The sequence below is a fragment of the Mobula hypostoma genome, chromosome 11, assembly GCF_963921235.1.
Source record: "Mobula hypostoma chromosome 11, sMobHyp1.1, whole genome shotgun sequence".
Lineage (NCBI taxonomy): Eukaryota > Metazoa > Chordata > Chondrichthyes > Myliobatiformes > Myliobatidae > Mobula > Mobula hypostoma.
The window spans coordinates 8,914,749-9,169,713 of NC_086107.1; the positions used below are offsets into that span (position 1 = coordinate 8,914,749).

At 44.1% G+C, this 254,965-nt stretch overlaps 2 protein-coding genes across 4 annotated transcripts; one reads left to right on the forward strand and one right to left on the reverse strand.

The window, feature by feature from the left end:
- The first annotated feature begins 50,107 nt into the window (after nucleotides 1-50,107).
- On the forward strand, nucleotides 50,108-91,958 carry rcn1 (reticulocalbin 1, EF-hand calcium binding domain). Of its 2 annotated transcripts, none has more exons than XM_063061637.1 (7): nucleotides 50,108-50,262; nucleotides 50,337-50,599; nucleotides 72,664-72,857; nucleotides 78,156-78,334; nucleotides 83,183-83,243; nucleotides 85,110-85,309; nucleotides 87,172-91,958. In XM_063061637.1, the coding sequence occupies exons 2-7, from the start codon at nucleotides 50,346-50,348 to the stop codon at nucleotides 87,277-87,279; spliced, it is 996 nt and encodes a 331-aa protein (XP_062917707.1). In that variant the 5' UTR covers nucleotides 50,108-50,262; nucleotides 50,337-50,345; the 3' UTR covers nucleotides 87,280-91,958. The 2 variants fall into 2 exon arrangements, with proteins under 2 accessions (XP_062917707.1, XP_062917708.1); XM_063061638.1 differs by having other exon boundaries at nucleotides 50,352-50,599.
- A 1,859-nt stretch (nucleotides 91,959-93,817) lies between these two features.
- Nucleotides 93,818-236,934, reverse strand: LOC134354226 (uncharacterized). 2 transcript variants are annotated; one of them, XM_063063128.1, is made up of 3 exons: nucleotides 236,843-236,934; nucleotides 159,433-159,687; nucleotides 93,818-96,918 (listed from the first exon to the last, which is right to left on the reverse strand). In XM_063063128.1, exons 2-3 carry the CDS (start codon nucleotides 159,657-159,659, stop codon nucleotides 96,528-96,530), a joined length of 618 nt encoding a protein of 205 aa, XP_062919198.1. In that variant the 5' UTR covers nucleotides 159,660-159,687; nucleotides 236,843-236,934; the 3' UTR covers nucleotides 93,818-96,527. The 2 variants fall into 2 exon arrangements, with proteins under 2 accessions (XP_062919198.1, XP_062919196.1); XM_063063126.1 differs by lacking the exon at nucleotides 236,843-236,934 and adding an exon at nucleotides 159,929-160,090.
- Nucleotides 236,935-254,965: the final 18,031 nt, after the last annotated feature.

Sequence of the window (254,965 nt, forward strand, 5' to 3'; positions counted from 1 at the left end):
GGTAGTGTAGAGGAGCAGGGGGATCTGGGGGTACATGTCCACAGATCCCTGAAAGGTATCTCACGGGTGGATAGGGTAGTTAAGAGAGCTTATGGGGTGTTAGCTTTCATAAGTCGAGGGATAGAGTTTAAGAGTTGCGAGGTAATGATGCAGCCCTATAAAACTCTGGTTAGGCCACACTTGGAGTACTGTGTCCAGTTCTGGTCACCTCACTATATGAAGGATGTGGAAGCATTGGAAAGGGTACAGAGGAGATTTACCAGGATGCTGCCTGGTTTAGACAGTATGGATTATGATCAGAGATTAAGGGAGCTAGGGCTTTACTCTTTGGAGAGAAGGAGGATGAGAGGAGACATGATAGAGGTATACAAGATATTAAGAGGAATAGATAGAGTGGATAGCCAGCGACTCTTCCCCAGGGCACCACTGCTCAATACAAGAGGACATGGCTTTAAGGTAAGGGGTGGGAAGTTCAAGGGGGATATTAGAGGAAGGTTTTTTACTCAAAGAGTGGTTGGTGCGTGGAATGCACTGCCTGAGTCAGTGGTGGAGGCGGATACACTAGTGAAGTTTAAGAAACTACAAGACAAGTATATGAAGGAATTTAAGGTGGGGGGTTGTATGGGAGGCAGGGTTTAAGGGTCAGCACAACATTGTGGGCCAAAGGGCCTGTACTGTGCTGTACTATTCTATGTTCTATGTTCTATACTGTAATTGATTTACTTATCTATTTATTGTTATTATTTTTTCTCTTCTATATTATGTATTGCATTGAACTACTGCTGCTGCTAAGTTAACAAATTTCATGACACATGCTGGTAATAATAAACTTGATTCTGATTCTGTCCTGATTAATGGAGTTTACAGATGAGTTTTGTGGGCTTGGCACAATAATGTGGGTGGAGGGCCTATTCCTGTTCTGTACTGTTCCATGTTCTATGTTCTCACAATCTTTCAGCCTTACACTGATGCTCACAAGGAACCAATGTATTCTGAGTAAATATGATTGAGACAACAAGTATTTAATTACAGCTGAAAATAAAAATAACTAGTAGTTCCTAGTTCTTAAAATCAGACAATGGACATAAACGGCTGGGTGTGGACATGAGGGTGGGGGAGGAGGGGGGAGAGGGAAACAAGACTGATTTCAGACTCTGAATTATTGTTTACGGAGAGAGGAAACACCCCAGGAGATTCCATTGTGGCAAAGAATCCAAACACTCCAGACAGCTCCAGCCAAAATTATATCACCATCTCTCACTTCATTGTGATCAACCATTGGGTTTTTGAAGGTCTGTTTTCTCATCCGTGGGTATCTCTACAGGGTACAAAAGGTTCTGATTATCAATTTATATTGCAGCTTCAAAGTGTATTATTCCATCTGCAGAGGGTAATGAGCTTCATTTTCTTTGCGTTCTTTGGAACAAAAGAAAATAAGAAAATGGAGGATTCCTGGCTGCATTCAATTGCTGTATTTGTCAAAGGCACATGTGCATCTGCTTAGCAATTTTTACAATCTTGAGGTACGGAATACTTTAACCCTGAAGAGGAATCCCCACTAAACATGCGGGGAGCACCCTTTGGCGGAATTGATTTATTCATGACCAAGTTCTGCCTTTCTGTTTTTCAATTCTTCTCACCTGCCTGTCACTTCCCCTTGGTTCCCCTCCTGCTTCCCTTTCTCTCGTGATCCACTCTCCTCTTCTCTCAGATTCATTCTTCTCCAGCCCTTTACTGATTGAGGTACACCGCACAATAGGGCCTTCCAGCCCTTCAAGCCACACCATCCAGCAAGCCCCCGACTTGATCCTAGTTTAACTGCAGGACAATTTACAACGACCAATTAACCTCCCAACCAGTACTTCTGCAGCAAGAAAGCGGTTCACCTGGAGGAAACCCACGTGTTCACAGGGAGAACGTACAACTCCTTACAGGCAGCAGAGGAAAATCTTTCCAAAACCCCCTCCCCCCACCTGGCTTCACCCATCAACTTCAAGCTATCCTCCTTCCCCTCCCCACTACCTTTTTATTCTAAACACAAAATAATCTGCAGATGCTGAGATCAAAGCAACACTTACAGTACGCTGGAGGAACTCAGCAGGTCGGGCAGCATCAGTGGAAACGATGAGTTGACGTTTCGGGCCGGAACCCTTCATCAGGACTGAAGAATGAAGGAAAGAATGAAAGAATTCTTCAAATCCTTCCCCCTCCTTCATTCTTCAGTCCCGACGAAGGGATCCGGCCCAAAACGTCGACTCATCGTTTCCACCTTTTTATTCTGACATCTTTCTCCTTCCTTTTCAGTCCTGAAGAATTGTCTCAGCCCAAAACATCGAATGTTTATTCTTTTTCATAGATGCTGCCTGACCTGCTGAGTTCCTCCAGCATCTTGTGTGTGTTGCTTTGGATTTCCAGCATCTGCAGACTGCCTTGCGTTAGTGATTTACCATTCGTTCATGGCTGATTTATTTTCCCTCTCAACCTTATTCTCCCGCCTTCTCCCTGTAACTTTTGATGCCCTCTCTAATCAAGAATATTTCAACTTCCGCTTTAAGTACACTCAATGATTTGGCTTCCGCAGCCATCTGTGACAACAAATGCCACAGATTCGTTAACCTCTGGCTGAAGAAATACCTCCTTATCTCTGTTCTAAAAAGATGTCCTTGTACTCTGAGGATGTACCCTCTGGTCCTAGACTCTCCTACTACAGGAAACATCCTCTCCATCTATCTGGGCCTTTCAATCCCTTCATTTCTTTCATCCCAGGAAACAACTCAGTGGACCTTTTCATTTTTCCATGATAAATCCAGATGATAAATGCACTACTTACCCATATAAATGGAAAAGGCAGAATTTCTACAACAGTGAGCAAAAGCAAACATTTATATAATATTCTTAACATACTGTATGCCTTCAGAGACTGAACTACATTCAGAGATAATAAGACATCAGGCCCATTAGGAAATTAAATTAATTACAGTCTTTTAAAAATAATTTTTACACTCACAACTTTGATCTACGTCCTGTGACAAGAGACCTAGGCTATGATGGTTTGGACCCAAGTGTGGAGTATCTGAGACTAGAACTGAGACATAATACAAGACTGAAATGTGGACAGGGTTCTAAGCTCGATGATGGATGAAATCCAAAGTAGAGTTGACAATTGTTCACCAAATCTCAGTTCAGGTGCTCTTTAAATATTAAAATCCTGGCGCCAAAACATGTCCACCAATTAGCGGGGTGGTCCAGAATTTTTAAAGGGGCCATGCCAGCCATCCATATTTCGGTGAGTTAGAGCATCTAAACCCTGGAGACTGGCGGGGTCAGGTGCGTGACATAACATATCCTATCACAATCATTCCCTCTGTCCTCTTCACACCTCCCTGCTACTTTAGACATATCCATTTCTCACTTTTCCAATTCTTTGACCCAAACATTAATTGTGTTTTCCTCCCTACTGATGCTGCCTAACCTCCTGAGTGTTTTTATTAATATTATTATTATTATCTGTTTATGAGTACAACTGAACTCAAATGCATGTCAGCTAACCAATCTGTATCCAACTTTCATTAACATGAGGTTTCCTTTTATGAATTACTTGAACTTTGGAACATTCTAAATGGTTATAATTCCAAAAACACATTACCAAGGGTGTGAAGAGTCAAATTAATATCGATATAAATATACCAGAGAACGAGGATCCTCAGGGACTGGCTTTGAGGGTCCTGAGAAGGCTGATGAGGTCAGTTTGGACCTACAGACCTACACACCAAGCTATACATGTGTCTTCATTACAGGGAAAGAACTAGTGAGTGGACCTTCTGAAGCAACACTTGCAAAATACTGGAGGAACCCAGCAGGTCTCTGGACTCTGGGAGGAAAACGGAGCACCTGGAAGAAGTCCACAGAGCCATGGGGAGGACATACAAACTTCTTACAGATGGCATTGGAATTGGACTCTGAACTCTGACGCCCCAAGTTGTAATAACGTTGTGATAACTGCTACACTACTGTGGCACCCTCTGAAGTGCGGAGAAAGCCTTAACATTTGTTTCAGCCCTCTTCCAACTGATTCAGCTCCTGTGCCTGCCCTAGTGCTGAGTTGACTCAGTTAATCTGAGTCAGGCTGGGAATGGGAATGGAGATAGGGCATCACAATGGACCAGGACCTAGAGTGTGGGAGTATTGGCATGAGCTCAAATACCACCCACCACCCCCAGAGCAGCTGAGGAACTTAAAATTCAAGTGCTTAAATAAATATGGAATTCTATAATTACGATCATGGGATCATCAGCATGGGTAGTCTCTGTAGTGTATTTAATATTTCAGTAATATTTGAGGAATATTGTTTGATCAGGCATTCTTTGTTTGTTTACATAATTTATTATGGGTTATATGTAAGAAGCTCATGAATGTATATGTCATTACATCACCATGTCATATGTGAGCACCTCATGATAAAATGAATGTAAGTAGGCCAGTATTCCAGGCTACTGTATTTTTCTTTTGATTAATTTCTGGAGTTACAAAACATAACAGACCAAATTAACAAGCAGTGAGTACAGCCATGGGTTCATAAACAGTGAGTACCAGGTGATAAGCAGAAATGGCTAGCTACATTGGAAAGATAGATGCATTCGATTGCACAACAGATAACTGGATGATGTATTCCAAATGAATTGAGCAGTATCTTGAAGCATATGAAACAGCCAATGAAAAACAAGTTCCAATGTTGCTGAGTGCAATAGGTGGAAAAGCATACAGTTTGCTCAGAAGTTTAACTACTCCAACCAAGGCTGCAAAAAGGAGCTTTGCTGATATTATAATCATAATGCAGGAACATTTAGAACCAAAACCGTTGCTGATTGCAGAACACTTTGGGTTTCATAAGTGGAATCAAAGGAAAGGAAGTCAATTTCAGATTACGTGGCTGAATTGAAGAAATTGTCCAAGCATTGTCTGTTCAGTGGTGGGTTTAAAGATGCATCGAGACATTGTTTGGTTTGTGGAATCTTACGAGAAAACATTCAAAAATAGCTCCTAACTGGAGCACAACTCACATTTAAAAGAGCAGTTGAAATCCTTGTATCAATGGAAACAGCAGCCTGAGATGCAATTGAGTTGCAGTCAGGAATGAAAGTGAGCAGGAACAAAATTGCAACATCCAAACAGAAGTCTGCTTGACCAAATAAATTGTGTTACCATTGTGGCAGGGGCTCACATACACCAGACCAATGAAACTTACAGAAATGCAACAAAGAAGGACACATACAAAGAGCATGTTGGCCAGACAAAAGTAAATGGACTGTGCAAGGAAGAGAAAAATTTAAAAAGTCACGTTGCAGTTTGAAATAGAGTACTAATCTGTATGTTGTTGATGAAAAATCTAATACAGTAATGATGAAAGTAGCCTTGAGATTTAGAAAGTGAAAGCTAATAGGAGACAAGCGATATGGCTTACACCAGAAGTGGATGGCAAATTAATTAAAATGGAATTAGACATTGGCTGGGCTGTTATGGTCATTCTACAAAATGAGCTTGATGGTACTTTACAGATACAGAACTGAAGCCTGCAGATATCCAACTAAGAACGTGTACTGGAGAAAAGATAACTCCTGTGGGAATGACATTCATGACAGTGAAATACAACAACCAACAAGCCACATTGGGCTTGTATGTGGACCATCAATGTGGGACTGCAATTAGCTGAGACAACTACAGTGTGATTGGAATATCCATCCACTATTTGCACGTCACATTCCCAGCAATAGAGCTAACTGAAAGCAAATTAAGAAAGGTACTGGATAATCTCACAACAGTGGTCAAAGATGGCATTGGAAAACTCAAAAATATCAAGGATAAAATAGTGTTTAATGAAAATACCACACTCAAGTTTTACAAGGCCCATCTGGTTTCTGATACCATACGTGATAAAGTAGCCAGTGAGATAGATCATATGGAGGCTGAAGGAAGCCTTTCTAAGATTGAATGGAACCCATGGGCAATGGCAGTGATCCCAGTAGCAAAGAAGAATGGATCTGTCAGGATCTGCGGTGACTTTCAGGTCACTATAAACTCACAAATAAAAGTAAGCCAATACCCTCTGCTCAGGATAGAGGGTAACTTTACTGGAGGGAAACACTTCAGCAAAGTGTATTTTGGAAGGTGGACCAAAGTGGACTGTCAGCTAACAATATTAAAAGGCCAGTTCATTGACAAAGCAAAGAGATGAAAAAATTACTGCTGACTTCATCCACCCTAGCAATCACCTCTTTATTCACCAAATAGCCATCAGGGAGACACTACTAGTCCATCACCACCAGGACTACATATCATCTCAGAATATTCTTTCCTGTAGCTATCCAGCTTCTCAACAAAACTCATTCAGGTGTAATACTTTAACTGTCCCTGCACAATATCCATCTTATGTTGATAATTATTTAGTCTGTTCATATGTTCACATTCTTTAATTATTGATGTTTGTGTTGACTGTTCATGGCTGTCTCCACTATTGTCTTGTAAATTGTTGGTCACTATTGTATTGCCTGTTATGTATTGTCCTGTGTTCTATGATTGGCACCGAACCGCAATTGATTCTGTTATGTTTCACATACTGGCAATAACATGATTCGGATTCTGATTCTGAGGCCTACCTTCAGATGGAGTTGGAAGAAGAATCCAGAGTGTTTCTCACCATAAGCACTCACAAAGGACTTATCGCTATAATAGGCTTCTTTTTGGAGTAGCACCTGCACCTGCACTCTGGCAGAAAGCAATGGACTAGGTCCTGCAAGGCTGCCCAGGCACTCAGTGTTACCTGGATGACATCATTGTTGCTGGTGAAGATGACAAGGAACATCTCCCAAATCTCAAGACTATGTTAAAAAGATTAGAAGATTATGGGTTCAGAGCTGAATGCAATGAGTGTGAATTATTTAAACCAAGCATCACTTACTGTGGTCACACCATTGACACGCAAGTTTTACGCAAGTGTGCACAGAAAATTCAAGCAGTGGTGGATGCCCCAAGGCCAAAGGACATGTAACAGTTGTGGTCCTTTTTTAGGATTGGCCAATTACTATAACAGGTTCCTGCCAAACCTGGTTACAGTGCTCCACCATTTGAATTTATAACTACAAATTGGGAAGAAATGGCAATGGACAACGCAGTGTGAGGTTGATTTACAAAAGGCAAAGGAAATGGTCACATCTGACACCATATGCACACATTACGATCCACATCATCCAGTGAAGCTTGCCTGTGATACCTTGCCTGATGATATTGGTGCAGTCATGACATGACACTCAAATAATCATGGGTTGCAATAGAGGTAGGTGTGCAGAACAGTGTTTCTTAAGACTCTAAACATTGAAAGTTTGAAGTGGATGAGCTACAGCAGCACGAGACCATGAACATAAAACCATAAAGATACAGGAGCAGAATCAGGCCATTTGGCCCATTATATCTGCTCTGCCATTTCATCATGGCTGATCCAATTTTCCTCTCACCTCCAATCTCCTGCCTTCTCCCTGTACCCCTTCATGCCCTGACCAATCAAGAATCTGTTAACCTTTACCTTAAATATATATATTCCTGAGGCAATAAAATCCACAAATTCATCTCCCCCTGGCTAAAGAAATTCCTCCTAAAAGGACACCCCTCTATTTTGAGGCTGTGTCCTCTGGTCTTAGACAAACCCATCACAGGAAACATCCTTTCCACATTCACTCTATCAAGGCTTTTCCCCATTCGATAGGTTTCAATTAGGTCACCCCTCATTCTTCTAAATTCCAGTCAATAGAGGTACAGAACCATCAAATGCCATTTATATGACAAGCTGTTTAATCCTGGAATAATTTTCGTGAACCACCTTTGAACCCTTTCCAGTTTCAGCACAACCTTTCTCAGATAAGGGGCCCAAAACTGCCCACAATACTCCAAGTAAGGCCTCACCAGGGCTTTATAAAGTCTCAACATTACATCCTTGTTTTTATAACCATATAACATATAACCATATAACAATTACAGCATAGAAACAGGCCATCTCGGCCCTTCTAGTCCATGCCGAACTCCTACTCTCACCTAGTCCCAATGACCTGCACTCAGCCCCTAACCCTCCATCCCATAACCCTCCATTCCCTTCCTGTCCATATATCTATCCAATTTAACTTTAAACGACAACATCGAACCTACCTCAACCATTCTGCTGGAAGCTCGTTCCACACAGCCACCACTCTCTGAGTAAAGAAGTTACCCCTCATGTTACCCCTAAACTTTTGCCCTTTAACTCTCAACTCATGTCCTCTTGTTTGAATCTCCCCCACTCTCAATGGAACAAGCCTATCCACGTCAACTCTATCAATCCCCCTCATAATTTTAAACACCTCTATCAAGCCCCCTCTCAACCTTCTATGCTCCAAAGAATAAAGACCTAACTTGTTCAACCTTTCTCTGTAACTTAGGAGATGAAACCCAGGCAACATTTTAGTAAATTCCTCTGTACTCTCTCGATTTTATTGACATCTTTCCTATAATTCGGTGACCAGAACTGTACACAATACTCCAAATTTGGCCTTACCAATGCCTTATATAATTTCAACATTACATCCCAACTCCTATACTCAATGCTCTGATTTATAAAGGCCAGCATACCAAAAGCGTCTTCACCACCCTATCCACATCAGATTCCACCTTCAGGGATCTATGCATCATTATTCCTAGATCCCTCTGTTCTACTGCATTCTTCAATGCCCTACTATTTACCATGTATGTCCTATTTTGATTAGTCCTACCAAAATGTAGCACCTCACATTTTTCACCATTAAACTCCATCTACCATCTTTCAGCCCACTCTTCTAACTGGCCTAAATCTCTCTGCAAGCTTTGAAAACCTACTTCATTATCCACAACTCCACCTATCTTAGTATCATCTGCAATTTACAACCCCATCATCCAGATTATTAATAAAAATGACAAACGACATTGGACCCAGTACAGATCCCTGAGGCACACCGCTACACGCCGTCCTCCAATCTGACACACACTTATTCACCACTAATTTCTGGTGTCTCCCATTCAGCCACTGCTGAACCCATTTTACTACTTTGATATTAATTCCTAACGATTGAACCTTCCTAACTAACCTTCCGCGTGGAACTTTGTCAAAAGCCTTACTGAAGTCCATATAGACAACATCCACCGCTTTACACTCATCAACTTTCCTAGTAACCTCGTCAAAAAATTCAATAAGATTTGTCAAACATGACCTTCCACGCACAAATCCATGTTGACTGTTCCTACTCAGACCCTGTCTATCCAGATAATTATATATACAATCTCTAAGAATACTTTCCATCAATTTACCCACCACTGATGCCAAACTCACAGGCCGGTAATTGCTAGGTTTACTCTTAGAACCCTTTTTAAACAATGGAACCACATGAGCAATACGCCAATCCTCCGGTACCATCCCTGTTTCTAATGACATTTGAAATATTTCTGTCAGAGGCCCTGCTATTTCCACACTAACTTCCCTCAAGGTCCTAGGGAATATCTTGTCCAGACCCGGAGACTTACCCACTTCTATGTTCCTTAAAAGCGCCAGTACTTCCTCTTCTTTAATCATCATACTTTCCATAACCACCCTTCTTGTTTCCTTTACCTTACACAATTCAATATCCTTCTCCTTAGTGAATACTAATATTCTAGTCCTCTTGAAATGAATGCTAACATCACATTTGCCTTTCTCACCAGAGACTCAAACTACAAATTAACCTTTAGGGAATCCTGCACAAGGACTCCCAAATCACTTTGCACCTCAGATTTTTGCATTTTTTCTCCTCTTAGAAAATAGTCAACCCTTTCATGTTTGCATGGTCATACACTTTCTGACACTGTATTCCATCTGCCACTTCTTTGCCCATTCTTCGAATTTGTCTAAGTCCTTCTGTAGACTCTCTATTTCCTCAAAACTACTTGCTCCTCCACCTATCTTCTATTGCATCCGGTGCTCCCGGTGCTCTCTCCTCTACATCAGTGAAACCCGACGCAGATTGGGGGACCGCTTCATTGAGCACCTCCGCTCCGTCCGCCACAACAGACAGGATCTCCCGGTTGCCACCCACTTCAACTCTGCTTCCCACTCCCATTCAGATATGTCCATACATGGTCTCCTCTACTGCCATGATGAGGCTAAGCTCAGGTTGGAGGAGCAACACCTCATATACCGTCTAGGTAGTCTCCAGCCCCTTGGTATGAACATAGAATTCTCCAACTTCCGGTAATTCCCTCCCCCTCCTTTCCCCTATTCCTATGTCACTCTGCCCCCTCCCCCAGCTGCCTATCACCTCCCTCATGGTTCCACCTCCTTCTACTACCCATTGTGCTTTCCCCTATTCTTTCTTCACCTTCCCTGCCTATCACCTCCCTGCTTCCCCTCCCCCACCCCTTTGTCTTTCCCCTTACTGGTTTTTCACCTGGAACCTACCAGCCTTCTCCTTCCCACCCTCCCCCACCTTCTTTATTGGCCCTCTGCCCCTTCCCTCTTCAGTCCTGACGAAGGATTCCGGCCCGAAACGTTGACCGATCTTTTCCACGGATGCTGCCCGACCTGCTGAGTTCCTCCAGCGTGTTGTGAGTGTTGCTTTGACCCCAGCAACTGCAGATTATTTTGTGGAAGACCCGGAGTCCTGAGTACACGGACCAGACGGTGAACCGGAATGCAGACTTCACGGACCGGACCATAACACATGGAGCTGAGAAAAATAGAGGGCTATGCAGTAGGGAAATTCTAGGCAGTTTCTAGAGTAGGTTACATGGTTGACACAACGTTGTGAGCCGAAGGGCCTGTAATGTGCCGTAGATTTCTATGTTTCTATCATACTTGCCAATCTGTAACTGTGTTACAAGTTCATCGACCTTATTCCGTATATTACATACATTCAAATATAACACCTTTAGACCTGTAGTCACCTTTTATGTTGCAACTCATCCTGTTGACTGCAATTTTTCCCCCTCATCAGCCTCTCCTTGCTAGGAGTCTCACTACACATTGCTTCTGTTTGTAAACTAACTACCTCATCTTTAGCACTGTCATTCCGGTTCTCATTCCCCTGCCAAATTAGTTTAAATCCACCTGAACAACTTTAGCCAACCTGTCCGCAAGGATACTGGAACCCCTCAGGTTCAGATGTTACACATCCCTTTCGGAACTTCCCTGAAAGAGATCCCAATGATCCATAAATCTGAACCCCTGCCCCCGCACCAGTTCCTAAGCCATGCATTCACCTGCCAAATCACCCTATTCTTACCTTCACTGGCACGTGGCACAGGCAGCAATCCAGAAATTATTGTCCTGAATCTCCTGTTTCTCAGCTTTCTACCTAGCTCCCTAAAATCTCTATGCAGGGCCTCCTCACCTTGTCTACCTATGTTGCCGGTGCCAATATGTATCAAGACTTCAGGCTGTTCACCCTCACCCTTGAGAATGCCATGGACATGATCTGAGACATCCCTGATCCTGGCACCAGGGAGGCAACATACCATCTGGCTGTCTCTATCACGCCCACAGAACCTCGTCTCTGTTCCTCTAAAGGAATCTCCTATCAGCACTGCAGTTCTCTTCACCCCTCTACTCTTCTGAGCCACAGTACCAGACTCAGTGCTGGAGACCCTGTCACCATTGGTCCCCCAGTAGGTTGTCCCTTCAATAGTATCTAAAGTTATATATTTATTATTGAGGGGAACGATCACGGGGTACTCTGCACTGGCTGTGCATTTCCCCTCCTTCTCCTGACAGTCACCCAATTACCTGTCTCCTGCATGCTAGGGGTGACTACTTCCCTGTAGCTCCTGAGTATCACCTCCTTGTTCTCCCTTATCAGTTGAAGGTCATCAGCTGCAGCTCCAGTTCCTTAAGACGTTCTCTCAGGAGCTGTAGCTCAGTGCACCCGATGCAGATGTGTTTATCTGGGAGACAGGAGGACCCCCAGAATTCCCAAATCCCACACACAGTAAAAAGCACTGCCCTAGAGCCATTATCACTATACTATGCCCCAGCAGATGAGGAATGAATAAATAAGGACAGAGAGGGAGAGTAATTTACAAGATAATCTACCTCCGCCAAGCCTGGTCTCGCATAAGCCTGATGAGCCAAAGCCACTCTAAAGGCTGGCACCCTCCAAAAGAATGCCCGCTCCATTTGCACTTGAATTATTCTCATTGGCCCTTTCTAATGAATCCCTCTTGCTGATTGGTTGCGCCACAACTCACAAAAACAGCCGCGAAACTCTGCCTTCAAAATCTCGATTGTCGCCTGATTAAAAAGTAGCTCTTTCTACGCACCCCTGGTGTGAATTGTCCAACATGCACTCACTGGCCATTTTATTAAGCACAGTGGAGTGGGAGGAGCTAAAGATGGCACCTTAGGTTTTAGTGGAACTGGGTGAATTTTTCCAGTTCATCCGCAAAATAGTTTATTCTTCTACTCTCGTATCTCTTTTTTCTTTTCAGGGTGGCGGGGTTCACGTTGGATTCCGTGATCTACAGCTGCAGCCAAAACTATGGTTCTTCACGGGCAGTGGGCTCTCACTCTTGCACTCTCTGAGCAAGCCTGGCATTTTGATATCTCCAGGTGCGGCCTGGAAGATGTACACCTTCAGTGTGTGGCCTTGTGGACAACCGGATTCCTCGCTGATGTCACCAACTGAAGCACTGTGGGAGATCAAAACATCGAGACAGCAGGCGGTGTACCCTACTGTTGAAAGAAGGCTCCTGCACTCCAGCAATCTCTCTTTCTTATTGGTGAGTGAGAGTCTGCTGGTCTCAAGTTGGGGAACTTAAACAGGCGACACAGTGGGTTGTAACATCGAAACAGCCAGCTGCTCATCTCCTCTCTCGTTGCAGGATTAATATCTCTCTCTCCCTCACTAGTGACAGAACCTGTCTGCAATGTCAGTGTTGGGATGGACAGTAGTTTCTGATGGACTCTAATTTATATTCTCTGGAGGGAGGGGGATGGAGAGAGTCGATGACTTTGCTTCTGCCTTTGTGTAGGGGGGAGGTGGGCTTTGGGGTTCTAACGTTTTCTGTCAGTTATTCTTTGAGGTTCTTTTTCCTGTTTCATGGATGTCTGTGAAGATTTAAGGATTTCAGGTTGTATACTGTATACATCCTCTGATATTAAATTGAACCATTAAACATTCTGTATTTAAGATTAATCCCACACTCCAGCTTTCTACCAATGATAGTCTCCTATCTAGATCAATAATCAATAATCAATAGCTTCTGATCTGGATGCATTACAGCTTGGTATGGCGACTGGTCTGCCCCCATCTACGAGAAATTGCACAGAGTTGTGGACATGGCTCAGCACATCACAGGAACCAGCCACCCCTCCATGGACTCCGTCTATATTTCTCACTGTCACTGTAAGGCAGTCAAAATAATCAAAGACCCTATCCACTCTGCACATTCTCTCTTCTCCCATCTCCACTGGGTAGAAGATACAAAAGTCTAAAGACACAGACCACCAGACTCAAGGACAGGTTCTAACCCCTGTCATAAAACAATTGAATGGATCCCTAAAAAGATATGAGACTCTTGATCTCACAATCTACCTTATTATGATCTTGCATCTTATTCTCCGTCTGAACTGCACTTTCCTTTTAGCTGCTCCACTTTATTCTGTATTCTGTTTTTGCTTAACCTCGTACTTCCTCAGCGCACTGTGTAATGATTTGACTTAGTTAAAGTTTAATTATCATTCAACCACACATGAATTCCCATGAATACAGCCAAACAAGGTAGTGTTACTCCAGGGCCAAGGTGCAGAACAAATACCAACAGCACACAGCACAAGGCACATACAGCACATGTAAGATAGCAAGCAAACATACAGTCACACAAAAAGTATCTACATCCCTAATCCCTGGGTGACATGTCCTGTAAATTGTTGGTACATGTGTGTAATTCGCAAGAACAAGCAGTTCTTAGCAGTCCGTAGATGATTCTATGCACGCACACATACATTCTAGCTGCTCATTCCACCAGCTGAACACTGATGGGAAGGGCCAGCCCCCAACCCAGCATGGATGTCGTGCTGCTCCTCCTCTGGCATTCCCACTCCTGGACTGCTACAACAGGCAAACCCGCGGCTTGAGGCTTAATCCACGCTACAACCAAGGGCAAGCAGATCCCCTGCTGTCTGTCTCGTCAATAAAGAAGGGAACAGGGCTTGCAGCATTTTATATTACCAATATCCAATAGGATCTTGCGATCACAAGAGAAACGTCCAAGACAATCACTCATTGTTAGACTGCCCATCGCTTTCATGCATCAACTGCAACATCTTTCTGCAGCAGGCAGTAACACAGGGCGCACCACTTCCAGCTCTTCCACCCATGAGCATCGCACTGATGAGGTAGGCCTGCTGTACTTGAAGTTCTTACAATCATCTTGCAATTGTAAAAAAGACATCCAAAAAATTAAAAAACGCATTTGGTTGGCCCCGGGGAGAAGCCACTGTATCCAAACGCATTGCCATCTTACCAGATATGTATGGACAGTAGGCAAGATGAGCTTTTAACTGTACCTCAGTAGCTTTGACAATAATAAACCAATTCCAACAACCCGGCAAATTAATCCATGAATGAAGTATTACAGGTGATTGTTTTTTCTCAGTTTCACTCTACTGCACTAACCTCACATCCCTGATTCCCTGATGTTGTAAACCCTATTCAGTTTTGTCCTGAACATACTTATCGATGGATCTTCCACAATTTCCTTCAGTACAGAATTCAAAAGGTCCCCTATTGGGCGAAGAAGATTCTTCTCATCTCAGTCGCTAATGGGTAATCCTTATTTTGAGACTGTAACTCTTGCTTCAAGAACAAGAGGAACTACAGACAGGGTGTACATCATCACCACCTTTACTGAACCACCTATGAAGTTTATACATTTCAAATGGGACATTGATAGGATGCAGAGCTGGGCTGAGAAGTGGCAAATGGATTTCAATCTGGTAATGAGTGACGTTCTTCACTTTGAAAGGTCAAACTTGAAGGCACGATAGAGGGCTAACGGTAGGATTCTTAGCAGTGTGAGATCTCAGGGTCCACGTCCACAGAGCCCTCAAAGTTGCCGGAGAAGTTGATAGGGTGGTTAAGAAAGTGTATAGTGTGTTGGCCTTCATTGGTCAGGGGACTGCGATTAAGAGCCAAGTGCATGAGGGTAGGTTGAGCGAACTAGGGCTTTTCTCTTTGGAGCAAAAGAGGATGAGAGTTGACTTGATAGAGGTGTGCAAGATGATAAGAGGCATCGATTAAGTGGATACCCAGGGACATTTCCAAGGGGTGGAAATGGCTAATTCAAGGGGGCATAATTTTAAGGTGATTGGAGAGGGGTGACAGAGGTAGGTACTTTACACAGAGACTGGTAGGTGTGTGGAATCCACTGCTAGAGGAGGTGGTAGATGCAGATACATTAGGGACTTCTAGATAGGTACAAGAGCGACAGAAAAATGGAGGGCTATATGGGAGGGAATGGTTAGATTGATCTTAAGAGAAGGTTAAAAGGTCGGCAAAACTTTGTGGTCTGAAGGGCCACTGTAATGTTCTGTTTTCTATGTTCTAACTCTCACTCTCTGAAAACAACAGGCAGGTACACTGGCTTACTGTTTGTAATGGTGTGGGTATCTATGGCAACCAGCGGTGGCCTTAACATACTGACAGGTCCATTTCTTTTAAGGGGTGCTCTGATTTGTAGTTGACATATGCACTTGCTTAGGCATCTGAGAAGATTTGTTTCGTTCACAAGAATTTACTCAAGCTTCTACAGGTGCACCATGAAAAGTATCGGGACAGGTTGCAGCTCAGCTTGGTATGGTCACTGCTCTGTTCTGGACTGATGGAACCTACAGAGAGTGGTAAACACTGCTCAGTCCATCACTGACTCGCCTCTTCTTTTCATCCAGTCCATATTCACAGTGTATTGCTTCAATGCCTGATGAAGGGTCAAATGACGGAACAGACTCGATGGGCCAAATAGCCTAATCTCTAATGACTTATGGTCTCGGCCTGAATCAGTGACTGTTTATGCCCTTCCACTGATGTTGTCTGACTTGCTGAATTCAATTCAATTCAAGTTTAATTGTCACTCAACCATACATGAATACCGATGAATACAGCCAAATGATACAGTGTTACTCCAGGGCCAAGGTGCAAAACACAGTACCAACAGCACACAGCACAAAGCACACACAGCACATACAGATTTCACACAATAAAACAGTCCAGACTCGAGCTACAATACAGCTTGCTTTCTGCTGAGCGAACACCGAGGGGCAGGAGGGAGTGTGGGCGGCATCAACTCCAGCCTGGATGCCATGACACACCGATCCAGGTGGAGCACACTGGCTTCGACACTTCTCTCCTAGCAGCTGTTAGCAGGTGACACTGCAGCTTGAGGCCTAGACCTCACACATACCAGACAGCGAGCACAAATAGGATATCAATAAAATACAACCATCCAAAATATATGTATAGATTTAGTCCAGACCCTTATTCCATGAATACCAAAGAGCACAATAGAGCTTGTCTTCTACTGAGTGAACACTTGGGGGCAGCACCAACTCCAGCCTGGACCCGACGCCACACCAACCCCAACACCTCTCTCCCTCCTGGTGGCCTTAATCAGGCGACACCACTGCTTGAGGCCTAGTCCTTGCTATGACTGAGGCCACACAGCTTCCCCGCCATCCACTCTTACTCTCAGCCGATGAATCAGTGAATCGAACTTGCGGCAATCCAAGTTCACGGTGTCCAAAAGGATCTTGTGATCACAAGAAAAGTGACCAGGAAAGACACTCGTTATAACACTGTACGCCTCCTTCGACTCAGGCAAGGGCTCCTTCATTTTCTCTGCCAACGAGCAACTCGCTGATGAGGTAAATCTGCAGAACTTTAAGTTCTTAATGTTTAGCGGGATCCGTCGATCATAAAAACTACATTTAAATAGAACAGTAGCACTTTTTGTTGACCCCGTAGAAGCTGCTACGACAAAACACACCGCCATCTTACTGGAAGAAGCATATATTGTTCATGCAGCATTTTGTGTATGTTGCTCAAGATTTCTCCGTGTCAGTCTATGATAGTGACTCAGCTTATTTCTCCTTTCTCCTTTAACCTTCCACCTGTATCCCTCACTAACAATTGAGCCATATTCTCCCTGCAGTGGAGCAAGTTCCTGAACGTCTGTGTCTGGAAGAAGACAAACTGTAGGCATTTCAAAGAAATGTTGCTGTTAACGTAACATTAACAGATTTGAGATCATCAGAAAGAGAATCAGGGTGCAGATGAGGAGATATTTTCACTTATGCAGTGAACTATTGCTGTCTGAAAACCACAGTTTAAAACCAGATTATTGTTCAGAAGGCAATTGGATAGATAGTATCCAATGGGCAGCTCTTTAAAAGAGATAGAATGGGTCAAATAGAGTTCTTACAGCAGAGTTCAATTTCCAACGTAAAACAGTGTTCCTGTGATTTCGTAGAAAGGTTTCAAGCCAACTCATTTCATTGGGATGTCGTTCCTACTCCTCTAAGAGAACCAGAACTTTATCGTAGGGTTTGGAGGTTTGCGTGTCTCAATAACCTGGAGAGCTATGTTGGCTGGAGTCAGGGCTCTATGCTTTGATTATTGGAAGGGTTACCCATGCCAAACAGGTCAAAGGGTAGAGGCCAGACTAAGAGTGGTCCACCAGTCCTCCAGGTTCGGAGATTTAGCACAGGGCTGACAACTCTGACTGCTAAAACAGGACTGTTACAGAGACAGCGAGGTAGAGTACTTCTACATCTGAGTGTAACTTTATTCAGAGTTTCCACCCGGGACATGCATGACTAACAGTAATGAAAACCAAGAGGAGACTACTGACATGATGAGGGAAGCCCTGAACACCGCCAGAGATGGAGGATCTTCATGATTGTCCAAAATGCCAGCATCGTAACAGGCTGTAAGTCACTCCTACTAAACACACTCTACAGTAGTGTTGCTATGTTGGACTCTGTCTGAAATTAGATTATGAAGACATGCAGTCCTCTTTTATTGTCATTTAGTAATGCATGCATTAAGAAATGATACATTACTTCCTCTGGTGTGATATCACAAAACGCAGGACAGACCAAGACTGAAAAAACTGACAAAACCACATAATTATAACATATGGTTACAACAGTGCAACAATACCATAACTTGATGAAGAACAGTCCATGGCACAGTAAAAAGTTCAAAGTCTCTCGAATGTCCCACATCTCACGCAGACGGGAGAAGGAAGAAAAACTCTCCCTGCCATGCCGACCACAATCCGACTCTGAGTCATCCGAAAACTTCGAGCCTCCGATCAGCCCTCCGACACTGAGTACTGAGCACCATCTCTATCCGAATGATTCGACCTCAGCCTCGGTCGCCAGCAGAAGGCAAAGCCGGGGGATTTTGGGGCCTTCCCTCTGGAAGATTTCTCCATCACACAGTAACAATGGCAGCGAACTGGCATTTCAGAAATTTCTCCAGATGTTCCTCTGTGCTTTCACGTCTTTTTCGATCAAATCAGAATTGTCCACGGCCCCTATTTAATGGATACGGTATCATTTTTCACCGGAGGGCAATATTGAGGCAATATACACTGAGTACATTGCACTGACACTATTTGTATAGAGCCGCAGTAAACCTCAATGCAGTTGGATCTAGCCCAGACCAGAATGGACCAATGTAGAGAGGCAAACAAAGGGAGAATCCTTTTTTTTTGCATAATTAGGATAAGATTTTATATATATACTCAGTGACCACTGTACTAGGTACACCTGAGCGTCAATGCAAATATCTGATCAGCCTATTACACGGCAGCAACTCAATGCACAAAAGCATGCAGACATGGGCAAGAGGTTCAGTTTCTATTCAGATCAAACATCAGAATGTGGAAGCAATGTCGTCCAAGTGACTTTGGCCCTGATGGTTGGTGCCAGCAAATGGTGCAAAAAGCAAATAAAAATCCAGTGAGGGGCGGTTCAGTGAGAGAAATCAGAGAGGAATGGCCAGACTGGTTTGGGTTGACGGAAAGGCAACAGTAACTCAAATATCACACATTACAACAACGGATGTGCGGAAGAGCATCTCCGAACACACAACACATTGAAACTTGAAGTGGATAGGCTATAGCAGCGGAAGACCATGAATAATAGAAATATACACAGTGGCCACATTATACGGTACCTCCTGTACCTAACAAAGTGGCCACTGAGTGTAAATCCGAGTGATGAGAAATTCTGAACAATCAGGCCATCGCCTGCAAGCAGAATTAGTAACAAACCAATTCCATTTAAACCTTGCATGTCATTTCCATCGAGAAGAGCAATTTAGTGGCCAGCTACAACTCTGAAATAACTGTAAAAATTGTAATTGGTATTGATATTTAGATTTAAATTATCAATGCAACTTTAGTAATAAACATTTTGGAACATGGCAACATTACAGCAATTATGCCAAGATGGAAGTCTGGCCGCGCAAAATGTATGCTTCTGTCTTCTGGGGCTGTCTATCCATTAATGATATTTCAACCAGCAAGCTTCTCTCATTTAAACTCATGCATAAATTTAATTTATCTGCCAGAGTTTTAATCTGTTTACCCCACCCCCTGCGGTTAATTACTTTAATTAATCTTTTTTTTTGCTCTACACAGTCATAAAATTATACATGGAAAGTCATAAGTTCAGCAATAAATAATCCTTATTAGCTTACCCTTTTCCCAATCCGTTTGATAGATTTGCCTCTGGTATATATCAGACCCATTTGTATTACGTTTTTGTTTTCCTTCTGACCGTATAAACTCCTGAAACCCAGTGGATCGGCATTTTCTGTCACCGTCAATAAACTTCCTGTCTGTGCAACATAGATCATCCAGGACAAAATTAGAGTTGAAAGACGTCAGTCTGTACTATGCTACATTGAAAGCAGTAATAAATGTAATGGAGATAGAAATATGGATTCAAGATACTCATGCCTACCACATCACAGAATAGTGATTCTTTATTATCCTTAGATAACAACTCTTATTTATATAGGACCTTTAACATATATTATAACAAAGCAAATTTGACCACGCTTTAAATTTACTTCATTGGGATATCCAAAGGATAGAACAGCAATAAATAAATACAAGCTCTCCTTTCCTTTTAGTAAAATGTCCCATTAACAAGTAAAATCTGATTCTGAATTGAGCTGAAAAGAATTACTGCTGACCCCACCCACCCTAGCAGTCACCTATTCACCAAATTGATATCAGGGAACCACTACAAGCCCACCACCACCAGGACTACATGCCTACCCTGAAGCATCTTTCCTGTAGCTAGCCAACTTCTCAACAAAACTCACTCAGGTGCAATACCCTAATGGTCCCTACACGACATCTGTTAAATGGTCTTTCCTGATCTCCTTGTTCTGTTGATAATTATCTAAATAACACACACACACACACACACACACGCACACACACACAAAATGCTGGAGGAACTCAGCAGGTCAGGCAGCATCTATGGAAATGAATAATCAGTCAATTTAACAGGCCAAGACTCTTCTTCAGGACTGGAAAGGAAGGAAGGGGGTGTGTGTGATGACAGAATTAATTACCATGGATATACCAGTCCATGGCCTCCTCTACTGCCACGGTGAAGCCAGACTCAGGTTGGATCAGCAACACCTGCTAATCTGTCTGGGTAGCCTCCAACCTGATGGCATGAACATCAATTTCTCGAACTTCTGGTGATCCCCCCACCCTTTCACAATTTCCCATTCTCATTTCCCTCTCTCACATTACGTCCTTACCTGCCCATCACCTCTGTCTAATGATCTTCCCTTTTTCTTTCCTCCATGGCCTTCTGTCCTCTCCTATCAGATTCCCCCTTCTCCAGCTCGTTATCTCTTTCACCAAACGACTTCCCAGCTCTTTACTTCACCCACACCCCTCTCATGGCTTCACCTATCACCTACAGCCTTGTATTTCTTCCTCCCTTCCCCCCACCTTCTTACTCTGACTTCCTATCTTTTTTCTGCAATCCTGCTGAGGGGTCTTGGCCTGAAACATCGACTGTTTACTCTTTTCCACAGATGCTGCCTGGCCTGCTGAGTTCCCCCAGCATTTTGTGTGTGTTGGTTGAATTAATTACCTTATCTGTTCACATGCTCACACTTATAATTTGTTTATTGACATTTGTGCATGTGAACATTCTGCTAATTGTTAATTGCTCATGGCTGTTTGTACTTTTGTCTTGTAAATTGTTGGTTGCTATTGTATTGTCTGTCATGGCACTGTCCTGTGTTTCATGCTTGGCACTAAACCACAATCAATTCTGGTACTTTTCACATACCGGCAGTAAAGTGATTCTGATTCTGAAAATATAAACACAGAAGATTAAAATATAATACTGAGCCACATAAAAGATATCAAGAGGAGCAAGTACACTTAAGTTTAAAAGACAACAAACATCAGAACAAGAGAGATGGAATGTTTTTAAAAGGAAGTTTCACAGCACAGATGTTTAACAGTAAAAGGCGCAAACACCAATTCAAGATGGCACTGGCAATATACAGTGACGTTTGGTGGGCAGTTCACAAAACTACTAGATAGTCATCTTTTGAACTGTATTACCACTGCAAACTGCAGTCTGTGATTTCCCTTTGAGAAACACACTTTTGAACTATCAAAATCAATGGTTCACAAAGTGGGTGATATCAGTGGTTCTCTGGAGGTTGGTGGGTGTTTCTAAGGAGGCGATAAAGATACAGGGGGAGGTGGGGGAAGGCGCTCAGCTTAAACACTTGCTGGTACACACAGAAGTCAGATGGCTCTCAAAAGGAAACTACCTGAGATGCTTTTATGCACTTTTTGAAACTGTGATAAAATTCTATGAAGATTCAAATGTTTCATTCAGTAATCAACTCAAGAATATTAGACTTGATATTGTTATTTGTCACAATTATTCACAAAGCCGTGCAGGTTGACTCTGTGGTTAAGTAGGCATACGGTGCATTGACCTTCATCAATCGTGGAATTGAATTTAGGAGCCGAAAGGTAATGTTGCAGCTATATAGGACCCCGGTCAGACTCCACTTGGAGTACTGTGCTCAGTTCTGGTCACCTCACTACAGGAAGGATGTGGAAACCATAGAAAGGGTGCAGAGGAGATTTACAAGGATGTTGCCTGGATTGGGGAGCATGCCTTATGAGAATAGGTTGAGTGAACTTGGCCTTTTTTCCTTGGAGCGACGGAGGATGAGAGGTGACCTGATAGAGGTGTACAAGATGATGAGAGGCATTGATCGTGTGGATAGTCAGATGCTTATTCCCAGGGCTGAAATGGTTAGAACGAGAGGGCATATTTTTAAAGTGCTTGGAAGTAGATACAGAGGAGATGTCAGGGGTGTTTTTTTACACAGAGAGTGGTGAGTGCGTGGAATGGGCTGCTGGTGACGGTGGTGGAGGCGAATACAATAGGGTCTTTTAAGAGACTTTTGGACAGGTACATGGATCTCAGAAAAATAGAGGGCTATGGGTAACCCTAGGTAATTTTTAAGGTAAGGATATGTTCGGCACAGCATTGTGGGCCGAATGGCTTGTATTGTGCCATAGGTTTTCTATATTTCTATAAGTTTTATGAAATAAATATTTAATTACAAGGAAATGATGTGAATCTTATCAAAGTCAAATCAATCATCTCCACATTTCTGTCCAAGTTAACCCTGTCTAAGTGTAACATTAGCTGTTGCAACCTTTTTTCAATTTCTGAGCCTCTCTGAGTTGGAAGAGAATAAAAGAATAGCAGATGATAATCTTCAAATATACTGCACCCACGTGGGTGAACTGTATAAGGACATGTCAGAGAGATTTCAGGATCTTTTCTCAATCCAAATTTTGGATTGCATAATAAATCCATTCCTGAACACCTGCAATGAGAAATTAACAGGAAAGATGGAGGCAGAACTGATCTCACTCCAAAATATCTTTGAGCTGACGCAATGGTTCAAAAAAATCATTTCAAGACTTTTGGTTGCAGAGAAAAATATCAGAATGCTATCCTATGCTGTAGAAAAGGTCAAGATGTTCTTTATTATCTTTCCAATATCACATTTAGTGGAGTAGGCTTTCAGTGCAGTCACCCAACATCTTACAAACCAGTGAAGCAGTCCTCAAATTTCTGAATGTGGGGATCCAAGTCTCCTTCTAAGTGACATTCAGCCTAATGTTGAGGAACTGATATCACTGCACCAAGCCCATCCATCTCATCGAAAGGTGAAAAAGCAATGAAGTAGCGAATAGTTGGACTACTAATGTAGTGTCTAGGAATGTTGATGAAAATTGTTTTTACTGTAAATAAATAATTAATTTTATTTGTAGTTTTAAATAGATTTGAATAATTTTTGCAATTATTTGTCACCACTTTGAATTTTCAGTTAATTATTTTATTTCACTGTGCATTGTAAACCAAAATTCTTTCTAGCTTTTATGTGGTAACCAGAAAGGGGGGGGAGGGTGCTGGGGATTTGTCTGGGAATCAAGGTGGAGGTAACACAAAAGTGTTTGGGAGCCACCAGTCTAAATGCACTAGTGATTTTACAATCTTCTGAAGGACTTGTCGAAATGGACCCTCAGGAATGCAGGTACGGCACCTGCAACTAGACAATGTCCAACTTAGAAAATGTAGGCAGAAGGGGCGGACTTCAAGTCAGTTTGAAGCGATGGGGAATGTAACTCTTGTGACCTAGCATCTTACTACCAATGCATGGTCACTGGACAGCAAGATACAGGACCTAAGGCAAGTTTGCTGTATCAGAGAGAAATGAGATATTGCTGCATTCTCTGTTTCACTGAGATATGGCTCCCCATCCCACACTTGGCTGGAATGTTTATGGACAACTGTACCCTCTCGTTTTGGTAGTCTGAGGTACACACCTGCTTCAAGCAGGCTTCAATCATACCGTTGCCCAAGAAGATCGTGATAACATGCTCAATGATTATCATCCAATATCACTTACATCTCCTGTGATGAAGGGCTTTGAGAGGTTAGTCATGAAGCATATAAATTCCTGCATGAGGACAAATAAGATGCATCCATCAGGATGTTCTTCATTGACTGTAGCTCAGGATTCAACATGGTCTTTCCTTCAAAACTAATCACTAAGCTCCAAGACCTAGCCCTTGATACCTCTTGGTGAAATTGGATTCTCACTTCCCTTACTTGTTGACCCCAATCAGTACAGATTGGCAATAACATTTCCTCCACTATCACCATCAGCACATGCGAACCACAGGGCTGTGTGCTTAGCCTGTGCTCGACCCACTGTATACCTTTGATTGTGTGGCTAAGTACAATTTTAGTTTGGGGACAACTGTTTTTGACCACTTCAAAGTTGGCGACAAATGAACATCGAAGGGGGAGATTGAAAATCTATTTGCTTGGTGCCTCAACAACAACCTGTCACTGAACATCTAAAAAAAACCAAACAGCTATTATCAACTGCAGGATGAAGAAAGCAGAGGTACTTGAGCCAGTCCACATTAGCAGATCAAAAGTGGAGAGGGTCAGTAACTTTAAATTCCTTGGTGTTATCATATCAGAGATTCTGTCTTGGGACTACCATTTAAGTGACATCACAAGAAGGCACAATAACACCTTTACTTTCTTAGAAGTTTGCGAAGATTTGGCATATCATCTAAAACTTCAAAGTTCAAAGCTCAAAATTCAAAGTAAATTTATTATCAAAGTACGTATATGTCACCATATACAACCCTGAGATTCATTTTCTTGTGGACGTGCACAGTTAATCTAAGAAACATGATAGAATCAATGAAAGACTGTATCCAACAGGATGGACAAGCAACCAATGGGCAAAACACTACAATGTGCAAATACAAAAGAGAAAATAATAATAATAAAAAATAAATAAGCAGCAATATTGAGAACATGAGATGAAGTGTCCTTGAAAGTGAGTCCATAGGTTGTGGAAACAATTCAGTGATGGGGGGAGTGAAGTTGAGTTGTTATCCACACTGGTCCAAGAGCCTGATGGTGAGGGGTGATAACTGTTCCTGAACCTGGTGGCGTGAGCCCCGAGACCCCTGTACCTTCTTCCTGATGGCAGCAGCGAGAAGTGAGCTCAAACTTTGACAAACTTCTGTAGATGCACGGTGAAGATTATCCTGATTGGTCGCATCATGGCCTGGTCTGGAATCACCATCACCCAGGAAATGGAAAAACCTACAGAAAATGGTGGATACAGCCCTGTCCAACACAGACAAAGACCTTCCATCACTGAGCCCATTTACAAGGAGCGTTGCCACAAGAAAGCATCATTCAGACCATGCACTCTTCTCACTTCTACTGTCAGGAAGGAGGTACAGGAGCCTGGGTCCCATGCTTCTAGGTTCAGGAAGTTATTACCTTACAATTATCAGGCTCCTGAACCAGCGTGAATAACTTCACTCACCTCAGCTCTGAACTGATTGAACAACCTTCAGACTCAGTTTCAAGGACTCTATCACTCATATTCTTGCCAGTATTTATGTTTTTTTAATTTTCACAATTTGTCTTCTTTTACACTTTGGTTGGTTGTCAGTTTTTGTTTATGCATAGTTTCATCAATTATATCGTACTTTTTTATTTTCCTCTCACTTCCTGCAAGAAAATGAAACTCTAGTAAATAGTGACAAATACGTATTTTGACAATAAATGTACTTTAACTTTGTCTTTGATGTTGGTGAAACATCCTGGTTTTCTTTGGCTGCGTAAGTCTAGGGAAGACGCTGTCAAGTCCCACCCCAGACCCCAGTTTGTGTGGATGCTGTGTAATTTGCTACCCTGTTACAACTCAGTGCCAAGAAATACCAGACTGCATATGATTAAAGGAATTATATTTATGAATCTTAACTAAAGAGTTAATAAAGAATAACAAAACGAAAAGAGCTTATTCTGATTAAACAGTCAACTGTGCACAAGTTGGAGCTCATCTTGAACTTCTCTGTCACTCACGCACTGGTCCCTTGGTCACTGTGAATGCCCACACCACGTTGCTCGCAATCCATCTCGAACAAACGGGTCTCCCACCGGAACATACGCTACGACCGGTTCTCCCCAGCGTCTTCTCTCTTCATCGCCCTCCGAACAAAAAAACCCAAGACCATACCTCATTGTCCCTCACCAGAGAAACCTCCCCTTAATTCAACCATCCTAATTGGATGGCACACATTTCTCCTCATCTCTTATCTTCAACAATAACCCAAACAAGCAGCTCTCACAGAACAGACTGCTCTTACAGAACCGCTAAATGAAATATATACCGCACACTGTCGGAGCAGTGCTGCCAGGATAATCAAGGACACGACCCACCCAGCCAACACACTTTTCATCCCTCTTCCCTCCGGGAGAAGGCTCAGGAGCTTGAAGACTCGTACGGCCGGATTTGGGAACAGCTTCTTTCCAACTGTGATAAGACTGCTGAACGGATCCTGACCCGGATCTGGGCCGTACCCTCCAAATATCCGGACCTGCCTCTTGGTTTTTTTGCGCTACCTTACTTTCCATTTTTCTATTTTCTATTTATGATTTATAATTTAAATTTTTAATATTTACTATAGATTTGTAATCCAGGGAGTGGGAAGCGCAGAATCAAATATCACTGTGATGATTGTACGTTCTAATATCAATTGTTTGGCGCCAATAAGGAATAAAGTATAACAGTAAAAATATGAACCAGGGCATTACATCAGTAATGAAATTGACACTAAGATTTTTGTTTTATCGAGAGATACAACACGGGTCAGGCCCTTCAGGCCCTCTGAGCCGCACCACCCAGCATCCCACTGATATTAACCCTAGCCTAACCACGGGACAATTTAAAATGGCCAACTAACCTTCTAACTGGTACACCTCTGGAACTGTAGGTGGAACCAGAAAACCAGAAGGAAACCCATGCACTTGATTACAAACTTGATTACAGAGGACCCTGGAACTGCACTCCGATCTCCGAGTCTACCAGGTGTAATAAAGTTGTGTTAACCACTACTCTACCGTGGCACTCCAGAGGGCTATGGGGCAGCAGAGATAACACAGGGACTAAAGTCATTTCAGTTTTAGAATTGAGATGCAGATTAACCAGGAAGTTGTATAGGACCACAAAACAGGTGGAAGAGTGGTGTGAATAGGACTGGGTGTGAGTTATGATGCAGACACCAGAATTTTGGAGGGCAGGAATGAGCGGGGAGGTACATCAGGAGTGCCCTTAAATAATCAAACTTGGATGATTGATTGGAACTTCAGCAGTAGATGAATTGCGGCAAGGGAGAGGTTACTGAGATCTGAGTAATGGGATTGATATATGTTCAGAACATTAGCATTAGATGCAGGGTGACATAGAGATAACAATCAGACTGATTCACAGAGAGCTGCTGGTGGAGGAGGTGAGTTAGTCACAGAGAGTTATAGGGTCATCCACTGCGTAAACAAGCCCTTCAAATCAATTGGTCCATGCCGACCATTGTTCCCATCTAAACTACACCTATTTACCCATGTTTGACCCATTTCCCTCTAAATTTTCCTATCCATGTACCTCTCTTAAAACCCTTTAAATGTTGTTAATGTACCTCCCTCAACCAATTACCCTGGCAGTTTGTCCCATCTGTGGAACAGCCTCTGAGTAAAAATGTTGCCCCTTAGGTTCCTAGTACATCTCTCCTCTCTCACCCTAAAGCTGTCGATGCACTGCCATACAAAACGTTCTGACTGGATGCATCAAGGCTTGTGTATGGTAGCTGCTCTGCACAAGCCCGCAAGAAATGGCAGAGAGTTGTGGGCACAGCTCAGCCCATCATGGAAAACAGCCTCCCCTCCATGGACTGTGCCTACACTTCTCTCTGCCTCAATAAAGCAGCCAGCAGAATCAATGACCCCACACACCCCAGACATTCTCTCCCATCAGGCAGGAGATGCAGAAGTCTGAAAGTGTGAACCACCAGGCCCAAGGATAGATTCTATCTCACAACGTAGACTCTTGAATGGACCTCTTAGATGATAAGATGGGCTCTTGACCTCACGATCTACCCTGTTGATGATGTTGCACTTTTTCATTTACCTGCACTACACTGCACCTTTTTGGTATCTCTTACTCTTTATTCTGCTTATTATTGTACTTTATACTTTATACTTTACTGTCGCCAAACAACTGATACTAGAACGTACAATCATCACAGCAAAATTTGATTCTGCGCTTCCCGCTCCCTGGATTACAAATCAATAGTAAATATTAAAAATTTAAATTATAAACCATAAATAGAAAATAGAAAAATGGGAAGTAATGTAGTGCAAAAAAACTGAGAGGCAGGTCCAGATATTTGGAGGGTACGGCCCAGATCCGGGTCAGGATCCGTTCAGCAGTCTTATCACAGTCGGAAAGAAGCTGTTCCCAAATCTGGCCGTATGAGTCTTCAAGCTCCTGAGCCTTCTCCCGGAGGGAAGAGGGACGAAAAGTGTGTTGGTTGGGTGGGTCGTGTCCTTGATTATCTTGGCAGCACTGCTCCGACAGCATGCGGTGTTAAGAGAGTCCAAGGATGGAAGATTGGTTTGTGTGATGTGTTGCACCGTGTTCACGAACTTCTGCAGGTTGTTTCGGTCTTGGACAGGACAACTTCCATACCAGGTTGTGATGCACCCTAGAAGAATGCTTTCTATGGTGCATCAATAAAAATTTGTTTTACCTTGTTCTACCTCAATGCACTGTGTAATGATCTGATCTGTATGAACAGAATGCAAGACAATCATTTAATTGTATCTTGGTACATCTGACAATAATACACCACCACCATTACCAGTACCAATACAATACCTATGACCTCTAATTCTTGATTCCACAACCCTGGGAAAAAGACTGAGTGCATTCACCTGATCTGGTATCTCCATTATTTTATACACCTCTGAATCTAGAAATGCTGCTGTCCAAGCAGTGGAGATATTGCCACAGGGTCATCAGGAAATATCAGCCAATACAGGTGAAACTGAGTAGCCAGCAAGGTCAAGGAAGGTTTAACTTTCATGGATGAAATGAACCCAGCATGCACGAGAGGGAAATTAGTAGAGTTAGAAAATGATGCAAGTTTTGGAAGACACACTTTACTAGGTCTGGGACAAGAAAATGACAGGGGGAGAAAGGGGAAGATCTTAATTTTCCTTAGTCCCTTACATTTGTTGATGTGGAAGAGACTTCTTCATGGTCAAAACTCAATCCTCTATTTCTCAGTCGCGCATTCTCCCAAGCCGAACTCAACTGGAAACTGCATGAGCCAGATCATTCACAACAAATGCTGTTCACATGAAGCAACTGATCTCCTGAGATCTCACCAGTTGTTGCTGAATTCAAAGTTCTCAGCCAAAAATTGAAATTCATCCATGGATCTATCCATCCCACAGTACCTCCATATTCCTCCATTATGACCTCTGCTGCCTTCCCTGATTTCCATTACTGGAGTTATCCTCAGCACACTATAACTGGAGATGACAGAATTGACACAGCTCCCAGCCAGGTAGGTCATCAATAGACTCAAGATCTTATGATTTGGTTCAATTCAAATTGATTAACTATATATATATAGAAACATACAGTAAAATATGTCATTTGCATTAACAACCAACTCACCAACAGGTTCAGTCATTTGGTATTCAATATGAAGTACCTGCTAAGGCTCTGAAAACCTGTGCCAACCGACTAGCGGGAGTATTCAAGGACATTTTCAACCTCTCATTGCTATGGGCAGAAGTTCCCACTTACTTCAAATAGGCAGCAATTATGCCAATGCCTAAGAAGAATAATGTGGGCTGCCTTAATGGCCACCAGTCGGTAGCACTCAAATCGACAGTGATGAAACGCTTTGAGAGGTTGGTTATGACTAGACTGAACTCCTGCCTCAGCAAGGACCTGGACCTGGACCTGTACTAGGCATATCTCAAATACCATCTATAAATTTGCTGACCATTGTTGGTAGAATCTCAGGTGGTGACGAGAAGAGCGTACAGGAGTGAGATATGCCAACTAGTGGAGTGGTGCTGCAGCAACAACCTGGCACTCAACATCAGTAAGATGAAAGAGCTGATTGTGGGCTTCAGGAAGGGCAAGTTGAAGGAACACATACCAATCCTCACAGAGGGATCAGAAGTGGAGAGAGTGAGCAGCTTCAAGTTTCTGGGTATCAAGATTTCTGAGGATCTAACCTGGTTCCAACTTATCGATGTAGTTATAAAGAAGGCAAGACAGTGGCTATACTTTATTAGAGATTTGGCATGTCAAGAAATACACTCAAAAACTTCTATAGTTGTACTGTGGAGAGCATTCTGACAGGCTGCATCACTGTCTGGTCTGGAGGGGCTACTGCACAGGACCAAAAGAAGCTGCAGAGGGTTGTAAATGTATTCAGCTCCATCTTGGGCACTAGCCTACAAAGTACCCAGGACACCTTTAGGGAATGGTGTCTCAAAAAGGCAGTGTCCATTATTAAGGACCTCCAGCACCCAGGGCATGCCCTTTTCTCACTAGTATCTCATCAGGTAGGAGGTACAGAAGCCTGAAGGCACACACTCAGCGATTCAGGAACAGCTTCTTCCCCTCTGCCATCCGATTCCTCAATGGACATTGAAGCTTTAGACACTACCTCACTTTTTTTATATACAATATTTCTGTTTTTGCACTTTTTAAAATCTATTCAACATACATAATTGATTTACTTGTTTCTTTATTATTATGTTTTATTTTATTCATTATTATTATCCAGCCCATGATTGGATCAGCTCATGATTGAATGGCGGAGCAGACTCGATGGGCCAAATTGCCTACTTCTGCTCCTATATCTTATTATTATTATTTTTTTCTCTCTCTGCTAGATTATGTATTGCATTGAACTGCTGCTGCTAAGTTAACAACTTTCAAGTTACATGACTAGTGGTGTGCCTCAGGGATTGGTGCTGGGTCCATTGTTTGTCATCCATATCAATGATCTGGATGATAATGTGGCAAACTGAATCAGTGAATTAGTGGATGACACTAAGATCGGGGATGTAGTGGACAATGAGGAAGGCTATCAAAGCTTGCTGTGGGATCTGGACTAGTTGGAAAAATGGGATGAAAAATGGCAGATGGAATTTAATGCAGATAAGTTTGAGTGTTGCATTTTGGAGGACCAACTAGGAGAGGTCTTACACGGTGAGTGGTCGGGCACTGAGGAGAGCAGTAGAACAGAGGGATCTGGGAATATAGATCCATAATTCCTTGAAAGTGATGTTACAGGTAGATAGGGTTGAAAAAGAAAGCTTTTGGCACATTGACTTTCATAAATCAATGTAAGGAATACAGGAGTTGAAATGTTACGTTGATATTGTATAAGACATTGGTGAGGCCTAATCTGGAGTATTGTGCACAGTTTGGTGAAAGATGTAAATAAGATTGAAAGAGTGCAGTGAAAATTCACAAGGATGTTGCCAGGACTTGAAGACCTGAGTTATAGAGAAAGGTTGAATAGGTTGGGACTGTATTCCCTGAAACATGGAAGACTGAGGAGACTAAACATGAGGAATTCTGCAGATGCTGGAAATTCAAGCAACACACATCAAAGTTGCAGGTGAATGCAGCAGGCCAGGCAGCATCTCTAGGAAGAGGTACAGTCGACGTTTCGGGCCGAGACCCTTCGTCAGGACTAACTGAAGGAAGAGCTAGTGAGAGATTTGAAAGTGAGAGGGGGAGGCGGAGATCCGAAATGATAGGAGAAGACAGGAGGGGGAGGGATGGAGCCAAGAGCTGGACAGGTGATTAGCAAAAGGGATATGAGAGGATCATGGGGCAGGAGGCCCAGGGAGAAGGAAAAGGGGGAGGGGGGGAAAAACCCAGAGGATGGGCAAGGGGTATAGTCAGAGGGACAGAGGGAGAAAAAGGAGAGAGAGAGAGAGAAAGAATGTGTGTATATAAATAAATAATGGATGGGGTACAAGGGGGAAGTGGGGCATTAGCGGAAGGAGAGCCGATGGATGCAGGGTTGATTTCAACATTTAAGAGAAATTTGAATAGGTAAATGGATGGGAGGGGTATGGAGGACTATGGTGTGGGTACAGGTTGATGGGATTAGGCAGATTGATGGTTCAGTATGGATAGAGATGGGCCGAAGGGCCTGACTCTGTGCTGTACTGTTCTGTGACTCTATGACATAGTGACATGCTGGGGGGGGGGCAGCCTGCAAGTGTCACCACACATTCCCATGCCAACATAGCGGACCCACAAATCTCGACAGAACAACATAGAACACAAGAAGCTATATGTAAAGGTAAATGTGAGCGTCGCGGAGTGTTGTGTGAAGTCACTGCAGGGCAGAGGAGTAGCCAGCCTGAACCGGTGAGAAAAGGGCAGCAAGAGCTGCTGGAAATGACAATGTTGCAGCCACGCACACAGCGAGAATCAGGGCAGCAAATGCCAGTGCTAGGGGCCATCTCTGCAGGGAATAGGCAAGTCCGGGATCAAATTGAGACCAAGCTCCAAGAATCCCAGCAAGGAGCTTTTCACACGATTAATCCAGGAACAAGTGTCCCGGCTCATCACTGTTCATCCGTGTGAGTGAACCAAATGTCACACGGAGCCCTGACGAGGGACAACAGCAACATGGAGAGACACTGAGGGTCACAGTGTCCTCAGTGTTTTCATCTTCACTGGGCACAGATATGTGTAAACCAGAGTATGACACCGCAGAAAGCAGACAAGCTGTTATAGAATGGGAAATTATGCTGATGCTAGCTGCCAGCAAAGTGTTGCCTCTCTCTGATGTTTGAAGAACTCAGCAGGTCCTGATGAAGGGTCTCAGCCTGAAAGGTCGACTGTTTATTCCTCTCCATGGTTACTGCTTGACCTGCTGAGTTCCTCAGGCACTCTGTGTGTGTTGTTCTGAATTTCCAGCATCTGCAGAATCTCTTGTGCTTATGATTTCATGATTAGGGTCAGCAACTTTAAATTTCTCCGTGTTACTATTTCAGTAGGCCTGTCCTGGGCCCAGCACGTAAGTGCAATTATGAAGAAAGCACGGCAGTGCCTCTACTTCCCTAGGGGTTTGCGAAGATTTGTCATGACATCCAAAACATTGACAAGTTTCTATAGTGGAGAGTATACAGACTGGCTGCATCGCAGCCTGGTATGAAAACACTAATGCCATTGAACAGAAAATTCTGCAAGAGGTAGTGGATACGGCCCAGTCTACCACGGGGAAAGCCCTCCCCACCATTGAGCTCATCCACGCGAGGCATCGTTGCAGGAACGCTGCATCCATTATCAGGGTCCTCCACCATCCAGAACATGCTCTCTTCTCGCCGCTGCCATCAGGAAAAAGGTACAGGAGCCTCGGGACTCACATCACCAGGTTCAGGAGCAGTTATTATCCCTCAACCATTAGGATCTTGAACCAGAGGGAATAACTTCACTCAACTTCACTTGCCCAGTCACTGAACTGTTCCCGCCACCTATGGACTCACTTTCAAGAACACGTCTCGTGTTCTCGATATTTATCGCTCATTTATTTGTTATTATTATTCCTTTCTTTTTGTGCTTGCAGAGTTTGTTGTCTTTTGCACAGTAGATGAATGTCCAAGTTGTTGCAGTCACCCAATACAGTGGACTTTTTTTTTCTAATTGTGTTATTTCTTACAAAATTTGTGCAAAATTAATGCTTATTTTATAATTTTTGATCTCGTAAATCTTATGCATTTGATGCTGCTTGCCTATGGTGCTGCTGCTGGTAAGATTTTCATTGCACATGTTCTTCTGCATAAGACACTAACCTCGATGTTGTATGTAGGTCATTGAATACAGTATGGAAGCGTGTCCTTCAGCCCAGCTCCCCTTGCCAAACTAGATACTCATCATAACTCGTCCCATCTGTCCCCATCTGGTCCATATGGAATATAAAAGCAAAGATCTTATGCTGAGGCTTTATAAAGTATTGGCCACACCACATTTAGAGTGTTGTGAGAAATATCGAGCCCCATATCTAAGAAATGATATGCTGGCATTGGAAGGATCCAAAGGATGTTTATGACAATGATCCCAGGAATGGAAAGGAGGAGTTTTTGATGGCTTTGGTCCCATACTCACTAGAGTTTAGAAGAATGGGGGGGGCGGTGGATCTTATTGAAACCTACTGAATATTGAAAGGCCTGGATGGAGTCGATGTTTCCAAAATTCAAAGTTCAGAGTAAGTTCATTATCAAAGTACAAACTGTATGCCACTATATACAACCCTGAGATTCATTGTCTTGCGGGCATGCTCAATAAATCCATAACAGAATAATAACCATAATGGAATCAATGAAAGACTGCACCAACTTGGGCGTTCAATCGATGTATAAAAGACAACAATGTACAAATACAAAAAGAAAGAAATAATAATAATGATAATAAATAAATAAGCAATAAATATCAAGAACATGAGATGAAGAGTCCTTGATAGTGAGTCTCCAGGTTGTACGAACATTTCAATGATGGGGCAAGTGAAATTAGATTAGATTAGACTATGAGGACACTCAGTCCTCATTTATTGTCATTTAGAAATGCATGCATTAAAAAATGATACAACGTTCCTCCAGAATGACATCACAAGAAAACACAGGACAAACCAAGACTACAACTGACAAAACCACATAATTATAACATATAGTTACAACAGTGCAAAGTAATACCATAATTTGATAAAGAGCTGACCATAGGCACGGTAAAAAAAAGTCTCAAAGTCCCGATAGACTCATCATCTCACGCTGACGGTAGAAGGGAGGAACTCTCCCTGCCATGAACCTCCAAACGCCGCCAACTCGCTGATGCAGCACCATTGGAAGCACCCGACTGCAGCGGACTCTGAGTTCATCCGAAAACTTCAAGCCTCCAACCAGCCCCTCCGACACAGCCTCTCCGAGCACCATCTTCTGCCGAGCGCTTCGACCCCACCCTGACCGCCGAGCAAGCAAAGCTGAGGACTCAGGGCCTTCCCCTCCGGAGATTCTGAACCACACAGTAGCAGCAGCAGTGAAGCAGGCATTTCAGAAGTTTCACCAGATGTTCCTCCGTGCTCTCACATCTGTCTCCATCAAATCAGGATTGTACACGACACCCTACTTGACAAGTAACAGACATCACCTCCAGAGTGGCTGCTGTGAGCTGCGTCGTGCCGCCATCTTCTCCTCCCTTTTGGTTCAAGAGCCTGATGGTTGAGGGGGAACAAGCTGTTCTCAAATTTGGTTGTGTAAGCCCTGAGGCAGAAGAGAGCATGACCTGGGCTCGGGAGGAGTCCCTGATAATGGATGCTGCTTTCCTGCGACAATGCTTCATGCACTGTACATGCGCACAGTGTGGAAAGTTCTTAGTGAACACTCCAACAGTTGAACAGCATAAGATTTAGTACTTGGCCAGGTGCCCCTTACGGGCCAGATGCTTTTTGTGGGTTTACCCTGCTGAAAGGTGCTCTCATGTCAGCCTTAGAGACTGAAATCACAGGATCATCAGGGGCTGTGATGGTTCCTTCATGTTTTGATAATCACACTGAGCACAGAAGGCATTGAGCTCATGTGAAAGTGAAGCCCTGTTGTCACCTCAGCTGCTTGATTTAACTTTATAAGAGGTGATAGCATTCAAGTCCTCCCACAACTGTCGAGCATCCCTCCTTGATTCAAATTTGGTCTGACATTTCCACTTTGCCCGTGAGATGGCTTTCTGGAGATCATACCTCAACCTCTTGTGACTTTCTTGGTCACCAAACTTGAATACCTCTGATCTGGCCCTCAGCAGATTGCGAATCTCACGGTTGGTGAAGATGCTGAATGATTTCGTAGGAACACACTTGACTACAGCTGTTTATAAAAAGTCTGTTACAACTGTGGTTATTCACTGAGATCCCCCGATGAGTTCTTGAACATGGCCCGGTCCACCTTCTCAAACCAATTCCATAGCCACTCCTCCGCCTCCCATGACCACTGATTTGTAGTCTTAATTTCTTTAGCCTTTGCCTGTGTGCAGGGAGAAGAAGAACAGATTTACTGAAAAATGGTCTGGGCATGGAATGGTAGGCTTCCTTATCTTAGTATAACAGTGGCTTAGTGTGTTGGGACCTCTGGTACTGCAGGTTATATTGTGACGAGAATACACATAAATTAAGATGTTAGCTGGCCTGGGCTGGCACCAGTGGGATCAGCAGTTGGTCTGCCACCTGTCTTCAGGAGAAAGAAAGATAAGGAAAACAATGGAGCAGCATTTGGAGATGTTAATGAAGGGACGGGAGAGAGTAACGGAAGGAGAGCTGTCAAGATCGGCTCCCCCTTTGAACCCTGAACTGTTTGAAGTGATGGTCAGGCGATAGCCCAGCAAGGGGATAAAAAGGGACAGGTTCGCTAAGGCAAGACACACACGACACCCCGAGGTAACGAGACCCTGGAAGCCGGTGGGAGGTTTTGGACGGCTGGTCGCAGGATCAAGCCATAGACGCACAGGGTGGAAAGGTACGATCGGCGGGAACCTGGTGTGTGTCCGCCCTTGCCTGGGTGCCAGGTTCACCGCAGAGAAACGATCGTATCTGGAAACGGAGGCGTCACGGTCGGTGACCTCAGATGACATCACAAAGGGCTCGCACAAAAGCTGACTGCGAAGAATATCGAAGGTCTGTGTGGAAGCCGTTTGAATATTCATTCGTTTTGCTCTCTCTCTCCTTCCCCCCACTGTCCATCTCCCACGGCAGCGATTACTGCGAACTGAACTGAACTAAGTTGAACTGAACTTTGCATCACTTTGAAACTGGTCATTTACCCCTAGACAACGATAGAGTTTGATTGATCCTGTTATCTTAATTCTGTGTACGTGTGTGTTTATCATTGCTGAACTGTTGCATTTATTATCCTTTTGATTAGAGTACTGTGTTGCTTGTTTCTTTAATAAAACTTTCTTAGTTCTAGTAATCCAGACTCCAAATGAGTGATCTATTTCTGCTGGTTTGGCAACCCAGTTACGGGGTACGTAACAATATGCTGATGGGTTTTCTTCAAGAAGCCAAGTTGAAGTCTCCAATTATGATTTGAAATGCATCAGGGTGGATTGTTTCTTGCTTGGAGATGACTTCATGCAGTATCTGAAGTGCTGATTATAATCGGCCACTGGTGATATGTAAACTACAGTCAGGTTTATGAAGCAGAACTCCCTAAGTAAGTAGAACAGATGGCATTTGAACATTAGGTGTTCAAGATTGGGGGAGCACAAGTTTGACAAAACCAGCACATCGGAGCACCACCAAGAGTTTATCACGAAACACACACCTCCTCCTTTTGCCTTTTCCAAATCAGTAGGTCGGTCCATCCTGCAGGTCGAAAAGCCTTCGGGTCGAATCATCGTATCTAGCGTGCTGGGAGTAAGCCACGTCTTGGCTTGTTCTCCAGCAACTGCACAGTTGCCAACAAGATGCCGGGTAGAGGGGTCTCACTCCTCTGTGTTTCAGCCTGGTTTGCAGTCCCTCCCCCTCCCCCACCTTTTTTGTAGCCATGGCGATGAACTTTCATTCGCTTAAAGGTGCTGTGTCTGCCTGCTTGAGAGTTGAGTCCACCAAGTCCTTCATAAGGTCATGGAAGAGTCAGATCCAGAGGACACAGCTTCAGAATAGGGGATATCACTTTACCACAGTGTTGAGGAGGAATTTCTTTAGCCAAAGGGTGATGAATCTATGGAATTGATTACCACAGACTGCACAAATCATTGGGTATAGATAAAGTGAAAGTTGATAAGTCCTGACGAAGGGTCTCGGCCCAAAACATCAACTGTACCTCTTCCTAGAGATGCTGCCTGGCCTGCTGCGTTCACCAGCAACTTTAATGTGTGTTGGTTGATAAGTACTTAATTAGTAAGAATGTCAAAGGTCATGGGGAGAAGGCAGGAGAATGGGGTTGAGAGGGAAAATAAATCAGGCATGATCGAATAGTGCAGCAAAATCGATGGCTCAAATAGACTGAATGTTCTGCTTTCTATGTCTCATGATCTTATGTACTAAGATATAGAGAAAAGCTTTGTTCTGCATGCCATCCATGCAGATCATTCCATCCCATCAGTGCCGTGAGGTAGTACAAGGAAAAAGTAATCACAGAACACAGAACAGAGTGCTACAACCACAGGGAAAGTGCAGTCTGGTAAACAATAAATGCATGGTCATATCAAGGTAGATTGTGAGGCCAAGAGTCTGCCTTATTGTACTAGGGAACTTTTAATAGTCTTATAACAGCAGGATAGAAGCCGTGCTTCAGCCTGGTGGGGCGTCCTTTCAGACTCTTGTATCTTCTGTCCGATGGGAGAGGGCAGAAGAGAGAATGTCCAGAGTGGGTGGGGTCTTTGATTATGTTGACTGCTTAACCAAGGCAGCACCAAGCGTAGTCAGAGTCCATGGAGGGCGCGACTTTTCACATGTTTTGATGAAGTTCATATTTAGATTTGATTGGGTGTAAATACACAGCAGTGGCGGCGTGGCCCAGCGACTAGAGCAGCTCCCTCCCTCACAGCTCTCGCAATCTACTTCAGTCCTGACCCCGGCTGCTGTCTATGTGGAGTCTGCACATTCTCAGTCTTTCTTCAGGATGCTCCAGTTTCAGAATCAGGTTTAATATCACTGACATATGTTGTGAAATTTGTTGTTTTGAGGCAGCAGTGCATTGCAATACATAAAAAATCTATAATTTCAATAAGAAGAATATATTTAAAGATTTAAATTAGTGCAAATAGAGAATAAAAATGGTGAGTTAGTGTTCATGGGTTCATTGTCCATTCAGAGATCTGATGGAGGTGGGGAAGAAGCTGTTCCTAAAATGTCGACTGTGTGTCTTCAGGCTCTTGTACCTCTTCCCTGATGAGAAGGGAGCATATCCTGGGTGATTGGGATCCTTAATGATGGATGCTGCCTTTTTGAGGTATCACCTTTTGAAGATCTCCTTCATGCTGGGGAAGCTAGTGCCCATGATGGAGCTCTCACATCTCAAAGCTTTGCTCATTGATGGGTCAATTGGCCTCCATAAACTTCCGGAAGTCCGTAGATGGAGTGGCCGAATATGCGGGGGGGGGGTAGATGGGAATATGGGGAGAGTAAAATGGGTTAGGGTGGGATTATTGTAAAAATGTAAGCCTGATTGTGAGTGTGAACGTGATGGGCCAAAGGTCCTGTCACATTGTTGCAACTCTCTATGACCCAAACGCACCATCAAAATTAAGTGAATAGTTTGTCATAAACTGCAACATTCCTGAACATCCAATTGTAACTTTAAGGCTTTTAAATCCACTGTTTTGGGCTTCTTTATCAGAGAAAATTTTTCCTTCATCTTTGGTGTGACACGGTGGTGTATTGCTTTATGGTGCCAGTGTCTGAAGGTTAGTTCCCGCTGCTGTCAGTAAGGAGTTTGTACATTCCGCCCGTGACCATGTGGGTTTCCTCCAGGTGCCCCAGTTTCTTCCCACAATCCAAACATGTATGGTTATGACTATTAAGTTGTGGGCATGCTATGTTAGTTCAAAGTTCAAAGTAAAATTTATTATCAGAGTACATACATGTCACCACATACAACCCTGAGATTCTATTTCCTGCGGGCATACTTAGAAATCTATAGAATAGTAATTGTAAACAGGATCAATGAATAACAAAATGTACAAAAGCAAACATAAATAAATAGCAATAAGTATGAAATTACAGAAAATGAACGGGCATGAAATGACATGATAAAGAGTCCTTAAAGTGAGACCATCATTTGTGGAAACACCAGAAATAGAGAGTGTAGTTATTCCCTTTTGTTCAAGAGCCTGATGGTAGAGGGGTAGTAAATGTCCTTGTACCTGGTGGTGCAAGTCCTGAGGCTTCTGTACCTCCTACCTGCTGTGAGAAAAGGACATGGCCTGAATGGTGAGAATCTTTGATGATGGATGCTGCTTTTCTACGGCAACATTTCATGTAGACGTGCTCAATGGTTGGGAGGGTTTTACCCATGAAGTACTGGGCCGAATCCATTACCTTTTGTAGGATTTTCCACTTAAGGGCATTGGTGTTCCCATACCAGGCCATAATGCAGGCAGTCAGTACACTTACCACCACACGTCTATAAAAGTCTGTCAAGGGTTTTGATGACAATGCCAAACCTCCGCAGACTCCTTAGGAAGCAGAGGCACTGTAGTGCTCCCTTTGCAATTATATTGTGTACTGAAGGCGGGAGGAAGAGATAGCAGCGCGCCACGCTTGCGCATCCCTCACGTGAAAATGATATCGTATCCGTTAAATAGGGGCCGTGGACAATTCTGATTTGATGGAGACAGACGTGAAAGCACAGAGGAACATCTGGAGAAATTTCTGAAACGCAGGTTCGCTGCTGTTGTTACTGCACGATCGAGAATCTTCCGGAGGGGAGGTCTCAAAATCCCGGCTTTGCCTGCTGCTGGCGACCGAGGCTGAGGTCGAATCGCTCAGATAGAGATGGTGCTCGGTACTCGGTGTCGGAGAGCTAATCGGAGGCTTGAAGTTTACGGACCACTCAGAGTCGGACTGTGGTCAGGCATGGCAGGGAGAGTTTTCTTCCTTCTCCTGTCTGCGTGAGATGTGGGACATTTGAGAGACTTTGAACTTTTTACTGTGCTCACGGACTGTTCTTCTTCAAGTTATGGTATCGTTGCACTGTTGTAACTATATGTTATAATTTTGTGGTTTTGTTAGCTTTTTCAGTCTTGGTCTGTCCTGCGTTTTGTGATATCACACCGGAGGAAATATTGTATCATTTCTTAATGCATGCATTACTAAATGACAATAAAAAGAGGACTGCGTGTCTTCATAATCTAATCGTATATTCATATGTTGGGCCCAGGACAGGTCCTCTGAGAAAGTGACACCCAGGAATTTAAAATAGCTGACCCTCTCTACCTGTGATTCTCCGATGATCACTGGCTCATGGACCTCTGGTTTCCCTCTTCTGACGCCTACTATCAGTTCCTTGGTCTTACTGATATCAAGTGAGAGGTTGTTGTTATTACACCACTCAGCCAAATTTTCAATCACCCTCCTGTATGATGATTCATCACCCCCTTTGATGCAGCCCACAACAATGCTGCCATCAGCAAACTTGTATATGGTTTTGTAGCTGTCCTTAGTCACACAGTCATAGTTGTAGAGCAGGGGGCTAAGCACACCTCCCTGTGGTTCTCCTGTGCTGATGGAGATTGTGGAGGTGATGTTGTTGCCAATCCAAAATGACTGGGTTCTGCAGGCGAGGAAATCCAGAATCCAATTGCAGAAGGGAGTATTGAAGCCCAGATCTTGGAGTTTACTGATTAGTTTTGAGGGGATGATGGTATTAAATGCCGAGCTATAATCGATAAGGAGCATCCTGATGTATGCATCTTTATTGTCCAGATGTTCCAGGGTTATGTGAAGAGCGAATGAGACCTGTTATTTCTGTAGACAGATTGGAGTGGATCCCAGTTGCTACTCAGACAGGAGCTGATATGCTTCAACACCAGCCATGCTGAAAGCATGGTAATACCTGCAGGCTTCCCCCAACACTTCCTGTTTTTGTTGTTGACACAAATGAAGCATGTTTCAGTGTTTCGATGTACATGGTGTAAATAAAGACAATATTTATCTCGAGTGAAGCTAATGTATAAGAGCAAGATAGACCAGCTGGTTGAGTGGTGTCACAACAACAACCTTGCACTCAATATCAGTAAAACCAAGGAATTGATTGTGGATTTCAGGAAGAGAATTCAAAGGAACACACACCAGTCCTCACTGAGGGATCAGCAGTGGAAAGGGTGAGAAGTTTCAAGTTCTTGGGTGTCAACATCTCTGAAGATCTATGCTGGGTCCAACGTATTGATGCAATACAAAGAAGGCATGACAGCAGCTATGGCGACTTGGTATGTCACCAAAGACTTTCGCAAATTTCTACTGATGTACTGTGGAGAGCATCCTAACTGGTTACCTCGTTGTCTGGTATGGAGGGACAACGGCACAGCATCAGAAAGAGCTGCAGAAAGTTGTAAACTCAGTCCACTAGCCTCCCCTGAACTGAGGGCACCTTCAAAAGGGAATGCCTCAAAATGGCAGCATCCTTCATTAAGGACCCCCATCACCCAGGACATGCCCTCTTCTCAATGCTACTATCAAGGAGGAGGTACAGGAGCCTGAAGGCATACACTCTATGTTTCAGGAACAGCTTCTTCCCCTCCACCATCAGATTTCTGAATGGACAATGGACCCATGAACAATATCTCACTTTTTTTTGCTCTCTTTTTGCACTACTTAATTAATTAATTTAGAGATGCAGCGTGGAAGAGGCCCTTATAGCCCTTTGAGCCACACACACCGCCCTGCGCTCCCCCGATTTAACTTCAGCCTAGTCACAGAGCATCTTACAATGACTAATAACCCTACTAACCGGTATGTCTTTGGACTATGGGATGAAAGTGGAGGATCCAGTGATAACCCATGCACTCAACAGGGAGGACGTACAGATTCCTTACAGATGACGTCGGAACTGAACTCCAAACTCCAACACCCTGAGCGGTAATAGCATCGTACTAACTGCTGTGCTACTGCAAAAACATTAGTTACTTACTTAATTTAATTTTTTGATATATTTCTTCTTGTAATTTATAGTTTTAAAAATTATTATGTATTGCAATGTACTGCTGCCACAAAACAAAAAATTCAATGACATATTCCAGTGATATTAAATCTGATTCTGATTTAATCTTTATTTCCTTTAAACCCTTTGATGTGATTACCTGTTCCTTAAGATCGCTTTGACCTTTCAGGGGACTTGGACATAACCCAAAAGTCAACATTTTTTCAACAGTCTGCTGGTGAAGCTGAGCAAGTTGAGCAGCATCTGTGGGGGAAGAAGAATTGTTCTTGGGTTGAAACCCTGCATCAGAACTAAGAGTCGAAAGGGGAGCTGGCCAGTACAAAGAGGAGAGGGGGAAACAGAGGCCAGAGATGATTGGTAGACTGAGGGCATGAGGAGCATAGAAGAATGAGGGACAAACTGAGCCAGGAAGAGGAGGGATGGGGGTGAGTCAGATTCAGAATCTGGATTATTATCACTGACGCATGTCATTAAATTTGTTGTTTTGTGTTAGCAGGACAGTGCAAGCCATACAGATATATTGTATATAAATATAAGTTAAGTTCAAAGTTCAAAGTGTGTTCATTATCGAAGTACACATACAGTGGCATACAAAAGTTTGAGCACTCTGGTCAAAATTTCTGTTGCTGTGAATAGCTAAGCGAGTAAAAGATGAACTGATTTTCAAAAAGGCATAAAGTTAAGGATGACACATTTCTTTAATATTTTAAGCAAGAAAACTTTTCTATTTCCATCTTTTACAGTTTCAAAATAACAAAAAAAGAAAAGGGCCCAAAGCAAAAGTTTGGGCACCTTGCATGGCAGTACTTAGTAACACCCCCTTTGGCAAGTATCACATCTTGTAAATGCTTTTTGTAGCCAGCTAAGAGTCTTTCAATTCTTGTTTGGGGGATTTTCACCCATTCTTCCTTGCAAAAGGCTTCTAGTTCTGTGAGATCCTTGGGCTGTCTTGCATGCACTGCTCTTTTGAGGTTTATCCACAGATTCTCAATGATGGTTAGGTCAGGGGACTGTGAGGGCCATGGCAAAACCTTCAGCTTGCACCTCTTGAGGTAGTCCATTGTGGATTTTGAGGTGTGTTTAGGTTCATTATCCTGTTGTAGAAGCAACCCTCTTTTCATCTTCAGCTTTTTTACAGACGGTGTGATGTTTGCTTCCAGAATTTGCTGGTATTTGATTGAATTCATTCTTCCCTCTATCAGTGAAATGTTCCCCGTGCCACTGGCTGCAACACAAGCCCAAAGCATGATCGATCCACCCCCGTGCTTAACAGTTGGAGAGGGGTTCTTTTCATGAAATTCTGCACCCTTTTTTCTCCAAACATACCTTTGCTCATTGTGGCTAAGAAGTTCTATTCAATGGGTTCAAAGGAACATCTAAACAAGCCTGATGCATTTTGGAAACAAGTCCTGTGGACTGCTGAAGTTAAAATAGAACTTTTTGGCTCCTGCCACTCAGCCACTGCTTTTTCCATACCAGTATCTTTCTTGTAATACCATGGGCTTTTAACTTGTTAAGCAGCCTCATGTGTGGTACCTTGTCGAAGACCTCCTAAAAATCCTAGAACACACCATCAACTGATTCTCCTTTGTCTATGCTGCTTGTTATTTCTTCAAAGAATTCCAACAGATTGGTCAGGCAAGGTTTTCCCTTGAGGAAACTATATTGACTATAGTCTATTTTATCATGAACCTCCATGGGCTCTGAAACCACATCATTAACAATCAACTCCAACATCTTCCCAGCCACTGAGGTCAGACTAACTCGCCTATAATTTCCTTTCTTCTGCTTCTCTCCCTTCTTGAAGAGTAGAGTGAAATTTGCAATTTTCCAGCCTTCCAAACCCTGACACTCTCAAGCTTCCACCATACAGCTGGTGTCTTCCCCAGTGAAATCTGATGTAAAATACTTATTCAGTTCATCCACCATTTCCTTGCCCCCTATTACTACCTTGCCAGCATTGTTTCCAGCAATTCTCAATAAATATCGAGAGAATGAGATGAAGCATCCTTGAAAGTGGTTCCCATAGGTTGTGGGAACAGTTCAGTGATGGGGAGGTGAAGTTGAGTGAAGTTATCCCCTCCGGTTCAGGAGCCTGATGGTTGAGGGATAGCAACTGTTCCTGATCCTGATGTGAGTCCTAAGGCTGCTGTACCTTCTTCCTGATGGCAGCAGCGTGAAGACACATGGTGGTGGGGGTCCCTGATGATGGATGCTGCTTTCCTGTGACTGTGTAGATGTGCTCAATGGTGGGGAGGTTTTTTTTAATCAGAGATGGACTGCAAGGTAGTGCAAAAAGAGAGCAAAAATAGTGAGGCATTGTTCATGGGTTCATTTCCTGTTCAGAAATCTGATGGCAAAATGGAAGGAGCTGTTCCTAAAACATGTCTTCAGGCTTCTGTACCTTCTCCCTGGTGGTGGCAATGAGAAGAGGGCATGTCCTGGATGACGAAGGTAATTAATAATGAGTGTGGAAATTTGGAAGCATGACACAGGCAGGCACAAAAAGAGTGGAGATGGGGCCAGAATGAGAAAGAGGGGGGTGAAGGTAGAGACAACTTCCGGAGAGTGATAAGCATTCTGTCCTCTCCTTGTTACATCATCAGATTATTGTTGGACCTTGGTCCTTATTTACCTGCAGATGTTTTTTTTTGCCCTTGAGAATAGCGGACAAAACTCGGCCCATCATGAGCACAGCCCTCCCCACCACTGACGGCATCTACACAGGATTATTTCTAGGATCTCCTGTTGTTCTGACCAGATCAGCCTTGACACATTCTGGTTGAGAAACCAAGAGTCTCTTCAACGACACTAAATATGGTGGCCTCCAGCCGTTGTGAGGTCTGCAGTTTCTAATGAATGAGTCATCAGACCAGTCGAGAGGCAATGACTGAATTGAGCTTGCTCTGCTGATTCCATGAATCCTTCATTGTCACTCCATCTTTCCATTACCACCATCGTCTAATGGCCAGATTGATGGAGGAGGCAAAACAGAAGAGGTGGTGGTCAGTCTGTATTTCATTAGGAGTTTGGGGAGACTTGGTACGTCACCAAAGACACTCACAAATTTCTACAGATGAACGGTGGAGAGTTTTCTAACTGGTCGCATCACCACCTGGTATGGAGGGACTACTGCACACACTCAGACAGAGCTGCAGAAATTGGAAACTCAACCAGGTCCACCGTGGGCGCTAGTCTCCCCAGCATCGTGGACATCTCCAAAAGGCGTTGTTTCAAGCAGGTGGCACCCATCATTTAGGACTCCCATTGCCCAGGGCATGCCCTCTTCTCATTGCTACCCTCAAGGTAGAGGTACAGGAGCCTGAAGACATGCACTCAATGTTTCAGGAACAGCTTCTTCCCCTCCATCATCAGATTCCTGAATGGACAATGAACCCCTGAGTATGACCTCACTATATTTTGCTCTCTTCTTACCCTACTTATTTAATTTATTCATTTAGATATATGGTACACTATAGCCTCCGCCAGCCTTTGAGCTGCACCACCACCACATGGGCGATGTGAACAACCAGCCACCTTCTCACCTGGACTTTGACAGAACCTAGCAGATGCCATGTCTGTATAGAGGTGCATGGAAGAGGTGGTGGTTTCATTCTGACACAGGCAATGTGAACAACCAGCCACCTTCTCACCTGGAATTTGACAGAACTCAGCAGGTGCCATGTCTGGATTGAGGCGGAACAGAAAAGGTGATCTTAAACACAGGGTCTTTATGGATTGAGCTAAGAAATCGCAGGGGTAAAAGGACCCTGATGGCAGTTATTTATAGGCCTCCAAACAGCTGCAGTGATGTGGACTACAAATTACAACTGGAAATAGAAAAGGCTTGTCAGAAGGGCAGTGTTATGATAATTGTGGGGGATTTTAACATGCGAGTGGATTGGGAAAATCAGGTCGGCACTGGATCTCAAGAGAGAGAATTTGTAGAATGTCTATGAGATGACTTTTTAGAACAGCTTGTATTGAGCCCACTAGGGGATCGGCTGTACTAGATTGGGTATTGTGTAATGAACCAGAGGTGATTAGAGAGATTGAGGTGAAGGAACCCTTAGGAGACAGTGATCATAACATGATTGAGTTCACTGTGAAATTTGAAAAAGAGAAGCCGAAATCTTATGTGTCGGTATATCAGTGGAGTAAAGGAAATTACAGTGGCATGAGAGAGGAACTGGCCAAAGTTGACTGGAAAGGGACACTGGCGGGAAAGACGGCAGAGCAGCAGTGGCTGGAGTTTATGCGAGAAGTGAGGAAGGTGCAAGACAGGTATATTCCAAAAAAGAAGAAATTTTCGAATGGAAAAAGAATGCAACCGTGGTTGACAAGAGAAGTCAAAGCCAAAGTTAAAGCAAAGGAGAGGGCATACAAGGAAGCAAAAATTAGTGGGAAGACAGAGGATTGGGAAGTTTTTAAAAGCTTACAAAAGGAAACTAAGAAGGTCATTAAGAGGGAAAAGATGAACTATGAAAGGAAGCTAGCAAATAATATCAAAGGGGATACTAAAAGCTTTTTCAAGTATATAAAGAGTAAAAGACAGGTGAGAGTAGTTATAGGACCCATAGAAAATGACGCTGGAGAAATTGTAATGGGAGATAAGGAGATGGCGGAGGAACTGAATGAGTATTTTGCATCAGTCTTCACTGAGAAAGACATCAGCAGTATACCGGACACTCAAGGGTGGCAGGGAAGAGAAGTGTGCGCAGTCACAATTACGACAGAGAAAGTACTCAGGAAGCTGAATAGTCTAAAGGTAGATAAATCTCCCGGACCAGATGGAATGCACCCTTGTGTTCTGAAGGAAGTAGCTGTGGAGATGGCGGAGGCATTAGCGATGATCTTTCAAAAGTCGATAGATTCTGGCATGGTTCCGGAGGACTGGAAGATTGCAAATGTCACTCCGCTATTTAAAAAGGGGGCAAGGAAGCAAAAAGGAAATTATAGACCTGTTAGCTTGACATCAGTGGTTTGGAAGTTGTTGGAGTCAATTGTCAAGGATGAGGTTACAGAGTACCTGGAGGCATGTGACAAGATAGGCAGAACTAGGGCTTTACTCTTTGGAGAGAAGGAGGATGTGAGGAGACAAGATAGAGATGTACAAGATAATAAGAGGAATAGATAGAGTGGATAGCCAGCGCCTCTTCCCAAGGGCACCACTGCTCAATACAAGAGGACATGGCTTTAAGGTAAGTGGTGGGAAGTTCAAGGGGGATATTAGAGGAAGGTTTTTTACTCAGAGAGTGGTTGGTGCGTGGAATGCACTGCCTGAGTCAGTGGTGGAGGCAGATACACTAGTAAAGTTTAAGAGACTACTAGACAGGTATATGGAGGAATTTAAGGTGGGGGCTTATATGGGAGGCAGGGTTTGAGGGTCGGCACAACATTGTGGGCCGAAGGGCCTGTACTGTGCTGTACTATTCTATGTCTATGTCTAACTCAGCATGGATTCCTTAAAGGAAAATCCTGCCTGACAAACCTATTACAATTTTTTGAGGAAATTACAAGTAGGCTAGACAAGGGACATGCAGTGGATGTTGTATATTTGGATTTTCAGAAGGCCTTTGACAAGGTGCCACACATGAGGCTACTTAACAAGATAAGAGCCCATGGAATTACGGGAATGTTACATATGTGGATAGAGCGTTGGCTGATTGGCAGGAAACAGAGAGTGGGAATAAAGGGATCCTATTCTGGTTGGCTGCCGGTTACCAGTGGTGTTCCACAGGGGTCCGTGTGGGGCCGCTTCTTTTTACATTGTACATCAATGATTTGGATTATGGAATAGATGGCTTTGTGGCTAAGTTTGCTGACGATACGAAGATAGGTGGAGGGGCCGGTAGTGTTGAGGAATCGGAGAGTCTGCAGAGAGACTTGGATAGATTGGAAGAATGGGCGAAGAAGTGGCAAATGAAATATAATGTTGGAAGGTGTATGGTTATGCACTTTGGCAGAAGAAATAAACGGGCAGACTATTATTTAAATGGGGAAAGATTTCAAAGTTCTGAGATGCAACGGGACTTGGGAGTCCTCGTACAGGATACTTAAGGTTAACCTCCAGGTTGAGTCGGTGGTGAAGAAGGTGAATGCAATGTTGGCATTCATTTCTAGAGGAATAGAGTATAGGAGCAGGGATGTGATATTGAGGCTCTGTAAGGCGCTGGTGAGACCTCACTTGGAGTACTATGGGCAGTTTTGGTCTCCTTATTTAAGAGGGGATGTGCTGACGTTGGAGAGGGTACAGAGAAGATTCACTAGAATGATTCTGGGAATGAGAGGGTTAACATATGAGGAACGTTCGTCCGCTCTTGGACTGTATTCCTTGGAGTTTAGAAGAATGAGGGGAGACCTCATAGAAACATTTCGAATGTTGAAAGGCATGGACAGAGTGGATGTGGCAAAGTTGTTTCCCATGATGGGGGAGTCTAGTACCAGAGGGCATGACTTGAGGATTGAAGGGCACCCACTCAGAACAGAAATGCGAAGATTTTTTTTAGTCAGAGGGTGCTGAATCTATGGAATTTGTTGCCACAGGCAGCCGTGGAGGCCAAGTCATTCAGTGTATTTAAGGCAGAGATTGATAGGTATCTGAGTAGCCAGGGCATCAAAGGTTATGGTGAGAAGGCAAGGGAGTGGGACTAAAAGGGAGAATGGATCAGCTCATGATAAAATGGCGGAGCAGACTCCATGGGCCGAAGGGCCAATTTCTGCTCCTTTGTCTTATGCTCTTATGGTCTTGTGGGTAAGGATGAAGAGAGAATAACTGAGATGGGGATGTGTCTTTGATTATTTTCACTGCTCCCCCAAGGCAGTGAGAAGCATAGACTGAGTCAACGGAGGGGCCTCTGGTTGGCAGTGATGGAGGCTGCAGAATATTGGAAAGGCAAGGCAGCTGAGGGAATTTGGAAAAATAGGAGCCATTTCTCTTCTGGGAGCCAGAGTGGGCCATGAAATGGTAGGGTGGATAGGATGAGGGTTAATAAGTCCTCAAAGTTGTCGATGGTGGCGAAGAGCAACAGGCGCGCATGAGTTGGAATCATGAAGACTTGGTTAAAAGTTTCTGAAATAGATAAACTCAAATGGAAATAGAATTAGGGGCGGAGACTGTAATTAGTGACGGCTGAGTGTATCTAATATCTCGGACACTGTTCATGTTTCTGATGGGCTATACACATACAATTTGGATTCCAGAGAGGGGCCAGATGAAAAGCCGAGAAAAGTTGCCGAGCACTACATTGACACCTCCAGCGCTTGCAACGTGGCGAAACCAGCCCAGGCGGATTGGCGGACGCGGCCTCTGGCCAATCGGAGGCGCTTTAACAAAACCGCACGCCGCAGCCGTAGCCGCAGCCAGAGAGCCGATGGTTGAGTGGCTGAGGCCGGGATCGGGGGGAAGCCAGCGGAGGGACGCAGCAGCCGCTGGGTTTGAACGAGCGGCTACCTGCATGGCACCGATTTCACAGAGCGCGCATTAAGAGGCGTCGAGGGCTGTTTAAATTTAATAACAGGTACAGTATTCACCCGGAAGGAGGTGGGATGTTAAATGGGGCAGAAGCTTTTGATTTCCTGAATCGTATCACAGTGTTTGCTTATGCAGGGCTCAGAGCTTACAATGTATCCCGACGCGAGCCGGTCAAGGGGACTGTATCTGCTGCTGCTCTATGTCACGGGGGGCTGCCCCAAGCCCACCCTGAGGAATGAGCGGGTCCACCAGGATCCGGCACTCAGCGAGAAGCCGCACCAGGACTCGGCCAACTTCGAATACGATCACGAGGCCTTTCTGGGCAAAGAAGAAGCCAAGACTTTCGACCAGCTGAGCCCCGAGGAGAGCATCGAGAGGCTGGGGTAAGCCGCGCGGGAGGGGTGGGTGTTTCAGCAGTCGCTGCCGCTGCTTCTAGTTTCACCAGCTGAAGACAGGGTTGGATTTCAGCCCCGGCGACGCTCCGCATTGTTGTGACCTTTATCACTAGTTAAATCTGTGCACCGGGTTAACGTGACGGGGCGCCGGTGTAGGAGAAACCTTGTCGAGCGCTTGCCGTTAGAAACCCCGACGTGAAACAAACGGGAGCGAGTTTGACTCACAAAGTTTCCGATTGCTACTGTTATAAAAATCCCCCGAGAGCAGCGTGTGGAGAAGTGTCACGTTAACACGAAAACGTGGCAATGGGCTGTTTTCCAGGGATCAGCTGTCTCTGACTCCCAAAAAGGAAAAGGGGAGTGTGGACCTTACTGTATGTTTAAATAGGAATCCAGGATATGGATTTCCGTAGACCCTTCACCACCATCGAAATGGCCCAATAAATTCCTGTGAGGCACAGACAACGTTAAGGAATACAAGCAACATACATCAAAGTTGCTGGTGAACGCAGCAGGCCAGGCAGCATCTATAGGAAGAGGCGCAGTCGACGTTTCAGGCCGAGACCGACTTCCTATAGATGCTGCCTGGCCTGCTGCGTTCACCAGCAACTTTGATGTATGTTGCTTGAATTTCCAGCATCTGCAGAATTCCTGTTGTTTACGTTAAGGAATACGGCAGTTAATTTTGCTCCAACAAACAGCAACGTTGGTACGGAAGCTATTACAGCGCCAGCGACGCGGTTTCACTTCCCACCTCTGTCTGTAAGGAGTTTGTACGTTCGCCCCGTGACCACTGAGGTTTCCTACGGATGCTCCTGTTTCCTCCCACAGTCCAAAGACGTACGGGTTAGTCGGCTAACTGGGCGGGGATTAATTCAGACTCAGGTTTAATAGCAGGGGCGTATGTTGTGAAATGTTCTTAACTTTACAGCAGGAGTACAATACGATACATGATAAAATACAGGGGAAAAAATGAACTCCAGTAAGTATATATGTATTTATATTAAACAGTTAAATTAAATAAGTAGTGCAAAAACAGAAATTAAAAAAAAACTAGTGAGGTAGCGTTCATGGGTTCGAAATCCATCCAAAAGTTGGATGGCAGAGGGGAAAGAAGCTGTTCATGAAACGTTGCCACACACACAAAAAATGCTGCAGGAACTCAGCAGGCCAGGCAGCATCTATGGAAAAGAGTACAGTCAACGTTTTGGGGTGAGACCCTTCAGCAGGAACACTTGTTGAGTGTGTGCTTCAGGATTCTGCACCTCCTCCCTGGTGGTAACAGTGAGAAAAGGGCATGCCCTGGGTGGAGGGTCCTTAATGATGGACAGTTTCTTTTTGAGCCACTGCTCCTTCGAGAAGTGTTGGATACCACGGAGGCTAGTTGGTCACATGGGTGTAATTGGGCAGTACTGGCTTGTTGGGCCGAAGGGCCTGTATCTGTGCTGTATCTGTAACCACTGATTTACTTCACAGTGATCCAGACCTTCGGATTTTAAGAACATAAGAAACTGAAGCAGGCGTAGGCCATTCAGTCCCTTGTATGTGCTTTGCTGCTGGATCACAGCTGATCTTCCCTGCGCTAATCCTTTATCACCAAACAGTGAGTTGAATACATTCAGTGCCTGAGCTAGAGAAACGATCCTGTCTGGGTGCTCCACAGCTCAGTGAGGCAACCGTTCATGTTCAAATGCAGCTTATTGTCATTCAGCACATACACGTATACCACTGAAACAAAACAATGCTCCTATGGACCAAGGTGCACAACACAGTACATATAGCTCACGCACAACACATAGCTGTAGAACGTTGTAAACTCAGTCATCTCCATCATGGGCACTAGCATCCAGGACACCTTCGAAAGGTAATGTCTCAAAGAGACAGCATCCATCATTAGGGTGGCACAGTGGCGTAGTTGGCACAACACTTTGCAGTACCAGAGACCTGGGCTCAATTCCCACCATGCTTTAAGGAGTTTGTGCATTCTCCCCATGACCGCATGGGTGTCCGCTGGGTGCTCCTGTTTCCTCCCATAGTCCAAAGACCTACTGGTTGGCAGGTTAATTGGTCATTGTAAATTGTCCTGTGATTAGGCTCGGGGTAAATCAGGGGTGGTTGCTGGGTAGCTCGGCTCGAAGAGTCAGAAGGGCCTGTTTCACACTGTACCTCAATAAACAAATAGATCATGAACCCCCGTCACCCAGGACATGCCCTCTTCTCATTGCTACCGTCAGCCTGAGGACACAGACTCAACGTTTCAGCTTCTACTCTCCACTGTCAGATTTCTGAATGGACGATCAAACCAAGAACACTACCTCAGTACCTTTCCCTCTCTTTTTGCACTAGTTATTTAATTTTCTTTTTTTAGCTATACTTATCGGAATTTACAGTTTATATTATTATGTATTGCAATGCACTACTGCAAGAAAACATATTTCACACCATATGTGAATGCTGTCTAAGTTGCATGCCATCTTGGACAATGTCTCCCATCCACTACATAATGGACTGGTTGGGCACAGGAGTACATTCAGCCAGAGACTCATTCCACCGAGATGCAACACAGAGCGTCATAGGAAGTCATTCCTGCCTGTGGCCATCAAACTTTACAACTCCTCCCTTGGAGGGACAGACACCCTGAGCCAATAGGCTGGTCCTGGACTTATTTCATAATTTACTGGCATAATTTACATATTACTATTTAACTATTTATGGTTTTATTACTATTTATTATTTATGGAGCAACTGTAATGAAAACCAATTTCCCCCATGATCAATAAAGTATGACTATGACTATATCCCAGTGATAGTAACCTGATTCTGACTGAACCACAGAGTAATATTGCTCCTCCCAGGACCTTCAACAAAATGTCCGTTACACAGACCAGCCTCTATTCAGATGACTGTCGGTATTTTCCATTGCCTTTGGGAAAACAGCCAAGACAATTAAGTGCCCCTCCCATCCCAGTCATTCTCTCTTCTCCACCAGAAAGTCCCAACAGCTCAAGAACATGTACCAACAGGCTCAAAGACAGCTGGTCTTCTGCTGTTATAAGATTATTACACAATAAAGATGAGCTCTTGACCTCGAAGTGAATTTATTATCAATGTACATGTATGCCACATATACTACCCTGAGATTCATTTTCTTGCAGGCATTCACAGTATAACAAATAAATACAGTAGAATCAATGAAAAGCCACACACTAGCAGTGACTGACAAACAATTAAGGTACAAAAGACAACTTTGCAAATACAAAATAAAATAATAAATGACTTAGATATAGGCATCCATTAGTCTCATGAGACCATGGATTTGCGCCTTGGAAGATTTCCAGGGCGCAGGCCTGGGCAAGGTTGTATGGAAGACCGGCAGTTGCCCATGCTGCAAGTCTCCCCTCTCCACGCCACCGATGTTGTCCAAGGGAAGGGCATTTGGACCCATACAGCTTGGCACCGGTGTCGTCGCAGAGCAATGTGTGGTTAAGTGCCTTGCTCAAGGACACACAGGCTGCCTCAGCCAAGGCTCGAACTAGCGACCTTCAAATCACTAGACGAACGCCTTAACCACTTGGCCACGCGCCAACACAATAATAAATGACTATGTAAATAAATAATATTGAGAACATGATTTGTAGAGCCCTTAGGTTGTAGAATCACTTCAGAGTTGAGGTGAGTGAAGTTATCCATGCTGGTTCAGGAGCCTGATGGTTTGAGGGGTGATAACCGTTCCTGAACCTGGTGGTGTGGGACCTGAGGCACCTGTACCTCCTGCCCAATAGCAGCAGTGAGAAGATGACATGTCCTGGATGTTGGGGGGTGTTCCTGATGATGGATGCTGCTTTCCAGTGACAGTGCTCTTTGTAGATGTGATCAGTGGTGAAGAGGGCTTTTCCTTTGTTGGACTGGCCTGTATCCACCACTTTTTGGAGGCTTTTCTAGGGTACTGGTGTTCCCTCACCAGGCTATGATACTTCAGTCTACCTCGCTATGGCCCTTGCAATTTATTCAACTACCTGCACTGTTCTTTTTCTGTTACTTCAACACTTTATTCTGTATTCCGCTATTATTTTTCTCCAGTACTGCCTCCTGCACTTGTGTACGGAGTGACTAGATGGCATGCAGAAAGAGAGTTTTCACTGTATCTTAGTACGCGTGGCAATAACTTACCAGCTTCCACTGCCATCTTTGATTGAGGAATTTTAGAGATACACTTTGGCTGAAGGGATCTCTTCACAGGCCTGAATACTGATCATAAACACAGGAGATTCTGCAGATGCTGGAAATAAGAGTAACATGCTCAAAATGCTGCAGGAACTCAGCAGCATCAATGGAAAAGAATAAACAGTCGATGTTTCAGGCCGAGTCCCTTCATTAGGACTATACTGCTGTCTTACTTCGTCACTAGGACCCCCTGGTTCCAGACTGAGGGGAACATTTTCAAAACATCTACCCAGAAGAATTTAATGTGCTTCAGCAAGATGGGTTCACTGCTCTCTAACCTACAGAAAGTATAGGTAGACCGTGCTTACACCTGTTGTCTCAGGTCAGTCTGTTGGACTGTAGCCACACTCCTTTCTACAGGCTGTTCCTGGCTCATGAGTCACAGTTCAAAGTAGCTTTATTATCAATGCAACTCTGAGATTTGCATTCTTACAGGCTGCCACAGAACAAAGAAACCCAATTGAGTTCATTCAAAAAGAAGGCAGTCAAGCAGTCAATGTGCAAAAAAAAAGAGAAACAAATTGTGTAAGCAAATAACATTCAGAACTAGTTCAGGAAGGTGAGTTCACAGCCACAAAGCCAGTCACAGCCGATCCAGGAGCCCGTTAGCTGCAGGCCACAACCTCAGTTCAGCGCAGAGATGAACAAACCTCGCTGAGCATCGAGTTGAACTGGCCAGTCTCTCACCTCCAGCCACGACAGCTGACCTTTTAAACCTGGCTTGGCGCTTAAATCAGCCGAACAGAAGGTCATACCTCACTCTCGGGCCTGGGCTCTGCCACTCTGTTACGCTCTCGGGCCCGGGACCCACTGCTTCGGTTTGGTCCATACCTGACCTTTCCCGTCTGGCCCGCCACTTAAATTGGTCAAACATCGGCTTGCCTCTCACTCTCAGGAATCAATTCCATTTTTAAAGATTATAATTCAAGTTTGCCCATAAATCAGTACACAATAATAAGTTGATATGTTAGCCATATCTCTACAGTTTTGTTACTAATGGCATCAAGAGCACATAAGACTGATAAGAAAGAACAATTATTAAATGCGGAGGGGGAGAGAGAGAAGAAACTCATTTCCTGTCTCTGTCTCGGCATGGTTAAGAAGGCTTATGGTGTATTGGCCTTCATTAGTCGGGGGTCTGAGTTAAAGAATTATGAGATAATGTTGCAGCTCCATAAAACTTTGGTTAAACCACACTTTTATTTCATTCAGTTCCGGTCACCTCATTATTGGAAAGATGTGGAAGCTTTAGAGAGGACGCAGAAGTGATATACCAAGATACTGTCTGGATTAGAGAGCATGTCCTATGAAGATGTACTGAGCTAGCTAGGGCTTTGCTCTTTGGAGCGAAGGAGGACGAGAAGTGACTTGATAAAGGTGTACAAGACGATAAGAGGCATAGATTGAGTGGGCAGCAGAGACTTTACTCCCAGGGTGGAAATAGCTAATACCAGGGGTCATAACTGTATGGTGATTGGAGGAAAGTATATTGGGGAGGTCGGAGGTAAGTTTTTTTTAACATAGAGAGTGGTGGGTGCTTGGAACGTCCTGACAGGAGCGGTGGTAGAGGTAGATATGTTAGGGACATTTGAGAAACTCTTAGATAGGCACATGGACGACAGGAAAAGGAAGGTCTAAGAGAAGGGTTGGATTGACCCTAGTGTACATGAAAAGGTTGGCACAATATCATGGGCTGAAGGGCCTAAACTGTAGAATTTTATATTCTATGTTCTAATTTGCACAGCGAGAGGGGAGACATAACAAAACAACTCGCTGGTGTTAAATGTCTGTCGATTTGTGCCAGTCATTCTCTAATTCAATTTAAAATTGCACATCGTTACTATTTGACAAAAGAGAGATCGTCTAGAATATTTCCTAATGTAAATAGTCAGTGTGATAGATGTAAAACTGAGATAGCTACATTGGCACATGTGTTTTGGTCGTGTTCTGTATTGAAACAGTTTTGGAAATCTATTTTTTCTACAATTTCTAAAGCCTTAAAAATCAATTTACAACCTAATAAATCGACAGTTTTGTTTGGTATAATCCCTCAATATATTCACGGTATTTCTATATCAGACCACCACGTAATTGCATTTGTCACATTATTGGCTAGAAGGGCTATTTTATTAAAATGGAAAGATGCCTCTGCTCCCACTTTGATACAATGGTTCTCTCCGGTGATGTTATGTCTCAGTTTGGAAAAAATTAGAAGTCGAACTTTTGATCCTACATTTGACTTCGAGAAATGTCTTATGCTTTTCTGTCCCAAGAAGAAAATAAAAAGGAATGCAGTCCGCGCACGAACGACTGCCCCACACTTTCGCTCCCCATCTGGAAAGCAGAGGCCGGCCGAGCCCGAGCCTGAGAGCGCCTGCGCGCTGATGTCACTGCGGGCGAGCAGCCATTTTCTTGGCCGGGGAGCTGAAGCCGGAGAGGGATCGGGCTGCGAAGGGTAGCGCTGCCGCTTCCGCTCCACGTATAGACCCTCTCCGACTGAGCGTCTGCTTTTAAATAAACATAACATTCATTTTTAAATAGAAGTAGGGGGAACAGGGACACTCTGCTTTGTGGGTTTTTCTCTGTGTGAGCGTGAATCGGTCGTCCCACTGCAAGCCAGCAGCGAGCACGTCATTGAGCGATGGACGAGAAGGCGTTCACCAAGGAGCTGGACCAGTAGATCGAACAGCTGAAAAAGTGGGGTTCTTTTGCCCGTTATTATTATTTGATTTGAGTTAATTAAGATGGTCCTTTTCTGATGCTTGGGTATATGGATTTGGTTGGTGGATTGATGTCTTTTTTTTATGGAAGCTTGTATGGCGTATAGCTCCGGGTTTGTGCCCCAAATGGGTTTTTTTTCCCCTGTTTTTTTTTTATTAGGGTTTTTTTTTGTTTTAGTTAGTAGGGGTTCTTTTTTCTTTCTTTCTTTTTTCCAATAAAAAAATAGCTTTAACATTTTAAACGCAAACAACAGGAATTCTGCAGATGCTGGAAATTCAAGCAACACACATCAAAGTTGCTGGTGAACGCAGCAGGCCAAGCAGCATCTATAGGAAGAGGCGCAGTCGACGTTTCAGGCCGAGACCCTTCGTCAGGACTAACTGAAGGAAGAGTGAGTAAGGGATTTGAAAGCTGGAGGGGGAGGGGGAGATGCAAAATGATAGGAGAAGACAGGAGGGGGAGGGATAGAGCCGAGAGCTGGACAGGTGATAGGCAAAAGGGGATACGAGAGGATCATGGGACAGGAGGTCCGGGAAGAAAGATGGGGGGGGGGTGACCCAGAGGATGGGCAAGAGGTATATTCAGAGGGACAGAGGGAGAAAAAGGAGAGTGAGAGAAAGAATGTGTGCATAAAAATGAGTAACAGATGGGGTACGAGGGGGAGGTGGGGCCTAGCGGAAGTTAGAGAAGTCAATGTTCATGCCCTCTCCACTGACACCCCCAGCCTCCCCCCTCCCCCCTCTGATCCCAGCTCTCATCCGTGCCGGGTCTTTACCATCCCCTCCGACCTTCAACTGTCGGAGGCAGAACGCTCTGTTCTCAGTAAGGGCCTCACATTTGACCCCTTCGCCCACACCTCAGCGAGTTCCGTGTTCGCCACGATGCGGAACTTTTCTTCTGCCGTCTCCGTCTCCGAGCCTACTTCTTCGGCAAGGACTCTTCCACCCCCACCGATGACCCCTTCTCTCGTCTTCAACCCTCCTCTTCTTCATGGACACCCCGCTCTGGTCTTCTGCCTGCTCTGGATCTCTTTATTGCCAACTGCCGACGGGACATCAACCGTCTCAACTTCACCGCACCTTGTCCCCATTCCAACCTCACTCCTTCGGAACGCTCTGCTCTCCACTCCCTCCGCACTAATCCTAACATTATTATTAAACCCGCTGATAAAGGGGGTGCTGTTGTAGTCTGGCGTACTGACCTCTACCTTGCCGAGGCACAGCGACAACTCGCGGATACCTCCTCTTATTTACCCCTTGATCGTGACCCCACTAAGGAGCACCAGGCCACTGTCTCCCACACTATCAACGACTTTATCCGCTCAGGGGATCTCCCATCCACTGCTACCAACCTTATAGTTCCCACACCCCGCACTTCCCGTTTCTATCTCCTACCCAAGATCCACAAACCTGCCTGTCCTGGCCGACCTATTGTCTCAGCTTGCTCCTGCCCCACTGAACTCGTTTCTGCATACCTCGACACTGTTTTATCACCCCTTGTTCAATCCCTTCCGACCTATGTTCGTGACACTTCTCACGCTCTTAAACTTTTCGATGATTTTAAGTTCCCTGGCCCCCACCGCTTTATTTTCACCATGGATGTCCAGTCCTTATATACTTCCATCCCCCATCAGGAAGGTCTCAAAGCTCTACGCTTCTTTTTGGATTCCAGACCTAATCAGTTCCCCTCTACCACCACTCTGCTCCGTCTAGCAGAATTAGTCCTTACTCTTAATAATTTCTCCTTTTGCTCCTCCCATTTCCTCCAAACTAAAGGTGTAGCTATGGGCACCCGTATGGGTCCTAGCTATGCCTGCCTTTTTGTTGGGTTTGTGGAACAATCTATGTTCCGTGCCTATTCTGGTATCTGTCCCCCACTTTTCCTTCGCTACATCGACGACTGCATTGGCGCTGCTTCCTGCACGCATGCAGAACTCGTTGACTTTATTAACTTTGCCTCCAACTTTCACCCTGCCCTCAAGTTTACCTGGTCCATTTCCGACACCTCCCTCCCCTTTCTAGATCTTTCTGTCTCTGTCTCTGGAGACAGCTTATCCACTGATGTCTACTATAAGCCTACTGACTCTCACAGCTATCTGGACTATTCCTCTTCTCACCCTGTCTCTTGCAAAAACGCCATCCCCTTCTCGCAATTCCTCCGTCTCCGCCGCATCTGCTCTCAGGATGAGGCTTTTCATTCTAGGACGAGGGAGATGTCTTCATTTTTTAAAGAAAGGGGCTTCCCTTCCTCCACTATCAACTCTGCTCTTAAACGCATCTCCCCCATTTCACGTACATCTGCTCTCACTCCATCCTCCCACCACCCCACTAGGAATAGGGTTCCCCTGGTCCTCACCTACCACCCCACCAGCTTCCGAGTCCAACATATTATTCTCCGTAACTTCCGCCACCTCCAACGGGATCCCACCACTAAGCACATCTTTCCCTCCCCCCCCCCTGCATTCCGCAGGGATCGCTCCCTACACAACTCCCTTGTCCATTCGTCCCCCCCATCCCTCCCCACTGATCTCCCTCCTGGCACTTATCCGTGTAAGTGGAACAAGTGCTACACATGCCCTTACACTTCCTCCCTTGCCACCATTCAGGGCCCCAAACAGTCCTTCCAGGTGAGGCATCACTTCAGCTGTGAGTCGACTGGGGTGATATACTGCGTCCGGTGCTCCCGATGTGGCCTTTTATATATTGGTGAGACCCGACGCAGACTGGGAGACCGCTTTGCTGAACATCTACGCTCTGTCCGCCAGAGAAAGCAGGATCTCCCAGTGGCCACACATTTTAATTCCACATCCCATTCCCATTCTGACATGTCTATCCACGGCCTCCTCTACTGTAAAGATGAAGCCACACTCAGGTTGGAGGAACAACACCTTATATTCCGTCTGGGTAGCCTCCAACCTGATGGCATGAACATTGACTTCTCTAACTTCCGCTAGGCCCCACCTCCCCCTCGTACCCCATCTGTTACTCATTTTTATGCACACATTCTTTCTCTCACTCTCCTTTTTCTCCCTCTGTCCCTCTGAATATACCTCTTGCCCATCCTCTGGGTCACCCCCCCCGGTCTTTCTTCCCGGACCTCCTGTCCCATGATCCTCTCGTATCCCCTTTTGCCTATCACCTGTCCAGCTCTCGGCTCTATCCCTCCCCCTCCTGTCTTCTCCTATCATTTTGCATCTCCCCCTCCCCCTCCAACTTTCAAATCCCTTACTCACTCTTCCTTCAGTTAGTCCTGACGAAGGGTCTCGGCCTGAAACGTCGACTGCGCCTCTTCCTATAGATGCTGCTTGGCCTGCTGCGTTCACCAGCAACTTTGATGTGTGTAGCTTTAACATTTTGTTTTTTTATTATTATTGATATACTGTTCAGTTTGGTTGATAGTTTAACTCTTATTCAACAGATGGATATGTTGTCTTGATTATCTTGATGTATTTTTCTTTGTTGTTGATTTTCAATAATAATCAATAAAAAAGATTTAAAATGAAAAAAAAATGTCTGTCGCGTCATTCCGCCCCCCCCCCCCCCCAGTTCTCTGCCCAGAGAATCGGCAACAATCTTTCCCCACCAGCGAGAGAGAGAGAGGGAGAACATGATTCGTTGAGTATGGAGCCTCTGACAGCTGATCCGATGTTCCGTTTTCTCCCGTGACGCTTCAGTACTGGCTTAGAATCAGCCCGTCCGCAGGGCCGCAAAACCTCAGAGCCCCGAAACCGTGCTCACCTTCTAGGCCAAGTCCTTGGGATATCGAGAAGCAGCCAGTCAGGAGCCCCCGAGAACCCCAGTCAGAGTGTAACTCCAAGTCGGGGCCTTCAACAGAACCCAATCCACCCTGAAAGGGAAAAGGGGGGACATCAAAGGTAGAAATTAAGCTGTTTTCGTGGATGAACACAAAGGAGTTGCTATCGAGCACCATTGTAACTCTGCCTCCAACTCCAATATAGTGTTCTAGTTACAGAGAAAGTGCAGTGGAGATGGGCAATAAGGTGTAAGGGCCCTGGCAAGGTAGATTGAGAGAGTAACATACACAAAATTCTGGAGGAGAACAGCAGATCAGGTAGCATGTACGAGAGGAATAACGAGTCATCGTTTTGAGCGGAGACCCCTCATGAGGCATCAGGCATCTTCCCCCTTCCTCCTCAGTCCTGAAGAAGGGTCTCAGCCTGAAATGTCGACTTTCTATTTCTCTTTGTAGATGCTGCCTGACCCGCTGGGTTCCTCCAGCATTTTGCATATGTTGCTCTGGATTTCCAGCATCTGCAGAATCTCTTGTGTGGAAATTATGAGATCAAAAGCTTACTTTTGTTCTTCAAGAGACTTGTTCACGAGTCTTGCAGCAATGGGATAGAAGCTGTCCTTGAACCTGATGCTGTGTGTTGTCAAGCTTTTGTACCTTCTGCCCAATGGGAAGGAGGAGATGTCCAGAATGGGCGCATCTTTGATTATGTTGGCTGTTTTCTGGAAGCATTTGGAAGTGTAGATAGAGTCAGTGGGAGGGAGGCTTGTTTTTGTGACAGTTTGGCCTGTGCTCACAACTCTTTGCAATTCCTTGCAGCCTTAAGGAAGGAGCTTGTAACTGAGGTGGTTAGTTGCAACATGCGGTAGCATTTTGCAGAGAAATTTATTTTTTATTAGCTACATCCCTACAGGCGGTATGACACAACACTTCCACTTGATGCTCTGCACATGTGATTCGTGGCCAGGTAGATTATAAACTAAAGCCTTCCTGTGATTAATGGAAGTCTTTAATGCCACGTCAACAATTGCCCAAATCTTTAAAAACATGTAACAGTTAATGGTAGGAGAGTAGACGTGGAATGCTGTACATAACATTCTCTCCCCTGGACGACAGCAGGCTAAGCTTTAATTCCCGGCTGCACTTTGTTGCAAGTGCCTGCTGTATTATTCTCACAAAAGCAAAACACTGCAGATACTGGAAATCTGAACTAAAACAGAAGATGCTGTGCATACTTGGCAGATAAAAGTTCAAAGTAAATTTATTATCGAAGTATGTATATGTCGCCATATACTACCTTGAGATTTATTTTCTTTTCTCACAGGCATTTACAGGAAAATAAAGAAATATATTCGAGTTCATGAAAAGCTATCTATATGCTAAAACACTCATGCTCTGTCTGTTTGTGACCTTCAGTTAACGCAAAGGGTACATTACAGCGGCACTTTTTTTTGCTAAATCGAACTAAAATGCGCTAACTTACAGAATGCAGGCAAAGTTCAGGGTTATATATTTGTATGAAATTGCTCATTCGCCAAAATCAACAGGTTCGCCTTCACCCGAGAGCTGATCCGCCATCATGGAAATCGGGACGCGACAGCCCAACACATGCACACGGCCAGCCTCAGCAGCAACACCTACCGGAGCAAAAGGGCAGGGCAGCTCTATCTCGAGGGGTCACATTCTGCTAATCACCATCAGCGTGTGCAGGATTGGGACAGATGTAACTGCCACCCATCAATAAGAGATAATTAAATCTTATTGTAATGACGTACTTTGAGACAACCATAAAACCCTTTTCTGCAAAGGACAGTGGTGACTATATCAGGTCCATTTAGGAGAGTGCCAACCACATCATCAAGAATAATCAGCATCCTTTGGTGTTACTGCTTCATATCTTCTATCCAGCATTAGGGTAAAAAAGAAATGGTCAGCCTAATTATGCCACTTGGAAAGGGAAGGGGGACAATATGGTCAAGAGATGACGCCAAACGTCGGGAAGTGGCAAGGAGAGGGAGAGAACTAAAATCGGATGAGGCCAGGGCCGCATGACTCCAGGATCAAAGAGTCAGGACATAAAAAGGTGAGAGAAGAAGAGACAGAGGAGGAGAGACATGCACGTCTCCAGGATCAGAGACAAACAACAAACAGCAGAAGGGATGAAGAGACGGGGGATGAAAGGACTACATGTCTCCAGAATGACAACGAGAGGCACAAGGATGGCAGCTAAACCAGAAATGATACCATCAGAAGTGTCCTTCGCTAAACGAGGAGGAGCTATATTTGCTTTGCTATGTGTCGTTCTTCTTTAATAAACTGAGATTTTCTACTTCAGTTTTCAAAGCAAAGCCATACCAAAAGCATTCAGGAAAATTTAATGTTCATTCTGGTCACATCAGACTGCACTACCCTTCTCTCAAAGGGTGCCCCAACGGGTCACCCCGTTGTCTAGTATATAACAAAGACTGACAGACATCCAAAGGGCAAAAGAGGACAAATCATGTGAATAATTAATAAATAAATAAATAACACTGAGAATACAGATTGTAGAGTCCTTAAAAGTAAGTCGTGGAGTCATTTCAGTGTTGAGGGATGTTCATGGAGTATTTGTAGAGCTTGTGTACCTGGTTGATGGTTTTTCTTCAGTACTCTTCAAAGGGATAGTTAGAGCCAGTGCCTTTTTTTCCAGGGTGGCTGTGGTTAATAACAGAAGACATCCTTTTAAGGTGAGTGGAGGAAGGTTTAGGGGAGATATCAGAGGTAGATTTTTTTAAACTAAGAGTTTAAAGTTCAAAGCAAATCTATTATCGAAGTTCTTGTATGTCACTATATACTTTATATTTCACTTTATTGTTGCCAGACAATTGATACTAGAATGTACAATCATCACAGCGATATTTGATTCTGCGCTTCCCGCTCCCTGGATTACAAATATTAGATATTTAAAATAGTAAAAATTAGTAAATATTAAAAATTTAAATTATAAATCATAAATAGAAAATAGAAAAATGGAAAGTAAGGTAGTGCAGAAAAACTGAGAGGCAGGTCCGGATATTTGGAGGGTGTGGCCCAGATCCGGGTCAGGATCCGTTCAGCAGTCTTAACACAGTTGGAAGGAAGCTGTTCCCAAATCTGGCCGTACGAGTCTTCAAGCTCCTGAGCCTTCTCCCGGAGGGAAGAGGGATGAAAAGTGTGTTGGCTGGGTGGGTCGTGTCCTTGATTATCCTGGAAGCACTGCTCCGACAGTGTGCGGTGTAAAGTGAGTCCAAGGACAGAAGATTGGTTTGTGTGATGTGCTGCACCATATATACAACCCTGAGGTTCATTTTCTTGTGGGCATTCACAGTAAATTCATAGAAAGCAAAAGAAATCCAAAATATTGTGAACATGAGACGAAGAAGCCTTGAAAGTAAATCTATAGGTTGTGAAATCAGTTATTTGCTGGTGTGAGTGAAGTTATCCACTCTGGTTCAGGAGCCTGATGGTTGAGGGGTAAGAACTGTGAGTCCTGAAGTTTCTGTACCACCTTCCAGATGACAGTATCAAGAAGAGAGCATGGGCAGGAAGGTGGGGGTCCTTGAAGATGATACAAGATCAGATTTTTTTCACTGTACCTTTGTATCTGTGACAATAATAAACCAGCTTAGCAAGGCCTTTGACATGGTCTCGCATGGGAGTCTGGTAAAGAAGGTTCAGTCACTCAGCGTTCAGGATGAGGTAGTAAAGTAGACAATGGCTTTGTGGGAGAAGCCAGAGAGTGGCTCCCTCTCTGACAGGAGGCCTGCCTGTGATGTGCCACAGGGATTGGTGCTGGGCCTGTTGTTCTTTGTCATCTAGATCAATGGTCTGGATGATAATGTGGTAAACTGGATTGACAAATTTGTGGATGACGCTAATATTGGGGACATAGTGAACAGCGAGGAAGGGTTTCACAGCATGCTGTGGGATGTGGACCAACTGGAAACATGGTGGAAAGGTGTGATGTTGCACTTTGAGAGGACAAACCAGCGTAGGACTTGCACAGTAAACAGTACGGCACTGAGAAGCGCGGTGGAACAGGAGGTTCTGGGAATACAGACCCATGGGAATACTTGTGAATACGGCTACGTGGATAAGAGAGGTACATGGAGGGCTTTGAATTTAGTTGGTCAAAGATGTTCAATGGTGGCCCTCACTCAGAAGGTCTAAGTTCTGCAATATCCCAATATTGTTCTTGTACCTCATCCTTAATGGTAGTAATGAGGACATAGAATCATTGAGCAGTACAGCATAGTAACGGCCCTTCAGCCCATCTAGTTTGCCCTGGCTCCGATCCTCTGCCTAGACATATCTACGTGCACCCAGGCCATAGGCCTCCATACCTCTCTCATTTATGTACCTGTCCAAATTTCTCTTCAGTGTTACATTGCACCCACCTCCACTACTTCCACTGGCATTTTATTCCACACTTGCACCACCCTCAGAGTGAAGAAGTTCCCCCTCATGTTCTCCTTAAGCATTTCACCTTTCACCCTTAACCCATGGCCTCCATTTCTCGTCTCATACAACTTGTCTTGGGTAGTGAGGCCCCTTAATGACGGGTGCAGCCTTTTTGAGGCATCGCCTTTTGAAGATGCCCTTGGCGGTGGGGAACCCGTGCCCATGATGGAGCTGGCTGAGTTTACACCCCTCTGCAGCTTTTTCTGACCTTGAGCAGTGGTGCCTACATTAGCAGACTTTGACTCAACCAGTTAGAATGCTCACTGCTGTGTTAGATAAAGTGGAGTCGCTATCACAGCGGAGGGTAAACAACCAACCTGTGCAAAGCAGGATTCCACTTTCAACAATCATCAGACAATTTGCTCATTGGGCAATAAAGACTTCATAGAACATTATTCAGAGTTCCTATGAGTGCTCTATAGAATACTTCCATGAGATCTTTAACGTCCACCTGAAAGAACAGTCAGAGTCCTATTCTAACAGAGCCTTCTTCCCAGGCAACAAATTTCTTTCTTTCTTTTTCAGTCTTTTTATTAGTCTCACAATAATAAACATAGCATAGTAATGATACAACGTTATTGGGATTACATTGCTATAATTGACATAGTTAAATATAAACCCAGTAGACACTTAAATGTTAAAACTCCCAATCATACAGGATACAGATGAACAATATATAAAAAAAGGAAAAATATCAAAAAAAACAAATCATGAAAAAGGGAAAAAAAATAAAACTATAACCCCCCCAAAAAAAACTAAACAGTATTAATTAAACTTAAAAAAAAAGGGCTGTTATGTAACATCATGAAAAAAAGAAAGTATTATTGTTGACGACTCTGTTCGAGGGGCATAATTTTAAGATGGTGATTGGAGGAAAATATTGGGGGTGAAGCCTGAGGTAGATTTTTTTTTGTTAAAAACAGAGTGCTCGGTGCATGGACACGCTGCCAAGGGTGGTGGTAGAGGCAGATACATTAGGGACATTTAAGAAACTGTTAAAAAGGCACGTGGATGATAGAAAAATGGAGAGATATCTAGGACTGAAGGTTTTAGATTGATTTTAGGGTAGGTTAACAGCTCAGCACAACATCGTGATCTGAAGGGCATAAACGGTGCTGTAATGTACTATGTTCGAAAACATCTTATTCAAAAGGCAGAGGTCCAGTAGTGCACTACTTGTGTCTTATTCTGTGATTCACAACCTGCTAGATTATTTGACAGAGAAGTAAAATAATATATCAGCTGAAAATGAGATAATGAATTGTCTGCAATGATCTGAATTATCTCTATATCAGTTGTGCTTAAACTTGCAATGATCACATTGCATGATGTTGCATACAGACCTGTAATGCAGTAGATATGAAGCAACACACACAAAATGTGCGAAGAGCTCAGCAGGTCAGGCAGTCGACGTTTGGGGCCAATGTCGCTGAGAGCAGTAAATATTGGTAATTGGTCAAACTTTGCTCAGGAGCGCCTGAACTAAACTGGCGGCGAACCTGAACCAGCGCGCTCGATGCTTCCTCCCTCCACCATCAGATTTCTGACCTGCCCAGCAACATTTTGCTATCCTTTTGCACTAGTTTTATTTTATACTTCTTATTGTACTGTACTGCTGTTGCAAAACAATGAATTTCATGAAATACGTCAGTGATAATAAGCCTGATTCTGATATGGTCTCCAGTTATATGAAACCTTCAAAACTTTGTAATTACCCTGGTGATGAACTACGCACATCTAGACTGGGAATGACTGAAATACGAACCTCAAGTCTGTGTACCAGTATAGTAAAGTATTTGAGTGACGCATATGCGATGGACTGTGATTATTCAGCACTGAGTGGCTTGCAGTGGTATACATGATAGTTTTCAGTTATCAACTTGTAGCCCGCAGTCAAAAATTCTTCAGTGTCCAACTTTAGGTCCTGCCTGTACCAGCTTGAATGTATGTCTTTTTTCATTCTGCAGAGGCGTTTATGTATCTATATTTTAAACTGTGTTGTACAATTTTGTTAATTTTATAAAATGCCAAATTTCATTTTGTCTTTTTTCACCCTCTCTAAATAACTTCTTTAATGTTTTAACTTGTGCACTTGCTTTTGAGAAGCCATTGTTTAATCTCCCTGTTTTCTTACCAACGCTGGGGGTGACATTGTTTCTTGTTCAACATCTTGGATACAAAGCTCAAAGTAAATTTATCGAAGTATGTATATGACACCATGTGCTACCCAATTTTCTTGCAGGCATTCACGGTAGAACAAAGAAATGTTTATGCGTTATTCATTTAGCGATTCAGTGCGAAATAGGCCCTTCCAGCGTTTCAAACTGTGCCATCCCAGCAACCACCGACAAACCCGATTTAACGCTGACCTAATCACGGGACAATTTACAATGACCAATTACTCTACCTGTGGATTGTGGGAGGAAAACAGAGCACCCGAGGAAACCCCACACATTTCTCGGATCCCACAGGGAAGATGTACAGACTCGTACACATGCCCCCCAGAATTGAACCCCGAACCCCAAACTCCAAAGCCCTGAGCGGTAATAGTGTTGTGCTAACCACTACGCTACTGTGACACTCAGTACAATAGACTCAATGGAAAACCACCCACAAAGACTGACAAACAATAATGTGCAAAAGAAGGCTAACTTTGTAAATGTGAGAAAACCTTAAAGATAAATAAATAAACAGTGCTGAGGACATGAGTTTAGAGTCCTTGAAAGTGAGTCCATAGGTTGTGAATCAGTTCAGTGCTGAGGTGAGTGAAGTTATCCATGCTGGTTCAGGAGCCTGATGGTTGAAGGGTAATAACTGCTCCTGTACCTGGTTATTACTCTTCAACCATCATACAAGCAACTTGGAGAAGAGTATAAAATCCCAAAACATTTTATAAAGCTATTAAGGGTAAGAAAGGAACCAGGGATAGAGTAGAGTCCATTAAACACCATTTGGACATTCACTGAATAGAATTGGAAGGGGGTGAGGTCTTAAATGAATACTTAACATCTATATTCATAATACTGTACCCTAATCATAATTGGACAGTTTCTTTTTTTTATAATTTATTTTTTATTAATTGGACAATTTCTAAAATAAATTACCATTGAAAGGAAGGTGTTGTAACATGTCTTGGAGGGTTTTGATCTCATGATCGATCCCCAGGGTTAATGGCAGGAATCCTTGCAGAAGGATTTTGATGTCCCTGACCAGAGATCCCTCAAAGTTGCTCCAGAAGTGGATAGGGTGGTTAAGAAGCTGTATGGTGTGTTGGCCTTCATTAGTCAGCAGACTGAGTTCAAGAGTCGTGAGGTAATGTCACTGCTCTGTAAAACCCTGATTGGACCACACTTGGAGTATTGTGTTCAGTTTTGGTTGCCTCATTATAAAGCTTTAGAGGGGGTGCAGAGGAGATTCACGAGGGTGCTGCCTGGATTGGAGAGCATATTTTATGAGGATCAGTCCCAGCTCGCTCAACCTATCTCTTTGGAACAGAGGAGGATGAGAGGTGACTTGATAGAGATGTACAAGATGATGACAAGCAAAGATAGAGTGAGAGCTCCAACCTGATGGCATGAACACTGACTTCTCTAACTTCCGTTAATGCCCCACCTCCCCCTCGTACCCCATCTGTTATTGTCCATCCTCTGGGCTTCCCCCCCTCCCCCTTTCTTTCACCCTAGGCCTCCTGTCCCATGATCCTCTCATATCCCTTTGCCAATCAACTGTCCAGCTCTTGGCTCCATCCCTCCCCCTCCTGTCTTCTATCATTTTGGATCTCCCCCTCCCCCTCCCACTTTCAACTTTCTTACTAACTCTTCTTTCAGTTAGTCCTGACAAAGGGTCTCGGCCCGAAACGTCGACTGTACCTCTTCCTAGAGATGCTGCCTGGCCTGCTGCGTTCACCAGCAACTTTTATGTGTGTTGATAGAGTGAGAGCCAGAGACTTTGGAGCTTGATAGAAACGAGGAGAAATTGATCAGACAACACACATCAAAGTTGCTGGTGAACGCAGCAGGCCAGGCAGCATCTCTGGGAAGAGGTACAGTCGACGTTTCAGGCCGAGACCCTTCGTCAGGACTAACTGAAGGAAGAGTGAGTAAGGAGTAGTTTTAAGCTTAACCCAGTAGCAAGGAGACTGATGGAACTGGGTATTCAGCTGGAGGTGCATTCGCTGGGATTTTCTATCGAGTGAAGTTTGTCATTCAGCTATCCACCTAATCTGTTGGCATTCATGCAGCGGGGTTGGATTAAGATCTGGCTTCAAAAGAGTGGCAAGGTTTGCTGCTCGTGTAGATTTTCCAATTCAGTTTAATTGTTTTATTTTCCAGCTGTTACTCCCTGCACAACATAATGGAAAAGGATCGTGTTACCTACACGTGGAGGAGCTATTAATAAACTCAGCCTCCCACAGAGCCAAATAGCAAATTCATAAGTACAGTCTATTAAAGGGCCATGCATTATTTAATGGAAAATAAGTAAACTGGCAGATGCTGGAATCTGAAACAGAAATAGAACTGCCAGAAGTACTCGGAGCAAAGCAGCTTCTGTGCTTTACAGGCTGAGTTCTTCCAGCACTTCTATTTCTGGTCAGTCAACATTTGGCTCAGTGACATTTTCTCTGTACCATTCTTATTTAGCCAACCAGTGGTGTAGTGGCATCAGCGCTGGACTTTGAGGCAAATGGTCTCGGGTTCGAATCCGGCTGGCTGCTTACACGCTTTCCAATCCTACTGAGTTGAGCATCAAGCTAGCAAACTCAGCCTTGTAAAATGCTAAGAATGCAATATGCCACAAGGCACAAAAAAAAAAGGAAACACTCACACACTCCACCTCTGAATCTCCAGTCCTTGGATCCAGACTACTTGGACTTGCAGGCATTCGGCCTCCAATCTCTATTCCCTGGCCTGGGAAGGATCTGGATAATAGAATGGATGGATAGATTAGTTCAAACTGATAATTTCACTACATGTTATATCACTGATATACCAGTACCCTTGGTTGGGTTGAGTTGTTCTCCGATCTTGGCAATCCATTTGCAAACATTTCATCTCTTTATGAGGAGACATCATCAGTGCGCTGTTCATTTGTGGTGTGAGCTCCGGACGCTTGGCCTTTTATACACTTGTCAAACAGCTGATTGGTTGTTATTATGGAAGCTCAATTGTGACATGGGAAGGGAGGTCTCAAAGTTAATTGGTTGCGTGGCAAACTGTGCGTCGTGGTCTGGAATGTTGCCCGCATTGGCTTATAAATAGGACTGAGGTCTACACGTCTTCACAGACAAGAGAAAAATCTGCAGATGCTCGAAAGCCGAGCGACACACACATAATGCTGAAGGAACTCGGCAGGCCAGGCAGCATCTATGGAAAAGAGTACAGTCGACATTTTGGACCGAAATGTCGACTGTACTTTTTTTTTAATATAGATACTGCCTGGCCTGCTGAGTTCCTCCAGCATTTTGTGTGTGTGTGTATGTATGTCGGTTAGCAGAATTGTTTGCAGAAAGCCAAGCTTCTAGGATTGCATGGTGCACGTTTGCTTGTGCCAGGTCTTTCACTGATGTCCGTGGTGCCAGCAAACATGCGGCATGCAAGAGAAGATACTCTGGGGGCAGTTGTTGCCATGCATGCCCACAGCTCACTAACGCTAGCCCATAGGTATTTGGACTGTGGGAGGAAATCAGAGCACCCCGGGGAAACAGTCATGGGGAGAATGTGTAAACCCCATACAGGCAGCAGTGGGAATTGAACCCCTGTTGCTGGTGCTGTAAAGCGTTATGCTAATTCCTACGCTAATATGCACCCATTCACACTGTTGAATGAGGAGATACAAGTCTCACTGATAAGACCCATTTCTAATATTCTGTATGGTAGTATAGTAATGAGCTTATGGTGGAAACATTACAGTCATTCTGGTAAAGAGACACCTGCAGTACTGTTCAGGAGATTTTAGATTCAGACCCACTGACGGTAACGAACATTGATCAAGCTAAGTTTCAAGTTTAATTGTCAAAGGTTCATTATCAAAGTATACAACTCTGAAATTCTTCAGTTCTCCGGGTAGCCATGTAGCCAAGAAAGAAAAGAAAGGCAGTACGATCATCGACCCCCAAATCCCTCCTCCTGCATAAAAAACAAGCAATACGAATCAAGTACATCGACTCCCAAATTCATTCAACCATGCACATGTATTAAAGGCATCCGTTAGTCTTGCGAGACCATGGATCTGCGCCTGGAAAGTCTTCACTCTCCAGGGCACAGGCCTGGGCAAGGTTGTATGGAAGACCAGCAGTTGCCCATGCTACAAGTCTCCCCTCTCCACGACACCAATGTTGTCCAAGGGAAGGGCACTAGGACCCATACAGCTTGGCACCAGTGTCGTCACAGAGCAATGTGTGATTAAGTGCCTTGCTCAAGGACACAACACGTTGCCTGGGCTGGGACTCGAACTCACGACCTTCAGGTCACTAGTCCAATGCCTTAACCACTTGGCCACGTGCCCACAAAGCACATGTATAGAGCTAAACAAAATATTGTTCCTCCAAAGCCAAGTTGCAAAACGCAGTACATACAGTCATGCGCAGCACATATAGTTACCATAGCAGATACAGTCAGTATATAATATTAGCACAAGTCCCTGAGTGGTGGGCCTGAAGATTGATTGTGCATGGGATGTTGTTCTGGAGCTACATTTCTGCAAGAACAAGCATGCAACAAGCTGGGTTGTCCTCATCTGCAGCTGACCCAGCACAAGATGATGGGTCAGGTGCAGATGAGGACAATCCAGCTTGACTTCCTGGGAGCGATGTATTTCTGTTTAGAATTGAACCCTTGAAATGTTCAACAAACAAGCATAATGTTTCTTGTGTTTTCCAGGAAAATTGTAGAGCGGATCGATGATGACAAGGATAATTATGTGACCTTGGAGGAGCTGAAGGCATGGATTATACGGGTGCAGAAACGATATATTTATGAAAATGTAGCCAAAGTGTGGCGGGACTATGACCTTAACAAAGACAACAAAATTTCCTGGGAAGAGTACAAACAAGCAACATATGGCTATTACCTTGGTATGTCCAACCTTCTTCAACCTATGCATCTGTTAATCTAATGTCTGTGTAAATGGGGTAAGTATTCAGGCTCATAATACTCAGTGCATTGAGAGGAGATACTGGAGCCTGGAGAGAGAAACCCAGTGACTGGGAATTAAAATCTCGCCAAACCCTAGTGGGAACGTCGGATTCGACCACGGGCATCACATTTTTTTTTTAGAGATACAGCACGGTGACTGGCCCTTTTCGCACTGTGAGCCTGCACTGCACGATTGCACGGTGTGACTAATTAACCTACAAAAATGCATGTCTTTGGAATGTGGGAGGAAACTGGAGCGCCCGGAGGAAACCCACGGGAAAAATGTGCAAACTCCTTAAAGACAACGGCAGGAACTGAAACTGGGTTATTGGCGCTGTAATAGTGCTACACTAACCACTACACCACCACAACACCATGCTGCCTCTTATTTGGGGAAATAAGAATCAATGTGATAATTAGAGTTGGGGGTGATGAATAATAGGCAGCTCGATCTGATATTACAAGTATTGCAGAGAGGGACATTTATGAAGCTCTTAGATGGGCACCTGGATGATAGGAAAATGGAGGGCTATGTGGGGAAAGGGTTAGTTTGACCTTTGAGCAGGTTAAAGGTCAGCACAACATTGTGGGCCGAAGGGCCTGTACGATGCTATGATGTTCTATGAATAGATTGAAAGGTTTTCACACAGTGGCTGGAATACACTACCTAAGGAAGTGGTAAGGGGAGATAGACTCTCACAACACAGTAGTGTAGTGGTTAGCACTACGCTTTACAGTATTGAACCTGGGTTCAATTCCAGCCGCTGTCTGTAACCGAGTGGGTTTCCTCCGGGTGCTCTGATTTCCTCCCACAGTCCAAAGGCGTACTGGTTGGTAAGTTAATTGGTCATTGTTAGTATTCTGTGATTAGGCTCGGATTAAATTGAGGGATTCCTCAGCAGTGTGGCTGGAAGGCTGACTACGTGTTGTATCTCAACAAACAAACAATAAACACTTAAGCTTCTAAACAAGCACTACAACTTGTCAAAAAATATACTGGGGATTTAAATCTGGGTCACTGACATTTGTTTAAATGGTGGAGTAGTTGGCATGGACACAGAGATCTAAAAGGCCTGTTCCTGCACTGAGTAACTGTGACTTGCATTATCCTGCAGTTATCCCCATACAGCAGGTGAGGTCGTCAGAAGAAACAAGATTAAAATCCTAATCATTTGGATCTCAGACTTTGGGAATTAATTGGGTGATCCTTTATTGCATTTGAGACCATAGGCTACGTGAGCAGAATTAGGCCACTTGGCCCGTCGAGTCTGCTCTTCCATTTCATCATGGCTGATCCAATTTTCCTCTCCGCTTGAGTCTCCTGCCTTCTTCCTGTATCCCTTCACGCCCCGACTGATCAAGAATCTATCAACCTCTACCTTAAATATACATAAATACTTGGCCTCCACAGCTGCTTGTGGCAAAGAATTCCGCAGATTCAGCACCCTCTGGCTAAAGAAATTCCTCTTTATCGTCTTCATTTCCTCTGATACAGTTCTATTCTTGGCTATGGAGACGAGGTCTTTAGACAATATTCAAGATGCCATTTCACCAGAAGCCTGTTTAATTATAATAATATCTCATTTATTGAGCACTTTTCATACAGATGATGTAGTTCAAAGTGTTTTACAAAGGGATAAAGTGCAAACATGAAAATAAAAGACAAAATGATAGTGAAAAGCAAAGTTAAATAAACAGGTTTTGAACTGGTGTTTAAAAGTGCCAACTGAGTCTGCATCCCTTATAGTTTTAGATTTTGAGTTCCACAGTTTAGGAGCGTAGTTCAAAAAAAGCTGACCTGCCAAAAATCTTTCAAGGGAGTTGTTTAAATTTAAGACACCAGTGGAAGAAGACTTGGGAGCTCAAGCAGGATTATATGTGATGTACTCTGGTCCCAGACCATTGAGAGCTTTAAAAACAAGTAAGAGGACTTTAAGATTAATTTTATGATGCAGGAAGCCAATGCAGAGTGGCTAGTATGGGAGTGATATGTCCCCTCTTCCCGGTTTTCATTAAAAACACTAGCAGTGGCGTTCTGAATGAGCTGAAGTTTGTCAAAAGATTGCTTTCTTAGGCCAGTAAAAAGTACATTTCAGTAGTCTGATCTATTTGATATTAGATTAGACTATGAGGACACGCAGTCCTCTTTTATTGTCATTTAGTAATGCATGCATTAAGAAATGATACAATATAAAAGCGTGAATTAGTTTTTCAGCATCAATACGTGCCATTAAGACTCAAATTGCTTAGCAAGGATAAAGAAGACCAGCACCTTTCAATCTTCGCAAACAACAGGAATTCTGCAGATGCTGGAAATTCAAGCAACACACAACAAAGTTGCTGGTGAACGCAGCAGGCCAGGCAGCATCCCTAGGAAGAGGTACAGTCGACGTTTCAGACCGAGACCCTTCTGAGTCCTGACGAAGGGTCTCGGCCTGAAACGTCGACTGTCCCTCTTCCTAGAGATGCTGCCTGGCCTGCTGCGTTCACCAGCAACTTTGATGTGTGTTGCTACCTTTCAATCTTCCATCATTTAGGAGAAAAATATACTCTGCCTTTCTACTTTGTTTTAACCAAAGTGAATGATATTGCAAAGAGGAAAGTGTCCAATTGGGTAATAGTGTGTAGATTTTAATCAGCCCGTTTTTAAAGCTGAATTTAGTTATTGTTGGGCTGGCTGTTTGTGAGGACAGTTCTGTTCGTTCACAGAATTTCATTGGATGTGGTTTAATGAATGCAAAGGAACATCCGTTTCTGTCACGTAACAATGCCGAGAAACTAATTCACACCCTTATATGGAACGGACCAGATTATTGCAATTAACTTTTTACTGGCGTTCCAAAGCAATCTATTGACAAACTTCAACTCATCCAGAATGCCAGTGCTAGACTTTTACCTAAAACCAGGACGAGGGAACACATCTCTCTCGTACTGTCTGTTTTTGTTGTGCAGATTTTTTTATTGATTCTATTGTGTTTCTGTGAATTCCCGTAAGAAAATGAATCTCTGGGAAGGACATGGTGACATATATGTACTTTGGTAACAAACTTGCTTTGAACTTTGATCTCCTACACGAGTGTGCGAGAGCCCTTGGCCATATTTCAGAAGAGGAAAGAAAAGATAAACTAAAATCTTCTGTGTTTACAGCTTGCTCTGGTCCTGGATAATTTTATACTCGTTCCAAAGGTTAGCTGACTATTGTTTATTGGAGGATTCTGTGCATAAAAAGGTTGTAAAGAAAGATTTTGGCACATTGGCCTTCATAAATCAGGGCATTGAGTACAGGAGTTGGGGTGTTATGCTGTGAAAATGTTTTGTACAACGAGGCTGAATCTGGAGAACTGTGTACAGTTCTGGTCACCTACCTACAGGACAGATACCAATAAGATTGAAAGAGTACAGAGAAAATTGGTATGCCTGTTGCAGGGGGTTGAGGACTTCAGTTGTAGGGAAAGGTTAAAAAGGTTCGGACTTTATTCCCTGGAACGTAGGGGGATGAGGGGAGATTTGATAGAGGTGTAGTGTACAGAATTATGAGGGTATAGAGAGAGTGAATGCATGCAGGCTTTTCCCCTCAGTGCGAGTGAGACTAAAGCTAGAGGTCATAGCTTTACAGTTAAAGATGATATATTTAGTGGGTATCTGAAGGGGATCATCTTCACTCAGAGGATGATATGAGTGTGGAACAAGCTGCCAAAGGAGGGGTTCATTTATAACATGTAGGAGATGTTTGTATGGATACATGCATGAGATTTATGGAGGGATATGGCCCAGGTGCAGGGAGACGGGCCAAAGTGCTGTGGTGCTCTATGACTCTGTGACTACATCACTGACAAATGGGTGCCACAATTCCTACATTACAATAAGTAAACTTTAAAGAAACTTAATTGGTTCATCTTTCTGCCTCCAAGTTCAAGTTTATTCTCATTCAGCCATGCACATGAGAACAACCCAAAGGAAAGAACGTTTCTCTGGGGCCAAGGTGCAAAACACCGTACCAACAGTCACACACAGCAAATAGCACATACAATTATAATCATATAACCATATAACAATTACAGCACGGAAACAGGCCATCTCAGCCCTTCTAGTCTATGCCGAACTCTTACTCTCACCTAGTCCCACCGACCTGCACTCAGCCCATAACCCACCATTCCTTTCCTGTCCATATAGCTGTCCAATTTAACTTTAAACGACAACATCGAACCTGCCTCAACCACTTCTGCTGGAAGCTCATTCCACACAGCTACCACTCTCTGAGTAAAGAAGTTCCCCCTCATGTTACCCCTAAACTTTTGCCCTTTAACTCTCAACTCATATCCTCTTGTTTGAATCTCCCCCACTCTCAATGGTAAAAGCCTATCCACGTCAACTCTATCTATCCCTCTCATAATTTTAAATACCTCTATCAAGCCCCCCTCAACCGTCTACATTCCAAAGAATAAAGACCCAACTTGTTCAACCTTTCTCTGTAACTTAGGTGATGAAACCCAGGTAACATTCTAGTAAATCTTCTCTGTACTCTCTCTATTTTGTTGACATCTTTCCTATAATTCGGTGATCAAAACCGTACACAATACTCCAAATTTGGCCTTACAAATGCCTTGTACAATTCAACATTACATCCCAACTCCTATACTCAATGCTCTGATTTATAAAGGCCAGCATACCAAAAGCTTTTTTCACCACCCTATCCACATGAGATTCCACCTTCAGGGAACTATGCACCATTATTCCTAGATCCCTCTGTTCTACAGCATTCTTCAATGCCCTACCATTTACCCTGTACGTCCTATTTTGATTAGTCCTACCAAAATGTAGCACCTCACGTTTATCAGCATTAAACTCCATCTGCCATCTTTCAGCCCACTCTTCTAACTGGCCTAAATCTCTCTGCAAGCTTTGAAAACCTACTTCATTATCCACAATGTCAACAGAAAAACACACTATTACAAAAATATAGCCGAAATCCCTGAGTGTCCTGGCCTGTAGATTGATGGTGCGTGGACGTTGTCCTGGAGCCATGTTTCTGCAAGAACAGCCCACAGCAGCTCCTCATCTCACCCAAGTGCAGCCGCAGACGAATGCAATCCAGCTTGTCTTCCCAGGAGCGAACTCTGGGGGGCAGTACTGAGAGGAGGGGGGGAGACCCTCCAATGTGTAGTAGAATGACATTGGGTGTGGTGTGGCTGCCGGGTAACACTCTGTAACAGGACCTGTCCTTTTGTAAACCACAGCGAACCCTGATGAGTTTCCGGATACTGCTGATCAGTTCAGCTTCAAGAAGATGTTACCCCGGGATGAGCGGCGATTCAAGGCGGCGGACCTGGATGGAGACTTGGTGGCCACCAGGGAGGAGTTCACAGCTTTTCTGCACCCGGAAGAGTTTGATCACATGAAAGAAATTGTTGTTTTTGTAAGTACTGGCCTCTCCTTACAGCTCCTCGATCTGTATAGAACTACGATCTCTCCGCACAAGAGAAGGCCACTTGGCCCCTCATGACCCTGGCAACTCTTTGAAAGCAAAATAAGTTAAGAATTTCTTTTCAATGTTAGATGCATTGTCTGCAAAGAATGTGTGTCTCTTTGCACTCTCCCCACCCTTGCCACCCTCCTCCTCCTTTCCCTGCCCCCGCCAGGAGTGGTGGTGGTTTGACAGGGTAGTGGTATTTAGACAGGCTGCGAATAGAGAGGTGTGGATCATGGTCAGCACTAACATTGTGGGCTGAAGGGCCAGTTCCTGTGCTGTTTCTATGAGGCACGGTGACTACTGGTCTAAAGGCAGTCTGATGTTGTTTATAATGGAGCACAGTTACTATTGCTGCAGATCTCAGTGTCTGAGGCTGTTAAACGGTAGGAGAAGAAGGCACCTGGCCAAAGGATCGCAGTGTAAGAGCACGTGGCTGCTGAGAAAGCAGAGAGTTTTATACTCGAGGATGGGTAATGCTCTTAACATGGAAACCTGGGGGCCAGTTAGTATACAACAAACAGAGGGAATGTGGGGAGTGGGGTGCGGGGGGGGAGGGGGTCATAGAGCGCTAAAGCACAGATACAAACCCTTCAGCCCATCTAGTCCATACCAAACCATTAATCTTCCTAGTCCCATCAACCTGCATCCAGACCATAGCCCTCCATACCCCTCCCCGCCATGGACCTATCCAAATTCCTCTTTAATGTTGAATCAAACCCACATCCACCACTTCTGCTGAGTGAATAAGCTATTTATTTATCTATTTTATTTATTGAGAGACAGCGTGGAGTCAGCCCTTTCAGCTGCGCTGACCGGCAACCCCCGATTTACCCCGAGCTTAATCACAGGACAATCTACAATGACCAATTAACCTACCAACCGGTACGTCTTTGGACTGTGGGAGGAAACCAGAGCACCCGGAGGAAACCCACGTGGTCACGGGGAGAACATACACACTCCTTCCCAGGTGGCAGTGGGAATTGAACCTGGGTAGTTGGTAATATAAAGCGTTGTGCTAACCACTAGGCTACCCTGCTAACCCGCGTTCCCCTTAAAGATTTCACCTTCTCATATTCCCCTTGAAGATTTCACCTTGTATCCGTAATCCATGACCTCTAGTTCTTCTGTCGGCAGCTTCAGTGGAAGAAGCCTGCTTGCATTAACCCTTTCTATATCCCTGTCAAATCTCCCCTCAATCTCCTACACCCTAGGAGAAGACTCGGCGGTTGAGACTAAAGGAAAAACTTGAAATGAGTATGTTGTTGTGCGTGGCAGTGTGAGTTGTAAGGTGATAATGTTGATTTTCTGGAAGGACTGACTCCCTTCTTTGATCTGGAAACTGAATGTCGAGGATCAAATCTCTGAAATTTTATCCAAGTAATCCAGCTGTGGTTCACTCTCTGACCCATTGTGTGGTGAACCCATGTGTTCACGATTCACTTCTGAGGGTTTGTTGTGCCCCACCGCTCACGTTTCCCCCTTTCAAGACAGTCGCAGTTCTCACTTCCCCACTCCCCATTTAGAATTAGCCGACTGTTAACTCTGTTTCAGCTGCAGGATGATTCAAAGTTCAAAGTAATTTTATTATCAAAAGTACATATACATATGTCACCATATACCACCCTGAGATTTATTTTCTTGTGGGCATACTCAATCAATTTATAGAATAATAACCTTAACAGGATCACTGAACGACCACACCAACTTGGGCATTCAAGCAGTGTGCAAAATACGACAAACTTTGCAAATACAAAAAGAAAGAGTAATAATAACTAACAAAGCAATAAATATCAAAAACATGAGAGAAAGAGTACTTGAAAGTGAGTCCATATATTGTGGGAATATTTCAGTGACGGGGCAAATGAAGTTGAGTGAAGTTATCCATCTTGGTTCAAGACCCTGATAGTTGAGTGGTAGTAACTGTTCCTGAACCTGGTGGGGTGAGTCCTGGCCTTCTGTACCACCATCTCATGTCAACAGTGAGAAGACGGGATGTCTTGGGTGTGGGGGTCCCTGATAATGGATGCTGCTTTCCTGTGACAGTGCTCCTTGTGAATGTGCTCAGTGGTGGGAAGGACTTTTACCTGTGATGGACTGGGCTGTATCCACTACTTTTTGTAGGATCTTCCGTTCAATGATATTGCTGTTTCCATAACAGGCTGTGATGCAGCCAGTCAATATACTTAGTCTATCGAAGTTTGTCAAAGTTTTAGATGTCATGTTGAATCTTTGCAAACCCCGAAGAAAGTAAAGGCGCTGCTGTACTTTCTTCATAATTGGCTGGAGTACAGATCTAACAGCTACGTTTATTTAGGATTTTGATGCAGTAGATGTTTCTGGTCAGCACAGGTAACCATCAGTAAAATTGACCATGTAAACACGAGGAATTCTGCAGATGCTGAAAATTCAAGCGACACACATCAAAGTTGCTGGTGAACGCTGCCACACTCAGGTTGGAGGAACAACATCTTATATTCCGTCTGGGTAGCCTCCAACCTGATGGCATGAACATTGACTTCTCTAACTTCCGTTAATGCCCCACCTCCCCCTCGTATCCCATCCGTTATTTATTTATATGCACACATTCTTTCTCTCTCTCTCTCGTTTTTCTCCCTCTGTCCCTCTGACTATACCCCTTGCCCATCCTCTGGGTTTTTCCCCCCCTCCCCCATTTCCTTCTCCCTGGGCCTCCTGTCCCATGATCCTCTCGTATCCCCTTTTGCCAATCACCTGTCCAGCTCTTGGCTCCATCCCTCCCCCTCCTGTCTTCTCCTATCAGTTTGGATCTCCCCCTCCCACTTTCAAATCTCTTACTATCTCTTCCTTCAGTTAGTCCTGACGAAGGGTCTCGGCCCGAAACGTCGACTGTACCTCTTCCTAGAGATGCTGCCTGGCCTGCTGCGTTCACCAGCAACTTTGATGTGTGTTGCGTAAAATTGACCATGATTGGTTTGGATGACAGAGCCAGCTGAGGGTCTGCTCTTGATCTTGCTCCTGTCTGCCAGGCCTTGATGATCGTATTGTGCATCAGTAGTGGTGTTGGCACCAGTATCTACTTGTTCCCTGTTGCTGCCAGGGTCCTTGTTCGCTGTGATGCCCAGCAAAGGGCAAGGGGTGAAAGACATTAGCCTTTGCTCTGTGCAGTGAGACAGAGTGTGTGTACAAGCACAGGACTTTGTGCACCATCCTGACTATCATTTGACCCTTAGTACAACTGAAATACCAAATCCGATTGTGACCATGTTGCGGTTTTGGAGTTTGTAACTGTAAGTGTATGCACAGTGATGTTGGACTAGAGTGTTGAGACCTAATGAAGGGTCTCAGCCCAAAGCATCGACTGTTCATTCCTCTCCATAGATGCTGCCCGACCTGCTGAGTCACTCGACCTGCTGAGTGAGTTGCTCTGGATTGCAAGCAAGTACAGAATCTCTGGTGTTTCGGGTATAGGATCGTTATTTTTCTTGTAGTTTAACTTTCTATGCTTGCTTATAATTGATATAGTCACCTATATAATGTAATTGTTCAGTAAATTTTCTAGAAATTGTAGTATAGCTGATTTTGTATTTTTCTAGACACGTTTCAGTTTTTTCTACAGCTGATATCACACCACCTGAACTTGGCTATTGTAGGTGACTAAATTCTTCTCAGACTTACTGCCGGGTACAGGTATCGATTTTAACCAAAGTTTCAATGACAAACTCTACCGTCTTCATCAGGGATGATGCCAAGGCATGTCTAGTGCAGTGGTATATATACCCCTGTTGTCTGTCCCTCCTGATTGGTTAGTCCTCATCCAATCAGGTTAATGCTGACCCACCTGTTTACAATCAAACTCTAGTTCATACTTAGAGCGAGACCTTTGTCTTTGTTAAAACGCTTTTTCTCCTGTTTTATTTCAATGGCTTCTTTCACCAGGCGATCCCAAAAGCCATTGGCACGGCACAGTAGTTTTGTGCCATCGAAGTCAATCCTATGGCCATTGCGAGTGCAGTGTTCTGCTACTGCCAATTTCTCCGGATAACCCAAACAGATACATCTCCTGTCTTCCTTGATGCGGGTTTCCACCATGCGTCGAGTCTGGCCGATATACACTGTTCTGCATTCACGAAGAATCCTGTAAACGCCAGCTGCCTTGAGTCCCAGGTCATCCATGACCTGCACAAGCTGTGATTTGATCTTCCTTACGGGTTTGTGGATGGTATTAATCTGATGTTTCTTCAGGATTCTGGCGATCCTTCCAGAAACTGGAAATATTGGGAAGACAGGCGGTCGCAATGCCTAGGATTCCCTGTTAATGCGGAGCAGTGTATATTGGCCAGATGGGGCCAAGTGACCTAATTCTGCTCCTATATCTTATGGTCTTTTGCTTAGGAGACTGAGGGGTGATCTTATGGAGGTGTGTTACATCCTGAGAGACATAGGGTGAACGCACAGTGTGCTTTTCCTGGGGTTGGGGAAATAAGAACTAGAGGGCAGGCTTAAGGTGAGAGGGGAGAGATTGAAAGGGGACCTGAGGGGGAGATTTTTTTTACACAGAGGGTGGCGATTATATGGAATGACCAGCTAGAGGAAGTAATTAAGGTACAATGACAACTCTTTTTATATAAAAAAAAGTTGGATGAGTATGTGCATAGAAAAGATCTGGCATGATATGGGCCAAATGCAGGCACTCGAAACTAGCTTGGAAGGGTCAACATGGATGAATTAGGCCGAAGGGCCTGTTTATATGCTATATGACTATGAATCCATGCCAACTTACAGAGCAATCAAAGTTAAGATTGTTTTTGTTTCTAGGAAACGCTTGAAGATATTGATAAGAATGAAGATGGATTTGTGGATGAAGATGAGTACATTGGTAAGGATTAATGGTTCTATGACTCATTATCAGTATCAAAATTATTTAAAAAAAAAACTTTCTGGGATCATTTCCCAATGAAACTATAACCACAAAGTGCCTCCATGTGAGTGGGTATTGTAACCTCTGCCACTGGCAGCAGTGCCCCTTCTGTAAGGGCAAGATAGCAAAGTCGAGGATTGAGAACTTAAAAAGTTGATTTTTGCATCTGTGTAACCTGAAGCCTGAGGTTGAGGAGGGGAGATGAGCAGTGGGGAGAAGAGGAGGGCTTGAAGGAGTGTTTTGCCACTTTTTGACTGAGGGAGTGGAAGCGAGGTTCAAAAGGGGGAATTTGCTGATTTATGGAGAAGAGCAGAGGAGAGGCATTAAGAGTTTAGTTTTATTGGTCACATGTACGTTGAACCATACTGTGAAATGCATCATTTGCATCAAATCAAATCAGCAAGGATTGTGCTGGGCAGCTTGTAAGTGTGGCCACACTTCCAGCTGTAACATAGTTTGTTCACAACTTGCTAGCCCTAACTGTTTGTCTTTGGAATGCGGGAGAAAACTGGAGCATCTGGAGAAAACCCCATAGGGTCATGGGGAGAACGTAGAAATTCCTTACAATGGGGGGGATTTGAACCCCGATCACATTATGGGTGCTGTAAAGTGTTGCAATCAGGCCTTTAAAATGGCTCTCGGTAAAACTAGGAAACCTAACAATGAGGAGGAACCCAGCACCATCTCCTGTCTTCCCTATATTTCCACGGTTTCTGGAAGGAGTACCATGATCCTGAAGAAATACCAGATTAATACCATCCACAAACTCATAAGGAAGCTCAAATCACAGCTCATGCAGGTCAAAGATGACCTGGCACTCGAGACAGCTGGCGTTTACAGGATTCTCTGTGAATGCAGAGCAGTGTACGTCGGCCAGACGGGCTGCATGGTGGAAACACGCGTCAAGAAGCACAGGTGTATCTGTTTGGGATACCCAGAGAAATTGGCGGCAACAGAACATTGCATTCGCAATGGCCACGGGATTGACTTGGGCACAAAACTTCTGTGCTGCGCCAATGGCTTTTGGGACCGCATGGAGAAGGAAGCCATTGAAATAAAACTAGACAAAAAGAATTTTAACAAAGACGAAGGTCTCACTCTAAGTAAGGACAGGAATTTGATTGCAAACAAGGTGGGACAGAGGAAACCTGATTAGATGAGAACTAATCAATCAGGAGAGATGGGTGACGGGGCTTATAAATGCTACTAGCTTCTCTGTGGACTGTCAGCTTGTCACGGTGGAGAAGCTTGTGTGGTCCTGTGATCCCGAGAGCGATGCCGTCTGGAGCTATGCTCCTGGTAGGGTCACCCAGGTCGAGGGTGAGGTCCCTGACAAAGAACAATCCAACCAAGACCTCAGCGGTGGAACAGACGGACGAAGTTACTTCGAACTCAACGGCTGTGAAGGCGGATGAAGGCTGCAACAAATCCATCAGCTCCAATCGTCGTGGTTTCCATGCCATTGGAATCAGTTGGTTGATTTGTGAAGTATCGTGTGCTTCTTGGAGTGCAACATCAAGTACACGTTAAACAAATACACGCACAGGCGTCTTCACTCTGTGGGCCACTTCTTCAGAATGAAGACCATCATCCTCGAACTCGAGGGATAGCCACGACGACGACGAAATACCACTGGACTGGATGTTTTTAGGCGTTATCCCTGATGAAGATGGCAGAGTTTGTCATTGATACGTTGGTTAAAATCATTACCTGTACCCGGCTGGAAGCCCGGGAAGAGTTTGTTAGTTAGCAGGTTAACTGGTTCAGTACAACATTGTGGGCAAAATATGTTCTGTTCCTGTACTATTCTATGTTCTCTTTCAGCTGATATGTATACAAAAGATGAAGGTGCAACTGAGCCCGAGTGGGTGAAGACCGAGCGGGAGCAGTTTTCCGATTTCCGTGACTTAAACAAGGATGGGAAGATGGACAAGGCTGAAATCCGACACTGGATCCTTCCAGAAGATTATGACCACGCCCAGGCCGAAGCCAGGCATCTCGTCTACGAGTCCGACAAAAATAAGGTGAGTGTGGATACATCCCTTAAACACCAGATAGATCACACTCAAACTTGAAGAAGGCCATCTGTCCCATCATGCTTGTTTGGGCTGGCTCCTTGATGAAGCTCTCCTATTCCGTGCTCTCTTTATAAAGCACCAGTGAGGCCTCACTTGGAGTATTGCAAGCAGGGGGAAAAAAAAAATTTCAGAACGTATATTGTATACATTTCTCTGACATTAAGTGTACCTATTGAACCTAATGAGTTTTGGCCTGTTTATCTTCGAAATGATCTGTTGACATTCGAGAGGGGGTCAAAGGAGGTTCACAAAATATTCCAGGATTGAATGGCTTGTCATATGAAGAGCGTTTGATGGCTTTGAGCCTGTATTCAATAGAATTCAGAAGAATGAGGGGTGACTTCATTGAAAGCTATCGAATGGTGAAAGGCCTTGATAGAGTGGATGTGGAGAGGATGTTTCCTGTGGTGTGAGAGTCTAAGATCAGGGGACACAGCCTCAGAATAGAGGTTTTTCTTTTTTAGAACAGAGATGAGGAGGAATTTCTTTAGCTAGAGAGTGGTGAATCTGTGGAATTCTTCACATCGGATAGCTGTGGAGGCCAAGTATTTATGTGTATTTAAGACAGAGGTTGATAGATCAGGGCATGAGGAAGGCAGGAGATTGGGGTTGGGAGATCAGCTATGATGAAATGGAGCAGGCTCGATGGGCACAATGGCCTAATTCAGCTCCTATATTTTATTGCCTTATCATGTGTGTATATTCTACAGCCCAATCCAACACTACCTTACCAGGGTGACCTGTCAGAGGATGTGAGATCCCACTGATTTCAGTGGGGATTGTCAGTCGAAGAATCAAAAGACAAAGAGACAGAAGATAATTTATTTGTAATAAACAAGGGATTCTGCAGATGCTGGGAATTCGGAGCAACGTGCACAATATGCTGGAGGAACTCAGCAGGTCAGGCCACATCAATGGAGCAGATACATCAGCTGTTTATTCATTTCTATAGATGCTGCCTGACCTGAGTTCTTCCAGCATATTGTGTTGCTCTAAATTAAGAAGTTCAAAGTAAATTTATTATCAAAGTACATGTATGTCACCATATACAACCCTGAGATTCATTTTCCTGCGGGCATACTCAATAAATCTAATAACCATAATAATATCAATGAAAGACCACATCATTTGGGCAGAAAATCAGTGTGCAGAAGACAACAAACTGCAAAACATAAAGAAAGAAATAGTAATAAAAATAAATAAGTAAGCAATAAATAGCAAGATAATGAGATAAAGCCTCCTTGAACATGAGCCCATAGGTTGTGGAGACTTTTCAATGATAAGACAAGTGAAGCTGAGTAAAGTTGTCCCCTTTGGTTCAAGAGCCTGAATGTTGAGGGGTAATAACTGGTCCTGAGCCTGGTGGTGTGAGTCCTGAGGCTCCTGTACCTTCTTCCTGATGGCAGCAGCGAGAAGAGAGCATGTCCTGGGTGGTGGGTGTCCCTGTTGATGGATGCTGCTTTCCCAAGACAGTGATTTTGTGTAGCTATGCTCAGTGATGGGGAGGGCTTTACCTATGACAGACAAAGCTATTTTGCTTTAGTTTGATATGCTTAATTATTTATCTGTATTTTGTAGTTTTATTTTTCAAGAGTGAGAATGTTTAAAATACTTTGCTTCAATTTTAATGATTTTCTAAATGACCTGGACTGCTACGATGATGATTACACTTCAACAATTTTTTACTGATACCATGAATGTCCTAAGATTGAAAGTCCTTGTAGCAAGTCATACACTTTTTTTAAAAACAATCAATCTTCTTAAACAAAAGTCTGACTTTTTTTTTTGTTTATCCTGAAACAAAATAGGACAAAAGATTATCGAAGCAGGAAATCCTGGACAACTGGAATATGTTTGTCGGCAGCCAGGCCACCAACTACGGAGAAGACCTGACCCGAAATCACATTGAGTTGTGAGGCTAGCCAGCAGAAATAATGCTGGGTGATTCTCCTCCACTTGGAAGTTCAAAGACGTCTTGGTTGAAGATGAAGAAGCAGATTAACGGGCTGCAACTCCTTGCCGGTGTGTTAAATGACTGAAGTTGTCCGTCAGTTCTGCTCTACTAATATAGGCCACTCTTTACCTCATTCACTCACGGGCTACCTTTGCCCAAATACCTGACTGAACTGATGCCAATCAATGTACAAAGACTTTTAGTACAGTTGTACAGTTGAGGACGTTGGGATCCATTGGACACATCCAGTTTTATTCCCCGAGCAGGAGTTCAGCTGCTTTCTCATTTTTGCTCTGTTACCTGTTGCCATAATGAACAAAACCCTAATAATCACCTGTGGAACAGTTAGGAATTAGCTGTCATGCTTCCAAACTAGATTCTCGTCAGTCCTAATTTGGGAACATAAGGTACAGGAGAACATTTCTGATTTTCATTTTGTCCTGCCCTTGAGATGCCCACCACCTGGAGGGGCAGGGTTATGTTTCTGTCCAAATTACAAACCACCCTGAGGTCTTTGGCTCTAAGTGTCTGTCTGATGTCACCTGTGAGACTTCCTTCACTGGGTGCATTGCAAGTGTGGTTTCTTGGTTAGTAGGGGGGGGTCGAAGGTTAAGGGGAGAAGGAGGACAAGAGGCAAAATAAATCACCATGATTTGATGGTGGAACAAACTCGATGAGCCTAATTCTGCTCCTATATCCTATGGTCTTACTGAAGTAGAAGAGGTCCCACCTCCTTTTCAAAGGAAGACATCAGCCCTGTTTGCAATGCCCATGTGCTGAGAATGCATAGGATGTAAGACTTCCAATTCATCTTTCCAAATGACACTTGCCGTCATTCATCTTACTAGTGAACACACTTGCAATAATTGGACTGCTTCTCATTTACACAGAGTTCTTTTGTGACCACTTGCTGTCCATCTGGGCCTTGCCAAATTGGCTTTATTTTGAAGGACGCAATGGTTCATTTGCAGATGGCTAGCATGACAAGTGGGGTGGGGGAGAGAGAAGATGACGATGGAAGGAAGGTAATGAGTACAAGCTGGCAGGTGATAGGTGAGACCAGGTGATGGGAGGTGGTGAAAGAAGCTGGGAGGTGATAGGTGAGACCAGGTGATGGAAGATGGTGAAAGAAGCTGGGAGGTGGTAGGTGAGACCAGGTGATGGAAGATGGTATAAGAAGTTGGCAGGTGATAGATCAGATCAGGTGATGGGGGATGATGTAGAAACTGGGAGGTGATAGGTGAGACCAGGTGATAGGGGAATGGTGTAAGAAGCTGGCAGGTGATAGGTGAGACCAGGTGATAGGGGAATGGTGTAAGAAGCTGGCAGGTGATAGGTGAGACCAGGTGATAGGGGAATGGTGTAAGAAGCTGGCAAGTGATAGGTGAGACCAGGTGATAGGGGAATGGTGTAAGAAGCTGGCAGGTGATAGGGGAATGGTGTAAGAAGCTGGCAGGTGATAGGTGAGACCAGGTGATGGAAGACGGTGTAAGAAGCTGGCAGGTGATAAATGGAAGAGGTAAGGGGATGAAGAAAAAGGAATCCGATAGAAGAGGACAGTGGGCTATGAAGTAGAACTGGATGATCCTGATTTAATGGAGGATACAATATGAGAGACCAGTTACATTAGTTTGAATGGGAATAGTTTGACTCAGCAACTGAGAGCAGCATCTGGGTAGAGGTAGGCCTGATGCAGGTGATAATACTATGAACGTTGATGCTGGTGGTCTTGGTGATAGGTTCAGATTCATTTATTTATCACATGTACATAAAAACATGCAGAGAGGTGTGTTGTTTGTGTTCATAACCAGCACAGCCGAAGGATGTGCTTGGTCAGCCCACAAGTGTCGCTACAGATTCTGGTGCCAACATAGCAACAAAGTCCAGCAGAACAACACAGACAGAATGTAACAAGCAATGAAACAACAACAGTAAAACAAGCCCTGTTCCTAATGCACAGATTCCCTCCCAAGGGCAGGCCTCCAACTCCCAGTGGACTCGTGTGGTTGGAAGTATTTTGGGAGTTGGGTGGAATAGCAAGGTTTCTGGCCAGTAGGGCTGCTGATGAACCATAGGTAAGACCCCTTAAGAGGTAGCCGCATGGTTATCAGATGAGCAGTGTGACAGGTTATGGAGAACAATGGGTGGCAGTGGTACTTGTGAGGCAGAACTGGGCACCTTTAGCAGATGTGGGACCTGACATATTTGGACGGTTTGGTTCTTGGCTTGCCCCGATGTCACCTAGGAGGGCATGGACAGGGAAGCTTTGGAATCCCAATCTCTGCTGCAACAAACTGGAGAGATACTAGTGGATCAGGTGAGATGGTACGAGGAGAACTGAGGGGAAACATTTATGTGTGTGTTATAGGATACATTCAGAGGGTCGGTTCATGTATATGAGAATTCAAATAGAGAACAGTATAGAGAACATAATGTGCTGACCTAATTCAACCTTCTCCAGGATCAATCTAACCTACACAGCCCATAATCCTCTATTTCCATTTCGTCCACGTGCCTTTCTGAGTGTCTCTTAAATGTCGCTAGTGCAGCTGCTTCCAACAGTGTGTTCCAGGCACCTGCCATTCTATTGCAGATAACTTGCCTCTGATATCTCCCCTAAATGTTCCTCCATTCACTTTAAAAAAGATTTTCTCTGGAATTGGACATTGCTGCCCTGGCTAAGAGGTTTTTTTTAAATCTCCTTTATCAATGCTTCTCATAATCTTATACACCTTTATCAAGTTGCCTCGCATGCTGTGTCACTCCAAAGAGAAAAACCCAAGCTCGCTAAACCTTTCCTAATAAGACACATTCTCTGATCTCCTCTGCACCCTCACTAAAGCTTTCACATCCTACCTATAATGAGGTGACTGGAACTGAACACAATTCTCCAAGTGTGGTCTAACCAGGTAGGATCAATCCATGTATTGTGTGGATTCATGTTTGTCATCCATAAAATGTAATACATACTCTGTATGATCTAATAACACTGATGATAGAAATGACAACCTATTAGACCTTCCCTTCAGTACCCCACCCAACCCTTTCAGGCTGTCCCATAGCCCTTATTGCGGGACAGTTGGTTGGGTCTTGTAGTTAGGATATGGATAGCAAGGCTCTGGCTGACAACTCATTGTGAGCTGATCAAGTGGAAGAAGACAGTGAAAATGTTTTTTGAAGGTGCCAGCTGGAGTTGAAACAGTGAATTCTTCGAAAGCCCTTCCATTCACATTTCACTCGGCCAGTTAGAATCCTCAATCCCTCAACACATAATATTCAATGAGGCAGACTCAACAACATCACTTGAAAGGAAATTGGATCAGTATTTGAACAGATGGAATACGAAAGGATTCGAGAGAATGGGCAGGGGTATGGGACCAAAGTAGAGAGCTTCCATTAAAATGGGGAGGTGGACAAAATGGCTACCTGCCATGTGACTTCTCTGGACTCCCCAGAGATTGCAGATGCTGGAATCTGGAGCGAGAAACAAACTGCTGGAGTAATTAGAATATAGAACAGTACAGGCCCTTTGGCCTATGTAGTTGTGCTGACCTTTTAACTTGCTCTGAGATCAATTTAACCCTTCCCTCCCACATAGCCCTCCATTTTTCTTTCATCCATGTGCCTATCTAAGATTCTTAAATGACCCTGTTTCTGCCTCTAGCACCGCGCCTGGCAGCGAGTCCACATTCTTTTTTTTAAAAAAATCTTCCCTCTGATATTCTCTCTATACTTTCCTTCAATCACCTTAAAATTCTTCTACCTCTCATCATCATGTACATCTCTATCAAGTCACTTCTCATTCTCCTTCACTCCAAAGTGAAAAGTCCTAGCTTGCTCAATCTATCCTCAACCGATATTCTCTCCAATCCAGGCAGCATCCCGGTAGATCCTCTCTACAACCTCTAAATCTTCCAGATCCTTCCTATAATGGAGCGACCCGAACTGAATTCTCCAAGTGTGGTCTTACTAGGGATTCATAGATCTGCAACATTACCTCGTGGCTCTTGAACTCAACCCCTGACTAACAAGGGCCAGTACTCCATACGCTTACTTAACTTGCACAGCAGCTTTGAGAGACCTACGGACATGGACCCCAAGATCCCTCTGCTCCTTCACTCTATGAATCCTGCCATTAACCCTGCATTCTGCTGTCAAATTTGTCGAATCACTTGCCTGTGTTGAATTCCATCGGCCATTTCTGAGCCCAGCTCTGCATCCTATCGATGCCACATTGTAACCCTCGACAACCTTCTACACTACATACAACACCACCAAACCTGGTGTCATCTACAAATTCAGTGGTTCAAGTAGCATCTTTGGGAGGCAATGGTTGACCTTTCAGATCAGGACCCTGCATTGGTCTAGCCACATTGACTATTTCTTTGCTTCCACAGATGCTGATTAGCTTTGCTGAGACCCAATAGCAGTTTTTTTTTGCTCCATGTAACTTCTCTGGCTTTATGTGGAATCGCACAAACACCAGGGTTAATTCATCTTGAGTTATGAATTACTGTCCTAACATTTCAACGATAATTCATTCACTTGCCGAATAGAACAAAGCTGAGTTCTTCAACCACAATAGTAGTTTAAAAGAATGTAACTTTCACATTGTATGTAATTAAAATACTTTGATGTAAACTCTGTGAAACCTTATTTTGTCAAAACACATCCAAACCCCCATTTTGACCACATTAATGAATTTGATACTTACTTAGGCCCTGTTATGTCACTGGCATTTAGGGCAGCAATGAAGGTCCTCCATCTCTGGTGGCTTTCAGGTCTTCCTTCATCATGTTAGTAGCTTCATCTTGGTTTTCGCCACTGTCAGTCATGCAAGTCTCGGATGGAGAGTCAGGAATACCATTGAACTCAGATGTAGAGGGAGTTTTCATTGCTGTTTCTGTAACAATTTTGTTTTGTTTTAACCAGCCATGGTTGTTAGCCCTGAGCTGAACCTCTGAACCTGAAGGACCAGTAGACCCTTTGACCTGTTTGGCATGGGTGACTCTACCAAGAGCCAAGTATAAAGCCCTGACTCCAGCCAACATAGTTCCCTGGGTCAATTGAGGCATGCAAGCCTTCAAACCATGACAAGGTTGTGGTCCTCTTGAGGGGTGAATTTGATAGTTGTGTATTTAATGTATTGCAAGTTGATGTGCTGCTTTTGACTAGTTGAGTATCTACCTGATATTTAACCACTTACCTAGTTTGATAGAGGTTCATAGGATCATGAGAGATATAGATAGAGTAGACATGCAGTATCTTTTTCCAGGGTAGAAATGTCCAATACCAGAGGGCATGCATTGGAGGTGAGGGGGGGTAGTTCAAAGGGGATGTGAGGGGTATGTTTTTTTACTCAGAGTAGTGAATACCTGGAATGCACTGCCTAGTGGAGGCAAATACATTGGAGGCCTTTAAGAGATGTTTAGATAGGCCCATGAATGTGATGAAAATGGAGGGTTATGGATGTTGTGTAGGTAGGAGGGGATTGTTTATGGGCGGTTTTGATTTACTTTTTAGCTGTTTCTGCACAACATTGTGGGCCAAAGGGCTTGTTCCTGCACTGAACTGTTCTATGTAGTCAAGATGCAGTGCAAGGAACAGAAGTTGGCAATGATAAAACCTGCCATTAAAGCCACTTGATGTTTTCTTAAGTAGAAGGGCACAATATAATGCAAGATGTATTTGAGATTGAGTTCAGTGGAAGTTAAAGAGAATAATCCTGGGAATGAAGGGGTTAACATGTGAGGAGGAGCAGTTGATGGCTCTGGGTCTGCACTGGCTGGAATTTAGAAGATGGGGGCGGGGAGGGTGTCGAAAGGTCTAGGTAGAGTGGGCACAGAGGAGTCTAGGATTAGCAAAGTGCCAGAATCCCTTTAGAACAGAGATGAAGAGGAATTTCCTTGGCCAGAGAGTGGTGAATCTGTGGAGGCCAAGTCGTTGGGTAAAAGTGGAGGTTGATAAGTTCTTGATTAGTAAGTGTCAAAGGTTACGGGGAGAAGGCAGGAGAATGGGGTTGAGGGGGTTAATGAATTAGCCATGATGGAATGGTGAAGCAGACTCAATGGGCCCAATGGCCTCATTCTGCTCCTATGTCTTGTGATCTTATGGCTGTCGTATATCAATGTTGTAGTTCTGAAATACAGGGATCCCAATCTCACTCCAGTAAAAAGCATGCTATGGTTTCTCATGGATACGAAAGCAGTAGCTATAGTGGGAATGTTTGAAATATCCCAGAAATGCTATATTTCCTATGGAAGTAACAATATAAAAGAGGAATGGGGGGGGGGGGAATGAATTTGTTTACCGGAAGGAAATCGATATTCATGCCATCAGGTTGGAGGCTACCCAGATAACGGTTGTGCTCCTCCACCTTGAAGGCGGCCTCATCTTGGCAAAGAGGCTGACATGTCAGGAAGGGAATGGGAATTGGAATTAGAACGTTTGGCCACCAGGAAGTTCCGTTTGAGGCAGATGGAGCAGATGTACTCAATGAAGCATTACCCCAGTTTACAACGAATCTTACCAACGTAGAGGAGGCCGCATCACGAGCACCAGACGCAATAGGTGACCCCAAAAGATTTACAGATTTTTAAAATAATTTATTACACTTGTTCTGTTGCATGGGGAAGTCAGAAAACCTTCATGATACTCTAACCCAAGGGTACCCAACCTGGGGTCCACAAACACCTCAGTTAATGATAGGGGTCCATGGCATGGAACCCCTGCTGACCCATGCTCACAATGCAAGGAGAAACATACTGGTAACTGAAACCTCATTGTTAGAAACTTTCCAGTTTATTGGTGTATCTAAGAGAAATACAAAATAACAACATGTTAACACTTGACAACATTGTTTAGTTTTGGTGATAAGTATCTGTGGTAGCAGATGAAATGAAGCATTGTTCAGTTTGAAAGTCAAAATGAAACATGCTCCAAATATCATCACTGAAAATGTGAGAGAAGTATCTCATTATTTAGGAAATGAAGGTTAATGCAATTTCATTTCTATTCTACAAGCCTAGATTCTGCTTAAACAAGAAGACACACTCTTGACATAAGGAGGTTTGCTCCTGTTTTCATATACACAAAGAACAATGATAAGATGGCCCAGGACCAGAAAGTTTTGATGAATCTTTAATTAGTAAGACTCCAACCATTGGGACTTTGGTACTCCTGGACTGGCAGGTACTGTATCTATTGGATGTTATTGATGTCCCAGGAGATGTTACTCTGTAAAATGGGACATTTTCCAGTGAAATGGTAAGTTGAATGGGTATATGTGAAACTGGACTTCAGTGAGTTTCAGGAGAGTGTGGGAAGAGGGGTCCTGGTGAGTTTTAAGATGGGAACAATGAGTTTCAGGTACAGGAACTGGCCCTCTCTGAGATTCTGGGACAGGAACGGCAGACCTGGTGAGTTTCAAGGTGACAGAGTTCCAGTGAGTTGCAGGGTCAGGGCAAGAACCCCCAGTGAGTTTCAGGAATGGGACAATGACACCCCCCCCACCAGTGAATTTCAGGAAAGAACAGAGGCACCCCCCCCAACCACTGGTGAATTTCAAGAAAGGGACAGGGAACCCCAATCAGTTTCAGGAATGGGACAGGGACCCCCAGTGATTTTCAGGGAAGAGACAGGGAACCCCAAAGAGTTTCAGGGACGGACGGGGACCCTCAGTGATTTTCAGGTCCCCCCTGTGAGTTTCAGGGAAGGGATGGGGCCCTCAGTGAGTTTCAAGGAAGGGACAGGGAATCCCTGTGAGTTTCAGGGATGGGAACCAGGAGCTGTGACGAGTTCCCAGGACACTGGAGAGTTTCAGGGGAGTAAAGGAAACATTATTGGGTGTTGAATCTGTGGAATACATTGCAGTGCCAATTTAGCAAACCCTCAATGCACACAGAAAACAAGGTAGAACAAAATAAGCAACAAAACAATAATAGGGCAAGCCCCTTTCCTCTCTCCCACCCACCCACATGAACAGTCCTCCAGCTCCAGGATGGAAATATTAGGGGAAGAGGCCCATATGGAGCAGAAGTCTTTCATGGGCCTGAAGAGCTGATACTGTACTGTGGAATTCTGTGCAGTGCTCTGTGATCTCTGGAACCCAGCAAAAGTAAGACAAGGCGATCAGCACACTGGCCTTCATCAGTCAGCTCACTGAGCATAGAGGTTGGGATGTTATGTTGCAGTTGAGTAAGACATTGACGAGGCCGCACTTGGTGTGTTATGCCCAGTTTTGGACACCTGGCAGAGGAAAGGTGTCATGAAACTGGAAAGAGTGCAGAGGGAACACACACAAAATGCTGGAGGATCTCAGGTCAGGCAGCATCTATGGAAAAAAAAGTACAGTCGATTTTTTGGGCCAAGACCCTTTTCTGCTGAACAGTCCTCTAGGTTCAGGACTTCTGTAGAACACTTGAGGGAAGGAAATGGATCGTCTTCATTCCAGGATTGTCATGCCAATCAGTGCTCTGTTAAGCCAAAGATAGGACGGTTAATTTCTACACTTGTTCTCATTCTAGAAGCTACTCATTCACTGAGATGCCATCGCCTGCTTCACTCTTCTGGGTAAATTCTGCAACTCTTCGATCAGGGATTCTTACTCTGAACAGCACATGTTGGAAAATTCTGAACGTTGCGGGATGGAAATCAGAGGGAAGAAAATTGGGAATGATTTTTCCCTACAAAATGTCGGTTCCTCGCAGAAATTTATCTTTGATGACAGACGCTGGAGATCCAGAGCAGCACACACAATGGTGGAGGAACTCAGCAGATCAGGTAGCATCTACAAAGAGAAATAAAGTAGATGGCTCAGGCCGAGATCCTTCCCTCAGGAATGGAAAGGAAAGGGGAAGAAGCCAGAATAGGAAGGTGGGGGAGGGGAAGGAGTACAAGTTGGCAGGTGATAGGTGAGATTAAGTGATGGGGAAGGTGAGTGGGTGAGGGAGGGGTTGAAGTAAGAAGTTGAGAGGTGATAGGTGGAAGAGGTCAAGGAGTGAAGAAGAAGGAATCTGATAGGAGAATTGACCATAGGAGGAAGGGCTGGAGGAGAGGGTGGTGATAAGCAGGCGAGGAGAAAAAATAGAATAAGAGGGGAGCCAGAATGGGGAACAGAAAAAGCACGTTGAGTTCCTCCAGCATATTATGTACGGATTTACCATTGAAGAGAAGGCAATCCCACTCATATTTTTTTTGATTCTCGGACAATTAGCTGGAAGCCCCTGGCTTTACCACAATCTTCTCAAGGTGTTTCCTGAGCCACTCGGGCAGCTCCTTGGGCTTCTCATTGGCCGGGTCCACGAAGACAAGGGTAGAGACTCCCGTGGTGCAGGCAGAGGTCTCAAACGCCCCCAGCAGGGGACTGCTGGAATGGCAGCCATCGGAAAACAGGTCGTACTCCAAGGGAAGAGGCGCTCGCCCCTGCCGGGGCTTGAAGAGGGCCAGCCGGCAACAGACGCTGGAACGGCCAATCCTCTCCACCCCTAAGGCTGCCAGTGGGTTCTGAGGAAACATCACAGCTGCATGGTACGTGCATTGGCAGCTGACGATAAAGCCCACCATCGATGAGGTCTGGCGGTTGGCATTTAATCCACAATACCTAAAGCACAAAGGTGGAAATTACATTAATGCAAATGCAAAATTTACCCGTGAAGACATAAGGGATTCTGTAGATGCTGGAACCCTTGAGCAACACACAAAAAATAGTGGACGAACTTAACAGGCTTGCAGAATATATGGAGGGGAATAAACAGTCGATGGTTTGGGCCAAGACACTTCATTAGCACTGGAAAGAAAGGTGGCAGAAGCCAGAATGGGAAGGAGGAGGGGGTGGAATACAAGCAGGCAGGTAATAGGTGAGACCAGGTGTCACATGGAACTCAGTGAGTAGTCGAGTCATAACATGCAAACAGGCCCTCCGGCCCAACAGGTCAATGCTGACAACAGCACCTTTCCTCACTGTTCGTCGTACTTGCCTGTGTTCAGCCCATAAACCTCCATGCTCCTCCCTTTAATGTGCCAATCCATTTGTCTCTTAAGTGTTGCAATTGTACCTGCCTTGACCATTTTCTCTGGCAGCTTATTCCAGGTACTCACTACCCTCTGTGTAAAGAAGTTACATCTCTGGTATCTTTTAAATCTACCTCCTCTTATCTTGCATCTGTGCCCTCTCATTTTGGACTCATCAAATGCTGTTCATATGACAAGCCATTCAATCATGGAATAATTTTCGTGAAACCTCCTTTGAACCGTCATCTTCACAGAAAAGCAGCATCCATCAACAGGGACCCCCCGCCCCTGCCCCACTACCCAGGACAGGCTTTCTTCTCGCTACTACCATCAGGAAGATGGTTTCAGCACATCCTTTCAAAGATAAGGGGCCCAAACCTGCTCACAATACTCCAAGTGAGGCTTCACTTGTGCTTTATAAAGTCTCAACATTACCATAAGACCATAAGACAAAGGAGCAAAAGTCAGCCATTTGGCCCATCGAGTCTGCTCTGCCATTTTATCATGAGCTGATCCATTCTCCCATTTAGTTCCTACATCCTTGCTTTTATATTGTAATCTTCTGGAAATGAAAGCTAACCATTAGCAGTTGTTCCTTCACCTGTTTGGGCCCCTGAGATTCCATCTTAAATCCTCCTAATGAGAAATGTTATTGGAACATACAAGATTCCCGTAACTTTGACTGTTTATTCATTTCTATAGATGCTGCCTGACCTGCTGAGTTCCTCCAGCATTTTGTGTGTGTTGCTCTGGATTTCCAGCATCTGCAGATTGTCTCATCTTTATATGAGATTCTTAGTGGGCCCAAGAGGGTAGATGTCAAGCGGCAGTACAGTCGCACAGTGCAGCGGTCCCCAACTACCGGGCCGCGAGGAAACGATACGAGTCAGCTGCACCTTTCCACATTCCCTGTCACGCACTGTTGAACTTGAACATAGGGCTGCCAACTGTCCCGTATTTGCCGGGACATCCCGTATATTGGGCTAAATTGGTTTGTCCCATACGGGACCACCCTTGTCCCGTATTTCCCCCACTAAGGTAGAGCGTTCCTATGAAACCTTTCCTGCCGAAACAGGTGAAGCGAAGAAGCAATTACCATTAATTTATATGGGAAAAATTTTTCAGCGTTCCCAGACCCAAAAAATAACCTAGCAAATCATACCAAATAACACATAAAACCTAAAATAAATAACACTAACATATAGTAAAAGCAGGAATGATATGATAAATACACAGCCTATATAAAGTAGAAATAATGTATGTACAGTGCAGTCGGGAAGATGAATGCAAAACGGATTTGTGGGGAAAAAAATCGGCACATACATGCATGCACACATCACATACGCACACAGGTGCCCACGCAAGGCTTCATGGTCATGATAGTCTTTCCTGGGGTAAAGTGTCCCAGGATTTGACTGCTACTTTTGTCCCTTATTTGGGAGTGAGAAAGTTGACAACCCTAACTGTAAAAGACATGTTGAGGTGAGTTTAACCCTACGTGAACCTCCCCCCCACCCCACCCCCGGTCGGCCAGTCCGCAAGAATATTGTCAATATTAAACCAGTCTGCAGTGCAAAAAAGGTTGGGGACCCCTGGCAATAGTGGTTAGTGCAATCGCTTTACAGTTCCAGCAATCACGAACTGGGCTTCAATTCCCACTGCTGTCTGTAAGGAGCTTGTACCTGCTTCCTGTGACCATACGGGTTTCCTCTGGGTGCTCCCATTCCAAAGTTCAAAGCAAATTTAATATCAAAGTACATATATGTCACCATGTACAACCCTGAAATTCATACTCAATAAATCCATAATAGAATAATAACCATAACAGGATCAATGAAAGACTGCACAACTTGGGCATTCAACCAGAGTGTAAAAGACAGCAAACTGTGAAAATACAAAAGTAAATAATAATAATAAATAAACAAAGGAGGAGAAGATGGTGGTGTGACGGCAGCGTGTGCAGCCTCTCCGGTGATGAATATCTGTTATCTGGCAAGTAGGGGACCGTGCGCAATCCTGATTTGATGGAGACTGATGTGAGAGTACAGAGGAACATCTAGAAAATTTCTGAAATGCCCGCTTCGCTGCTGCTGCTACTGTGTGGTAACCGGAATCTCCAGAGCTGAAGGCCCCGAAATCCTCAACTTTGCGTGTTTCAGCGGCCGGGGAGAGGTCGAAGGCGCTCGGCAGAGGATGGCGCTCGAGAGGCTGTATCGGAGGAATTGGTCGGAGGCTCGAAGTTTTCTGATGGACGGACTCAGTGTCGGCTGTGGTCGGCTGCTTCCAAGGCATCGGCAAGTTGATGGTGCCTGGAGGTTTATGGCAGGGAGTTTCTCCCTTTTGCCGCCTGCTATCGGGGACTTGGGAGTCGATCGACTCGGGGACTTTGAGACTTTTTTTTACCGTGCCCATGGTTTGTTCTTCATCAAATTATGGTATTGCTTTGCATTGCTGTAACTATATGTTATAATTATGTGGTTCTGTCAGTGTTAGTCTTTGGTTTGTCCTGTTTTCAGAGATATCACTCTGGAGAGACATTGTATCATTTCTTAATGCATGTATGCATTTCTAAATGATAATAAAAGAGGACTGAGTGTTCTCATAATCTAATAAATATCGAGAACATGTGATGAAGAATCCTTGAAAGTGAATCCATAGGTTGTGGGAACGTTTCAGGAATGGGCCAAGTGAAGGTGAGTGAAGCTGTCCTCACTGGTTCAAGAGATTGATGGTTGAAGGGTAGTAACTGTTCCTCAACCTGGTGATGTGAGTCCTGAGGCTCTTGTACCTTCTTCCTGATGGTAGTAGCGAGAAGAGAGCATGTCCTGGGTAGTGGGGGTCCCTGATGATGGATGCTGCTTTTCTGTGAAGATGTCTCGTGTAGATGTGCTCAATGGTGGATGGGGGCGGGGGGTAGCTTTACTCGTGATGGTCTGGGCCGTATCCACTACTTTCCTCCCACGTTCCAAGGATGTACAGGGTAGGGTTGGGATAGGTAAACTGTGGGCATGCGACATTGGAGATGGAAATATGGCATCAATGACCAACACAGATCCTCAGACTGCATGGTCATTGACGCAAACAATGCATTTTACTGCATGTTTTAATGGATGTGTGATAAATAATACAAATCCTTAATCTTTTATCTTTATATTTTAACCAGTGGAAGAATTTCAAACAAGGACAAGAATAGGGAATAGAAGATTCTTCGGGGGTAGATGTCAAGAAGTTTCTGCTAATGGAAGGACCACAAGTCACATGATTGGGGTGGTTATTGAAAATTGGTGTGCAAAGGAACTTCTTGCAGAGGGTGCTGAATCACTAGAAGTCCTTCGATAAGGTGGCAGCACATTCGGATGCTGCGGCTTCTACGGGACCAAGCTAAGGGTTTATTGTGTATTTTAGATGTATTTGTTATGATCGCAAGGCCCTGCTGGACATTGTAGCATGGAATGCTGCAAGTCCAATTCAGTGTTGTATCGGCAAATGGTGGGGGTAGGGGGTGGGGTAGATGGTGTGGGTGGACAGCGGGGGAGCTGCATAGCCATGGTCATAGCACAGACTAGGCGTCAAACCACGGTGTCGCCAGCTTGCAGCCGCTCAGGAGAGAGGCATCAGAGTTGGTGCGCTCCACTAGAGGCAAGCGGCAGGGCATCCACGTTGGAGTTAGTGCTGCCCTCCATTGCTGTTCGTCAGAAGACGGGATGCATTATATTTAACCGCAGACTGCTGCAACATTCGTGGACTCAGGGAGTCATGGAATCACACAGCATGGAAACAGACTGCTCAGCCACTCCCATCAATGCTAGCTAGCAGGCCTGTTTGAGCTGGTTGAGGTTTGATAATCCTTAGCCCCCTGCACTTCAGGGAGAACAGTCCCATCCTGTTCAGGCTCTCCTCACTCAAGCCATTCAGTCACAGTGACATCGATGAGATATAGAGCACTACAGCACAGTGAGGGAGAGGGGATGGCAGCAGATGACTGCAGGTTTACAGAGAGCGGATGTGATGTGTAAACAGGGTTGGCCTCTCGCTCCGTTATTTTGAGTAAAACCCTTTTTATTCCTGGGGCTTGGAATAAATGGAAGCGATTTCCTGCCCAGATTCAGACTCCCTGACAGTAAGTGACGGCTAGGGCCAGGATTCATAAAGTCTTGGCCTTTCGCAGCGATGTGCACTCAGATTATGGAGAGCAATTCCAGCTGCTGGGAGAAGAGGCAGTTTTACTGCATAGATTTATTATGGAATGAAATCACCAGCAAACCAGTTCCTTCCTGGTTTTGACATCACCCATGTCTTTGTCCTTATCAGATGTCAAACCCCCTATTTCACTCAAAGTTCAAAGTAAATTTATTATCAAAGTATATATGTGTCACCATATACAACCTTGTGATTCATTTTCAGGGTCGTATGTGGTGACGTATACGTATTTGATAATAAAGTACTCACCTCAATTCTGAACTAATTCCACAATCTATGGACTAATTTTCAAGGAATCTACAACTCATGTTCTCAGGATTATTTATTTATCTATTTATTTTATATGCAAAGTTGGTCTTTTTTTTTGCACATTAGTTGTTTGTCAGTCCTTGTGTGTAGTTTTTCTCTGATTTTATTGTATTTCACTATCTTCCTGTGAATGCCTGCAAATAAATGAATTTCAAGATTATATATGGTGACATATACGGACTTTGATAATAAATTTACTTTGAATTCTGAATGATGTATGTTCAGAGGCAGTAGCTTACTTCGTACAATGGTCACTATCCTCTATCCACCAGGGGTAACACAATATGGCATACAATCAGTGGCCACTAAGTGCACATTCGTGGTCTTTAGCTGCTGTAGCCCATTCACTTCAAAGTTGGATGTTTTGTGAGTTCAGAGATGCTCTTCTGCACACCACTGCTGTAACATGTGGTTATTTGAGTTACTGTCACCTTCCTGTCAGCTTGAACCAGTCTGGCCATTCTCCTCTGACCTCTCTCATTCACAAGGCATTTACACTCACAGAACTGCCGCTTACTGAATTTTTTGTTTGTTTGTTTTTCACACCATTCTCTGTAAACTCTAGAGACTGTCGTGTGTGAAAATCCCAGGAGATCGGTAGTTTCAGAGATACTCAAACCACCCTGTCTGGCACTAATAGTCATTCCACAGTCAAAGTCACTTAGGTCACATTTCTTCCCCATTCTGATGTTTGGTCTGAACAGCTGGCTGATTAGATACTTGCATGAAATACTTACCTAATGAAAAGGAAAAAAAGAGAACACCAGCTAACTGAAAAAAGAAACCCCACTAAATACAAGAGAAAGAAAAAAAAAGAAAAAAAAGGAAAAAATACCCCATTAGGGACCAACTCCCAGAGCAATACGTCTTACAATCATCTATATCTAATCTGAGGAAAGACATCTTTGCCATAGAGGGAGTACAAAGAAGGTTCACCAGATTGATTCCTGGGATGGCAGGACTTTCATATGAAGAAAGACTGGATGAACTGGGCTTGTACTCGTTGGAATTTAGAAGATTGAGGGGGGATCTGATTGAAATGTATAAGATCCTAAAGGGATTGGACAGGCTAGATGCAGGAAGATTGTTCCCGATGTTGGGGAAGTCCAGAACGAGGGGTCACAGTTTGAGGATAGAGGGGAAGCCTTTTAGGACCGAGATTAGGAAAAACTTCTTCACACAGAGAGTGGTGAATCTGTGGAATTCTCTGCCACAGGAAACAGTTGAGGCCAGTTCATTGGCTATATTTAAGAGGGAGTTAGATATGGCCCTTGTGGCTACGGGGGTCAGGGGGTATGGAGGGAAGGCTGGGGCGGGGTTCTGAGTTGGATGATCAGCCATGATCATAATAAATGGCGGTGCAGGCTCGAAGGGCCGAATGGCCTACTCCTGCACCTATTTTCTATGTTTCTATGTTTCTATATGTACAAAGAAGAAAAATCATCAACCGCCACTTCACATTTATATAAAATAAGATTGGAAGGAAACCTTAATTCGAATTAAATGATAATATTTGGCAAAAGAGCCCCATCTTCTTTCAAAATCGAATCAAGGATCAAAAGTTCTACTAATTTTTTCCAAATTAAGACATAACATTACTTGAGAAAACCATTGAATTAATGTAGGGACAGAGGTATCTTTCCATTTCAATAGAATAGCCCTTCTTGCCAACAATGTAACAAATGCAATTACTTGTTGGCCTGAAGATGAAATACCCTGAATATGATGTGTAACTATTCCAAATAGAACAGTCAATGTATTAGGTTGTAAATTAATTTTCAGAGCTTTAGAAATTATAGAAAATAAAGATTTCCAAAAAGATTTTAATGAAGAACATGACCAGGACGTATGTGACAAAGTGGCTACTTCAGTTTTACACCTATTACAATAATTGTTTATATTAGGAAATATTTTGGATAGCCTCTCCTTTGTTAAATAATAACGGTGAACAATTTTGAATTGAATTGAACAGTGATTGGCACATATCGAAGAGGAATTGACCATTTTTGGAACTCGCAACCAATCTTCATTAACAAAGGTCATATTAAGTTCTCTCCCCCAAAGCAAATGTTACGTCGGCCAAATCGGGAAAAAAAAATTCACAAGGATCCATGAACATCAACTGGCTGTTAAGCAGCTTGACCAACTCTCCCCAGCCTCTACCCATGAAGATAGAGAGGGACACAGATTCGACTGGGCACCAGTGAAAGACATGGTGCAAGCAAACACCCGGCATGCAAAAGAAATTCCTAGAAGCAGGGTTTTCTGAGAACAATTCTGTAAGCAGACATGTAGACCTCAATCCCACTTATAAGCCAATGTGGGCAAAATTCCAGACAATGCAGAGGTTGCCATGCAACCAATCTGCAAAGAGACCCCCTCCCTACATCACAATTGCATTTCCGTAATGACAACACGATTAACTGATAAGTATACAAAAGCCAAGCACTCTGAGGACACACCACAAGTGAACAGAGCACTGATGATGCCCCTTCGTATGAGGACAAAACATTTGCAAATGGATTGCCAAGAAAGGAGAACAACTCAACCCAACTATCAACCACCCAGGCTACATATTTTCCAAGCTATTTCCATAGCTAATATTGCTCTATTGTTTAAGAAAAGCTCTAAGAATAAGACTGGCATCAGTAGTGGAAAAGTTATTGAAAGGTATTCTAAGGGACCGGATATAGAGGTATTTAGATAAGGACTGATTAGGGATTGTCAATATGACTTATGTTACGAGAATACACATAAAATTAAGATGTTTGCTGGCCTGGGCTAGCATCAGTGGCATCAGCAGTTGGTCTGCCACCTGCCCTCAGGGGAAGGAGAGATAAGGAACAATGGAGCAGCGTCTGGAGATGTGTAATGAAGGGACGGGGGAGAGAGAGCTGTCTGGAGCGGCTCCCCTCTTTGAACCTTGAACTGTTTGAAGTGATGGACAGGCGATACCCCAGCAGGGGGATAAAAAGGGACCGGTTCGCTAAGGCAGGACACACACGCCACCCGAGGTAACGAGACCCTGGAAGCGGTGCGCCTCTCACGAGTGGGTGAGAAGTATTAGACAACGACCAGGGTGGAAAGGTACGATCAGCGGGAACCCGGTGTGTGTCCGCCCTTGCCTGGGTGCCGGGTTCACTGCAGAGGATCGACCGCATCTGGAGGAGGGGTCACAGTCGGTGACCTCAGGTGACATCACCAAGGACCCGCCCAAAAGCTGCTTGTGAGCAATCTCGCCGGTCTGTGAGTGAAGCTGTGCTGAATGATCAGTTGTTCCTGTTCTCTCTGTCTCTCTCCCCCCACGTTGTCGATCCATGGCAACGATTACTGCGAACTGAACTACTAAACTGGACTGAACTTTGAGTCACTTTTAAATTTGATCATTTACCCCTAGACAATGATAGAGCTTGATTGATGCTGTTATCTTAATTCTGTGCACATGTGTGTTTATCATCGCTGAACTGTTGCATTTATTATCCTTTCGATTACTGTGTTGCTTGTTTCTTTAATAAAACTTTCTTAGTTCTAGTACTCCAGACTCCAACCGAGTGATCCATTTCTGCTGGTTTGGCAACCCAGTTATGGGGTACGTAACACTTAGTACATGGTAGATCATTTTTAACCAAACTTTTAGAGTTCTTTGAGAAAGTTCCCAGGAAAGTTGATGAAGGCAAGGCTGTGGATGTTGTCTACATGGACTTTAGCAAAGCCTTTGACAAGTTCCCACATGAGAGGTTGGTCAAAATGGTTTAGTCGCTTGTTGGTTGTCATCTATGACAATTAAGTAATGCAGCACTCAGGAGGCGGTAGTAAATTGGATAAGACATTGGTTTCACAGGAGAAGCCAGAGAGTGGTAATAGGTGGTTGCTTCTCGGACTGGAGGCCTATGACTGCAGGGATCGGTCCTAGGTCTGTTGTTGTTTGTCATCTGTCTCAACCATTTGGATGGTAGTGTGACAAACTGGATCAAGATTGGGGTGTAGTGGACAGCAAGGAAGACTTTCAAAACTTGCAACAGGATCTGGACCAGCTGGAAAAATAGGCAGAAAAACGGCAGATGGAATTTAATACAGGCAACTGTGAGGAGTTCCACTTTGGGAGGACCAATCAGAGTAAGTTTTATAAAGTGATTGTTAGGGCATTGAGGAGTGTGGTAGAACCGAGGGATCTGGGAATACAGACCCATAATTCATTGAATGTGGCATCGCAGGTAAATAGAGTCATAAAGAAAGCTTCTGGTACACTGGCATTCATAAATCAATATAGTGAGTACAGGAGTTGGGATGTTATATTGAAATTGTATGAGATTTTGGTGAGGTCTAACAGTATTGTGAGCAGTTTTGGTCACCTACCTACAGGAAAAATGTAAATAAGATTGATAGAGCATAGAGAAAATTTACAAGGACGTTGCCGAGACTTGAGGACCTGAATTATAGGGAAAAGTTGAAAAGGTTAGGACCTTATGCCTTGGAATGTAGAAAAATGAGGAGAGATTTGATAGGGGTATAAACAATTATGAGGGATATTGATAGGGTAAATGCAAGCAGGCTTTTTCCAAAGAGTTTGGGCGAGGCTACAACTAGAGGCCGAGGGTTAAGGGTGAAAGGTGAAATACTTAAGGGGAACATCTTTACTCAGAGAGTGGTGAGAGTGTGGAACCAGCTGCCAGCAGGAGCGGAGGATGAAGATTTAATTTCAACATTTTAAGAGAAATTTGACACTCACAATACGCTGGAGGAACTCAGCAGGTCAGGCAGCATCAGTGGGAATGATGAGTCGACGTTTCGGGCCGGAACCCTTCATCAGGACCGAAGAAAGAAGATGGGGGAGGGTTGGAAGAAGGCTCGTAGGTTCTGTTGAAAAACCAGTAATTTGAAAGACAAAGGGGTGGGGAAGCAGGGACGTCATAGGCAGGAAAACAATGGGTAGTAGAAGAAGGAGGCAGAATCATGAGGGAGGTGATAGGCAGCTGGGGGAGGGGGCAGAGTGAAATAGGGATAGAGGAAGGTGCTCCCAGGATGAGGCTTTCCATTCCACGACATCTCAAATGTCCTCTTTCTTTAAGGATCGTGGTTTCCCTTCTACCGTCATCAATGATGCCCTCACCAGCATTTCCTCCATTTCCTGCACTTCGGCCCTCACCCCATCCTTCCGCCACCACAACAGGGACAGAGTTCCCCTTGTCCTCACCTACCATCCCACCAGCCTCCGGATCCAGCACATTATCCTCTGCAACTTCCGTCACCTTCAACAGGACCCCACCACTAAGCACATCTTTCCCTTTCCACCCCTCTTCGCTTTCCGCAGGGATTGGTCCCTCCCCACAGATCTCCCATCCGGCACTTATCCCTGTTAGCGTAAGTGCTACACCTGTCCCTACACCTCCTCTCTTGCCACCATTCAGGGCCCCAAACAGTCCTTCCATGTGAGGCAACACTTCACTTGTGAGTCTGTTGGGGTCATCTATTGCATCCGGTGCTCCCGGCGTGGCCTCCTCTACATCGGTGAAACCCGACGCAGATTGGGGGACCACTTCGTCGAGCACCTCCGCTCCGTCCACCAAAACAGACAAGATCTTCTAGTAGCCACCCACTTCAACTCTGCCTCCCGCTCCCATTCAGATATGTCCATACATGGCCTCCTCTACTGCCATGATGAGGCTAAACTCAGGTTGGAGGAGCAACACCTCATATACCATCTAGGTAATCTCCAGCCCCTTGGTATGAACATAGAATTCTCCAACTTCCGGTAATTCCCTCCCCCTCCCTTCCTCTATCCCTATTTCACTCTACCCCCTCCCCCAGCTGCCTATCACCTCCCTCATAGTTCCGCCTCCTTCTTGTACTACCCATTGTTTTCCTGCCTATGATGTCCCTGCTTCTCCTCCCCCACCCTTGTCTCTCAAATTACTGGTTTTTCAACTGAAACTACGAGCCTTCTTCCAACCCTCCCCCACCTTCTTTCTTCAGTCCTGATGAAGAGTTCCAGCCCGAAACGTCGCCTCATCATTTCCACTGATGCTGCCCGACCTGCTGAGTTCCTCCAGCGTATTGTGAGTGTTGCTTTGATCCCAGCATCTGCAGATTATTTTGTGATTAAGAGAAATTTGAATAGGTTCATGGATGGAAGGGTTATGGAGAGCTATGGTTCAGGTGCAGGTCGATGGGACTGGGCAGATTAAAGTTTGGCATGGACTAGATGAGCCAAAGGGTATGTTTCCTGTGTTCTATGATTCTATGACTTTGCTTTAAATATATGCAATGACTTTGCCTCCACATCCATCTGGAGCAATGAATTTCACAAATTCACCACGCTTTGGCTAAAGAAATTCCTCATCTCTGTTGTAAAGATTTGTTCATCTATTCTGAGTCTAGGAGAGTAGTGGTCCTAGACACTCCCACCACTGGAAACATTTTCTCCATGTCCTCTCTATCCAGGCCTTTCAAAATTCAATAGATTTCAATGAGATCCTCCCTCATTCTTCTAAACTCCAGTGAGGACAGTCCACAATCATATCTGCGTACAGCCCCATCCCTGACAGTACATTCCAGGCATCTATCACACTGTATGAAAAATCAACCCTGCAAATAGGTAGCACATTGGTTAGCCTAATGCCAATACAGTGCCAATGACACGCATAAAAGTTGCTGATGAACGAAGCAGGCCAGGCAGCATCTCTAGGAAGAGGTACAGTCGATGTTTCAGGCCGAGACCCTTCGTCAGGACTAACTGAAAGAAGAGCTAGTAAGAGATTTGAAAGTGGGAGGGGGAGGGGGAGATCCAAAATGATAGGAGAAGACAGGAGGGGGAGGGATGGAGCCAAGAGCTGGACAGTTGATTGGCAAAAGGGATATGAGAGGATCATGGGATAGGAGGCCTAGGGAGAAAGAAGAGGGGGAGGGGGGAAGCCCAGAGGATGGGCAAGGAGTATAGTGAGAGGGACAGAGGGAGAAAAAGGAGAGAGTGAAAAAGAATGTGTGTATATAAATAAATAAATAAATAACGGATGGGGTACGAGGGAGAGGTAGGGCATTAACGGAAGTTTGAGAAGTCAATGTTCATGCCACCAGGTTGGAGGCTACCCGGACAGAATATAAGGTGTAGTTCCTCCAACCTGAGTGTGGCTTCATCTTTACAGTTGAGGAGGCCGTGGATAGACATATCAGAATGGGAATGGGACGTGGAATTAAAATGTTACTCTTCATAATTTCTCCTTTGGCTCCTCCCACTTCCTCCAAACTAAAGGTGTAGCCATGGGCACCCGTATGGGTCCCAGCTATGCCTGCTTTTTTGCTGGCTTTGTGGAACAATCCATGTTCCAAACCTATTCTGGTATCTGTCCCCCACTTTTCCTGCGCTACATCGACAACTGCATTGGCGCTGCTTCCTGCACGCATGCAGAACTCGTTGACCTCATTAACTTTGCCTCCAACTTTCACCCTGCCCTCAAGTTTACCTGGTCCATTTCTGACAGCTCCCTCCCCTTTCTAGATCTTTCTGTCTCTATCTCTGGAAACAGCTTATCTACTGATGTCTATTATAAGCCTACTGACTCTCACAGCTATCTGGACTATTCCTCTTCTCACTCTGTCTCTATCAAAAACGCCATCCCCTTCTCGCAATTCCTCCGTCTCCGCCGCATCTGCTCTCAGGATGAGGCTTTTCATTCCAGGACAAGGGAGATGTCTTCCTTTTTTAAAGAAAGGGGATTCCCTTCCTCCACCTTCAACTCTGGTCTCAAACGCATCTCCCCCATTTCACGCACATCTGCTCTCACCCCTCCTCCTGCCACCTCACTAGGGGGAGGGGGGAGAAGGAGGGGGGAGAGGGAGTGTGTGTGACTTCAAAAAGTATCTTGTTGGACTATGAAAAAGGAGAGGAGCTACATCAATGCGATCTCCCTCTGCGGAGAAAGCCTCAGCCACATCAAGGGCTTGGAAAGGGTTAAGTGTTAGCAGCCGGCTCAGAGTCTCATTTACGGATAAGTCTGGAAGCCTCATCAGAAGAGCAGCTTAATGACATAAACCAACCTATAATACATTAACCTATTATTTGAGCCTGCTTCCTCTAGCCCATTAAAAGTGACCAGGTTATTGTAAGGACAAGCTACAAATGAGTTCTTGCAACTGAAATACTATTCTGTGCTCAGTGTAATTACTCTAATGCTATTTTTTAGTATCATATCAGCAAATTGCATTGAGTCCCCAAAGTGACACCCGTGTCTCCGGGAGAAAGAATTATCCTACTGCGTTTTTGTCTCCTGGGAAAAATCAAGTCCCACAATTGGCTGGGGCGCTCCAGCAATTAGTTCCCTCGCCGCAAAACAGCATCACCCACATGATGCTCAGACAAGATGGGGGATTGAGACACCACTGTACCTTGGGCTTCCAATACAGCCTTGTTTACAAGGCACTTCAAATGTATGCTGTCTCCTTTCTGTGATTCTAATGAGCCTCCCAAAATGCTCACTGTGCCAATGATGTGGTCACAATTAAGGTCCCATTGGCCCTTTGTATGCTCCCCTGTCACGCTAATGCAGAACGTCAAAGTCAACAGCACGAAAGGAGGCCCATCTTGCCTCCTCGACATTGAAGAGTCCTGACGCAGATTGATTGCTTTAATTTCTCCGCCTCCTTTTTCTCTCTTTTCCCATTCCCCATTTTGGCTCCCTTCCTACCCCTTCTCTCTCCACCTGCCCAAAACCTCCCTCCAGTGCCCCTCCTCCCATGGTCCACTCTCCTCTCCTATCAGATTTCTTCTTCAGTCCTTTACCTTTTCCACCTATCACCTCCCAGCGTCTCACTTCATCTCCCACTTCCCCACCCACCCACCGTCCTCCCCACCTGGCTTCACTATCACCTTTGAGCTTATTATCCTCCCCCTGCCCCCATTTTCTTATTCTGGCATTTTCCCCCTTCCTTTCCAATCCTGATGGAGGGTCTCGGTTCCATAGATGCTGCCTGTCTTGCTGAGTTCTCCCAGCAATTTGTGTGTTTTCCCCATCTTGCCAGTCCTGCCCTGTGCCTGACCATCCGAGGTTTGCTACAGTTTGGGATGGCTCCCGATCACAAATTGGCAGCAAGGGAATTAACACTGACTTCAAATCAGAGAAGCATCTCTGATGAGGTGTCATCTTCCTGCTGGGAATGGAGAGTCCTCCTATTGTAGACCATAAACACACGAGATTCTGCAGATACTGGAAATCCAAAGCAACACACACAAAACGCTGGAGGAATTCAGCAGGTCAGGCAACATCTATAAAAATGGATAAACAGTTGACATTTCAGGCCAAGACCCTTCTTCAGATCTAGGCAGGAATGGGGAAGACACCAGAATAAAAAGGTGGGAGGAGAGGAAGGAAGATAGCTAGAAGGTGATAGGTGCAAAGTCTTGTATCATTTTATCGCTGTAGAAGATTATGTATCAACAAAAAGATTTTAAAAATGAGAAGGTGATAGAAGGTAAAAGGCTGGAGAGGAAGGAATCTGACAGGAAGGAAAGAAGAGTGGACTATTGGAGAAGGGGAAAGAAGAGGGGACCCAGAGGAAAGAGATAGGCAGGTGAGAGGAGGAAAGAAGCCAGAAATAGAAAAAGAGGGAGAGGGAGGAATTTTTTTTTTAAACCGGAAAGAGAAATCGATATTCATGCCATCAGGTTGGAGGCTACCCAGACGGAATATTAGGTATAATATTGGATGAAAAGTTGCTGAAATTGACAATCTCAGCATAGACCAACACCAATACGGTTGTCAGTGTAGTGGAGGAAGAATTGGGCAGTATTACCGGGTAAGGCTCGGAACAGGGGTTGTTCTATGTAGTCAACAAAAAGGCAAGCATAACTGGGGTCTCTGTGGGTGCCCACGGCGACCCCTCACATCTGGAGAAAGTGGGAGGAGCTCAAGGAAAAATTGTTGAGGGAGAGGACCAGTCCTGCCAGATGGAGGAGGGTGGTGGAGGGCATCTGATTGGTTCTTTTACTGAGAAAGAAGTGGAGAGTCTTCACAATGGGGGGGGGGAATAGAAGTGTATAGTGTATCTATGCTGAAAATGAAGTGGTCAGGGCTAGGGCATTGAAAGTTAGTGAGGAGAATGAGAACACGAGAAGTATCACAGATGTAGATGCAAAGGGACGGAAGCGAGGGGATAGAATGGAGTCGAGGTATGAGGATATGAGTTCAGTGGGGCAGGAGCAGGCAGAGACAATGGGCCTACCTGGACAGTCAGGTTTGTGGATCTTGAGTAGGAGTTAGAAGTGAGCAGTGTGGGGTAAGGGGACTATGAGTTTGGTGGCAGTGAGTGAGAGTTCTCCAGAGTTGATGAATCAGTGATATTGTTGGAAACAGTTCTCTGATGGTCTGGAGTGGGGCCCTCCTCAAGGGATAGGTATGAGGTGGTGTCTGAGAGTTGCCACCCGGCCTTTGTCTGAGGGTCTGGTGGTAAGGTTGGTACCACACTACAACAGCACCCCGTTGACACAATTAGAGTAACAGAGTCCAGAGGCATGGAAAACAGGACCCTCATCCCATTTCATCCATGATGACAAAGATGCCCCATCTAGGCTTGTCCTGGTTACTGGTGCGTGGCCCATATCTTTCTAAACCTTTCCTATCCCGGTACCTGTCTATCTGTTGTTAACATACCTGCCTCAGCCACTTCCTCTAGCAGCTCATTTGATATACACACCCTTAAGACCATAAAGCTTAGGAGCAGAACGACTTGGCCTCCACAGCCATCTGTAGCAATGAATTTCACAGATTCACCACCGTCTATCTCAAGAAATTCCTCCGCATCTCTGTCCTAAAGGGATGTTTGTGTATTCTAAGACTGTATCCTACGGTCTTAGACTTCACCACTACAGGAATCATCCCCTCCACTTTCACTCTATCTTGGCCATTCACCCTCTGTATCAAAAAGTTGTCCCTCAAGCTCTCTTCTCACCTTAAACCTATGCCCTCTAGTTTTTGATTCCTTAATCCTGGGGAAGAGACTGAGTGCCTTCATCCTGCCCCTCAGGATTTGATACACCTCTGTAGGTTTACCGCTCAATCTTGAACCGTCCAAGGAGAGAAGCCCTGGCCTGTCCAACTTCTCCCTGTACCTCAGTCCCTCGAGTCTTGGAAACATCCTTGGACATCTTGCCTGACCTCTTCCGGGGCTGCAGCCTTTCTTCACTGTGTACTTCCCCATTAGAACTGCTGTTCTCTGGGTAAGAGTGGGCACTGACGCAAAAGCCCCAGGGCACAACCCCCCGGCTCAAGAAGGAAAAGATTAACAATATTAACTTTACTTGCCACATATACATCAAAAGTGACCAGGTTATTGTAAGGACATGCTGCAAATGAGTTCTTCCAAGTAAAACACTACTTATAAAAACTGAGGCTTACGAGGCAATGGTTAGACTGCACTTGGAGGATTGTGAGTAACCTTGGGCCTTTTATCTAAGAAAAGATGTGCTGGCATTAGAGAGGATCCAGACCAAGTTCATGAAAATGATCCCAGGAACGAAAGGGTTAATGTATGAGGAGTGTTTCTGGGCCTGTACGTGCTGGAGTTTAGAAGAGTGAGGGGAATCTAACAATGAATAAGGCATCCGTTAGTCTTGCAAGACCATGGATCTGCGCCTTGAAAGTCTTCACTCTCCAGGGCGCAGGCCTGGGCAAGGTTGTATGGAAGACCAGCAGTTGCCTATGCTGCAAGTCTCCCCTCTCCATGACACCAATGTTGTCCAAGGGAAGGGCAAGGGCCAATACAGCTTGGCATCAGTGTCGTCGCAGAGCAATGTGTGTTTAGGTGCCTTGCTCAAGGACACAACACACTGCCTCGGTTGGGGCTCGAACTCACGACCTTCAGGTCGCTAGTCGAATGCCTTAACACCTTGGCCATGTGCCCACCTAATAATGAAACCTATCGAATATTGAAAGGCCTTGACAGAGTGGACACAATGTTTCCTATGGGACCAGCAGGCACAGCCTCAGAATAGAGGGATGTCTGTTTAGAACAAAGATGAGGAGGAATTTCTTTAGCCAGAGGGCAGTGACTCCGTGAAGATGGCTGTGGAGGCCATGTCACTGGGTGTAGTTAAAGTGAAGGTTGATAGATCCTGATTAGTCAGGGTGTGAAAGGTTATAGAGAGAAGGTAGGAGATTGGGGTTGAGAGGGATAAAAAAAAATCAGCCACAATGGAATGGCAGAGCAGATTCAATGGGCTGAATGGCCTAATTCTGCTCCTATGTCTCTTGGAAACATTGAAGCACAGTGAAATGCATCTTTTGCATCAAATCAAATCAGTGAGGATTGGGCTGGGCAGCCCACAAGTGTCACCACACTTCTGACACCACCACAGCATGCTCACAACTCACTAACCTTAACCTGTATGTCTTTGGTATGTGGGGAGGGGGGTGGAAACCAGAGCACCCAGCGGAAACAAAGATGGTGACGGGGAGTTTAACATGGCCTAGTGTGAAATGCTGCACCTTGGTAGATCAAATGTAAAGAGACAGTACATTTGACAGAGGGATCTTGGGGTCCAAGTTTATAGCTCCCCAAAAGTGGCTGCACAACTTGATAGGCTGGTTAAGAAGGCGGTCACCCTCCTGTGAGCTTGAACCAGTCTGGCCATTCTCCTCTGACCTCGCTCATAAACAATGTGATTTTGCCGACAGAACTGCTGCTCACTGAATGTTTTTGTTTTCACACCATTCTCCGTAAACTCTAGAGACTGTTATGCATGAAAATCCCAGGAGATCAGCAGTTTCTGAGATACTCAAGCTACCCCATCTGGCACCAACAATCATTCCACTTAGATCACATTCTGATATTTGGCCTGAACAACAACTGATCTTCTTGACCATGCCTGTATACTTTTAAGTGTTGAATTGCTGCCAGATGATTGGCTGATTAGATATTTGCATTAACAAGCAGATATACTGTACAGGTATACCTAATAAATGGCCTCAGTGTATTTTTTTTAAAAATGGTGCTCAATTCTATTTAGCATTCATCAGCTTGGTTTGACACGTATTTAATAAATGCAATTACAGCTGTAACCATGCTGAATGGGTTGTGTTAACACTTTCCTCATTTGATACGCCTTACAAGGTATTGACAAAGTGGAAACAGGCCTTAAATCCTTTGCTTAAATGACTGCCAACACAGAAGGTGCATGGCTCCTATTTCTAATTTCAATTGATCGTAAAATAGAATTCTCTGGTCATTAGGGCTATCTTTGCTCTCATTTGTGCTTTTCTAATATAGGACTGCAGCCGAAATAGATTGGAAGTAAATTGCCTTTAGTGCGGCACAGTCTGTTAATGAAATGCTTTATTTTCTTAGACGTTTAATAAGAGATCCAGCTCTTTAGTTCCCAACCTCTGGAATTTTGTCCTTAAGTTTCTCCTCACCAGGTCTCAGCCTGAAACATTGACTGATAATTCCCTCCAAAGGTGTTGCCTGACTTGCTGAGTTCCTCCAGCATTTTTGTTTGTAGAGCAAAAATCAAGTGATCTGACTTAACGATATTGAGTGAATAATTAATATTCACCAGGATTCGTCGAAAACTCTGTAATGTTGCCATTGGATATTTTGCACCTATCTAAGGTTTCACTTCCCAATCTCTGATGGGTTCTGCTCCCTCGATTCTGCATTGGAGCAATTGCCAGAAATGTCAGATGTGAACCTACAAACATCTGACTCACGAACAACAGGGCACTCTGACAAATGTAATTTTCGCATTCATTCTGAGAGGACTAGAATATAAGAGCAAGAATGAAATGCTGAGGCTTTATAAAGTGTTGGTCAGACCGCACTTGGAGTATTATGAAAAGTTTTAGGCCCCATATCTATGAAAGGATGTGTTGGCATTGGAGAGGGTCTGGGGACGTTCTCAAGAATGATCCCATGAATGGAAGGGTTAGTATATGAGTTATGTTTGTGGTTCTGGGCTTGTGTTTAGAAGAATGAAATCCCGTTGAAACCTGCTAAATCTTGATAGGCCTAGATAAGTGGATATGGTGAGGATGTTTTTAATAGTGGGAAAGTCTAGGACCAGAGGGCATAGACTCAGCGTACAGGGACATCCCTTTAGAACAGAGAAGAGGAATTTCTTTAGCCAGGGCGTTGTAAATCTGTGCAATTCATGACCACAGATGGTTGTGGAAGCCAAGTTATTGGGAATATTTAAAGCAGAGGTTGATAGTTTCTTGATTAGTAAGTGTGTCAAAAGTTACAGGGAGAAGGCAGGAGACTGGGGTTCAAAGGGGAAAAAAAAATCAACCATGATGACTGGCAGAGCCAACTCAATGGGCCAAATGGCCTAACAATGGCCAATGTCATCTGCTTTTATAGCTGTGCACTGAGCCATGCAAAGTATAATTAAAAAAAAGTTGCTTACTGTGAGCGCTCCTACAACTATCAGATAGTATCACAAACACGAGAAAGTCTACAGGTGCTGGAAATCCAGAGCAACACACACAAAATGCTGGAGGAACTCAGCAGGCAGCGTCTATGGAAATGAGTAAACAGTCAACGATTCGAGCCAACACCCTTTGCCAGGGCTGCAAAGCAAGAGGAGGAGTCAGAGTAAGAAGGTGGGGGGAGGAGAGGAAGAAGTACCACGTGGTAGGTGAAACCGAAAGACGGGGAGGGGACTGCCAGATAGTCGCGGGTTTAAGATGATTTTGGATATTTAAGGGACGATATAGAGGGTGTTGCTTTATTGGTAGAGGTGCCAACTTTCAGATGAGACAAACTGGAACATTTATCCATCTGACTGATGGATAAGAATCAAACTAAGTACCTCTATGATGAGGTCGGTGAATACTGGCCAACACTTCAGAATCAGAATCAAGTTTAATATCTCTGACAAATGTCGTGAAGTTTGTTGTTTTGTGACTTCAGTACACTGCAATACATAACAATGAAAACTATAAATTACAATTCGAAGTGTATATAAGTAGTGCAAGAACAGAGATACTGAGCTGGTGTTCATGGTTTTATTGACCATTCAGGTATCTACTGGCAGAGGGGAAGAAGCTGTTCCTGAAACTTTTGAGTGTTTGTCTTCAGGTTCCTATACCTCCTCCCTGATGGTAGCAATGAGAAGAGGGCATGGCCTGGGTGATGTGGGTTCTTAATGATGGATGCCGCCTTTTTGAGGCATCACCTTTAGAAAGTGTCCTCGACACTGGGGAGGCCAGTGCCCATGATGGAGCTGGCAGAGTTGACAACTTTCTGCAGCTCTTTCTGACCCTGCACAGTGGCTCCTCCATACCAGATGCTGATGCAGCCAGTTAGGATGCGCTCCATGGTACAGCCATAGAAAATTATAAGTGTCTCTGCTGCCATACCAGTTCTCCTCAAACTATTAATCAAATATAGCCACTATCATGCCTTCATTGTAATTGTATCAATATGCTGGGCCCAGAATGGATCCCTAGAGACGTTGACACCCAGGAACTTGAAACTGCACAATCTTTGATGAAAACTGGTGAGTGTTCCCTTGAGCTCCCCTTCTTGAAGTCCACAATCAATTCCTTGGTCTTACTGACATTGAGTGCAAGGTTGCTGTGACACCACTCAACCAGCTGATCTGTCTCACTCCTGTACACCTCATTGTCACCATCTGAAACTCTGCCAGCTTCAAGTCAAGTTCATTGTCATGAGCACAAGTGCAGTGAGGCACATGCACAATGAAGAACTTGCTAACAGCAGCAACACAGGCATAAAGATCTTTGATTGTTCAGGCATGAAGGGATACGGGGAGAAGGCAGGAGATTGGGGCTGAGAGGAAAAATGGATCTGCCATGATAAAATGGTAGAGCAGACTCGATGGGCCAAATGGCCTAATTCTGCTCCTATATTTTATGGTCTAAGATTCAGGCAACACAAAGTTAGATTAAAATTCAGATTAATTAATTTATCACATGTAAATCAAAACCTACAGTGAAATGCATCATTTGCATTAACAATCAACATAACCTAAGGATGCGTTGGGGGCAGCCCAGAAGTTTCACCTGTTACGAGCTTGCGGTCGTACTGCGAGTGTTCCTTTAAGAGCGTCTAAGTGAGGTGGAACTACGACATCAGTCACAGGCTGTGGCAGCCTGCTGTGGACTTAAACACGAGAGACAGAGGGACAGAGGGACAGAGGGACAGAGGGACAGAGGGACAGAGGGACAGAGGGACGAGCTACTCTCGTAGTCTTCGCAAGACTTAGAACTACGAACTACCGGGGCAAGTTTGCTGCAGAATGGGTGAAATCTAAAACTTTCCCATTACCCAAAAGATTGGTTTAATTGACGATACTGGACACAATGAAGGTGTGACTGTCACTTTGTATAATCCATAGGAGTGGATTTTTGGGACATCTTGTGGGACCACTTGTGTAGCCCTTGCCTGGGTATGTTGTGTGGTGACCTCTGGAAGACGATATTCCTGTGACAGATCACTTTTGGTGATAATTCGTATGTGGATTTGGAACGTCACGATGGACAAGATCTATGGCAACTGTTATCTCGTTTTACCTGACGTGGAACCTGTGGAATACTTTGTATTTATCTTTTCTCTACATTTCACCCTGGGTTACGAATCTCTCTCTCTCTCTCCCATCATTTATTTCATAGATTAGTGAACTTTCCTACTTTTCCATCTTAAGACTTCAAGCCTTATTCCCCCAAGCTCAATGGTTTTGGAGCTATATTTACACATGTATACACACCTAACACTGTTAACTTCTGTTTATTTTGTTTAAGTTACTATATGATAAGTAGATACTAATAAAGATAGTGGTTTTAACATTAAAACCTGAGTCAGTGTGAGATCTCTTGCTGCTGGTTTGTTTCTAAAACATTACATTTCGTAACATAACACACGTTCTGGCAGCAGCATAGCATACCCACAATGTTCAGCAGAACAAGAACTAGACAATAACAGCAAAGAAGTCCCTTCCCTCACTCCCGTCCACCCACCCTCCGACTCACACGCACAAACAGTCCTCCAACTTCAGGACAAACTGCCTCCAGGCCTTTGGCCTCCAATGGACTTGTGGACTTGCAGACCCCAGGCCTCCAACTTCCCCAGTGAAATTGCAAACTCGCAGACCGAGAGCTTCAGCCATTAGGACTAGGACTTCTGGACCTCTGGACCTCTGGTCAATCTTTGAGCTTCGATCTTTGGTAGCGACTGCTGGACTCACAAATGACAAAACCTAAACTTGCAGGACTCAAACTCTGGACTCCTGGGCTCCCATACTTTGAGGGTCAGTACCCTCATGCTTCTTGCCCACGTGGGCCTCCGATCCCACTGATCCTGCAGGGGATTCTCTGACCTGGAGGTGGGTGAGCACCAGCCACTGTCCCTCACTGGTCTGCATCCACAGTGCTTGACAGTCCAACATCCTTCCACAGATGCCCTTTGTCCATGTCATCCATGCCTTTGAACTCAGAGCACACCAAGAGAAGAACTAGCCTCCAGCCTGACCTCTAACTCCCTGTTCCTAAACCCTAACTTGATCCCTAACTCCCCAGTAGGAAAGCAGCTGTTCCTGAAATCTGTTGGTGAGGGACTTCAGGTTTCTGTGTGGTAGTAACAGGGAGAAGAAGGCGTGACTCAGTTGGCAGGGACCCTTGATGGTGGATACCATATTCTTGCAGCAGTGGCTCATGTAGATGCTCTCGATAGTGTTGTGGGTTATGAGATACACTGGAAAATGGAACCTTCACTCAGTCTGCCACAACAGGTGAAATTGCCCAGTGGCCACCCATTTTAATTCTACTCCCCATTCCAACTTGTCAGTCCATGGCCTCCTTTACCTCCCTGAAGAGGCCACTCTCAGTTGAAGAAGGAACACTTCATACTCTATCTGGGTAGCCTCCAATCTGATGGCATGAACATCAATTTCTCAAACTTCCAGTAATGTCTCCCCCCTCCCCCCTTCTCTCTTTTTCCATCTTACCCCTTCCCTTTTCTTCACATGCCATCTGGTGCCCCTCTTCCTTCCCTTTCTCCTCTGGTCCTCTAGCCTCTTCTATCAGCTTCCTTCTTTAGCCTTTTACCTCTTCCCCTTATCACCTTCCAGCTTCTCACCTCAACCCTCTTCCCCCACCCACCTTCCCTCTCACCTGGACTCACCTATCACCCCACCCCAACCTCTTATTCTGGCTTCTTCCCCCTTTCCAGCCCCATTGAATCAGCTTGGCCTGAAATGTTGAACGTTTATTCCCCTCCAAAGATTCTGCCCAGCCTGCTGAGTTCCTCCAGTGTTTTGTGCGTTGCACTAGAAGATGGCAGTTGGGAGATGACTGTGAAGACAGCAACTGCTGCATTTACCTGCAGATCACCACCAGCACATTTCAAATGCATCCCATTGACTGAATTGTGCTTCAGGATATTGAGGCTGTGATAGTTGCTATAAGAATGCAAAACCCTTTGATTTTCTTGAAGAGGTAATTTATAGAGGACACTGCCATCTAGTGGCAGTTTAAGGAATATGCTGTAGAGGGACTGACAGGCTCCAACAGCAAATCCCACTTAATACATCATGAATTTTGATAAGCACATTAGACAGTCATGTAGCCAGGAGGAGTAAGCTTTAATTTGATGACTACACAATGAGGGTAATATATTTTAATTTAAGCACTATAAACCTATTGAGTGCTTAATTAACTTTACCCGTCTTTAGGGGAATAAAGGCAATTCTGATGAGGTCGAAAGGACCTGTTTCAATATCAAACAGTTTTACAGAGCAAATCCTTTTATCCAGCTTGGAGCTGCTGATTAACACACAAAATTAACATGTTAGTAAAATTCATTTCCATGTCACTGGGGAAATTAAAATGCACGTGTACCAAAACATGATTACCTCTCGTATTGTCTGATTACACTAAAATAATTTAATGGCTTCCTTTTTAATAACTATAAAATTTAAAGTTTGCGAGGCGAGTGAATTTAATTGTAGCAGGGTGCAGAGTAACAAGGCAGGTTTTCACATGCCGTGTGCTGAAAGGCAATTTATAATTGTACAGAATGCACAAAAGAAGCCAGCAGCACATTTTAATCGCCGCTCTCACAATTGTATCAAGACGTCTGAAAGCATTTTGAAGTCAGTGAAGTACTTCTGGAGTCTAGTCACTGTTGTTGTAACATTAAAACGTAACAGCCAATTTACACACAGCAAGCTCCCACAGGCAAAATTTTGGTACACTGGTAAATTGGTTTATAAGACCATAGATATAGAATCAGAATTAGGCCAAATTGGCTCATCGATTTGGCTCCACCATTTCATCTTGGCTGATCCATTTTTCCTCTCAGCCCCAATCTCCTGTCTTCTCCCCGTATCCCTTCATGCCCTGACTAATCAAGGATCTATCAATCTCTGCACTAAATATACATAAAGACTTCGTCCTCAAAGCTGCCTGTGGAAAAGAATTCCACAGATTCAACACTCTCTGGCTAAAGAAATTTCTCCTCATCTCCATTCTAAAAGGGCGCCCCTCTATTCTGAGGCTGTGCCCTCTGGTCTTAGACTCTCCCAACACAGGGAACATCCTCTCCACATCCACTCTATCAAGGCCTTTCAACATTCGATAGGTTTCAATGAGGTTACCTCTCATTCTTCTGAATTCTAGTAAGTAGACGCCCAGAGGCATCAAATACCCTTCAAACGACAAGCCTTTCAATCCCAGAATCATTGTCGTGAACCTCCTTTGACCCATCTCCAATGTCAGCTCATCCCTCCTAAGGGGCCCAACACTGCTTGCCATACTCTGAGGCCTGACTAGTGCCTTACAAAGCCTCAACTGTATTATTGTCACAATGAATATTGAAAGGTGAGCAAGCAGGGGCTATTCGCTTTCGAGTGAAGTAGAATGAGATGTCACTCGACAGAGGGATACAAAATGATAAGCGGCATAGATATCCAGGATTATAACAAATATCCAGTATTAGAGCAAATATACACCTCCCTTTGTAGATGGGAATTAAAGACCACTTGGCTCTATTTCAAAGAAAAGCAAGGAAGGAAGATGCTTCCTGGATTAGAGAGCATGTATTATGAGGATAGGTTGAGCAATATGGTTTTTATCTTTAGAGCAAAGAAGGATGAGAGGTGACCTGACGAAGGTGTGCAAAATGATCAGAGTCATACATATTTTCTTTGAATGGGTTGGTTCTATGGTGTTTCTTTGTTTGGTGGCTGTCTATGGGGAAGGCGAATCTCAGAGCTGTATACTGCACTCATACTTTGACAGAATATGTACTTTGAATCCTTTGAATTAGATCAAGTATTCACCTCCGTTTGTAGATGGATATGGAAGGTGTACAAGATGACAGGAGGCATAGATCGAGTGGACAGCCAAAAGATTTTTCCCCAGGGTGGAAATGACTAATATGAGGGGGCATAATTTTAAGGTGATTGGGAGGAAAGTATTGAGGGGGGAAATGTCAGAGGTAGTTTGTTTTTATTTTAAACACGGAAAGTGGTGGATGTGTGGAATGCCCTGCCAGGGGTGGTTACAGAGGCTATTTAAAAGCCTCTTAGATAGACACATAGATGATAGGAAAATGGAGAGCTATGTGGGAGGGAAGGGTTAGATTGATCTTAGAGTAGGTTAGAGGGTCAGCACAACACTGTGGGCCGAAGAGCCTGTACTGTGCTGTGACGTTCTATGTTCTGTGTACTGAGGTACAGTGAAAAACTTGTCTTGCATACTGTCAGTACAGATCAACTCACTAAAACTCACTACCTCATTGAGGTAAAACGGTAACAGAAGGCAGAATAAAGTGCTACAGGACAGAGGAAGTGCAGTGCGGGCAGATAACAAGGTCACAACAAAGTAGATTGTGAGGTCAAGAGTCCATCTTATCACACTAGGGAACTATTCAATAGTCGTATAACCAAGCTGGAAGCTGTCCTTGAGCCTGGAGGTACGTAATTTCAGGCCTTTGTAGCTCTTACCCAGAGGGAGATGGGAGAAGAGAGAACGTCTGGGTGGCTGGGGTCTTTGATTATGTAGCTACTTTACCAGGACAGCGAGAGTGGTAGGGGCATAGACCAGAGAAACAGGTCTTGCAGACTGTCCATGCAGATCAATTCATTACAAGGGTGCGCTGAAGTAGTATGGGGTAAAACAATATCACAAGGCAGAATGAAGGGTCACAGTACAGAGAAAGTGTGGTGCAGGCAGACAGCAAGGTCAAAGTGAAGAAACAGGCCCTTCGGCCCATCTTGTCTGTGCTGAACTATTATTCTGCTTAATCCTATCGATCTGCATCTGGACCATAGCCTTTTACAGTCCTTGTTGAAGTTCTGGGTTGAAACTCTGCAATAAGACCATTTGTAATTGTCCCAATGCAGGGTTTTCATCCAAAATCATTGACAATTACTCTTCCCCTGCAGATGCTTTTGGACCTACCGAGTTCCTCTGGCAGATTGTGGTTCAGCATATGATAATTGGTTGCAGATTCATCGCAGTCACTAAGTATACAGGACAACAGTAGCTCCACCTTGCTTTGGTGATTGCACGGTGGCGTAGCGGTTAGCGCAGTGCTTTACAGCACCATCTGTCTCTGTTCAGGGTTCAACTCCCTCCACTGTCTGCAAGGAGCTGATGTGCTCTCCCCATGAACATGTAGGTTTCCGCCGGACGCCTCAGTTTCCTCCCACATTCCAAAGACATATGGGTTAGGGTTAGTGAGTTGTGGGCATGCTGTGCTGATCTCCTCCATAGATGCTGCCTGGTTCATTCTCACCTTTTGATCTGAATCATGGAGTCATGAAGTCGTTGAGTCGTTGAGTTACACAGTATGGATATGGACCCTTCGCCCAACATCATTGGATTGCATTTTATAACCATATAACAATTACAGCACGGAAACAGGCCATCGCGGCCCTTCTAGTCCGTGCCGAACTCTTACTCTCACCTAGTCCCACCGATCTGCACTCAGCCCACAACCCTCCATTCCTTTCCTGTCCATATAGCAATCCAATTTTACTTTAAATGACAACATCGATCCTGCCTCTACCACTTCTGCTGGAAGCTTGTTCCACACAGCTACCACTCTCTGAGTAAAGAAGTTCCCCCTCATGTTACCCCTAAACCTTTGCCCCCTAACTCTCAACTCATGTCCTCTTGTTTGAATCTCCCCTGCTGTCAATGGAAAAAGCCTATCCACATCAACTCTATCTAACCCCCTCATAATTTTAAATACCTCTATCAAGTCCCCCCTCAACCTTCTATGCTTCAAAGAAAAAAGACCCAGCTTGTTCAACCTTTCTCTGTAACTTAGGTGCTGAAATCCAGGTAACATTCTAGTAAATCTTCTCTGTACTCTCTCTATTTTGTTGACATCTTTCCTATAATTTGGTGACCGGAACTGTACACACTACTCCAAATTTGGCCTTACTCCAAATTTTGCTGTGGAGGTGTGAAGATACCTGGTCGTCCTTGTGCAGAATTCCTTTAAGGCTGACTTTCAGGTTGAGTCGGTATTAAGGAAGCAAAATGTAATGTCAGCATTCTTTGACAGGACTAGAATTTAAAAGCAAGGATGTAATGCTGAGCCTTTATAGGGTGTTGGTCAGGCCACATCTGGAGTATTGTGAGCAGATTTGGACCCCGTACTAAGAAAGTAAGTACTGGCTTTGGAGAGGGTCTAGAGGAGGCTTGCGAGAACAATCCTGGGAATGAAAGGGTTAACATACGAGAAAGGTTTGATGGCTCTGGGCCTGCGCTCACTGGAGTTTAGAAAAATGAGGGGGGAATCTCATTGACACCCACTGAATATTGAAAGGCCTAGTTAGAGTGGACATAGAGGGGTTATTTCCTATAGCGGAAGCCTCAGAATAGAGGGTCGTCCCTTTAGAACAGAGATGAGGAGGAATTTCTTTAGCCAGGGGGTGGTGAATCTGTGGAATTCATTGCCACAGACAGTTGTGGAGACCAAGTCATTGAGTATATTTGAAGTGGAGTATAGTTGATAGGTTCTAGATTAGTAAAGGTGGCAAAGGTTACAGGGAGAAGGCAGGAGAATGGGGTTGAGAGGGAATGAAATCACCCATGATCGAATGGAGGAGCACTTGAACCCAAAATGGGCTCAATGGCCTGATTCAGCTTCCATGTCTTATGGTCTTATAGTTTTGTGAATTATATTTACACTCGGCTTACAGCTTGTACCTACTGCTTAGACAAAGCCAAGTCTAGAAAGAGGCTATATTAGTCAACAACTTTCAATAATTTAATGGTGAACTAAATAATATTTATTTTATTTAATGTTATTTATTTAGAGATACAACACAGAACAGGACATTCATTGAGCTGTGCTGCTCAGTAACCCACCTCTTTAACCCTAGCTTCATCACAGGATAATTTACAATGACCAATTAACCTACTAATGGTACATTTTTGGACCATAGGAGGAAACCAGAGCACCCAGAGGAAACCCCGGCAGTCACAGTGAGAATGTAGAACCCCTATAGACAGCATCGGAATTGAACTCCCAACACCAATGCCCCGAGTGTAATAGCTTCGCATTAACCACACACCCATTGACTCTGCCCTTCCCTTGCTTGTTGAAAGAATGATAAAATCATCACGAGGAAGTTAATTAGAGATGTTCTCAAGCAGACCTGCGGATTCCCCATTGATCACTTCAATGCCCACAGGCTGAAAACTTGGCTCAGTCTGTGCAGAAGACCAGTCATTGTGTGTGTGTTTCTGTTTGGATGCCTTTCACTTGAAAGCAAGTGGGAAGTTTGTAGACATCTGCTGCAGTTCTATGCTCCTTCCCCTCTGAAGTCAGAAGGTTGAGAATTCAAAACCTCGTCCAAGATTCTGAACCAACATTTTGGCCGGCTGCCGGACATGCTGGTGTTTTGATTAAAATGGGACAACGTGCAATTGTGCTGAAGCAATGGCCTTAACTGATGATGCTAAGTTTGTAGACACAGGCAAGTGGTGGATCCAGCCCAGTCCATCACAGGCAAAGCTTCGCCAACATTGAACGCATTTACAAGGAGCAATACCACCAGAAAACAGCATCCATCATCAAGGACCCCCACCCTCAGGGCCATGCTCTCCTCTCGCTGCTACCATCGGGAAGGAGGTACAGAAGCCCGAGGATCCACACCACCAGGTTCAGGAACAGTTATCACCCTACAAACATCAGGATCCTGAACCAACATGGATAACTTCACTCACCACCACACTGAAATAATTGACTCACTTTCAAGGACTCTCAGTATTGTTTTGTTATTATTTACAGTTTGTCTTCTTTTGCACATTGGTTGTTTGTTACAAGAGATCCAGGTACGATCTCCGGAAAGCCGTCTCACAGGCAAAGTGGCAATTCCAGATTAAACTTGAACCAATGAAGGACGCTGAACAGCTGTGGAGGGGCTTGAATGCTATCACCGCTTATAAAATAAGAGCAAGTGAGATCAGCAACAACAGGGCTTCACTTCCAGATGAGCTCAATGCCTTCGATGCTCACTTTGAACACCAGAACATGGAGGGGCCATTACAAACTCATGCAGTCCTATGATTTCAGTCTCTGACGCTGACTCGCGAGCATCCTTCAGCAGGGTAAACCCATGAGGACCATCCAACCCAAACGGGGTACCTGGTCGAGTACTAAAGATCTGTTCTGATCAACTGGCTGGAGCGTTCACTGAGATCTTTAAACTCTCGCTTCGGAAGTCTGACATGTTTACCTGCTTCAAGCAAGCTTCAATGATACTGGTGCTTAAGAAGGTGGTGTAACCTGCCTCAGTGACTATTGTCCAGTAACATTTACATCCACAGTGAGGAACTGTTTTGATAGGTTGATGATGAAATATATCAACTCCTGCCTGAGAAGCAACCTGGATCTGCTCCAGTTTGCCTACCAGAGCAACATGTCCACAGCAGATGCCATCTCAATGGCTCTCCACTCAACCCTGGAAAACCTGGACAGCAAAGGTCAGTCTCTTGAACCAAAGGGGATAACTTCACTCAACCCATTACTGAAATGTTCCCACAACCTGTGGACTCTTCATCTCATGTTCTCGATATGTATTGCTTATTTATTTGTTTGTTTATTTATTATTTCTTTCTTTTGGTTTTTGCAGACTGGTTATGCACCCAGTTGGTGCAATCTTTCATATCATTCTATTATAGTTATTGGATTATTCCCACAGGAAAATGAATCTCAGGTTTGTATATGGTGATATATATACTTTGATAATAAATTTTCTTTGAACCTTGTTAGTCATTGTTTATAAGGTCACGAGATTATAGAACACTACAGCTCATAAGCAGGCCCTTTGGCTCATCTATCCATGCTAATCTGCCTACTCCCATCTACAGCACTCGGACCATAGTCCTCCATACCCTCCCATTCATGTGCCTATCCATCATTCTCTGAAATATTGAAATCGAACCTACATCCACTGCTTCTGCCTGCAGCTCGTTCCACACTTTCACTCCATCTGAGTGAAGTTGTTCCCCCTCATGTTCCCCTTAAATATTTCACCTTTCACCCTTAACCTGTGACCTCAAATTCTAGTATCACCCAACCTCGGTGGAAAAATAACCATTTCCTCAATGTCAACTAAACAAAGGCGATGGTTACTGACTTCAGGCAAACTCTCCCCACTCGTTACATCAGTGGTACAACAGTGGAAACTGCATGCAATGAGTGTACAACTTGAAAAACCTCTCATGGTCCCAGCACACGTTATGCACAATCAGGAAAGCTCTCCAACACCTCTACTCTCTGAGGAAGCTGAAGAGAACTGGACTATGCTCTCTACATCTACACTCACGTCATTCTCCAGATGTGCATCATAACAAGCTGCATCTCTGAGGTACAGGAAGGCTCTGCGAACTGCCCACTGCCTCACCAGCACCAGCCTAGCTGCTGTGAAGGATATATATACAGAAAGGTCCCAGAAAAAGGCCAGTAACATCATGAAGGATCCTACCCTCCTGCTCATGAGCTGTCTGTCCCACTCCCATCAGGGAGGAAGCTACACAGCTTCCACACATGGCCCACCAGACTCAAAACAGTTACTTTCCCCAATCACTAAGGCTGATCAGCACCTCCACCCACTAACCCACCCCTCCACACCCCCAACCACCACTACTTTATCATTTCCCGTCAGTCACCTGATGTACAAACACTCCTGTACCTAGCGTCACTTTATGGACGTACAATCAATGTATATAAGCTAATCTTATTTTTTTTATTATTTATTATGTTTTTTATTATTGTTGTGTACTTAATCTTACTCTTGTTTTTTGTGTGTGCTGCATCGCATCTGGAGTAACAATTTTTTCAGTCTCCTTTACACTTGCGTGCAGGAAATGACATGAAGCAATCTCGAAAAGCCTGTTAGCATTTACTCTATTTATACAGCTCATAATTTTGTATACATCGATCAAATTTCCTCTCATTCTTCTATGCTCTGAGGAATATAGGCTTAACCTATTCAACCTTTCATTATAGCTCAGGTCTTCAAGTCCTGGCAACATCCTTGTAAATTTTCTCTGCACTCTTCCAAACTTATTGACATCTTTCCTGTAGGTAGGTGAGCAAAACTGCACACAATATTCCAAATTAGTTCTTACTAATGTCTCGTACAACTTCAATATAACATGCCACTCCTATACGCGATACTTTGATTTATGAAGGCCAATGTGCCACAAGCTTTCTTTATGACCCTATCTACTTGTGACATCACTTTCACTTGTGACTTAACCTAAAACAATAATTCTTGTGCAAATGACCTTCGAAAGTGGGATTGAGTGGTAGAGCACTGCAGCCCAAAAATAAGACCTTTTGGCCCATCTAGTCCATGCTGACCTGATCTTCTGCCTAATCCCATCAATCTGCACCCATACCGTATCTGTTCAAACCCCTCTCATCCACATACTTATGCAAGCTTCTCTTCAATGTTGCATTTGAAGTTGCATCCATCAATTCCGCTACCAGTGTATTCTGCACCACCATCTGAGATACAGGACTGAAGGTTTTTGAATGTTTGAATGCACGCGGTATACCAAACAAGATAGATGACCATGTGGTGCAGTTAGAGATTGGCAGGTATGATTTTGTGACATCTAGCTGAAAAAAGATCAAAGTTGGGAGCTTAATAAAGGCATCTGTTAGTCTTGCGAGACCATGGATCTGCGCCTGGAAAGTCTTCACTCTCCAGGGTGCAGGCTGGGCAAGGTTGTATGGAAGACCAGCAGTTGCCCATGCTGCAAGTCTCCCCTCTCCACGAGACCAATGTTGTCCAAGGGAAGGGCATTAGGACCTATACAGCTTGGCACCAGTGTCGTCGCACAGCAATGTGTGATTAAGTGCCTTGCTCAAGGACACAGCACGTTTCCTCGGCTGGGGCTTGAACTCACGACCTTCAGGTAGCTAGTCCAATGCCTTAACCACTTGGCCACATGCTCACACATAGTTGGGAGCTTAACATCCAAGGATATACATTGTATGGAAATGACAGGTAGGTGGAGGGGGTGGGTGATAAAAAATCAAATCAAATCCTTAGAAAAAAGTGACATTGGATTGGAAGATGTAGAATCCTTATGGGTACAGTTAAGAAACTGCAAAGGTAAAAAGACCCTGATGGGAGTTATATACAGGCCTCTGAACAGTAGCCAGGATGTGGGATACAAATTACAATGGGAGATAGGAAAATGCATGGCAAAAGGGCAGTGTTACAATAGTTATGGGGGATTTCAATATGCAGGTAGATTAGGAAAATTAGATTGGTACTGGATCACAAGAGGGGGAATATGTAGAATGCCTAAGAGATAGCTTTTTAGAGCAGCTTAAGGTTGAACCCACTAGAGGAATGGCAATTATGGATTGGCTGTTATATAAAGACCCAGATTTAATTAGGAAGCTTAAGGTAAAGGAACCCTTAGGATGCAGTGATCATAATATGATAGAATTTATCCCGCATTTTGAGAAAGATACAATAAAATGTATCAGTTTACAGTGGAGTATGTACTGCCTGAGTCAGTGGTGGAGGCAGATACACTTGTGAAGTTTAAGAGTCTACTAAGACAGGTATATGGAGGAATTTAAGGTGGGGGGTTATATGGGAGGCAGGGTTTGAGGGTCAGCACAACATTGTGGGCCAAAGGGCCTGTAATGTGCTGTACTATTCTATGTTCCATGTAAAGGGAATTACAGAGGTTGAGGGGACACTAGCAGGGATGACTGCAGAACAGCAATGGCTGGTATTTCTGGGAGCAATTTGGAAGGCACAGGATAGATACATCCCAAAGATGAAGAAGCATTCTAAAAGGTGGATGAGACAACCATGGCTGACAATGGAAGTCAAGGGAAGCATAAAAGCAAAAGAAACCATATATAATACAGCAAAAATTTAATGTGAACATAGAGGACTAAGAAAATTTTAAAAACCAACAGAAGGCAACTAAAAAGCCATAGAGAGAAAAGATGAAATATGAAGGTTCAAAATTCAAAATAAAATTTATTATCAGAGTACATATATGTCTTCATTTACAACCCTGAGATTCCTTCCTGATATAAAAGCAGACACAAAACATTTTTTCAGATAATAAAGAGTAAAGGAGAAATGAGAGTGGATATCCAACCACTGGGAAATGACTCGAGAGATTGTAATGGGTGGGCAAAGAAATGGCAGAGGAACTTAATAAGTATGTTGTGTCAGTCTTCACTGTGGAAGATATTAACAGAATGCCAGCGATACGGGAGTGTCAGGGGGCAGAAATGAGTATTTTTGCTATTACCAAGGAGAAGGTGCTTGGGAAGTTGAAAAGTCTGAAAGTAGATAAGTCACCTGAACCACACCAGGGTTCTGAAAGAGGTAGCTGGAGAGCTTGTGGAGGCATTAATAATGATCTTTCAAGAATCACTAGACTCTGGAATGGTTCCTGAGGACTGGAAAATTACAAATGTCACTCCATTCTTTAAGGAGGAAGAAAATGATAGGCCATTTAGCTTTACCTCAGTGGTTGGAAAGATGTTGGAGTCTATTGGTTTTCTAAAGGAGAAATCTTACTTGATAAATCCATTGGAATTCTTTGAGGAAATAACATGTGGGATAGACAAAGCAAGAATTTTACTTGTGTAGCACTTTTCAAACACAAGGCAGTTCAAAGTGCTTAACATAGAACAAGACATAAAACTCAAACAAATTTCAGGCAATACACAAGAGAATAAAATCACTCAAAATAGATATGATAAATGGAAGTTACAGTGCAGGAGATTCTAATTAAAAGCTACAGCGAAAAGAAAAGTTTTAAGCCTCAATTTAGAAGAGCTTAAAGTTGGGGCAGACTTCAGATCCTCTGGAAGGTTATTCCAGATATGTGGAGCATAGTAACTAAAAGCTGCCTCGCCATGCTTAGTTTTGACCCTGGGGACGGTAAGCAGAGCCGTCTCAGATGACCTGAGAGCTCGGGAAGATTCTTAATGCAGCAAGAGATCGGAGATGTAGTTTGATCCTAGACCATTCAGTGCTTTATAAACCAGCAGTAATATTTTAAAGTCAATCCTCTGATGGAGAGGAAACCAGTGCAGCAATCTGAGAACTGGAGTGGTATGTTCTACTTTCTGGGTCTTAGCGAGGACTCCAGCAGCAGTGTTCTGAATGAGTTGCAGCTGTCTGAGAGATTTTTTTTTAAACAGAGACCTGTGAAAAATCCATTACAGTTGTCAAGCTTACTAAAAATAAATATATGTACGAGTTTTTCTAGATCTTGCTGAGACATAAGCCCTTTAACTCTTACTATATTTTTAAGATGGTTGTAGGCTGATTTTTATAATTGTCTGAATGTGGCAGTTAAAATTTAAGTCAGAGTCTACCACAACGCCAAGGTTTCTGGCTTGGTTTGTGTCTGTAATGACAAGGATGCTAAGTGAGCACTGACTTTTAATCATTCTTTTTTGGCACCAAAAACAATTATTTCAGTTTTCTGAAAAAGGAGATTCAGCAGATATTGTTTATTTGGATTTTCAGAAGACTTTTCACAAAGTGCTGAACGAGGAAAGGAACAGGAAAGATACTAGCATGGACAGTAGATTGGCTGACTGGCAGGAGGCAAAGAGTGGGAATAACAGGGGCCTTTTCTAGTTGGCTGCTGGTGACTAGTGGTGTGCCGCAGGGATTAGTGTTGGGATCACTTCTTTTCACATTGTATATCAATGACTGGATGAAGAGATTGTTGGATTTGTAGCCATGTTTGTGGAGAATACAAAGATATGCAGAGGGGCAGGTAGTGTTGAGGAAACAGGGTGTCTGCAGAAGAACTTTGACTGATTAGAAGAATGGGCAAAGAATTGGCGGGTTGAATACATTGTATGGAAGTGCATAGTCATGCACTCTGGCAGAAGGAATTAAGGTGTGGACTATTCTCTAAGTGGAGAGAAAATTTAAAAACCAGAGGGTGCAGAGGACTTTGGAATCTTCCTGCAGGATTCCCTAAAGGTCAACTTACAGGTTGAGTCGGTAGTAACGAAAACAAGTGCAACGTTAGCACTCATTTCGAGAGGACTAGAGTACAAAAGCAAGGATGTACAAGTCCTTGGCCAGTCAGCACTTGGACTATTGTGAGCAGTTTTGGGCCCCTTATCTAAGAAAAGATAAGCTGGCACTGGAGAGGGTTGAGAGGATGTTCACGAGGATGATATGAGGAATGTTTGATGGCTCTGGACTTGTACCTGCTGGAGTTTAGAAGTATGGCGGGGTGGGGGGGATCTCATTGAAACCCATTGAATATTGAAAGATCTGGATAGACTGGAAGTGGAGAGGATGCTTCCTATAATGGGTAAGTCTAGGAGCAGAGGACACAGCCTCAGAATAGAGGGATGTCCATTTAGAGAGGTGAGTAAACACTTCTTTAGCCAGAGAAGTCTTTGATATTTCATTACAAAGTATGGAGTTTGTGGGCTGCACAACCCGTTTCTGTACTGTGTGACTCTCAGTATCACAAAGATTAAAGACAGAGTTATGCAGCTCAGGAAACCAACCCCATGGCTGAACCTACACATGCCGACCAAGGTGGCTTCCTGAGTTAGTCCCATTTGCCTGCATTTAGTTCATTTCCCTCTAAACCAGGGGTCCACAGATCCCTCAGTTAATGGTAAGGCTCATTGGTATAAAAAAAGGGTTGGGAACCCCGTTTCTAAGTATTTCTGATTCGTGTGCATGTCTGAATGCAAACGGGGGGATGGGTCCAGAGGATGAGTCTGGAATTTCCCTGCACGGATGCTGCTCGACCCACAAGAAAGTCTGCAGATGCTGGAAATCCAAAGCCATACACACAAACACACACACAAAACACTGGAGGAACTCAGCAGGTGAGGTAGTATCTATGGAAATGAATAGACTGGTCCTGATGGAGGGTCTCGGCCTGAAACGTCGTCTGTTTATTTATTTCCATAGATGCTGCCTGACCTGTTGAGTTCCTCCAGCATTGTGTGTGTGAGTTCCCTCAGCGGTTTGTTTGCTGCTCCAGATTCCAGTATCTTCAGCCCATCGTGTCTATGTGAACTTGTCTAAATGTCTTTTACCTGTTCTACTTGCCTCAAACTCTTCCACTACCAGCATGTCCCAAACAGGTACCATCCTCCACGTGGAAAATCTACTCTTTAGATTGTCCTGAAGTCTTTCCCCTCTCACCGTAAACCTATGCCCTCTAATTTTAGAATTCCCTACCCCGGGACAAAGGCTGTTACTGTTCACAAAGAGCTTGGTTAATATTGAGTTCAAAATAAGATTAAGATTGGCTTTATTTGTCACATGCACATCAAAACATATTGTCAGGCCTGACTCTCGCCCCCCAAAACACCTCCTTTCGGCCAACTCAAGGACACAAAGCGCACTGCTGGGGTGCACTGCAGAGGAGATTTACAAGGATGTTGCCTGGATTGGGGAGCATGCCTTATGAGAATAGGGTGAGTGAACTAGGCCTTTTCTCCTTGGAGCGACGGAGGATGAGAGGTGACCCGATAGAGGTGTACAAGGTGATGAGAGGCATTGATCGTGTGGATAGTTAGAGGCTTTTTCCTGGGGCTGAAATGGCTAGCACGAGAGGGCACAGTTTTAAGGTGCTTGGAAGTAGGTAGAGAGGAGAAGTCGGGGGTAAGTTTTTTTACGTAGTGAGTGGTGAGGGTGTGGAATGGGCTGCCTATGACAGCGGTGGAGGTGGAAATGACAGGGTCTTTGAAGAGACTCCTGGATGGCTACATGGAGCTTAGAAAAATAGAGGGCTATGGGTAACCCTAGGTAATTTCTCAGGTAAGGACATGTTCAGCACAGCTTTGTGGGCCGAAGGGCCTGTATTGTGCTGTAGGTTTTCTATGTTTCTCTGATTTGCGCTGGCAATATCGGCACACAAGTGTGGAGGTAAGACAGACTGTGATGCAGAGATATGACCAGGATTTATTTATAATAATTCCAAAGGAACATGGATGTCTCAGTTGACACTGTGAGAAGTAACATTCTCAAAACTAGGACCCTGCGATTAGCGCTAATCGGGAGTCTGCATAAATAATACGAGTAACATGGAGCCCCGAGCCTATCAAAATAAACTTAACAAACTTAACCAAAAAGCACCAGGAGACTGCATTACAAAGAACGAGTCACTCGAGAAAAACACAAAGAACCCTAAACGATTAATGACTCATATTAAACAACAATTAACCAATTCAGGGGCTCTGAAAAGCTTGGAGCCCAATGCTCTCTAGCGCCCCACACAGGCCTGAAGAGCTTAGTACTCATACAGTGAAACCCGTCATTCGCGTCAATTCAAATCAGCAAAGATTGGGCTGGGCTGCCAGCAAGTGGAACCATAGTTCCAGTGCCAATATAGCATGCCCACAATTCACTAACCCTAACCGTATGTCTTTTTGGGATGTGGGAGGAAGCTGGAGCACCCGGAGGAAACCCACGAGGTCACATGGAGAATGGACAAACTTCTAACTGACTGGGATGGGAATCGAATCCTGACCTTACAGTTGACGCGGTAAAGAGTTGCGTTAAACTCTACGCTACCGCGCTGCCCGTGTTTAGACAGGGAGTTACAAAAATAATGCAAGAATTGCAACTTTAGCTGATGGGCTCTCGTGGAGGTCTTCAGTAGGACTAAATTTCCCAAAAAGCATGAACCAAAATAGACTTGCATTTCCCGCAGGTACGAGTGCTGGCATCAGTGGGTGACAGCGAAGGTCTGTACAATAAACTGACAAGAGCAGAACTAACTACTCTCCTCCTGGACCACAGGATTGTTACTGGGGGTGGTGCAGGAGTGGAGAAGAGGGATAGGGGACCCTACCCAGAGGAAAATCCGACTGCCTTTGCTCCAAGCAATTTTGTTTTCTTTTTTGTTAAAATACCAAAGGAAATCTGTTCGGCACATCCCTGCATTAAAAGATCCGATGTAAGTGGAGATGAAAGCAGCCCAAGTGACTGAGGTAATTAAAAATGTATTTTGCATCTCCATGTAATTGAATTGTGTACAATCGACAAGTTAATGAGGTCAGTCTCCCTCTCTCCCGCCCCAACAGGAAGCCCGGGAATAATTATCTCTCAATTTTTCCTGATGTAGCAATTAATTTGTACCATTCCACTCTGCCCTGTCTTTCCCTGGGCCTTTTCCCCACTCACTGGCCCAACCCTGTCAGTCACCGTCAAGGCTAAACCACAGTGACAACCCAACTGATAAGACAAGACTTCCCCAGCTGCTGCTGGTGTGACGTTTCCAGGTGAAGATCACCCAAGAGGTTGTGTAGATTCCAGAGACGGTGCGGCCGATGGAGAGCTGGCTCTGAAGTGGGAGACGTTTCAAAGTTCAAAGTAAATTTATTACCAAAGTACAATATATACAGTGCCTATAAAAAGCATTCTCCCTCCTTGGAAATTTTCAAGTTTTATTGTTTTACAAAATTGAATGACAGTGGATTTAATTTGGCTTTTTTTGGCACTGATCAAGAGAAAAAGATTATTTTGTGTCAAAGTGAAAGTGGTTCTCCACAAAGTGATCTAAATTAATTCCAAATGTAAAACACAAAATAATTGATTGCATAAGTATTCACCCCCTTTAATATGACACATCAAATCATTACTGGTGCAGCCAATTGTTTTTAGAAGTCACATAATTAGTTAAATGGAGATCACTGTATGCTAAGTGTTTCAATTGGTTGTAGTTAAAATATATCTGCATCTGGAAGGTCCAACTACTGGTGAGTCAGTATCCTGGCAAAAACTACACCATGAAGATGAAAGAACACTTCAAGCAACTCCACGAAAAGGTTATTGAAAAGTACAAGTCAGGAGATGAGGCAAGAAGATTTCCAAGTCACTGAAAGTCCCTTGGAGTAAAGTCAATCATCAAGAAACAAAGAGAATACGGCACAGTTATAAATCTGCCTAGAGCCGGCCATCCTCAAAAACTGAGCGACCGTGCAAGAAGGGGACTAGTGAGGGAGGCCACCAAGAGACCTATGACATCTCCGGAGGAGTTACAAGTTTCAGTGTTTGAGATGGGAGAGACTGTACATACATTCAAATGAAAAATATACATTAAATGTAAATTATCCCAAAACCGTCCAGGAAAGAGCACAATTAGAACGAAAAGTAGTTGGAGATTCAGTGACAGCAATGCAGACATGTTTTTAAAGATTAGCTTTATTTGTCACTTGTACATTGAAACACTCAGTGAAATGTGTTGTTTGGGTCAATGATCAACACAGTCCAAATACGTGCTGGGAGCAGCCCGTAAGAGTCGCCATGTTATCACAGCATGCCCGGCACCTCACTGAACCTAACCTGTACGTCTTTGTAATGTGGGAGGAAACTGGAGCACCCAGAGGAAACCCACTCGATCATAAGGAGAACATGCAACATTCTTTACAGGCAGCAATGGGGATTGAACGCCAGTTTTACAGCAGGCACAGTATAGCGTTAAGCTGAGCAATTCAGAGATGCGTTAGTGTCCACAGGATTCCTAGCCTCTGGCCTACTCTTACAGCTATATGGTAATGTTACAGCTATACCAGACCTTGGTCAGACCCCACTTGGAGTACTGTGTTCAGTTCTGGTCGCCTCACTATAGGAAGGATGTGGATACTATAGAGAGAGTGCAGAGGAGATTTACAAGGATGTTGCCTGGATTGGAAAGCATGCCTTATGAGAATAGGTTGAATAAACTTGGCCATTTCTCCTTGGAGCGACGGAGGATGAGAGGTGACCTGATAGAGGTGCATAAGATGATGAGGGGCAGTGATGGTGTGGATAGTCAGAGGTTTTTTCCCAGGGCTGAAATGGCTAACACGAAGGAGCATAGTTTTAAGGTGCTTGGAAATAGGTACCGAGGGGATGTCAGGGGTAAGTTTTTCCACACAGAGAGGGGTGGGTGTGTGGAATGCATTGCCGGCGGTGGTGGTGGAAGCAGATACAATGGGGTCTTTTAAGAGACTCCTAGGTACATGGTGTTTAGAAAAATAGAGGGCTATGCACTAGGGAAATTCTAGGCAGTTTCTAGAGTAGATTACATGGTCAGCACAACATTGTGGGCCAAAGGGCCTGTAATGTGCTGTAGATTTCTATGTTCTATGTACTCTTGCATCCACGTTGTATATATCGCTACTCCGGGCCAGACTCTGTTAGGACATCCCAAAGCACTTCACAGCTTCTTCAATGTGTAGTTCCTGTTGCAATGTAGAAAGCAAGAGTCTACAAGCAACAGCACGTTACTGGCCATGTTGCTGTTATCTGTAATGTTGAGTGAGAGTCTATGACAGCACAGTAGCATCATGGTTAGCACAACGCTTTACAGTACAGGCGACCGGGGTTCAATTCTTCTGGGTGCTCCAGATTCCCCTCACAGTCCAAAGGCACGCCGGTTGGTAGGTTAATTAGTCTTTGTAAACACTGACCTGTGATTAGGCTAGGATTAAATCGGGGGTTGCTGGCTGGTGAGGCTCAAAGGGCCTGAAGGGCCTGTTCCACGCTGTCGGTCAGTAAATAATTAAACATTGCTCAGATTGTCACAGATAGAACTTAAAACACATAGCAGTGCAGCTCAGCAATGTTGTGCTGACCATTTAACGTACTGTAAGATCAATCCGGTTCGGTTGCCGGCCGCTTGACCATGGTTTGCGGTTGGATGCCGGACACTCAGAGATTCGGCCGGGGGCGGGTGCCCGGCGCTCGGCCGGGGGCCGTGGTTGAGTGGTCGGCGGTTTGGGCCGGCTCCCCCACCAGACTTAGTCTGGTGAGGAGGGTGTGAGGACACCCAGCAGGACTAGAAAAAACAAGACCTGACAAGGGCGGATGAGCTCCTTGTGAGCCAACGGCCATCTTCCGTGGAAGAGATTAAAGCCTCACCACGTATCTATGAATTTTATGCTAAGCACCTAGTTAGAAGAGACATGATGAACTTGGGCGCTGCACCGTGTGCCTGGACCTGCCCAAGGCCTCCGCCTGAGGAAAGGCCGAGCTCGAAGAAGCGGCCGCGGCTGGAGGCCGATACGGCCTTGGGCTCAAGTTCGGCGGGGGCGGCAGCAGGCGGTGCCAAGGCGGCCAGCAAGAACAAACTGGAGGAGAGGCTGTACTCAGTGCTGTCGCAAGATCGAGGAAGATGCCGCCAACCCCGGATTTGGGACGGCACCCACTGACTGACCGACAAGATCAATCTAATGCTTCCCTCCCGCATCGTCCTCCATTTTTATTTAATTCATGTGCCTTTCTAAGAGTTTCTTAGATGCCTCTAACGTATCTGGCTCTACTATCACCCCTAGCAGCACATTCCATGCACTCACTGCTCTGTGTAAAAAAAAAAGCCTACCTCTGTCATCCCCGCTATACTTTCCTCTGATTATCTTAGGACTATGCTTACTCTTATTAGCCATTTCCACCCTGAGCAAAACTCTCTGGTTGTACACTTGTATTATATTATACAACTCTATCAAGTCACTTCTCATGCTCCTTAGAGAAAAGCCATATCCATCCACATCCTTCTCCTCCATGTACCTATCCAAACTTCACTTAAGTGTTACAAATGAACCCACATCTACTACCTCTGCTAGCAGCTCATTCCACACTCTCACTGATTCCATTATCCTTTGACCTAAAGCTTCTGACTTGGTCCTTGCCACTGGGTCTCACTCACATCACTGGAGTCTGATGGGTGCCTCGTCATACTTGAACAAGACAATGGATCTGTACTGATCCACAGGCATTTGTAACACAACAAAAGTAAGGAGGTTGGATTATAGGAACAGACCAACTCCAAAGAAGGTTCAGGAAAGGAAATAAAAGTTCTAACAAGGAATCGTTGCAAACCCGGTGGGGACTGGAAGTAGGAAGTTGTCAGTCCTAGGGAGATACATTGGAGGACTTCTTGCTAAAGTAACTAGACTGATTGGACATAGATCACTTAACTGCTTGCTCATTAGCATGCTCTCCCTGAAGTAATTTAATTTTGGTAGGACAGTGAGTATATTCCCTTGGGTTAATGGAGATCTGAATTAAATTGCAGTCCTACAGTAGTATTCGAGCTTTAAGTACTCAGGACCTATGGCTTGGATTTTCACAACCTGTATGAATTAATGAACATGAATTTCGCTGCATTTAGATGTTATTAAATTACAAGAACAGTTTCACCTCCATCCAGGATTTAGGATCCTTCCTAAGGCATTTTTCTCTCTGTCTATTTTCTAAACCACATGTCTCTCTTTGCCATTCTAATTTAAATTAAATAAACTCAAATTACTGGGAGCTCCCCTGTTATTTTGTTCTTAAGAAACATTTATTGCTTGAACAATATGGAAAGAAATTTTCCCGCAGTAATTAACAGTGATGTTCATTCAACCCTGAATTTTCAGGGAAATAATGACATTAAAATCCTATTGACTCTCACTACAGTCTGCAACAATTTATTTGAGAAAGGTACAAGACACAATAAATTGTCCAGATGAGACATAAATGTCTCATTAGTAAAAAGGCTTCAATGCATCATCATAAGCATTTAGACCAGTTTGAAACCACAGACTAGATGATTTTTTTGTGACTGTATTTTACTGTTATCTTATATGCTATATGTGGCTCGTTCTGTGCATGACTGTTGCTACTGTATTTTGTACCTTGACCCCAGAGTAATGCTATTTCGTTTGGTTGTATTCATGGATATTCATGTATGGTTGAATGACAATTAAATTTGAACTTGAACTTGATTAACATTGACTGTATTCAGATAATAGTGGTAAGCCACAGAATATTGCGAGGAACCCATTCATTCCTATTCAAAACTTTATTGCTCACCATCCTCTTCCCCTGTGTTTAGCCAAAGGCTTTTCAGCACTTTGAGTTAAAAAAAAATTCAAGCATCCATTAGCTGTTATTTATATGCCAACACAACTGGAATGATGCAAAGCTGATTATATGATACAATCAACATTTCCATAAGACTATAGGAGCAGAATTAGACCAATCGGCCTATCAAGTCTGCTCCACTATTACATCATGGTTGATTTCTTATCCCTCTCAACCCGATTCTCCAGCCTTTTCCTCATATCCTTTACTATTCAAGGAGCTATCAACCTCTGTTTTAAATATACCCACTAACTTGGTCTGCACAGCCATCTATGGCAACAAATTCCACAGATTCACCACCGTCTGGCTAAATAAATTCCTCCTCCTCTCTGTTCTAAAGGGAAGTCCATCTATTCTGAGGCTGTGGCCTCTGGTCCTAGCCTCCCCCACTATAGGAAATATCCTCCCCACATCCACTCTATCTAGACCTTTCAGTATTCAATAGGTTTCAATGAGATCCCACCTCATTCTTCACTCCAGCAAGTACCTGCACAGAGAGATCAAACACTCCTGATACATGCACCTTTTCATTTCTGGAATCATTCTCATGAACCTTCTCTGGACCCTCTCCAATGCCAGCACATCCTTTCTTAGATAAGGGGCTCACAATATTCAAAGTGAGCCTCACCAGTCCCTTATAGAGCCTTTCTCTTTTGTTCCAGTCCTCTCAAAATAAACACTAACGTTGCCTTTGCCTTCCTCACCACCGACTCAATCTGCAAGTTAACCTTCAGGGAATCCTGCATTAGGATGCCCAAGTCCTTTTGATTTTGGAATTTAATCCCCATTTAGAAACTAGTCCATGCCTTTATTCCTTCTACCAAAGTGCATGACGTTACACTGTATTCCCTCTGAACTGAATGCATTGTATTCTACTGTATTCCAACTGAGCCCTACACTTGAGTGGGAGCTGAATTGTACCCTTCCCTGGGTATAATGTGCTGATACACAAAGACTACTGGAGGTTCCCCAGTGTCCTAGGTCCATGTGTCCATGAAATCACACTCAATGAACTGCACTAAAGCTTGGAGAATTGAGCCAGACATGCATAAAAGTCCTGCCCATTGTCGTGCAGGATACTTGTTCCCCAGGAAGGCCCTAAGACCACGGACATAGGAGCAGAATTAAGCCATTGACCCATCGAGTATGCTTCAATCATGATTTATTATCCCTCTCAACCCTATTCTCCTGCCTTTCCCCATAACCTATGATGCCCTTACGAGTCAAAAACCCATCAACATCTGCCTTAAATATACCCAATGACTTGGCCTTCACAGTCATCTATGGCAATGAATTCCACAGAGTCACCATCCTCTGGCAAAAGAAATTCTTCCTCATCTCTGTTCAAAAGGGACATCCTTCCATGATGCACTGATGAACCAGTGCATCCACCTCATACAAAACCAAGTGAAGATGCATTTCCACCTGCACATCTCAAGCCTTCATCAGAATCAGGTTTAATATCACCAGCATATGCCATGAAATTCGTTAACTTAGCGGTACAGTACAATGCAATATACGATAATATAGAAAAATAAATATGCAAAACAATTATTGTGAAGCATATATCTGTATATTAAATAGTTAAATTAGAAATAGTGGTAATACAGAAATAATAAAAGTGAGGTCGTGTTCATGGGTTCAATGACCATTTAGGAATCCGATGGCAGAGGGGAAGAAGGTGTTCCTGAATTACTGAGTATCTGCCTTCAGGCTTCTTTACCTCCTTGCTGATGGTAACAATGAGAAGGGGGCATGTCCTAGGTGATGGGGGTCTTTAATAATGGATGCTGCCTTTCTGAGACACCGCTTCATGAAGGTGTCTTGGATACTATGGAAGCTAGTGCCCATGATGGAGCTGACTAACTTTACAACTTTCTGTAGCTTCTTTCGATCCCATGCGGTAGCCCCTCCTCCATGACAGACAGTGACGCAGCCTGTCAGAATGCTCTCCGCAGAAACTGTAGAAGTTTTCAAGTGTCTTAGGTGACAAACCTAATCTCCTTAAGCTCCTAATGAAATGTAGCCACTGTCTTGCCTTCTTTATAGCTGCATCGATATGTTGGGACCAGGTTAGGTCCTCCGAGATCTTTATTGCTTGCCTCTTGATCCTGTGCATACCAGACACACCCGCAGGCCAGAGTGTGATACAGGCTGACACTATTGTGCATGCAAGATCTCACCCACCCGGCTCACAGACTGGCTGTCCCACTGCCATCAAGGAGGGAGCTATGTAGCATCCACACCAGGACCATCAGACTCAAAAACAGTTACTTACCCCAATCTGTCAGCCACTAACCCATGCCATCACCACTATTTTATCATTTCCGATCGGGGTCACCTTCTGTACAGACACTCCTGTACACTTGCGCACTAACAAATGACAATGAATCTTGAGGGAGAGTAGCACTGTTTGAGGTGGTGTTGTTTCAGAAGGGATGACAATCCAAGGTCCTACCTAGAAGGCATTGCCTGTGATGGATATTCACTACCCAGGGCTGGGGAGGTGGTGGTGGGGGGGCCATAAGTGGTTCTTTTTGCAAAACTCAGCTAGCTTACACAACAGCTGACTCTTCCATGGGTAAAGAGTAGTTTTTTTTTGAGTAAGTTAAATTCCCAACCAATATTCCTTGCTCTGCCTCTTGTCATAGAGAAGAGCTGGTCTTCAGTTCTGAATGTAAATTGCAAGCAATAATCAGTCTATAGTTAACAAACAAACAGCACTGTCTATTGAGCACAGGCTGATGGTCCACAGCACAGGGGTAGCTGCTCAAGAGATACAGTGTAAGATGATGTTATTTTAATTGTGCCTGTATCAAACCAGACAACGCTGGCTAAGTTATTTAGATCAAGGAAGCTTGCAGACCTGACTGGTACTATCACTTAGCACATCAAACAGTGGATCTATCAATAGTTGGGTGAATTGTGTACTCAGAGTTAGAGGTAACAGCATTAATTTTGGGTGCCTTGTATCTTTGACCCCAGTAGCTTTTAAACCATCTGTGTGAATTTCCCGGCAAAGGGATCTGAACTAATATCACATGCGTGTGAAGTCACCAAGTCGCAATAAAAACAGTATAAATGTAAGAGAGCAGTCAAGTTTGTTAGGAATAGTCAAAGAACAACAAGAAGAATGACAGAAAGACGGGGTGACTAGAATCTATTCCTCTGCCTTTGATTTCTGCGACTGATGACATATTTGTCTGCAACTTGTTGGTATGTCTTTTTAGCTTACAGAAATTGTGCCTGTGCTTTGGAAGTCCTTTGTGTTTTAGAAGTTGTTTGTAATTTGGAAACCTTTTATAAGACAGAAATCCTCTGTGAGTTTTAAATGTGTTTCAAGAATTCTATTCAAATTTAAAAATGTATTACTAAAAATTAATGAACTGTGTTTAAGCTTCTTCATTAGCTGGAAATATCTCCTCTTTGGTAAGGAGGGGGGACCAACCGCTCAAATAGTGAGTATTGGCAGCAAAATCTATCATGAAGGATAACCTTTGATAATTAGTGGCCACAACATAACTTTCCTTTAGTGAGGGTACCATAGCTATCTATAATCGGAAAGGACTTAAGGTCTTTATTTGCTTTCAGAACTTCACGGACAGCAAATCCAATGCCATTACACAGTCCTATTTCTCTTCCATCTCTATCAATGAAAGATCATACTCTTCAGTAAATAACCTTCAGTCCCAGCTAATCGCACAAATGTGCTTGATTCTTCAGTAATCTACACAGCCAGAACAGCAGCTAACTCACCTGGTGATCCATTCTCAAGTAATGTAGACACTGCTACATCATCTACCAGCAAACCTAATATGCTCACTGGCATAGTTGTAATTGGACATTGGTTGACTATTGTCACATGTACCAAGATACATTGAAAAGCTTGTCTTGTATACTGTTCATAGAGATCAATTCATCACACAGTGCATTGAAGTAGAACACAATAAAACAATAACAGAGTGCAGAATAAAGTGCAACAGCTATAGAGAAAGTGCATTGCAGGTAAACTAAGGTTCTAGATCATTACAAGGCGGATTGTGAGGTCAAGAGTCCAACCTATTGTACTAGGGAACTACCAAGAAGCATTAAAAGGCAGGAAAGAATCCAAACCATCTTCTGCAAACATCAACACAGATACACCAATGACTAATTGAACTTTCGACCCTGTTTCTAGCTCCTTTATTGCAGAGATCTTCCAAAAATGTAAAAATTCTCAGGCCTTTCCTACCTGTTATATGAAACTTCAAAGAGATTTGATTGTAATATTCATAGGTCAGGAAATGTTCTACAAATATTCATATTTCTTCCTTCTCAACACATCCTTTCCCCTTGTGTTTTGAAGATCTTTCAGCAGAATTCATTCATCAAGGACTCTCAACATCTAGGCCATGCTGCCTTCTTGCTACCACCTTTGGGCAGGAGGTACCCAAGCCATAGGTCCCACACCACCAAGTTCAGGTACAGTTTTATCCTTCAACCACCAGACTCCTGAACCAGCATGGATAACTTCACTCACCGCAATTCTGAGCTGATTCCACAACCTATAGACTCATTTCCAAGGACTCTACAACTCATGTTCTCAGTATTAATTAATTGATTAATTATCTATCCAGCTATTTATATATTATTACTTATTTGTATTTTTTTCTTTGTCTTTTTTCCATACTGGTTGTTTGTCAGTCTTCATGTATGCATAGTATTTCATGAGTTCTACTGTACTTTATTTTTCTGTAAATGCCTGCAAGAAAATGACATTATATACACACACACACACATATACAGTATAGGTGTATTTTGATAATAAATTTACTTTGAGACTTCAAAACTTTGAGAATGGGAACCCCATTCCCCATTTGACAAGTCACACTGATGGGAATTTATCCAGTGGAATGATTAATGAACTCATGCAAACTAAGCTGCTTAGCAACCAGAAATAAACTCAATCCCTGGTAATGAGAACGATTTAGTGGTGGTAAGTCAAAAAGAGTGTAGGATTAACCATCCGGACCTAACACAGGCAGCCACATTGAGAGAAAGAAAGATCAATGCAAGTTAATGAAGGGGACGCCAATGACATTAACATGGCCGTGCAGTAGGGAGAGAAAGAAATTGGCACCAAAATTCGCTTGCATCTAATTCAATAGTATTTGCATCTAAATAATCTGTTCCATTATCCTACAGTGGTAAATTACCAAATCTCCCTACCTCATTTTCAAATTTATTTATTTATTGAGATTCAGCACGGAATAGGCCCTTCTGGGTCTTCGAGCTGTGCCGCCTAGCAACTCCTGACTTAACCCCAGCCTCTCACGGGACAATACCATGACTAATTTACCTACCAACTGATATGGCTTCAGACTGTGGGAGGAAACCAGAGCACCCGGAGGAAACCCACATGATCACAGGGAGAACCTTACAGACAGCGGCAGGAAATGTCAGGGGTAAGTTTTTTTTATGCAGAGTGGTGAGTGCGTGGAATGGGCTGCCGGCGACGGTGGTGGTGGAGGATATGATAGGATCTTTTAAGAGACTCCTGGACAGGTACATGGAGCTTAGAAAACTAGAGGGCTATGGGTAACCCTAGGTAATTTCTAAGGTAGGGACATGTTCGGCACAGCTTTGTGGGCCGAAGGGCCCGTATTGTGCTGTAGGTTTTCTATGTTTCTATGAAATTAATCCCAGTCACTGGTACTATAAAGCATTGTGCTAACCGCTATTAAATTAAATTATATTATTTATATTAACTAGTCATGCAACCTATGAACATAATGTTGACTTCAGGTATAGCTTATATTTCCTGATCTACTGTTTGGGAAGCCAAAGTTCAAAGTACAAAGCGAATTTATTTATTACCTAAGTACATATACGTCACCATATATTGCCCTAAAATTTGTTTTCTTCTTACACAGAAGCACACAATCACACAAACTATACCTTTGGACTTCAAAAATCTTTAAATATCTGTGTGTACTGAAGAGCGCACGCACGCACACACACACACACACACTATCATCATTTTGTGCCGTGTCGTATGATGTAGGTGATCATGGTGACTGCGATTATTCTTGGCAAATTTTTCCACAGAAGTGGTTTGCCATTGCCTTGTTCTGGGCAGTGTCTTTCCAAGACGGGTGACCCCAGCCATTATCAACACTCTTCAGAGATTGTCTTCCTGGTGTCAGTGGTCACATAACCAGGACTTGTGATGTGCACCAGCTGCTCATACAACCATCCACCACCTGCTCCCATGGTTTCATGTGACCCTGATCAGGAGGGGTAAGCAAATACTACAGCTTCCCCAAGGGTGACCTGTAGGCTAGCGGATGGAAGGAGACTGACATCTCCTTTGGTAGAGACATATCTCCACCCCACCACCCTAGTCCACACACTGGCATACTCATAGCAACAATGTACACAGACTAACGCACAAACAGCAACACTCCCAGTGATACTGTATCCTATCTACAGACTGACATATGCCTAGCAACACTATATGAATACTGACACAGTCAGAAAAACCATATGACTGACACCCGTGCAACACTGAAACACAGCCCATCACGTTGCATGCATACTGACATACACCCAGTAACACTGTATATACACACCGACACAAGCCCAATAACACCGACACACTAACAGCAAACACTGCACGTATACTGACACACAATTAGTAACACAGTATATACACTGACACGAACCCAGTAACACTGTATATACACTAACACAAACCCAGTAACAGCAACACTGCATGCACATGAACACAATCCAGTAACTCACAGACATTGTACGCACACTGACATATGTGCAACAATCTTAGAAAACCTAACACATTTATTTATCAACATAGTCCCCTCCTACATGTACACACTTAGTCCAGCAGTTGTGGAGCATACGGATCCCTTCTTTGTAGGAGTGGTCCACAGCAGGGGTGATTGGTAGGTTTGTAGCCTAAGGTAGAAGGAGATGAGTGATACAGCTCTCGTTACGTGCACGAGCAGTTCAATTTTTTGAGTGAAAATGCAGAAAGTTTGAAGTTTCTCCTCATCTCCTTCTACCTTAGGCCACGAACTTATCAATCACCCCTGCTGTGGACCACTTCTGGAGGTCCAAGACATCAACTTCTACAAAAAAGGGATCCGTATGCTCCACGACTCCTGGACTAAGTGTGCAAATGGAGGAAAAATAAGTGTGCTAGGTTTTCTAAAATTGACTCCTTCTACCTTAGGCCGTGAACTTATTAATCACCCCTCGTACATATTGACACAAACCCAGCAACACTTTGCTTACTGAATGGTCCCAGCAGTAACCAAGGGCTCACTCCCTCTGATTACTGATGCATAATTACACAAAAGCCTACAAAACAGAAGCAGAAGAATACCTGTTGGCCCTGGAACCTGCTCCACCATTCAATAAGATCACGGCGAATTCACTTTTGGCTACAACAGCTCTTTCTCACCCACTCTCCATTATCCATGACATTCACACAAGGGATTCTGCAGATGCTGGAGATCCAGAGTAACACCCACAAGATGCTTATGCTTATGACTGTGAGGATAATCACAGCTCCAATGCCATGTTCAAGTCTGCTGAGGACACCACTGTCACTGGCTGAATCAAAGGTGGAGATGAGTAAGCTTATAGGAGGGAGACTGAAAACCTGTCTGAGTGATACCACAACAACAACCTCTCACTCAGTGTCAGCAAGACCAGGGAGGTGATTATTGGCTTCAGGAGGAGGAAACAAGAGGTCCATGAGCCAGTCCTCATTGGGGGATCAGAGGTGGAGAGGGTCAGCAACTTTAAACTCCTTAATGCTTTCATTTCAAAGGATCTTTCCTGTATCCAATATGTAAGTGCAATTACGAAGAAAGCACAGCAGTTCCTCTACTTCCTTAGGAGTTTGTGAAGACTCAGCATGTCATCTAAAACAATGACGAACTTCTATAGATGTGTGGTGGAGTATACATTAACTGGTTGCAACACGGCCTGGTGTGGAAACACCAATTCCCGTGTACAGGAAATCCTACAAAAAGTAGTGGAACGGCCACGCCATCTCAGGTAAAGCCCACCCCACCACTGAGCACATTTACAACGTGCGTTATTGCAGGAAAGCAGCATCCATCACCAAGGAGCTCCACAACCCAGGCCGTGCTCTCTTCTCACTGCTGCCATCAGGAAGGAGGTGCAGGAACCTCAGGACCCACACCACCAGGTTAAGGAACAATTATTACCCCTCAACCATCAGGGTCTTGAACCAGTGGGGATAACTTCACTCAATTGCACTCGTCCATCAATAATCTGTTCCCAATGAACTGGACTCACTTTCAAGGACTCTTCATCTCATGTTCTCCATATTATTTATTTATTATTATTTCTTTTTCTTTCTTTCCCCCCTCTCTTTCAGTTTTTTGATTTTATTTTTGCACATTGATTGTTGTCTACCCTATCGGGCATGGTCTTTCATTGATTCTATTGTGTTTCTTGTATTTACTGTGATTGACTGCAAGAAAATGAATCTCAGGCTAGTATATGGTGATATATATGTACTTTGATAATAAATTTACTTTGAACTTTGAAAATTCTGGAGGAACTGAACAGGTCAGACAGCATCTATGGAAAAGAATAAAAAGTCAATGTTTTGGGCTGATACCTTTCATCGGGACTGGACAGGGAGGGGGAAGAAGCCAGAATAAGGTAGTGGGAAGCAGGAAGACGAGTACAAGCTGGAAGGAGATAGGTGAAGCCCGGTGAGGAGGAAGGAAGGTGAATGGGAGAGGAGGATGAAATATCCATGACTCCTTTGTTGAATTCAATGATTCCATATCCACAGAGACATGGTGTAAATAATTTCAAATCTTTGTGACCTCCTGAGATAAGAAACTCTTTCTTATCTTCATCTGAAATGGACAAACCCTAACTGTCAAATTCTAGACAAACTAGGGTGAATGCCCGGTCAGTATCCAGGACTTCGGATTCTTCAATGCCGCCATTTATTCTTCTATAAGCTGGTGAATGTAAGCCCCAGTTGTTCATCTCTTCAGATTCAGACACTTCAAAACATACAGTGAAATGTGCCATTCACATTAATAGCGAATACACCCAAGGATGTGTTGGGGCAGCCGACAAGTGTCACCATTTATTCTGGAGCTCGTGGGCTGCCCTCCATTTATAAGTCAGACTTGTTATCCCAGAAAACAACCCCACAGCCTTTCCCCGCAGTCATCATTGCCGTTATGTGCCATGTCGTACGATGTGGGTGATCATGATCTTGACCATGATTGTTCTTCGCAAATTTTTCCTACAGAAGTGGTTTGCCATTGCCTTCATCTGGGCAGTGTCTTTACAAGATGGGTGAGCCCAGTCATTATCAATACTCTTCAGAGATTGTCTGCCTGGCGTCAGTGGTCGCATAACCAGGACATGTGATATGCACCAGCCACTCATATGACCGTCCACCACCTGCTCCCATGGCTTCACGTGCCCCTGATGGGGGCTAAACAGGTGCTACACCTTGCTCAAGGGTGACCTGCAGGCTAGAGGAGCGCATGAGTACCTTACACCTCCTTCAATAGAGATGTATCTCCACCTTGCCACCCTATTTCCTGCAGTGGCTTCCTTACGAACACATCCTTCCCTAAATGTGCAGACTAAATTTGAACACCTTAATAGAAACATAGAAATCCTACAGCACAATACAGGACCTTCAGCCCACAAAGCTGTGCCGAACATGTCCCTACCTTAGAACTACCTAGGCTTTACCCATAGCCCTCTATTTATCTAGGCTCCAGGTAGCCATCCAGGAGACTCTGAAAAGACCCCATCATTTCCGCCTCCACCACTGCCGCTGGCAGCCCATTCCACACACTCACCTCTTCCTGCGTAAAAAAATTTACCCCTGACATCTCCTCTGTACCTACTTCCAAGCACCTTAAAACTGTACCCTCTCATGCTAGCCATTTCACCCCTGGGGAAAAGCCTCTGACTATCCACACAATCAATGCCTCTCATTATCTTATACACCTCTATCAGGTCACCTCTCATCCTACGTTGCTCAAGTTGCCTTCTCACCAGGACTCTGTGAAGCTGAATTAAAACTTCCTTTCTTTCATCCTGCATATTCCTCGCATTAAAGGGTGAACATTCCAATAGCTTTCCTAAAGACCCACCATACCTGATTGTCAAATCCATATGTTTCAATATTTGAAGTGATTTGGCAAATACAAATACACTCAAAAACTTCTATAGTTGTATAGATGCACTGTGGAGAGCATTCTGACAGGCTGCATCACTGTCTGGTGTGGAGGGGCTACTGCACAGGATCCAAAGAAGCTGCAGAGGGTTGTAAATCTAGTCAGCTCCATCTTGGGCATTAGCCTACTAAGTACCCAGGACATCTTTAGGGAGTGGTGTCTCAGAAAGGCAGTGTCCCTTATTAAGGACCTCCAGCACCCAGGGCATGCCCTTTTCTCACTGCTACCATCAGGTAGGAGATACAGAAGCCTGAAGGCACACTTTCAGTGATTCAGGAACAGCTTCTTCCCCTCTGCCATCTGATTCCTAAATGGACATTGAAGTTTTGGACACTACCTCACTTTTTTTAAAAATATACAGTATTTCCGTTTGCACATTTTTAAATAATCTATTCCAATATACGTGATTGATTTACTTGTTTACTTGTTATGTTTTATTTTATTTATTATTATTTTTCTCTCTCTCTGCTAGATTATGTATTGTATTGAACTGCTGCTGCTAAGTTAACAAATTTCACGTCACATGCCGGTGATAATAAACCTGATTCTGATTCAAATACGGTAAGAATCAGAATCAGTTTTGTTATAGCTGACATGTGTCAGAAATTTGTTGTTTTGTGGAGCATAATAGTGTGATTACTTGAGTATGATGTTCTCCTTACGGGTTACGTCCTTAATGGAGAACGTCCATGCATGACTTTGCTGTACAGGGAGCCACCACCCACCCTTGTCAGATTGGGGATAAGGACCAGTGGTGTGACATGCAAGGCAACTGTGAACCTTTCACTGCTGTGGCCTTCCTCCACCCTCACTGACCTTGTGATGTGTCACCACCATTGAGGACTTGGTTCGATCGCTCTTTGTCTGGAACCTCCCTTTGACTTTACCACGATGGGTGACCCTACAAGGACCTAAGCTCCAGATGGCTAAACTCCAGACAGGATCACCCTCAGGATCTTAGAAACCCACAAGCTTCTCCACCAGGACAAGGTGACGATCCTTGGAGAAGGCAGCTGCAGCAGTATAGTGCAATACAGAAAATACCATAAATTACAATAGAATATATGTGGAAAAAAAAATAAAGCAAAAGGAGAGCAAAATACTGAGGTGGTGTTCATGAGTTAATTTTCCATACAGACATCTGAACACCCCCCCCCCCCGCAATACTTCCCTCCTATTAAAATTATGCCCCTCGTTTTAGCTGTTTGCACCCAGGGAAAGTCTCTGGCTTTCCACTCAAGCAATGCCTCTTTACAGATCTATCAAGTCACCACTCCTCCTCCTTCGCAGAAAGTGAAATGCCCTAGCTTGTTCAACCTATCCTCATAAGACATGCACTCTAATCTAGGCAGTATCTTGGTAAATCTCCTTTACACTTTCTGTAAAGCTTCCACCTCCTTCCTCTAATGAACCGACCAGAACTGAACACAATATCCCATAAGAACGTAAGAAACACAGCAGGAGCAGAATTAGGCCATTTGGCCTATCGGGTCTGCATTGCTATCCATCATGACAGATTTATTAACCCTCAAAACCTCACTCCCTGCCTTCTCCTCAATTTTCTAAGGAAGTGGAGATCCTTCAATGTGTGCAGCAGGACGCTGGAGATCTTTTATCAGTCTGTTATAGCGAGTGCAGTCTTCTTCGCAACTTTATGTTGGGGGAGCATCATCAGTGCTGGTGATGCAAAATGTCTAAATAAACTCATCAGAAAGGCTGAATTCATCCTTGGCTGCAACCCAGACTCTTTTGAGTTAGTGGTGGAGAGGAGGTCACTAAACAAACTGTTATCCATTATGGACAATCTGGCACATCCTCTCCATGACCTACTGAATAAACAATGGAGCACCCTTTCGAACAAATTCACTCAGCTCTGCTGTCACAAGGATCGTTACAGAAAATCTTTCCTACCAAATGCAATAAGCGTATACAACAGTTCATCTCCATGACAGGAAAGAGGATTTGAGTACAGGAGCAGGGAGGTACTACTGCAGTTGTACAAGGCCTTGGTGAGACCACACCTGGAGTATTGTGTGCAGTTTTGGTCCCCTAATCTGAGGAAAGACATCCTTGCCATAGAGGGAGTACAAAGAAGGTTCACCAGATTGATTCCTGGGATGGCAGGACTTTCATATGATGAAAGACTGGATCGACTAGGCTCGTACTCTGGAATTTAGAATATTGAGGAGGGATCTTATTGAAACGTATAAAATTCTAAAGGGATTGAACAGGCTAGATGCAGGAAGATTGTTCCCAAGGTTGGGGAAGTCCAGAACGAGGGGTCACAGTTTGAGGATAAAGGGGAAGCCTTTTAGGACTGAGATTAGGAAAAACTTCTTCACACAGAGAGTGGTGAATCTGTGGAATTCTCTGCCACAGGAAACAGTTGAGGCCAGTTCATTGGCTATATTTAAGAGGGAGTTAGATATGGCCCTTGTGGCTAAAGGGATCAGGGGGTATGGAAGGAAGGCTGGTACAGGGTTCTGAGTTGGATGATCAGCCGTGATCATACTGAATGGCAGTGCAGGCTCGAAGGGCCGAATGGCCTACTCCTGCACCTATTTTCTATGTTTCTAAAACACACACAGTACAATAGTCTCTCCTTTATTATTTTGCACATTATTGTAAGTTATTGCACATTGGTAAATTATTGTGTACATTATTATTAGTTAAGTCTGCACACTGCTAAGTGTGTTTTAAATTGTTGATGCTGTAACAAAAGAATTTCCCACTCAAGATCAATAAAGTAATTATTCTTTTTATTGTTATTATTAATAACAATTGACGCCCTGACTAATTAAGACCTTCTATTTTAAATATACTCAAATAACTTGACCTCCACAGCTGGTTGTGACAATGAATTCTACAGATTCACCACCCTCTGGCTACAGAAATTCCTCTTCATTTCTGTTCCAAAGAGGCACCCTTGTACTCTGAGGCTGTGCCCTTTGGTCCTAGACTCCCCCACTACAGGAAACATCCTCACCACATCCATTTTATCTGGCTCTTTTTATATTCAGTAGATTTCAATAAGATTCCCCCACATTCTTCTCTACTCCAGCAAGCACAGGCCCAGAGCCATCAAACACTCATGTGTTAACCCTTTCATTCCTGAGATGTTTCTCCTGAGGCTTCTCTGGACATTGAAATGGCAGCACAGTCTTTCTGAGATAACGAGCCCACAACTCAGAATCGGAATCAGGTTTAATATCACTGGCATGTGTCATGGAAGTTGTTGTTTTGTGGCAGCGGTACACTGCGATACATAGCAATAAAAAATATAAATTACAAAATGAAGTATATTTTTAAAAATGAATCAGGTGAGTAGTGCAAAAAAGTGAGGGAAAATACTGAGGAACTGTTCGTGGGTTCATTGTCCGTTCAGAATATTCCAAGTGCAGTCCAACCAATGTCTTATAAAACCTCAGTATTTTGTCCTTGCTTTTATATTATTTTGCAAGTGTGGTCTAACCAGTTGTAACATTACCTCGCGGCTCTTGGATTCAATCTGCTGACTAACGAAGGTAAACGCACCATGCACCTATCAGCTTGCCCAGCAACTTTGAAGAATCTATGGATGTAGACCCTAATACCCCTCTGTTCATCCACACTGCTAGCAATCCTGCCATTAACCCTTTTCTCTGCCTTCAAATTCGACCTTTCAAAGTGAATCACTTCAACTTTTCTGGATTATCTAAGAAAGGATGTGTTGGCGTTTGAGAGAATCCAGAGGAGGCTCATGAGAATGATCCCAGGAATGAAAGGGTTAATGAATGAGGAGCGATTGATGGCTCTGGGTGTGTACTTTCTGGAGTTTAGGAAAATGAGGGGGGCTGTCATTGAAATTATCAAACATTGAACAGGCTCCAGAGTGGACATGCAGAGGATGTTTCCTATAATGGGGGAGTTTAAGGCCAGGGAGCATAGACACAGAATAGGAGGTCTCTTTAGAACAGAGACGAGGATGAATTTCTTTACCCAGCAGTTGGTGAATCTGTAGAATTCATTTCCACAGACGGCTGTGGAGGCCAAGTCACTGGGTATATCTAAAGCAGAGGTTTATAAGGGTGCTAAAGGTTATGGGAGGAAGGCAGGAGAATGGAGTTGGGAGGGATAAATCAGCCGTGAATGAGTGGCAGAGAAGACTCGATGGTGAAGAGTGACGGAAACATACAGTGACGCTTGTGAAAACGGAGGCATTCACACGATTCCTGTGAATATTGACGCACCGCAAATTTGTCAATGAACACTGCCTGGAGCCCTTGTGAGTATTGAGATGTCCTCAGGCAACCCTGTAAATACTGTCACAAACAAGAGAAAGTCTGCAGATGCTGCAAATCCGAGCAACACACACACCAAATGCTGCAGGAACTCAGCAGGCCAGGCGGCATCTGTGGAAAAGAGTACAGTCGACATTTCGGGCTGAGACCCTTCAGCAGGACTGGAGAGAGAAAAAAAAAATGAGGAGTCAGAGTTGACTGTACTCTTTTCCATAGATGCTGCCTGGCCTGCTGAGTTCCTCCAGCATTTTGTGTGTGTTGCCTGTAAATACCGTGACACTCTCAGGGACACTTGTAAATATCCATCTAGTTAATACTGACTCCTGTCAACAACAACATATTCCTATGAAATCCATAAAGACAACCGCATTCCTAAAGTCACCCTGTATATCACGCCACAATCCCTCGGACCGTAGTAAATATTACCTTTCTTCCCAAGGTGTCTACAATTTCCAAGCCACCTCAAGCAGCCCTTGTAAACACTGACACCCTCCCAGATTCCAGACCCATTCCCAGGACTACTATACATCTTACTGAAACTCACAAGGTTCTTAAGAGCCATGACCACCTAGATGTCGACAGGGGGATTCTCGAAAGAGAAACGGAGAATTAAGAAGCATTCATTTAAAAATAAGGTGTTTAGGTATGTCAGAACTTCTCTCAGAATCAGATTTATTCATTACTGACTTATGTCCTGAAAGTTGTTGCTTTGGGGCAGAAGTACAGTGCAAGACCTATAAAATTACTATAAATGACAAGTCACTGTACAGTGCAGAAGACAACAGTGAAGTAGTGTTCATGGGTTCATTGTCCGTTCAGAAATCTGATTGTAGAAATGAAGAAGCTGTTTCTGAATCATTGAGTTTGGGTCTTCAGACTCCTATACCAGCTCCCTGATGGCAGTAATGAGAAGAGGTCATAAAGATAAAGATAAGCTTTATTTGTTGAAATGTACAGTGAAATGCATCATTTGCATCAACTCAAGAAGGCGGGAGGAGAAGATGGCGGCGTGCCTGCACGTGCGCAGCCCTTCGGTGAAAAAATGATACCATATCTGTTAAATAGGGGCCGTGGACAATTCTGATGTGATGGAGAATGGACGTGAAAGCACAGAGGAACATCTGGAGAAATTTCTGAAACACCCGTTCGCTGCTGTCGTTACTGCGTGGTCGGGAATCTTTCGGAGGGTAGGCTTCAAAATCCCCGGCCTTGCCTGCTTTTGGCCACCGAGAAGGAGGTTGAATCGTTCGGACAGAGATGGCGCTCAGTACTCGGTGTCGGAGAGCTGATCAGAGCTTGAAGTTTTCGGATGACTCAGAGTCGGACTGTGGTTGGGCATGGCAGGGAGAGTTTTTCTTCCTTCTCCCATCTGCGTGAGATGTGGGACATTTGAGAGACTGAACTTTTTACTGTGCTCATGGACTTCTTCATCAAGTTATGGTATTGTTGCACTGTTGTAACTATATGTTATAATTATGTGGTTTTGTCAGTTTTTTCAGTCTTGGTCTGTCCTGTGTTTTGTGATATCACACCAGAGGAAATATTGTATCATTTCTTAATGCATGCATTACTGAATGACAATAAAAGAGGACTACATGTCTTCATAATCCAAAAAAATCAGCAAGGAATGTGCTGGGCAGCCCGCAAGTTTCACCATGCTTCTGGCGCCGACATAGCATGTCCACGACTCACTAACCCTAACCCATACATCTTTGGAATGTGGCATGAAACTGGAGGAAACCCACAGTCACAGGGAGATGTACAAACTCCTTACAGACAGCAGTGGGGAAATCTGACACTGTTTAATGCTGGTGCGCTAAAAAAATAATGCACGGGCTGATATGCTACTGTGCTGTCATGTCCCAGATGATGAGAGTCCTTAATGATGGTAAATGCTGTAAAATGGCACTTTATAGAAGGTAGAGGATCCTTCGAGTTCTTGTTCCTGGAAGGTTGCGGGGGCTGCTTTGCCAAGGTTATTGAAAGAAAGAGTAAGCAGATAAATTTTTGAACAATTTGGGAATTGATGGTTTTGCAGAACTAATACAGAAGAGACCGAAAGACATAGGAGCAGAATTAGGCCCATCGCATCTGCTGCGCCATTCCATCATGGCTGATTTATTGCCCCTCTCAACCCCATTCTTCTACCTTTGCCCTGTAACCTTTGACACCCTCACTAATCAAGAACCTATCAACCTCCGCTTTAAATATACCCAATGACTTGGCATCTCCAGCCATCTCTGGCAATGAATTCCACAGATTCACCACCATCTAGCTAATGAAATTCCTCCTCTTCTGTATTCTGAAGGAACACCTTTCTATTCTGAGGCTGTGCCCTCTAGTCCTGGACTCTACTACTATCGGAAGTATTCTCTGTACATCCACTCCATCTAGACCTTTCAATATTCAGTAGGTTTCAATGAGATTCCCCCTTCAAAGAGAGGAGACTTAGGGCAGAAACATCATGGTCATACAGACTAATAGGACAGGCTTGAGGGCCAGATGGCCTACTCATGCTCCTATTCTCTTAATGCCAGTCATATGACAAAACAACTGTCTCAGGAGAACATCTGGAGAGTCTTTGTCACTCTTCTTATATCAAAGATTTTTAAAAAATGAGCTTTATGTGTCACATGTACATCGAAACATAGTGAAATGTGCCATTTTGTGTCAACGACCAACACATCCTGGGAGCAGCCCGCAAGTATCACCGTGCTTAGCATGCTCACAATTTATTGACCCTAACCCGTACAACTTCGGAACGTGGAGGGTAAGCAAAGCACCCTAGGAAAGCCCATGCGGACATGGGGAGAACATAGAAACTCTTTACAGACAGCAGAGAGAATTGAACCCCAATCACTGGTGCTGTAAAGCCTTGCGCTAACTGCAACACTAGCTTGCGCCCACATGTATAAGATATCCTAAGTATCTACCCTTGGGTAGGTTGACCAGACTAGTACACAATACTCCGGGTGTAATCTCACTGTGGCCCTTTGTAATCGCTACATCAGATCACTAGTACTCAAATCCTCTTACAATGTACCATTTGCTTTTCTGATTGGTTGCTGTATGTTAACCTCCAGTGGCAGGATTAATCCTCTGCAACAGAATCACAGCCCTGAGCTGCAAAAGTGTGCATTCCAGTTTAAAGTAGTGAAGGTGTTTTTATTTCACTGACATTTCCTTTCAAACATGAATTCCCACAAAAACAGTGATGCTGCCTGCAGCAAGGACATCACTCTTGCAAACTTCCCCTCCCTGATGCCATTACCCAGCTGTCTGATGCCCACTCTTGCCTCTCTTTTACTCTTTCTATATCTGGATAAACCTTTAATATCCTCTACACATGGTAGCGAGTTTGTAGAGTTTGTTGCCACAGAGGGCCATGGAGTCTAAGTCAGTGAGTGTATTTAGGACAGAGAGTGACAAATTCTTAGCAATACACAACATGCTAGATGAAGTCCCTGGAAGGGAGTCCTCAGCCACAGAGCCAGTTCAGCACGAGGTGAGTGAATCTGGTCTAGGAGCCCGATATCTGCAGGCTAAAGCCAGAGAACTAGTTCACTGCTGAGGCTGGCGAAGCTAGTCAAGGAGCCCAATGTCTGCAGGGAATCAGTTCAGTGCTGATATAAATACAATGGTTACAGGCCACACAAAATAAAGACAGAGTTGTGCAGTACTGAAAGAGGCCTTCAGCCTAACTGATCCATACTGAACAAGTTGCATTCCTGAACCACCATGTGAGAAAGGATTTCCAGCATTTGCAGAATCTGTTTATTTGCAGACAATCAAATGCTTGTTTCACTTTGTGTGAATTAAAGTATAAATAAAGATAAAAAACATAAATACTTGTGTTATTTTTAACTTAGAATTTTCCAGCTAGAATCAGTTTCTATTGTTGACCTTCAGTTGATAAATTTGTTTTTTTCTAAATGCTTTGTCATTAAATAGAAAAGGAAGCATTTCATTTCTGAGCTGATTTATGAAGGTAACTGAGCCTTAATACTTACTCTGGTTGGAATGTCTTCCTTCAATCTGGTCCCAGCACACAGTTACAGGGGGTGTTAGCAACATGAGCCCAATGGTAAACTTGATTCATGCCAGGGACAGTTTCCATAACAAAAAGCCAAAGTCTGCCCTCACTTTTAGGTCTGCACATTCATCCATACAGGAATGTGAAAACATTCACCTCTTCACAAGACAAGACTCGCCAGCCCAAAGCTAAGGCCTCTGGTGGGAGGTGAGCCAGGCCTGAACTAGGCCTCAACACAGCCTCCTTGTGATCAAGATACCCAGGCAGGCCCCAGATTTCTGACAGCTGTTTTAAACTCTTCATCATCATTTGAAACAATCAGCATGCAGTAGAGGGTAGTATTCCCTTTACAAAGGTGATAATTAGATAACAAGCTGAGATTAAAGTAATTACAGTTAGGCAGCTGGCAAGGCTATATCACCATGTTGTAATATTGTTGATCCTTCAGCATCTGTTTCTAATAACAGTACAGACAAGAAGATTTTTACATTAATTACACTAAATAATTTATTATAAGCACATTTAATTACAACTGATAAACTGTTCAAAAGAATTAACCCTTCTATGTCACTGATAACAATAAACCTTTTATTGCCACGGTAAATCCTTTACTTCGGCATCACTAGATGGATGGAAGTGCGAACAGACTAAATAGTGTGCGATTCCGTACCTGATAAGATAATAGTTGATTAGCGTGTCGAAGTACTCGTGATATACTATGTTGTTAACGTGGCCGTATTGATCGTTGTCTTGCCAGCGGGTTTGGATGGGCAGGAAGTAAGGGTAGGTCCCCTGCAGCCGGTAGACATTCTCAGAGTCAGTGGCCTGGGGCATGGCGGTCGGTCTTACAGTGGTGCCGAAGGGATGGAGTCTGCTGAGGTAGCCCAATAGCCTCATGATCCGTCTCCGAAGGCGGCGCAGAGCTCTGAGGAAGGAAGGAGACCATTAGTTAGGCAAAATGATCTTCAGCCATTTACTTCCCTTGACTTTTAAATCTTAAAGGTTTAGATATTAGCTTTATTTAATCACGTGTATCGAAATGTACGGTGAAATGCATCTTTTTGTGTCAGTGACCAACACTGTCCGAGGATGTGCTGGGGGCAGCCCGGAAGTGTTGCCGCGCTTCTGATGACAACACAGAATGTCAACAGTTTACTGATCCTGACCTGTACATCCCTGGAATGTGGGTGGGAACCGGAGTGCCGAGAGGAAACCTGGGTGGTCACAGGGGAAAAGTGCAAACTCCTTACAGACAGTGGCAGGAATTGAACCCGGATCAGGATCGCTGGCACTGTAGAGCGTTATACTAAGCACTACTCTAATTGACAGCTAATGAAAACCTACACTTCAAATGAAATGTTAAACCAAGCACTACTTGCCAACACTAGTTAGTTAACACTATCCCCAACTCTATTCTGGAAGGACAAAAAAAAGTTCTAAGTTCAAAGTAAATTTAGTATCAAAACACTTACATCATACCACATCTTATCTTGAGATTCATTTGCTTGCACGTGGTTACAGTAAAAATAAAGAAACAAGTCCCAGCCTTTATTTAACAAGTTGATAAAACAGATAACCTGCAAATCTCTTACTATCTCTTCTTTCAGTTAGTCCTGACGAAGGGTCTCAGCCCGAAACGTCAACTGTACCTCTTCCTATAGAAGCTGCCTGGCCTGCTGCGTTCCACCAGCATTTCGTGTGTGTTGCCTGAATTCCCAGCAGATTTCCTCGTGTTTGCATTATTAAACCTGCTCACTTATTGTTTTTGTTCTGTGGAACCTTGTTAAGCTCTTTTAGCAGTTGCATTTCTTAATCATGATTATGAATATGCTTTGAAAAAGCAGATAGATGACTGAAAAAATATGGTGTTCAGCTCAAATTAAATGTAATTTCTTTCTTCCTTAGAATGTCTCTTTGTTTTGCTATTATTCAGTAGTCAGCTAAAAGGTCCATTAAAAACTTTGACAAACTTCTATGGATGTGTGGTGGAGAGTATATTGACTGGCTGCATCACAGCCTGGTATGGAAACACCAATGCCGTTGAAAGGAAAATCTTACAAAAAGTAGTGGATACAACCCAGTAAAGCGCTCCCCACATTGAGCACATCTAGGCAAATCATTACTGCAGGAAAGCAGCATCCATTATCCATTATCAGCTCTCTTCTCACCACTGCATCAGGAAGATGTTACAAGAGCCCCAGGACTCACACCACGAGGTTCAGGAATAGTTTTTACCCTTCGACCATCTGGCTCTCGAATCAAAGGGGATAGCTTCACTCGGCCTTTTCTCCTTGGAGCGACGGAGGATGAGAGGTGACCTGACAGAGGTGTATAAGATGATGAGAGGCATTGATTGTGTGGATAGTCAGAGGCTTTTTCCAGGGTTGAAATGGCTAGCACAAGAGGGCGTAGCCATTGGAAGTACGTACAAAGGAGATATCAGGGGTAAGTTTTTTACACGGAGAGTGGTGAGTGCGTGGAATGGGCTGCCGGCGACGGTGGTGGAGGGGGATACGACAGGGTCTTTTAAGAGACTCCTGGACTGGTGTATGGAGCCCAGAAAAGTAGAAGACTATAGGTAACCCTAGGTAATTTCTCAGGTAAGGACATGTTCGGCACAGCTTTGTGGGCCGAAGGGCCTGTATTGTGCTGTAGGGTTTCTATGTTTCTCTGTTTCAACATCACTTGCCCCATCATTGAAAAGTTCCCAAAACCAGTGGACTCACTTTCAAGGACTCTTCATCTCATGATCTCGATATTTTTTGCTTGTTTATTTGTTATTATTTCTTTCTTTTTGTATTTGCACAGTTTGTCGTCTTTTGCACACAGGTTGAACACCCAAGTTGATCTGTCTTTCATTGATTCTTTCATGGTTGTTGTTCTATAGATTTATCAAGTATGCCCACAAGAAAATAAATCTCAGTGTTGTATATGGTGACAAACAGTATATGTATTACGATAACAAATTGACTTTGAACTTTGAACTACAAAGACTCAAATTCCTTACCTACAGTATAACCTAGAGCCTAATTGTGGCCCAGATGATGTCATCCCCACCCCTTCAACAGAAGGTTGAGAGTTCAAGTTCTGCTCCAGAACAGCACTCCGGTAAATGATCAACACACGGGGTTCTGCAGATGCTGGAAATCCAGAGTAACAAACACAGAATAGATGGAGGAACTCAGCAGGTCCGACATCTATGGGGAGGCATAAAGAGTTGACATTTCATGCCAACGTCCTTCAGCGGGATTGGAAAGGAAGGGGGAAGAAGCCAGAATAAGAAGGTGTGGGAGGGGAAGGAGCTGGAAGGTGATAGGTGAAGTCAGGTGAGGAAAAAATGAAGCAAGAAGCTGGGAGCTGATGGGCGGGAAAGGTAAAAGGCTGAAGAACAAGGAGGAGAGTGGATCACAGGAGAAAGGGAATGAGAAGGGGAGCCAGAAGGTGAATTGAACCTAGGTCGCTGAAGTCGAGAAATGGCCACTCCATTAACTCGCCTCAGGCACTCCAGCGAGATTCTCCCAGTGTCCTGACCGACAATGTTCTTGCGGAGTTTGTCATGCAACCTTCATCAGGTGTCAGCCCGAAATGTGGACTTTTTATTTCCCTCCATTCCCACCACTTTGTTTGTGGTTCATCTCCAGTGAACACTGTCAATTGACAAAAACAGCATCGGAGCAATGACACCGAAGAAAAATAATGAGAAAAATATGTCCTTGCACCTTATAGTTCATCTGCACAGCAGTTTTTCAATATCTTTTACAATTTATTCTGCATTGTTATTGTTTTACCTTGTGCTACCTCAATGCACTGTGTAACCTGATCTGTATGATCAGCTTTTCACTGTATGTGGGACAGGAATAAACTGATACTAACACATTCACAGCCTAGCATATAGTTCATTATACAACAATACAGGCCCTTCAGCCCACAATATCATGCCAACCTTTCAACTATTCTAATATCAATATAACCCTTCCCTTCCCCAACTCTCTCTCTCTTTTGCCCATTATATCACTGGTGTTTAAGGCAGCGATGAAGGTCTTCCACTTCTTGCAGTGCTTACGGCTTCCTTCATCATGTCAGTAGTTTCCTCTGGGTTTTCACTACTGTCAGTCGCACAAATCCCGGTGGAGTCTCAGGAATACCATCGCACTCAGATGCAGAAGGATTCTTCATTGCTATTTCCATTACAGTTTTGTCTTACCAGTCAGGATCGGTATCACTGAGCTCAACCCCTGAACCTGGAGTATGGGTGGACCACTTTAGTCTGGCCTCTACCCTTTGACCTGTGTGGCATAGGTGATCCAACCAAGAGCCAAAGCATAAAGCCCTGACTCCAGCCAGTACTGCTCTCCGGGTCACTGAGGCACACAGCCTCCAAACTATGACTAGATTGTGGTCCTCTGGCAGGCTCCCTCCCGGATTACCTCCATTTTTTAAATCGTCCATGTGCCTATCTAAGAGTTCCTCTAATGCCCCTAAGATGCCCAGGAAAATGTCCACTAAAATCAATCAAACCCTTCCCTCCTCCATAGCCCTCTATCACTCATGTGTCTATCTAAGAATTTCTTGCGTTCGTAATGTATCTGCCTCGAGTGTTCCACGCATCCAACACTCTGTGTAAAAAAAATCATCTTTAACATCTCCCCTGTACTTTTCCCCAATCACCTTAAAATTATACCCTCTGGTATTAGCCACTTCCACTGGGAAAAAGTATCTGGCTGTCCAGTCAATCTATTCTTCTTACCATTTTGTACACCTGTATGATCTTATTAGGTCTTGAATGGAAGACCTTTCCCTGAGCACGTAAATCTGCATTTCTTTTAGCTGAGTTTTATGATTTCAGTGCACTTGTTGTGGCTCGAGAATGTACTGACTCTGCAGAAATAGAAATAGCTGCTTGTAATTAAGTTGCCACATAAAAACGCATTTCTAGCACATTGCGTTGGCCACTGCAACATTCGACTGAGTGTGAATGATGCCTGGAACAGCAGGAGGAATTCTGTGTGCTGACACTGTTCATACACAATTGATTAGTCGTGCCACAAGTCGAGAGACAGAACAGTGCCTCATTACTAGACTTGCTTTTAGCAAAAGTAAATATTGGGACAGATCCAAAAATGTTAATCAGTAATTACTTCACATTAAGCCCGAATAACAAATGTTACTTCAAAGAGGAAAGCGATGGGAACAGAACTGGATTGAATCCGGGATGAAATATTAGACCATAGGACCATAAGACATAGGACAGAGTCTGGCCATTCGGTCCATCGATTCTGCTTTGCCATTCCATTGTGGCTGATTTATTATCCCTCTCAACCCCATTCTCCTGGCTTCTCCCCATAACCTTTGACACACTAACTAACAAAGAACCAATCAACCTCTGCTTTCAATATACCCAATGACTTGACCTCCACAGCTGTCTGTGGCAATGAATTCCACAGATTCATTACCCACTAGCTAAAGAAATTCCTCCTCATCTCTGTTCTAAACAGACACCCCTCTAGTCTGAGGCTGTGCCCTCTGACCCCAGATTGCCCCACTATAGGAAACATCCTCTCCACATCCACTCTATCTAGGCCTTTCAATATTTGATAGGTTTCTATGAGATCCCTCCTCATTCTCCTAAACTCCAGTCTTTGTATTCCGTCTTTATGGATCTTAAAGGTCACTATTCTGACCTTCGCCTGGCTAGATTAATGGCCTGTTACCTCTGTAACCATGAACCCATCTGAGAGTCTGACGATCTGACGATAGTGCCCATGCTCACACCAATCAGTCAGCACCAAGCTCGTAGATCAACATTGACTCAGGATCTGAAATCTTTATTTTCAAATCCCTCCAAGACCTTTCACTTCTCAATCTCTGTTACCTCCTCCGATTCTGCAAGTCTCCATCTTAGCTGCCCTCAGACATATCCCCTATTTCATACATTCTGACGTGTTTTATCTGCCAGCATCCATAACCAAAGTGCCATGCCTAAGCCTTGCCATCTCCCTTTCCCTTCATCACATTCCCGTCTCCATGCTCAACGTAATACGATGACACATAGAATCAGAATTCTGCCATTGGGCCCATCAAGTCTGCTCCACCATTCTATCATTTCTGATATCCCTCTCAACCCCATTCTCCTGCCTTCTCTCCATAACCTTTGATGGTCTGACTAATCAAGAACCTCTCAGCCATCTGTGCCAATGAATGACCCAGATTCACCACCCTATGGTTAAAGAAATTCCCCTTCATCTCAATTGTAAAGGGACATCCTTCTATTCCGAGTCTGTGCCCTTTGGTCCTTTGGATGGTCCCACTATTGGAAACATCCTCTCCACAACCACTCTATATAGGTCTTTCAATATTTCATAGATTTCAGTGAGACTCTCCCGCAAGTTGACAGGTTTTTGATTAGAAATGGCGTGGAAGGTTACAGGGAGAAGGCAGGAAAATGAGGTTGAGTTTAATAATAAATCAGCCATGATGGAATGACATAGCAAACTCAAAGTCCAAAGTAATTTTATTATCAAAGTGCATATATGCCCCCATATACAACCCTGCGATTCCTTTCCTTGCAGGCATACTCAATAAATCCAATAACCAAAAACCACATCAGTTAAATCAATGAAAGACTGGGCATACAATCAGTGTGCAAAAGACAGCAAACCATGCAATAAAAAATAATAGTAATAATATTTATTATTTATGTTGGATGATCAGCCATGAACATACCGAATGGCGGTGCAGGCTCAAAGGGCCGAATGGCCTACTCCTGCACCTATTTTCTATGTATCTATGTTGCATCTATACACAAAATATTATGATTGTTAATATTATATCTTAATATTATTATTATTATTATTATTATAAATAAATAAGCAATGAATATTGAGACGTGAGATGAAGACTCCTTGAAAGAGTCCACAGGTTGTGTGAACAGTTCAGTGATGGGCTGAGCGAAGTTATCCCCTCTGGTTCAATAGTCTGATGGTTGAGGGGTAATAACTGTTCCTGAACCTGGTGGTGTGGATCCTGAGGCTCCTGTACCTTCTTCCTGAAGGCAGCAAGAAGAGAGCATGACCTGGATGGTGGGGGTCCCCAATGCATGATGAACTCAGCCATATCCATCTCTTTTCGTAGGATTTTTGGATCAAGGACATTGGTATTTATTTTTAGTTATTTTTTGAGATACAGCCCAGAAGAGGCCCTTCCAGCTCCTTGTGCTACGCCACCCAAACAATCCCCCAATTTAATGCTAGCCTAATCACAGGTCAATTTACAATTACCAATTAACCTATCAGTCGGTACACCTTTGGACTGTGGGAGAAAACCAGATCACCTGGAGGAAACCCTGGGTTACTGGCACTGTGAAGCACTGCACTACTGTGACTCTCCTGGTATTTCCATACCAGGCTGTAATGCAGCCAGTCAATATACTCTCCACCACGCTTCTACAGGAGTTTGTCCGAGTTTTGGATGTCATGCCAAATCTTCGCAAACTCCTAAGGAAGTAGAGGCATTGCTGTAATTTCTTCATAATTGCACTTACGTGCTGGGCTCAGGACAGGTCCTCTGAAATGATAACACCGAGGAGTTAAAGTTGCTGACCCTTGATGGGCTGAATGGCCTAATTCTGCTCCTATGTCTTATGGTCTTATGGAGGGTCAGTTTTGGTGTTTGTGATTTCTATGATTCAATTAGCAATTGAAATAAATAAGAAGTCAGGCTAAGTCCTTCATTGTTAGATTCAAGTGAAAAGATTATGTTGCAGCAACATGTATATACACAAAATATTAAATTAATGAGATAAAATTCTGTGAATTATCTCCTGATGTCTTGTACAACAAACAGGCAAAACTGGGAGTAGTCGGGACATATCGCTCTGACAACATCAATCAGACTTAAAAACCTCATTCTGATAAACAAAACAGGAATCTAGATGTCGTCTCGCAGTCGCACAAAAAAAAAGCTGGAGGGAAAATAGACGTTGGACAGCCTCCAAATCTCCTCACTGGAGACTCAGGGCCCATCTGCTGAGCTTTGCATCTGAACTTTAACCACCATTCAAAATCCATTTCCACAGAGATCAATTCACAAAGCTAACAGATGGACCCCTGCTTCCCCAGGCCGCACTGTTATTTGCTTAATAAATTTAATTAATATCCAACTACAGTGGATTGATCCCAAAATGGCGAGTGTCTCCATGACTGATTTCCCCTTAAAAGTTGGGTAACAGGTCCAACTCCTATCACCCACCCACCCCTATGCTTACGTAGCTTAATGCGTGTTTACTGTCACGGAATGCAAACCCTAACTTCACGTTCAAGTTTGTTGTCACCTAACTGACCAAATGAAACAATGTTCCTTCGTACCCTGGTGTACCCAGTAAACATATCACACTCTGCACATAAAGCAAAATATTACCACAAACACTACTGTGCAAAAGTCTTAGGCACCGTAGCTGCATATTTGCACAGCACTGTATTTGTCAATGTGGAACAGAGAGTGAGTTTGTAAATCCAGTGGGAGTAAAGGATGTTGGGAATTGCGAGGGTAGAGCACTGCGGGGGGGGGGGCGGTGTGGAACAGGTGGCAGAGAAAGAGTGCCAGGGTGGGGGTTGACATGGGTGCAGACACACCCGGCCCTGAGATGCCAGGCAAGATCATTTGATTCCAAACAATTGGTTTATTGATAATTACAGAATGTCTTTCTGGTGCTTTCACTTCCTCCCCTCTCCATTCCCCTTTTCCCAACCATGATTCCCCTGCTCCCTGTTCTCTTCCCACTCTCAGACCAGAATAGAGACCCATATCAGAATCAGATTTATCATCGCTCACATGTCAGAATTTTTTTTTCAAAAGTCTTAGCCATCCTAGCTATATATATTTGCCAAAGACTTTTATTTATTTATTTTTATTTTTTATTTATTGAGATACAGCACAGAGTAGGCCCTTCAAGCCACGCTGCCCAGCAATCCCCAATTTAATCCTAGCCTAATCACGGGACAACTTACAATGAGAAATTAACCTACCAACCAGTACATCTCTGGACTGTGGGAGGAAACGGGAGCTCCCAGAGGAAACCCACATGGTCACGGGAGAAGATACAAACTCCTTACAGGCAGCGGCAGGAATTGAACCTGCCTGTACTGTGAAGCGTTGTGCTAACCACTACACTACCATGTCGCCCCAGTACTGTAAATTAATAAAATATAGTTTAAACTGCATGTGAAGTGCCCAGCGCAGTAACACAGTACTGTAAACGGTAACACGGGATTTTCTTGTATTCCTGTGGAAAGTCTGCACCTCGGGAGGACACAAAATGCTTTGCCTATCGAGGCACGTATTTCTAATGATGCATTAGAAGCTCACATTATGTCATTTCCGTTTTCAGTGAAACTAACAACAACCCTCCTGGTGTTTACAGGTTAATGAATACACACTCCTTTTCACCCTTAACGCACCTGGCTGCCTTTCAGCAGACTTGCTAATTAGGCCCTTTGATATTAATGTTAGAAGGATGCTCTTTTCATTACTTTTCTTCCAAAAGCGGCGCCAGTTTAACGCTGGTGCATAACGAACGGTGGCATACAGATCTCATGCTGTCCTCTGATACGGATCAAGGCTCAGCTTTATTCATCATATGCATTTACATGTATCAAGAATTTTCTGTGGTGTGCTGGCACCACATGCAACACAAAACAACATTCAACAACTACGCTTGGTGGCCACTTTATTAGGTACCTCCTTGTGGGCAGATGGGGCTTGTCAGCCGTGGTTGGCAGTTCATAAAGGAAAACTCTGATCTCAAACCTCCGCTGCCTTGTGGCTATACCCATTCATGGGGAAGACTTCAGGAGTAAACCCCAAGGAAAATTCCGGAGCTGGAGTCCCGAAGGTAGTCCTACACTGAGTTCAGCACCAACTGGCAGCTCCTGCGATGTCGCTGGTGCCAAATTGTATCGGCCGCTGCTGTTATTTTGGGTTCATCAGCTGCTACATGGACAACAGCTTTCTCTCCACGTCGTACTGCTCTGGCTTGTGTATTGGCTTGGGTATCACGTAGACAGCTGGGGTGTAACATCCATGGTTGACCCTGACCAACGGAGCGACTCTCTCTGTCTCCCAGTACCTGATGAAATAGCCATAAGGTATGTTTATGGTCATCCCCTTCAAGGTTTCGATGTGTTGTATGTTCAGAGACGTTCCTCTGCACATCATTGTTGTAACGCATGGCTATTTGAGTTACTGTTGCCTTCCTGTCAGCTTGAACCGGTCTTCTGACCTCTCTCATTAACAAGGCGTTTGCGCCCACAGAACTCTTTTTTTGTTTCTCGCACAATTCTCTGTAAACTCTAGAGACTGTTATGCGTGAAAATCCAAGGAAACCAGCAGCTTCTGGAGATACGGTGATGTGCAGAAGAGCATCTCTGAATGCACAACACATTGAACCTTGAAGCGGATGGGCTACAGCTGCAGAAGACCATGAACATACACTGAGTGGCCACTTTATTAGGTACAGGAGGTACTCAATAAAAGGATCACTGTGTATTTTGCTATGACAGAGGGAAGCCATTCGGCCCATTGGATCTATGCTTCCCCCCAAAATGAATCCATTATTTCCTGTCTCCTACGTATTTCCTGCAATTTATTCTCTCAAATGTCCATCCAATATCACCTTCCCATCCAAGGGAAAATTTATAAAGAAAAGATAAAGGTTAGCTTTATTTGCCTACACATACAGTGAATTGCGTCATTTTGCGTCAACGACCGTCACAGTCTGAGGGTGTGCTGGGGGCAGCCTGCAGGTGTTGCCAAGCGTCTGTGCCAACATAGCGTGCCCACAACTTACTAACCCTAAACTGTACATCTCCAAATGCAGGTAAAAGCTGGAGCACCCAGAGGAATCCCAGGTGGTCCCAGGGAGAGTGTACAAACTCTTTACAGACAGCAGCAGGAATTGAACTCTGATCGATGACCACTGGTGCTAAAATAGCATCACTCCAACGTTACACCACTGTGCCAGTTAACTGTTTGAATATCTGCATTTTTCACCTTTGACCCAGGATTTTTTTTTACAATTGTTCCTTCAATTCCCTGGTCTTATAAGGCAGGACTTTGCTTTGTAATTTCAATTTTCTCTCCAAATGCATCCCATAGATTCATAAAAATTTAAACTTGGGACAGGCAGCAGAAAAGTACCTTTAGTAGTGTCACCAAGCTTTGTTGCTGCCAACATTTGATCTGAAGCCGCTGTTGTAGACCAGGAATACAGGAGCCAATCTGTGCTCTGCAACCTACCGTGAAGTAATGGGTTAATAAGCAGAAGATCTGTATTGTTGGTGGTACAACTGTGGTGAAAACATCTGTCCTAGCTCGTCATAGTGCCTTGTAACCTTAGAGTCGATGCTTAATTTGGCTGCACGAGTTAGCGGTCCATGAACACTACCTTGCTTTCTGCTTTGCTTGAAGCAGAACTTCCTGGTCGCTGAACATTTTAATTCTGATTCCCATTCCCATCCCAACATGTCAGTCCGTGGCCTCCGCTTGTGCTACAATGAGGCCACCCTTAGGGAGGAGGAGCAACAGCTTATATTCCACCTGGGTAGCCTCCAACCTGATGGCATGAATACCAATCTCTCCTTCTGGTAAAAGAAAATTTCCCTCCACCTCCCTTCGTCTTCTGTTCCCTACTCTGACCTCTTACATCTTCTCACATGCTTATCACCTCCCCCTGGGTTCCCTCCTCCTTCCTTTTGTCCCACGGTCCACTCTCTTCTCTAACAGATTCCTTTCTCTCCAGCCCTTTACCTTTGCCACCCATCTGGCTTCACCTATCACCTTCTAGTTAGCCTCCTTCCCCTCCACCCACCTTTTTATTCTGCCATGTTCTGCCTTCCTTTCCAGTCCTGAAGAAGGGTCTCGGGCTGAAATGCCAACTGTTCATTCATTTCCAAAGATGCTGCCGGACCTGCTGATTTCCTCCGGCATTTTGTGTGTGTTGCTTTGCATTATTTAGTTATTTTTAATTTATAATGATTTTCTATGTCTTTGCACGGTACTGCTGTCACAAAACAATAAATTTCATGACACATTGTCGGTGATACTAAACCTGATTTTGTTTCTGCTTTGATCAGTCCTCAGCAGATGCACTGGTGATGGGGTCCTGTTCATGGATACTTGGATCCAGTTTAGTTACTGGAACTCTGAGCTTGGATGCTGAGATCCAGTGTGGTTGCTCAGGATCAGAACCAGAATCACGCAGTTCTGTACTTAGATGCTCAAGATCTTAGTAATTCACAGATCTGAGGAATTTATTGACCTCAAGCAGCAGCCAAATGAAGCGCTGACTTAAGAAGGAAGTACCTTGCCTCAGTGAGTTTTCATCCAATGCACTCATCCCAGTTTCGACATGGAATCATCTTGACTACCAATTTCAGACAGCAAACATTCTCCACAGGTTTCCAGTATTCCCACAATAATGATCCAGTCTCCCCGGGACACTGACATATTTACAAGCTCTACAAGAAGGCTTTATAAAGCAACCATCACCTTAATCTATGTTGAGTTTATGGAATGGTCTTCAAAGACTGATTTCAACTCCTGCACTTACGGTAGTTTAAAAATAAGGCAGATTATTGCTCTTGGGAGAAAGTAATTTGCTCTTGAAGTTATTTCCAGTTCATTGCCTTTCCTTGGATTATTCCTGACTAAGAATGATTTGTCACTCATTCCAGCACTTCAGCCAGTGACAGGCTAGTTGCATGGCAATGGCCTGTGGTGAACTTCACCCTCTCCTCGTCAGGTAGCGTCCGCAGAGGCAGAAGAATGGTTGTCGTTTTGGGTCAAGAAGTTCAAAGTAAGTTTATTATCAAAGTACGTACATGTCACTATATATAACCATAAGATTCATTTTCTTGTAGGCATACTCAATAAATCCATTATAGAATAATAACAGTAATAGAATCAATGCAAGACCGCACCAACTTGGGAGTTCAACCAGTGTGGAAAAAACAACAAACTATGCAAACACAAAAAGAAACAAATAATAAATAAATAAATAAATAAATAAATAAGCAAGAAATATCATGATTGTTCTTGGCAAATTTTTCTACAGAAGTGGTTTGTCATTCCCTTCTTCTGGGCAGTGTCTTTTCAAGACAGGTGACCCCAGCCGTTATCAATACTCTTCAGAGATTGCCTGCTTGGCTTTAATGGTTGCATAACCAGGAGATGTATCTCCACCCCACCACTCCAGAACAATAGCAATGCAGAATAAAATGTAATTGACCACAGAGAAAGCGCAGTGCAGGGAAACAATAAGATGCTAGATCGTAAGGAGGTAGATGGTGAGCTCGCGAGTGCATCCTATCACACTGCGGAACTACTTAATAGTCATTTAACAGTGGGATGGAATCTGTCCCTGAGCCTGGTGGCATGTGCATTCAGATTTTTGTACCTTCTGCCCGATGGGAGAGGGGAGAAGAGGATGGGTCTTCGGTTATGCTGACTGCTTTACTGAGATAGTGAGATGTGTATATAGAGTCTATGGAGGGGAGACTGGTTTCTGCAATGTGTTGAGCTGTATCCACAACTCTCTACAGTTTCTTGCGGTCACGGGCGAAGCAGTTGCCATTTTAAGCCATGGTGCATTCAGAGAGGATGCTTTCTAAATATAGATTAGCTTTATTTGTCACACGTACATTGAAACATCGAAACACACTGTGAAATGTGTTGTTTCAACGACCAACACAGTCCGAGGATGTGCTCGGGGCAGCCCACATGTGTTGCCACGCTTCCAGTGCCAACATGGCGTGCCCGCAACTTACTGACCCTAGCCTGGACTGTGGGAGGAAACTGGAGCACGGTCGTGGGGAAAACGTACAAACTCCTTACAGACATCGGTGGGAATTGAACCCAGATCACTGACGTTGTAAAGCATTGTGCTAACAGCTACGCTACCATCCCACCCTCATGCCCTCTACAGTGCATTGACAAAAAACTGTTCAGGGTCAACGAGGATATGTGGAATTTCTTTAACAGCCTGAGGAACCATTGGCTGCTCAGAATAGTACAAACGAAGAGACAGATGGTAGGAGAATTCTAGAGATTTAAAAAGAGATGAACTTGCATTTCTTTGGCAGCTCCCGTTCTGCACCTCGCAAAGCGATTTAAAGCCATTGAAGTATGTTTGGCCAATTTTGAAATGTAACTCGGCCATGGACAGTCCCAAGCCTGGCTGTGAAAAGAGGAGGGTTGGCCATGGGGCTAGCAACCCCATCCTGTAAAAACTCGTAACAGTGCTCCAGAAACAGCACCAGAAGCTCCAAAGAACTCATCCCTGGGAAAGGAAGGATCTTCAAAGATGGTCTACACCTGGGGACAACATGAAAGACTGTCCCAGGACTCTAGCAAGCTGCTTTTGGAGACCTATGCTCCATTAGGGATGATGGGCTAAGAAGAACTTTTGGAATGTGGAAAACATTACAGCCACCGTTTTAGCAGGAAGCTCCCAGAAAGAGCAAATTGGTACTGAGACAATAACCTGCCACAGACAGTGGGTGAAGGAAGTGGAAGTGATATACATGAATTGAGGAGCTCTGTACTTAGAGACACTCAATCCGGAGCTCCACACTCATTCTAATCTCTGCCAAGGCAACAAGGTCTCATCGTGCTCTGACATTCTGGCATCATTCTATGCGTCCAGAGACCTCAGTCAATAACAAAGTACCATTGATCTTTCTGAGCTCTCTCTACACACCTCTTCTTTGTGCAGGTGTTTGTCCATGTTTCATCAATGGGGACAGTTCGCTTAAAAACAATGAACTAACAATGGGTGTAATTTGTCTTTACACCCTCAGCAGTGAGGAGCAGCTGCTGGAGATGAGAGTGCAGAAGTGCATGCACAACGGCGACTTTCTCTCATGCCAGCAATGCAGCAGAAGTGCATGCACAGCACCAACTTCCTCCCACACCAGCAATGAGTCTTGTCCACAGCAAAGCAAGTTTTGGTTCTGGGAGTGGTTTTCCTCTCAGCTTGTGTGATCGTCTCTCTCCCCGTCTCCTTCTCACTTCCTCTCTCCTTTGCTCGGTCCCTCTGTCTCCCTCCCCTACATAAACACACACAAACACACACACACACACACACACACACACACACACACACACACACACATATATATATACGCACTCATGCACGCATACATACACACACACTCAGTGGCCACTTTATTAGGTACACCTGCACACATGCTCATTAATGCAAATATCTATTCAGCCAATCATGTGGCAGCAACTCAGTGTATAAAAACATGCAGACATGGTCAAGAGGTTCAGTTGTTGTTCGGATTAAACATTAGAATGGGGAAGAAACGTGATCTAAGTGACTTTGATCATGGAATGATTGTGGGTGCCAGACTGGGTGGTTTGATTATCACAGAAACTGCTGACCTCCTGGGATTTTCACACACGACAGTCTCTAGAGTTTACAGAGAATGGTGCGAGAAACAAAAATCATCCAGAGAGCAGCGGTTTTGTGGGTGAAAATGTCTCGTTAATGAGAGAGGTCAGAGGAGAATGGCCAGACTGGTTCAAGCCGACAGGAAAGCTACAGTAACACAAATAACCATGTGTTACAACAGCGGTGTGCAGAAGGGCATCTCTGAATGCACAACACATTGAACCTTGAAGTGGATGGATTACAGCAGCAGAAGACCACACTGGGTTGCATTCCTGTACCTAATAAAGTCCGCACTGTGTATTTCATTTAGCTAACATCTCAGTCAGCACTCCAGTGATTCACATTGTTGATATCTGTGTTCACTTGCTGACTGCTCCACTGCGCAAGGTCCACGCCTGCGAGCAGTTGGAGATAAGACCTCCCAGTGATGAGGCTCCCACAGCTGGGTGCAGGAGGGAGTTCCTGTGTTTAACCACAAACTGCAGGGTCGGAAGCAGGGATCACCACCCTATGGTATAGGGAATACATTTAGAACTGAGATGCCGAGGGTGGAGAGCAGCAGGAGAAGGAGGCTAAGAGGCAGGATTAAAAAAAATTATTTAGAGATACAGTATGGTAACAGGCCCTTCTGACCCAAAAAACCCATACCCAGAGAACATAAAACATAGAATTGTGCAGAATCCCTCAAGCCCACAATGAGTCACCATTTTAACCTATTCTTAGCTTAATCGAACTCTTCCCTCTACCATAGCCCTCCATAGTTCTTTCATCTATACGTCTATCTCTCTAATGTATCTGCCTTCCTCACCACCCTGGCAATGCGTTCCATGCACATACTTCTCCCTGTGTTAAAAAAAAAATTACCTCAGACATCCCCTCAACACTTTCATCCGATCACCTTAACATTATGCCCCCATGTGATTGATTAACCTGCTAACCATTCATCTTTGGAATGTAGGAGGAAACCAGAGCACCCAAAGGAAACCTATGTGGTCATGGGGAGAAGATACAGAGTTCTTGCAAAAAAGTGGCGGAATTTAACCTTGATCTCACAGCTGGCCTTGTAAAGCGTTAAACGAATTACTGTACTGTTGTGCCCCACCCTCTATCTATCTGTGTCTATTTAATCCAGCTCGGTATGATGGTTTACCTGCCCTGCATACTTTCTGTAGCAGTTGCACTTTACTCTGTATTCTGTTATCGTTTTCCCCTGTTCTACCTCAGTGCACTGTGCTCTAGGTCTGATCTGCATGAATTGTATGCTCGACAAGCTTTTCAGTGTACCTCAGCACTTGTGACAATAATAAACCAATTCGAAATAATTTATGTTCCCATAGGGATCTGGTGCAAAGAAGAGGTGTCGAAAGCCAGGATGGAGTGTAACTTGAGGGGGATTTGGCCTCACTTCTCTAGACTATGTGTCTGTCTATCGAGTGAAACCAAATGCTAAAAATCCATTTAAGACCTTTCCTATATCTTTTGGCACCAGGGGGCTTGCTGGGTGTTCTGGTTTCCCAAGTCTGACTATCCATCAGAACATCTTCACTGGTGCTAAAGCATTTTTGAACACCCTGGGGCTGTGAAAGTTGCTATATAAATGCAAATTTTCCTTGTCTTTGGTTGATCATTTGAAGGTATAACAATTGCCAACCAGCTCAGTCTTGGCCCAGTTTATGTGACTGACCACCTCTGAGCCGGCTGCAGTGGGAGGTGTTACCCGAAACCCCAGGCTTAATTATCAATGTACAAATAATCCCCACAATCTACTACACTCTGTATGAGATTAAATACGGCTCAGGTTCCTGCAGCAGGTGAGAAACTTTCAGTCCAGCTCGTACTAGTCACACTCACCTGTTAATCCACCCAGAAATACTTTACACTCAGCACTTTCCCATTTAATCTTTCATCAGTCAACTCTATTAGTTTAGCTAATACGGGGGGGGGGTGCAAAATTTTAAGCCTAATTGCAGGAAAGTATTGGGGGGGATGTCAGAGGTAATTCTTCACACTGAGAGTGGTGGGTGTGTGGAACACACTGTCAGTATGGTGGTAGAAGCATTTATGTTAGAGACATTTAACAGACTCTTGGATGGACACATGGATGATAGAAAAATGTGGGAGGGAAGAGGCAGATTGGTGGCAGAGTAGGTTAACAGATTGGTACAACGTCTTGACCAAAGGGCCTGTACTGTGGTGTAATATTTTATGTTCCAACTCATCTTCGTCTGCTGATAATAATGTGTTTTTGTACCCTCCCCCATTCCTTCCACAGTGGCGTTACAACGGCCTTTCACACCGAATGCACTTCGAGGCCAGAAATACCCAACCTTCCAAACTTTGCTTTGTCTCAGCTAAAGAGCGCACAGAAATTATATCCAAGCACAACAGGAAGCCAAGAGCTAACTCGTTAATTTGAGATGCTAATTCAGTTTCTCCCTCCACAGATTCTGCCTGATTTGTTGAGGACTTCTGCTATTTCACTCGCTCCAAATAAACAAGGTGAGCACGAAGACTGGGGAAGCCGGAACATGGATCCATATGCAAGCTGCTGGCGGAGCTTGGAGGGTCAGACAGCATCTATAGAGGGAAATGGACAGTTGACATATTTGGGCTGAGACCCTTTCAAGGTTCAAAGTTAACTTGTTTGTTATCAAAGTACATATGTAGAAACACAGAAACATAGAAAATAGGTGCAGGAGTAGGCCATTCAACCCTTCGAGCCTGCACCGCCATTCAGTACGATCATGGCTGATCATCCAACTCAGAACCCTGTACCAGCCTTCTCTCCATACCCCCTGATCCCTTTAGCCACAAGGGACATATCTAACTCCCTCTTAAATATAGCCAATGAACTGGCCTCAACTGTTTCCTGTGGCAGAGAATTCCACAGATTCACCACTCTCTGTGTGAAGAAGTTTTTCCTCATCTCGGTCCTAAAAGGCTTCCCCTTTATCCTCAAACTGTGACCCCTTGTACTGGACTTCCCCAACATCAGGAACAATCTTCCTACATCTAGCCTGTCCAATCCCTTTAGGATTTTATACGTTTCAATAAGATCCCCCCTCAATCTTCTAAATTCCAGAGAGTATAAGCCTAGTTGATCCAGTCTTTCATGATATGAAAGTCCTGCCATCCCAGGAATCAATCTGGTGAACCTTCTTTGTACTCCCTCTATGGCAAGAATATCTTTCCTCAGATTAGGGGACCAAAACTGCACACAATACTCCAGGTGTGGTCTCACTAAGGCCTTGTACAACTTGTGTCACCATATACACCCCTTAAATTCATTTTCTTGTGGGCATACTCAATAAACCTATAGAATTATAACCATAACAGAATTAATGAAAGACCAAAGCAACTTGGATGTTCAACCAGAGAGCAGAAGACAACAAACTATACAAATACAAAAAGAAGAAATAATAATAATAACAAAAAATAAATATGCAATAAATATTAAGAACCTGAGATGAAGAGTTCTTAAAGTGAGTCCATTGATTGTGGGAACATTGCAATAATGGGGCAAGTGAAATTGAATTAAGCGATCTTTGTCTCTCCCCAAAACAAGACTGTCCACTCTTCTCCGTAGATGCTGCCTAACCCGGCACTTTGTGCCTTCTATAAATAAATAAGGTACTACAGTTTTCTTTTGCAACACAGAAGTCTTACTGAGTTATACAATGATGAAAAACCTAGATGTGTGTATTTCCTTTAGTGGAGGGATCATTAAAGCAATTGGTAGAAAGATTAGCTAGATCTGAAGAATTTCACTTAACAAAAGTTGTGGGTCTGGAACCCACTGCTGGAATGTGTGGTGGAGGCAGAAACCCTCATAGTTCAAAATTGAAAGTACATTTATTATCAAAGTATGTATACTATATACAACCTTAAGATTTATTTCCTCACAGGAAGCTACAAAACAAAGAAATCCAATAGAACCATTTAAAAAAAGTTTATAGAGTCATAGTGTCATAGAGCACTGCAGCACAGAAACAGGCTCTTTGGCCCATCTAGTCCATACCAGCCCAGTTTTTTGCCTGGTCTCATCTTTCTGCACCTGGACCACAGCCCTCCATACAGTTCTCATCCATGTACCTATCCAAACTTTTCCTAAATGTTACAACTGAACCTGCATCTACAGCTGGTTCCACACTCGCACCACACAATGAGTGAAGTTCTCCCTCCGATTCCCCTAAATATTTCTCCTTTCACCCTAATTCTAGCCTCTCCCAAGCTGAGGGGAAACGCCTGCATGTATTCACCCAGTCTACACCTTCTCATACATAGATATCTGTCATCTACAGAACCACTGATGAGAACTGGATTTCACCAACTTGGATCAGCAAAGGCAAAATGTCATAAACGTATTTTGCATAGTATTGCTGTAATTTTAAAAATATCTATTTTATTTAGAGATACAACACGGTAACAGGCTCGTCCAGCCCAGTGAGCCCACTACACCTAATTACCCCCATGTGACAAATTAACCTACTAACCCGTACGTCTTTGGAACTTGGGAGGAAACAGGAGCACGGTGAGGAAACACACAGGGTCATGGGGAGAACGTACAAACTCCTTACAGACACCGGTAGAAGTGAGCAGGGATCACTGGTGCTGTAATAGCATTACGCTAACACTACACTATCCATGCTGCCCACTGTGTGGTTAAACATCTGAGTCCCAGGTTTATTTTCCCTGGATGGGAAACAGAGGTCAGTGTCCAATCCGATCTCAAAGGTACCTGAGACTCAGCCAGAAGACCATAAGGCATAGAACATAGGACATAGAAGAGTACAGCACAGGAACAGGACCCTTGGCCCACAGTGCTGTGCCGAATCAATTAAATTAATAATTAAATGGCCAACTAAATTAATCCTTTATGCCTACACAATGTCCACATCCTTTCTTTTACCTCACATTCATGTGCCTATCTAAACGTTTCTTTAAAGTCTCTAATGTACCTGCCTCGCCCACCACCCCAGGCAGATCATTCCTGGTACCCACCACTCTGTGTACAAAACTTGCCCCTCACATCTCCTTCGAAATTACCCCTTCTCAACCTGAATGCATGCCCTCTGGTATTAGACATTTCAACACTGGATAAAGGATCGAAAGGACCATAAGACAAAGGAGCATTTGGCCCATTAAATCTGCTCTGCCATTGCACCATGGCTAATTTACTATATCTCTCACTCCCTTTCTCCTGTCTTTGACCTGTTACATTTGATGCTCTTTCTAATCAAGAATATTTCAACCTCTGCTTTAAATACACCCAATGACTGGCCGCCACAGCCTTGGCTGGCAATGGATTCTACAGACTCATCACCCTCTGGCTAAAGAAATTTGTCCCCATCTCAGTTCCAAAGGGATGAACTTGTGCCCTGAGGCGGTGACCTTTGATGCTATACTCTACCACAACTGAAAGCATACTCTCAACGTCAGCCACTTCTAAATATTCCGGGCAGGAAGAAGAGCTGTCCCTCACTGACAAGGTATATTTACTAGCTGGGGGGGTGGTGGTCAAGTTTTACTGGATTCCATCCGAAACTCATGCATTGGTGTACACTCCTGTGAAAAGTGCAGTAGTACAATGCTTTCTCATGACCTGTTTCTTGCAATTTTGAAGGCGCTCCACACTGCAATCTGTATTATGTATCAATGATCTCATCTAAGAGAAGCAGCCATGCAGTCCATCTCAATATTGTTACTGTCATGAGCTCTGTGGCTTGCCATAGAGCATGCATTTCTTAAGTTTTTGAGTACTTGTACTTACTAATTGTTAACTAGAGCTGTTAAGCGCCTATGCTTTGTGACTGACACGGGTTTCCCACAGTTTGTGATTATTTAACGAGGACTCTTGTTTTGTGCCTTAGCGGAGTCAGTGTGCTGGAGAGAATGAATTGTCTCACGCTGTCGCTCAGCCGCTTCTCCAAGGCTCTGTTCGTATTCATATGTCTAACCTCTTTGTTTCCGTCTCTTCCTGGGGAATCTGCCGTCCTCTACTCCTGAGTGAAGTCGTGAATCTTCCGTCCTCTATTCCTGAGCCAAGTTGTGAATCTGCTGCCCTCTACTCCTGAGTCGTTGTGAATCTGCTGCCCTCTACTCCTGAGTCATCGTGAATTTGCTGCCCTCTACTCCTGAGACAAGTCATGAATCTGCTGCCCTCTACTCCTGAGCCAAGTTGTGAATCTGCCGTCCTCTACTAATGAGTCAAGTCGTGAATCTGCTGCCTGCAGCTCCTGGGCTCGAGTCATTGTCAGCGTTTCCCGTGACTGAGGGTCTGTAGTTCCTCCGCTCTTGGGTCCAGTTACAGTTACATCATTTATTTTACACCCAATATGGCCTGGTATGTTTTTTATACCAGTTGCTCATTGTGTACTCAGGGCTTGAGGAATAGTCATTGGACCTGTATAACAGCGGTGTAGTTTGTAATGGTTTAATTAAGGCTTGAAACCCTCCCGTCACCATGTTGTGGTGGAAAGGCTTGTGAATTCCTGAGATCCCAAATTTAGCTCCTGGTAGGGTCATCCATGGTGGTAAAGTCAGGGGGGAGATTCCAGAGAAAGAGAGATCCAACCAGGACCTAAACGATGGAGCTGCTGGAAGGTGATGACACATCACGACGGCATGAAGGTGGAGGAAGGTTCCAACAGTGAAGGGTCCCCAGATATTTTGCCCTCCTTGCCACTGGACCCTGTCAAGGACCGGGGGGGTCTCTGCCTGTACATCAGCCTCCTGGCGTTAAGCAAAGTTACACACAGGCATCCTCCATTGAGGGAATTACCCCTTCGGAGAACATTATACTCAACTGAAGTGATCGCACTAAAAAAAAAATAGAACTCCTTTCTGTCCTCTCACCCTCTGAGAGAAGTGTCAGGGAACAGTGCAGTCAGAGAGAAGGGTAGGGTATCAATGATGAAACCCTCTAAATCAGGTTTTAAACCACCATTAAACAACACAGAACACAGAATATAGAATATACATATAGTGCAGCAATCACTGGATTTGAGTATGTTGTTCTCCAAAGGGGTTATCTATTTGTGGGTTCTCGGGTAGTTGTAGAGGCCGGTCCGGATTCCACATGCCCTGTGGGACTTGATCCGGGATGGTAGTGTGGATTCCCTTAACGGGGAATGCCTGTGCATGAGATGTTTAATGTGGGGAGGCTGGTGCAAGCAGAGCCACCCCATGGTCCTTGACAGAGCGGCCTCAGGGTCCAGTGGCCTGGAGTGCAAGGCGGCTGGAGACACTTCACTGCTGCAGCCTCCCTCCACCTTCACTGCCACTGTGATGTGCCATCGCCTTCCACCAGCTCCACCACTGAGGTCCTGGTTGGATCACTCTTCATCTGGAACCTCCCCACCCCACCCCCCCACGGGCGACCCTACCAGGAGCTAAGCACCAGATGGCTAAACTCCAGATGGCATTGCTCTTGGATGTCAGGAACTCACCGTGACCCGGTGATGATCCTCAGAAAGACACAGAACGCCAAACGTAGAACAATACAGCTCTGGAATAGTTCCTTTGGCTCATAATGGCTTTGTGAGTATGATACTAATTTAAACTTATCCCTTCTGTCTGTACATGATCTATATCCACCCCCCCCCCCAACTCCCTGCATATCCACATGGCTATTCAAAAGCTTCTTGAGCATCACGCTTGTATCTGCTTCCACCACTCCCTCTGGTGACACCTATAACTCACTGTGTGAAAAACCTTCCCCCTCTCACCTTAAAGCCCTGTCCTGTAGTATTCAATATTCCCTCCCTGGGAGAAAGATTCCAACCTTTACCTTGTCTATTTTTCTCATAATTTTATAATCTTCTACAACTTCGTGTGTGACCCAATCACCTACACATCAACCAAATTGCTAATTCATTCACATGCAAAGAAAGCAGAAATCCTAAAATCTCTCACAACTCCCACGTGTCATCTCACACTCCTTCCTGTGCCCTCTCCAACCATGCGAGCCCTGTCCCAGCCAAAGAACCTTCCCTCGGTAAATTAAACAAACCGGGAATGTCTGACTCAGATTAAGCCCAGAGACACCAAGTTCAGCAACTGCAAAGTCAAAAAGTTGAAGTCAGTTTAGTATCAAAGTACATAGATGTCACCAAATACAGAACTGTGCAAAAGTCTTAGGCACGTGTAAAAAAAATCCTGTAAAGCGAAGATGCTTTCAAAAATGATGAAATGAAAAGTTTCTGAACATCAAAAAATTTACTATAAAGAGCAGCAAACAGACAAAAACCTAAGTCAAATCAATATTTGGTGTGATCACCCTTTACCTTTAAAACTGCATCAATTCTCTTAGGTACACTGTCATACAGTTTTATAAGAAAATTGGCTGGTAGGTTGTTCCAAGCATTTTAGAGAACTTGCCACAGTTCTGTAGACTTTGGCTGTCTCGCTTACTGCGATCCCTCCAGGTAATCCCAGACAGCCTTGATGATGTTGAGATCAAGGTTACGTGGAGGCCCTACCATCTGAAAACATAAAAATCTAGGGTGTCTAAGACTTTTGCACATTACTATGCTACCCTGAGACTCATTTTCTTGCAGGCATTTACAGGAAACTAAAGAAATAAAATAGAATTTGTGAAAACTACACATAAAGAAAGACTGACAAAAACAACCAAATGAATTGAATTGACATTATTTCTTACATCCTTCACATACATGAAGGGTAAAAATCCTTGTTACGTCTCCATCTAAATGTGCAATGTGCAATCATAATAATTTATAAATATTTATAATAAATAGAACAATCAATGTAACATAGAGTACACTCAAATCAGCATGAATTAATCAGTCTGATGGCCTGGTGGGAGACGCTGTCCCGGAGCCTGTTGGTCCTGGCTTTTATGCTGCGGTACCGTTTCCCGGATGGTAGCAGCTGGATTAGATTGTGGTTGGGGTGACTCAGGTCCCCAATGAATCCTACGGGCCCTTTTTGCACACCCTCCTTTGTAAGTATCCTGAATGATGGGAAGTTGATATCTACAGATGCGCTGGGCTGTCCGCACCACTCTCTGCAGAGTCCTGCGATTAGGGGAAGTACAGTTCCCATACCAGGCAGTGATGCAGCCAGTCAGGATGCTCCCAACTGTGCCCCTGTAGAAAGTTCTTAGGATTTGGGGGCCCATACCAAACTTCCTCATCCATCTGAGGTGAAAGAGGTGCTGTTGTGCCTTTTTCACCACACAGCTGGTGTGTACAGACCACATTATATCCTCAGTGATGTGTACGCCAAGGAACGTTAAGCTATTTACCCTATCAACCCCAGATCCATTGATGTCAAGAGTTTTGCAAGCAATAATAAATACAAGGAAATAAGTATTGAGAACACGAGTTGTAGAGTCCTTGAAAGTGAGTTGATAGGTTGTGGAATCAGTTCAATGAGTGAAGTTATCCACACTGGTACAGGAGCCCGAAAGTTGAAGGAGAGTAACTGTTCCTGAATCAGATAGTGTGGGACCTGAGACTCCTGTACCTCCTGCCTGATTGTAGCAATGAGAAGAGAGCGTGGTCTGGATGGTGGGGGTCCATGGTGATGATGGATGCTACTTTCCTGTGGCAGTGCTCCTTATGGATGTGTTCAATGGTGGGGAGAACTTTGCCTGAGATGGACTGGGCTGTACCCACCATCTTTTATAAACTTTTCCATTCCTGGACATTGGTGTTTCCATACCAGGCCATCATGCATTCAGGATACTCTCCACTGTGCATCTATAGAAATTTGTCAAAGTTTTAGATTAGATTAGATTATGAGGACACACAGTCCTTTTTTATTGTCATTTAGTAATGCATGCGTTAAGAAATGATACAATGTTCCTCCAGTATGATATTACAGAAACACAAGACAGACCAAGACTGAAAAACTGACAAAAACCACATCATTATAACATGTAGTTACAACAGTGCAAAGCAATACCATAATTTGATAAAGGACAGACCATGGGCACAGTAAAAAAAAAAGTCTCGAAGTCTCTCGAAAATCCCATCATCTCACACAGACGGTAGAAGGAAGAAAAACTCTTCCTGCCATGAACCTCCAGTGCTGCAAACTTCCCGATGCAGCACCCTGGAAGCACCCGACCACAGCCGACTCTGAGTCCATCCGAAAACTTTGAGCCTCCGACCAGCCCTCCGACACCGAGCACTGAGCACCTTCTCTGCTGAGCGCTTCGACCCCGGCCCCAGCCGCCAAGCAATAGGCAAAGCCGAGGATTTGGGGCCTTCCCCTCCAGAGATTCTCGATCGCACAGTAGCAGCGGCAGCGAAGCGGGCATTTCAGAAGTTTCTCCAGATGTTCCTCCGTGCTTCTCACGTCCGTCTCCATCAAATCAGGATTGTGCACGGTACTCTATTTAACAAATACAGATATTCTGGAGCGGCCGCGCACGCTGTGCCACGTCGCCATCTTCTCCTCCTTTTAAATGACATACCACATCTACACAAACTGCTAAGAAAGCAGAGGCACAGTCATGCCTTCTTTGTGATGGCACATACGTGCTGGTCGCAGAACAGTTCCTCTATATGATAACACCGAGGAATTTAAAGTTACTGATCCTCTACATCTTCGATTCCCTTATGAGGACTGGCTCATGGACCTCCAGCTTCCTCCTCCTGTAGACTCTTCCTGCAGTACAAATTCTTTTCCTTTCCATCCTTTGCATTAACCTTTCCCGCCAGCTGCCAATAAATCCAACAGGAATTGTGCCAACTCTGCATGGCAATTCCATCATGACAGACTGTACTGCTCAGGTCAATCGCTGAAACCAGTAGCAGCCAAATAACATAATCTGAACTCCCTGCAATTACTCCAAGCTGCAACCATCTCTGATGGAAGTGTTCAAAGCTCAAAGTAAATTTATTATTAAAGTCATCATTTACTGCCCTGAGATTCATTATCTTACAGGTAATCATAATAGAACAAAGAAATTCAAAGAATCTATAAAAACTACACACAAAGACTGACAAACAACCAATGTGTGAAAGAAGACAAACTGTGCAAATACAAAAAAAACAAATGAATAACATTGAGAATATGGGTTGCAGAGTCCTTTGTTGGTGGAATTCAGAGATGCAAAACAAAGGAAAGATTCTCCAGATGTAGTTAATCTCATATCTCTCCATTTCTTGGTAGTCTGGCGGGGGTGATTCTGTGGAATTCATTGCCATAGACGACTGTGGAGGCCAAGTCATTAGGTATATTTAAAGCAAAGGTTGAAAGGTTCTTGATTTGTCAGGGTGTCGAAGGTTACAGGGAGTAGGGAGGAGAATGAGGTTGAGAGGGATGATGAATCAGCCATTATGGAATGTGGAGCAGACTCGATGGGCCGAGTGGCCTAATTCTGCTCCTATGTTTTATCCTTTATGGTCTATTTGTAGCAGTCTGTAAACTAGGCTGGCACAGTACACAGTATTTGGAATTGGAATTGGTTTATTATCATCACATGTACAGTGAAACATTTCTCTTGTTTACTGTTCATATAGATCAAGTCACCGGTGAAAGCCTACCCACCATCAAGACCACATATACCAAAAGGTGCCAGAAAAAGGCCAGTGATATCGTGAAGGATCCCACCCATCACAAGACATAGGAGCAGAATTAGGCCATCTGGCCCATCGAGTCTGCTCCACCATTCAATCATGGCTGATTTTTTTTTTCTCTCCTCCTGGACTCATGGACCAATCCTCCCACTCCCATCAGGACGAGGCTATGTAGCATCCAGCCCAGGACCATCAGACCCAAGAACAATTACTTTCCCCAAGCAGTAAGGCTGATCAACACCTCCACTCACTAACCCATCCCTCCATACCCCCAACCACCACTACCTTATCATTTCCTGCCAGTCACCTTATGTACAGACACTCCTGTGCCTAGCATCACTTTATCTACATATAATCAATCTGTGCATTGTATTTATACTTATTGTGTTTTTTAATTATTATTGTGTTCTTTATCTTAGTGTGTTTTCCTTGTGCTGCATCAGATCTGAAGTAACAATTATTTTATTCCACTTTACATTTGTGTACTGGAAATGACATTAAACAATTCTGAATCTTGAATCATTACACAGTGCAGTGAGGTCAAATGAGGTAAAACAAAAACAGAATGCAGAATAAAGTGTATCAGCCTAGAGAAAATGCAGTACTGGTGGACAATAAGTTGAGAATGAGGTAGATTGTGAAATCGCACTATTTAGTAGTTTTATAACAGAAAGTTAGAAACTGTTCTTGAGCCTGGTGGTATGTGCTTTCAGGCTTTTGTATCTTCAGTCCAATGGAGGAGAGGAAAAGAGAATGTTCGTGGTTGGTGTGGTCTTTGATTATGCTGGCTGCTTTACTGAGGCAGTGAGAAGGATAGACAGAGCCCATAGGGGGAAGGCTGGTTCCTGTGACTTGCTGAGTTGCATCCATAACTCTCAGCAGTTTCTCCAGGACAGTTGTGAGACCAAGCCATTATGGAAAAGGCGGGATCTATAAAAATTGGTGAAGGTCAGCGGGGACATGTCAAATTTCTTCAGCCTCCTGAGGAATTAGAGGTACTGATGATGGGATTAGCATGTGTGGTGACACTTGCAAGCTGCACCCAGCTCATCCTCAGGTTGTGTTGTTTGTTAACATAACGCGTTTCACTGTGTGGCTCGATGTACGTACATGTGATAAATAAATGAATCTGAATCTGAGGTACAAGAGATTCTGTAGACGCTGGAGATTCTCCAGAGCAACATACACAAACTGCTGGAGAAACTCAACAGGTCAGACAGCGTCTATGGAGAGGAATAAACAGTTGATATTTTGGGCCAAGAGTCTTCATCAGGCATAATGAAGGGTCTCAGCCTGAAACGTCAACAGAATCTGAGGTCTTATTTGGGGTGTTCGACTCTGCAATGTACTGTAAGTTAAATCCTGCGCTACTGTCTACTTGGTACATATTAGTTTTCCTCAGGAAAAACATTTCTCAGCATAATTGCAAATGTACTAAAATAATCATTGCTATTAAGAATATCCTTAATATTTTCACTTATTTCTCATATTAGCTTGGTCTTCAGAAAATCCTTCTTTAGTAACTGACTTACAATCCTCAGATTGCCGGCTATAATTAACTCCCCTCGCATTTCACCCTAATGCTTTAAATTGTGTTTACTTGTGCCAAATTGCATTTATCTTAGTGTTTAATAGCCTCTGTGTATATTTTCAAATTATGTGTTTTGCTTTCCTACTACATTAATGTAATTAAATTATGTTATTTTTTAATTAAATCACTTAATATGTCTGCCTTACCTTTTCTTTCTTCTTTTAATGAGGTCAGACGGGAGTAAGTGGTGTCTATTCCAGGTTAAGCAGTACTCAGCATTGTGAAATGATTCAGAATGGATGGGAAGACATTTAGAGCAAGCGAGTATAGAAGGAATTTCATAACCTTCTGTACTGCCACGATGAACCCACTCTCAAGTTGGAGGAGCAACACCTCGTCTTCCATCTGGGAAGCCTCCAACCTGATGGCATGAACATTGATTTCTCCAACTTCTGGTATTTCCCCCCTCTCCCTTCCCTCTTCTTCTATTCCCTCCCCTCTTACCCTCTCTCTTCTTCTCGGCTGTCTAATACCTCCCTTTAGCTCCCTTCCTCATTCCCTTTCTCCCATGACCCACTCTCCTCTCCTATCAATTTTCTTCTTCTTCAGCACTTTACCTTTTCCACCTAACACCTTCTAGCCTTTCACATCATCACCCTCTCCCTCACCCACCTACCTTCCCCCTCATCTGGTCTCAACTATCACCTTCTTGCTTGTACTCCTTCCCTTCCCCCACCTTCTAATCCCGGCTTCAGCACCCCCCCGCCCCTTCATTTCCAGTCCCGACGAAAGGCCTCAACTCGAAATGTGGACACTGTATTCCTTTCCACAGAGGCTACCTGACCTGCTGAGTTCGACCCACATTATGAATATTGAACAGGGATTTACAGGTAGTTCAGCTGAGAGACTCCTGAGTAGGTTGGAATTTAGAAGATTGAGGGGGGATCTGATTGAAACGTATAAAATCCTAAAGGGATTGGACAGGCTAGATGCAGGAAGATTGTTCCCGATGTTGGGGAAGTCCAGAACAAGGGGTCACAGTTTGAGGATAAAGGGGAAGCCTTTTAGGACCGAGATTAGGAAAAACTTCTTCACACAGAGAGTGGTGAATCTGTGGAATTCTCTGCCACAGGAAACAGTTGAGGCCAGTTCATTGGCTATATTTAAGAGGGAGTTAGATATGGCCCTTGTGGCTACGGGGGTCAGGGGGTATGGAGGGAAGGCTGGGGCGGGGTTCTGAGTTGGATGATCAGCCATGATCATAATAAATGGCGGTGCAGCCTCGAAGGGCCGAATGGCCTACTCCTGCACCTATTTTCTATGTTTCTATGTTTCTATGAAGCAGGGAATGCTACATAGGGATTTAGAGGAATTGAGTCCCAGGATTTAGGTATGTAATTCCAGACCTACATTCCAACACTGGGATTCTAGCTTCATTTTATGTACACACAATCAATTCATTCTATTATACACACAGTGGCTACTTTATTAGGTACATCTGCTTGTTAATACAAATATTTAATCAGCCAATCATGTGGTAGCAACTCAATGCATAAAAGCATGCAGACATGGTCAAGAGGCTCAACTGTTATTCTGACCAAACATCAGAGTAGGGAAGAAATGTGATCTAAGTGACTTTGACTGTGGAACGATTATTGGTGCCAGACGGGGTGAATTGAGTATCTTAAAATCTGCCGATTTCCTAGGATTTTCATGCACAACAGTCTCTTGTGTTTACAGAGAATGGTGCGAAAAAACAAAAACCATCCAGTGAGCAGCAGTTCTGTGGGTGAAAATGCCTCGTTAATGGGAGAGGTCAGAGGGGAATGGCCAGAGTAGTTCAAGCTGACAGGAAGGTGACAGTAACTCAAATAACCACACGTTACAACAGTGGTGTGCAGAAGAGCATCTCTAAACACATCAGACCTTGAAGTGGATGGGCTACAGCAGCAGAAGACCATGAACAATAACTTAGTGGTCACTATGTTAGGTACAGAAGGTACAGTAATTAATAAAGTGGCCACTGCGTGTGTAAACTAATCTTATGTATATATGGTCACATTCAACAATTACTTGTACATTGTGTTTTATTGAATTGCTTTTATATTTATATTTATTATGTTCTTTATGTTTATTGTGTTTTTTATGCCACATCAGATCCAGAGTAACAATCATTTCGTTCTCCTTTACACTCGTGTACTGAAGAATGCCAATAAGCAAACTTGAATCTTGAATCTTAACAGAATTATGTTTCACCATAGATGCTGTCTTTCAACCGTCATGGTTAGCACAATGCTTCACAGCACCAGCGGTGAAATCGGGGTCTGATTGCCACCACTTACTGAGTGTGACTGAGCAGATATGCTCCAGTTTCCCCCCACGTCCTAAAGATGTACAGGTTAGGGTTAATGAGTCGTGGGCATGCGATGTTGGCGCTTGGAGTGTGGTGCCCCCAGCACATCCTCACTGATTTGATTTCTCTGTGTGTTTCAATTACACATGTGACAAATCTTAACCTCTAATCTCTACTCTCCTCTCTGTGAGAAATGGGAAGGCTACAAACTAACACCAGAAAGCAGGATTAGTGTAGATACGTAGGGTAGATGGCACAGATATTTTACTTCGAGGGGCCTCGTTCTGGGCTGTATGACCCTAAGGTTACAAGGAACTAAGCTGAGGGAGAATAGATGTTTCCACCATAGTGTGATGTCCAATATCTACTGCACCACCAAAAATTTGGATATCCTGGTTATTAACCCATTGATATTTGTGAGAGGTTTCTGTGCACAAATTGGCTGCCATATTCTTAACCCATTACAGAGGCTTCATATCAAAACCTGACTGTAAAATGTTATATAAGACCAAAAGACATAAGGGCAGAATTAGGGCACTGAGTCTGCTGTACCGTTCCATCATGGCTGATTTATTATCTCTCTCAACCCGGTTATCTGGCCCTCTCCCCATAACCTTTGATGTCCTGATTAGTCAAGAATCTATCAACCTCTGCTTTCAATAAACTGAGTGACATGGCCTGCACATCCATCTGTGGTAATGAATTCCACAGATTCATTATGAATTAGCTGAAGAAATTCATTCTAATCTCCGTTCTAAATGGACATCCCTCTAGTCTTAGACTGTGACCTCTGGTCCAAGACTCACCCACTGTAAGAAACATCCTCTCCATGTCCACTCTACCTAGGTTTTTCAATATTTGATACATTTCAATGAGATCCCCCCTTCATTCTTCTAAACTCCAGTGAGTACAGGCCCAGAGCCATCAAAGTCATCAGAGTCATCCTCATGTGTTAACCCTATCATTCCCAGGATCGTTCTCATGAACCTCTTCTGGCTCCTCTCCAATGCCAGCACATTATTTCTTAGATAAAGGGCCCAGAACTGCTCCCAATACTCCAAGTGCAGTCTTCCCAGTGCCTTATAAAGCCTCAGCATTACATCCTTGCTTTTATATTCTAGTCCTCTCAAAACGAATGCTAACATTGCATTTGTCTTTCTTACCACCGACTCAACCTGCAAGTTACCCTTTAGGGAATCCTGCACATAGACTCCCAAGGCCCTTTGCACCTCTGACTTTTGAATTTTCTCCCCGTTTAGAAAGTAGTTTATGCCTTTATTCCTTCTACCAAAGTCCATGACCATGCACTCCCCTATACTGTATTCCATCTGCCACTTCTTTGCCAATTCTCCCATTCCTTCTGCAGACTCACTGCTTCCTCAGCACTACCCGCCCCTCTATCTATCTTCGTTTTATCTGCAAACTTGGTCACAAAGCCACCAATCCCATCATCCAAATTATTGACCGATAACATCGAAAGAATTGGTCCTAAGACAGACCCCTGTGGAAAACCACTAGTCACCAACGGCCAATCAGAAAAGGCTCACTTTTATTCCAACTCTCTGCCTCCTGTCAATCAGCTACTGCTTTATCCATGCTGGTACCTTTCCTATAATATCATGGGCTCTTATCTTGTTGAGTAGTTTCATGTGCGGCACCTTGCCAAAGGCCTTCTGAATATCCAAGTAAACAGCATCCACCAATTCTCCTTTGTCTATCTAACCTGTTACTTCCTCAAAGAATTCCAACAGATGAGTCAGACAAGATTTTGTCTTAAGGAAACAAGTTTGACTTTGGCCTATTTTATCATGTGCCTTCAAGTACCCCAAAACTTCACCCTTAACAATGGACTCCAACATCTTCCCAACCAGTGAAAACTGGCTAACTGACCATAAGAGTCCACAAGTTCTTATTATAGACCATAAGAGTCCACGGGAGTGCTACTGCACAGTACTTCTCTTCTCATTCTCAAGGTTTAGATTTCATGAATTTATTGGAATGCAGCTGAGAAAATGAAATTATCAGGGAAGACCTGCCTTATAAGACCAGAGAATAAAATAAATTACAGTGGATTCCACTTATTTGAGACATCGATTAATTGGGGCAAACACGAGGAAATCTGCAGATGCTGGAATTTCAAGCAACAGACATAAAAGTTGCTGGTGAACGCAGCAGGCCAGGCAGCATCTCTCGGAAGAGGTACAGTCAACAATTGGGGCCGAGACCCTTCGTCAGAACTAACTGAAGGAAGAGTTAGTAAGAGATTTGAAAGTGTTTTGGGGAGGGGGAGATCCAAAATGATAGGAGAAGACAGGAGGGGGAGGGATGGAGCCAAGAGCTGGACAGGTGATAGGCAAAAGGGATATGAGAGGGTCATGGGACAGGAGGCCCAGGGAGAAAGAAAAGGGGGAGGGGGAAGTCCCAGACGATGGGCAAGGAGTATAGTGAGAGGGACAGAGGGAGAAAACGAGAGAGAGAAAAAAAAATAATAATAACAAATAATTAATAAATAACGGATGGAGTACGAAGGGAAGGTGGGGCATTAACGGAAGTTAGAGAAGTCGATGTTCATGCCATCAGGTTGGAGGCTACCTAGATGGAATATAAGGTGTTGTTCCTCCAACCTGAGTGTGGCTTCATCTTTACAGTAAAGGAGACCATGGATAGACATATCAGAATGGGAATGGAACGTGGAATTAAAATGTGTGGCCACTAGGAGATCCTGCTTTCTCTGGCGGACAGAGCGTAGCTGTTCAGCAAAGCGGTCTCCCAGCCTGCGTTGGGGCTCGCCAATATATAGAAGGCCACATCGGAAGCACCGGACACAGTATATCACCCCAGTCGACTCACAGGTGAAGTGTCGCCTCACCTGGAAGGACTGTCTGGGGCCCTGAATGGTGGTGAGGGAGGAAGTGTAAGGGCATGTGTAGCACTTGTTCCGCTTACAAGCAGCTGCTTATTGGGACAACTCTTCAAGAACAGAAACTAATCGAGAAAATAGCCAGGAATCCCTTATTTTATTTAGGGACTATGCCACTTAATTATGACAGAAGAAACTATTGCCAAACTGTTTCTTTCGATCATCAGACATGTGCACTTGTGCTAAGAGTGAACAGTTTTTTTTAGCTAGCATCAGTTGCGCGTGCTTCCGTTAAAAAATCAATGATCTTTCTCACTCTTAGTTGGCAAGAAGTAAGCAGTAAGGCAATTCGGAACTGCTTTCCACATTGCGGTTTCAAGCATTCAGGCTTGGAGATACCAGAAACGGCCGGAAGTGAAAATGAAACAATTTCACTACTTCAACAAGTTAGGAACAACAAAGAATTTGAAGGTATTGACAAATATTACAATGAAAGTGAAGATTTAGGGGATGCAATTGTCGAAGCTTGTTTGAAGGCAGTGAATTATCTGTATTAGATGTCTGCGCTCGTTATGTTCACTTACAGTCAATCAAAAGGACTTGACAGCGTACACTGGATGAATTCCTCTGTGGGTCTCTTATTAGGAACTAGCAAACAGTTTTATAGTACTGTAGTAGTATTGGTAGTGTTCTGATTTGCTGTGTATTTCATTTAAATACACAATTTGTTATTCATTTATATGGTAGTTTGTCTGTTTCATACCTTTTTAACTTTCTTCATGCAACCGGTTCACTGGGGCAGCCATTTAATTGGGCCAAAATGTACTGGTCCCGATCTTTGCCAATTAACCAGAATCAACTGAATTTTTAAAATTCTGAGGTCAGCAGTGATATATGCAGGTATTCAAGCATTTAACTGGCCTAGTAGTGGAGAGCTATTATAGCATCAGCGATCAGTGTTCACTTCCCGCTTCTGTCTGTAAGGAGTGTGTATGTTCCTCTCTGGACCCTGTGGGTTTCCTCTGGGTGCTCTGGGTTGGAATTCCGAAGACGTACGGGTTATGGTCACTGAGTGAGTGGGTACGCTGTGTCGATGCCATAAACATGGTGATACTCATGGGATGTCCCCAGCACGTGTTGGTTGTTGACGCAAACAACACGTTACACTGTATGTTTTGATGTACGTTTGACAAATAGAGTTAATCTTTCATTAATCTTTTTGATCAAAATGAGGAGAAAGAAATTTGATCAACTACTTGCTTTGATAGGCCAAAGGTCATGGCACAGATGACAGGCCCACAAAAGACTAACAAGGTTTCAAAGATCTGAGTTGACAGTGTTTCCTGCAGGAGTTAGCAAGCTGTGCAAGACTGATTGTTCATGAAACGTACTGAACAATATGTAGAGGGCAGAGGGTGGCACTCAGGTTGCAAGTGGATGGAACAGCCAGGGCAGTGGGACCTGCTGAATGAACGGTAACCGCAATCTTATGCCCGAGATCGCGCAGCAACAACCTTGTAAAGTTGGGCAGACAGCACCACCAGCAGGTAATAGTGCGAACTGCAATAGTAAAACAATAAAATACAGATTTTAAAAAGTAAAGATTTAACTTTATTTGACACGTGTACCTCGACGCATAAAGTGAAAAGCATCATTCACGGCAATGACCACCACAGTCTGAAGTTTGTGCTGGGGGCAACCCACAAGTGTCAGTGGATTTAGCCCAGTCCATTGCAGGGAAAGCCATTCCAACACTGAGCACATCTACATGAAACACTGACATAGGAAAGCAACATCCATCATCAGTAACCGCCCCCCCCCCGACCACCACTCAGGCCATGCTCCTTTCTCACTGCTGCCACCAGGTAGATAGAACAAGAACCTCAGGACTCGCACCACCAGGTTCAAGAACGGTTACTACCCCTCAACCATCAGGCTCTTGAATAAAAGGAGATAACTACATTCACTTGCCCCATCATTGAGATAGAATAGAAACATACAAAATAGGTGCAGGAGTAGGCCATTCGGCCCTTTGAGCCTGCACCGCCATTCAGTATGATCATGGCTGATTATTCAACTCAGAACCCTGTACCAGCCTTCCCTCCATACCCCCGGTCCCTTTAGCCACAAGGGTCATATCTAACTCCCTCTTAAATATAGCCTATGAACTGGCCTCAACTGTTTCCACAATCAATGATCTCACTTTAAGGACTACTTATCTCATTATCTCATGTTCTCGTTATTTATTGCTATTTATTTATATTTGCATTTGCACTGTTTGTTGTCTTCTGCACTCTGGTTGATCTTTCATTGATCCTGTTGTAGTTACTATTCTATAGATTTGCTGAGTGTGCCCACAGGAAAATGAACCTCAGTATTGTATATGATGACATATATGTACCTTGATAATAAACTTTACTTTGAACTTTTGAATTTCTGGTGCCAAAATAGCATGCCCACAACTTACTAACCCTAACCCAAAGGTCTTTGGGACGTGGGAGGAAACCAGAACGCCCAGAGGAAATCTACATGGTGATGGGGAGAGTGTGCAAACTCTGTACAGACAGCAATGGGAATTGAACCCCGATCAATGATCACTGTGCTATAAAGTGATTGTACTAACTGCTACTACACGTGCCGCCCTATGAAAATAGTGAAACAATAGATAGATGCAACAATGATAGACGTGTGAACCCAAGAGATCACAGGTACTGGAATCTTCATCAACAAAGAAGAGGTTAGAAGAGCTAGTGGATCAGGTAGCGGCTGTGGTGGGAAATGGGCTGTTGACGTTTCGAGCCAAGACCCTTCATCTGGGCTGAACAACAGGGGGTGGAGGGTGGCCAATATAAAGAAGAGCGAGGAAATGCTGGGGAAAGAGCGGGTAAGCAATAGACTGATCCAGGTGAGGAGGAAGGAGGGAATGAGAGGTGAGGGAAGGGAGAGTGGGAATAGTCACAGAGGCTGGCAGGTGATGGGTGGATCCAGGTGAGGAAGAAGGAGGGAATAAGCAGAGGAAGGAAGGGAGAGTGGGAATAGTGACAGAGATGATAGGTGGATTCAGGTGAGAAGAGGGAGTGACAGGCAGATGAAAGAGGGAAAGGGGGATAGAGGGAATAGTGACATAAGCTGGGAGGTGATAGATGGAGGCATCAAAGGGCTGCAGATGCTGGAATCTGACAGGAGAAGGTGGTTGGAATTGGAATTGGTATATTATTATCACAAGTACGAAGATACAGTGAAAATCTTGCCTTGCATACTGTTTATTCACATCAGATTGTTACACAGTGCAAAGGAGTAGAACAAGGTAAAACAGTAACAGAATGCAGAGTAAAGTCTAACAGCCACAGAGCAAGTGCAGACAATAAGGTGCATGGTGGAGCATGGAACTAAATAAATAAAGGAGGTGGAGTGAGCAGATATGGGGAGGGGTCCCTGTGGGAGGAGTGTGTGGGGGAAAGACATCTTTCACAATCTCTCTTACTATAGATTAGATTTCTACAGTCTTTTTTCCAAGAACAAGAGTGTTAAAAACAAGAGAACATCGGTGGAATGTAAAAGGGGAGATATTTAAAGGAGATTGAAAGGGCATGTTTTGCACACAGGGAGTGGTGGATATATGGAACAAGAGGTAATAGGGACATTTCATTTCCATATAGAGATCACCCTCTGTGTAAAGAAGTTGCCTCTGAGGTTCCTATTAAACATTTTCACTCTCACCCCATGCCCTCTAGTGTTTTTTTAGCTCTCTTAACCAGCTATTTACCCAGTCCCCCCAGGCTTTAGATATTCTTATTGAAATGCCAGATCAGCACTGGTCGGTGGAGGCGGGGAGGTTTCGCTGATATAACTTCACCAATCAAACAAATTAGCTTAGTAGCACTGACAGAGAATGAGGCCATTCAACCTATCAGGTCTGCAACATCCACACATAGAGCGATCCCATCAGTGATCATCTCTCCTCTCCCCTTTTGTTTCTGTAATTTATTCTCTCTCTCTCGCCCAACTCCGCTTGATAGAAGAGTACAAGATAAGAGTCATAGATCAAGTGGACAGCTAGAGACTTTTTTCCCAGCATGAAAATGAGGGGGCATAATTTTAAAGTAATTGGTGATTGCTGATTGGCAGAAAGTAGTGTGGGGGATGCCAGAGGTAGACTCGTTTTACACATGAGAATTATGGTTGTGTGGAACACCCTGCCAAGGGTGGTGTTAGAGGCAGAAACATTCGGGATATTTATTAACACTTGTACAAGTACATGGATGATAGAAAAATGGACGGCCATGTGGGAGGGAAGAGTTAGATTGACCATAGAGTAGGTTAAAAGGTCAACACAACATTGTGGGCCAAATGGCCTGTATTGTGCTAAGTTTTGTGTTGCACTTTGATTCTTACTATTTATCTAACCCCCCCCCCCGCCACCCCGGATATCCTTAGGTTGTTAACATAAACGACACATTTCCCCGTATGTTTCAGAATCAGAATCAGGTTTATTATCACCGGCATGTGACGTGAAATCTGTTAACTTAGCAGCAGCAGTTCAATGCCGTGCATAATCCAGCAGAGAGAGAAAAAAATAATAAATAAAATAAAACATAATAATAAATAAACAAGTAAATCAATTACGTATATTGTATTGATTATTTAAAAATGTGCAAAAACAGAAATACTGTATATTAAAAAAAGTGAGGTAGTGTCCAAAGCTTCAAAGTCCACTTAGGAATCAGATGGCAGAGGGGAAGAAGCTGTTCCTGAATCGCTGAGTGTGTGCCTTCAGGCTTCTGTATCTCCCACCTGATGGTAGCAATGAGAAAAGGGCATGCCCTGGGTGCTGGAGGTCCTTAATAATGGACGCTGGCTTTCTGAGACACCGCTCCCTAAAGATGTCCTGGGTACTTTGTAGGCTAGTGCCCAAGATAGAGCTGACTAGATTTACAACCTTCTGCAGCTTCTTTCGGTCCTGTGCAGTAGCCCCTCCACACCAGACAGTGATGCAGCCTGTCAGAATGCTCTCCATGGTAAAACCATAGACGTTTTTGAGTGTATTTGTTGACATGCCAAATCGCTTCAAACTCCTAATAAAATATAGCCGCAGTCTTGCCTTCTTTATGACTATATCAATGTGTTCGGACCAGGTTAGATCCTCAGAGATCTTGACACCCAGGAACTTGAAGCTGCTCACCCTCCCCACTTCTGATCCCTCTATGAGAATTGGTATGTGTTCCTTCATCTTATCCTTCCTGAAGTCCACGATCAGCTCTTTCGTCTTACTGACATTGAGTGCTAGGTTGTTGCTGCAGCACCATTCCACTAGTTGGCATATCTCACTCCTCACTCTTGTCGTCACCTGAGATTCTACCAACGACGGCTGTATCGTCAGCAAATCTGTAGATGGTATTTGAGCTATGCCTAGCCACACAGTCATGGGTATACAGAGTAGAGCAGTGTACACTTGATAAATAAATGAGAATCTTGACTCTTGAAGCAATTTGTAGCCCTGACATAGAACAAGACCACTCAGACTATTAGGACAGAGTGGTCCCATCCATACCATTCACCCTTTCATTTCCCTGTCACCTGCTGTCCAATCCTGTCCCAGACGCCGTCCAATTCTCTCTGATATTTTTGCCACCCTATCAGCACTTAGGGATAATTGACAGCAGTCACTCCATCTACAGGCCTGGCATTGAGACATAGGGTAAAGGTGGAGCACCCGACGGAAACCAACACGTCTGCAGAGAGAACATGCAAACTCTACACAGGCACCCGATTCAGGATCGAACCGGAGTCGCTGGAGAGTTGGCTCCAGAGATAATCACACAGAGCTGTGATGTAACATTGCTCCTGTGCTACAACATTAGTGAAACAGGGAGACATAGAGTCCACCAACACAGAAGCAGGCTGTTCGACCCAGCTCCTGTCCATGGACATCTAGGTCCGCATGGATCTGTTGGGCCTAATGCCATATCCAGACCACCGCCTGGTTAACCATGTTGCCTCTCAGGGTCCTGGTAAATCTTCCTCCCCCCATTCCCACCAGCCTTAAACCCGTGCCTTCTTAGTCTCTGCCAGTCCAACAAACGGAACGTTGGACACTCCAGTCCTCCTCTGGGAGATTCGATCAATGAGTGTGAGCAGACAAGAGCCCTGTGCAGGGTGCGCAGGAAGTAATTGCTTCTTTGGGAAGAGAAGCAACCCCAGGAGATTGGGTTAAACACAAATAGTGGCAGATCTAGTGGGGAGTTCAGAAATAGTCTTCTGCATACTGCTGTTCTAATGCATGGTTATTCGAGTTACTGTCACCTTCCTGTCAGTCGGAACCAATCTGGAAATTCTCTTCTGACCTCTCTCATTAACAAAGTGTTTTCATCCAAAGAACTGCTGATCACTGTTTTTCACATCATTCTCTGTGAAATCCAGAGACTGTTGTGCATGTAAATCCCAGGAAATCAGCAGTTTCTGAGATACTCAAACCTCCCCATCTGGCACCAACAATCATTCCATGGTCAAAGTCACTTAGATCACATTTCTTCCCCATTCAGATGTTTGTTCTGGACACCAAATGAACCTCTTGACCACGTCTGCAAACTTTTATGCATTGAGTTGCTGTCACAAGTTTGGCTGATTAGATATTTGCATTAAAGAGCAAGTGTGCAAGTGTACCCAATAAAGTGGCCACCGATTATAGGTGTCAGGTAACAGCAGTGCCACACTAGCGCCAGGTAATGACGATACACAAAATGAGAAAATCTAGCCATCACTGCCTGAGGTTCAGTGGAGCACCATTACCAAACTCCCCCAAGCTGCCCTCGATCCAGGACTTATATGCACCTAGAGTCAGGAAGTGAGCAAGCAGCATCATTGTAGACCCATCACACCCTGGACATCACCTGTTCCAACTCCTTCCTTCTGGTAGGCGCTTTAGATCACTGTATGCCAGGACAAATAGGTACAAGAACAGTTTCTTTCCGTATGCCATCAGTCTTATGAACACTTGAATTTTATTATAAACCAAGTCCACCTGTACATACACAGGTATACCTCATTGTATATAGTTCACGATTATTTGCACTATTGTTTTGTTTGCTTTTTGATTCTGTACAGTGAGAGCACAGGGAAACTGGCATTAAATTCCCTGTATGTGTCCACATACTTGGCGATAATAAAGGATTCTGATTCTGATTCTGATCACTGTCCTGGCTGTGGGGGGAATGGTTACTTCTGACCAGAAATTGAACTGGTATAGTCATATACACAAAATGCTGGAGGAACTCCAATATAGTTGAACTGCCCTCATCCAAGCAGATGGAGATGGTGCACGGGCTTTGGGGGGTTAGGAGAAGAATTACTCACTGCACTGTTCAGTTAAGGAAAATGAAAAGTTGGCATTTTGGTCCAAGAACCTTCCATTAGAAATTCTCGATGAAGGGTCTTGGCCTAAAACATCAACTGCTTATTGCCTAGTATGGATAAACTAGCAGGAGAAGAGTGGGAATAAATTCTGTTGTTGGTTGCTGGCGACTCGTGATGGCCTGCAGAGGTCAGTGTTGGGACCGCTTCTTTTCTCATTATATGTTCTAAGTGATCTAAATGACTGAATTGATGGCTTTGGGCCAAGTCTGTGGACAATACAAAGACAGGTGGAGAGGCAGGTAGTATCGAGAGAGCAGGGAGTCTGCGTAAGGACTTGGACAGATTGGGAGAATGGACAAAGAAGTAGCAGATGGAATATACTGCAGGGAAGTATTTGGCCATGCACTTTGGTAGAAGGAATATTTTTTGAACAGGGAGCAAAGTCAGAAATCAGAGGTGCAAAGAGACGTGGGAATCCTTACGCAGGATTTCCTAAAGGTTAACTTGTAGGTTGAATTGGTGGTAAGGGAGACAAATATAACATTACCATTAATTTTGTGTAGACTAGAATATAAAAGCAAGGATGTAATGCTGAGGCTTTATAAGGCATTGGTCAGACCACACTTGGAGTATTGTGAGCAGTTTGGGCCCCTTATCTAAGAAAGGACATGCTGGCATTGGAGAGGGTCTGGAGGATGTTCATGAGAACGATTCTGGGAAAGAAAGGGTTAACATATGAGGGGTATTTGATGGCTCTGGAGTTTATAAACATGAAGGGGGATCTCATTGAAACCTATCAAATATTGAAAGGCCTAGATATAGAGTGGACGTGGAGAGGATGATTTCTATAGCGGGAAGTCTAGGACCAGAGGGCACAGCCTCAGAATACGAGGACATCCCTTTAGAACAGAAATAAGGAGCAGTTTTTTTTAGCCAGAGTGTGGTGAATCTGTGGAATTCATTGCTACAGACAGCTGTGGTGGCCAAGTCATTGGGTATACAATATTTAAAATGGTGGTTAATAGGTCCTATATTAACCAGGGCAGCAAAGGTTGTGGGGACAAGGATAATAAATCTGGCATGATGGAATAATGGAGAATATATGATGGGCTGAATGGCCTAATTCTGCTCCTATGTCTTTTTGTCTCACGGTCTTATGGCTTGACTGGTGCTGCAAAGTTTACTCTCTCCAGCTGATGTCACTGTACAAAACAAACTGACTCCTTTTCCTGAACCTTTACACCTTCCATCTCTCCATGGAATTTGTCTTGCTGTGAAAGCTTGCCTCTCTCGCTAATCAATTAATACTGATCCACACCTGCACTGTGTTGCACCCATCTGCACTTTCTGCTCTGTGTATTTGTTAAAGGTCGCCTCATTTTAATGTTTACCACAGCTATTGGTTACTGTGAGAGGGAAAAGAACATGACTCCAAATAATTATCCCTGGGTCTAAGCAAACAACAGCAGACAGCAGCCTGCTGCAGTGTAATTAATGTGATACTGCAATCTGAGCCGGTTGTTGCCTTTTCCCTGGAAAGATGCATTACTCGGCTCCCCAAAGCCCTTGCAGGAGGCAGCACCTCAGCCTTTCAAGACGCAGAGTGATGGAATATGGACGTGGTCAGGTCTGACACCTAGCATCATCAATCTAAACCTCGGGCGAACCAGGGTTTCACAGCTGCTGGATCCGAGTCGCATTCCTCAGGGGAGGCCAGTGGGAACGCAGGGGCTGGAGAGGGAAGCTTCCGCGGTTCTGCCATGGGTCACGGTTTGCCCTCAGAGGGGAAGCATTCCTCTGTAGCAGGCAGACTCTGTTCCCTTAACCCCCTCATGGGTAAGAGTGAAAGAGATAGAAGCAGGCCCTTCTGCTCATCTAGTCTGTGCCAACCATTTACCGCCTAGTTCCATCAACCTGCACTGAGATCACAGCTCTCCATATCCCTACTATCCATGTACCTATCCTAACTTCTCTCAAACGTTGAAGTTGAGCTTTCATGCGTTACTTGTGCTGGCAGTTCATTCCACACTCTCATGACCCTAGGAGTGAAAAAGTTTCCCCTCATGTTCCCCTTAAACCTTTTAACTTTCACCCTTAACCCATGACCTCTAGTTGTCGTCCCACCCAACCTCAGTGGTAGAAGCAACACACATCAAAGTTGCTGGTGAACGCAGCAGGCCAGGCAGCATCTCTAGGAAGAGGTACAGTCGACGTTTCAGGCCGAGACCCGACGAAGGGTCTCAGCCTGAAACGTCGACCGTACCTCCTCCTAGAGATGCTGCCTGGCCTGCTGAGTTCACCAGCAACTTCGATGTGTGTTGCTTGAATTTCCAGCATCTGCAGAATTCCTCGTGTTTGCTCAGTGGTAGAAGCCTGTTTGCATTTACCCTATCTATAATTTTGTATACTTCTATCAAATCTCCCCTCGATCTTCGACATTATAGGGAATAAAGTCCGAACCTATTCCTTTCCATGTAACTCAGGTCCTCCAGATCTGGCAACACCCTTGTCAATTTTCTCTGTACTCTTTCAACCTTATTTACATCTTTCCTACAGGGAGGTAACCAAAACTATACACACTACTCCAAATTAGGCCTCACCAACGTCTTGTTCAACTTCAGCAAACTCCTTACGGACTGTGGTGGATTTGAACCCAGATGATTGGCTCAGTAAAGCGTTTCGATAAATTCAGGAGGTGGAGCCAGTTCTCATCAGGGGATCAGACGTGGAGAGGGTCAGCAACTTTAAATTCCTCAGTGTTATCATTTCAGAGGATCTGTCCTGGGCCCAGCAAGTAAATGCAATTATGTAGAAAGCAAGGCAGCCCCTTTACTTCATTAAGAGTTTGCAGAGATTTGGCACGTGCTCTAAAATTTTGACAAACTGTGTGAGTATACTGACTGGCTGCACCACAATGAAACACCATTGCCCTCGAATGGAAAATTCTATGAAAAGTAGTGGATACAGCCCAGTCCTCCATGGATAAAACCGCGCCCCCCCCACCACCACCATTAAGCACATCCACATGGAGCTTTGTCACAGGAAAACAGCATCTATCATCAGGGACTCCACCAACCAGGACATGTTCTCTCCTCACTGTTGCCATCAGGAAGAAGGTACAGGAGCATCAGGACTCACACCACCAGGTTCAAGAACAGCTATAAACCCTCGACCATCAGCCTCTTGAACCGAAGGGGGTAACTTCTCTCAACTTCACTCTCCCCATCATTGAACTGTTCCCACTGCCTATGGACTCAATTACAGGGTCCTTTCATGTCGTACTTTTGATATATATTGCTGATTTATGTTTTATTATTATTTCTTGTTTTCATTTGTATTTCGTAGTTCATTATCTTTTGCACATTGGTAGTTTGTCCGTCCTGTTGGGTGTGGTCTTACATTGCTGCTACTATGTTTTTTGGATTTACTGAGTATGCCCAGAAGAAACTGAATCTCATGGTTCTATAAGGTGACATATACGTAATTTATTTTATTTATTTTTAAACCTTTTTATTAATTATTATTGAAAATCAACAAAAAATACATTAAAGTAGTCAAAACAACATAACAATATGTACAATAAGAGTTAAACTATCAAATAACTGATTAACCAAGCTAAACAGTATACCAATAATCATAAGAAAAAACAAAATGTTAAAACTTTTTTTTTGGAAAAAAGAACCCCTACTAACTAAAACAAAAAAAAAACCCCTACTAACCAAAAAAAAAACCGAGAAAAAAAAACCATTGGGGGCACAACCCCAGAGCTATACGCCACACAAGCTTCCATAAAAGAAAAAAACATCAATCTGCCAACCAGTAATTTAATATTAAATTTACTTTACACTTTGAACATTTGCTACACTATTATGCTTCCCCATGGATAGAAAAGATTTAGAACATGGAAGAGTACGGCCCGCGATGTTGTGCCAAACTAATTAAACTTGTAACAAAGCACCTAACTAAATTAATTTCTTCTGCCCTCACAATGTCCACGTCCCTCCATTCTCCACGTATATTTAGAAGGATGTGGGACAAACACAGGCAAGTGGAACCAGTTGGGACAGATACTTTGTCAGCCACAGCAGGGTGGGCCGAAGAGTCTCTCTCTTTTTATCTAAATCTGTGTCTTTTGTCTAGAGTCACATTTGCCCATATTGGGTAAGGTCGGCAGATTCAGATTCATTTATTTATCACCTAAAAAACCAACACAACCTAAGGATGTGCAGGGTACAGCCCGCTAGTGTTGTCTCACAGTCTGGTGCCAACATCACATAGCCACAATGCTCTGCAGAACAATACAAGCAACTGTTAGTTTTATAACTTCTAAACATTAAATTAATGAGTCCGGGAATACGGGTGTAACTCTGTCTTTGCTTTAAGTGAAGCGTACGCATATCACGTGGTAGCATAACGATATATGCAATTAATATATTTATACATATAACCCAGAATAAATTTATAAACAAACAAAAATGCGCAATCAAACAATACATATTACTCAAATCTTATTGAGATATTAAATGCACAGCACCAACACAACCTAAGGATGTGCTGGGGGCGGTCGGCAAGTGTCGCCACACAAAACATACCCACAATGCTCAGCAGAACAACATAAACAACAACACCAAATCAACATAAACAACAACACCAGAACAACATAAACAACACCAGAACAATATAAACAACACCAAAACAACATAAACAACAAAACCAGAACAACAGCAAAGCAAGTACTTTCCTGCCTCCCTTCCACCCACACACCACCCACTCTCTCTCTCTCTCTCACACACACGTGCGCGCGCACACACACACATTCCTCCAACACTAGGACAGACTGTCTCAGGGCCTCCGGCCCCAGTGGACTCACGGACTCACAGACATTCGGTCTATAAGTTCCCCAGTGGACTTGCAGGCTGACAGACCCAGGGCCTCAGCCATCGGGTCTCTACATTTGAACTTCTGATTGGCCTTAGGTCATGGACACCAGGACTCACCGATGATAGGGACCCCAAGCTCCAGGCCTCAAACTCTGACAATGGAACCCAGAACACGCAGCTTCAAACTCCACTCCGGAGTCCCCACCTTTTCACCACTAGGTGAGCTTGTAATACAATCCACTGACTTCACATCACTTCCAACTCAGCTTTTTTTTAAATTCTGGATTTATGTAATGAACTGAATTGAATTTCCCAGCTGGTGAGACAATACATACCAGAGGACAGATCAAGCAGCACAGATAAATAAATTATCCTTCTGATCTCTCCCAGTACAGCCACTTGGCCAAATACCTTGTCAGTCTCTGAGCTGGCCCTTGGTCTTTGACTGATTTAAGAGGCATGTTGAAGGGTGACGTGTGATTAACCAGAGAATAAATGTACTTTCAACAGCAAGATTAAAGGTAGTGCGAGCCAGGACACCGGTCACAAGAGAGATCTGATTGCGGGAAGATTCTGGCTGTTGACTGAATCCATTTCTCAGGCTCTGGGCATCATTGCCAAGGCCTTCTGTTACTGCCCATCCGCACTGCCTCAAGGAAGGGGGGGGGTGAGTTACTTCCTTGAAGCACTGAACTCCCTCCTGATGCAGGTAGAACGTAGGACAGTACAGCACAGGAACAGTCTCTTCGGCCCACAATGTTGTGCTGAACTAATTAAACTAGTCCTCAGACTCCTAACTCTCAACACTGGCGCACCTCAGGGGTGTGTGCTTAGCCCACTGCTCTACTTTCTGCTGCACCCACGACCGTGTGGCTAGGCACAGCTCAAACACCATCCATAAATTTGCCGATGGCGCCACTGTTGTTGGCAGAATTTCAAAATGGTGACGAGGAGCCATGCAGGAGTGAGGTAGATCAGTGTGGTGTTGCAACAGCAGCCTTGCACGCCACGTCAACAAGACCAAGGAGTTGACTGTGGGCTTCGGGAAGGAGAAGCCGAGGGAACACGCACCAGTCCTCATTGAGGGATCAGCAGTGGAAAGAGCGAGCAGTTTCAAGTCCCTGGATGCCGGTGATATTGAATCCGATTCTGGTTCTAATAACTAAACCTAGCTAAACCCTTCTCCTCTCCATCCATCCAGCAGAAAATACAGAAGCCTGAAAGCACATACCACCAGGCTCAAGGAGACCTTCTAGCCCATTGTTATAAGCCTATTGAATGGCTCCCTAGTATGATGAGATGGGCTCCCGGCCTCTCAATCTACTTCATTATGACCTTGCACCTTACTTTCTGCCCGCAATGCTCTTTCTCTGTAGCTGTTACACTTTATTCTGTGTAAGACAAAAAGAGGCAGAAATGGAATGGATAGCCAGTGCCTTTTTCCTAGGGTGACTATGGCTAATAGGCTGGTCCTGGACTTATTTCCTGGCATAATTCACATATTACTATTCAACTATTTATGGTTTTATTACTATTTAATTATTTATGGTGCAACTGTAACAAAAACCAATTTCCCCCGGGATCAATAAAGTATGACTATGACTATGACTAATACAAGAGGATATACTTTTAAGGTGATCGGAGGAAAGTGTAGGGGAGATGTCAGAGGTAGGCTTTTTACACAGAGAGTGATGGGTGCATGGAACTTAAATGTCCCTAATGTATCTGCCTCAACAATGATGTGGTAAGGTGAACAACTGGAGTGCCACGTGGGTGGCCATAAGTACGGATATGTACTGACTATAATGGAAACGTATGTAAAGGGTGGAAAGTTATTGAATGGTTTATTGTATATAATTTTATTTTTGAATAAAGTATATTTTGAAATAAAAAAAATGTACCTGCCTGTACCACCACACCAGACATTCACTACTCTCTGTGTAAAAAGAAAAACTTACCTCTGACGTCCCCTCTATAATTTCCTCCAATCACCTTAAAATGATGCTCCCTTGTATTAGCCATTTCCACCCTGGGAAAAAGTCTCGCTGTACATTCATTCTATGCCTCCTATCATCTTGTACACCTCTGTCGAGTCACTTCTCATCCTCCTTCACTCCAGCAGGAAGAATACCAGCTTGCTCATCCTATCCTGACAAAACGTACTCTCTAATCCAGGCAGCATCCTGGTAAGTCTCCTCTGCACCCTCTCTAAAGCTTCCGCCTCCTTCCTGTACTGAGGTCACACCGAGATCCCGGGCGAGTAGCAGAAGTGTGTCACCTGAAGAACCACCCAGCCATCTGTCGCATCGACCCTCACCTGCAGTTGCAATGTTGGCCTCATCATCCACATGGCAAATACCTCGATCCTGGGACACTACTAAGAACAAGGGTTGTGGAGTCATAGAGTTTACAGTACAGAAATGGGCCTTTCAGCCCAACCAGACCATACTAACCAATATGTCCAGCTAAGCTCATCCCATCTGGTCGCATGTGGCCCACAACCCTCTAAACCTTTCCTATCAGTGTACCCGTCCAAGTACTTTTTAAATGTTGTTAGTGCACCAATGCTGAGTAACAATAATGTAACAATAGCCACCGGGGTCTCTGGAATTTGTCCCAGAGCAGAAATCGCTGATTCGATGGGGCATAATTTTAAGGCTAATTGCAAGAATGTATAAGGGGGACGTCAGAGGTAGGTTTTTTACAGAGGGGTGGTGCTTGGAACACCCTACCAGGGGTGATGGTAGGCCGGAGATATTAGGGACGTTTAAGAGACTCTTAGATGAAAGAAAAGGGCTATGTAGGAATGAAGAGTTAGATTGATCTTAGAAGTAGGTTAAAAAATTCAGCACAACTTTATGTTCTAAGTTCTTTCCTCGAGAATGCTGCAACTCAAGGAATCAGCACTAGAGGGCAGAATTGACTGCAGAGACAGCACACAATTAGTTTGTGACGATCTCTTGACAGGGTTCTCATATCTGGTGCTGCCTACTTCGAAAAGCCCGGACAGAGTGGGGGTGGAGAGGACGTTTCTAATAGTGGGGCAGTCTGGGACCAGCGGCCGAGGCTCTCCCTTGGTCGGGGTTGACAATGGATGTTGTGTCCTAGCTGTCTACGTGATACGCAGCCCAGGGAAGTACGATATGGAGGACAAACTGTTGCCCATGCAGCAGACTCCCCTTCTTTACGCAGCCAATGAATCCAATGGAACGACAGAGACCGATACAGTTTGGCACCAGCAGTGCTGCAGAGGTTGCCAGTCAGGGACTCCAGCTCAGGATTTTTCCTGGGGGTTTACACCCGAAGCCTTCCCCGTGACCGAGTATGCCCGCAAGGCAGCAGAGGTTTAGGATCAGAGGTTTCCTTCTCCTAGATGAGTTGCCAAACACGGACAATGAGCCCCATCTGCATGAAGCGACTGATTTTTAGATGCCAGTAACCTGCCTTTGCTTTTACTCCAGTCAGTAGAAAAGATTCCATCAGGTTTAGTAGCTGAGGCACATGTCTAGGCCAGGAGCTGGCTGATTGTCATATTGCTATTTGAGACACATGCCATTGGGAGCATTTAATAGATAGTGGTAGCTTATCCCCAATACTCCCCCCTCAGCCCCCCCACTATGACAACCTTAACAAACCAGAGGGTTCAGTCTCAGAATAAAACATCATCCCTTCAGAAAGGAGACAAGGAGGAAGTGTTTTAGCCAGAGAGGGTGGTGAATTGCTATGGACGGCTGTGGAGGCCAAGTCATTGGGTATATTTAAAGTGGAGGTTGATAGTTTCTCGATTAGTAAGGACTTCAAAGGTTACAGGAAGAAGGTAAGGGAATAAGGTGATGGGCCAACTGGCCTAATTCTGCTCCTATGCCTTATGGTCTCTTATGCACCCTGTATAAAGTTCTATTGCATACAGCTCCTACATACGATGTACAGTAAATATGTGTACAGGTGGAACATAGTAAACATGGTTTTTATAAGAATAAATAATGTCATTTTTTTCCCCAACACACCCCTGTTAGAGACACTCCGGTGCCTATTGTTACTTTATGGACATGCAATTAGTCTATGTATGTAAGTACAGTATTTATTGTGATTTTAGTGTTATTGTGTTCTCAATCTGAACTCTCAAGGTTCAATCCCACGTCCCCATCGTGAGATGTGGAAATGGGTGAGGCCAGTCAACAGGCTCTGCTGAAGCTGTAAAGGCCAATCCCCTGTATAGTGGATACAATAGATTACAGAAACATTGATGAACTTCAACCAGACCATTGACCTTGGATGATGAAGACGGGAGGTGATCAGTGGCCCATACTCCACTGGGAGCTAAGATCCTAAGAAGGAGTTCTTTATTTTATTGTGGGGGTTCCTTTGTGCTGCATTGGATCCGGAGTGACAATTATTTCATTCTCCTTTACACTTGCACACCAGAAATGCCATTAAACAATCTTGAACAAATTCAGACCGTGAAAACCGAACAACTTTTTGGGGTCCTATCAAGAACAAGTTAGGAAACTTCGAATAATTCTGAAGTCATATATGGGCAAAGTGATTGGTAATGTGTTTATTGTTGGTAATTGCTTTACTCTCGTCACACATACCAAGAATCAGTGAAAACGTTTGGGTTGAGTTGTTCTCCGACCTTGGCAATCCAATTGCAAACTTATCATCACAATGCGAGGAGACAGCTTCAGTGTGCCGTGTCCCCCGAATGCTTGGCCTTTATAGACTTATCAGAAGACACACTACAAATGAGCAGCACACTAATGATCTCTCCTCTTATGGTGATGAAACGTTTGCAAATGGATCGCCAAAATGAGAGAACAACTCAACCCAACCACCACCCACCCGAACTACCCATTTTCCGTGTTATTTCCATACAGTGAAAAAGCCTGTTTTGCATGCCACCCATACAGATCATTTCAACCCATCAATATGTCAATGCAATCAAGGGAAAAACAATTATACGGACAGGCAATAAGGTGTAAGGACCTTGGTAAGGTAGATCGTGAGATCAAGAATTCAAAGCAGATTTTCTGTCCTGCAATTGGGTATTTTGAACTATCTTGTAATTTCCTAGTCACTGACAGGTTACTGAAATGGGACTGGTATTTGTATCTGAGCTTTTCTCTTTGGAATGAAGGAGGATGAGCGGTGACCTGATAAAGGTGTACACAATGATAAGAGGCACAGATAGAGTGGACAGCCAGAGACTTTTCCCCAGGGTGGCTAATGCAAGGGGAAATAACATAAGATGTTACATAGAAACGTAGAAAACCTACAGCACAATACAGGCCCTTTGGCCCATAAAGCTGTGCCAAACATGTACTTACTTTAGAAATTACCTCGGGTTACCCATAGCCCTCTATTTTTCTAAGCTCCATGTACCTGTCCAGGAGTTTCTTAAAAGTGGTGTCCGCCTCCACCACTGCCGCTGGCAGCCCATTCCACGCACTCAATACTCTCTGCGTAAAAAACTTATCCCTGACATCTCTTCTATACCTATTTCCAAGCACTTTAAAACTATGCCCTCTCATGTTAGTCATTTCAGCCCTGGGAAAAAGCTTCTGACTATCCACACAATCAATGCCTCTCATCATCTTATACACCCCTATCAGATCACCTCTCATCCTCCTCCGCTCCAAGGAGAAAAGGCCGCGTTCACTCAATCTATTCTCATAAGGCATGCTCCCCAATCCAGGCAACATCCTTGTAAATCTTCTCTGCACCCTTTCTATAGTTTCCACGCCTTTCCTGTAGTGAGACGACCAGAACTGAGCACAGTACTCCAAGTGGGGTCTGACCAGGGTCCTATTAACATGTAACATTACTTCTCGGCTCCTAAACTCAATCCTACGGTTGATGAAGGCCAATGCACTGTATACCTGCTTAATCACAGAGTCAACCTGCCCAGCAGCTTTGAGTGTCCTATGGACTTGGACCCCAAGATCCCTCTGATCCTCCACACTGCCAAGAGTCTTACCATTAATACTATATTCTGCCATCATATTTGACCGACCAAAATGAACCACCTCACACTTATCTGGGTTGAACTCCATCTGCCACTTCTCAGCCCAGTTTTGCATCCTATTGATGTCCTGCTGTAACCTCTGACAGCCCTCCACACTATCCACAACACCCCCAACCTTTGTGTCATCAGCAAATTTACTAACCCATCCCTCCACTTCCTCATCCAGGTCACTTATAAAAATCACGAAGAGTAGGGGTCCCAGAACAGATCCCTGAGGCACACCACTGGTCACCAACCTCCATGCAGAATATGACCCGTCTACAACCATTCTTCACCTTCAGTGGGCAAGCCAGTTCTGGATCCACAAAGCAATGTCCCCTTGGATCCCATGCCTCCTTACTTTCTCAATAAGCTTGTCAAATGCCTTGCTGAAATCCATATACACTACATCTACTGCTCTACCTTCATCAACGTGTTTAGTCACATCCTCAAAAAATTCAATCAGGCTCGTAAGGCACGACCTGCCTTTGACAAAGCCATGCTGACTATTCCTAATCATATGCCTCTCCAAATGTTCATAAATCCTGCCTCTCAGGATCTTCTCCATCAACTTATCATTGAGCAGACTCAATGGGCCAAATGGCCTAATTCTTCTCCTATATCCTACGGTCTTATAGTCCTCTATGCTATTATTGTCACATTTACCAAGATACAGTGAAAAACATTTGTTTGAATATCATAGAACATGGAACATAGAACATCACAACACATGCATAAGTAGATCAAAGTAATAAAAGGAAAACAGAAAGCAGAATATGTAGTGGCAGCTACAAAGAAAATGCAGGGTGGGTAAATAAATAAAGTGAAAGAGCCACTATGAAGCTGATTGGATGATCAGGAGATCAGCCTTCCCATATGAGAGGTCCATTCAAGGGTCTAATAAAAGCAAGAAGAGTCTCAGCCCAAAACATTGACTCTTTATTAATTTCCATAAATGCTGCCTGACCTGCTGAGTTCTTCCAGTGTTTTTACCTACTTATTTATTGCCATACAGCTCAGAGTAGGCCTTTCTGGGCCTTCAAACCAGGCCACCCAGGAACCCCCGATTTAACCCCAGCCTAATCACCGGACAATTTACAATGACTAATTCACCTGCCAACCGGTACATCTTCGGACTGTGGGAGAAAACCAGAGCACCCGGAGGAAACCCACACCATCACGGGCAGAACATGCAAACTCCTTACAAACAGCAGTGGGATTTGTGTGTGTTGTTGCGAAACAAGATCAAATTTGTCCTTGAGTCTGTTCCAGATTATCGAATTAATAGAAACCATAGAAAAACTACAGCACAGAAACAGGCCTTTTGGCCCTTCTTGGCTGTGCCGAACCATTTTCTGCCTAGTCCCACTGACCTGCACACGGACCATATCCCTCCATACACCTCCCATCCATGTATCTGTCCAATTTATTCTTAAATGTTAAAAAAGAAACCCGCATTTACCACCTCGTCTGGCAGCTCATTCCATACTCCCACCACTCTCTGTGTGAAGAAGCCCCCCCTAATGTTCCCTTTAAACTTTTCCCCCCTCACCCTTAACCCATGTCCTCTGGTTTTTTTCTCCCATTGCCTCAGTAGTTTATGTTTTAAAATTACTTAACAACCACAATGGAAGTCAGATTGACATCGTTGGATTACTAGGCCAGGAATTTGGATGATCAATGCACTAATTCAGACAGAATACTAACATTCTCACAGGAGACTTTGCTGATGCTGGAAATCCAGAGCAAGACACACAAAATGCTGGAGGAACTCAGCAGGTAAGGCAGCGTCTATGGAGGGGAATAAACAGTCGACAATTTCAGGCCTAGACAGTTGATCAAGACTGAAAGAGAAGCGGCGGAAGAAATCAGAATTAGAAGGTCGGGGGCGTGGGGGGGAGCGGAAGCGGAAGGAGAACAAACTGGCAGGAGATCGTTGAGACCGTGAGGGGGAAGGTTGGTGGGTGGGGGAGCTAAATGAAGTAAGAAGTTGGGCGGGGATAAGTGGAAAGGATAAAGGGCTGAAGAAGACGGAATCTGATAGAAGAGGAGCGTGGACCATGGGAGAAATTAAATATGGCAAAGATTATACATTCCCACCACTGAAACAATAATCCACATTATCAAGAAAATCAATTTGGAATTTATATAAAGCAACATTTTATATCTTTTCAGCATTCAAGGACATGGGAGCACTTGATAAAGTGCCTGAAAATTATACTTACAGCACAAGGAACTGGTCCTTTGGCCCATTGAACCAACACTGGCCATCAAACATCCACTTACATTAATCCTGTTTTATTTTCCTGACATTCCCAATTCCCTGTAGATTCCATCACTCACTTACCCACAAGGGCAAATTAACCTCCCGAAACCCAATGCCTTGATGAAGGGACACGGCCTGAAATGTTTATTCCTCTCCGTAGATGCTGCCTGACCTGCTGAGTTCCTCCAGCATTTCGTGTGTGTTCCTGTTGATTTCCAGCATCTGCTGAATCTCTTGTGGTTATCCTCATAACCCTTGTCTCCTCAGTAGATTAAAGATCTGTCTCCCTCAGAGTACAGAGTCATGGAATCATACCATAGGGAAACAGGTCTTTGGGCTCACCAGGCCCTTCAAGCATTCACTTACGCCATGGCAGTGTAGCGGTTAACATAACACAATTACAGCTTGTGGCACTCAGAATTTGGGGTTCAATTCCAGTGCCATCTTTAAGGAGTTTGTACGTTCTCCCTAAGACCATGTGGGTTTCCTCTGGGTGCTCTGATTTCCTCCCGCAGTCGAAAACCATGCCAGTTGGCAGATTAATTAATCATTGTATATTGTCCTACCATTAGGCGAGAGTTAAGTAAGTGAGTGCTAGGTGATGCAACTCACTGGGCTGGAAGGGCTTGTTTTGCGCTGCATCTCTAAATAAATAAATAGAAACATAGAAAACCTACAGCACAGTACAGGCCCTTCGGCCCACAAAGCTTTGCCGAACATGTCCTTACTGTAGAAATTACCTAGGGTTTCCCATAGCCCTCTATTTTTCTAAGCTCTATGTACCTATCTAGGAGTCTCTTAAAAGACCCTATCATATCCGCCTCCACCACCGTCGCAGGCTGCCCACTCCACGCACTCACCACTCTCTGCGTAAAAAAAACTTATGCTGACATCTCCTCTGAATCTACTTCCAAGCATCTTAAAACTATGCCCTCTTGTGCTAGCCAATTCAGCCCTGGGGAAAAGCCTCTTGACTATCCACACGATCAATGCCTTCCATCATCTTATACACCTCTGTCAGGTCACCTCTCATCCTCAGTTGCTCCAAGGAGAAAAGGCCGAGTTCATTCAACCTTTTCTCATAAGGCATGTCCCCCAATCCAGGCAACATCCTTGTAAATCTCCTCTGCACCCTTTCTATAGTTTCCACATCCTTCCTGTAGTGAGGTGACCAGAACTAAGCACAGTACTCCAAGTGGGGTCTGACCAGGGTCCTATATAGCTGCAAAGTTACCTCTTGGCTCTTAAACTCAATCCCCTAATTGATGAAGCCCAATGCGCCATATGCCTCCTTAACCATAGAGTCAACCTGTGCAGCAGCTTTGAGTGTCCTGTGGACTCGGACCCCAAGATCCCTCTGATCCACCACACTGCCAAGAGTCTTACCATTAATACTATATTCTGCCATCATATTTGACCGACCAAAATAAACCACCTCACACTTACCTGGGTTGAACTCCATCTGCCACTTCTCAGCCAAGTTTTGCATCCTACCAATGTACCACTGTAACCTCTGACAGCCCTCCACACTATCCATAACACCCCCAACCTTTGTGTCATCAGCAAATTTACTAACCCATCCGTCCACTTCCTCATCCAGGTCACTTATAAAAGTCATGAAGAGTAGGGGTCCCAGAACAGATCCCTGAGGCACACCACTGGTCACCAACCTCCATGCAGAATATGACCCATCTACAACCACTCTTTGCTCTCTGTGGGCAAGCCAATTCTGGATCCACAAACCAATGTCCCCTTGGATCCCATGCCTCCTTACTTTCTCAATAAGCTTGTCAAATGCCTTGCTGAAATCCATATACACTACATCTACTGCTCTACCTTCATCAACGTGTTTAGTCACATCCTCAAAAAATTCAATCAGGCTCGTAAGGCACGACCTGCCTTTGACAAAGCCATGCTGACTATTCCTAATCATATTATGCCTCTCCAAATGTTCATAAATCCTGCCTCTCAGGATCTTTTTCATATACTTACCAACCACTGAAGTAAGACTCACTGGTCTATAATTTCCTGGGCTATCTCTACTCCCTTTCTTGAATAAGGGAAAAACATCCGCAACCCTCCAATCCTCTGGAACCTCTCCTGTCCTCATTGATGATGCAAAGATCATTGCCAGAGGCTTAGCAATTTCCTCCCTCACCTCCCACAGTAGCCTGGGGTACATCTCTTCCAGTCCTGGTGACTTATCCAACTCGATGCTTTCCAAAAGCTCCAGCATATTCTCTTTCTTACTATCTATGTGCTCAAGCCTTTCAGTCCAATGTAAGTCATCCCTACAGTCGGCAAGATCCTTTTTCCTGTAGTGAATACTGAAGCAAAGTATTCATTAAGTACCCCTGCTATCTTCTCTGGTTCCATATACACTTCTCCACTATCACACTTGAATGGTCCTATTCTCTCACATCTTATCCTCTTGCTCTTCACGTACTTATAGAATGCCTTGGGGGTTTTCCTGAATCCTGCTCGCCAAGGCCTTCTCATGGCCCCTTTTTGGCTCTCTTAATTTCATTCTTAAGCTCCTCCCTGCCAGCCTTATAATCTTCTAGATCTCTATCATTACCTAGTTTTTTAAACCTTTCATAAGCTTTCCTTTTCCTTTTGACTAGATTTACAATGGTCTTTGTACACCATGGTTCCTATACCCTACCATCCTTTCCTTGTCTCATTGGAACGTACCTATGCAGAACTCCACGCAAATATCCCCTGAACATTTGCCACATTTCTTCCGTACATTTCCCTGAGAACATCTGTTCCCAATTTATGCTTACAAGTTCCTGCCTGATAGCCTCATATTTCCTCTTACACCAATTAAATGCTTTCCTAACTTGTCTGTTCCTATCCCTCTCCAATGCTATGGTAAAAGAGATAGAATTGTGATCACTATCTCCAAATTGCTCTCCCACTGAGAGACCTGACACCTGACCAGGTTCATTTCCCAATACCAGATCAAGAACAGCCTCTCCTCTTGTAGGCTTATCTACATATTGTGTCAAGAAACCTTCTTGAATACACCTAACAAACTCCACCCCATTCAAACCTCTCGCTCTAGGGAGATGCCAATCGATATTTGGGAACTTAAAATCTCCCACCACGACAACCCTGTTATTATTACACCTTTCCAGAATCTGTCTCCCTATCTGCTCCTTGATGTCCCTGATACTATTGGGAGGTCTATAAAAAACACCCAGTAGAGTTATTGATCCCTTCCTTTTCCTAACTTCCAACCACAGAGACTCCGTAGACAACCCCTCCATGACTTTTTCCTTTTCTGCAGCCGTGACACTATCTCTGATTAACAGTGCCCTGCCCCAACCTCTTTTGCCTCCCTCCCTGTCCTTTCTGAAACTGGCACTCGAAGTAACCATTCCTGCCCCTGAGCCATCCAAGTCTCTGTAATGGCCACAACATCATAGCTCCAAGTACTGATCCACTCTTTAAACTCATCTGCTTTGTTCAGAATACTCCTTGCGTTAAAATAGACACATCTCAAACCATCGGTCTGAACATGTCCCTTCTTTATCACTTGCCTATCCTCCCTCTGGCACTGTCTCTAAGCTTTCTCTGTTTGTGAGCCAACCAACTCCTCCTTCGTCTCTTCAGTTCAGTTCCCACCCCCCAGCAATTGTAGTTTAAGCTCTCCCCAATAGCCTTAGCAAACCTCCACACCAGGATATTTGTCCCCCTGGGATTCAAGTGCAACCCATCCTTTTTGTACAGGTCACACCTGCTCCAAAAGAGGTCCCAATGATCCAGAAATCTGAATTCCTGCCCCCTGCTCCAATCCCTCAGCCACGCATTTATCCTCCACCTCACTCTATTCCTATACTCACTGTCACGTGGCACAGGCAGTAATTCCGAGATTACTACCTTTGAGGTCCTGCTTCTCAACTTCCTTCCCATCTCCCTCTAGTCTGTTTTCAGGACCTCCTCTCTTTTCCAGCCTGTTGTTGGTACCAGTATGCAACACAGCCTCTGGTTGTTCTTCTTCCCACTTCGGGATATCATGGACGCGATCAGAAACATCCCGGACCCTGGCACCTGGGAGGCAAACTACCATCCATGCTTCTTTCCTGTGTCCACAGAATCTCCTGTCTGACCCCCAATTGCCTGTCTGACCCCTCAGATTAAATAAAAAATAAATATTCCACTCAGATTCCTACCAGCTCTCCCTGACTCACCCATTCAGTGGGGGTAAGCTACTGAAGCCAACTAACCAACCAACCCACATATCTTTGGGAGCTGGGAGGAGCCAAGAAGAGCATGCAAACTCCACACAGACAGCTCAGGTCGGGGATGAACCTGGGTCACTACAGCCATGAGGCAATGACTAGGCTGTGCTGTTTCCTGGGGTATTGCCTGTTTAAGAACCTGCATTTGAATAAGCGGCGGTTTGGAATGTCAGAGTTCTAGATGAGTGAGTATAGTAGAAAACATGGGTGGAGAATATCAGTATGGTGGCAGTCACCGCCAGTCACTGCCCCCTCCCCAGGAATCCGCACCCAAGCTCTTCCTTATGAGTGGCGACTCAAGCAACTGTGCGCTTTCACAAGAAATCTCAAACTCCCATCCTGTCCACATTTACTAGATTCTCACCATGAAAAAATGCTCTGTGTTCTACTCTTTCTTCCAAAGTAAAACTCATAAATTAATAAGACATAAACACAGAATTAAGCCATTCGGCTCATTAAATCTGTTGCACCATTCCATCATGGCTGACTTATTATCCCTCTCAACCCCATTCTCCTGCCTTCTCCCCGTAACCTATGATGCCCTGACTAATCAGGAACTTATCAACCTTTGGTTTAAATATCCCCAGTGATTTGGCCTCCACAGCCCTATGTGCCAATGAATTCCGCAGATTCACCACCCTGTCCTAAACAAGTTCCTCCTCTTAGAGGTTCTTGATTAGTCAGGGTGTCAAAGGTTACAGGGATAAGGCAGGAGAATGACATTGAGAGGGATAATAAATCAGCCATGATGGAATGACTGTGCATCCTCAAGGAGGCGAGTGGACTAATTCTGCTCCTCTGTCTTCTGGCCTTATCTTCCCTCTTTGTAACTTCATTAAATGTGCTCCAGAATATTTGCTGGACTTGAGTTCCTCTGCATGGTCTGTCCTTACACAGCATGTGAGCATTCCTGAAAACAACCATTTATTATCTGGTAATTTCTTGCAAATTAACCATATAAATCGTTTCCCTTTGTATTGAAACAAATGGGTTCTCTAGCTAACCGTTTACGTAAGGACGCTGTTACCACATCCTTAGTAACAGATTCCAGCAATTCTCTGGAAACAGATGTCAGCTTACGGGCTGGCGGGTTGCTGAGTTCTCTCCTGAACCCCTCTTGAACAATGACACGTCTTTGTATCTCCCGATCTGCTGGGACAATTCCCAGATCCAGGTAGTTTTGGAAGATCATTACTAATGCGTCCACTATCTCAGATATTATCCAGGGAGCAGGTCAGATCCAGGGCAATCCTTGTCTTAATTTGTTCTCCTTAATACCTCCATTCTTTTTTTTTCAGTTTGACATTACAACCTGGTTAAATCATGGCTTTTGATTTAACACAGGTATTATCGTGTCCCCCGTGACTCAGCTGGGATGTAACATTATTGAATGCATCAACGGGGCGCCACAGTAGCGTAGCGGTTAGCTCAGAGTTCAGAGTTCAATCCTGGCGTCCTCCGCACATTGTTCCCGTAAGTGCGTGGATTTCCTCCAGATGTTCTGGTTTCTTCCTACAGTTGGAAGTCCAAAGTGGTTAGTAGGTTAATTAGTAATTGTCCTGTGATTAGGCTAGGGTTAAATAGGTGTATTGCTGAGTGGTGCGAATCGTTGGGCCGGAAGGACCTACTCCACCCTGTATCGCTAAATAAATACATGAATAAATAGTTAGATAGATAGATGGATACACATTCAGTTCTAAGAGATTTACAAAGAGAAATTAATGAAGTAAACAAATGGGCAAACTATGGCAAATGTATTCTAATGCAGTCATAAACACATGAGATTCTGCAGATGCTGGAAGTCCAGAGCAACACACACAAAATGCTGGAAGAACTCAGCAAGTCAGGCAGCCTCTGCGGAGAGGAATAAAGAGTCAATGCTTTGGGCTGAGACCCTTCATCAAGATCAGAAAGAAAGTGGGCGGAATAGGAAGGTGGGGGGAGGGGTGGGAAGGGAAGGGGTACCAACTAGAAGGTGACAGGTGAATACAGGTGGGGGGGGGGACGGTTGAAATGAGAAGCCTGGAGGTGATAGGTGGAAGAGGTCAAGGTCTGTCGAAGGAATTTGACAGGAGAGGAGAGAGGACCATGGGAGAAAGGGAAGGAGGAGGGGAACCACAGGGAGGTAATGGACAGGTAAGAGGGGGACCAGAATGGCAAATGGAAAAAGGGAGAAGAGGAGGAGGGAGAAATTTTCAGGTTGGAGAAAGAGATGTTAAATATGCCTTCTAATTATAATTGTAAGGTATGTGGAGAGTGGCTGGAGATTCAACATGCACTAAGATATCTGCTTTATTACAGTATAGTTATGCAAATAGGTGATAGGCAGGCCTGGATATTTAAACAAATGTATATATAAAATAGCCTGTGAAAGATCAAAAACAAAGTTATCTATTAATATAGAGGAGGGGAGTAAAAGAGAGATTAGCTTACATGTACATTCTGTGCAACATGTCATTTGTATCGAGAATGTGCAGGGGGCAGCCCACTAGTGTTGTCACGCTTCCAACACCAACACAACATGCCCACAACTTACTCATCCTAACCCAGACACTTTGGAATGTGGGAGGAAACCAGAGCTTCTGGAGGAAACCCACGTGGTCATGGGGAGACTATACAAGTTCCTCGCAAGCAGCAGGAGGAGTTGGACCTGGATCACTGGTATTACAAATTGTTGTGCTAGCCACTACAGTACGGTGCCACTCTGAATTGGGAATCGAACCCAATCTTATAGTTGGCATTGTAATCGTGTTACGCTAAGCACTACGGTACTGTGCCCACTCCCCAATCTCTAGTTTAGAATGTTAATGTTATTGAGGAGAAGATGGTGGTGTGACGGCAGCGCACGCGGCCACTTCGGTGATGATGTCTGTTATCTGTCAAGTAGGGGACCGTGCACAATTCTGATTTGATGGAGACAGACGTGAGAGTACAGAGGAACATCTGGAAAATTTCTGAAATGCCCGCTTCGCTACCACTGCTACTGTGTGGTAACCGGAATCTCCGGAGCAGGAGGCCCCAAAACCCTCGGCTTTGCGTGTTACAGCGGCCGGGGCGAGGTCGATGGCGCTCGGCAGAGGATGGCGCTCGGGAGGCTGTATCGGAGGGCTGGTTGGAGGCTCAAAGTTTTCGGACGGATGGACTCAGTGTCAGCTGTGGTCGGCTGCTTCCAAGGTATCGGCAAGTTGACGGTGCCTGGAGGTTTATGGCAGGGAGTTTCTCCCTTTTGCCGCCGCTATCGGGGACTCGGAAGTTAATCGACTCGGGGACTTTTGAGACTCTTTTTACTGTGCCCATGGTTTGTTCTTCATCAAATTATGGTATTGCTTTGCACTGCTGTAACTATATGTTATAATTATGTGGTTCTGTTAGTGTTAGTCTTTGGTTTGTCCTGTTTTCTGTGAAATCACTCCAGAGAAACTTTGTATCATTTCTTAATGCATGTATGCATTTCTAAGTGACAATAAAAGCGGACTGAGTGTTCTCATAATCTAATCGTAGATGGGATTGAGTCAATTATAGAGCGAGGTTGAGAAGGCTAGGGCTTTATGCAGAGTGGGGAATGCAGAGTGTACAAAGATATGAGGGAGATAGACAGGATGAGACATCCCAGGAGAATGCAGGGTGACCTTACAGAGGTGTATAGAATAGGAGGGACATAGACAGGGTGAATGCACTCAGTATTTTTTCCAAGACTGAGGAAGCAAAACAAGAAAGCACAGGTTCCAGTTGAGAAGGGAGAGATTTAATAAGAAAGTTTTCAATCAGAGGGTGGTCTGTATATGGAATGAGTTGCCAGAGAGAATGGTTGAAGCAGGTGCATTAACAGCATTTAAAAGGTACTTGTACAGATACATGAATGAGAAGGGTTCAGAGGGATATGGATCAAACACAGGAAAATGGACATAAATTATTTGGGCAACTTAGCATGGTCCAGATGGGCCGAAGGGACTGTTTCTGTTCTGTATGACTGTGCGGCATCTGGGCCATTGAATTGATCCATCTTAAAAAGAAACAATTTTATTTAATATTTCATTGTTTGCTGAAATGTTATATACTGTATGAAAACAATGCTTGGGACACAAGATCCCATAGAGCAGATTATTGGGCAGGCAAAATCAGCTCAAAAAGGTAGATATTGAGGGGGGATTTTAAAGTAGGAGAGGGGTGGCAAAGTCAAGTTAGATTATGCAGACCCAGGCAATTTCTTCCAGTTCATCCATGAAACAGCTTATTTCTGTTCTCTTATGTCTTTCTTTTCTTTGCAAGGTGGTTGTGGTTCTGTAGGAGTCTGTGATCTACAGTTTCAGCTACAGTTCTTCACAAGCAGTGAGTTTTCGACTGACTGTGTAGTCGGGCACTTCGCTATCTCCAGGAAAGGCCTGGAAGACATGTGCCCTTGCGGCTGGGAGGTTGGAAGTCAGGGAGCGGTGGGGGTGGGCAGGAGCTGATGTTTTTGCTGCTGTGTGTGCGAAGGTGGGTGATGGGGGGGGTTCAATGTTCCTATCATTCAATCTATGGGGTTTCTTGTTTTGTGTGTGTCTGTGAAGAGGATGAATTTCAGGTTGCAGACTGTATATATACTCTGATATTAAATGTACTTGGAAACCTTTGAAATCTTAATGTCAAGGTACATTTATTATCGAAGTATGTATACCATATAAAACCTTGAGGCAACCACAAAACATAGAGACACAATAGAACCCATGAAAAACCCCACGCTACAAAGATCGCCAAACACCAAATGTGTGCGAAAAGAACAAATCGTACAAACAATAAAAAAAAGTAAAGAAATAATTCACAGATCATGTACTGCAGAGTCCCTGAAAGTGAGCCTACCTCTGCAAGGTGCAATGCATCACACAGACAGCTAAAGGTGGTCTCCAAAAACCTAATCCCTGCCTAATAAAATATCCCATTGTTCTTTAAGTGATTCCAAGTATTTTCTTTACCCACCCACTAATCTATCAGGAGTTCCATTTGTGTATTAATCACCCCCTGTGTAACAGAGAATTTCCTATTATCAATCCCAAAATTACCCTTTAATAGTTTGAACCTGTGATCCCTTGCCTTCCTCTTGTAATTTTAGAGAAAGAAAATAAAGAGTATTTGATTCACAACCATGGTAAATGTCGGCTGCAGTTCTGATATTTGTTTGGGGCACTTAATGGAAACTGAAAATTACAGCTTGACTCGAAGCAACCTTGCTCAACGGATTTGTGTGTGTGTCTGGTCAGGACCAGAGGGCAGAAAGCAGGCATTTAAGGAAAGATGAGACTGAATTAGCAATCTGCTTGCTGCTTGGATTGGATGCTCCGTCAAAGTGTTTGTTTTGACTGTCAGGGTGCTTTATTGACGGGGAAGACCACAATCTCTTTCCCCCACCATCAAACACTCCTCGCTAATAGCGTTTGGTCCTTCAGCCAGAGTTTAAGATTGACTGTTCAGAACAGCATGAGCAATATCTCAGTTCAAACTGCCTCTGAAGTTAAACTTTGGACGAATGTGATCCTCAAACACTTAAGAGCAGATACTTCTTCACTTCCTCAGGAGTCTGCGGAGATTCGGCATGTCATCGAAAACTTTTGGCAAACTTTCATAGATGTGTGGAGGAAAGTGCGTTGACTGGTTGCATTACGGCCTGGTATGGGGACACCAATGCCTTTGAGTGGAAAATCCTACAAAAGGTAGTGAATTCGGCCCAGTACGTCACGGGTAAAACGCTCCCAACCATTGAGCACACCTACATGAAACGTTGCCATAGAAAAGCAGCATCCATAATCAAAGGTCCTCACCATCCAGGCCATGCTCTTTCCTCACTGCCACCGTCAGGAGGAAGGTACAGGAACCTCAGGACTCACACCACCAAGCTGAAGAGCAGTTACTACCCCTCAACCATCAGGCTCTTGAACAAAAGGGAATACACACTCATCTAAGGACTCATTTATCTTGTTATCTCATTCTCATTATGTATTGCTATTTATTCATTATCTGCATTTACACAGTTTGTTTACAGTTTATAGTTCCTGACATTTACAGTTTACAGATGCTGTTTACAGTTACTGTTCTATAGATTTGCTAAGTATGCCTGCAGAGAAAGAAGCTCAGGGTTGTACGTGGTGACATGTATGCACTCCGATAATAAATTTTACTTTGAACTTTGAAGGGTGAAGATCCCAATCGGCTTTGCCGTTCCTTGCAGACTTTTCCAATTAGCACACACTCAGTCCAATATCAGCGTAACTATGTTTTTCATTTTGAGATACAGCTCGGTAACAGGCCCTTTCAGCCCAATGAGCCCGCGCCACTATGTTACAACCATACGACCAACTAACCTAATAACTGGTCTGCCTTTGGAATGTAGGACGAAACCGGAGCACCCGAAGTTAACCCATGTGGTTATGGGGAGAATGTACAGGCAGCCGCTGAAATTGAACCCGGGTCGCTGGCGTTGTAATATCGTTATGCCAACACCTCTGCTTCTGAATTCTTCTTCTTAAGCCCATCAACCTTACTGGGGCTCAGGCCACCAACAGCAGCCTGCCAGCGTCCTCTCTCCTGGGCTGAGGGTTGATTGTCCCTGCAGCATCCACTTTTACCACACGACTTCACAAGCCAACAATCCTTCCTCTCACAGGGATGAGGACTTTGAAGCTCCCGTTGACGTTTCTGTTGCTTTGGGTTTTTACAGACTGTTGTTGCTAGCCTCATGCCCAACCCTCTTCTTTTCATAGCCAGGATTGCAACCATCCACGGTGGAGTTCTTATGCTACGAGGCTGCCCCAACTAAATCACAAACACAAGAGTTTCTGCAGATGTTGGAAATTTGAGCAACACACACAAAGTGCTGGAGGAACTCAGCAGGCCAGGCAGCATCTATGGAGAAAAGTACAAGTCGACGTTACGGCCCAGAACATCGACTACGCCTTTTTCCATAGATGTTGCCTGGCCTGCTGAGTTCCTCCAGCATTTTGTGCTTAAATCACAAACGCAAAATTCCTGCAGATGCCGGAAATGCAAAGCAGCACGCACAGGCACCATCTATGGAGGGGAATGAACAGTCAATGTTTCGACCTGAGACCATCCTTCAGGACTGGAAAGGAACAAGAAAAGACGGTGTGAGGTGAGGGAGGAGTTCAAGTTGGCAGGTTAAAGGTGAGATCAAGTGAGGGGGGGAGGTGGGTGGATGTGGGAGGGGGGAGATACAGTGAGGAGCTGGGAGGTGATAGGTGGGAGCGGTAAGGAGCTGAAGAAGAAGGAATCTGAAAGGAGAGGAAAGTGGACCATGGGAGAAAGGGAAGGAGGGGACACCAGAGGGAGTTGGTGGGCAGCTGCAGAGAAGAGAAGAAGTAAGAGTGGAGCCAGAATGAGGAATGGGAAAAAAGTACAGCACAGTACAGACCCTGCATCCCACAATGTTGTGCTGATCTTCTATCCCAACCAAACCCCAGAACAAACAGCCTTTCTAATCCCTAAACACCCAGTGATGATCACGTTTGGTATACAGGCACTGAGCCAGCTTTGCATTTACCTTGTCACTGCTCCTTGGATCCATAGGCTTTTGCTTTCTTGATCAATCTGCTGCAAGGATCTCTATCAAGTGCTTCACTAAAAGCCTGGAAATCTACAACTGCTCTACTCTCAACAAACTCCTTGAAAAGTTCAAGTTCAAAAGTTCAAAGAACACTTATTACCAAAGCATGTATACTTTAGTTTCTTCAGCTACATAACGTCTAAAAGTGAGGCGAGAGTGGATATCATACTGCTGGAAAATGATGCCTGAGAGGTAGTAATGGGGGACAACGAAATGGCGAATGAACTGAATAAATATTTTTCATCAGTCTTCACTGTGGAAGACACTAGCAGTATGGCGGAAGTTCTAGGTGTCAGGGGTCATGAAGTGTGTGACGTTACCATAACTAGAGGGAAGGTTCTTGGGAAACTGAAAGGTCTAAAGGTAGATTAAGTCACCTGGACCAGAAGGTGTATGCTCCAGAGTTCTGAAAGAGGTAGCTGAAGAGATTGTGGAGGCATTACTAATGATCTTTCAAGTATCCATCTGGAATGGCTCTGGAAGACTGGAAAATTTCAAATGTTACTCCATTCTTCAAGCAGGAGAGAAGCAGAAGAAAGAAAACTATAGGGCAGTTAGTCTGACCTCAGTAGTTGGGAGTTGAATATTAAGGATGAGATCTCAGGGTATTTAGAGGCATGTGATAAAATAGGCTGTAGTCCTGACGAAGGGTCTCAGCCTGAAACGTTGACTGTACCTCTTTCTAGAGATGCTGCCTGGCCTGCTGCGTTCACCAGCAACTTTGATGTGTGTTGCCTGTAGTCAACATGGTTTCTTCAGGGGAAAATCTCACCTGACAAATTTGTTGGAATTCTTCAAAAAAAATAACAAGCAGGATAGACAAAGGAGAATCACTTGTTCCAGTCTACTTGGATCTTCAGTAGACCTTTGACAAGCTGCTACACATGAGGCTGCTTAACTAACTATAAGCCCATGGTATTACAGGAAAGATTCTAACATGGATAAAGCAGTAGCTGATTGGTAGAAGGCAAAGAGTGGGAATGAAGGGAACCTTTTCTGGCTGAATGCCAGTGACTGGTGATGTTCCACAGGGGTCTGTTTTGGGACTGATTCGTTTTACGTTATATGTCAATGATTTGGATGATGGAATTGATGGCTTTGTTGCAAAGTTTGCAGACGATATGAGGATAGGTGGAGGGGCAGGTAGTTTTGAGGAAGTAGAGAGACTACAGAAGGACTTAATCAGATTAGGAGAATGGGCAAATAATTGGCAGATGGAATACAATGCTGGAAAATGCATGGTCATGCACTTTGGTGGAAGATAGGAAAGGGTTGACATTTTTTGAAATGGAGAGAAACCACTAAAAACTGAGGTGCAAAGGGACTTGGGAGTCCTTGCGCAGGGCACCCAGAAGGTTAACTTCCAGGTAGAGATGGGGTGAGGAAGGCAAATCCTATGTTAGCATTCACTTCAAAAGGTCTAGAATACAAGAGCAAGGATGTGATGCTGAGGCTTTATAAGGCACTGGTGAGGCCTCACCTTGAGTATTGTGAACAGTTCTGGGCTCCTCGTCAAGAAAAGATGTGCTGACATTGGATAGAGTCCAGAGGAGTTTCACAAGGATGATTCCAGGAATGAAAGGGTTATCATACAAGGAATGTTTGATGGCTCTGAGTTTGTACTCACTGGAATTTAGAAGGATGAGGGGGGATCTCATTGAAACCTTTGAACGTTGAAAGGCCTAAACAGAGTAGATGTGGAAAGGATGTTTCCCATGGTGGGGGAGTCTAGGGCAAGAGGACACAGCCTCAGGATAGAGGGGCATCCATGTAAAACTGCGGAGAAATTCCTTTAGCCAGTGGACGGTGAATCTGTGGAATTTATTACCACAGGCAGCTGTGGAGGCCAGATTGTTGGGTGTATTTTAGACAGAACTTGATAGGTTCTTGATTGGACATGTCATCAAAGGTTACAGGGAGAAGGCCGTGGAATGGGGCTGAGGAGAGGAAAGAAAGGATCAGCCATGATTGAATGGTGGAGCAGACTTGATGGGTCAAATGGCCTATTTCTACCCCTATGCCTTATGGTCTTATAATAAACCTGATTCTGATTCTAGGGGGGAGGAGAAGATGGTGGTGCAACACAGCACGCGTGGCCACTCCGAATTGATATCGTATTTGTGAAGTAGGATGCCGTGCACAATCCTGATTTGATGGAAACAGCTGTGAGAAGCACGGAGGAACATCTGGAGTGACTTCTGAAATGCCCGCTTCACTGCCGCTGCTACTGTGCGATCGAGAATCTCCGGAGGGGAAGGCCCCAAATCCTCGGCTTTGCCTATTGCCTGTTGCTGGCACTGGGGTCGAAGTGCTCGGCAGAGATGGTGCTCGGTGCTTGGTGTTGGACAGCTGGTGGGAGGCTCGAAGTTTTCGGACGGACTCAGAGTCAGACTGTGGTCGGGTGCTTCCAGGGTGATGCATCGGCAAGTTTGCGGCGCTGGAGGTTCATGGTAGGGAGAGTTTCTCCCTTCTACTGTCTGCGTGAGATGATGGGACTTTGGAGAGACTTTAAGACTTTTTACTGTGCCCATGGTCTGTTCTTCTATCAAATTACGGTATTGCTTGCACTGTTGTAACTATGTTATAGTTATGTGGTTTTTGTCAGTTTTTCAGTCTTGGTTTGTCTTGTGTTTCTGTGATATCATACTGGAGGAACATTGTATCATTTCTTAATGCATGCATTACTAAATGACAATAAAAGAGGTCTGCGTGTCCTCATAATCTAAATCTAAAAATGGACTCTTGACCTCACAATCTACCTTGTTATAGTTTTGCATCTTATTGTCTAACTGCGCTGCACTTTCTCTGTAGCTGTTACATTTCATTCTGCATTCTGTTTTTTTTTACCCTGTACTACCACATTTGGGTAGTGGAGTGGAGTTACAGCTCTACCAAAGGAGGAGTAAGGTGTTCTTTCCCTCCACTAGCCTGCAGGTCGCCCCTGGGCAGGTTGTGGCACCTACTTAGGGTCACATGAAGCCATGGGAGCAGGTGGTGGATGGTCGTATGAGCAGCTGGTGCAGATCGTTAAGTCCTGGTTATGTGACCACTGACACCAGGCAGACAATCTCTGAAGAGTATTGACAATGACAGGGGCCACCTTCTTGGAAAGACACTGCCCAGAAGAAGGAAATGGCAAACCAGCTCTGTAGAAAAATTTGCCAAGAACAATCATGGACATGAGACCATGATCACCCACGTCATACGACACGGCACGTAATGATGGTGATGATGCTTTGCACTTTCTCTATAGCTGTTACACTTTAATCTGCATTCTGTTATTACTTTATCTTGTTCTACCTCAATGCACTGAGTAATGGTTTAATCTGTATGAACATATGCAAGAAAAACTTTTCACTGTATCTTGATACTTGTGATAATAATAAACCAATTCCAATAATGGAAGTGTGAGTTGTACTATGATTTTGGGAAACAAGCTGGAGAGTGAATTCAAGTCAATACTGGAGGCTGATGAAAAGGGTCTGCCTTGGGGTTAGAGGGCTGGGTGTGTGTGTGTGTGTGTGTGGGAGGGAGGGAGGAAATTGTCTTGATGTTGTTTTGTTGCTTGTTGTGTTTTATGTTGTTGTAGTGAGCATAGTGGGCTTGCAATGTTGGTGCTGGAATGAGTGGCGACACTTGTGGCCTGTCCCCAGCTCACTCCTGTGTGTGTTGGCTGTTAACACAGACAACACATTTCACTGTACCTTTCGATGTACATATGTCAAATAAACTTGAATATTTAGGATCAGAATCAGACTCGTGTTTACTACCAGCAAGAGAAAGTCTGCAGATGCTGGATATCCAAGCAACACACACACACAAAATGCAGGAGGAACTTAGCTGGTCAGGCAGCATCTACAGAAAAGAGCAGTCGATGTTTCGGGCTGAGGCCTTTAGAGTCTCAAAGAAGGGTCTCAGCCTGAAACGTCGACTGTTTACTCTTTTCCATAGATGCTGTCTGGCCTGCTGACGATCCTCCAGCATTTTGTGCGTGTAGCTCAGGTTTATTACCATTGGCATATGTCGTGAAATTGGTTACTGGACACAGGAATACATTGCAATACATAATACAAAAAAACTGTAAATTACAATAAGAAAAATATTTTTAAAATTAACTTTAGTGTAAAAAGTTGTCCTGGGTATGACGCTAAACTGCAACCGGTGATGAGGCTCTGACTGGGGACTAACAGAGCTTTGGGGAAGGTGGAGTTACCCCTTAGTCATTCATTGCTCCCAGGGCCGTTCTGACCCGGAAGTGTTCCTGCTCAGGATACGAGTGAAGGCCAACGGCAGATCTGGCAGGTTCGGTAACTGAACTTATGATGGAGAAGGCGGATGAGCTACAACCTCAAGTGACAACGGCTATAGTACAGACAGATGAACATTTGGGAAGAGAAATGGTGATTTCTTTAGTTCGCCCAACGGTAGGCAGTAGCAAACCACCATTGCTAGATACAAGGTTTCCTAGAATCTATTTGCTAAGAAAACCATGGTCAAATTCACAAAATGTATCACACAACAGCAGCATCAAGAGGATCTTCAAGACAATTCTGAAGATGCTTTACTCGGTAGGGTTGATTCTGGGCAGCAGGGGATCCCCGGCCGTCATCAAGCTACTGCTCATAAAATTCAAGTAACACAAAAGAAAATTATTGCCACTTGGAATGTAAGAACCCTATACCAAGCAGGAAGATTGGACAATGTGATAAATGAAATGGAAAGACTAAAGATTAACATCATGGGAAGTAGCGAAGTTCGTTGGACAGGTGCTAGAACATGTCAGAATAGAAACAGAACACTAATTTATTCTTGTGGAACATCCCATGCTAATAGAGTAGGAATTCTTATGGATGAAAACATGGCAAAAAGTGTTTTAGGACACAGGACAATATCAGAAAGAGTGCTCCTTGTTAGATTCAGAGGACAACCATTTGATATAGCAATTATACAGGTATATGCACCAACAACAGATGGAACAAATGAGGTTATAGATAAATTCTATGAAGAGCTTGAACAAGCAAAGAATGGATGCAAATCTCAAGATATGGTTATTGTCATGGGAGATCTAAATGCTAAAGTAGGACAAGGTGCTGATGGAAATACCATAGGAAAATTTGGACTAGGGGTAAGAAATGAAAGAGGTGAGAAATGGGTCGAATGGTGCAAGATGAATAATCAGGTCGTTATGAATACCTACTTTAAAAACCATCCAAGATACTTGTGGACCTGGAAAAGTCCAGGTGGTACACCAGAAATCAAATTGACTTTATTACTATAAACCAAAGATTTAGAAACTCAGTGACTCAATGCAAAACATATCCAGGTGCAGACTGTAATAGTGACCATAACCCAGTAGTATGAAATGTAAAAGTAAAACTTAAAAAACTAAAGAAGCAAAAACCTGAAAAATCCCTTGACTACTTGCAATTAATTAAAGATGGAAACTTAAGAAAAAAATTTACAATTGAAGTAAGGAATAGATTTCAAAGTCTAGAAATAGAATCTGTTGAAGATGATAGCGATCATGTAGAAATGATGTTTAACTGTCTGAAAGTTGCCTTGGTAGAATCAGCAAAGTCAGTGATTCCTACAAAAGAAAAAAGCACAAAGAATAAATGGATGACATATGAAATCAAAAATCTAATGGAAGAAAGGAGACTGAAGAAAGCAAATCCTATAGAATATAAGTCTTTAGATAAAAAAGTTAAAAGCTTATGTCAAAAAGCCAAAGAAGAATGATTAAACCAGGAATGTGAGCAAATAGAAAGAATCCCTATTACTGATCCAAAAATGTTAAATCAACAAATCAAGAATATTACTGGTAAAAAGCTCCTCTGTTCTTCAGGTGGATGTTTGAAAGCAAAGGATGGCAGATGGAATATAATGTTGGAAAATGCATTGTCATGCTCTCTTTTTGCATAATGGGACTCATTATGAAATTGTGACCTTGGGTGCGCTTACTGTCTGTGACTGTTGGTAATGTTTCTTTGCAGCTTGACCCCAAACTTTGCCTCATTTGGCTGTATTCATGAGGATTCGTATATGGTTACATGAAAATTAAACTTGAATTGAACTGATTTGAAATGCTGGAGGAACTCAGCAGGTCAGGCATCATCTGTGGAGAGGAATAAACAGTTGATAGTGTGGGCCGAGATCCTTCATCTGGACTACACAGGAAGGGGAGAGAAGCCAGAATAAGAAGGTGGGTGAGGGGAGAAGCACAAGCCAGTAATTGCAGCAAACGTGTATAAAGATGATTTGTCCACACCAGAGCTGTGAGAGGACAGACAAGATAACTGATAAATAGTTGGGCGTACAGATGATGTGTGTCCAGCAATGTGGCAAACTATTAACTACTTTTTCAGGAATAAATCATTACAAATGCTGGTATTTATTAAAGCTCAAGGTCCCAGAGCCCTTTCTGCACAATCAGGAGAGATGACTTTCTGAGGAGGCTGAGGAGAGCTGGACTTTGCCCATCCATGTGCACATCATTCTACAGATGCACAGAAGAGAGCACCCTGGCAGGCTGCATCACTGCATGATATGGAAACTGCCCTGCAGTGGGCAAGAGGGCTCGACAACGGGTAGTCAAAAATACCCAGTGCATCTTTAACACCAGCCTGCTCGCCATTAAGGACAAATATTCAGAAAGATGCCTGAAAAAGGCCAGTAACATCAGGAAGGATCACAATCACCCTGCTCATGGACTGTTCGTCTCACTTCCATCTGGGAGGAGGCTACATAGCATTCACACCAGGACCAAATCTGCAGCAAGTTACCACCCACACTGGACCTCCTACCGACACAACCGATCGACAGATGGCGCAATAGCCACAGCTCTACACACCGTCCTTACACATCTGGAGAAGAAGGAGGCTTATGTGAGAATGCTGTTCTTGGACTACAGTTCAGCATTCAACACCATAATCCCCTCCAGGCTCGACAAAAAGCTCAGAGACCTCGGCCTTCACTCTGCCTTGTGTCGCTGGATGCTGGACTTCCTGTCAGATCACTGGCAAGTGGTAAGAGTGGGCTCCCTCACCTCTGCCCCTCTGACCCTCAACACAGGTGCCCCTCAGGGCTGTGTCCTAAGCCCTCTCCTTTACTCTCTGTACACCTATGACTGTGTCGCCACCCACAGCTCCAATCAGCTAGTTAGATTTGCTGATGATACTACATTGATTACCCTTATCTCAAATAATAACGAGGCAGCCTACAGAGAAGAAGTCATCACCCTGACACAGTGGTGTCAAGAAAAGAACCTCTCCCGCAATGTCGCAAAAACAAAGGTTGTGGACTACAGGAGGAATGGAGACAGGCTAACCCCTATTGACATCAATGGATCTGGGGTTGAGAGGTTGAAAGCTTTAAGTTCCTCGGCATCCACATCACCGAGGATCTCACATGGTCTGGACATACCGGCTGTGTGGTGAAAAAAGCACAACAGTGCCTCTTTCACCTCAGACGGTTGAAAAAGTTTGGCATGGGGCCCCAAATCCTAAGAACTTTCTATATGGGCACAATTGAGAGCATCCTGACTGGCTGCATCACTGCCTGGTATGGGAACTGTACTTCCCTCAATCGCAGGACTCCGTAGAGAGTGGTGCGGACAGCCCAGCGCATCTGTAGAAGTGCACTTCCCACTATTCAGGATATTTACAAAGACAGGTGTGTAAAAAGGGCCGAAGGATCACTGGGGACCCGAGTCACCCCAACCACAAACTGTTCCAGCTGCTACCATCTGGGAAACGGTACCACAGCATAAAAGTCAGGACCTACAGGGTCCGGGACAGCTTCTTCCACCGGGCCCTTTACTGATTAATTCACGCTAATACAATTGTATTTCTATGTTATATTAGACTGTCCTGTTGTGCATACTATTTATTACATATTGCTATAAATTGCACATTGCACATTTAGATGGAGATGTAACATAAAGATTTTTACTCATATAGATGAAGGATGTAAGTAATAAAGTCAACTCAAATTCAGACCCAAAAACTGTTACTTTCTATAAGTAGTAAAGCTGATCAACACCTCCTCCCACTAATCCACCACTCCACACCCCCAACTGCCACTGCTTTATCATTTCCTCTCAGTCACTTTATGTACCGAGACTCCTGTCCCTAGCATCACTGTATGGATCTACAATCAATGTATATAAACTACCTTATGTATTTAGAGTCATAGAGTCAGAGAAGAGCACAGTACAGAAACTGGCCCTTTGGCCCATCTATTCCTTGCCAAACCACTGAAACTGCCTACTCCCATTGGGATTTATATTTATCGAGTTTTATTATTATTGTTGTGTTCTTTATTTTACTGAGTTTGCTTTGGTGCTGCATTGGAACAAGAGTAACAATAATTTCATGCTCCTTTACACTTGTGTACTAGAAATGACAGTAAACAGTCTTGAATAGTGAGATGACCCAGAGGTCGGCAGAATTTGGAGGGCAAAGCCGAAGGCTCAAGTCCAGAGCCTGGCAACTCTGATTCTGATTTTGATTCAGGAAGTAAATCCACTTCAGTTCTCGGCCACTCTGGGATGTTTAGCAAAGAGGGGGAGGGGAGGTTTGACTTAGGCGCATAACATCAGAAGAGGCCTGAACGAGATGAACAGGAGAGATCGATTTCTCGAGACGACGGTGTTAGTTACTGGAAAAGACAGAAATTGGTGGGATGATTAGAGGAGTATGGAGGATTTTCTTTCACCCAAGTGATAGTGGGGATCTAGAACTCGCTGCTTGATCCAGTGAGTCCCAGGATAACCATTTCATCTGCTGCAATAAATGTCCATCTTACCAGCTCATTGAAAGATATTCTCCTGTGTTAGCTAGACATTGCAGTCCTGCCACATGCTGCTGTTTGGCACCCGCACTGGCTGGTAATGTTATGGCACAAGTCGAGTATAAATCTAGCACACTGAAAGCACCTGGTCTCTTTTACTCTCTGGGTCTCTGTGGACCAGGTTGCAGATAGTGCGACGGATACAGTGGAAGTGTGCTGCAGTAAGAGGGGCCCGTGTGCACACTTTAGATATATGTTTGTAACTGAATATAACTTGAGTGGTTTACTGAATGGTTAATGTTTGCCTTGTCCTGTAAATAAATGGGTAACTTACTTACTGATGTAAGTATGAGTGTCTTCCAAGCCCATTCACCGAGGATGCAAAACTAATTTCGCACAACATCATCCCCTCCTTACCTACACACGGAATGGTCCAAGATGTGAGAATACTCAACAAAAGCTGTCTGAATTTGGAGTTGGAGGAGTATTCATGTGTGTGTGTGTGTGTGTGTGTGTGTGTGTGTGTGTATGTGTGTGCGCACGTGTGGAAAGGGGCTTGCTTTACTGTTGTTGCTTTGTTGTGTTCGGTGTTGTTCTGCCGAGCATTGTGGACGTGCTGGAAAATGTGCCGACACTTGCTGGCTTCCCCCTGCACATCCCCAGGCTGTGTTGGTTGTTAAGGGAAACAACACATTTTGCCGTACGTTTCAATGTACATGTGTTAAATAAATCTGAATCTGAATACTTAAAGCATATAATTATACCTCAAATTTATAGCTTATAATTTTACTTCAGATTTAAGTCTCAGTAGCCTTTTGTGGGGGGCGGGTGTTAATAAAAACAATGGGTTGTAGGACCTCTTTCTCTGATCCATCAGTTCCTATGGTTCTCTGATAGAGCACCTCCAGTGTGGTAACCTGCTGCCAGTTGCCTCACTGAGCAGTTGTCTGTTATCAGATAAAGGGTTCTTCAGAGCCTTTCATTAGCGCAGATTAGGGCAGATAAAGAGGTTGGTTTGAAGGATTATCTTAAAAGAAAATAAAATGGGGAGTGTTTAGGGAAGGAATTCCGGAGTTTAGGGATAAAGTAGCAGACGGCACACTCCCAATGTTAAGCAAAGAAATCGGAGATGTGTAAGAAGGCGCAGTTGATGGAACACAAGTGTTCTTGTTGGACTCGGGGATGTCCCAAATGTATAATCACAGCACATTCACAGTGTGCTCAGCACTGTCCACTCGCTGAGAGGTTCCACACTGCATGAACCTTTGAAACACTGGCAGCTGGACTGTCATCAGCGCTGCTTTCTATAACCGTCCTGTGTTGTGGATTAGCAGCTGCCTGAGTGGGCATTCTTTCAACATGGAATAACACCATACGTCAGTAAGACATAGGAGCAGAATTAGGCCATTTGGCCCATCGAGTCTGTTCTGCTATTCCATCATAGCTGAAATATTATTCCTCTTAACCCTATTCTCCTGCTTCTTCCCATAACCATTCACACCTTTCCTAATCCAGAATTTATCAATCTCTGTCTTAAATATACACAATGACTTGGCCTCCACAGCCATCTAAGACAATGAATTCCACAGTTTTACACAGACTGTTGTACAAATACTCCGGCAACAGGGCTGACTGGAGACCAGGCAGGCTCTGTCTCAATCCCTCCTTTTTTCACACACAAACACCACCCTCCTCCCACGCACACCCACAAACACACAGCAACGCACACAACTATTATTTTCCACTCTAAATGCATCCATTTCAGAAGCTCCATTTGCATCTGTGCTCTCAGACAGAATATTTCAAATCCAAGGCTCTGTGGAAGACAAGAGATTTTTCTCATTCTCTCTCTGGTCACCTTTTATCTGAACCTCCTGGTTATTCATTGCCATTTTTCCATCAATTTATTTCAAACCTTTCATTGTTCTAATAACACCTCTGTCGAATCTCCTCCTGAATTCTTAATGGTACACAAAACTATTCAAAAAATGTAACTAATCTGTTGGTTCAAGAACCACCCCAATAAATCCCTGTAACTTCACTAAAGTCTTCACGTCTTATAATGTGGTGCCAGACCTGGGCATGGTATTGCTGCCTGGAAAATAACATAACTTTTTCCTTCTTTTAGACCACAAGACCATAAGCCATCCTACTCATTGAGTCTGCTGTGTCAGTCCATCATGGCTGATTCATTATCCCTCTCAACCTCATTCTCCTGCCTTCTCCCCCATAACCTTTGATGCCTTTACTAATCAAGAACCTGTCAATCTCCTGTTTAGATATACCCAATGACCTGGCCTCCACAGATATCTGTGGCAATTAATTCCACAGATTGTCCACTCTTTGGCAAAAGAAATTCCTCCTCATTGCTGTTCTAATGGGACAACCTTGTATTCTGAGACTGTGCCCCCTGGTCCTAGACTCACTCACTACAGGAAACATCCTCTCCACGTTTAGCCCAGATGAACCTCAAAGGGTAATTTCTTCTGTATCTCCAGTGCTGTTATAATTCATAGACAATATGTCTAAGTGAAAGAGGCACTTAGTTTTCATTGAATACCCCGTGGGTTCTTCGTCACTAGGAATAGTATGCAAGTGATCAGTTTTAATTCCTACATATGCAAAGAGCTTAATACACTAAACTATTCCTCTCAAACCTATTGCAATAGCCTGACTCCTTTCCTAGCACCCTAACTGTCTCAGATCCCTGGAAATATTGGCATGCACCCAGGAAATTCTAGAGAACAGAGCAATAGTCTAACTTTCTACCACCAGAGTCTGGAACTGAATAGGGCAGACACCAGCTGATTACCAGCTGATTGAAAACATGCTTGCAGATCATTGATCAGAAAAAAAGCTCATCAGAGATGGACCCTGAGAGCAACCCTTAAACTGAGCAACCTTCGAAACAGAACAGAAAACAAGAAAGAACACACAGGTTTTTTTCCCAGAATGCAACAGCAAATAAAATCCTTCAAAATTGTAATGAATGCATCAAGAAAACATCTCTAGACATTACAAAAATCTGATCACATACAAAAACACAGTGCATCAAGCCTGGTTATTATTTCAAGCGCACCTCCATTCTATTGAGGTGTATTAACTGAAAATAAAACTCAGAACATCAGCAACTTTTTCATGAATAAATCTGAGTAGCATGAATACAAATCCAATTAAAGCTGCTTTCTTTTGCCTCTACCTGAATGGTCACGATGTCACTGAAAGTTTTGGAAGGGGAGATCCTGATGACGGTAGGCTGGCGATCCGTTAGACAGAGGAGGGACAATATCACTTTTACAGGACTGCAAAGCAAAATGTGTATGAGTGCCAAGAGCAGATTGCCTGGGAATGTGTTCAAGGTTCAAATCGTTTCGCCCCACTCATTCAAAAACCGTGAGAATCTTTACAAGTTTAACAAATTTAGTGATGCGCAAACAGAGAACCATGCCAAGTACTAACCATCATGATGTAATTAAGGGGACACTCGTTAAAATGGAAGGTGAGGGGGAATGGAGTAGTGTGGGATGGTGAGGGGGAGCAGGTACAGTAGGGACCTGCTGGGCTGAATGGTCTCAGTTGTAAAGTTAATAAGTATCAGCAGTTTACAATCAACTGGGCAAGATAATATTGAACTGTGAAATGGTTGCAAGTTTTGAATCAAAGACTCAGACATAATCTTTCTAATGTGACACAGTGGATTCCAGTTAATTGGGACACATCAGGGCCAGTGCATTTTGGCCTAATTAGCTGCCCCAATTAGCCAAATTTTCATAGAAATTGTTAAAAAGACAAACTATTGTTTAACTGAGTATCAAGTTACACATTTAAATGAAATACCAAACAAACTAGAACACTACCAACACCACTACAGTCCTATAAAACTGTATTCGCTCCTATCAACGACAGAGAAGTTCATCCAGTGTACGCTGCCGTGTATTGGGTATCCAGGGAGGGGTAGCACTTCTGGTAAGGGGGTTTGTCCTGTCCATTCTGGGGCAGCTCACTAACCTTGGTCCCCAGTAGACACTCAGCTCTCACCTGTGGCTTCAAGTAGCTGTTTGCGAGCAGCAGCTGCCACACGCGGTACACCGCTTCGACCAGCAGCCTAAAGTGAACCTCCTGCCCTGGCGAAATAGGGACGTGCCTGTCCCAGCATGAGAAGTCAGCTCCGGTGGACTGGCTGGATAAGATCTGCAGTGGGATCCAACAGTAAAGAAAGCAGTTCTGCAATGCTTCGTGGAGAGCGAAGAGCACGATGAGGCAGAGGAGAAATCGTGGTCATCCACAGCAACCAAGGAAGACCCCAGTTTGTGATGAATACTCGTACCACTGGATCCGGGCTTCCAATGGTGCATGGATTTTCCACTTTAAAAACTCTCCCGCACAAGTTTCATTGCTGTTGTTAGATATGACAAACAGCCAACACTCTGCCATGTTCTTTTGACTGACTGTAAGTGAACAAAATCAGTGTAGACACCTAGTGCAGATAGTGGACTGTCTTCACACAGTGCTTTCGATGATTGCATCCTCCAAATCTTCATTTTCATTGCAACATTCAAAATGATTATTGACACCTTCAAATTCTTTGTAACTTGAAGTAGTGAAATCATTTCATTTTCACTCCTGGCCATTTCTGGCATCTCTAAGCCTGAATGCTTGAAACCTCTGTGAGCAAAATAGCTCTAACTGATCCTCCTGCTTATTTCTTGCCAACTATCAGTGACAAGTATCACTGCTTTTTGAACGCAAACGTATGCAACTGATGCTGTTTAAAAACACAAACACGAGGAATTCTGCAGATGCTGGAAATTCAAGCAACACACATAAAAGTTGCTGGTGAACGCAACAGGCCAGGCAGCATCTCTAGGAAGAGGTACAGTCGACGAAACTGTTTGCACAGCACAGTGTGTTGTCTAACAGCCACACAAGTGCACACGGCTGACGCTAGTTGGAAACTGTTTGGCAACAGTCCCAATTAAACAACATAGTGTCCAAATAAACAAAAGGAATCCCGGCTAGTTACTCAATTAGCTTTTGTTCTTTAAGAGTTGTCCCAAATAAGCAGCCACCCAGGTTAATTGATGGACTAACTAACATGAACCTACTGTATATTTTGGGTGATGGGGTGGAAATACCTCTCTACCAAAGGAAGGATAAGCCTCTCCTTCTCTCCATGAGCCTGCAGGCCACCCTTGGGCAAGGTGTAGCACCGTCCCCCCGATCAGGGTCACGTGAAGCCATGGGAGCAGGTGGTGGATGGTCGTACGAGCAGCCGGTGCACATCACAAGTCCCGGTTACGCGACCACTGACGCCAAGCAGATAATCTCTGAAGAGTACCGATAATGACTGGGGTCACCCGTTTGGTAAAAGCACTGTCCAGAAGAAGGCAATGGCAAACCACTTCTGAAAAAAGCTGCCAAGCACAATCACGGTCATATCACCCAAGTCACACAACATGGCACGTAATGATGATGATTTATTATATTTTATTATTGTTATTAATTTTTGTATTTGCACAATTGTCTTCGTTTGTACATTGGTTGTCTGACAGTCTTCGTGTGTAGATTTCCATTGATTCTATTGTACTCCTTTGTTCTATAGTGAATGTCTGCAAGAAAATGTATCTCAGGGTGGTATTTAGTGACATATAAATTTATTTCGAAATTTGAATTTTGATTTCCTCTAGAACAGGGGTTCCCAGCCTGGGGTCTGTGGAGCCCTTGGTTAATGGTGGAGTCCATGGCGTAAAATCTGCTGGGAGGCAAAACCTGGAGCATCAATGGCTAAAGGGTGATTTGATGCCAATCAGAGGCACAAACAGGATAGACAGTCTGTTTCCCCAGGTTGAAAATGGCAAATACTAGAGGGCTTAGCTTTAAGGTGAGAGGGGGAAAAGTTTAAAGGAGGTGTCCGTAGCAAGTTTTTAACAAAGGGAGTGTTGGGTACTGGATCAAGCAGGGGAGAATATGGAAGCAGAAATTATTTTATTTAGTTACTGTTTACTTGGAGACACAAAACAGAACAGACCCTTCCTGGCCAATGAGCTGCACAGCCAGCAACCCACTAATTCAACCCTAGCCCAACCCTAGGAACATTTACAATATCAATTAACCAACTTACCGGTACATCTTTGGACTGGAACACTCAGATGAAACCCACGCAGTGATGTGGAGAACATACTAACTCCTTAGATAGCATTTAAAAATCATTTAGAAAGGCTTATGAAGAGGGATATAGACTACATGAGGTCAAATATGCAGCTGAAATTGGCAGCGTGGTTAGCACAGACATTGTGGGCTGGAGGGCCTTTTCAGAATCAGATTCAGAATCAGGTTTAATATCACCGGCATATGTCATGAAATTTGTTAACTTTATGGCAGCAGTACAATGAAATACATGATAAACAAATATTGAGAAAAAACTGAATTGCAGTAAGTATACACTAAATGTCTATTAAATAATTAAGTTAAAATTAGTAGTACAAAGAAAAAGTAGTGAGATAGTGTTCATGGGTTCAATGTCCATTTAGGAATCGGATGGCAGAAGGGAAGAAGCTGTTCCTGATTCGTTGAGTGTGTGCCTTCAGGCTTCTGTACCTCCTTCCTGATGGTAACAGTGAGAAAAGGGCAAGCCCTGGGTGCTGGATTCCAGTATTGCATTGTTCTATGTTTCATGTTCTTGATCGGACTGGTGCGGTTCTTACTGGCACTAAACAGCACCAGTGACCCAGGTTCAATTCTGCTGAGTTTGTATGTTCTCCCTGTGAGCTTGTGGGTTTTCTACAGGTGATTCAGTTTCCTCCCACATTCCAAAGACGTACAGGTTAGTAGGTTAATTGGTCACGTGGGGGTAATTGGGCAGTGTCAGCTCATTGGGCCAAGATGGGCTGTTACTGTGCTCTGTGTGTCAGTGTGTGTGTGTGTGTGCACATGCCCTTAACTTCCGATGGAGTCGTCAGGGCGCCATCATGACAAGCTGTTTTGGTATGCTGATCGTATGGCGTGCCTTGGGCATCTGAAACCTGGCGGAGCCCATCCCGCTCCAGGTTTTTTTTTAACGAGGTCGAGTTGTTAGCTCGACACTCAACCCAGGCATGGATGGAGAGCGTGCAAGGGCGCTGGCCGGATTCGAACTCAAGTCCAGCGCTGGTGCCACTACGCCACCAGCTGGCTGTATCTGTATCTCTAAATTTAAAAAATAAGTCAATAAAAGCTGAGGAGAAAGCTTAGAAACATGAAAGATTCTGCAGGTGCTTAAAATCCAAAGCTACACATGCAAGATACTGGAGCAGGTCAGGCAGCATCTAAGGAAATGAATAAGCAGTTGACGTTTCAGACCGAGATCCTACTTCAGCCCTGAAGGGTCTCAGATAAGGCATCGGGTGTTTGCTCATTTCTGTGGATGCTGTCTGATCTGTTGGGATCCTCCACATTTTGTGCGGGTGTTGATAAAACTCAGAGGGGTGATGAGAAGATTTTTCATCCGAGGTTTATGACTGAGTGGAATTCTCTAACCCGGGTGACTGGGACTGCTTCGTCACTGAGGAGATTCAAGAGGGAGGTGATAGATTATTTGCCAGCAGATCAAAGGGTGTGGAGATTGGGTAGTAGAGTGTGTCTGAGCTGATGTTCAGCCGGGAGTTTACTAGGTAGTAAATGGTGAAATGAAGTTTGCATAGATCCGGCATGTCATCGAAAACTGACAGACTCTATTGGTGCAGAGTCCTGACTGGTTGCATCACAGCCTGGTATGGAAACACCAAAGCCCACGAACGGAAATGTCTACAAAAAGTGGTGGGTATAGTCCAGTACGTCACAGGAAAAGCATGCCCACCATTGAGCAGATCTACAAGGAGCGCTGCCATAAGAGAGCAGCATCCATCATCAAGGACCACTGCTCACTGCTGCTGTCAGGAAGGAGGCACAGGAGCCTGAGGTCCCACACCATCAGGTTCAGGAACAGTTATCACCCAATAACCATCAGGCTCTTGAATCAGTGTGGAAAACTTCACACAACTCAATGCTGAACTCGTTCCACAACCTATGGGCTCACTATCAAGGACTCTACAGTTCATGTTCTCAGTATTATTTATTTACATTCTTAAATAATTGCATGATTTGTCTTTTTTTGTACATTTGTACTTTTTTTTTGTAGATTGGTTGTTTGTCTTTGGGCAGGCGGGGCTCATCAGCCTTGGACAGCAGCCCGTCTAGGAGAAGGAAAACTCTGATTTTAAACCTCCACTGCTTTGCGGGCATACCCACCCATGGGAAAGGCTTCAGGAGTAAACCCCGAGGAAGAAATTCAGAGCCGGGGTCCCTGAAGTTGTTTACAACTTCACTCTGGCGACCTCTGCGATGACACTGAAGCTGTATCAGCGCTTGCCCTTCCCTTGGATACATCGGTGACACGGAGCGGGGGGAAGCCACTGCATGGGCAACAACCAGTTCTTCAAATCTTCCCACCCAGGCTTGCGCCCTGGAGAGGACACAGTCCACCAGAGGCACAAACCCATGGTCCTCAGGGATCGACAGCTGCCTATTGCTGTTTGTTTGTCAGTCTTTGTTAATTACAGTTTTCCATAAATTCTATTGTATTTATTTTCCTGTAAATGCCTGCAAGAAAAATGAATCGAAGTAGTATATGATGACATATATGTTCATTGATAATAAATTTATGAGGATTTTGACTTTGAATGGGGTTCTGTGCTCGAGGGGCAGTGTAGGTCAGTCCTTCCTTTATACAGTGGCCTACAGAGCACAGGGCACCGCACTTTGTAACTTCATAACTTGACGTAGAGACCTTCAGAGAGTTCCCAACAACAGCAACATTGTTGTGCTTCGTTCGATTCTGGCCACTAAGAAACAGACAAGCTGTAAACACAAGGGATTCTGCAGATGCTGGAAATCCAGAGCAACACACACACAATGCCTGAGTAACTCAGCAGGTCAGGCAGCATCGATGGAGGTTGACATTTTGGGCTGTAGTAGTAAACACCCCTAAAACGACCCCTGAATTAAACAATGATCAGAGTGTTTAGCTGATATTATAAATCGACCTTGGTTAAGAACTTAAGATCATCAAGCTAAATTTACTCAATGCATCAGAAGACATTGGGGTGGATGGTCTTGGGTCAAGCAGTAGTAAGAGTTTTTCCTGTTTGTTGGGTGAGATATTGATATTGGTTAATTATTGTCGCGTGTGCAGAGACATAGTGAATAGCTTCTTCATGGGCAGCATGGTAGCATAGCAGTCAGCGCTTTACAGTGCCAGTGATCCTGAAGATCAGGGTTCAATTCCCGCCTCGGTCTGGAAGGAGTTTGTACATTCTCCTGTGACTGTATGGGTTTCCCCTGGGTACCTCCCACATCGCAAAGACATACAGGTTAAGAGTTAGTAAGTTCTGGACATGCTGGAAACATGGTGATACTTGCACTTCCTCGGTCTGCATTAGTCGCTGACGGAACCAACACATTTCTCTGTCTTTTTCGATGTTTCATTGTACGTGTAACAAATAAAGGTAATCCTGATCTTCATGTTCTGTCGTGCAACATCCAGTCAAATCATGCCGTACGTAAGTATACTGAAATAGTAAGAGAGAAACAGAATGCAGTACACAGTGTTGTAGCTGCAGTACAGACAAAAATGCAGCACAGGCAAACGGAAAAAGTGCAGGGGCTTCAGTGAGGTAGACTGGGAGATCGTTCATTCCTCTTTAGCTAATAAGAGATCCATTCAAAGCTCTGACAGCAGCTGGATGGAACTTGTCCTTGAGCCTGATGGTATGTGCTTTCATATTTTTCTATCTTCTGCCCAACAGGAGAGGAGAGCAGGGGGAATGTCTGCAGGGAGGAGGTGGGGGGAGAGAGCAGTTCTTGATAATGTTGGTTGTTTTCCCAGCACAATGGAATTGTACCTGTGTTTTGCAAATACTTTGTGTTTCAGAAAGTATTTGTAATTTTAAAATCTTTTACAAGATAGAAAGCCTCCGTAAGGTTTAAATGCGTTTTAAGAATTTAAATTTAAATGTGTATCGCTAAAAATAAATGAACTGTGTTTAAATTTCTTTGTTCGCTGGAAGTATCTCCTCCTTGATAGGGAAGGGGAACCCACTGCTCCAATAGTGAGTATTTGCAGCTAAACTTGCTGTGGAACATAAACAGGGAAGTGAACTTGTCTTTAAAGAGCAGGTGGCTACAGTATAACCTCCCTGTAGCGAGAGTACCCATAGCTATCTATATCAGATAGGGATTAAGGTCCGCATTGAGTTCAGAACTTCAAGACAGCAAACCCAATACCTTCACAAAGGATCCCCACCATCCAGGCCGTGCTCTCTTCTTGTAGCTGCCATCAGAAAGTTCACATTTAATGGTCATTCAATCATGTATGAATGTAGCCAAATGAAACAGCATTCCTCCGTAGCCAAGGTGTAAAACACATTACCAGCAGCACCCAGCACACTGCAAATAGCACATAGTACAAATAGCACATATGGTTATAATTTCAGAAAAACATACTGTTACAAAGAGAAAAAAATATATATAGTACAAGTCCCTGAGTGGCATGGTTCTAGGTTGCCTGGTCCAGCTTGTTCTTCCACTGAGCGAATACTGAAGGCAGTGCTGAGTGCACACAAGAAGCCAACACCAGGTGATCACAGGAAGCCAACACCAGGTGATCACAGGAAGCCAGCACCAGGTGAACACAGGAAGTCAACACCAGGTGAACACAAGAAGCCAACACCAGGTGATCACAGGAAGTCAACACCAGGTGAACACAAGAAGCCAACACCAGGTGATCACAGGAAGTCAGCACCAGGTGACACAGGAAGTCAACACCAGGTGAACACAGGAAGCCAACACCAGGTGAACACAGGAAGCCAACACCAGGTGAACACAGGAAGTCAACACCAGGTGAACACAAGAAACCAACACCAGGTGATCACAGGAAGTCAGCACCAGGTGAACACAGGAAGCCAACACCAGGTGAACACAGGAAGCCAACACCAGGTGAACACAGGAAGTCAACACCAGGTGAACACAAGAAGCCAACACCAGGTGATCACAGGAAGTCAGCACCAGGTGAACACAGGAAGTCAACACCAGGTGAACACAGGAAGCCAGCACCAGGTGAACACAGGAAGCCAATGCCAGGTGAATACAAGAAGCCAACACCGGATGAACACAGGAGTGCAGCATGGACAGGAGGGGTAGCCCCCAACCGAGCACGATTCCAGCGAGCCCAGCAGAGGTCCCTGCTCTCTCCCCAGGGAGACCGCAACAGGTCACTGTATACAAGGAAAGGAGTTACAGGAGCCTTAGGTCACTCACTTCCAGATTCAGGAACGTTTACTTCCCTTCAAACTTCAAACTCCTGGATCAGCGCAGATAACTTCACTCACCTCAACTCTGAACTGATTCCAAACATATGAACTTACTTTTGAGGACTTCACAACTCATGCTCTCAAGAATATTTATTTACATATTTGCTAATTAATTAATTAGTTTTGTTTTTGCGAAGTTTGTCTTTTTTGCACATTGGTTGTATGTCAGCCTTCATGTTTAGTTTCTCATTGATTCAATTGTATTCCTTTGTTCCACTGTGAATGCCTGAAAGAAAATTAATCTCTGGGTAGGATATGGTGACATACACATTTTGATAATAAATTTATTTTGAATTTTGAATTTCTTCTGACATCCTTTACAACATGGTAACAAGCACTTCCTGCCCAAAGAGCTGCTGTTACACCCATGTGACGAATTAATCAGTGGCTATATTTCATCAGAAGTTTGAGGAGATTTAGTATGTCACCGAAGACTCTAGCAAATCTCTAGAGATGTCTGGTATGGAGGCACCAGTGCACAAGATCGGAAGAAACTGTGGTGGGTTAGAAACTCAGCCACCTCCATCACAGGCACTTGCCTCCCCACCATCGAGGACATCTTCAAAAGAAGACAGCTTCCATCATTAAAGAACCTCACAATCCAGGACATACCCTAGTCTCATTGCTACCATCAGAGATAAAGTACAGGATCCTCAAAACTAACACTACCAGGTTTAGGAACAGTCATTATCCCTCAGTCTTCTTGAACCTGAAGGGATTGCATGTCACCATATCCTACCCAGAGATTAATTTTCTTCCAGGCATTCACAGTGGAACAAAGGGATTGCTTGCAACACGGTGTGTCCGACAGAGTGATCAACAGCACTGGGGCTCCACAGGGGGATTGCCTTGTCTCCCATTCTCTTCACCATTTACACCTCGGACTTCAACTACTGCACAGAGTCTTATCATCTTCAGAAGTTTTCGGATGACTCTGCCATATTTGGATGCATCAGCAAGGGAGATGAGGCTGAGTACAGGGCTATGGTAGGAAACTTTGTCACATGGTGTGAGCAGAATTATCTGCAGCTTAATGTGAAAAAGACTAAGGAGCTGGTGGTAGACCTGAGGAGAGCTAAGGTACCAGTGACCCCTGTTTCCATCCAGGGAGTCAGTGTGGACATGGTGGAGGATTACAAATACCTGGATATACGAATTGACAATAAACTGGACTGGTCAAAGAACACTGAGGCTGTCTACAAGAAGGGTTAGAGCTGTCTCTATTTCCTGAGGAGACTGAGGTCCTTTAACATCTGCCAGACGATGCTGAGGATGTTCTACGAATCTGTGGTTGCCAGTGCGATCATGTTTGCTGTTGTGTGCTGGGGCAGCAGGCTGAGGGTAGCAGACACCAACAGAATCAACAAACTCATTCGTAAGGTCAGTGCTGTTGTGGGGATGGAACTGGACTCTCTGATGGTGGTGTCTGAAAAGAGGATGCTGTCCAAGTTGCATGCCATCTTGGACAATGTCTCTCATTCACTACATAATGTACTGGTTGGGCACAGGAGTACATTCAGCCAGAGACTCATTCCACCGAGATGCAACACAGAGCATCACAGGAAGTCATTCCTGCCTGTGGCCATCAAACTTTACAACTCCTCCCTTGGAGGCTCAGACACCCTCAGCCAATAGGCTGGTCCTGGACTTATTTCCTGGCGTAATTTACATATTACTATTTAATTATTTATGGTTTTATTACTACTTAATTATTTATGGTGCAACTGTAATGAAAACCAATTTCCCCCGGGATCAATAAAGTATGACTATGACTATGACTATGATAACTTCACTCACCCTATCACTGAGCTGTTCCCACAATCTATGGATTTGCTTTCAGGGACTCTTCATTTCCTGTTCTCGATATACATTACCTATTTGTTTATTATTATTGTAGTGCAATGTAATTGGGAGAAATGTACATAGTTCACAAACACCAACATTGAGTTGGGGTTTCACATTAAGAGGCTGGTCTGATGTTTTTTAGTGCACTTTGTGTTCACTTTTTGGTGGGAGGGTGAACAGCCAGAAATCGTGGACCACGTAGGTACCAATGAAATGGGTAGGACGAGTGACGAGGTTCTGTATAGGGGGTTAGGTGCTAGGTTAAAGGGCAGAACCTCCAGGGTTGCGATCTCAGGATTGCTACCTATGTCACGTGCTAGCAAGACCAAACCTAGGAAGATTACATAGTTAATACGTGGCTAAGGAGTTGGTGTACTAGGGAGGGCATTAAACTTTTGGATCATTGGGCTCTCTTCCAGGGAAGGGACGGTTTGCACCTGAACTGGAGGGTACTAATATCCTAGCAGGAAGATTTGTTAGTGCTGCACTGTGGGGTTTTTACTAGAGTTGCAGGGGGATGGGAACCAGAGTGCCAGAAGAGTGAGTGGAGATGCTGTGGGGGCAGATGTTGTGAGGTTGTGTAAGTACACAGACAATGTCAGGAATCAAAAGGTTGAGTGTGGTGTGACTAGTGTCCTGGGCTGCCTATACTTCAACGCAAGAAGTATCATAGGAAAGACGGATAATAGTGCTGAAGATGAGTTTACAAACAGAGGCAATGTGTAGTGAGGAGAGGCTGATGAGAGGGCAACATTGCAGTCAACAGGATGAGTTGCAATGTAAAAGGCGGACAAAATCAAAAAAGGTGAATACAGGTCTGAAGTTGTATCAGAATGCGCACAGTATATGAAATAAGTTAGATGAACTTACAACACAGTTGCAGATTGGCAGGTATAATGTTGTAGGCATCACTGAATCGTGGCTGAAAGAAGATTATAGCTGGGAGCTTAATGTCCAAGGATACACATTGAATTAAAAAGATAGGTGGGAAGGCAAAGGGGGCGGTATTACTCTGTTGGTAAAAAATGAAATCAAATTATTAGAAGGAGGTGACATGGGGTCAGAAGGTGTTGAATCATTATGGTAGAGCTAAGGAACCACAAGGGTATAAAGGCCCCGATGGGAGTTGTATACAGACTGCCAAACAGTAGTAAGGATATGGCCTACGAATTACAATGGGAGAAAATGCACGCCAAAAAGGCAATGTTACATAGAACATAGAACATAGAATAGTACAGCACAGTACAGGCCCCTCGGCCCACAACGTTGTGCCGATCCTCAAATCCTGCCTCCCATATAAGCCCCCAACTTAAATTCCTCCATATACCTGTCTCTTAAACTTCACAAGTGTATCTGCCTCCACCACTGACTCAGGAAGTGCATTCCACGCACCAACCACTCTCTGAGTAAAAAACCTTCCTCTAATATCCCCTTTGAATTTCCCACCCTTTACTTTAAAGCCATGTCCTCTTGTATTGAGCAGTGGTGCCCTGGGGAAGAGGCGCTGGCTATCCACTCTATCTATTCCTCTTATTATCTTGTATACCTCTATCATGTCTCTTCTCATCCTCCTACTCTCCAAAGAGTAAAGTCCTAGCTCCCTTAATCTCTGATCATAATGCATACTCTCTAAACCAGGCAGCATCCTGGTAAATCTCTTCTGTACCCTAGTAGTCATGAGGGACTTCAATATGAAGATAGATCGGGAAATTCAGGTTGGTGCTGGATTACAGGTGAGGGAATTACTAGAATGCCTACAAGATGGCTTTTTCGAGCATCTTGTGGTTGAGCTCACTAGAGGATCAGCTATTCTGGATTGGGTGTGTGCAATGAACTAAAATTGATAAGAGAGCTTAAGGTAAAAGAACCCTAAGGAGAAATTGATCATATTATGATCTAATTCACCTTGAAATTTGAGGAGCAGCTAAAGTCACATGTGTCAGGATTATAGTGGAGTAAAGGGAATTACAGAGGCATGAGACAGGAGTTGGCCAGAATTGATTGGAAAAGAACACTGGCAGGGATGATGGCAGAGCAGCAATGGATGGAATTTCTGAAAGCAATTCAGAAGGCACAGGATATATACATCACAAAGAGGAAGAAGTATTCTAAAGGCAAGATGACAGAACTATGGCTAACGAGAGAAGTCAAAGCCAATGTAAATGCAAAAGAGAAGGCATATAATAGAGCAAAAATTATTGAAAAGTTAGAGGATTGGAAAGCTTTTAAAAACTAACCAAAGGCAACTAAAAAGTTATTAAGAAGTTAAAGATGGAATACGTAAGTAACCTAACCAATATGTTAAAGAGGATATCAAAACTTTCTTCAGATACCTAAAGTGTAAAAGAGAGGCAAGAGTGGACATCAGGCCACTGGAAACCAATGCTGGAGAGGTAGTAATGGGGAACAAGGAAATGGTAGACGGACTGAATAAATATTTTGCAGCAATCTTCACTGTGGAAGACACTAGCAGTATGGTGGAATTTCCAGTTGTCAGGAGGCATGAAGTGTGTGAAGTTACCATAATTAGAGAGAAGGTTCTTGGGAAACTGAAAGATCTGAAGGTTGATAAGTCACCTGAACTAGATGGTATACACACCAGAGTTCCAAAAGAGGTGGCTGAAGAGATTGTGGAGGCATTAGTAATGATCTTTTAAGAATCACTAGATTCTGGAATGGTTCCAGAAGACTGAAAAATTGCAATTTTCACTCCACTCTTCAAGAAGTGAGAGAAACATACAAAAGGAAACAATAGGCCAGTTAGTCTGACCTCAGTGGTCAGATGGTGGAGTCAATTATTAAACATAGAAACATAGAAACATAGAAACATAGAAAATAGGTGCAGGAGTAGGCCATTCGGCCCTTCGAGCCTGCACCGCCATTTATTATGATCATGGCTGATCATCCAACTCAGAACCCAGCCTTCCCTCCATACCCCCTGACCCCTGTAGCCACAAGGGCCATATCTAACTTCCTTTTAAACATAGCTAATGAACTGGCCTCAACAGTTTGCTGTGGCAGAGAATTCCACAGATTCACCACTCTCTGTGTGAAGAAGTTTTTCCTAACCTCGGTCCTAAAAGGCTTCCCCTCTATCCTCAAACTGTGACCCCTCGTTCTAGACCTCCCCAACATCGGGAACAATCTTCCCGCATCTAGCCTGTCCAATCCCTTTAGGATCTTATACGTTTCAATCAGATCCCCCCTCAATCTTCTAAATTCCAATGAGTACAAGCCCAGTTCATCCAGTCTTTCTTCATATGAAAGACCTGCCATCCCAGGAATCAATCTGGTGAACCTTCTTTGTACTCCCTCTATGGCAAAGATGTCTTTCCTCAGATTAGGGGACCAAAACTGCACACAATACTCCAGGTGTGGTCTCACCAAGGCCTTGTACAACTGCAGTAGTACCTCCCTGCTCCTGTACTCGAATCCTCTCGCTATAAATGCCAGCATACCGTTCGCCTTTTTCACCGCCTGCTGTACCTGCATGCCCACTTTCAATGACTGGTGTATAATGACACCCAGGTCTCGTTGCACCTCCCCTTTTCCTAATCGGCCACCATTCAGATAATAATCTGTTTTCCTATTTTTGCCACCAATAATCTGTTTTCCTATTTTTGCCACCAAGGATGAGGTCTCAGGGTACTTGGAGGAATGAGCTAAAATAAGCCGTAGTCAACATGGTTCCTCAAAGGAAAATCTTGCCAAATTAATCTGTTGGAATTCTTTGAAGAAATAACAAGCAGGATAGACAAAGGAGAATCTGTTGACATTGGATTTTCAGAAGGCCTTTGACAAAGTGTCATGCATGAGGCTGCTTAACAAGCTATGAGCCGTTGGTATTACAGGAAAGATTCTAGCATGGACAAAGCAGAGGCTGATTGGCAGGAGGCAAAGAATAGGAATAAAGGGAGCCTTTTCTGGTTGACTGCCAGTGACAAGTTGGTGTTCCACAGGAATCTATGTTGGGACCGACTCTTTTTACGTTATATGTCAATGATTTCGATAATGAAATTGATGGCTTTGTTGCAAAGTTTGCAGATGATATGAAGATAGCTGGAGGGGCAGGTAGTTTTGAGGAAGTAGAGAGGCTACAGAAGGATTTAAACAGATTAGAAGAATGGCCAAAGAAATGGCAGATGGAATATAGTGTCGGGATGTGTATGATCATGCACTTTGGTAGAAGAAGTAAAAGGGTTGACTATTTTCTAAATGGAGAGAAAATACAAAAACTGAGGTGCAAAGGGACTTGGGAATCTATGTGCAGGATTCCCTGAAGGTTAATTTACAGGTTGAGTATGTGGTGAGGAATGCAAATGCAATTTTAACACTCATTTGAAGAGGACTGGAATAGAAAAGCAAGGTTGTAATGTTGAAACTTCATAAAGCACTGGTGAGCCCTCACTTGGAGTATTGTGAGCATGTATGGGCCTTTAGAAAGGATGTGCTGGAACTGGAGAGGGTTCACGAAAATGATTTCATGGTTGAATAGCTTGACATTTGAAGAACGTCTGATGTCTCTGAACCTATATTCACTAGAATTCAGAAGAATGAGGGGTGATCACATTAAAATCTATTGAATGGTGAAAGGCTTTGACAGAGTGGATGTGGAGAGGATGTTTCCTATGTTGGGAGATTCCAAGACTAGAGGACACATCCTCAGAATAGAGGGGTGTCCTTTCAGAACGGAGATAAGGAGGAACCTCTTCATCCAGAGAGTGGTGAATCTGTGGAATTTTTTGCCACAGGCAGCTGTGGAGGTCAAGTCTTTATGTATATTTAAGACAGATGTTGATAGACTCTTGATTGGTCAGGGCATGAAGGGTTACGGGGAGAAAGCAGGAGATTGGAGCTGAGAGGGAAATTGGATCAGCCATGATGAAATGGCAGTGCAGACTCGATGGGCCAAAAGGCCTAATTCTGCTCCTATATTTTATGATCTTAAAATGCTGTCTCTTGGTTCATGTGAGCTGAAGTTCAATTTGCGCTTTGAGAAATCTCTGCTGACAACATCAAATACTACTATGTGATAGCATCGCTCAGCAATTCCACAGCTGTAAGAGTGGTGAGTCTGCCTGAACACGATAAATACTCACCTCTTGCAGACTTTCTGGACTATTGGAGCCTGAGTGCACCAAAGTTAATTTCCTTACCTGGTCTCGGCAATGCTAGGCCTTTGGAGTTAATGGACCACATCCTGTCTCTCCTGGAAAATCATCATCTTTGTTTTATTTTTAAAGAACTCTTCATGCAGCAAATGTCTGAGATCAAGTTAGCATAGCCCTCACTAATGCAGCTGTGAAGGACTGTAAGGGGCTGGCTAAAATGTCTGATAGTCTACACTCAGCTAGACAGTGGTGTATCATTCCTCCTCCTTTCTCTACCTCAATAAGCCCAGTTAGCAAGGCCCTCAACGTAAGGACACCCGCGGCTGCACAACAGATGACGCCAGGCCTGTGTTTCTGACCACGCACACTTTGGTATGAACACTAGGAAGTGCTGTGCCTTGCAGCTTTGACAGTGCCAGTGTATCGGGACATCAGAAATCCATGAACACCGTGGGTTCCAGCTGCCAGGGTCGTCTACTGTTCATTACAGACACCCGTTCAGGGTGATGCTTCCTGGGTGACACGGGTGCTCAAGTGGGTGTGCTGGCAGCATCGCCTAGTGATGAGAAGGCTAAGAGCGAGAAGACCTCACTGGAGGCCGCCAGCAGCAGCAGGATCCGGACTTGCAGAGTACAATGGGCAACGTTCTGTTTCACTGGGCAATCTTACACGTGGGACTTTGTCCTGGTTCGAGAGGCTCAAGCTCTGCTCGTGGCAGATTTCCTGTGTGCCCAGGGACTGTTAGTCAATCTTAAGAACTGCCGACTTGTGGATGTCAAGGACTTGGGGTCGTTACCCTGCTCCCCCAGTAAGTTCCCCACAACTCTGTCACGCGCATGCACCACCACACGAGAGTTTACTGGACTGTTGGGCAAATTCCCAAACTTCACCAACTCCACGTCCTCCACGACAGTCACAAAACATGAGGTCGAACACTAAATTCCCACAAATGGCCTGCCAGTCCAAAAGCTGGCAACTGCAAAGGTTAATGGAATAGCCCCTGGCATTCACCCTTCCATATGGTTTCTAAGTCTGATGGTGACTGTTGTTCATGTAGGGGTTACCGATGCCTTAACGAGGCCACCACCCCCTGTCTTGTTACCTGGTCCCACACATCCAAGACTTCTCGGCACGTTTAGCCGGAAAGTTAATTATTTCCAAAGTCGATCTAGTTAGGGGCTACCATCAGGTACCTATGTGCCCAAAGAACATTCATAAAACAGTGGTTATAATCCTGTTTGGCCTTCTTGTTTCTGTGCATGTCGATTGGGCTGAAAAATGCAGCAGGCTTTCCAACAGCTGGTGGACTCTGTATTATGAGACTTGGACTTTCTTTTTGTGTACCTGGATGACAGACTTGTCACCAGTATGTCCAAATCTGAACCCATATCTCATCTCTGCACACTTTTCAAGTATTTAAGCCAACACAGGTTGATTATTAGCCCTGCTAAATGCCAGTTTGGGTTGTCAACCATTGAATTTCTTGGCCATCGCATCTCTGCAGAAGGTGCAAAACCCCTCCCGTCAAAAGTAGCCACTATTATGGATTTCCCACTGGCCCCCACTAAAAAAAATTGTACATGAGTTTTTAGATATGGTGAATATCTATCACTGCTTCATTCTGTGAGCTGCAGAACTTATTGTATAGTGTGATGAAAGGCAATACCACTAATCACATGCTTGACTGGTCAGCGGACATGGCCGGGCATTTCAAGATACCAAACGAGCTCTTTCTAATGTGATCCCATTGGTGCACCCACTCCCCAACACACCCATAACCATAACCACTGACGCCTCAGACTATATTGTGGGTGCTGTGCACCAACATCTGGTCATAGGTGTGTGGCAGCTGCTCACTTTCTTCAGCTGTTAGTTCCGTCCCCCCGAAAGGAAATACAGCATGTTTGACCCTGGGCTTCTCGCTCTTTATCTGGCTGTCCGCCATTTTCGTTTTCTTTTAGGGGGTCACCATTTCACAGCATTCATTGGCCACAAATCCCTCACGCACACGATGCCCAAAATATCAGACCCTTGGTCAGCACAGCAGCTATGCCACCTGGCCTTCATATCTGAGTTCACAAATGATATACAATATATCAAATAGAAAATTAATGCCATGGCCAATTACCTCTCAGGGCTAGCCGTTGAGGCCACACACATAGAGGCTGACTATACTGGCTTGTCAACCAACCAAGTTACTGACCTAGAGGTCTATGCTTTCGGAAAATCAGTCACGGGCCTGTGATTGACTGACATTAAGTTCGGGGAAGCTGGGGTTTCTCTCCTGTGCGATGTCTCAACCAGTCACCCTCTCACTATCGTGCCTGCAAACTGGAGACGTACTGTTTTCGACTCCATACATGGCCTCTCGCATCTGGGCCAGAAGGCCTCGCAGAAACCGGTTGCACTAAACATGTAAAGTGCTGGAGGAACTCAGCAGGCCAGGCAGCATCAATGGAAAAGAGTACAGTCGACGTTTCAAGCCAAGACCATTCAGCAAGACTGGAGAGAAAAAAGATGAGGAGTAGAGTTAGAAGGTTGGGGGAGGGAGAGGGGGAGAAACACAAGGTGATGGGTGAAACCGGGAGGGGAGGGATGAAGTAAAGAGCTGAGAAGTTGATTGGTGAAAGAAATAAAAGGATGGAGAAAGGGGGAATCTAATAGGAGAGGACAGAGGGCCCTGGAAGAAAGATGGGCAGGCAAGGAGATAAAGTGAGAGAGGAAAAAGGGAATGGGGAATGGTGAAGGAGAGGGTGGGGGGGCCATTACCAGAAGTTTGAGAAATTGATGTTCATGCCATCAGGTTGGAGGCTACCTAGACAGAATATAAGGTGTTGTTCCTCCAACCTGAGTGCTCTACTCATCACAATAGTAGAGGAGGCCATGGATTGACATATTGGAACAGAAATGGGAAGTGGAATTAAAATGAGTGGCCACTGGGAGATCCTGCTTCCTCTGGCGGACAGAGCATAGGTTTCCCAA

Bases quoted from the DNA above. Each gene is read 5' to 3' on its own strand.
- rcn1 (XM_063061637.1), top strand. From the start codon at position 50,346: ATGCAGGGCTCAGAGCTTACAATGTATCCCGACGCGAGCCGGTCAAGG. The intron at 50,600-72,663 runs GTAAGCCGCGCG...TGTGTTTTCCAG, and splicing joins GAGAGCATCGAGAGGCTGGG to GAAAATTGTAGAGCGGATCG. The intron at 78,335-83,182 runs GTAAGTACTGGC...TTTTGTTTCTAG, and splicing joins TGAAAGAAATTGTTGTTTTT to GAAACGCTTGAAGATATTGA.
- LOC134354226 (XM_063063126.1), bottom strand. The intron at 96,919-159,432 runs GTACGGAATCGC...TTTGTGCTTTAG, and splicing joins ATCAACTATTATCTTATCAG to GTATTGTGGATTAAATGCCA.